This window comes from Botrytis deweyae (assembly GCF_014898535.1).
Source record: "Botrytis deweyae strain B1 chromosome Unknown BDEW_042, whole genome shotgun sequence".
Lineage (NCBI taxonomy): Eukaryota > Fungi > Ascomycota > Leotiomycetes > Helotiales > Sclerotiniaceae > Botrytis > Botrytis deweyae.
In genome coordinates this window covers 6863-288293 of record NW_024066249.1, presented here as the reverse complement: position 1 = coordinate 288293, position 281431 = coordinate 6863, and the positions used below count along the sequence as shown (strand labels likewise).

The 281431-nt window shown below is 38.7% G+C and overlaps 71 protein-coding genes across 71 annotated transcripts in view; 33 read left to right on the top strand and 38 right to left on the bottom strand.

The window, feature by feature from the left end:
• The window catches only part of EAE98_010976 (uncharacterized protein), a gene marked incomplete at both ends in the record, with an annotated part of 1950 nt that extends 241 nt beyond the window's left edge, over positions 1-1709 (bottom strand). The window contains one exon of the mRNA XM_038958598.1: positions 1-1709. This exon is cut by the window's left edge and continues 241 nt beyond it. Within this exon, the coding sequence (XP_038805112.1) occupies positions 1-1709 (1709 nt within the window).
• A 1495-nt stretch (positions 1710-3204) lies between these two features.
• On the top strand, positions 3205-5156 carry EAE98_010975 (uncharacterized protein; the record flags this gene model as incomplete). Its single annotated transcript, XM_038958597.1, has 3 exons — positions 3205-3227; positions 3279-4244; positions 4310-5156. 3 exons carry the CDS (start codon positions 3205-3207, stop codon positions 5154-5156), a joined length of 1836 nt encoding a protein of 611 aa, XP_038805111.1.
• A 444-nt stretch (positions 5157-5600) lies between these two features.
• Positions 5601-7521, top strand: EAE98_010974 (uncharacterized protein; the record flags this gene model as incomplete). Its single annotated transcript, XM_038958596.1, has 2 exons — positions 5601-5640; positions 5753-7521. 2 exons carry the CDS (start codon positions 5601-5603, stop codon positions 7519-7521), a joined length of 1809 nt encoding a protein of 602 aa, XP_038805110.1.
• Positions 7522-9023: 1502 nt separating this feature from the next.
• Positions 9024-10101, top strand: EAE98_010973 (uncharacterized protein; the record flags this gene model as incomplete). Its single annotated transcript, XM_038958595.1, has 2 exons — positions 9024-9386; positions 9445-10101. 2 exons carry the CDS (start codon positions 9024-9026, stop codon positions 10099-10101), a joined length of 1020 nt encoding a protein of 339 aa, XP_038805109.1.
• A 2082-nt stretch (positions 10102-12183) lies between these two features.
• EAE98_010972 (uncharacterized protein) lies at positions 12184-13206 on the top strand (the record flags this gene model as incomplete). Its single annotated transcript, XM_038958594.1, has 1 exon — positions 12184-13206. The coding sequence occupies one exon, from the start codon at positions 12184-12186 to the stop codon at positions 13204-13206; it is 1023 nt and encodes a 340-aa protein (XP_038805108.1).
• Positions 13207-14420: 1214 nt separating this feature from the next.
• On the top strand, positions 14421-15905 carry EAE98_010971 (uncharacterized protein; the record flags this gene model as incomplete). Its single annotated transcript, XM_038958593.1, has 2 exons — positions 14421-14811; positions 14884-15905. The coding sequence occupies 2 exons, from the start codon at positions 14421-14423 to the stop codon at positions 15903-15905; spliced, it is 1413 nt and encodes a 470-aa protein (XP_038805107.1).
• Positions 15906-16526: 621 nt separating this feature from the next.
• On the bottom strand, positions 16527-18387 carry EAE98_010970 (uncharacterized protein; the record flags this gene model as incomplete). The annotated part of the gene is made up of 3 exons (XM_038958592.1): positions 16527-17507; positions 17557-18035; positions 18090-18387. 3 exons carry the CDS (start codon positions 18385-18387, stop codon positions 16527-16529), a joined length of 1758 nt encoding a protein of 585 aa, XP_038805106.1.
• Positions 18388-18950: 563 nt separating this feature from the next.
• EAE98_010969 (uncharacterized protein) lies at positions 18951-21405 on the top strand. Its single transcript, XM_038958591.1, has 7 exons — positions 18951-19491; positions 19542-19761; positions 19809-19906; positions 19961-20081; positions 20143-20527; positions 20582-20712; positions 20778-21405. The coding sequence occupies exons 1-7, from the start codon at positions 19239-19241 to the stop codon at positions 21277-21279; spliced, it is 1710 nt and encodes a 569-aa protein (XP_038805105.1). The 5' UTR covers positions 18951-19238; the 3' UTR covers positions 21280-21405.
• A 1222-nt stretch (positions 21406-22627) lies between these two features.
• Positions 22628-24079, top strand: EAE98_010968 (uncharacterized protein; the record flags this gene model as incomplete). Its single annotated transcript, XM_038958590.1, has 2 exons — positions 22628-23155; positions 23222-24079. 2 exons carry the CDS (start codon positions 22628-22630, stop codon positions 24077-24079), a joined length of 1386 nt encoding a protein of 461 aa, XP_038805104.1.
• Positions 24080-25045: 966 nt separating this feature from the next.
• On the top strand, positions 25046-25946 carry EAE98_010967 (uncharacterized protein; the record flags this gene model as incomplete). Its single annotated transcript, XM_038958589.1, has 2 exons — positions 25046-25225; positions 25314-25946. 2 exons carry the CDS (start codon positions 25046-25048, stop codon positions 25944-25946), a joined length of 813 nt encoding a protein of 270 aa, XP_038805103.1.
• Positions 25947-26979: 1033 nt separating this feature from the next.
• EAE98_010966 (uncharacterized protein) lies at positions 26980-30862 on the top strand (the record flags this gene model as incomplete). Its single annotated transcript, XM_038958588.1, has 4 exons — positions 26980-27405; positions 27467-27626; positions 27676-30083; positions 30137-30862. 4 exons carry the CDS (start codon positions 26980-26982, stop codon positions 30860-30862), a joined length of 3720 nt encoding a protein of 1239 aa, XP_038805102.1.
• Positions 30863-31077: 215 nt separating this feature from the next.
• On the bottom strand, positions 31078-31844 carry EAE98_010965 (uncharacterized protein; the record flags this gene model as incomplete). Its single annotated transcript, XM_038958587.1, has 2 exons — positions 31078-31523; positions 31670-31844. 2 exons carry the CDS (start codon positions 31842-31844, stop codon positions 31078-31080), a joined length of 621 nt encoding a protein of 206 aa, XP_038805101.1.
• Positions 31845-32586: 742 nt separating this feature from the next.
• EAE98_010964 (uncharacterized protein) lies at positions 32587-35691 on the bottom strand (the record flags this gene model as incomplete). Its single annotated transcript, XM_038958586.1, has 9 exons — positions 32587-33303; positions 33355-33709; positions 33763-34490; positions 34543-34868; positions 34919-35128; positions 35180-35367; positions 35415-35518; positions 35571-35602; positions 35667-35691. The coding sequence occupies 9 exons, from the start codon at positions 35689-35691 to the stop codon at positions 32587-32589; spliced, it is 2685 nt and encodes an 894-aa protein (XP_038805100.1).
• A 2626-nt stretch (positions 35692-38317) lies between these two features.
• EAE98_010963 (uncharacterized protein) lies at positions 38318-40149 on the bottom strand (the record flags this gene model as incomplete). Its single annotated transcript, XM_038958585.1, has 2 exons — positions 39626-40149; positions 38318-39572 (listed from the first exon to the last, which is right to left on the bottom strand). The coding sequence occupies exons 1-2, from the start codon at positions 40090-40092 to the stop codon at positions 38318-38320; spliced, it is 1722 nt and encodes a 573-aa protein (XP_038805099.1). The 5' UTR covers positions 40093-40149.
• Positions 40150-40516: 367 nt separating this feature from the next.
• EAE98_010962 (uncharacterized protein) lies at positions 40517-43089 on the bottom strand. Its single transcript, XM_038958584.1, has 5 exons — positions 42789-43089; positions 42450-42606; positions 41890-42298; positions 41179-41822; positions 40517-41120 (listed from the first exon to the last, which is right to left on the bottom strand). The coding sequence occupies exons 3-5, from the start codon at positions 42284-42286 to the stop codon at positions 40953-40955; spliced, it is 1209 nt and encodes a 402-aa protein (XP_038805098.1). The 5' UTR covers positions 42287-42298; positions 42450-42606; positions 42789-43089; the 3' UTR covers positions 40517-40952.
• A 484-nt stretch (positions 43090-43573) lies between these two features.
• Positions 43574-45664, bottom strand: EAE98_010961 (uncharacterized protein; the record flags this gene model as incomplete). Its single annotated transcript, XM_038958583.1, has 3 exons — positions 43574-43589; positions 43648-45313; positions 45364-45664. The coding sequence occupies 3 exons, from the start codon at positions 45662-45664 to the stop codon at positions 43574-43576; spliced, it is 1983 nt and encodes a 660-aa protein (XP_038805097.1).
• Positions 45665-47435: 1771 nt separating this feature from the next.
• Positions 47436-49484, bottom strand: EAE98_010960 (uncharacterized protein; the record flags this gene model as incomplete). The annotated part of the gene is made up of 4 exons (XM_038958582.1): positions 47436-48383; positions 48462-48866; positions 49005-49199; positions 49347-49484. 4 exons carry the CDS (start codon positions 49482-49484, stop codon positions 47436-47438), a joined length of 1686 nt encoding a protein of 561 aa, XP_038805096.1.
• A 601-nt stretch (positions 49485-50085) lies between these two features.
• Positions 50086-50835, bottom strand: EAE98_010959 (uncharacterized protein; the record flags this gene model as incomplete). The annotated part of the gene is made up of 2 exons (XM_038958581.1): positions 50086-50484; positions 50539-50835. The coding sequence occupies 2 exons, from the start codon at positions 50833-50835 to the stop codon at positions 50086-50088; spliced, it is 696 nt and encodes a 231-aa protein (XP_038805095.1).
• Positions 50836-52375: 1540 nt separating this feature from the next.
• Positions 52376-54640, bottom strand: EAE98_010958 (uncharacterized protein; the record flags this gene model as incomplete). Its single annotated transcript, XM_038958580.1, has 7 exons — positions 52376-52749; positions 52807-52895; positions 52976-53378; positions 53432-53872; positions 53931-54020; positions 54078-54181; positions 54234-54640. The coding sequence occupies 7 exons, from the start codon at positions 54638-54640 to the stop codon at positions 52376-52378; spliced, it is 1908 nt and encodes a 635-aa protein (XP_038805094.1).
• A 3099-nt stretch (positions 54641-57739) lies between these two features.
• Positions 57740-58622, top strand: EAE98_010957 (uncharacterized protein; the record flags this gene model as incomplete). Its single annotated transcript, XM_038958579.1, has 5 exons — positions 57740-57752; positions 57901-58029; positions 58153-58370; positions 58446-58511; positions 58566-58622. 5 exons carry the CDS (start codon positions 57740-57742, stop codon positions 58620-58622), a joined length of 483 nt encoding a protein of 160 aa, XP_038805093.1.
• A 1854-nt stretch (positions 58623-60476) lies between these two features.
• On the bottom strand, positions 60477-62921 carry EAE98_010956 (uncharacterized protein). Its single transcript, XM_038958578.1, has 2 exons — positions 61922-62921; positions 60477-61861 (listed from the first exon to the last, which is right to left on the bottom strand). Exons 1-2 carry the CDS (start codon positions 62776-62778, stop codon positions 60664-60666), a joined length of 2055 nt encoding a protein of 684 aa, XP_038805092.1. The 5' UTR covers positions 62779-62921; the 3' UTR covers positions 60477-60663.
• A 2661-nt stretch (positions 62922-65582) lies between these two features.
• Positions 65583-67981, top strand: EAE98_010955 (uncharacterized protein; the record flags this gene model as incomplete). The annotated part of the gene is made up of 4 exons (XM_038958577.1): positions 65583-65769; positions 65871-67117; positions 67167-67336; positions 67384-67981. 4 exons carry the CDS (start codon positions 65583-65585, stop codon positions 67979-67981), a joined length of 2202 nt encoding a protein of 733 aa, XP_038805091.1.
• A 3484-nt stretch (positions 67982-71465) lies between these two features.
• Positions 71466-74072, top strand: EAE98_010954 (uncharacterized protein). The gene is made up of 2 exons (XM_038958576.1): positions 71466-72451; positions 72503-74072. Exons 1-2 carry the CDS (start codon positions 71871-71873, stop codon positions 73557-73559), a joined length of 1638 nt encoding a protein of 545 aa, XP_038805090.1. The 5' UTR covers positions 71466-71870; the 3' UTR covers positions 73560-74072.
• Positions 74073-85124: 11052 nt separating this feature from the next.
• On the bottom strand, positions 85125-87654 carry EAE98_010953 (uncharacterized protein; the record flags this gene model as incomplete). The annotated part of the gene is made up of 3 exons (XM_038958575.1): positions 85125-86693; positions 86754-87506; positions 87646-87654. The coding sequence occupies 3 exons, from the start codon at positions 87652-87654 to the stop codon at positions 85125-85127; spliced, it is 2331 nt and encodes a 776-aa protein (XP_038805089.1).
• A 1030-nt stretch (positions 87655-88684) lies between these two features.
• Positions 88685-89403, bottom strand: EAE98_010952 (uncharacterized protein; the record flags this gene model as incomplete). Its single annotated transcript, XM_038958574.1, has 5 exons — positions 88685-88694; positions 88745-88794; positions 88851-88913; positions 89065-89229; positions 89350-89403. The coding sequence occupies 5 exons, from the start codon at positions 89401-89403 to the stop codon at positions 88685-88687; spliced, it is 342 nt and encodes a 113-aa protein (XP_038805088.1).
• A 1542-nt stretch (positions 89404-90945) lies between these two features.
• EAE98_010951 (uncharacterized protein) lies at positions 90946-93016 on the top strand (the record flags this gene model as incomplete). The annotated part of the gene is made up of 6 exons (XM_038958573.1): positions 90946-90977; positions 91054-91190; positions 91314-91341; positions 91392-91574; positions 91624-91769; positions 91821-93016. The coding sequence occupies 6 exons, from the start codon at positions 90946-90948 to the stop codon at positions 93014-93016; spliced, it is 1722 nt and encodes a 573-aa protein (XP_038805087.1).
• Positions 93017-94267: 1251 nt separating this feature from the next.
• Positions 94268-95599, bottom strand: EAE98_010950 (uncharacterized protein; the record flags this gene model as incomplete). The annotated part of the gene is made up of 3 exons (XM_038958572.1): positions 94268-94872; positions 94988-95214; positions 95271-95599. 3 exons carry the CDS (start codon positions 95597-95599, stop codon positions 94268-94270), a joined length of 1161 nt encoding a protein of 386 aa, XP_038805086.1.
• Positions 95600-96882: 1283 nt separating this feature from the next.
• Positions 96883-98790, top strand: EAE98_010949 (uncharacterized protein; the record flags this gene model as incomplete). Its single annotated transcript, XM_038958571.1, has 4 exons — positions 96883-96934; positions 97000-97867; positions 97924-98581; positions 98638-98790. The coding sequence occupies 4 exons, from the start codon at positions 96883-96885 to the stop codon at positions 98788-98790; spliced, it is 1731 nt and encodes a 576-aa protein (XP_038805085.1).
• Positions 98791-99127: 337 nt separating this feature from the next.
• On the bottom strand, positions 99128-100357 carry EAE98_010948 (uncharacterized protein; the record flags this gene model as incomplete). Its single annotated transcript, XM_038958570.1, has 3 exons — positions 99128-99255; positions 99315-100112; positions 100195-100357. The coding sequence occupies 3 exons, from the start codon at positions 100355-100357 to the stop codon at positions 99128-99130; spliced, it is 1089 nt and encodes a 362-aa protein (XP_038805084.1).
• A 1069-nt stretch (positions 100358-101426) lies between these two features.
• On the bottom strand, positions 101427-102072 carry EAE98_010947 (uncharacterized protein; the record flags this gene model as incomplete). The annotated part of the gene is made up of 4 exons (XM_038958569.1): positions 101427-101572; positions 101725-101794; positions 101875-101931; positions 102013-102072. The coding sequence occupies 4 exons, from the start codon at positions 102070-102072 to the stop codon at positions 101427-101429; spliced, it is 333 nt and encodes a 110-aa protein (XP_038805083.1).
• A 4578-nt stretch (positions 102073-106650) lies between these two features.
• Positions 106651-107982, bottom strand: EAE98_010946 (uncharacterized protein; the record flags this gene model as incomplete). The annotated part of the gene is made up of 5 exons (XM_038958568.1): positions 106651-107027; positions 107082-107155; positions 107208-107428; positions 107484-107744; positions 107794-107982. 5 exons carry the CDS (start codon positions 107980-107982, stop codon positions 106651-106653), a joined length of 1122 nt encoding a protein of 373 aa, XP_038805082.1.
• A 1170-nt stretch (positions 107983-109152) lies between these two features.
• Positions 109153-110072, top strand: EAE98_010945 (uncharacterized protein; the record flags this gene model as incomplete). Its single annotated transcript, XM_038958567.1, has 4 exons — positions 109153-109195; positions 109252-109795; positions 109849-109948; positions 110001-110072. The coding sequence occupies 4 exons, from the start codon at positions 109153-109155 to the stop codon at positions 110070-110072; spliced, it is 759 nt and encodes a 252-aa protein (XP_038805081.1).
• A 486-nt stretch (positions 110073-110558) lies between these two features.
• EAE98_010944 (uncharacterized protein) lies at positions 110559-111288 on the bottom strand (the record flags this gene model as incomplete). The annotated part of the gene is made up of 2 exons (XM_038958566.1): positions 110559-110849; positions 110902-111288. The coding sequence occupies 2 exons, from the start codon at positions 111286-111288 to the stop codon at positions 110559-110561; spliced, it is 678 nt and encodes a 225-aa protein (XP_038805080.1).
• Positions 111289-114363: 3075 nt separating this feature from the next.
• Positions 114364-121776, top strand: EAE98_010943 (uncharacterized protein; the record flags this gene model as incomplete). The annotated part of the gene is made up of 8 exons (XM_038958565.1): positions 114364-114427; positions 114475-114949; positions 115006-115314; positions 115367-115589; positions 115636-115759; positions 115809-120475; positions 120527-120838; positions 120889-121776. 8 exons carry the CDS (start codon positions 114364-114366, stop codon positions 121774-121776), a joined length of 7062 nt encoding a protein of 2353 aa, XP_038805079.1.
• A 1134-nt stretch (positions 121777-122910) lies between these two features.
• On the bottom strand, positions 122911-123779 carry EAE98_010942 (uncharacterized protein; the record flags this gene model as incomplete). Its single annotated transcript, XM_038958564.1, has 2 exons — positions 123239-123779; positions 122911-123136 (listed from the first exon to the last, which is right to left on the bottom strand). The coding sequence occupies exons 1-2, from the start codon at positions 123283-123285 to the stop codon at positions 122911-122913; spliced, it is 273 nt and encodes a 90-aa protein (XP_038805078.1). The 5' UTR covers positions 123286-123779.
• A 2151-nt stretch (positions 123780-125930) lies between these two features.
• Positions 125931-127472, top strand: EAE98_010941 (uncharacterized protein; the record flags this gene model as incomplete). The annotated part of the gene is made up of 1 exon (XM_038958563.1): positions 125931-127472. The coding sequence occupies one exon, from the start codon at positions 125931-125933 to the stop codon at positions 127470-127472; it is 1542 nt and encodes a 513-aa protein (XP_038805077.1).
• An 847-nt stretch (positions 127473-128319) lies between these two features.
• EAE98_010940 (uncharacterized protein) lies at positions 128320-129429 on the top strand (the record flags this gene model as incomplete). Its single annotated transcript, XM_038958562.1, has 4 exons — positions 128320-128351; positions 128405-128638; positions 128730-128889; positions 128971-129429. The coding sequence occupies 4 exons, from the start codon at positions 128320-128322 to the stop codon at positions 129427-129429; spliced, it is 885 nt and encodes a 294-aa protein (XP_038805076.1).
• A 127-nt stretch (positions 129430-129556) lies between these two features.
• On the bottom strand, positions 129557-131189 carry EAE98_010939 (uncharacterized protein). Its single transcript, XM_038958561.1, has 2 exons — positions 130988-131189; positions 129557-130889 (listed from the first exon to the last, which is right to left on the bottom strand). The coding sequence occupies exons 1-2, from the start codon at positions 131007-131009 to the stop codon at positions 129850-129852; spliced, it is 1062 nt and encodes a 353-aa protein (XP_038805075.1). The 5' UTR covers positions 131010-131189; the 3' UTR covers positions 129557-129849.
• Positions 131190-131354: 165 nt separating this feature from the next.
• EAE98_010938 (uncharacterized protein) lies at positions 131355-131678 on the top strand (the record flags this gene model as incomplete). The annotated part of the gene is made up of 1 exon (XM_038958560.1): positions 131355-131678. One exon carries the CDS (start codon positions 131355-131357, stop codon positions 131676-131678), a length of 324 nt encoding a protein of 107 aa, XP_038805074.1.
• A 2024-nt stretch (positions 131679-133702) lies between these two features.
• On the bottom strand, positions 133703-136255 carry EAE98_010937 (uncharacterized protein; the record flags this gene model as incomplete). Its single annotated transcript, XM_038958559.1, has 1 exon — positions 133703-136255. One exon carries the CDS (start codon positions 136253-136255, stop codon positions 133703-133705), a length of 2553 nt encoding a protein of 850 aa, XP_038805073.1.
• Positions 136256-137787: 1532 nt separating this feature from the next.
• Positions 137788-138915, bottom strand: EAE98_010936 (uncharacterized protein; the record flags this gene model as incomplete). The annotated part of the gene is made up of 1 exon (XM_038958558.1): positions 137788-138915. One exon carries the CDS (start codon positions 138913-138915, stop codon positions 137788-137790), a length of 1128 nt encoding a protein of 375 aa, XP_038805072.1.
• Positions 138916-141174: 2259 nt separating this feature from the next.
• EAE98_010935 (uncharacterized protein) lies at positions 141175-146491 on the top strand (the record flags this gene model as incomplete). Its single annotated transcript, XM_038958557.1, has 4 exons — positions 141175-141243; positions 141319-141435; positions 141606-141806; positions 141857-146491. The coding sequence occupies 4 exons, from the start codon at positions 141175-141177 to the stop codon at positions 146489-146491; spliced, it is 5022 nt and encodes a 1673-aa protein (XP_038805071.1).
• A 638-nt stretch (positions 146492-147129) lies between these two features.
• EAE98_010934 (uncharacterized protein) lies at positions 147130-147417 on the top strand (the record flags this gene model as incomplete). Its single annotated transcript, XM_038958556.1, has 1 exon — positions 147130-147417. One exon carries the CDS (start codon positions 147130-147132, stop codon positions 147415-147417), a length of 288 nt encoding a protein of 95 aa, XP_038805070.1.
• A 404-nt stretch (positions 147418-147821) lies between these two features.
• Positions 147822-149270, bottom strand: EAE98_010933 (uncharacterized protein; the record flags this gene model as incomplete). Its single annotated transcript, XM_038958555.1, has 1 exon — positions 147822-149270. One exon carries the CDS (start codon positions 149268-149270, stop codon positions 147822-147824), a length of 1449 nt encoding a protein of 482 aa, XP_038805069.1.
• Positions 149271-150208: 938 nt separating this feature from the next.
• EAE98_010932 (uncharacterized protein) lies at positions 150209-153866 on the bottom strand (the record flags this gene model as incomplete). Its single annotated transcript, XM_038958554.1, has 3 exons — positions 150209-150546; positions 150606-153539; positions 153596-153866. The coding sequence occupies 3 exons, from the start codon at positions 153864-153866 to the stop codon at positions 150209-150211; spliced, it is 3543 nt and encodes a 1180-aa protein (XP_038805068.1).
• Positions 153867-155552: 1686 nt separating this feature from the next.
• EAE98_010931 (uncharacterized protein) lies at positions 155553-157447 on the bottom strand. Its single transcript, XM_038958553.1, has 6 exons — positions 157240-157447; positions 157105-157180; positions 156530-157033; positions 156402-156475; positions 156075-156145; positions 155553-156019 (listed from the first exon to the last, which is right to left on the bottom strand). Exons 1-6 carry the CDS (start codon positions 157284-157286, stop codon positions 155919-155921), a joined length of 873 nt encoding a protein of 290 aa, XP_038805067.1. The 5' UTR covers positions 157287-157447; the 3' UTR covers positions 155553-155918.
• A 1012-nt stretch (positions 157448-158459) lies between these two features.
• Positions 158460-159386, bottom strand: EAE98_010930 (uncharacterized protein; the record flags this gene model as incomplete). The annotated part of the gene is made up of 1 exon (XM_038958552.1): positions 158460-159386. The coding sequence occupies one exon, from the start codon at positions 159384-159386 to the stop codon at positions 158460-158462; it is 927 nt and encodes a 308-aa protein (XP_038805066.1).
• A 3825-nt stretch (positions 159387-163211) lies between these two features.
• On the bottom strand, positions 163212-165111 carry EAE98_010929 (uncharacterized protein; the record flags this gene model as incomplete). The annotated part of the gene is made up of 2 exons (XM_038958551.1): positions 163212-164657; positions 164740-165111. 2 exons carry the CDS (start codon positions 165109-165111, stop codon positions 163212-163214), a joined length of 1818 nt encoding a protein of 605 aa, XP_038805065.1.
• Positions 165112-166291: 1180 nt separating this feature from the next.
• On the top strand, positions 166292-167710 carry EAE98_010928 (uncharacterized protein; the record flags this gene model as incomplete). Its single annotated transcript, XM_038958550.1, has 5 exons — positions 166292-166460; positions 166517-166813; positions 166866-167283; positions 167341-167454; positions 167518-167710. 5 exons carry the CDS (start codon positions 166292-166294, stop codon positions 167708-167710), a joined length of 1191 nt encoding a protein of 396 aa, XP_038805064.1.
• A 2979-nt stretch (positions 167711-170689) lies between these two features.
• On the top strand, positions 170690-173092 carry EAE98_010927 (uncharacterized protein; the record flags this gene model as incomplete). Its single annotated transcript, XM_038958549.1, has 3 exons — positions 170690-170859; positions 170913-172362; positions 172508-173092. The coding sequence occupies 3 exons, from the start codon at positions 170690-170692 to the stop codon at positions 173090-173092; spliced, it is 2205 nt and encodes a 734-aa protein (XP_038805063.1).
• Positions 173093-174451: 1359 nt separating this feature from the next.
• EAE98_010926 (uncharacterized protein) lies at positions 174452-176578 on the top strand (the record flags this gene model as incomplete). Its single annotated transcript, XM_038958548.1, has 2 exons — positions 174452-174651; positions 174724-176578. 2 exons carry the CDS (start codon positions 174452-174454, stop codon positions 176576-176578), a joined length of 2055 nt encoding a protein of 684 aa, XP_038805062.1.
• A 2339-nt stretch (positions 176579-178917) lies between these two features.
• Positions 178918-180775, bottom strand: EAE98_010925 (uncharacterized protein; the record flags this gene model as incomplete). The annotated part of the gene is made up of 5 exons (XM_038958547.1): positions 178918-179432; positions 179491-179561; positions 179616-180055; positions 180109-180504; positions 180554-180775. The coding sequence occupies 5 exons, from the start codon at positions 180773-180775 to the stop codon at positions 178918-178920; spliced, it is 1644 nt and encodes a 547-aa protein (XP_038805061.1).
• Positions 180776-181294: 519 nt separating this feature from the next.
• On the top strand, positions 181295-183240 carry EAE98_010924 (uncharacterized protein). The gene is made up of 5 exons (XM_038958546.1): positions 181295-181429; positions 181486-181617; positions 181667-182562; positions 182611-182765; positions 182813-183240. The coding sequence occupies exons 1-5, from the start codon at positions 181304-181306 to the stop codon at positions 183061-183063; spliced, it is 1560 nt and encodes a 519-aa protein (XP_038805060.1). The 5' UTR covers positions 181295-181303; the 3' UTR covers positions 183064-183240.
• A 243-nt stretch (positions 183241-183483) lies between these two features.
• EAE98_010923 (uncharacterized protein) lies at positions 183484-185118 on the bottom strand (the record flags this gene model as incomplete). Its single annotated transcript, XM_038958545.1, has 1 exon — positions 183484-185118. The coding sequence occupies one exon, from the start codon at positions 185116-185118 to the stop codon at positions 183484-183486; it is 1635 nt and encodes a 544-aa protein (XP_038805059.1).
• Positions 185119-198741: 13623 nt separating this feature from the next.
• Positions 198742-199899, bottom strand: EAE98_010922 (uncharacterized protein; the record flags this gene model as incomplete). Its single annotated transcript, XM_038958544.1, has 3 exons — positions 198742-199326; positions 199383-199577; positions 199630-199899. 3 exons carry the CDS (start codon positions 199897-199899, stop codon positions 198742-198744), a joined length of 1050 nt encoding a protein of 349 aa, XP_038805058.1.
• A 1208-nt stretch (positions 199900-201107) lies between these two features.
• EAE98_010921 (uncharacterized protein) lies at positions 201108-201934 on the bottom strand (the record flags this gene model as incomplete). Its single annotated transcript, XM_038958543.1, has 2 exons — positions 201108-201570; positions 201612-201934. 2 exons carry the CDS (start codon positions 201932-201934, stop codon positions 201108-201110), a joined length of 786 nt encoding a protein of 261 aa, XP_038805057.1.
• Positions 201935-204719: 2785 nt separating this feature from the next.
• EAE98_010920 (uncharacterized protein) lies at positions 204720-206005 on the bottom strand (the record flags this gene model as incomplete). The annotated part of the gene is made up of 2 exons (XM_038958542.1): positions 204720-205199; positions 205505-206005. 2 exons carry the CDS (start codon positions 206003-206005, stop codon positions 204720-204722), a joined length of 981 nt encoding a protein of 326 aa, XP_038805056.1.
• Positions 206006-206468: 463 nt separating this feature from the next.
• Positions 206469-207215, bottom strand: EAE98_010919 (uncharacterized protein; the record flags this gene model as incomplete). Its single annotated transcript, XM_038958541.1, has 1 exon — positions 206469-207215. One exon carries the CDS (start codon positions 207213-207215, stop codon positions 206469-206471), a length of 747 nt encoding a protein of 248 aa, XP_038805055.1.
• Positions 207216-210825: 3610 nt separating this feature from the next.
• Positions 210826-212447, bottom strand: EAE98_010918 (uncharacterized protein; the record flags this gene model as incomplete). The annotated part of the gene is made up of 2 exons (XM_038958540.1): positions 210826-211931; positions 212012-212447. The coding sequence occupies 2 exons, from the start codon at positions 212445-212447 to the stop codon at positions 210826-210828; spliced, it is 1542 nt and encodes a 513-aa protein (XP_038805054.1).
• Positions 212448-214910: 2463 nt separating this feature from the next.
• EAE98_010917 (uncharacterized protein) lies at positions 214911-215401 on the top strand (the record flags this gene model as incomplete). The annotated part of the gene is made up of 2 exons (XM_038958539.1): positions 214911-215118; positions 215166-215401. 2 exons carry the CDS (start codon positions 214911-214913, stop codon positions 215399-215401), a joined length of 444 nt encoding a protein of 147 aa, XP_038805053.1.
• A 1036-nt stretch (positions 215402-216437) lies between these two features.
• Positions 216438-217043, top strand: EAE98_010916 (uncharacterized protein; the record flags this gene model as incomplete). The annotated part of the gene is made up of 2 exons (XM_038958538.1): positions 216438-216461; positions 216581-217043. The coding sequence occupies 2 exons, from the start codon at positions 216438-216440 to the stop codon at positions 216917-216919; spliced, it is 363 nt and encodes a 120-aa protein (XP_038805052.1). The 3' UTR covers positions 216920-217043.
• A 1328-nt stretch (positions 217044-218371) lies between these two features.
• EAE98_010915 (uncharacterized protein) lies at positions 218372-219172 on the top strand (the record flags this gene model as incomplete). The annotated part of the gene is made up of 3 exons (XM_038958537.1): positions 218372-218409; positions 218457-218583; positions 218636-219172. The coding sequence occupies 3 exons, from the start codon at positions 218372-218374 to the stop codon at positions 219170-219172; spliced, it is 702 nt and encodes a 233-aa protein (XP_038805051.1).
• Positions 219173-235527: 16355 nt separating this feature from the next.
• Positions 235528-239268, top strand: EAE98_010914 (uncharacterized protein; the record flags this gene model as incomplete). Its single annotated transcript, XM_038958536.1, has 5 exons — positions 235528-236152; positions 236321-237867; positions 237916-238372; positions 238451-238840; positions 239027-239268. 5 exons carry the CDS (start codon positions 235528-235530, stop codon positions 239266-239268), a joined length of 3261 nt encoding a protein of 1086 aa, XP_038805050.1.
• A 1478-nt stretch (positions 239269-240746) lies between these two features.
• Positions 240747-241724, bottom strand: EAE98_010913 (uncharacterized protein; the record flags this gene model as incomplete). The annotated part of the gene is made up of 1 exon (XM_038958535.1): positions 240747-241724. One exon carries the CDS (start codon positions 241722-241724, stop codon positions 240747-240749), a length of 978 nt encoding a protein of 325 aa, XP_038805049.1.
• A 424-nt stretch (positions 241725-242148) lies between these two features.
• On the top strand, positions 242149-245463 carry EAE98_010912 (uncharacterized protein; the record flags this gene model as incomplete). The annotated part of the gene is made up of 8 exons (XM_038958534.1): positions 242149-242614; positions 242666-242885; positions 242940-242999; positions 243054-243353; positions 243406-243646; positions 243701-244848; positions 244903-245099; positions 245181-245463. The coding sequence occupies exons 1-8, from the start codon at positions 242181-242183 to the stop codon at positions 245461-245463; spliced, it is 2883 nt and encodes a 960-aa protein (XP_038805048.1). The 5' UTR covers positions 242149-242180.
• Positions 245464-257856: 12393 nt separating this feature from the next.
• Positions 257857-258135, top strand: EAE98_010911 (uncharacterized protein; the record flags this gene model as incomplete). The annotated part of the gene is made up of 1 exon (XM_038958533.1): positions 257857-258135. One exon carries the CDS (start codon positions 257857-257859, stop codon positions 258133-258135), a length of 279 nt encoding a protein of 92 aa, XP_038805047.1.
• Positions 258136-259332: 1197 nt separating this feature from the next.
• EAE98_010910 (uncharacterized protein) lies at positions 259333-259990 on the top strand (the record flags this gene model as incomplete). The annotated part of the gene is made up of 2 exons (XM_038958532.1): positions 259333-259669; positions 259752-259990. The coding sequence occupies 2 exons, from the start codon at positions 259333-259335 to the stop codon at positions 259988-259990; spliced, it is 576 nt and encodes a 191-aa protein (XP_038805046.1).
• A 496-nt stretch (positions 259991-260486) lies between these two features.
• Positions 260487-264065, top strand: EAE98_010909 (uncharacterized protein; the record flags this gene model as incomplete). The annotated part of the gene is made up of 5 exons (XM_038958531.1): positions 260487-260677; positions 260779-260794; positions 260863-260967; positions 261661-261975; positions 262221-264065. The coding sequence occupies 5 exons, from the start codon at positions 260487-260489 to the stop codon at positions 264063-264065; spliced, it is 2472 nt and encodes an 823-aa protein (XP_038805045.1).
• Positions 264066-264260: 195 nt separating this feature from the next.
• Positions 264261-265241, bottom strand: EAE98_010908 (uncharacterized protein; the record flags this gene model as incomplete). Its single annotated transcript, XM_038958530.1, has 1 exon — positions 264261-265241. One exon carries the CDS (start codon positions 265239-265241, stop codon positions 264261-264263), a length of 981 nt encoding a protein of 326 aa, XP_038805044.1.
• A 445-nt stretch (positions 265242-265686) lies between these two features.
• On the bottom strand, positions 265687-267213 carry EAE98_010907 (uncharacterized protein; the record flags this gene model as incomplete). Its single annotated transcript, XM_038958529.1, has 1 exon — positions 265687-267213. The coding sequence occupies one exon, from the start codon at positions 267211-267213 to the stop codon at positions 265687-265689; it is 1527 nt and encodes a 508-aa protein (XP_038805043.1).
• Positions 267214-268460: 1247 nt separating this feature from the next.
• EAE98_010906 (uncharacterized protein) lies at positions 268461-275612 on the bottom strand (the record flags this gene model as incomplete). The annotated part of the gene is made up of 6 exons (XM_038958528.1): positions 268461-269076; positions 269187-269269; positions 269332-269697; positions 269753-272175; positions 272234-275166; positions 275244-275612. The coding sequence occupies 6 exons, from the start codon at positions 275610-275612 to the stop codon at positions 268624-268626; spliced, it is 6627 nt and encodes a 2208-aa protein (XP_038805042.1). The 3' UTR covers positions 268461-268623.
• Between the last annotated feature and the right edge of the window lie 5819 nt (positions 275613-281431).

Here is a 281431-nt window from a genome sequence, read left to right as displayed (position 1 = left end):
TTTGCTTGAGGGCCTGCAACATTATGCTCATCAAGTTGAGCTTCATCAAAGACATAAGAAAGTAACCAGCCGTCATCTTCTGTCCTGCCGTTTTCTCGTGGTACAAATCTTGACTCTTGGGCGTAGAAACCTGGTGGCAGTTTAAAGATTTTAATAGGATCATTTGAATCGTTCGAAGCAAGAATTTCAGTGACCGTTCGCATATCAACACAGCCTGTGATGGGGGTTTGATTTGTCTCTTTTCCACGAGCGATTAACGCGAGGACATCTACTTTGACGAGTGAATCAATTTTGACAGCACGGCCAAGAGCAGCTCCAAATGTGCCATCCGATACTGAGCAGCCGTAAACATACTGAGCTTCAGTCATGGATAAAGATTCGCGTATTGAAGGAAATTCGAACGGTATCGATGAGAGAGCAAATTGATGACTTATACTATTCTCCGTATCGGTGAGTGGAAATCGATAATAGTATAATCGACATTGTTCTTCTTCAATTGGAGCAGTCATTGGGTTGTCTTTCGGGATAGGAGCTGCAACATCACCTGCGCTAAAGACTAGTGAAGCACTTGTCAAGCGGCAGGCTAGCATATTAACTGATATTGTTTCCTCGCTTTTGGTAGATGTATTGGTGGTAGTTTCGTCCCAGCTATTAGCAGTATGAAAGATGCAGCAGGCATTCGTTTCAAACCATCGAATATGTTCAGGTTTCCATCTTGGAAAAACACCAAACCTGGAAATTCCGGATGGGTCATATGAGACCACAGGTTCGTTACGAGCAAGATTCATGGGATCAAGTGAAAGAGGGAGATCCATGATTATGGTATGACTAAGGGAGACACCAAAATCATGCATCATCTTTGCGGATTTGACTCCAGGGACAGTTGCGTTGACGAGTCGTGGGAGCTTATTAGGAGAATTATTATGATGTGTACTGGGTATAATAGAATAATGTACAAAAGGTGCAATAAATGTAGAATGAAAAAGTATAAGTTCGTTCGTGATAGGATCGATTCTAGGATGTGCTGTTGTCCACTCCTTCATGAAACCAATGAGCCCACTTCCACCAAAGACTTCGCCAGATTTTGAGTCTGTGATCGGCTCTCCTTCTGCTCGAATACCATCGTACCAGCCGACAGTCTCTAAGCCTGGTAAGGAAATGCGCATCGGCGGTCCACTCTCGCATGTTGCTAAGGCTCTACCATCATGGTATAGTACACTGGTATTTGCTACACTGATCTTTTTGATTGCCTTTGCAGATCCAGGTAGGTTAGAGAGGATGACGAGGAAAATGGTTCGGAATATTCGCAGAATGATTGTGAGAAGGGTTGAGGCGGGATTGACGAGCGTAGCGATGCTCGGAAGAATAGGTAAGCGGAGGGATGGTGTTGAGATGCTCGAGAGGTATGCATCGGTAAGGATGTATTGATTGACGAAATACGGGTGTGCACTACCATCTTCCGCTCTTCGAAATGCTACACCACTGAGCATTCCATCACCATCGAACCAATGTGCATCCCTACCCAATTCTTCATTTGTCACTGGATTTCCTCCATTGCGCACATATTCCCCGCCTGCCAGTTCCTTTGGTATAACGCCAGTGTAGATACAGGGTGTCAAAGGTTGTGTGCGATGTATAGGTGCAAAGTTTCCATGGAGATATGGATGTTGTTTCCTAGCCGCGTTCTTTTTCTCATTGACGAACGTCATGAACAGAAGAGTCAAGGAAATGCTGCAATTGAGATTTCCTTAACATGAACATATGGATAAAGAAGTGATTTGGTAACGGCGATGATTAATTGGCATGAGGGTGATCTTGATAGGCAATGTGTAGTAGACAAGGTGAAATTTGTGAGTTATTTCCCCCCAAGACAGGTGTGGTATTATGTTGGCGATTAGTGGAGATTTGGAAAATACCTACATATGGTTCTCTCATGGAAGTTCTTTGTGCCCTTGTGACCTTGCCTTCTTGAGGGAAAGTATTTAGGAGGGAGCGAGGGAGCTTCAGTGCGAGTAGGAATATTGTATGAAAAGCATTGTTCCTTGATCTTGATGCGCCTCGCCCCTTGACAAATGAAAAACAGAGAATGGAGCGGTACTTGATCAAGGACACTACTCAGTACCAAGGAAGAGTGTAGAGTGGTGAGGAGAAGGAACATGCGAGGTATGACGACAACCTGTGACTAGCATGCGGTGGAACGACCAATGGCCTGATCCTTTCTCGCCTAGGGAATCGGGATCGGGATTTAGCTTACTAAGATCTCACATGCCTCGGGAAGGAATGATGGGAATTGTGGATGGGAAACTCGGATGAATGATGAATGATGAGATGGAGAAGTGAAGTGAGAGATGGACCTTGCAGACCAGATGGGCACAATCAATCGGAGATTACATAATACGCGTCGATAAGAAAAGTAATGACGACATGGAGCATTGTAATTGACAAGGATTTGGATTCTGGTACGCGCCACCACTTTTGAGATTCGAAATTCCCATCAATTCATCCTCAAGGCTATCTATTATCTACCGAGCAGACACCTACCTACGACCTAGTATTGTTTTGATGATAGGTGCAAATGAATCATGATAGATGTGCAGGAGAGAATCTGACATTCGAACAATTATTAGCGTAGGGATGATTCAGCCAACATTATGACTAGACTCGTAACAGACTAATAACAACAACACTGATGTTATTATTAGTCTACCTCGAGTCTACTTTGTTGAGAGTAGTATAGTATACCTAGTAGTATAGCATTGTATACGATAGTATCAATAAACCGGAACGTACCGCAATACTACTTATTACTTGGTAGGTAACTAATCTCCTCGCCATTGAACCATTATGAGCCGCTTCCCGTAACCGTAAATACCATACACACATACCTACATACTGTGAGCGGGATTGCCCAAGCCTCAAATCTAGGTTTCTACGACCTACCTGCCTCTACCTACTAATTTTCTTCCGTTTTACCAGCTTTGCCTGCTTTACTGGGATGCCACTTCCGTTCCAACTTCTGCTCATTCAATTCCAATTAGTGAGAAATTTCTTCTCATCCCATATTACCTCTTAGTCTCCTCGCACCACTTCATCGGTTTTCCATCTCTGGAGTCTAGATAGAGTCTCTAGTCTTGGGTTTTGTATAGAGATGTCTACATTCTGCAGATCTGGGTACCATCAATTTTAACTTTTCCCCGCGTCAAAATGGGCTTCGAATATGCCTTAGTGTGAGTACATTAATAGCCCCTATTTCGATTGGGAAACTGACCATGATCAAGCCATCTCAAATATAATATCCCGCCAGCCATCGTCTTGACATTCATTTATCGACCTTTCATCCAGCGTATAGATATCTACAAGATTCTATTCCTCATAGCCATTGCTGTCGTTTCAACCATTCCTTGGGATTCATATCTCATCAAGCGGAAAATATGGACATATCCACCTAATGTGATCATTGGTCCTAAACTGTTCTTGATCCCCGCCGAAGAACTATTTTTCTTTGTAATACAGACATACAATACTAGTCTTCTTTATTTGCTCTTGAGCAAACCAGTCTTTCATTCGACCTATCTTGGGGGCTGGGAACGTCCGGGTGAAAAGAAACGGACACCTTGGGATCCGCTGGCTCTGCCGATTTCTTTGAAATCTGCGCGAAATTCGGGCCAACTCATCATTGGATCTCTGATCTTAACAGGAGGCTTCCTCATTGTGCAAAATGCCAGAGGAACGTATTTAGGATTGATTCTGGCTTGGGCAGGGCCATTTGCCCTACTACTATGGAGTCTATCTCACGCATTCTTGATCAGACTTCCCTACACAACTACTCTATTGCCAATTACTCTATCCACTTTATATCTATGGATAGTTGATACATTGGCATTGAAAAGAGGCACGTGGAGCATCGAAACAGGGACAAAATTAGGTTTGCACTTGTGGGATGGACTTGACATAGAAGAAGCTGTGTTTTTTCTTGCAACCAACATACTCATTGTATTTGGTCTTGTCGCTTTCGATCATGCATTGGCTATTTTGTTTACGTTTCCTACCTTGTTTCCGACTGTTCCTGAATGTCCTTCCCCCAAAATGCTGGTGTGTGCACTTTTAACAGACACATGCAAGTACGATAACCTTCGAATTGCAGGTATTCAAGAGGCTGCGGAGCTATTGAGACGAAAGAGCAGAAGTTTCTATATGGCAAGCTCCGTCTTTCACGGCCGCCTTCGAATTGACTTGATTCTGTTGTATGTATTGCTTTCTTACAGTGCTTTATTGACGTTTGCTTTAGAATTTTGCTAACTTAGATTAGATACTCTTTTTGTAGAGTTGCTGATGATCTTGTTGATGATCCAAACAACACTGATTCTGAGGCTCGGGAATGGATCGCCAAACTTAGTCACTACCTTGACCTCGTGTATGCATCAAAAGAAACGGCCAGTGTGGCTGCTTTGTGCCGTTCTGACATTGATAAATACATTCAAGGTAGCTTTCCACCATCTTTATATCGGACACTTCGCCTTTTACCAACTCACATTCTATCTTCCAAGCCTTTGTACGAGTTACTGGAAGGATTCAAGACGGATTTAACATTTCATCAAACAAATTGTTACAGAAATACCGGTGAATCTCCTATCAGAGATGAGCATAATCTTACGATATATAGCAGACGAGTTGCTGGGACAGTAGCTGAGATGTGCTTGGAACTAGTTTTCTATCATAGTTCTGCTGTTGTCTTATCACACAGACGTGACGAGCTAATTCATGCCGGGGCCCGCATGGGAATCGCTCTACAGTATATCAACATTTGTAGAGATGTAGCAACAGATGCTGAGATTGGAAGAGTCTACCTTCCAACTTCCTGGCTCGAGGAAGAAGGGATAAAACATCAGGACGTTGTGGAGAATCCTAGCGGGCCAATCATTGACAAACTGAGAGGAAGATTGTTAAAAAAGGGGTTTGCCATTTATCAGGAGGCTCGCCCTGCTATCGAACAAATCCCAGAAGATGCCAGAATGTCAATGAGAGTTGCTGTTGAAAGCTATGTTGAGATAGGAAGAGTCCTAGAAGAGAATGAGTACATAGTCACTAAAGGTCGGGCAACAGTACCGAAACTGCGGCGCATAGGAGTTGCTTGGAAGGCATTGAGGCAAGGTTGATACGTTTTGAAATACCATTAATCTTATATAATTGTACTCCGGAAACACCGGCGTGGCATTTTCAGCAATTAAATGTAGTTTTGTTATGTAATATATAAAGTTGATGTTTTGTTCCATGCTACGAATACCTACACATCGAGTGATTTGGCTTGGCACCTGCATCCGAGGGGTTTGAGCTCGGACCATTTCGAATGGAGATATGGCAATTGACGATGCACACTCAAAAATTGGATGACACTTCGATCTTGCACTACCTCTCGGAATGCACGAAGTAAAACCAAGCATTATCTCTTATCGACCCATTTCAGGTACTAGGTACTACTCGGTAGGTACGTACTACCTGGATAGGTAATCACGACCTATTCATTCAACATGTGAATAATCTCGTGTTATACTGGTCTTCGTACCATATACATATTCCCATTCCGTCACCAGAAAATTGTAATGGCGATCGCAGAAACGAAGAAAACTGCCATTGTAGTTGGTGAGTTCTAATCCAATTTACCTCTGCGTTTTACCCCTCTTCCCTCTTCTCATGCACGTTATCTCAAACTCTGGTAGGTAGTTCGTGAACTAATAATGCTTTTGGGCAACAGGTGCCGGAGTCGGTGGCATTGCAACGGCAGCACGACTGGCAAAAGCAGGCTTCTCTGTCACAGTACTCGAAAAGAATAACTTTACGGGCGGTCGATGCAGTTTAATTCATCATGATGGATATCGATTCGATCAAGGGCCTTCCCTTTTACTTCTACCAAAGATGTTCAAAGAAACATTCCATGATCTCGACACTTCACTCGAAGACGAAGGGGTAGAACTACTAAAATGCGACCCTAATTACAATTTGTGGTTTGGAGATGGAGAGAAGTTTGAACTGAGTACGGATGCGAGTGTAATGAAGCGAGAGATTGAGAAATGGGAAGGAAAGGATGGGTTTGAAAGATATCTGCAATGGCTTGGAGAAGCTCATCGACATTATGAATTGAGCGTGCGAGAGGTTTTACACAAGAACTTTACATCGATATTCAACATGCTGCGGCCTAGCTTCCTTCTCAACGTCTTTGCTCTTCATCCTTTCGAAAGTATATATTCTCGAGCTTCAAAGTACTTTTGGACGGAGAGGCTACGACGAGTTTTTACTTTCGGGAGTATGTATATGGGAATGTCTCCATTCGATGCTCCTGGCACATATTCCCTTCTTCAATATACGGAACTTGCTGAAGGCATCTGGTACCCGGTAGGGGGGTTTCATGCTGTCGTTGAGGCTCTCGTCCGCATATGCGAGAGATTAGGTGTCGATATACAACTCAATTCACCAGTTGATTCGGTATTAATGTCTCATGACGGCAAAACTACAACAGGAGTTCTTCTATCTTCCGGCAAAAAGCTTAATGCAGATCTCGTCGTTATTAATGCTGACCTCGTCTATGCCTACAATAATCTATTCCCAACCTCCAAATCCACGTCCTACGCCAAATCTTTACAAAAACGAACGGGCTCTTGTAGCTCCATTTCTTTCTACTGGGCTCTCTCCAAGCAAGTTCCTCAACTTGATGCCCACAATATATTTCTCGCAGATGAATATCGTGAATCATTCGACTCTATCTTTGATAGGCAGTCCATTCCCGACGAGCCTTCGTTCTATGTGAACGTACCCTCGAGAATTGATCCAACCGCTGCCCCGACAGGTAAAGATTCCATTGTAGTGCTCGTTCCCGTTGGCCACCTTCTCAATTCGGCCACGTCCAATCGTCCTCAAGGCGATGGCTCTGCCACATCTGGTACTGGTATTCCAAAAGAACAAGACTGGGAGTCTATCGTAAAGTCCACTCGCCGAAGAATACTACAAACGATAGAATCACGAACGAAATGCGAGCCGATTGAGTCATTGATTGTTCATGAAGAACTTAATACGCCTACATCATGGGAATCGCGTTTTAATTTGGATAAAGGATCAATCCTCGGGCTTTCTCATTCTTTCTTTAATGTCCTCGCGTTTCGCCCCAAAACTAAACATCCCGAGATTAAGGGTGTATATTTTGTAGGTGCATCAACGCATCCAGGAACCGGTGTACCTATAGTTCTGGGTGGGGCAAAGATTACAAGTACACAAATCTTGGACGACTTGAGAATGGAGTGTCCATGGAAAGATAAAAGCAACGTGGTTTCTGATGAGGGGGTTGTGCAAGGGAAAGGGACGAGAAACCTGGATAGAATTGTTAAGCAAGGAACCGTTTCAAGTAATTTTGGGATCTTCGTATTGGCGTTGATGGTGCTGATATTTATGACGGGGTGCATTAATGGTAATTTGAGAGTTCAGTGGGATGGAGAGATGAAGAGAACATGGGGAACCGAGAAAGCGTTGTAATTGCTGTCACAATTTCAGATATCCATCTTTTTGTTGTCGGATCCATTTTCAAGATCATCAAAATTGATTAATCAGTAGGTAAGTCAAGATAAGATTATGACCTGTGTAGCTTCTACTCTGTAGTGGACCGCAAAGACTAGTGTCGGTATCTAACCTGCCTCTTCCGGATGCAGAATTGTCTACTTTGTCTATAGGTCGTTGTATCACCTCGTCATAAGTTCGTTGTATCACCTCGTCATAAGTTCGAATGCGAGTCAGCCCACTCAACTGCCATTCGGATTATCATTGCTTTCAGTATTTGAAAATCTGGCGTCCAATTTCCTTTTGATCAGATGTTTAACCCCTCAGTTGCCAGAGAGCCCTCGGAATGCCCTTTTTCAAGGTTCATGTCAAGACATCGATCGAGTGGTTGGAGTCACACATCCGATGATACCCTTTGAAAATGATTAATTCGTTCATGTGGTGTACTGACTTTTTATTTTCGGAGCCTCGGAAGAGACGGGAGCGACTTCTATTTGTTGAAAACTTGAGATGACTTTTTTACTTTCGAACTATGAAGGTCGCACTACGATCTTGAGGAGATTGAACGATTTGTAGAAAGATACGTATACCTACCTAGGTAGGTAATAGGTATGCACGTTCTTCGATGTTTTCATAGGTCTAGAACGTTTCAGTCACAGATCAAAAACAAGCTTTTGTTTTAGTGGCTCGAGTGGATCTATTTTTGCGGGATGGAAAAGGAAACGATTGAGATTTACGATTTTTCCATGATGGGATTGAGTATCGAAGTCTGTGCACTTGTTACGTCAAAGTCTATGAGTCTATGACACCTCTATCCTAATCCAATCCCGACTGTCAACCGAGAATATCACTCATTCGCTACGATAGGTAGGTACTGGTGGTAATACTGTAGGTATGTAGGAATTTTAATGGTACTCGGACCCCTGGGAAAATTTCCTTCATCTTGTCATCGTTGTTACATTTTCAAGTCATCGAATCAATTCAAAATGGATGACACATTTGCTGCTATCATTTCCTCAAAGGGCTGTAGGTCTAGCCACTAGAAATTTCTCTAGCCGAAATAGGTGCAATTAAGTATGCATAGTTGACGACAAATTCTCTGTTCTCCCCTCGTTTTCGTGTGGGAAATATGCAGTAGAGCTATATGGCAAAGCTTTATTGTATTCCAATCAAGCTTTTATGTGCCGATTCTTGTTTTATTGCGCGCGTCTTGTCATCTAGATTTCGAAATCCCGATGAAATATCGATGGCAGCGTCGGCAGTTGTATGATGTCGATGTCGCTGATCATAGTATGATCGAAGATTTGACAGTTAGTTGAGTCTTGAAGTTCTTTATAAGCCGCTTCATCCAATTCGCGACTTGTACATATATATACTTCAATCTTACATATCGAAATTTCTGTTTGATTCTCATATATACTTCTCTTCATATTGTTTGTTGTTGAAATAATTCCTTATTGATATCCATACATTCGATCAATATGATTGAAAAACGAGCCAATGGTGCATTGCACGCAAATCCAGATGTTTTTCACTACCCAGCGAATTCCGATATCAACATCACAACCCGTGGCAGTGATGTGTATTGGGCCATTACTGCTGCAATGGCCTTTGCAACTATAATTTTCATGGCTATGAGCTTCCGAGTCCCACGAAGCAAGCGTGTTTTCCATTACATTACTGCGGCCATTACTATGACGGCCTCGATTGCATACTTTACCATGGCATCAAATTTGGGCTACGCTTCCATCATTCAGGAATTCCAACGTAGCGATCCTAAAGTCAGTGGTGTATATCGGGAAATCTTCTACGTGAGATATATTGATTGGGTTATCACAACTCCTGTAAGATTGCCTGCTGTTGCCTTCCTATATGGTCAAGTGCTAATAATCCTACTTTCAGCTTTTACTCTTGGATATCCTCTTGACTGCAGGTCTTCCATGGCCAACCATCTTGTTCACAATCTTTTTGGACGAGGTCATGATTATCACTGGCCTCGTTGGTGCTCTCGTTGCATCTTCTTATAAATGGGGATATTTCGTCTTCGCAATGGCAGCTCTCTTTGGCATTGCATGGAACATTCTCTTCGTCGGAGCCCAACATGCCAAAGCTTTAGGCACCGAAGTGAACAAAGTATACTGGACTTGTGGAGGCGTCACCATGTTCCTCTGGTTCCTCTACCCTATCGCCTGGGGTCTTTCCGAGGGTGGTAACGTCATTGCACCCGATTCGGAAGCAGTTTTCTACGGCGTTCTCGATGTCCTTGCCAAGATTGGCTTTGGTGCTATCTTGCTGTTTGGCCATCGTAATATCGATCCTGCGCAACTGGGTCTGCATATTAGGGATTACGATGAGCAGCCAAGTACATTCCATGATAAGGATGGTGGTCATCATAATGGTGCCCATCATGATGGTGCACATGTGCCGGTTACGAACAATGCTGGCTATCGCGAAGGACAGAATACCCCAGCTGCCACTGCAGTTAACTCAAACCATGCGGTGAATGATCCGGCATTCAATAACACGGGTACTGTTCCCGTTAACTCTTCTGTTGTCTAAACTACGAGCTTTTGCTTGCTTGGATCATTTAATGGTTGAGAAATTTTGGATCGGGAAATCTGGAACGGAAATTCTAGCTGTGTATGCTTTGAATATCTATTCGATATCGTGGCAATTATACTCACCAGAATACAAGGGTTGAGAATGTAAGGCTTGGAAGTCTCTCGCTGGAGAGAAATCCTGGTTCGCCCGCCAGGAATGAGAATGGGAACTTGTTTTTCTATTTATTTTATGTTTAATGATAATGAAGTTGAGGGAGAGGGAGGATATATATATTTGAGGTTGAGTGTGTGAAGTGGATGGATTAGGTGATGGTGAGGATTCTTTTCTCTTGTACTTACTTTTACTCTTTGAGAATAATGGGATGAGTATGTATGATTTATTTATTTATTTACTTGATTTTGGAGTATGACTGGAATGTGAGGATTTTTATTTGTGTAGATGTATATGTATATGTATATGTAAATGTAAATGTAAATGTGAGATGGATATGGATGTAGAGAGGTATTATGTTACTCTGATGTCTGTGTTGTGTTGTGGAATGTAGAATGTAGAATGAGCGTTGCTAGTGTAACGAATGCACAAATGTAACAAATGTAACGAATATACTAGGTGATTGGTACAAAGTTGTTACCTCGTCCATCTAGCTAGCTACTCTCTCTCGTCATGTTTTTGGAGAGTGGCTGGCTGTATGATAGATACCTAGTACTAGTAGGTGGGAATCTGGAATCTGGAATCTGGAATTTGGAATTTGGAATTTGGAAGCATGGCATTGTTCTATACGGGTACTTAGTTTTCTGAAGGGATTTATTTCATTGGGTTTTAAAGCTTGGGGGATTTGTATGTGTTGGGGTATGGTGTTTATGTGGATATGTTTTATTTTTATTAGAGTTGGTTTTATTTGGGGCTATTTGGGTTTCTTTGGTTTGCTTTGAGAAATTATGTATTCCGTCAGTAGAGGGAGTTTTTGGGGATGTTTTTGTGGAAGGGATGGGTTGGTTTGGGTTGATTTGTGTTGTGTTGTGCTTGGAGTCTTTATTTTTTATTGTGTGCGTGTGTATGTAGGTATGTATAGATGGTGGTGGAAAGATATCGGGATGGTGTTTATATTGTTGGATATTGGATGGCTAATGGAGTTTGAAATAGAAATCAAATCCATCTTGATGCTTTTCAAGGGTTGTATTATATCACAGCTTGATTATATAGTTGAAAAGGATTTTGAATGAGTGATGATCTTCGAGATTGGCAATTGGATGAAGAGTTTTATTCTGGTGCAATGCGTCAGGAAGTTTGACATGAAAGAGTTCAAAACGTAGAAGGTTCTATTGTTGGGACTGAAGATGGTTATCGTAATGAGGGAGTTCAATCGGAAATTGGTGACTGTAGGATCAGTAGAGGGGGGTAGTGGAGTATATCCTCTCGGTCCCGAACGACTCTCTCTTATAGGGTTGTATGCCGGTCAGATTTACCCCGGATAACTCATATACCGTACTCATAGCCGAACCCTGCAATAGACGTTGGTAAGGCTTCTGTTTTGATGGGGTTGGATGTAAGGATGGTGCTCGGTATGCTGACTCGAAGTTGTCGTATTTGGATTTTGGAGACCATTCTGTGGATTGTGGTGGTGATGTATGCATGGCCAGGATAATTAATGAGTGAGGTAGGTCTATTTAGTATTCTTTATGCCAGTAGTATTCTGGAGGATTAACTCGATTCTTTGTATCACAATATTGCCATATGCACGGCTCGGCTGGGTGACAAGTGAGGTCTATTTAATTCTCTTCTACACCAGTGATATTTTGGGGGGTAAACTCGACGGTTATCCCAATGATGACGATACGTTGCATGGTGCATGATGCTTGACGAATATAGAAGGTGGGATGGATATCCTACTTGTCTCGGAAGATCCTGTGCACTTTCATTCGTTGGTGGTGATTACGTCGGCGAGATCTTACTCCGATTAAAAGCTACCCCAGTTTGTTGTCAAAGGGCCCGAATATTGTGGTTCTAGTCTTGTGTATAAATCATGAATGATTCATATCAATATTCCCCACTCGAATCTTTGGAGTTTCAAACTTCACAATGGCAAATTCCCTCGGTAAATTTCTGCTTCTGATCTTTGGCTTCGTAGTTGTTGTCAGAAGCACAACACTATCCCGCTATCACGAGGATCCAGCCCCAGGTGGTCTGGCATTCAAATACCCTTACCCCGTGCACTTCTACCATTTCATCTCGCAACAGCAAAATCTAACCATGGCCTACATGGATGTTTCTCCCTCCAACACCACATCCCACGCTGGAACCATCGTTCTCCTCCACGGCAAAATGTTCTGTGGCGCAACATGGAACGCGACCGCTCATGCTCTCTCCTCCATCGGCTACCGCGTCGTCATCCCTGATCAAATCGGCTTCTGCAAATCCTCAAAAACAATGCACTATCAATTTTCCCTGCACCAACTCGCCACCAACACGAATTTTCTCCTCCAATCCCTCAACATCACCTCCGCAATCATCATGGGTCATTCCATGGGCGGCATGATATCTGCTCGCTACGCCCTCACCTTCCCCTCGCAAACCCAGCGCCTCATCCTCGTCGACCCTCTCGGTCTCGAAGACTGGCAGGCCCTAGGAGTCCCCTACCAGCGTCCCGACCTCACCTTCACCACCGAGCTCGCTACTACCTACACCAGCATCATGACGTATCAGAAATCCACCTACTATGGTGGGACCTGGGATCCCGCTTACGACGAATGGGTCAATATGCTTCTGGACGTGTATACGGGACCGCAGGGACGCACCTTTGCGTGGGATATGGCATTAGTAACGGATGCGGTTTTTGTGGAGCCGATCGTGTATCAGCTGCCGAATTTGACGATGAGGAGTTTGCTCGTGGTGGGGAATTTGGATAATACGGCGATAGGAAAGGCGTGGGCGCCGGCGAGTGTGCAGGCGGTTGTCGGGCATTATGAGGTGCTGGGGAAGGAGGTTGCGGCGAGAGTACCAGGGATGGATTTGGTGGAGTTTGAGGGGTTGGGACATAGTCCACAGATTCAGGATTTTGAGACGTTTTGGGAGGCGGTGGAGGGGTGGTTGAGGGAGGTGTAGGGGCGGGGGAAGATTTGGTTGTTTTATGTTCTAGTCTATTTTCTTTGATGTGCACTGCAAGTGAGTGATCTGATCAGGTGAGTGATTTCCACTAAGATCTATGATTCAAATTATCAAAAATATTATCGGCAGCATGTGCTGTCGTGACTTGATAAATGAATTATTGAGATGTGTATTTGACACGTTGGTTTAGAACCCGTATGTTCCTTTTCCCTTTCCTGTTTCATATCTATCTTTTAGAATTCATCAGCCTCGAATCCTTCAACATAAAAAAAGGAGAAACAGAATGAAGTACTCTCCCCTACACTAGTACCTATTCAAGGGCGTTAGAAGAAGTTTTCATATCATATCATATTGATACGATCAGATTTGCACATTGTAAGATTATACCATATGACATACTAGTATGATATAGATCTTTACAGTCAGTACCTACACAACCCCTTGACCAAAAACATGACACTAGGATTTTTCTGCGGGGTTTGATTCGAAATGTTGTTTGATTTGAGTAATTTATATTCATCTTCTGATATTATGAGTACCTAGGTAGATAGGTAATTGGAATTTATTTTCCACATTTTAATCTAATTTATTGCGATTTTTGTCTTGATTGGAAGGGGGCGCGGGGGTTAGCTTGCTCTGTTCACTTTGCTGTGTTTTGTAATGAATTACTCTCGTACTCTAGGAAATTCAAAATTTTACTCTTGTGCCTTGTAAATTTTCAAAAATTTGTAGTCCAGTATCTATAATAGGGCATAAGAGTAGAATAGCTTCAATTTATTTAGGGCTTGAGAGTGATTAGTCGTGATATTCTATTGTGCTGTTCTATTTCGCACGGAGAATAGAGTGTCAATTGATCAATTTGTATATAGTTACTTATGTCTTTTTACTTTTTTCTCTAATGATAAACTTACTACTTCCTGCAAATGTAAATCTGAGAGAACAATTGCTTTGTTTGAGAAATCGACTAGTAATTATTTAGCATAATTCTAACAAAGAACTCGACAACGCAAACGTCTAATAGCCGAATTTCTTTTCGCTTCCAAAGACGCGATTTACACTACAAAGAACATCTTCTTCCGGTGGAGTTTCCCATAGCTGTAGCTTCTCTTTGAGATCCCAAATGTTAACTACTTTTACTTCGCTTTAAGTATTCGTCAGTACTAGGGAAATCATCCTATCAGAAATATACGCCAAAATTTCAAATAGACATCATGAGTACCCTAGGGAGACGATCACAAAAAGGAGAAAGTTCCAAGTCTGCTTACACATCAGCCTACCACAGCTTTGGAGAAGGGCAAGAAGCATGGCAAGACAATCTTCGAGAGCGGAGTGCGTGGGGAGAAACGGCAGGACAAGATGTATCTGAAGATGCAACTTCCAGAAAAAAGAAGAAAGAAGAAGAAGAGCTTGGGAAAAGTCAAGATGTTCCTGCGCACGAGGAGGTCTCCACAGAGGAGGGTTCACCCGTCGCAACTCCCGATCCCCTTACGGAAGTCTCTGAATCTACCGAATCTGATGGCAGAATTAAGGATGCCCGAGCTGAGGAAAGCAGGCGCGAACGAGAGGAAATTGCCCGAGCAAAAAAAGGAAAAGGCAGGGAAAGTGAGTGAAAGAATCGATTAAAGGAGTCTGAATGTTTTAAAAAATTTGGAGGGTATTAGAGCTAATTAGTAGCAAAAGTTACAGACGAGATAAAAGCGCGGGAAATAGAAGAGAAACTCAACCGGAATGCTGCGCAGAAAGCTCGTTTCGATGTGAGAGGTCTCGGTGCGCCATCTGGCGCCGCGGATATCCCCGATCCCAGACCGCCGCCTGGAGCACGGCCAGGAACAGCAGAAAAGAAATTCTACGTCTATAAAGAACCGCACAAAGTAAGCTACATCAAGCCGTGGACCTGGCGATTTCGCCGCGCAAAATCCGCAGACGAATCAGGAAATGTAGCTGGAGAAGGGCACTACTATGTCCACAAAAGACGTCCCAAACCCGCCCCCTCCTGGCTTTTTTGGAAGTGGAATTGGCAAGGTCCGAAGCCCATTTCGTGGATTCCCATCTACCCGTCCCATCATCCCGAGAACGACGATCCGGAGCTGAAAATCTTCATTGCGTATAGTTGTGGACATCGCTTTCCTACACGCGTGATTTCCGCTCCTACCTGGACCGCCTCGTCGCCTTCATTTCTCTTCTCCCCCTCTTCTCCCTGGACTCCCAACACGCCCACCTACCCCAGAAGTGAAAGCACAAGCGGACACCCGCACATCCGTCCGCTGCCCTCCTTAAGAGTCGAGACTCTGCGCGTTGCGGCTCGGAACGAAGGAATCAAGAACATCATTTCCCCCGAAAACTATGAGTGTCCCAATTGTCACATATGGCGGCATTGGTTTGGTGGGCTCTGCTTGTTGGCAATATTTTGGGCTGTCTTCACGTGGTACTTTGCGTTTGTATGGCCTTATACATGGTGGGCTACGACCCAGAATGGGGACCCAATCCCGAGATATACAATGATTGCGAAATTTGATATTCATCGTGAAGGAGATGAATTTCGTGTACGTCAGGCCATAGGAGGGTTGGTGATTGCGATGTTTTTGTTTTTTGTCAGGAATTTATGGATGCCTGTGACATTAATTCTGCTTGCTTCATTTTTGCTCTATCGATTGAAAAAGGCGAGGCCTATCGGTGATGTATGTCAGTCCGGATGAATGAGGAAAGAGGGAGGAGGTGAATTGCATGATAACCAGTTCTATACAATCGAAACTTTTACGTTCTCTATAAACCCCGCAATTATTTATCTTTTCTGCATTACCCATTTCAGAGCAAGATCTAATCCGAAATAATGAAACGATTGAATATTAAAGGTTATAATGGATTTACTTTCTTAGTATCATATAACTACTTCGTAAAGCCACTCCCACTGACAAAACCACTATCATCACGAATCAAATCACCTATTCTACGACTTAGAATTTGAACTTCCTATTCAATGGAATAAACAGAACATAAAATAATTGATAGTCTCATCAAAGGAATCGGCTTTATATTTCTTCTCTACCATGAACTAATCAAAAAAGCGAAAAAAGCAATTGCAATCAAAGCCATTCACATGCACTTCCATGTTGATTGCTTCATTTCTATTTTGAAGGAGAGAGAGGATTTTGAGAATTGGAATTGGAATTGTTCAGAGAATCTTGATTGCTGGAGAAGAGGGAGATGTATCGAATTTTGACTTTTCATTTTATTTTTTCAATCCAACGCCTTCGTGTCTCGAAGTGACGTACAACATGATATGTACAGACCAATAGAAATATGCTTACAAGATAACCTTACAATTCCCACTTATCCCCATCCTCTTGGAAAGCAAATACTTCCTGAGGCCCCTCACTATCTAAAATATATCCCAATTCACATTTGTCATACCTAACTACTCTTTCTGCCATGTCTTCTGCATAAAATGTGTCGAAGCGAGGAGATAGAGCGTCGTCAAGTGTTCTCACGTTTCCGGCTGGATGTAACACCGACCAAGGTTGTACGCACGTGTTACCCTTGCAGGATTTTGTTACCATGAGAAGCGCATCGAGGCGGGGAATGAGCTTGGGAAGATTGAGGTTGCCATGTGTGGAAGCGCTTGCAATATATGAGGAAGGATAAATGTTGTTTGTTTGATGCGGATCGGTGGTTAAATCGTAGAGCTCGTGTTCGTTGGTACACCAAACTGAGTAGTAGAGATTATGGCTATCGCTAATTATACGCAGAGCTTTGTAGGTGTTGTTGGGACCATAATAGACGACCTTCCCATCGTCGAGAGAAAATCGATGGATACCTTCAGGAAGTGCTTTTCCCCAGAATTCGACATTCACGTGTTCCTGTCTGGTATTCTCGGCATCTTTGAGTCCTTGTGAATCGAGGGGAATTACGCTCCCGTCTAAATCTTTTCTTTTCCAATCCCCATTTGCAATTTTGAGAATCGTAGGAGCAAGATCTGTGTGCGCAGTCACAACACTTGTTTCCTCTCCTTGCGGAACTCCAGGGCCACGGATGACGAGAGGAATGTTAATATCTTCCTCAAACCCACATTCTTTTCCTGGGGCTAGACGATGTTGAGAGATATGGTAGCCATTATCGGTAGAGAAGATGAAATATGTATTGTCAAGGATACCATAATCAGTCAATCGATCAACAAGACCTTCGATAAGTTCATCTACCGCTTGGAGGGTTTGAAGACGAGCTCGGTAGAATTCATCATTATATGCGATAACCTTGTCAGTTAGTTGATCTAGATGTTTTACCCATGAGGCTCCACTAGGCTATATGAAAGGTTTAGCTTGAGATTTTTTCAACAAATACATAACTTACCTTGTCTGGGTTGAAATTAGCATTCCTTGGAACCTTTGCACCAGGAAACAAATGCTTGTGTCTCTCAGCAGGAATAGGAGCCGTCATCAGGATTCCCTCTCCAGGCTTAAATGCAGCCGGGTCAACATTCGCGTGAGGGGCGATTGGCGCTGCGACCAAAAAGAATGGCTTTCCGGATTTTACTCCTTCATCAAGTAATCCGTATGCCTTCTGCGCAAGGACATCTGTTGAGTATTCGCCCTCGTGACTCACAGGCGGATGTTCATTCCTTTGAAATGTAGAATTATAATATTGATATGTGAACGGATCCAAAAGAAAATCGGACGAAGTCCATCCAGCTGGATGGGGTTTATTCCAATTGCTCACAGTGTGATGATTGAAAAGTTTACCCGTGTAGAAAGTGCTGTATCCAGCATCTTGAAGCCAGACTGGGAGATATGCACCATTGAAGCCCTGCTCAACGAATTTCTGATATCCACCTGTTCTGATACATCAGTTATCGGGCTACCCGAGGGACTGAGGTGAACACTGACCATAAGGAGGTGCTACATCCGTCACATTTGTGTTATGAGCATTCTTACCCGTCCATAATGTGACTCTTGAAGGACAGCATATTGCAGTAGTACAGTAATGACGCTTGAAAAAGGTTCCTTGATCAATTACATGCTTCTTTAGTAAGGGCATATAATCAATTGACTGCATGTGTAGGTCCTGATCATCTGTCAAAACAAGCACTATGTTCGGCCTTCCATCATTCTTTTGTCCAATTGGAGCTTGCGCGGCAGCAGAAACTGTAGCAAGTCCTAGGACAAACAGTGGTGAGGCTTTCATGCTGAATTTGTTCTGTTCTAGGAATTGTCTTTATGATCCCTTCTCGTTATTTAAGTGAGAAGAATCGATACAGCTCCAATTGAAGGTTTGGAGATGAAGTCAGCCATGACAAGATGCGGTCGAGGCTATCATTGACCCACCCACATTCCACATTTCGCTGTGGAGTAGATAGTACTCTTCACATCGGAAGTGGAACTCAAGTCTCATGCCGTCCAAGAGTCCGCAACAACGGGTAACTGGCATATGCTTTTGGGTTGGGGATTTCCTAGCGATATGATTGTGAATCAAGGAGGATACCCGCTGCTTTAAAGCTTCGAAATCATGTTCGCCATACAAATAGGAAAAGCCTTTGCAAAGTTGGAGACATGACGTTGTGTGATTGCTAAAGCAGCCTCAACTCCAATGTATGGCGTGAGATCCGTGCCTATTTTCATCATCAAATTGCGGGGCTTCAGGGTTCATTCAACAGGGCATTTCCGCTCATTCAAGCCTATCGTGTGATAGAGGCTTCATGTACACTTACTTCGTACATCTCTCATTGGGAGTTTGGAGTTTCTTGTTGATTCCCGCAGCCATATGTGAGATCAAATTTCGGATATTTGATAAGGTGGGATTTTAGACAGAATGATGAGCTTTCAAATTTTCATTTCAACCGGGACCGAGTTATTGGCCCTGTTGCTGACGGCGCAGTGGCTTGGCTTGGACTGACAGCGGATTGAGTCAATGCCCTAGAAACATAACATTGGTCGGTCTGGGCAGTTTGAGAAAGCATTTATTAAACTTTTGACGTCTGCCATAGCTTGAATCATAAGAAAAGAATTGTTGTTGTAGGTAGTATTGGATACTGAAATATGGCATTGCATGAGAGAGATGCTGTTCCTAGAGATGATTCGAGTCAAGCGTCATCCAAAGATGCGGATTCGATAAAATCATACTCGGAAACAGATTCATTACTTTCACCAGTAACCGCTGCTTCAACTCCAAATTACAAGTCAACCGCAATTTTTCCAGACGTGGAATCTGCACAAAATGACCAAGTCCAAGACGAAACCACGGGAAAAGTCACGAAGGGCGCTGCTATCATAATAAGTCTTCTGCTGATTGGTACATATTCACAACTCCTTCATCGACTTTCTTCGTGCTTATTTTTCCAGGTGTTTTTATATCATATGCAGATGGTACACTTGTTCTTGCAACATATGGTACCATTGCTTCCGAATTTCGGGCACTGGGTGATGCCAGTTGGTTGACTACTAGCTATTCTTTAGCGATGTGTGCTGTCCAACCTCTTACCGGCAAGATCAGTGATATATACGGAAGGAAACCAGTTCTCTTGATATCATATGGGTTCTTCGTGATCGGATGTGTTTTGACGTAAGTGACTTTCAGATTTTGAAGGTGTTGTACTGATGTTTTGAAAGGGGGCTTTCACAAACAATGTGGCAGACTGTGATGGGTAGAGTAGTAGCTGGTATTGGAGGTGCGGGTATGAGTGTTATGGTCTCTGTTTTGATTGTGGGTGAGTGATGAAAGTCATATTTGAGCCTTCTCAACCCTGTACTAACTCGCCCAGATCTTGTACCTCTCATTCATGTTGCCGCGTGGAGAAGTTATGTCAATGTCGTTGGGACGATTGGAAGGAGTATCGGTGGACCCCTAGGCGGGCTGCTAGCAGACACAATAGGATGGCGTTGGTAAATTCTCCATTCCAGTTTGAAAATCTTATTGTATCTTTTCTCTAACAATCCGTGGCAGGTCGTTCATCGGACAAGGACCTCTGATGCTTTTCGCTATTGCTTTAGTAGCATATAAACTTCCAACACGATCATCATCTGATGAGCCCATCCAAGCAAAAGATGGGCCTTCAAAACTTCGACGAATTGATTTTGTTGGAGCATTCTTGCTAACTGGAACCATCGCTGCTTTTCTCGGCTCTCTCAGTCTTGGAGGACAAGCACTACCTTGGTCGCACCCTACAGTTCTTGGGTTGTTGTTGGGATCTGTTGTGCTTGGCGCTATATTTGTGACGTATGAGGTCAAAGTCGCTGCGGAGCCTATATTCCCGCCAGCACTTGCTGTCCAACGAGATGTAGCAGCATCGTATGCTATTAATGCGTTGCAACTCAGTGCACAAGTTGGCGTAAGTCATTCTATGCCTTCTATTTGCGATGCACTAATCACTAACCTCGCATAGATGATGTACTCTGTTCCACTCTATTTTCGTGTGACACAAGGCAGCTCTAATACTATTGCTGGGCTTCATCTCTTTCCGGCTGTGTTTGGTAATACGACGGGAGGTCTTCTCGCAGGCTGGCTAATTACTCGGTTCGTTCTTTGCCCATTGAATCACTGTTAACATTTCATATATCAAGCATACTAACAATCATCAGCACTGGCCATTACAAATACCTCCTGATCTTCTCTACTATCTCATCTATTTTCTCCTACACTATGCTTCTCACAACATGGCATAGCAATCACCTTTCTCTCGCGGCGTCTCTCTCTATATTTCCAGGTGGCTTTGGTCTCGGAATAACGGCTGCTTGCGCATTTATTGCCCTCACTGTTTCTGTTCAAAAGAGGGAGATGGGTATGGCAACCGCAGGTATGTATTTGATGTCTAGTATCGGTATGGTTGTTGGGGTTGCCTTGTGTGCTGGAGTTCAAAACAGTTCTTTGGGAGAAGCACTTGCAGGGTTAGAATTGGATGGAACCATAGTGAGACAAGTGATGGAAGATGTAGGAAGCGTGAAAGACCTGCCGGGAGATATTAAGATCCAGGTAATAGATGCATATGTGAAAAGTTTGGGAGCGAGTCATGCAGTGAGTGTGGGACTCTCAAGTTTGGCGTTTTTGTTATGTTTGGCGGTTAGAGAGAGAAAGATCAGATAGACGGAAATCCAGAGATGGTGACTTAGAGACCAACTCGACACCTCCATGTTCACCTGGGTATAAATCGATTCATATATTTGCTTCGCCTGTTGTACATAATGTGTCCTCTTGACCAGCTGCAGTCATCTTTCCAGCTATTCTGAAAATGCGGAATTCTTAAAAAGTCGAATTGTTAATACTATTCACATTATCCGGAACCAAAAAATTTCAGACCCTACGATGAACCTTCGGGATGCTCCTGCCTCGAGATCAAGGCTAAAAAGCCTCAATTATGTAATCGCCGTGTGGTCTGCCTTTATATGAGAAAAAAAAAACCGTGTAGTCAACAATGTGCTGTATATATTATCAAAATTGTGATTGGTCTCCAACAAACAATAATCCCTCGTGGCGCAATTGGCTAGCGCGTTCGACTGTTATCTGTAACAAGTCACGTGATCGAGATCGAGAGGTTGGTGGTTCGAGCCCACCCGAGGGAGTGAGATATGAGATCTTTAATTTTTGGAATTTTGTTCGATTTCTTTTTCTGGTGGTGAAGGGTTGTCTTGTTGATAGTGGTTCAAATGGTGTGTTGGTTTTCATTTTGAGGTGTGGTGTGTTGGAGGAAGGAGTTGTGAAATGTGGGGTAATTAAGAACCTTATAATTTTTACATATCCTGTGCATGTACGGGTGGGCTCGAACCACCAACCTGGCGCTTTGGAATTCGTTCTTGAGCTTTGCTTCTATCCGTGTTTCTTCTACAATATGCTTCTATGATATTCTGCTTTCTCCTTTCTTTTTCTGATTTTCGCTTTGGGTGGGATGTTGGGTAATAGAACTCTTTCTCTTGAAGAAAAGATCGTTGTGTTGGGACAATACTACCCGTGGACGCTGGACAAATGTGGCTATGCTACGTGTGGCTTGAATTTGGAGGGGATGCCTAGGTGGCTTGTATCGGCTCTCACCATTGACAGTGAATTAAAGCATGTGATACGTTGATGGAGAAGAAATATCAAACCATCGCTTGGGCGCGAAGCAGGGTTTCAAACATATCCATATCCATCCATCCAATCCCTGTTGAATATGACGGACGTGTGGCTGGGGCTCAATTTCTGGAGCTGGATTGAAGTTTGGTATGGCGAATCGCAAATGAAGATGAGTGGTGAATAAAGAAAACGTGTGTTGCACAAGGGAGATATGACCTTGGATGTGACCATGTTTTGAGTTTATATTTGATATCTTGTCTTCCTGTCTTTTTGCAAAGCTTTTCTTCATACATTCATATATTCATATCTTTGAATCAAAGAAGATAAAAGAAGATCCATACCTAAGACATCGAGAAAACGAAACAAGAATATTTGAATCGCAATCATGCTCGAATATTTCACCTACAAAAAAGTCAAGAAGCACAATGCCGACAAGAAAGATCAAGCTTCCAATTCCAACACTCCTCTAGCATCACCAACTCCAGCTTCCCCGACAACTTCTTCAAAACCACGTCGTTTAAATACAGTTAAAAGTCCATCTGCGGATTTGGGAAGAGGAGGCGCAAGTCCGATTCTTAACGATGAGGATGAATATTTCTTGCATAGATTTATAAGTGCAGAGGGAACTCCACCTCCACTCCCACAGAGAAAACCTACGTTACCAGCTAGACCTAGTGAGAGGGGAAATGAGGGAATAACAATGGGTGATGAAGCGGGAGAGTGGAGGAATAATGAGTTGCAGATGATTTTGAGAGAGGATGAGGATGGTGAGGGGGGTGAAAGGGAGAATGAAACTCAAGCGCAAGGAAAAGGAAAGAAGAAGGTAGGTGAGGGAGGTGAGAAAATTGATGATAATACCGAGAAAGTGGCAAAGAAGTGGAAGAGATTAAGTTTCTTGCATAGAGGCAAAAAGGTATGTCAATCCAACGATCCAATTCTCCTTTATTCCATCAACCAACAACTAACATTTTCTTTCCAGGAAAAGGACGCCAAAGCTACAGGTCTTCAACCAGATCCCAACATCTCCGACACAGAAGCTCAACGAGAACAAGACGATCTATCCCGAGTTCTCGACGACCTTTCTCTAACCGCCTCCAACAATCGCGCATTTTCTCTTTCCCCCGATTCCACAGTCCTCGTTCAAAAATTCACCTTTATTCTCAAAGACCTCATAAACGGTGTTCCAACCGCCTACGATGACCTCGTTCATCTACTCGAAGATTCCCAAGGGACACTCTCCAAATCCTACGATTCTCTCCCCTCCTTCCTCCAAAAACTTATCACGCAACTCCCGCAAAAAGTCACCACCACTCTCGCTCCCGAACTCCTAGCCGTCGCTACAGAAGCCCAAGCACACAGTGTTGCGAATGCCGCGAGCGCGGCGCAAACGGGCGGGATGGGTGCTGCGGCCAAATCTTTCCTGACGCCTTCTTCGCTCAAAGATCTGGTTACGAAACCGGGCGCGGTAGTGGGTATGCTCAAGGCGATTGTCAATGCGTTGAAATTGCGCTGGCCGGCTTTTATGGGAACGAATGTGCTGCTTAGTTTGGCGCTTTTTGTGCTGTTGTTTGTGTTCTGGTATTGTTATAAGAGGGGAAAGGAGGTTCGGTTGGCGAGGGATGGGAGGGTTCTTGCGGAGGGGGAGGGACTTACGCCGGGTGATGGGGGGAGTAGGGAGTTGAGTCGGGAGGGGTCGAGGAGGGAGGGTGGTGGGAGGAGTGGAAGTAGTGATGGGGATGGGTATAAAGCAAGGAGGGATGCCAGACAGAGGGAGAAGGAGATTAGGAAGGAAGAGGAGAGTAGCAGGAGTCGAAAGAGTGAGAAGGAGAGGAAGTAATGGAGATTGAAATTTCATGGGATGAGTTGAGAGACGAGGGACTGATGCTGATGATAATGTGATATGATATGATATGATGGATACGATGGATACCCTTAATACGAAACATGAAGTCAGGCTGTTTTTTTTCACACGGCTAGTATTCTGATTTGAGAAACTCAGTTTCTTCAGCAAAGATATACGTGAATGATAGTTAGTTTAGTACGATGAAAATGAATTTATTTATCATGCACTTTTCTTCTATAGGCCGAATGTAAATATCACTATCATATACATTGTTTATTGTAGAGAAATCAGCGTAGAATGGACGAATATCGCGCATTTTGTATTAGGTTAATGGTAGCGGATCGGTGGTTGTTGTTGTTTTTAAAGGTGATCGATTGATCATTTTCTGTTTATTCTTTTCAGTAAATACATTCCTTGCGTTCTCTGGAGTAATATGATAATAAAGCTCTGACTGAGAGTTTTCTTTTCGTCTCTACTTGAGAAGGTAGTGAGTGAATATTAGGATAGGACTCTGAGGACCTCGGAAGGGAGGGGGAGGAGATTCCTAACCGAGAACGAAAACGGGAACGTTAACCGATAGATTTACAACTACTGGGTTATGGAATGGTGTTGATTACCTAGTATTCATTGAATATCAAAGACTTCTGACATCGGAACTGATGATCTAACGATTTCATCTAGATACCTACCTAGTGACAGTCTATCCCAGTGTAATTACCTTGGTAATCACAGGAACTGTAAGATCTTACATCTGGAGAGGAAAAAAATGATAGAAAGCCCTCCCTATTCATGGTCATCGCATTACATTACATGTATTGTTTAACATAAGAGAGACAGACCATATAAAATGCTATGGAAAGAAAGACTTCGTTCATTTCATTCTCTATAATCAAAATGAAGATCGAGATTGCGTTATTATGATAGAGTAGTGAATATGTTTCTCTACTTCTCTAAAAATTCATGTGCTACTCGCATTCCCACAATTACTCATTGCCTCGCTCCCTGTCCGACAAAAAGGAATCTTTAACCCTGATATTGGAATTAGTATACGTATGTTTGCCCTTCTGCCTGGACTCCAGGAAATTCATTACGAGCCTTGGAGGGAATGGCTCAATATCCATCAGATGTGGACGAACCAATGTGAGTGCTACTGTGTTAATTCATTGTTCTACGCCACTTCTATATTCAGGTCAAACTCTTGACCTGCTAATGCTCTTTTTCTCTGTAGCTTTACAACATCTTTTGGAATCGCTTTCTTGCTCTCAATTACAGAGACTCGTCATCTTCGAGAATTTCGACCAAACTTACCCAGCTAGCTACAAGGGTAGGGCGCTTGCTAACGCCAGTCTCACACTTGAACACCTCTCAATGTCGTTCATGGGAGAAGCTAGCCATTTTTTCAAAGCTCGAGAACTTTCCTGGAAGTAATTGGCCTAACTTGACTTGGCCTGCGCTGACTTCACGACTGCTCGTGCCAAGGGAGCGCTCGGCGGAGTTGGATGATATGCTTCAGGCAGCAGCGGCGGCGGCTACGAACATGCCAAATCTTGAAACAATGGAAATATGGAACGGAGAGAAGGGGTTAGCGATGCTCTTTAGATACCAGCGTAATAAGCGAGGGCAACCTGCAGTGGTAACGTGCAGAGGAACATGGGAGTTGACCTTGCGACCCCTTGTAATTCAGGCTTGGGACTCTGTATCATTGAAGCATTGCGGCCAAGGAAATGTTATCATCAAGGAGTTACTGGATATTAGTGATAGTATCAAGTCTCATGGTGACGCCATACGCCATTTGGAATTGTCAAAGCCTGTCGTTCGCCCTGCCTCACTGCGCCAGATTCAGATGATGCACACAGTTTGAGAAGTAATGTAAAGTTGATAGCTGTTCTTAAAAGGCAACTTCCTATCACAGACCATTATCGAGCCTAATGGCTCGAAGTTGCTGCAGAAATTGACTGCGCTTATGAATACAGACAATGAGACAACCTCGGCTTGCGAACGTTTCAGCATCTTCATATGAGAAAAATGATTAAAATAATTAAGATGATTGAGATAATTAAAATGATTAAAATGATTAAAATGATTAAAATGATTAAAATGATTAAAATGATTAAAATGATTAAAATGATTAAAATGATTAAAATGATTAAAATGATTAAAATGATTAAAATGATTAAATGATTAAAATGATTAAAATGATTAAAATGATTAAAATGATTAAAATGATTAAAATGATTAAAATGATTAAAATGATAAATGATTAAAATGATTAAATGATAAATGATTAAAATGATTAAAATGATTAAAATGATTAAATGATTAAAATGATTAAAATGATTAAAATGATATTTATAAAATCTTTTATTAATTCTTTTTCAATGAAAAAGTTTTAGAAATATACTTAATTTATTTATTATTACTTTTTTTTTATAAAATTTAACCTTTATATATAATATAAGAATCTTTATTTATAATATTATTCTTGAAATTATTGATATTCTTACTGAACGCATAGGCTATATCAGGCACCCATAAATGACACCTTAGGGGATGAGTTTCTTCCGCTACAAGTAAACTTCGAAATATTAATTAAGAGTTAGTACGTGCTTAATTTCGCGGTTTGTCGCGCTAATCCGCGTTGCGCGTCTTCTACCTATCACTTTCACTTTGAGCGGCCACCAGGGACACTTCCCAATTTTCAATACTTTTATTGAATTCATTCTTCAATTGTTTGATATCAGAATTCACATTTTGATCGTTCCATCTCTATTTAAGAATTGGTGGGCCCAAAAATTACTTTTTGAAATACATAATTCATAACACCAAATCCTTCTCAACTCATATCCTTTTTGGTCGACTTATCATAGATCTTAGTCTGGCGCATTTTATCAAATATGGTGAAGAATACAGACAATGAGACAACCCCGGTTCGCCCTCCGACTTTGAAGAAACAAAACTCAAGCATAGGATCAAACAAGAGCCAAGCATCAATCCTAGGATTCTTTTCGAAGAAACCCGCCACTACCACAGGCTCACCCAGCGGTATTTTACAACCCAATGGCTCTGCCAATAGTGCAAAGTCGACACCGAAACCCAGCAGCACCGTGAAGAGACCCCAGTTCAAGAAACCCGCCCAGAAGAGCATAACTCCAGTTCCAAGTAGTGATAACATTGAGCCAGATAGCTCACAAGAGAATGAAAACGGTGGTATTCCAACTGAGGTAGACGGTTGCTCGTTGCCCCCGGCGGCTGCTAAAAGTGCTGCGGAGCAGATTGTGAATATTAATGGTTTGGCTTTAACAAGCAGCCCTTCAAGAAAGGCATGCGCTTCCTTTCCGCAGATGCAAGTTCTCTCAAGCTAATAATACCCTTGTTTACTAGGCTGCTAAGAAGGTAGTCAGCTACGCCGAATCAGAGGACGATGATTTAGATGTCTCTCCGAGAACTACACAACGAAGGAATGGAAAGAAGCCGATGATTCAAAGCGATGATGATGAGGATACCTTTGTTGGTGACTCAGATGGCGCCGATGAAGATGATGGTCAGTCTGTCATATTTAGGTCTTGTCAGCAGTAACTTACGAATAATAGATGAAATGGACGATTTTGTTGTCGACGACGATTCTGATGATCCAAGCAAATCTTCCAAAAAGAGAAAGCGTCCAACATCCAAGGCATCATCTCGAAAGCGATCCAACAACTTGCCGCCCCATTCCTCTGTCGATGAAGATGAAGATGTGCAAATACCAGAAATCTCGACAGCTCAACAATGGAAGTACGATCCAGATAATATTCAACCCCGGCAGGCCAAGTCGTCGAGTATTTCGAGAACCCCAAATTCCAGCGGAAAGAAATTCAAAGAGAAGGCATCCAAAACCGACCCAAATCAAAGATATGAGTGGCTAGCGAATGAACGTGATATTGACCGCAATCCTCCTGGTCATCCTGATTATGATCCTCGTACTCTATTTATTCCGCCAATGGCGTTCAATAACTTCACACCCTTCGAGGCGCAATACTGGAAAGTAAAGCAAAAGTGCTGGGACACCATACTTTTCTTCAAGAAGGGTAAGTTTTACGAATTATACGAAAGAGATGCTACTATTGGACATCAAATATTCGATTTGAAACTCACAGACCGTGTTAATATGTCAATGGTCGGTGTACCAGAAATGTCGTTACAGCATTGGGCAAACCAATTTCTTGCCAAAGGCTACAAAGTCGCTGTTGGTGATCAGAAGGAGTCGGCTTTGGCAAAAGAGATGCGCGAACGAGAAGATAGTACAGGTCCCGCTAGCAAAGGCAAGAAAGCAGATAAGATCATTCATCGAGAGCTATCTTATATTCTTACTGCTGGTACCTTGGTTGAGGGTAGTATGTTACAAGGTGATTCGGCAACATATTGTGTGGCTATCAAAGAGTCCACCACAAATGATGACTTGCCAGCATTTGGTATATCATTTGTCGATACATCAACAGGTCAATTCTTCCTTACCGAGTTTACCGATGATGTAGATCTGACCAAATTTGAGACCTTTGTCGCCCAAACCCGCCCTCAGGAGTTATTACTTGAAAAATCTTGTGTTTCGACCAAGGTGCTCCGTATATTGAAAAACAATACTGGCCCAACAACCATTTGGAATTACTTGAAATCAGAGAAGGAATTTTTGAGCGCCGACAAATCCCGCCGAGAGCTAGATTACGGCGGTTACTTCACTTCAGCTGATGGTGGGAAAGAAACTTGGCCCGAGGAGCTTGAAAAGGCTAGAGACAAGGATTTGTTAATATCCGCCTTTGGAGCTCTTTTCCAATACTTGAAAGTCCTTCAGCTTGAGAAACCTCTGCTTACACAAGGCAACTTCGCCTGGTACAATCCTATCCAAAAGGGTACAACTCTTGTACTTGATGGTCAGACTCTTATCAATCTCGAGATCTTCTCTAACACATTCGATGGGAACTCTGATGGTACTCTCTACACACTCCTCGATCGTTGCACTACACCTTTTGGAAAGCGTTTGTTTCGACAATGGGTGTCGCACCCCCTTTCCGATATCAAGAGGATCAACGAACGTCTTGATGCTGTGGATTTGCTTAATAAAGATGATGAATTAAGTCGTTCATTTAAGTCTTCAACATCTTCGATGCCTGATCTAGAACGTTTGATTTCTCGTATACATGCTGGATCATGCAGACCTGAAGATTTCGTAAAAGTATTGGAGGGGTTTGAACAAATAGAGTACATTCAAAAGGACATCTTAGGCAAATATAGTAGCGGCGATGGCATTTTCAATCGTTTGGTTGCGTCAATACCTGATCTTGCTGAGCCACTGCAATGGTGGAAGAATGCATTTGACCGAAAAAAGGCAAAAGAACACAAAATTCTCGTTCCAGAAAGGGGAGTCGAAGAAGATTTCGATGCGAGTCAAGATCGTATTGAAGAGATCAATCAAGAGCTGGCGTCATTGTTGAAGAAATACCAAAAGAAGTTCGATTCGAAGAAGGTGGAGTTGAGGAGCATTGGCAAAGAAATCCATCAATTGCAAGTACCAGTTTCTATCAAGGTACCAAAAGATTGGAAGGTGACGTCTGCTGCATCTGGTTTCAAGCGTTACTACTTCCCAGAGCTTACCAATATAATCCGAGACCTCCAAGAGACTCAAGAAACACATGGTCAAATTGTCAAGGAAGTGGCAAGCAGATTCTACGCACGTTTCGATGAAGATTACAAAACATGGCTTCAAGCTGTGAAAGTTGTGGCTCAACTTGATTGTCTTGTCAGTCTTGCTGCTGCATCTTCAGCTTTAGGTACTACGTCTTGTAGACCCAAATTTGTCGATTCCAAACGAAGTGTAGTTGAGTTTGAAGAGCTTAGACACCCTTGCGTTCTACCAAACGTTACGGACTTCATTCCCAATGACGTTCAGCTTGGTGGTAAATCGCCTAATATCAATCTTCTCACTGGTGCTAATGCGGCCGGAAAATCCACAATACTTCGAATGGTATGCCTCTTGTTTGTTTGCATAAAATAAGCGTGCTAACAATCAAATTATAGACATGCGTCGCAGTAATAATGGCCCAACTAGGTTGTTATGTACCTGCTAAATCTGCAACTCTTACACCCGTCGACCGTATCATGTCCCGTCTAGGCGCTAATGACAATATCTTCGCCGCCCAATCCACTTTCTTTGTCGAACTTTCAGAAACCAAGAAAATCCTTTCTGAAGCTACACCCCGCTCCCTTGTTATTCTCGATGAACTCGGACGCGGCACTAGTAGCTACGATGGAGTGTCAGTCGCCCAAGCAGTTCTGCACCACGTCGCATCTCATATCGGATGTATCGGGTTCTTCGCCACACATTACCACTCTCTAGCCCTTGAATTTGATTCTCATCCAGAAGTCATCAATAAACGTATGGCAATTGAAGTCGACAATGAATCAAGAAGCGTTCTGTTTTTGTATAAATTAGAAAATGGTGTTGCCGAAGGTAGTTTCGGTATGCACTGTGCGAGCATGTGTGGGATCCCGCGGAAAGTGGTTGATAGAGCAGAAGTGGCGGCGAGAGAATGGGAATTCACTAGTAGGCTTGGAGAGAGTTTGGAGAGGGCTAGGGGGGAGAAGGGGACTTATTTGCCATTGGGTGTTTTGAGTGATGTGGCTTGGTGTTTGAGGGAGGCTAGGGCGAAGGGGAAGGGGAAGGGCCCAGAGACTGAAGACGAAGAGAGTGGAATCAGTGATAGAGGTCTGGATTGTCTTTTGAGAGCAATCGAAGCTATGTGAAAGCAGCTCAGGCGACATAGATACAATAATGTTGCGATCTTTAGCAGAAGACAAACAGGAAGCAGAGTCGTTTGCGTGCAATTTAATTGCCCACGAAGTGCTCACGGTAATTAATGGCAGGCAGAAATACTAGCACGGAAAAATATAGATTCAAAATAAACGGATAGTGTAGCTACCTAGGTAATAAAGCATAGATTTGATATATGTCCAAGTAATCAGCATCTCATAATATTCCCAACATGTGTACCAATTGCATCACGTGCCAATGCGGGCGGCTTCCATCGTCGGCGGCTCTGTTGACGAAGAAGCACACCTGTTACTGCCGGGACTAATGGCAGTTGCTGCCACCACTGACCCTCTTGTTCTTCATCATCAAATGGGCACTCGCCCATGATTTCACTACAGGGTTTTTCGAGGGCGTCAGAGGATAGAATGGAATTTCGACTACCAGAAATCCATCCGTGGCGGTGGTCAGTAGGTCTGACCGTCATTGAAGCCACTGTGTGTTGATTCCGGTCAAACATATCGAAAGCATCATCAGGCTCAAAGGTCAGATATTTGAACCAATGCTTCGAGTCACTGGGGGAGTAGACGCTAATATCTAGTAGCAAGCTATTGCCTGGTTCCCATACGCGAAGTGTTGTGAAGATATTTAGAATTGCTGTGGTGATTATAAGGTGTTGTCTACGTTGCTTAGGCTCCACAACTCAGGATCTTGAGGGTCACAATCGGTACAATCATATTCTTGGAGTTCCAAGCAAAGCCAAATGTAGCGCACGAGACTCCTATTGCAATAGAACATCTGACCAGGATCGACGAGGCGTGCCGACATTAGCTTAATCCGGGAGAAGTTGTGAGGCTCCATGATCTTCTGCCACTCTCGTGACACTGTGGCGAAGTTAGCCAAGCTACAAGCATCCTGCATCAACTCTTTCAAAACCGCGAGACGAATCTCCATTGGAAAGCCTTCCCAAGATATCATGTTGACTGTCATCAGCGACGTTAGTATTACTATCGTGAATAATCGATGGGCTTATATGAGTTAGTGTGAATTATTAGAATAGAAATATTCTTAAGAGATAATTATTATTAAATAGATATAGTTTTTTTTCTTTCAGACATTTATTATTTCTTTTAACCTTCACTCTTCAAAATCCCCTTGAATGGTCCCTTTTAGATGTATAACAAAATGGAATAGGATAGCTATGATCACTTGTGTACAGCATTATTGACTGGATTGTTTCGTACTTTTTGGTAAGTATTATGAATAATCGGCTGGATTTTATAGATGAAGATGAAGCTGCGTGTTCAATAGGTATCGTTCTATTTACTTATTACTAAATCATCTCATTCTTTGCTTGTGTGAAATATTAGGTCGATTGATTGAAAACACAGATAATAGGTCTTACAATGCTTTATTTCCATATATTTTATCAATCTTTGATTATTCTTCTCTTCGAATATTCCCATCCACCTCAGACAATTAGTATTAATTTCCCAGCACTTGACGTGATGATCGTTTGCTATGCTCAAGAAGGATAAATTCGTATTCAAACTTCGTAGTAATGAAATGGTATGATAACTATGCAACCCCAAACTATCCACCTTCACCCTCTACTCCCCCTCATGCCCGTATATACAACCTATCGACTTGATCAAACTCTTCGACTGACATTTAAACTTTACGATACCACTATGCATCCATGTCCCAACCTCACACATCATCATCCATGAACACTCCAACCCCCCAATCCATCTCCCTCCCCATCATTCTCACCATGTCTCCACGCCCCTCCTTCATTTTCACCCACGCCCCCCATCGCTGCACCAACCCCGTTCAAATTAACATTCGATCCATCCCCATAAGGCCACGGACTAATCATCGGAAAAAACCAACTCCCATCTTGCGGAAGCAAAGTTTCTTCCTCTTGACATACCAGATCTTGCGGACTGGCGTGTGGATTGCTCAATGTATTTGTATATGTTTCCGAGTGATGTGAACTGATATTTTGTTGATGCTGATGTTGATGTTGATCTGAAGATGAAAAGTAGTATCCAGTGGCGGGATGGGATGTATGTGTGTAAGCTTGTGAAGGGTAAGATTGGGATTGGAGTCGAGGATCTATAGGTGAATTATGGTAATCTAGAGAATTGATGTGTTGTTGTTGCTGGTCGAGATCGGAAAGATCGGTAATGAGCTGTACACGAGGACTTGATTCATAAAATGGAGGAGACTGTTGGGGAATTTGTGCCGCTTGCTGTATAATGTAATTTTGTTGTATAGATGTAGGAATACGCTCTGGTATATAATTCGTTGAGTTGGATTCGAATGAGTGTATGCGTGTTGGAATATTGGACGGTGGGGGTTGTGCTGAAGAAAAAGGAGAAGCTTGAATATTTGCCGAATTAACAGGTGATGTCGGAGATCGTGGATCTTGAATCTAGAAACAATATTAGCTCCAGAACCATTAAAATCAGAGCGCCATTCATACCTCAGAGACTGCCTTGCGACTTTCTAACTCCTCTGTTCTGTAATCCTCATCATCCGAGTCATCACTTTCTGTATTCGGTTCCTCAGTGTTACTGCATTTAGCTCGTGATCTCTTAGTGTTTTTCGGAGCTCTACGTTGTGCCTTGTTAACATGTTCCATAGCGACACGGTTGATTTCTTGAAAAATCGGTATTGATGGGTGACTCTCCGCTGCACCTTGATCTTCAAAGCTGGACAGAAATGACACTACATCATTCATTAATTGAAGATCAGACTGTACTTGTGGATCAAGAGGATGTTGAAGAATATTTGCAAAAAGAGTAACACATGCTGCAAGTGCATTGTAAATAGACATGCTAAGAGTTATATGTTAGTGTGAGATAGAATCCAGCAATATTTTTACACATACCGTAAAACATTTCCTTCAATAGGATTTGAGAGTTTTGTACAATCCTCCAATAGATTGATCGTCCTCCTTGCTGCATTGACACATATCGCAGCGCTAGCATATACTCGTGGATTCAATTTAGAGTCGAAGTCATCTTTGGATTTATCGCCATCATCATCCAAGGAGCCTGGGCCACTATATAATGATGCTCGGTGAATGGTACTAAGACACTGGTAATAACCCCATTGCATACAAACAACTGAGACTATATGATGTTCGTCGCATCTTATAGGGTTACCCGGTCGAACTTCAATTGGAATCGTCTCACACCATTGCTGAAGTTCATCATCCAGCATTCCAACCATTTTCAGTCTCTCCGTTTTGGATTTTGTAAACGATTTTGCAGAGTATAGTCTATTGTATATTCGACCTTGAAGTAACGATAAAGTAGCATTATGCCGGAATGTAACAAATCTTCCGTCGGCGTTCTTCGGATATTGACTTGCAGGTGGTAAGTCAACCCCAATATCTTCATCATGAATTACTGATGGGCGACCTTGACGAATCACTATGCCACGTTCAATCATGACAGCAATCCAGAAAACGTTACGTCTTTGCTCTATTTCAGCCTCATCAAGACCGGAATTGGACATGTTACGATGGAGGCCAATGGTTTGCGCAAGTCGTATCGCTGCTGCAGATACAACAGAAGATGGATATGGGTCTGACAGTGTGTCTAGAATGAATGCCTAATATGAGGTTAATATGATCCATAATGAATCATGATAGAGAGAGAATTACTAGTCCAGCCATTGCCTGTACAGCCGTGAGAGAAGGTGGTCCAAATTGCAAATCAACAAAAGTACTAGCTGCGTTCCGAAGCCATCTCCACCAACTCAGGTTTTCCAGTTCTCCATGACCAGGAGACTTTGCATTTTGAGGTGTTGGAGGTGAATTTCCAGGCAATTCTTCTTTGCGCATGATCGCAGCAAGAGCAAAGCAGACATTGAGGCATGCATACCAAGCAGGATCTTCTGAACATTTGACCGGATATTGGCGTGAGTACCGTTCCATGAAAGTCTTTCGCTCAAATAGGGGCCATGAGATCATCATTCTATCAAAAATAACTGAGAACACGAGTTACTTTGTGTTGATAAGAAATGAGTGATAAACTTACATTCCAAAATTTTATCTGCAACCTCCTTGGGTGGGAGCGATTTGTGTTCATCATCAGGCATCGTATGCCATATTGATGAGGAGACGGAGTATTGATTCATTGTTGTATAGTTTGTAGAAGCCATGAAATTTGCAAAATCGTTATTCCCAGTCATTCTGGTGATGAGTTGAAGGCCTTCTGGTGAAAGCATGGAAAAACCAGAAGCAGCACCTGATGATGTTTAATAAGAGCAATTCATCGGGAGATGTGATCTAGACTTGCCCCTAAAATTTTCACTTCCCGTATTACTTATGGTGAGTGCAGAGAACTTTTCAAACATCCCGGCTTGATCGGTTATCTCCTCTGATGTCTGTCTTTCAAAGCCAGAGGCATCGATACTGAGCCCTGAAGTTGTCATAGCATGCTCCATACGTTTCAGCCTATCCTCTAAGAGAGAGATATGATTACCCCTAAAATTCAGTTAGATGTGTTGATTACGATTGGGATTACCTCATACTTCTTTCTCTCTCTCTTTTTCCGCTCCTTGGTCGTGACTGTGCACTCCATCTCTCGTCCATGGCAGCGATTGCATTTTCCTTCCTGATCCCATTCGCATCTGATCTGATGATCATCAGTAAGTTGTGGAAAACAAGGCGACTTTGATCATGCATACCTTCATTCGTTTGCATGCATCACATGCAGTTCCTATGTTCCAATCAGCTGACTCCGCTCGAAGTACGTAATGAATAGATTATTAATGAAGACGAACGGTGTCTGGGTGTTCTACAATCCATGTCAAATGAAAGCTCCAAGAGCGGCAGATCAACTCTAGGAATCTTTCAAATCTCAGGTTTAGTCTTGTGTTAGAATGATGTTGACCCCTTTCGAATCGGTTGATTCGAAAAGTTGCGAAAAGACCGAGCTAATAAGGAAAGAATGCCGAAAAATAAAGAATATATGGGTAAATTTGTGGGTAGATGTAGACCCTTTATTGTAATTTCCACTCGAGCTAAGTAAAGGAAGATATCGATGGCAGTAGAGAGGTCATGGATGTCATCAAAAGCACTCGGATAGACTTCTTTACCTTATCCGAGCTTCTTCTAATATTCAACGTCTTTCTAGACACCTCCACTTGAGGCTGAGTAGAGGCTCAATTTGACACCCTCTCGAAGTTTAAAGACGAAGCGGCAGTAGCCTTACTGGCTGGCGAGCTAACATTTAGGGAAAGCAAAATAGATTGGTACAAGGGGGTATGTAGAATTGAAGGGCCTTATCGTTGGATATTATACTCTGTACAAAATCGAATTTCACTAACAAGTCTTTTCATCTTGGTTTGAGGATCAAATAAAGTTTTCCCTATCAAATTCCAAATGGGGAACTGAACTAAAAAGCTAACACGTTCCAGTTGTCATAAGCGAACCACTACGCAAAAATAGGCTGGTAGGATGGAATTACTAGGACTGTAGATTGATACAGGGGTAGGTACTTTATCGAAGGGCTCGGTTCTCTTTTCTTTAACACAACATAGGAATGAGTGTAGGGATTTATTCAAGTTGCTCTGCTCGAGTAGTTATATAGGTAGATGGTTAGATGGATAGCTCTAGTCTTCGAGGAATTTAGGAATTACTTGGACATCTCAATTCAAGTATCTCTCTGCCAAATGGGATGATATAATATGTATGTATATCGAATCTCATAGAGCTTATTACATCCATCGATATCTGTGTGGATATTTCGTTGTACGTGTACCTATTAGCTTGTAGATCCAATATAAAATAGAAATAAACTTCATCAAACTTAGTCAAAGAACCACTAGATTACCACCGATGGCGACAGAGTAGAACGACTTGAGAATAAAAATAAAGATCGAGGCTCAGATCATTGACTATGTAGGTGCCCAAGGACTTTCTCTACACACCATAAGCCTTGGAGATGAACATCACATCGGGGAAACGTACCGCTACACTGAAGAAACCCAACGGCTGGAAACTTTACACCCCGATCCCCTTTTCACACCCATCAATGGAATCCTGAAACGGGAATCGGGAGCGGAGAACATCCATATCTCTCTTCAAGTACCGGCATGCATTAATAATAAGTCCTCTCAAGTTCCCAATCCAGTCCAGTCCAAGACTCCAAAGTCCAAGTTTCAAGGATCGTGCGCAGCCTTGTGGATCTCGACTTCCCGGAACCAGGTGTTCAGTCCCTCGTACTCGCATCAGGTAACCTTACTTGCCGCGAGCCTTATCTCCCCGAGCTCCCAGACCTCCAAGTACGGAGCAACGGTTTCGGCACCGAGGACTGATAATCGTTCATAATTGGAATTGATTTTATTGGATTTCCTTTGCTCGTTAGATTGGGTATACGTACTGCAGCCGTGGATAGCCCGGCATTTATCTTTAATAATAAATTAAGAGGAAATAATCACGAGCTCTCATCGTGGACGGAAAAACTAGTACACTAGAAATATATCACATCTCCAAACTCCTTATTACTTCAGATTTTCAGCGTTTTATGTGTGAATTATACAGAAACATTAGAAATTTTTATAAATTATGATCCACCTCTGATCCATCAGTTATTAATATGTTTTTGATTTGTTATTCAATTTCAAAATAACAGTTTGGTTTTACAAGATTTTCGATTTTAGCGAATCTGGTGTGCTTAATGTTTCCGTCCACGGTGAGCCTACCCTACCAAGCCGGCGAGGAGAGTGCACAGTACAGTACGCGTTTCGATTCCACTAGTGGTATTCACTCGTGTCACAAACACCCCTGATATCAAAACATACCTAGGTAGATACTCGTGCGTGCTGTCAGAAAAGACCTATGCAGCTTTGTTTCTGAGAAACATTGGCTAGTCATCTTACAGTTTATCATCTAGCCCCGGGGTTTGCATACTTTCTGGGAGCACAAGTAACAATTCCACAACAGACTTGTTTATCGTATTCCTATTTCTATCGATTCAGGAGTCCACTCCGTAAGCAGATATCTACGGACCGAGTAATTATATTAAACTTTATTAAACTTGTCCATCACCCATGCCCGGGGAAGCATCAAAAACGCTTTTGTCACTATGAATAACGAGAGTAACAATAATCAATAAGTTCGACTCCCCTGCTTCTTTAGCAACTCATATCTTGGTAATATCCCTATACTACCCGGGGTCATCGACATGCCCTCTCCCATTTCCTGATAAAACGCATCAGCTCCATTTGCACACTTACCAACCACCATCTAAGAAATATATGCCCAGCAAATTAACACTACTATTTCAGTTACATAGCACCAAGCAAACGCCATTTATGCCCGTGTCCGTGTCCGTGCCTGTTTTCAAACCTATATCCGTAAATAAGAAATTCCCCATTCCACCATGCACGATATCTCCAGAGCTGCTCACTGCACAAAGTTCCCCATCCACCTACTCCTCATCCTGCACCAATTCCTTAATCTCCCCACCCGCATCTCCACCTCCCAATCCCCCGCCATTTGCCGCCCCTCCGACGGCGAACTGTAAATCCCTCTTTTTACCCTTCCCACTATCCCCTCCATCTCTAATCCAGAAATCAACTTCGTCAACAATATCATAAAGAATGTCTTCTACTATTTGCTCATCGTATCGATCGCTCGCTGCTCTAATCTTGGGTAGAGAGGGTTCATCATTCACCATATCCACATCATCTTCTGCGCTCGAACCTGGTGGAGGATACCACCATTGAGGACCGAAATTAACTTCTGCTGCACCGCCGCGGAAGACTGACACGGCGGGGAAATAACCGAGCATCCCATCATCAAGACCTTCTCTGGCCCCAACTTGAGGTTGTGGTTTCGAGGCGTGTGGGAGGAAGGATAAGAGATCCGTAAATGGTGTTCCGATCAGCTTTCCATTTTTGTATACTTTAATAGATGAGTGTGGAAGAGTGCGGAGAGCTGGTACAGGATGAGTTGGCCCAGGATCTTGACTTGCAGCTGCGACACCCCCAGTCGATGATATGACTGGTGATGGGTTCATGAGTTCTTCTAGCTCTTTGCATGTGGAATATTCGATTTGTTCAAAGTAGAGGTGAGTTTTGAATCGAATAGGTACTCGATCTCGTATCATATCTGCTCGTTCCATTCCACCATCATCTTCATCAGTGAGGTCGACTGCCGGGTTATAATTCCCTTCGACGACTTTCCGATGTAATTTTTCCGAAGGTAGATTGATCTCTAGCCCAATAACATCTCCTTCATAAATAGATTCTCCTGCAGGGAAAAAGTCCTTGGGTCGAGACATCCATACTTTTTGTCCAGCTACATCCCGGATACCATAACTATAAGCATCGAATCCAACTGGCGCATCTTGAGCTGCTTCTCTTCTTGCGAAACCCATACGAACATGTCCATGCGACTCTTGCGCTGGCTCTCCTACTTTAGGCCTTGGCACACCACTTGTGATTTTACATTCCCAATACCAACGACCTTCCCTTATCCCCACATTAGCCTTCGCCATTCTGAAGCCCTTATCTGTTGTAATATGTCTCGCCGATTCATCCATCATCATATGGGGAGCTGAATCTTCAAAACTTAATCGAGCACCAAAAGGTTCCGTTTCGGTTTGTCGATAGTAAAGAATGGAAGGAAAAGCTGGGTCTGCTATGCCACGGGTATATCGAAAGTTCTTCTTGTTATATACGCTACACATATATATAAGCTTATATCTCTATACAATATGTGCCGTAAAACTTACTGATCAGTGGTCTCATGGAATTGAATTTCAGTACCATCTGGGGCGGTTTTGGTATGCGAAGGAACGAGAGTCGGTCCACGAGGAGCTTCGAAATCTGGTAATTTCGGTGGAGGTATCTTGTATCGTAGAGGGGTAACGCAATTAATTATGGCTTTCTTCCTATTTGAAGAGCTTGATCTTGGATCTGGAGTAGCTCTTGCACTTCCTTCTGGCGCAAGCGATCCTGCCTTCGATTCTCTCTTCTTCAACGATTCCTTTTTAGCCCTTGATGCTCGTTCGCGAATGCCACCAGGTGTCTCATCTCCAGTCTTTTGAACTTTGAATTCTGGATTAAGAGGTGATGATACTGCAGGTTGATGATCATCTTCTAAGGCGCGCTTTTGCGCAAATGCTGATACTGGTGGAAGGATTGGTGTATTTGCTGAAGATATAGAGCCTCTTCGTGGCGATTGTCCGTCGACTGACATTTTTTTATTTTACGATCAAGACCTGTGGTATGGCAAGACAAATAAAAATGAAATATGTCTAAATAGGTAGAAATGAATTGCTGAGTTTGTGAATCTAGAAATCTTGAAGCTACGCGGAACGGATCTGATTATGCTTGGACCATCAACGCTAAATTTTGTACCCCACACCAAAGGCTAAACCCCTGATCCCCTCGAAAGGCCAAGTCAAAAAGGTACAAAAAAGGTACAATTCAAAGCAGGCATGCATGTGATGGACGATATAATACCTAGATCACCAACCAAAATAACTCCCAATTATCTATCAGGCATAGCATTCTGTCGGAATCTCAACGGCCTGAGGAATGGTTTGATGCTACGTTCGACTGTCAAATTTGAGATTTGTATGTTGAAGAATATTATACGGCACTATAGTTATGTAAAATGCTTCATATGAGGTACTCAAAACGTCAATTGGTTGCCAACTCTTAAGTGCTTTGAGACTTATAAGCCGACCATTAACATTAAGTAGACTGCTTTCGCTGTTGCTATTCAGCGAGCTATTGCTATTCAGCAAGCTATTGCTTGCCGCTACCACTGAATATGAAAGTTGATATCCTCGATTGAAATCCACTCTCACTTCTTGGGTAAGTTGTAACGTTCTCACAACGTCACTGTACCATTATTTCTCGCCAATAGTAGGCTTCTTCGAGAAATAATCTTCATAAGCCCCGTATTAGATAACATAAAGTGTAAACCCCTCGCAATATCCGCGCATCAAAGTCTCATAACCCGGTATCAGACAACATAGCCCCAAGTCCTCAAGCATGAACAGACGCAGCTGAGAATCGCAATATCCGGAAATGATTCAGATTTTGTGGATCTCATTCCTCTTCGTCATGGCCATCGTCATCACCATCTTCATCCACTTCCTCATCCCAAAACCCCTCCTCGTCTTCGCTAAATGGATCCGGGACATATTTGAGTGGCCTGGCATTCTTTAGGATTCTGGTAGACTTTCTTGTTGAAGCGGAAGGTAAGTGAGCAACGACCTTTAGATGTGGTTAGAAAGATGCCCAGGAGAATACACTGACAGGATCAGGGACTTACCAGAGGTGGTGCTACTGGCGTTGTAAGCTTATCATTCAAGAATTTCTCGAAAGCTTTGAACTCTACGTCGGTCAAACCACTAGCATCGGTGAAAGTCCAGTGCTTCGTAACAATGACCTTTTTAAGGTCATGCAGACTAACGAGTTTATCGAAACCATTGCTTCTACTGAACTTTTGAACGACGGCAGGAACGGTGGGGTCGTTCTGATACATATGCTGTGGCTTACGATTGTACCATGTGCGGCGACCATCTACACAAGATCCCCACAATACAAGATGCAGAGTATCGATATGTTCGCAAGAGGCAAGCATTCCGAGAATGAGCATATCCTTAGATTGACCAGAACCACTACCAGACCATTCGTATTTGAAATTACGGGCATTCTGGATTAAAATATCCTTAACCTCTCTGAGGCGCTTTATGCTGCAGGCATTGAGGTCGAAAGTGTTCTTCCACAAGAACTGCATGCACTCTGCATTGATAGAGCGACAGGAGGCAAGAAGGCCAAGGGCAACACCTGGTAATTTGAAACTGTTGCAGGAGGCATAGCCGGGGCGTAAACCAGTTTCTGAAATTAGTGCATACTCGTAAATTTTGTATCGCAGCTCTATAGGGAGCTTCTTGAATCGGAAGACCTTTCCACCTGTAGTGAAAACGTTAACTCTGCCCGAGTGCATTGATTGTCTTCGAACGCGAAGTCAAATACATACTCGCGGTAAAGATAGCTCTATCCAGCTTTAATGAAACATCTTTTATCGACTTCTGGCTCGCTTTGAAAACCTCGACGCTTTCCGGAGAGGAAGCCATTCTTGCCTCATTTTCTTCTGAGCAGATGTCTTCGAATGCAGCATCATTGAGATTCACAGCTTCATATTTGCCATTGCCAAGTCTGCGCATCATCCACAACCCATCTTCGATATCGTTACTTTCCAAAATCACAGTCTTATAAATTCGATCAACCGGATTCGTTACAATAGACTTGGCCGCCTCTGGCTCAGGAGTGATCTTCTTGGCAATGGTGGTATTCTTCTTTTTGGTTGATGTTTTTGATTTCGGCTTTGTAACTCTGTTTGCAGCCTTTCTTACAGGGCGAGATGATGGCTTCATGTTGAACTAGTTCTTGTAAGTAGCATTAGCAAAAATTCACATGACCCTAGCAGGTAAATTTGGAAAATAAAATCCTGCAAAGCAATAACTAGAGTTTTGGCACAAAGATGATTTTAAAGACCTGAATAGGGCAAAGGATTTGGAGGAAGACAATAATACTTACAAGTTTTCCAGACACCTAGGTTTCGAGAAGGTAGTTTTAAAAGAGGTAGATGTTGTTAGATGATGAGTTTTCAGGTAAGTTTTATAAAAGAAAAGGGCTCTATGGTAAAATTAAATAAATTTAGAAGAAGGGTGACGCGAAATGAGTAAAGTCTAACCTGCCTAAAAATTTAGCGCGCTGTAGTGAATCTGCTAAGCTAGACGGAAGAAAGCGTGATTGGGAGTCGGTTGCATCTATCCTTCGAACAGTACCTAATAAGTAATACGTACTACTAGGTAGGTAGTAGGTAGGTAGTAGGTAGGTAGTAGGTAGGCAGTACAAGAGAAGGAAGGAGCGTACCTAGTCAATTCACCTGGGTAGATTGATCTGTCTCTTCCCATAAAGCTCACTTGTCCAAAAGGCTGAGAAATATACGGATGTCTATTCCTTTATATAACTTGAATTGGTCGTTTTAGTCATCAATCCAAAACGAGGAAGGAGGGAAGAGGAAAGAAGAGGAGGGAAGAGGAAAGAAGAGGCGGGAAGGGCTCCAATTGCCTTTTTTATATTCAATCTCTGTTAAAGTTGAATAAAAAGATAACCAATTCTGTTCCAAAAGTGGTAGTTGATAAAGACAACGTTGAGCGTCTCTCACCACACTCCGCTCATCCCTATTCTCACTTCATCAACCCTCCTCTGAGATTCACTCTTCTCCAAAGACTAAAATTGTTGACCAAATCTATCAATATAAAATCGACCAATTCGGAGGTTTCACTAATAGGTTCGGTACGAGAGAGGTAGAGCCTCGTCGGACGTCGTAAAATGGCAGGAGCGGACACTGGAGGCGAAAGAGCGGGGAGGTATAACTACATGTGAGAGAGAGGGAGTTGGAATATTCTTTTTGGGGAGCCTTAAATCAGCGTTTAGTTGATATACTTATGAGTTTACTCCTTCACAGATACCTCAGCTCAAGTTATCTAGTACATCAAAGGTGAACAGAAACAAAGGAATATTCATTTCATTACTACAAACATGAATATATGAGCTTTGATGAAAATATGGGTATACTTTTGGTTTGTAAATTTATCATCATTCTCTTCTCTTCTCCCAGATGCATTACCACATACTCCGATTTCGCAGTTCTTTTAATACACAAGACCACTATTTCTATATCAGTACAAGGCACTTATATCATAATTCATGGAAAGCAGAAACTTACACTTGATGAATAGCAGTTGGTCCTTCTTCGTTGAAATCCACTCGTGACAAGAACCCCTTGGATAGACCCTGATCTACAACAAAAATGACCTTGGCAGCTACCTGAGATCCTAAGAACACGGCCTCTTCATAAGTCTTCCACTCTGGGAAGTATCCTGGGGGAGTGGCGAGTTTAATGCTAGTGGGTGACTGAGAGTGTGATGAATGCTGAGCATTTGCACCGCTGTTGAACGAAGATATGTTGGGGTTGAGCGCAGGATTGGACGCGGTAGTCGCTGCGAGGAGTAAGGGATTCACTGCGTTGGCTGAGGGTACTGGGTGTGGTGTCGAGGAGAAGGAAGCATTTGGTGTCATGGAACCTGTGCCGGATGGCGTTGGTAGATTAGAAGGGAGTTCACTCATAAACATGGTTGCAGAGCTTGGCGAGATAAGGTATCGACTATTGAGGATTGCAATGAGCGCATCTTTGAAGCCTCTGACCTTTGATCCTGATCCACAGATAATCAAAGAATCCCAAGCATCTTGACGTTTGGAAATGTCGTCGACGGAGAGGATGGTTCTGTAAACAGTATCGGCAATAGCGTCCATGTAACTCTCACTGGCTGCTTGGAATCTCTCTAAGCCGATGTCAATATCTCTTCTCATGCGGTCCGGATGCTCATCTTCCCAAGCCTTCTGTCTGCGTGCTGTCTTTGCTTGCTCACGGGCTACAGTTTCATCTACCGCAACAGCGGCGTCGGTACCTGACGTAGGCTCAACGGGAGCATCGGTGGATGTGCCGTTTGGAGATGGTACACCCTCATGATTCGCTGCGGTCACTGGCTCGGGTGTCTTTTGGCGTTTTGCATCCGGCTCAGGAAGTGATGATTCGTAGTGGAACGTGGCGCGAGGTCTCTTCGAATTTGGTAATCTCACTGGCTTAGCTGCTGCCGCCTCCGCTGCTTCTTTGTCCTTCTGAGCCTTCTTAGAAGCTTTTCCAGCTTTCTCCTTTTCGATCTTTGCGAGATATTCTTGAGTTTTCCCACTTGCCACAATACTGGCAACGTCTAAAACACCATCATCTTCTGTAACATCGACACCATTGATGGTATCTTCTTCTCCCACCTCGGTATTTAGTCCTGGTCCACGAGGTGCTTCTGCAACCTTAACATTCGGTCCAGATGATGGGGCGCCAGTGGAAGCTGCAGCGGCAGGGTTGCTTATGACTTCTACGTTCTCCTCACCGCCCGGTAGAGGAGTCCCCAGAGGTAATATTTCGCATATTGCACTCTTCTTCAACTGTTCTGCCATATCCCTTGTAAAGTCCTTCGACTTGAGTAACTCTTGCAAGCGTAATGTCATTGCCTCTCCACCCGACTGTGGTATGTTTCCTCTGCCAGATATTTGGAAGTCCGTAACGGCAGTAATGTCAACCTTTTCAAACCCTACATCAATGACTGTTGAGTTTGCGATTCCAAATGCATATGAAGTTGCCAATGCGCTGTCCATAATACAAAGCGCCGGAGTTCTGAACTTTTCAAATATGAATTGAGTGAGGTCTTCATGATTCTTGGCTGTCCAGGCAGGTTGCGCGATTAACATTACAGGTGTGTGAAGAGTTGGCGATAATTGATTGTGAACGTGATGTAAAAAAGCGCAAAAGGCTGGAAGATTCTCGATTCGACCCTCTACATTGTATCAGTATGTGTAAGGCCTGCAAGCAAACAGATAAACAAACCTTTCAATGGCCAAATAGCGCCTTCATCATCCTCAGGGACTTCCTCTAATTCTTCTTCCTCATCTACCTTATCTTCTTTGATTCCACCCATCTCGGTATCGCCATTTGTTGTAGCTGAGGGATCTTTCCTTTTTGGTCGAATTTTGTATGGTTCGTAGGTTTTTCCATCAGGAGCGAGAAACATACGAGTGGGAAATCTTCGTTGTGGTGGTGTAAAGGATTCAGGAAGACCTAGTTGAGCAAGAGTTGTTTGTGAGCCAGGCGCAATGATGAGAATGTGCTCATCCTTGAATGGTGGCATTTTTGCGAATTATTGTTGATTAGTTCGGATTATATGTGGTAGTAATTCCCGTTGGGTTATTGGTGTGATAAATAATCGTAGTGACTTAGCAGCTGGACTTGACAAAAAATTGAATGCAGCTCAAAGTTCACTTTGTTGATCTAGAATTGAGGTTGTTCAGATGGAGACGCGACAAGTTCAATTTAGTGGGTCCGAGCTTCTTACAAGGCTGTTGGTAAGGTAAGGTTATCTAGGTAATCACATGAACTTTGGCGCTAGTTTACTCATAGATTACAAAATCAATGCCAGTCTCATCTCATCAACACATCACAAAGGGAGCCATAACCTAGACTATACCTACCGTACTCAATGTACCATCTATACCATCTCAAGTTACTTCATGGAAGCGGCACAAGATATTCACTAATACTGTCGTGTACATATCTGTATCTCCATGTCTCAACTACCGACCTAGGTTACTTAATAGGCTGGAAGATTCATCCACTGCAGGCGTTTGTACCGTTCGTGTCGTATACATCGCACCTATTCTCACTACTTTACACACTTTTAGTCTCTTTCCCCTCGCCTCTTCTCGCTTCACGCCTCACAGCATATGCGGAATTGGTGGATCAGGATTCTGCTAAATGTAGCATTCTTATAGGTCCGCTCGGTAAGACCTAGACTAGATTCGGCCAAGACACATTTCTTCGGAAATCTCAACAGGGGAAATTCACGAGCATGACAATCACCTGTATTCGTATGTGTTCAAGATAGTCTTGTTGCACGTCTAAATTTTGGCCCTTCTCCGAGCTGTCTGAAGTTTCAGAGGAGAAAGGAGAGGTCCGGAAATTCCATGACACTACGTACTTTTGATCATTTAGGGTGAGACGTGGCAAGATTTTGAGCACGAGCTGATCAATCATAAACCTCTCTTTAATATTGTTGCACGTCTGAATTCAGGAAGATTTCCGCGCATTTCACAGACGAGTGCTGAGGAAGTGTGAGCTTAGGACTATATCTGGATTTGTTGCATATCTAGATTATGAACAATCTCCGGGCAGTACGCAGACCTTGGCTGGAGAAGTTTCCGGTGACAAATTCGTAGTTATGTTGCACGTCTAGATTTTGAACCATCTCCGGGACAGGCCACATATCAGAGGTGTGAAGTCAAACAAACTAGGTAGAATGCATGGAATTGCATGGAATTGCATGCAAGGGTGTTAAAGTATAGTCGTCCGACCCAGACTTGTGATATTTATTTACCTTACGCGGAAGTCAGCCAGAACGAATCGGTCTAATCACTTATTGCACTTCTGATAGCTTCCAGTATTAGATATCGTGTTGTCTCTCTTTCTTGACCTCTTCATCTCTCATTCCACAACGCTGTTAAAGATTCACAGTCGTTGACACCAGCTGGCTGGTTGTACTCCCGTGGCCATCACCTTTGTTTTACTCGCCAGTCATTCTTCTCTTACCCAACGCATTAAATTGCATTTATATAAGCGCTAGTTATAAATCTACCATAGGTTTCATCTCATACATTTCCAAACCACTTTCAGAAATAATACTATATGTCCTGTTGATAGAATCTACTTTCCTCAATCTCAATATTGCTCACGTATACTTATGGGTTCTCACATTCAGTACGTTCTGGAAGATCTTCAATAATAATTCTTGCCCCGAAGTGAAAGGTTAAGATAAACTCTTTGAGTTTAGGAGTTCAAGCTATTGCTGAACAACATCCGCCATGGAGAGAGAGCAGAGATTCAAGCCCGACAGAAACCCCCATAACCTACGTAAGTTTATCAACCTCCTCCTTGTAATCCTCCAAAACCCTCTTCCTACTAATAGTCCCCTTCGCCGTCCTAGCCAACGGCTTTCGTGGATCCACAAATAAAATGCGCTTCTTTTCAACAAAGGCATTCGTTCTGTAGTACGAATTTGTCTTTTCAACAACCGGCCAAAGTTCTTTTATCAAATCATCCTTCTGTTCAGTAGATAACACTTTAGAAGCAGGTTCGATAAGGAGAGCAATACACGTGATATAGTTCTCTAAGCCGATCTTCTGGACAGGGAGTACAACAGCTTCTTTGATACCCGTACAGTCAAGGACCGCATGTTCCATGATTGATGGATTTGCGATTTGGCCATTGGAAAGAGGAATCATATCATCTGATCTCATTTTATAGATCCAGAGATCTGGTTTACTGGGATGAGGAGAATATAGATCCTTTGTTCTAAATTCCTGAAGCGTAGGAAAGAGTTTAAAAACTGGTTGTTCATCCTCAGGTTTTGGATTCCTCACGATATACGCCTCATGCAGATTTTCTCCTTCAGGATGAAGTCGAAACTGTAATCCAGCAGCTGGATGCGCGTGAAAATATCTCCAATCTTTCGGTTCCCGGTCTCCGATTTCTCGAATCAGGGGGTAGCTTACGGATTCCGTGGATCCGTGAGATGTATATAGATCTAGCTTGGTAGAAACGATATCTCCCAATGCTTGTGCGACATCTCCACCCCCATAACACATTAATCCGACGTGACTTGCGAAGAAATCGAGCAGCTCTGAGTCTTTAGCACAATCGGCTACTAGTGGGGGTCCACCAAGAATACCCACGACATCGTTCGTGTGTTTGAGTCCTTCCACTGCAAGAGCCGCGGTGGGAATTGTGGCCGCGGGCGGAAAAATGTAGGTTGTCTGATTTGCTATTGCTGCAATCATAATGCAGATAGCTGAAGTCTAGAATATTATGAGGTAAGTCAATAAGATGATGGTCATAACGTATGATTGTAGGTTGCAAGGAAGGAAGAAACGCACATGAAAAGGGGCAGTAAGCGAAAACACCCTCCCGCCTTCACTCTTTCTATCCAAAGACTCAAATCCCTCTGGAGGCTCTAATTGCAACGCTCGTACATAAGCAGCCGCATAATCATGAGTATAGATTACTGGTTTTGGGAGTCCAGTAGTCCCAGATGTATGAAGCGCAACTAATGGTTCCCCTTTAGCCTCTTCAAATATTTTTCCATAGGGAAAATATTCATAAGCGGTATCGAGCAGCTCCTCGATAGAAGGGATTGTGAGAACACGTAAATAATCGTGAAGCTTCACAACGGGGGCCACAGTTGGAGGTTGGGGAGAGGTGGTTAAGAGCACTTTGCAAGACATGGTAGTGAAGAGATGAGTGGTTGCTGAGGCGGTGAGAAGGGGTGATGTGAGGAGAAGCTATATTTCATCAGTCAGCCTTCAGATTTTGACAACTCCAGCTACCCTCATTGTTTTTGTCTTCTTCTTTTTCCGTGTGATTCCTCACTATGAGCAACTACAGCCTTTTCAACGCCCATAAAAATAGATGAAACCTACTTTATATTCCGCCTTCACAGCCCCCAAAATAAAAACCACATATCGAAAATCATTCCATCCCATATAACACAATGTCTGAAAATCTTTTCCAGGACCCAACTTCTCGGTAAGAAATTTAGCAGCTCCGTTTACCGCATTTGCTAACTGAGCATAAGTAATTTTGCGATAGCCTTGTGAGTAATTGATCAAGGATATCTACGAGTAGGTGAGTGAATGTCTATTTGGTACAAGAGGGCAAGAAACCAAAGCTGCAAGAAAAGAGAGTTTATGAGCACGAGACGTCCGTAAAAAATGGACATCTGTCAAGGCGCCAGGGAATCAGAAATTACAAGTATGACTTACGGGATATTCCCCAAACAACGCATCAGGGCATACACGCGCCCTTTCATCTAGCATGTCAATAAGAAGTCGACGTTTATCATATCTCCAATATCCTGCTTTAGGACTCGGGAGATTCTCCTCGGAGCTGGTTGGTGCCATGGTTTGAAGGTATAGAAATGGTAGGTTGCAAGATTTAATTTGTAGAATGGTGGAGAGATAGACAGATAATAATTTATCTTATTACTGACAAGCCCAGACAAAAGAAGAAGTGGACGAGAAAACTTTCATTCTTGACTTTCTATCTGGGAGATAATCGAGGATATAAGTACGCCAAAATACCAACATCAGCCCAACATGACGATATCCACAGATAACATAAACCAACAACTGCGTACGTATTCAGAAACCAGTTTGAGAACTAAAGCAGTAATGCAAGGTAGCCGCATGTAAATTGCAGATTAGATTGACGGCTTTGAAAGCAGATGTGAAAAGTAAGTACTTGGAGCTGTGAAAAATTATCCATTGGTAGATAACTGAGAATTCTGAAAAGGTTTGAAGCGAATATTTCTAGAAATTCAAAAATTATTTGGATACATAGAGATGCTAGCCAAAAGGTGTCGGAAGTGGAAATTCCTGAATCATTGGGCAAATGAAATATCCGTCAATAGATCTACAACTTTATCCTATGTTTCTTTCCCTTTCTCTACCTTGATCATATAACCTGCAGTAACCCAGAACCAACATCTCAATCCACCACAACTCAATCCACCACCGCACCACTCTTCTCTCCCACGCTCTCATTCAACCAAAGCCGCTCTCCCCTCCAGTCCTCCGCTCCCCTCCTCTCCTCTCTCAATTCCCACCGTCCAACCCACATCACCACAACCGCAACCACAAAAATCAGAATCTGCACCACCCGCCCCGCTCTCGCATCCCTACACATCCCATCCGAATACACATCCGAATACCTCACAACCTGACACGTCCAAGCTTCGAAATCGAATCTTCCTTCATGATAGTGTCCACGATGACTGCGTTCCGGATTGTATGTTGCGGATCGGATGTATGAGGTGTGGAGATATGTTACTACGATGAAGGATAATAGCGTATTGAACAGCAGAGCCAATCTAAGGATTGAAACAGGAGAGAATTGGTAAGTCTATGGATGATCAGTACTCGTTCTGCAAAAAATATAGATCATTGCGGATCTTACTCGTTTATTCTTGGTCCAGTATCCCGTGGTAAAAGCCAGACAATCTGTAGATGTAACGAGAGAGATAATGCTAGATACTAGCGCCAACTTGGAACTGGATGCGTCGAGGTGCTCTGGAAGAACATAGATGCTGAAATCTTTGTAGTCGAAATGGATGGTTTCAGTTACAGCTAATGAGCCCCAGGAATTAGAGATCAAGACCGAAGTATGGAGGGTAACTGCAAGAATAGAGAGAAGCAAAAGAATGAAGGTTGACGCCGTGAACACAAGCTGTGAATTTGAATAGAGAATTGTCATTGTTTAGCAAGGGTGGAATGGTCGAGCAATGTCATACAGGTAAGACGTAGAGAAAATGGAACAGAATTTTAGGACTTGCTGATCAATGCTGTGTCCCTACTTGTGATGTCAAATTTTTGTAAAGAACTTATCCAAAGTGTCCAGGCGCATGTGAATCCCCAGATGGTTTTCATTTTAATGCGAGAGGAATGGTCATTCAGGAACATGGCTGTGGCTACGGAGTAGTGAATTTCAATGGCAATCAATAAATTTTATATCAATATCGGGGTGAGCCAGTCTACGTGTACCTGTCTAGTCACAGTCATATGTCTGTACGCTTTCATCGTTCAGCGTCAAAGTTTACTTTGATCTATTCAGCCATCTATTTACATGTGTGAAATCTGCATTTCTTCGAATATCATCGCATGGATAAGTGGAATCCTTCAATCTTAATACAGCTCTTCTCCAGTGAATCTTCTCGAATCCTAGAGTTCTGCAATCGCAAAGATAAATGCATTGATCAGTCAAGAGGTACCAGATATACATGTATATGAGACACCCAGACTCAGTTATCACTTCCCACACTCCGGGGGAGAGAGGGGGGACAGATTAGCAAGTTTCGATGACTAGAAACCAAAACACTGTTCATATAAGTAGAGCACAGAAGAAAACCTGATATGAAATAATCCCTAATGCGGAAATACATCATCAGCTGGCACAAGTGAAGTAGAGTACATAGGTATTTTCGTAAAATCGGAAGAATAGATAATTGAAGTTTCTGGCCTGATTATTTGGGTTTCGGTATTTCTGAAGGCCACAAAGGGAATATATTGTTCGAAAGAGAGCTTTCCGTCCACAGGTTGAATGTATATTCTCGCTATCGAGGAGTATCTTGTGGCGTGAACAAGGAAGAACTTTAGCAGATCCCCTCATACACGATAGCAATATCAAGGTATCTGATAGACGCAAATGGATATCTGAGCCAAACCCGAAACATATTGTTGACAACTTGAAATATAGCGCAAGGCCCATACATGAATTTCTCGATTGGAGGTCTTCTCCCGGAAAGAGTGCACTTCTATCAGCACTGCTTTCTCGATCAGTCTCCATGCCCTTACCTATTTACTGTTACAAGCTATGTCAAAGAAGTTATCAAAGTTCAATCTAGAGGTGCGAGGTAGTAATGCTACAGCCTGAAAGCACGAGTAAGAATAAAAATTCATGTAGAACAAAGCATTATTTTATTAACTGTCCTGTTTTATGATTTTGCTTAAAATTGAAAATTGAAACCCCATATTTTATGCATCCATACCAGGCAGGAAATCCTTGTTCCAATGCAAGGCCATTCCCGCCCCCAAGGCAACTCCGGCCTAAGTATAGGCATACAAATTTAACATAATAGGCAGAGAGCCCTTGTGCAAAGCAAGGCCGTCCCTGCCCATATATGTCATCGGATAGAGGACAAATAGAAGCAGATTGCTAGAGACTTTTGAAATGTCAATAACATGAAAGTGTAGGATAGATATCGAAATCAAAACCTATCACGACTTGTGAAGATGATTTAATTCCATCCGTTATCACCGGAAGTTGGAGCTCCCCAAGCATCATCAGCTGCAGCAGCTTCAGTAGTTTCAGCGGCACCCCAACCACCACCAGTAGCAGCATCTTCTGTTCCCCAGGCACCACCTTCAGCACCACCTTCAGCATTCTCGCCACCTTCCTCTTCATCATCTGAATCATCATCAAAATTGAGAGTTGCGACATCACCGGTTTGGCCGTCCATGGTAAAGCCTTCAGGAAGATAAGCCTCAAGGAAGTCAGGAACTGCTTGGCGAGTTTCCAACAATGTCTTGACCAAAGCTTCAGCAATATCTTCATTACGATCATTATAGAACGAGCTTGCAAGACCCATGTTGCCAATGCGACCGGTACGACCTGATCATTCAACAGTTAGCCAGCTGCAAGATTAAGTTGAAGTAAAAATGTGCTTACCAATTCGATGAGTATACTCTTCAATACCGCCATGATCATTGGATGGCAAATCGAAGTTGATGACATGCATCACATTATGTACGTCAAGACTGGAGTCTGTATTAGCCGATAAACTTGGAGGACGTGCACATCATTGCATGGGAAATGAGGAACGGTGTTTTAAACATACCCACGGGCAGAAACGCCAGTAGCGATCAAGATAGGCATCTTTCCATTGCGGAAAGCACGGATAGAGTCTTCACGCTCACGTTGAGTACGATCGCTGTGAATGGATGTACAAGGAAGATCGTTGTTGAACAAGAAATCATCGATTTCGTCAGCAGCACGCTTTGTGTTGACGAAGACGATGGTACGAGCAGGTGGGGTTGATAGAATCAAGTCGTAGAGAGCTTGACGCTTGTTGGAAGCATCGACATAGATGATGTCTTGCTTGATATTAGTGTGAGAACTACCAGCACGACCAACACGAATGCGAACATGGTCATGAGACAGATGTTCCTTGGCAATGGCACGAGCCATCTTTGGAAAAGTGGCAGAGAACATCATATAGTTGATATTGCCCTCTTCTTGGTCTATCTCAAAATTAGTAATATTCATGTGAAACCGGAAAGATCGAAGTACTTACCACCACCGCTCATAATTTGCTTCAACTCCTCGTCCCAGCTGGAGTCCAACATCTCATCTGCCTCATCAATAACCATGTACTTAAGGCGCTTGAGAGTGAGAGCATGAGGACGGCGGATCATATCGCAAAGACGACCAGGGGTACCAATGAGAAGGTCACAGCCCTTGGCTAGTTGACCAAGTTGCTCTACAAGAGGACCGCCACCATAAACGACGCAAGGTCGAAGCATACTGCGGTAGCAGAAGCGACGAGCCTCATCAAAGATCTGAGTTGCTAGCTCACGACTGGGACAGACAACGACGACCAATGGCTCAGCTCTGACATAGTTGTCACGATCTGGCATATAGGTGGCTGGGTTTGGACGAGGGGCAGCAAGCTTCTTGGCCTTACCCATCAATTTTGACAAGATTGGAATCAAGAAAGCCGCAGTCTTGCCGGAGCCTGTGAACATGGAAAGTCAGTAAATAGCTCAATGCTTTGGAGAATGATAATTAATCACCAGTTTGAGCGCAAGCAACTACATCATGATCTTTCTTGACTGCTGGAAGGCAGTACTGTTGGATCGGGGTTGGAACATGATAACCGGCCACTAAAATCGCAGAGAGTCAATATTAACTATCACGAGAAGGTTTCTGGGGGAACTTACATTTGATGTTTTCCAACATGACTGGGTGAAGACCTGCATCCTCAAATCTGCGGATGGGATCAATCTTGACAGTCCCCTCTTGTGTGACCTTAAGGGTGGTAATGCTAGAAAACAATGTTAGCACGATATCATATAATAAGGAATGAAGATGAATACCTCTCAAAGTTGAGACCCTGGCGAACATGGTTGTTTTTATTGCCGAACAATTGATCCTCCAGATCCGGGAATCTAGGACCAACATCACCATATTCTTCGTTCCACTCATAGACAGCACCACTTGAGGCCCATTCTCCAGGACCAAGACCGCCAACAGCAAGTGTCTCTGGCTCTGCATCTTCAACTGCATCAGCTACTGGCTCAGCATCACCCTCGGCACCATCTGCAACGGCAGCACGGGCTTCTGCTTGTTCCTTGGTGGACTTGTTGTAAGTTTCGTAGTCATATTTCTTGACAGCAACCCAGCCAGCTTCTTGAGGCTTCTTGCGCTCTACCGCGACAATATCAGGTGTTTCTGCTGTGACGGGCAAGGCAGCAGCCATATCTCCAGTTTCAAAGGCAGACATGTTGACTTGAAGTGATCTGCAATGAAACAACAAGTTAGTTGAGCCCAAGAAGTATAAAGTAGGGGAGAGCATAGATCTGACGTGTCTTTGACGTACCGTAAAGAATCAAGAAAGTGAATGATCGTGTGTAGTCTGTGAGATCAGTTAATCGTAGATCGATGAAGATGCAATAATACCACAATAACAATTGAGGAGCTGTAAGGACGAAAAAGGTAAAGATAAAGAAAGGCAAGAAAAAGGAAGAAGAGTAAGGTGGGGATAGTTGAAGGTAATAAATAATCTTGTCCGATACCAAATGCGACCTGATAAAGCGAAATGGAAGAGGGGTAGTAGACATGCGCATATGGCCGCGCAGCGCAATGCCAACGATAGTAGCGGGGAAGTAAAAAGGTGAAGTGAAAAGGTGAAGTGAATGTCATGTACATGCCAGATGCACAAACTGATAAATAGATCGAAGAACTTACTTGATTGATGAAGTGAATGCGACAAACTTGAACCCAAGGGCAGCCTCGCAAAGAGAATGGAAGAAGGGAGAAATGGAATCCTTGACGCTATTATGAAAAGTTAGAGACGCCTCGACATATACCAAAGTAGGTGGAAGATGAAAAGAAGGGGAGTTTGTTTTGATGGCAGCGTTAAGTGAACAGAAGGATGGAGAACAAACCAAAACAAGTGGATTTGACTTACAATCAAGAATCGAGAAGACTTGGTGTTTGATTGAAAGTATCGGATACTTCAACCAAAGTGATAGAGAAGATATGAGAAGAGAAAAGAATCAATCAAGATCGAAGAGATCGATCAGAATTGATGGAGGTTATTTCGAAGGTGGTTGTAAAAAAGAAGAATAGGAAGAGGAACAGAATTGGCAGGAGTAAATAGAAAACTTTATAGAAAATGGAGAGATTGGAGAAACGAAGAAAATGAAGCTAGTGTCCCGCCCTCTTTGAAATTATGATTGGCGGAATGGAGGAATTCGAGCTTTGTTGGGCGGCGAGATTGTGGAGAAATCGTTCTTGCCAAAAACAACAATGTGAGGGGAGGGTATATTTGACTAGAACTAGCAATTATCCATAGATATAGTAATTTACTATAACCTCAAAATTGATAAGGTATCATTCTCTCTCCACTGTGGTTTTTTATGATCTGGTAACTCAATAATCCAAGTAACACTGCCTGTCTCCATGATATTCCTGTTCGGAAGGTGAAGCTCGCACCTGCCTCTTTGACTGAAGATTTAGAAAAATAGAAGTGCATCAACATTGAAAATTCCTCGCCTTCCCATCAATATCAGCAGTAATGAAGATCGTGTTCAGCTACTCTCTGGATGTTATCCATACTACATTCAAAACGCCTGTATAGCTCCCGCTTGTTGTGCTATATCAATGGTTAGGTATGTGCCATAAAATGAAGGTAGGTCAAGGAAGTTGAAGTCAACGAACCCCCATCGATACAAATGAATATTGGCTGACGCTTTCCGTGCCTTTTTGGACATCAAGACAAGCCCTTTGGGACCACAACCTACAAATGGAAGATTTGCCAGCTATACATGACCTGCAGAGCCGAATTTTCGGCTTTACCGCAGGTACTCTTACACTTCAATCGAAACGTTGCACATAGTAGTCCAAGACCTTCGACACATACGAAAAGCTTTAGAGGCTCGCATGTTGGATCCAAGACACAAGAAGAACGAATTCTATTGTACAAAGTTTGGTCCTTATTTAGGAGATCCTCGCTCGCGGCGCACAGAGTATGATCTCACCTACAATGATTCGCTGCACAATACCAGAGTCAATTCATCGAAGACGTTTTTGCAGACTCACGAGTTTGTGACCTCCTCTAGTCGCAACCATCTGTTCGTGCTTTGTACGGCATAGTGGGAATCTACAGCTGAGAAGAATCCTATTCGCCTTCAACATCTAATTTACTATGGCTCTTACGCTAGCTCCCTTGGCATACTTAAGTTACGGGTCCAAGAAGCTCCCCCTCTATGCACGAAATGGTTCTGTAGGAGAGATATTGTGCTAATATATATATATATATATAGAAAAGAAACACCTATGTTGTCATTGTAGACGAGAATATCCAGACCTCTACGCCTACCTGTGATTCCAAGCTTGCCTGCCATCTAAATCATTCACGAACCCGAAAAAAAGTTGTCTCCGCTTGTCGAGCGAGTCGGATAAGAGAGGCGAGTCACCTTGGCCATGATCTATACAATTACACCAGCAAAGGCCTCCGGTCCACCAAAAGGGAAGAGCGCAAATGTTTCGGCGCAGAGATCTTCATCGGGGGCTACCAACTAGCAAACACACCTCGCAGCTCGGTCTCTTTCGGTAGAGATGACATAGGAGATTGAGATGCTAGACAGGTGTAGAGAATATTGATACAACAGGTAGTGGAAGACTTTATGTATATTTGCATGTATTTTCACATAGGTAGGTGTATTATATTTCAGAAAACCCCGTCTACATGGGCACAGAGAAACTACTGAATCCTAACACTACTCCATTCCTCCATTCTCCCCTCTTTTTCGAAAGAGAATCTAATTATTCTAGCTGGGAGGAGATGAGCAAATAAGGTTGAATGTACTGCCTTTCGCTTGAGCGATTGATGTCCAGAGAACGTATAGCATATTTTAGAGTTATTCTTTATGAACCAGCTACAATGAAAGTGTATGTATGCAGCAGGATTAAGGTAGAGGGAAGCAATAGTAGATTAGATTAGCAAAGCAGCAGCTTCACAATCACATCATGATATCAATCCCATTACTACATAGTAGAGTCGAGTACCCATAGATAGTTCTCTATCTCAACAAATAGGCCCAATTCACTTGTCCCTTTGACAGCTACACAATTTTTTCTCCCAAAGAAAGCTGGTAGGTGTCCATGGATATCCATACAAATTTCAAATGAAGTTTAGATCCTGAGAGTGAATTTGGACTCGGATTGTAACAGTGAATACTTGAGGCTGAGCAGTTGATTTTCTTCCCCTCTTTTTCCTTGTTTTTCAATCTGCACTTTCACAAACCTTTTCTCTGTGCTTCATCAATCCGTCATAGCAAAAACCTTTTTTGAAATCTCCAAGACATAAAACATCAAGATGACAACCACTGGTAAGCAAACCATATCTACTCCTTGTGTAGTATCAATACCTTGTATTTCCGAGGAAATATTGGGATTTCTCTGCACCTCAATTTTTGAGGGGGTATATGCATATTGATCGCAGATTTATTTCGGTCTTCGTCGCTAACGTCAAGATAGGTTCAACCATCATGAATTTCGCTGACACTATTCCAATTCCCGGACGCAACAGCCTCCTCTGGCCAAGAGCTTCTGCCTTGAGCTTGCTGGGACAGTACGAGATGACTAGATATGACCATAAAAAAAGCCGTAAGCCATGTATTTCTCACACATGATACTTACATTCAGACAAGACAAGACATGACACGATGTGCCATCCTTCCTTGCTCATGTTGTATGGAGGACTGCTAGACTAACTAAAATCCTTAACAGTATTTGAACACATTCAACGCTACCGCGGATCGCAGGAATGGAACCAGGTCGATGCATCTGGGTACACCCCCCTTATAAATACTCGCAGATACACGACTCGTACGAGTCTTCAAGGTGCTGCGCAAGGTTGCCGAATGGCAATGGTTGAGTTGATCTGCATTCATAATGCGCGTGCTGTGGCGCAGAACAGAGCCGTTCAAGCCCAACAACAGATTGAGGTGTGTACACTCGCTTCATAAATTGAGGTTTATGGTTGAGGAGAAATATAGCAACTTTGCTAATGATTTTACTAGAAAGAGGAAGAGGAAGAATGGGCGAGAGCCATTGTCGCTATCAAGGCGAAGCAGGAAAGAGATGCTGTAAGTTCAGAGAATCATGTATACACTATACGATCTACAACTAACATTCTCTAGGATGAGTATTCTCAATCGCAAGCAGCAAATAGAATGAGGTTGTGGGAGAGAAGATAAACCGCATTGCGGTGCGTTATCCAGGTCATCCATCCACATGAGGGAATCGACCAAGGAAATAACGAAATGGGGAATACTTAGATATGGAAGGAGAAACGTCGTTACAAGCGAAGAGAACACTTCTTCTTTGTACGTCAGCAATAACATGAACTCTCCTTCAATAATCGTTCAATTTCTTCGTTCCTCGGTGATGAGGTGAGCCAGTACCTACATGTACCTAGTACTGTTAGGCAAGCACTTGGTAGAACTATTCATATCCCTACTCCATAGGTACCAGTATCTACTGTACCCTCTCCGAAATATCAACACATGATGACACTTCGGTGAGTTTTATAACCTTCCTAGTGCTATTTCCACAGTACGGAGGAACTCTTTACATTTCTGATTCAGAAAACACTGCAGATGCTGTCAGTTCAGCATCCCAATCGCAGCATCCCATTTTCCAAAACCACATATCACTTGATATCTTGCCATCGTTAGAGCTCGCGCGCGTCGTCTGCTCTCAACAAAACTTGAGTCCATGCCAGTAATGACAGGTTCTAAAATCAGTGGCGGCGCCGCTGGATCCTGAGCGTAGTAGTATCTCTCGCTATGGATTCTCGATGTGCTTCTACCAAAAACCAAAATTTCCATGGTTGACATCATATCAGGTGGGGAGAAGGGGGGGGGGTGCCCGTCGAACTTAAGCATATCGATAACTGGAAACGGCATCAGTGTGCTGATGCCAAAGCCAGTCAGTCCATGTAAGTGTGTCGTCCTCCATAGTACCTGCTCGCGACATATGAAGCCTGATATTTGCTCTCCTCTTCGTAAGAAGTTTATATGTGAAGTTTGCGACTTCGTGAATATGACATGATCACTATATCCACATTTCCTTCGAATCCTCTTCCTTCATATTCGAATAGCGAGGCATATACCAATCCGAGAATCTTCGAATGGGGAATTTCATATCGCGCCGTGACATTGAGAGAGACTGAAAACTTTAGTGAGTCAATACCAGACCACTGCAATGCAAGATGGCTCGTTATCCTGATCGATTTTGCGCCCATGAAAAAGCTTGACGCTCTAAATACTAAGCTATCAATCATACCTACCTGCAAAATATAAGTGGTAAGTACGAATACATGCAACAAACAAAACAAATAATACCACAAACACTTATCCATTTGATTTCGATTTCTTTCTTTACAGAAAAGGTCTTTCAGTCAAATCACTAGTTGTTGTATCAAGCCTGCAACTCTACAAATCAAAGTGGGAAACAAAGTCTAACTTTCAGATTTCGGCCCGAAGTTGTTCCGATGGCTTGGTGAAAGTTGATTTATGGGGTGAATTCGACTTCAATTGTTCATATATTGAATGAGAGATGATGATTCTTGTATATTTATATCCCTCTTCATCTTTGAAATCAGACATCTTTCTTTAAGGGCGTGTTTATGGATCTCTGACTTGATATTTTCTTTCACTTTTTTGTCTTTCAATTTCCATAATACTGCTATACTTGGATTAATACTTAATAATAGGAGATCCTGTAGACTTGGCTAGTATTATAAGATATATACACCTGTCAAATATTCCTTGAAATCCAGATACAATTCTGGCCTGAGTTGCACGCATCGTCTTAAAGTTGATTTCACCAGATTTCTTCTGCATCTCGGATTTCTCCCTAATCACCGCCTATCAAGAAACAAGTATCTACTTACTTCCCCTGTTTGCCTTTTCATACAAAGGAACTCGTTACTCATACCTTAGGTAGGTAGGTATGCTTTGATATTCCTGCTCCTCAAGTAGCCTATTCTATTGTGGGGAACGGCGGGAGTTTGCATTTTTTTTCATAATCAAGATCTTATGAGTGGTAAATTTAACTTGTGATTATACAGCTATTTCTATCTAGCATGATGGAGTGGATATCTAGTCTACTTTGTCTATGATATATTAACCCGCTAAGAAACGAAAAGGACTTTTCATCTATAATACACGACTAACTGATTGTACGGTGATGTTACACCCGCTCCTACCTCCGCGCCGCAGTACATACATAAATCTATCCATCAAACACACCATGTTGCAATTCCACTCCGAACTGATCTTTTGCCAAAAACCTCATCTGCTTCTCAATATCATCCTCCATACCTCCGCCCCATCCAAGCAATTGTCTAATTTTACTTCCCCAAAAAGCCATATCGGTGCTCAACAATACAAATCTGAACAAGAGATGTTTCCACCCATTAACCCATCTCTCTCTCCAGCTCAAATCCTTGCTATCGACCAGACTGCGCGATGCCCATGAACCGGTCATTTTGATGCGGTTAACAGGGGAGCCGAGAAATTGGTTGTTTCCTTGCACAATGCGCATATTGCGACCGATGAAGAGGAGTTCACGGGGGAAATTTTCTTCTTCAGAAAGAACATCTCGGATGCCTTGACGGAGTCTCTCTTGGACTTCGTAGTGACGCTCAGCGGCTGTTTTGCCTTTCAGATCCTTGGTGATGCGATCTTTGGTGCTGTTGTCGCCACCGTCATATGGTCGCATAAGAGTTGCCGATGCGAAAAGATCGGGGGCCTTGACACCCCATGCAGAAGTGATTTCGTTAAGCGAGGTATTGTCGAAGGTCATGATAGCTTTCCAGAACTGACAGTATTGATGTCGGAAAGTTGGAGTCATGGAAACGTATAGACCGTGGTCTATTAGGACAAGTTCTGGTTGACCGTTGGGCTGTCTTCGGATAAAAATATTCCCTGGATGAGGATCGCAATGTACAACTCCCCAGAGGAACATTTGTGCGGAGAAGAGATCAACCATGGTGGTCATGACTTGTTTCAAACTGAGGCCAAGACCACCTTTGCCAGTACGACCTCTCCATTCCGTACTACGATCGGGTTTGGGATTGTTACTTGAGAGGATGTTTGGCGAGGGATTTGACAGTGGCGCCCCTTTTGCTCCAGGAGAACCTTTACCATATCCACCCAGCCAAGGAGCTGTCAAAGCTTCTTTATCCCAAAGACGTACACCCTCGATCCATTCTGTCGTCATGACTCGTTTTGAGGAAAGTTCACGATATACCTTGGGAATATAAACACGACCGTTCAATCGTGGCTCACCTGCTACTAGTCCGGCCATCTGTTCTGAGTTATTCGCTTCATTTACAAAGTCCGTTTCTAGCATCAAGCGCTCAGTAATATAGGGCACTAGACTGTATAAGGGAAGGTCGAACCAGTATGTGTATACTTTCATCACTACCCTGGCCATATTGTTAGCAAGGTCCAAGACTTTGAATACTTTTGGAATGGAGGAAGCTCACTTGAAAGCCCACAGATCCCAACCCACTTGGCTAGCAATCTCTCGTTTCTGAACCTTGATTGCCACTTCCCTCCCATCAGCCAACCTCGCCCAATGAACTTGCGCAACAGATGCTGAAGCTCTGGCTTTTGTTTCGATTATTCCACTCCCAGGCTTATTTGTATAACTAACACCAAACACTTCCTCTGGACTTTTACCGCCAAAGTCTTCCCTGATAACCCTCTCTACATCATGCCACTCATTCTGCGGAGCATCATCGAACATTCTCGCAAACATTTTCTGGAACTCAGGAGGCAAGACTGCACTTTGCATAGCAATTGCTTGTCCGATTTTCAAGTATAATCCACCATTTTGGTGTAAAAGATTGAACATCCTCTCAGCGTTTCTCCTATGCAAGTCCGTAATGTCACCCCCCAGAATCGGATTTGGTCTAAAATTAAGCTTATAATCGATTGCCACCAATATACCCAGGCCGAATGTTCGCAATGATCTGGTAATAGAGGATGCGTACAATTGGGTGTCTATGAGATAGGCTATGCCTGTCGCCGCCGAGACATATAGTAATCTTCGTCCCCATTTTATGGATCGAGGATATAGCTTTGGAGGGGCAGCTTTCCCCAAAGATGCTGGCGAAGGGGGGACAAAAGGTTGATATCTTTGCGCATGGGCTAGACGCTGGGGCACCTTTGTATATACATGATTTCCAATCGTCTCCTTCTTTGGTCGAATTAAAAATTGACTTGATTGTTTTCGTGCCTGGTGGGATATTTGGTGTGTGGAAGAGAATGTATTGAATAATAACTTGTTACATGGTGGTACAATGAACCCCGACCTCCTGCCTGCATTTCGCAGGTACATGGCTACGTAAAAAAACCGACGTGAATGGAATACATAGAGGAAGTAAAAAGTTCAATATTCGATGACGATAATATAAGGAAAACTATCAGCTAGTTCCCACCGTTATCGTTGATAAGAAATCAGTTTGTGTTAACCCCGCCCCGTCCCGTTTGCCTGCTTTATTACTAAGCGGCTCGGTCGAGTTGACATATCCGACCAATAAATCCAAGTATGGAAGTTCCACGGATTCTCCTTGGATATGGATATACTAATAAGCATTATTGGCACCGAAGATGAAGATGGAGATGTTTCCAATAATAGGCAGTTGAAGAATGGGGAGTGGTCGTTTGTTTCCTTTTGAGAAATTCTTATAAAATACAGAGGACAAAGGATGGAAGGATGGAAGGTTAATACTAAATCCCGTTCTACCAAATCCTTCTCATATCATCATCTCGTATCATATGCGTACGTACAACATCAAACAAACCATCAGAGCCAGGAAAAGTCCACCGGCAATGGAGCACATCCATATTGTACTCTGTATGATCGTCCCGGTATTTTATGCAGAAGGGGGAATTTTACAAGGACCATGTTTGAGTGGCCAAGCACTTTTCATCTATAGATTGTGATTATTGGCATTCATTTATTAGTATTAGCTGTTTCCTTCATCATACTTGAGCACTATCAGAGCAAATGCATGCCTCCACCGAAATGGATGCCGTCACACATTAGGTTCAAAGATGCATTAATTCGAGATTATGCGTTATCAGATACTTACTTGGTAGGCATTCTAGGTGGATGTTTATTATTCCTCTTTTCGATTGACTTGTAAGTTGTAAAGTAGTATCTCTCGGACAACTTTGCTCATACCTAGGTACTTGGTATACATAGAATACTCGATAGATATCGACAAGTACTTCCACACGCACTCATTCACCAAGATTATGATAGACTTTAGGAAGTAGATAGGTGGTTAGCACTCTCGATATGTGATTGATAGACTTCAAGTACCATATCGTAGAAAAGAAAAGAAAACACAGCTAGTAAGGCAGAACTAAATATAAACTTGTATGATTTGCATATCCATAGTATGGAAGCAATAGCTCCATCTTATGATCTATAACTTGAGATGTCGCATGAAGGGTTTGAAGATCCCAATGTCGTTGGAAACAAATGTCCACTGTGATTAGTTTGTTACAGGTGATGGCAGTGAAAAATGAACAGCGCGTCCGAAACCGTGGACCAGAAAGCGTAACCCAGGGACGTCAAGCAAGTTCAAATGTTCAAGGGAGTATTGAATTCTCGTTCTCTTTCTGATGCTCCAGACTTCAGACTCACCCAAGTGTAGAGGATTATGGTCATGCGAGTTCATAAGTTTATCATACCGGCTAACAAGTACTAGGTAGATAGTTAATACTCGAATGAATGAATTAGGTAGGTAGGCAGGCATGCTTTGAATGTCACAAATTCCTACTATTAATGTCCTCTTCTCTTCTCTTCTCTTCTTCCCTCCCCCTCTCCCCTCCCCTCCCTCTAGTATCATATTCTCCATATGATCTAGTATCTATCATACCTCCAGAGTCCATACCCACGTATTCATCCCGTCCCGTCTCCATTTTATCGCCATCGCCTCACTATTGACTGCATAATCGACCTCAATGATACTGCTTGGGTAAATTTCCGAGAAGCAGAAAATGTCGTGTCGTGTTCTGGTTCTCCTTCTTCTTTAGAATAAAGTCCCATCCCATCCATCCATACATACCTGGTACATAATCACGATCAACTTTAATCAGCGGGGCTGAGCAATTCACAATTTATCACGAGAAGACCTACCCAGTCCAGTACCGCTCGAAGAATCATCCATCGCTCATAAGTCATTACCTCTGCGGAGTACAGAATCCTGTGCAGACTGTACAGTAGCTCAGTAGTTTAAGACGAGACACTTATTGAACGACGCAAACCCTTCCCCCCTCAAGCCTCAAAGCCTCAAAGGACGGACAATAATAATCTGAAACGCCCATAAGATTGAGACAGAGAATTACCACCATATTGAAAGACTGACATGACAGATTGAAAGACCACCAGACTATCATCCTTTCGTGTACACACAAATATTCGAGGAATTTTGTTAAACAGACACCAATTCCTACACTCTTGTCTCTACCATCCTCCGACTCTTGTCCAAGATTACGATTTTTATCTTACACAGCCTTTGAAATCTCGGAAGAATTCAATCTTGGCTGAAGTCGAGACCAATTGAATCCCACTCCACACGATATCCCTTCACGCTTCTACTGCACTGTTTGCCTTTAACCTACGCTTTAATAAGCCTTTAACCCTACAACGACATAGTACGAGGAACCGTTCTTGGAAGGCGTGGGCTATCAACGCTTTTAGCCTTGCTTTTCCCAAAAGCCAAAGTCAATTCTCATCACAATCTACAAAAACACATGTATTTTGGCTACTGTCCATCTCTTGCCCTGGTCCCCGCCTGCTCCTAGTCTCTCAGAAAAGGCCATCGTCAGGAGGAAAGTACAACAGCAACAACAGAACAACAGCGTCCATTGATCCAGTCTTTATCGTTCAACTTATGACTTAATTCTCTGAAATTATCTTCCATTTATCGATGTCTAGTCAGGAGTGGGGAATTCAGGACGACAACAATAATAATCACAATCAACAAATTGAGAACTTGAGACTTGAGGTACATTCCGCGACAACATCACCTGGACACCCTTTGATCGAAAGCACCTCGATATTTGCCGCGTCTTAAAGACGCTGGCATTTCCAATTTTCTACGCATCAGCATAGCACAGGACAACAAAATGTTAAGACCGGCGACTCCGTTATCGCTTTTGCTGCTCGCTGCATTCGCATGCTTGCTCGTGTCAATTCTTTCAACTCCTATAATTAAGTCGATACCATTGGCCTCTTTCGATGGAGTTCAGTTTGGGGTCTTTGGGTTTTGTAAAGGAAGCACTTGTAGCAATATCGAAATTGGGTATAGTACTGGTAAGTTTCAATTCTTGAATGCACAATCTTTCTACACATGCATCCGCGCAATGCGTACTTTAGCATACCAAGCACAGCACTGATATTGAATAATTATTTAGAAAGTCTGTACGATGAAACTCAATCAGCTACATTCGATCTCTCTACAAGTACCAGATCAACATTATCTGCTATTCTCATTATCCACCCGGTAGCTGCGCTATTCACACTTATCATGCTAATCCTAGCCATCGCCGCTCACTTCCATGCACCTTCACATTCCCCTCGATACCTACTGGGAATATTCATACTGAGCATCTTGACTTTGATTCTCACCCTACTCGCATTCCTCATCGATGTTCTACTCTTCGTACCTCACATGGCATGGGGTTCATACGTTGTGCTCGCCGCCACAGTCATTATCGCCGCAAGTGGTGTTGTGTCATGCGCTATGCGCCGAACATTGGTTAGTCGAAAAGCAAGGAAGCGTCGTATCGAGGAGAACGCAGAGATGAACGGGGAGAATTTCTACAACCGTCAAGGAAATGAAACAATCACTCCGGTTGTCACTGACACCAGCAGTTCGAAAAATCCGGGCAACGAGAAATTACCAACATTTGCCACATTTGATGCGAATAACAATGAACGAACAAGTGACGAACGGATACCTTTGACTGCAATAACCACTGAAAACTCTCCTACTAATGTCCCTGGTGGATCTATTAGGAGTCAGGGAATGGACGGTTACAATGGACCACAATCAGGCACCCCATCTATAGATCAATACGGAAACCCAATTCCGATGATGCCGATGATGCCACAAGTAGGAAATTCATACGGTATGCGAAACCGTGACCAATCTGCTGGGCCACCGGGACAGGCATTGAGCCACCAGTACTCTAACACTTCCATGAATTCGAGAGGGCGAGGTGGAATGCCACCAGGACCACCAGGAAGAGGTGGTTATGGACCACCGAGGGGTGGATACAGAGGAGGTTATGGGGGCCCTCCACCAGGCCCAAACCGTGGAGGTTATGGCTATGGCCAGCCAAGAGGGGGTTATGGTCCGAGAGGTGGGTATGGTCCAAGAGGTGGCGGTTACCCAGGCCCGTACAGAGGAGGGATGAACAACGGAATGATGGCGATGGGTAACGGTGGAAGAGCGCCCCCACCCGGCTATGACAGCCGAGGACCTTCTGATCCTTCGGCGCCTATTGGTGGATTCAGGGATGCTTCTCCGGCGCCTCCCGGTGGATATATTGCATACAGGCCAGACGAAATAAGACCCAGTAGCTTGCCTCGTGCCGAATCACCTCCGCCTTTGGAAGGTTTAGAAAATGTAGGCATGGTTGGACAGGCGATTGAGATGGTTAGTCGTAAACCACCTTGAAAAATTGATGATACTAATTTGGCATTAGGATGCGACAACAGGCAGTCCATCACATCCACCTCCGGGATTTGTCGGGCAATTCGGCAATCTTAGAGACAGTGATGACGACGTCGCTGGAATGGTGGGCCTACAACAGCAAAAAATACAGCAAAGGCATGAGACTTTGATTAGTGAGACGAGTCAGTATAGCCAAGATGAGTAAGTGATCTTCTATCATTGGATCGCCAAGTTTCTAATGCGGTCAGATACGTACCACCAAGACAAGTATGGGGACAGCAAGCAGGTAGATCATCACCTCTGAACCCTGCCTCACAACCTGTCGTCGAACTTCCTCCTAGCGAGTCTACTCACAAACGAGATAACTCGAATGATACTTATTACGAAGACGTTGACCCACGTTTTGCTGATCCAGCTCCAGCTCCAGCGACAAAGTCGTCTCTGACAATTCCTGCCGCCCTTAATATTGCTGCACATTCCTCGAATAACAACTATGGTTCTAAGTCTCATCTTCATCCAAATCCGTTGAGCAACTTAGATGGCAACAATTCTTACAATTCTTTAGAGGAGCTTCAGTCGGGGCAACGCTCTCCAGCTGAATCTGAGAGGTCTACTTTTACGTCAGTGTCACAACGAGGGATTAATCCCAACTGGAACGGAGATGCTAGTGGTTACGGAGGACCTCCAATGCCGAATAGGAGACCTGCCGCTCGACGAGAGGATGTTCTCTTGAATGACAATCCAGACTTCGCCTTGCCTACAGGTCGTGGTGGTCGAGGACCGCCTCGTGTCATGCGTGGTGGCATGATACCAAATTCCGCCTATCCAGGTGCCAGCGCTCTTTGAATTCGGTATTATTTATTTCCAGAAACTTTTGGCCCTTGCCCTCACATCTCATTTTACAGTTTCATTTACCTTATGACCTCACCAAATCGGCTCGTAAATAATGCCACTGTTCTTTTTTTCCTTTGTTGATATAGAGTCGTACGACCCAAGGCGTTTTGGTTCTTTCAAACTTCTAAAGCATACATTTTATGAGATGCACAGTCATTTTGGGCTAAGCAGTATCACCGCCTTGTTCTTTTGTTCATAGAATGGCTCGGAACTTGGTGGTACATTTTTGACGATTGTTTAACAACAATTTTGTGTAGCAAGCCTTACATTTTGGCCTCTGCTTTAGGAGTTAGTCTTTTGCATTCAAGCGAATTTGGGCAGGAAACTTTGGGCCGCGTATGGCTAGCTGGTCGTTGGGCTTTGGGCGGTTGGTCAAAAATGGTGATTAAATGAAATGGAACTCTGGTGCACAGCAGTTAATATGACTAGGGAGTGTAGAACGTGAGGTTGAGGGGGGGACTGAAAGGGTGTCACACATTATCGTGGGTGAGATGGCTATATGTTCTACAGACACGGACAAAAGATGCGTGAATATTTTAGCTAGTATTTTAGCTAGTAGGGAACAATTAAAAGGACCTTGAGATATTTAAGAAATTATATGAATATCAATGTGAATGAATATGAATATTGATAGAAATATGTGTAGTGGAAATGCCCACGGGTGTTTTTGATTCTAAATTGTGTACTCTCACGTGAATGAATGGATTTGATTTTTGATGATGTACTTGTTGTCTTTTTCCCCATTGGGATTGTGTGATACAAGTAAGTCTTACAAGTACAAGTATAAGTAGATAGGTAGGTACTAGGTAGGTAGGTAGGTACTAAGTGATAGATAGATAATGTGATAGGGTGCTCGGAGCAATGTGCGTCGTTAGCGGCATGTGTGTATGTATGTATATGTATATATATGTATGTATGTATGTATGAAGAAATTACTAGATAGATATCTACCCAGGTAGGTAGTGGAGGATTTATAAGAGAGATTACTAGGTAGTCTATGTATATGTATGTTGTGTATGTATATGTGTATGTTGTGTAGTAGAGTGAGAAGTTTAATCCAAGGGATTTGCTTTAGAGGGAGGGAGATGGATGGATGGATGGATGGTGTTATGCGGTTGTTTTTTATGGCATTGTGGTGAGATTGCCCAGGTGGGTGAGGGTTTGGGTTTGGGTATGGGTGAGGGTGAGGGTTTGAGGGGGTGGATTGGTGGGTTAGATTGGTGGGTTGATTGATTGATGAATGGTTGGAGTACAGGTGGATTTGATGAAATGTGATGATGAATTGGGTTTTGGGTTTTTGATGGGTGGGTTTGAGGGATTGTGGTTGAGGGTTTGTGGTTTGTGGTTGATGAATTGATGAACTGGGCGTAAGAGGTGTAAGAGGTGTAAGAGTGTGAGGGAGGGCGAAGAGAAGCGAGAAATGGAAAATGAAATAGTTTTCTTTGGGGAAAGGAAGATGGTTGTATTGAATCAGAGGAATGGATGGGAGATGGATGGGAGATAGGGGGAGAGGGGGTATGATATAGTTGTGATGGTGTGTTATGGTAGGCGAGATAGGTAGGTAGGTATAATAAGTACCTAGGTAGAATGAGCATAAGTATGAGTATTAAGAGAACATCTTATTGAGATGTAAATTAAATATATGAAAGATGTTACGGATTGATTGATTGATTGATGTTGTGTATTTTAGATCTACTCCGTAGTAGGTATCTGGCTCGAGTCTGGGTATAATATACGTATCTAATACCTATATATGAATTACGTGGTGGGTGTTGGTTAATAGTTAATATATAGTCAAAACTTACACTGTAATAACTTATTGCAAGAATACGAAGAAGTGAAGAAGAAAAAGTCTATCCTTCCTTCGTAGTCCTCGTAGTACTCGGTACAGAATACTACTCCGTAGGTAACCTTTTATTCAAGATGAAACATCTCCACGTCGGAAACTCAAAATCCACCACCATGCCACCCATGTTTTTGGTTCCTGACCCTAACCCCGTCCGCACCCCTGCGTGCGATGGATGGCTCAAACATCGCGTCTGGTCCAATCCAAGGCTGTCTACGTAAGGGTTCTGAAAACTTTCCGATCATTCAGAGATGTCGGGGGATTCCTTGTTGGGGAGATTATTTCTTGGTGGATTGTGTGTGTATATGTATGTGTGTGGGTATGTGTGTATGTATGTATGTATGTATGTATGTATGTATATATGTATGTATATATGTATCATTGGTTTTGTTGTATTGTATTGTATGTATGATGTATGAGGGAGAAATTGTATGTGATTGGTTTGTTTGTGGCTGGCTTTTACTTAGGTAGGTACGTAGATTGGTTTGGGAGCCCCTGAAATTCGTTACGGAGGAGGGAGAATGAATGGGTGGTGAATGGAGAATGGTGAATGGCGAATGGTGATGCTGTGTACCGATTGTGTATTGTGGTACGGGATGAGGCATGGACGGACGGGTTTTGTGATGGGTCGGAGGATAGAGGGGATTTGGAGAAATGATCGCTGTGGAATTGTGGGTGGGAAGGGGGAGGGGAGGGAAGAAGTGATCAATGGTGCATATGATACATGAAGAATGTCTAGATGGATGGAAGAACGATAATAAGAGGTGATGATTGAGTAGCTAATGTATGTTACCTACCACCTATTGATCTATCTAGTATCGTCTTCTTTCTCTTGTACTTTTGTATCTTTGGTCTGAATATCTTCAACAATACGATTATACTACGTACTATTTTGTGACTTCTATTCTAGACATCGTCGACGACCAATCTACCTACCGACCTAGACCTCCTCGCATACTATCATGTATTAATACCTCCTTCTATCAATTAAATCTAATATCCAATCTCCAATCTCCAATCTCCATTCGTCACTGGTCTCCATGATTGCATCGACGCAGTTCATCTAACCACATCTCGCCACATCGACGTCGACAATCCTTCGTCAATATCCTACGCATCAATCTCCATATTCATTTTCTCCTAATTTTGGATCCAAACATCTTTCTCATACATTAGTTCTCGACTCAAGCATCTCCCCGTCTAGCACTGCCTACCCCTTCATTCATTTCAGCCAGAAGGGCAGGAGCAAAGAGAAACTAAACCGCCAGAGACGAAGCTAGCGACTAGCATTGCATGGAAAAGTTGGGACCGTTACAGCCTTACCAAGGATCTCCCATATCAAAATTGGAGCACGTTGGATCCATTTGATATCATTGCCGGACGGGTATTGGTATGTTGACATTGATTCTTTTTTCTTTTATTTGCAAATCAATTGATTCAAGCCGTATACCTCTTCTTCATCTCTCGATATATCCAAAATTCATGCAATACAGTCGTGTGCTTTAAATCCCCATTTTAGATGGAAATACAAAAAGGAAAAGAAGCCGTCGTAGTTCGTCTTATAAGTTATAAGTTAAGAAGAACCTCTGGTCTACGACTCAAGAAACAAAACAATTTGAGTAGCGAAGTAATTCACATCATAATTCATTCAAAAAAGTAATTCGCAATCTCAATTCACCAATCTCACTGCCGAACTCTTTATTTTCTATATTTTATTTTCCAGCCCGACACTCACTCACTCTCTCTTCCGTCTTCCTCAGCTTTTTCGCCATCTTCCTCCAAACCTTGTCCTTCTCCATATTCCATTTTATTAATGATTAGCAAGGCCTACAGGGAAATTTAATTCCAAAGGAGATATCCATTCATTCACCCTCTTTTTCAAATTTCAATTCAATTAAAAGTCTATTCACCATACAATACGAATTGAATCAAATCAAGCCTTCCCTGTCAATTCTGCGACAAACACTATTGTTCCCAATAAATCGAACCTCCACGATGGTTTCTTCAATCCGACCACGAACTCCTGGAACGTCACCATCACATGGCGCCGAGAGATTAGCAGGAATTCCAGAGAACGGAAAGCATAATAATAACGCCAACCCCCCTCGTCGCACCAGTCTTGGTGGTTTATTACTTCGTCGGTCCAAGTCCGGAAATTTAAACTCCAAGCATAAGAAGGATCTTGCTCAATTGCAAGAGCAAGAGCGTGAAAGACTCCTTCGCGAAGCAGCTGCGATCCCCAGATCCCCACCTCGTCTTCCCGACCTTGCTGTCCCTACACACTTTCCCTCGTTCGGTGGTGAAGATAGACCGGGTTCGGCGACGTCTGGAAATAGTGGTCAAGGTGCGAGAAGTGCTTCAATGGATCCTCAATCCAGATCTTACACAATGAGTAGCACACTCAGTGTGCCAGTGCCTCCCGTTCCTTCGGGTGCGCGGAATGGCGGTTGGGTTGATCCTTATGCTAGATCAGAGAGTATGACACATCGTGGAAGATACAGCTATGCAAGCAGTGCCGTGAGCACAATTAATAGTCCTCGCAGAGTGCGAAGACGCAAAGATCCTACTCCATTCAAGTAAGTTTTTACCATGACCTTCTTTCTTGACTTTTATTAATGGCTCTGCAGCGTTCTCATCATCGGCGCACGCGGTGCAGGCAAGACATCTTTCCTTAATTTTCTCAAAACCTCCCTCGCTATGCCTCCCAAGAAGAGATCGAAGCCCGAACCATTGGCCGAAGATATATTTGCTCCACGTACCCCCAAGTCGGGAAAATTCGTCTCGCATTATATCGAATCGGAAATCGAGGGTGAGCGAATCGGTGTAACCTTGTGGGATTCAGAAGGCTTGGATAAAAATGTCGTGGATCTTCAACTTCGAGACATGTCTTCATTTCTCGAAAGCAAATTCGAAGAAACTTTCACGGAAGAAATGAAGGTTATGAGAGCTCCAGGTGTGCAAGATACACACATCCATGCTGTATTCCTCATTCTCGACCCCACACGCCTGGACCAAAATATTGAAGATTCAAAGAATGTCATCTCAAATGGAAATGGACATTTTGGAGTATTTGGTACAGGCCCTCGTTTGTTTGGTAGTCTGGATGAAGATCTTGATTTACAAGTCCTTCGTACATTGCAAGGAAAAACTACTGTGATTCCGGTCATCTCAAAAGCCGACACTATTACAACGGCCCACATGACGTATTTGAAGAAGACGGTTTGGGATAGTCTGCGTAAGGCTAATCTCGACCCACTTGAAGCACTCGGACTAGACGATGAACCCGAAAGCCCAATTATCGGCCACAGTCAAAGCCGCCTCGATGAAAGAGATGAATATGCTACTTCTGAGAATGGTTCAGCTTCTTCGGGTGGTTCTCCCAATTCCAAGCGTCTTTCCTCGGGCTCCATTCGTCGCCATAAACGTGAATCGGAAATCAGCGAGATTCCTTATTTACCTCTCTCAATCATCAGCCCTGATTTGTATGAACCCGATGTTATTGGCCGTAAATTCCCATGGGGTTTTGCGGATCCGATGAATGTTGAACATTGTGATTTTGTACGTTTGAAGGAAGCAATATTTGCAGAGTGGAGAGGTGAATTGAGGGAGGCGAGTAGGGAACTTTGGTATGAGGGATGGAGAACTAGTCGCCTCAAGGAAAGGGAGGGTCTGGCGAGACGCTGATTTTCTGGAGGGGTTATTTGAGACATATGTCTTACCTTTGGGTGGTGAACAAACATATCTTGATACAATCACTTCACAATCGCTTTATGTTTGCGGAGTATGGGAAGCAGCACCAATTTTACAATCTCCGGTCAGAAAGGACACAACAAAACTGATTATTTGATCTTCTTCCACCACTTTACCACTTCGATATTCGGTTTCGAACACAATCAATCATTGTGTGGCATGTTTCAGACATAGCTTTATTTCCTTACACCTTTTACAACAAGTTTTCACGAATCAGGGCTTTTTTCTTTTTATGTTCAAGTACTTTACTCTATTGTCGGATTGGCAGGCATGGATGGAATGGAATGGAATGGATGCATACCCCCCTTTTTTACATTTCGACTTCTTACTTTTTTTTCTCTCTTTTACGCGTGGGCTTACAGCTACTACTTTTCATTGCATTTGCGATGATGTGGTAGCTGTGAAGTGCAGTTTATGAGGTGTTTCTCTTTACGCAGCTGGGTTTGTGGGTTTTTGTTTGGGGTTTGGAGGGAAGGGAAATGGAAAGGGAAGGGAAAGGGGAGATGTTTTTGAGGGGTTTTAAAGGGGGAATGATGGATTGATGGAGATTCGTATGGTAGTTTGAGAGAGGAGAATGGGGAGATATTTGAGATGTTTGAGGGGAAAAGGGAAGAAAAGAAAAGAAAGATTGATGAGATGAGATGAGATGACAGTGTGAAAGAATGAGAGAGAAGAGAGAGAAGAGAGAGAAGAGAAGAGAAAAGATTAAGAATGAAATTGATGATTGATACCTATTATGAATTTTGGGCGGATGGTTTTGTTTTTTTGTGCTCTTAAGGGGTTTCCTCTTTTTTTTCTTCTTCTTCTTCTTCTTCTCTCAAAAGAAATGGTTTAGATAGATAGGTCACTCACTAGTGATATGAGAATTTGACATTTTGAGATGATTTTTGAAGATTGTGTTTTGAAGATTATGTTTTTGGATATTCTTTGGTTAGTGTGGATATGATGTAAAGTGTGAAATGCAAAGTGTATAGTGTGCGTGTGGGCATGGGTTGAAGAAATAGAGAGGAGGGGAGAGGGAGAGTAGGGGAAAGGGCAGCAATTATCCTCTGATATATATTACTTACTTATATATATTATATGTTACGTATCGACTAACTAATAATTATAAACTACTAATTAGTCGTATGTAGTATATAGCATATAGTATATAGCATGTAGTATATAGTATATAGTATATAGCATGTAGTATATAGCATGTAGTATATAGCATATAGTATATAGCATGTAGTATATAGCATGTAGTATATAGTATATGTAAAAATCAGGCGAGAAAAGATGCGAGAAAAGATAAGAAGGTTTGAGTAGTGGAAAATATTTATATATAGATACCTATATACTAGGTACATATATACTTGAAGCTATTCATTCAAGCGAGAGAGAGAGAGTAAGAGAGTAAGAGAGAGAGTTATGGGTGCGAGAGGAAGATACTATATCATACTACAACTATTATACCCAGCTAGGTATTATTTCTTTTATTATTAGTAGTTTAGTATTAAATCGTATAGTATCAAATCAAATCGTATAGTATTAAATTAAGATAATTAAGACTTAAGACTCAAAACTCAAGTATAAAAAATACAAGTATAAATATATATATAATATAAATATATAATTCTTATTTTATAATATATTATTATATTAAAAATAGATAGAGGAATAAAGAGATAAATAATCTCGTATTATATTTCATTTTTATAATATATTTATTCATTTATTCATTTATTTATTTATTTATTTATTCATTTATTCATTTATTCATTTATTCATTTATTCATTTATTCATTTATTCATTTATTCATTTATTCATTTATTCATTTATTCATTTATTCATTTATTCATTTATTCATTTATTCATTTATTCATTTATTCATTTATTTATATATTTATATATTTATATATTTATATAATCTTATATTATTTATACTCGACTTTTTCTGCTACAAAAGGAAATTTATATATTGTTGGTATCACCATGGGGATGGTGAAGTAATATAGTATTAATGATTCATACTATTGTAATATTGCTTAAGGTTCTAAAAGCTAAAGGCTACGAATGTATATACTATAGTACAAAGGCGCTAGCGTATATACTAGCGTGGTTATATAATCCCTGTCCCAATACTGGCAACTCTTTTAAAGTCATTGTATCGTATCTTTTCTAGTTAATATCCCTTTTTCAGTATAATCATCTATACTACTAATCTCTTTCAATCCATTCCATAACCTTAATCTTTATGGTATTATTATCAATCAAATCCTTTAGGGCTTAACACAGCTTAAATTTAATTATTGCATTTATAAGATTAGATTTTTTATCAATCCATTTGATTTCTATAATCTCTCATTTCTTGTATACCTCTCGAATCGCTATTATATCAATCATTAATCTCTTTTCGATAATTATACTAAGTTTTATAAAACAGTTATATAATAACCTTGAATCGATACATATAACTAATAGTATTTTACAATTTGGAAAGATCTTGTCAAGAATATCTTTGATTATTGTATTAATATTAAAATCCAAAACTATATTGTAGAGTTTTGATATTAATATGCTTTTAGTAATTCTTTTGCATTTAATTAATAATCAATAAATAATATTAGCTTCATCGAATTTATCTATTAAAATGATAATATATTTAATCTAAAAGAACAAATCTTTATTATTAGTAAAGGACACATTTGTAAATATAATCAATTTGAGAGAATCTATATTAAGTGGAATAAATTATAATCTTCTTTCTGAATTATCAATCTGTTATTGGATGTGTTTATTGAGAGTATTAGTATTTTCTTTTTTTAGATTAATTGTTTATATAGTATATAACAAATCGAAAGCTGCCTTTAATTGATATATAGTTATTACATATACTTCTCAAGTGTATTGTACAATATACTAATCTTTTATTGTTGCTGACTTTCTGAACTTACTGTGTATACCTTATATATCAAATAGTTCTGATTTGATTAGATAAAGGTTTTCGTATTATTTCTTTTAATTAAGATAGATTGTGTTATTATTCTACTGAGTGATTAGGCTATTATTAAACTTGAATGGTATATCTAATATAAGTATCTCATACTCTTTTGTTGTGAATTTAATGTTTTTAAGTTCAGTTTGTTTATAATCTATAAATACTTTATTAGTTATAATGAATATATTATTTATTTATAATCCAATAATACTAAATACTATATTATCTTTAATTATATACAATAAATATGGATTATAAATCAATTATATTATCTTGAAAATATTGGTATAATACTTATAATAAATACTAAACTAATAATTTCCTGCTTTCAGAATACTATATAATGATTGTACAACTTGTAAGATAAAGTCTTTTAGAATATTTATTTCCGATGGTAATTGAGTATAAAACTTCCGAATTAAATTCAATATTGATTATATATATACTTGTATAATATTACAAATACTTATAGTTATCTTGTTTTTAAATAGTATAGCTATTATTATTAGTATAATATACTAGCTAACATATTATATTATAGACAATTGTATTAAAACAATATTTTTTCCTTAATCTTTTTATACTTATATAATCAATCGAAATTTGGGAAATACTTTATTAGTTTCTTTATTCTTAATCTTATTAATTGTTAGAATCAATACAAGGTGACGACTAGTATAATATAGGTGTAGAACTAGAATAAGACTTTTCATTAATTCCTTTGAAACCTTTTTCCTGAAGCTATATATATATATGAAAACTCTTCGCTTCCGAACTAATAGTCGGCCTGATATTGATTCCATATCATATCAATGTTTATAACAAAACCCTCCTCTTTAAATTTTCGTTCTCGAAAGTTTTAAAGCTATTCGATAATCGATTATTATTATATCAATTTCTTTTTTAAGTTTTATTAATTTCTATAGTAATAAACTAATATTGTAATACCTATATTCTCATTTTATAAGGTTCAGTTTCTTTATAGTTTTTGAAAGAAGTTATATTGTAATATAAAAATGCTAAGAACCAATCCATAAAATCCAATCCATATTCGAACTTTGAAAGCCTTGAAAACCTTAAAAACCTTGAAAATTTCGAAAGTTCGAAAAAAAAGTCGATTCACTTTCAATAGAGTAATGATTCGTATTTGATAATAAAATAATAATTTATATTCAATAAGGTTTTGCCTTCCCCTTTTTTGCCTTTTATCTTCGAAAATATATAAGATTAGAATTCGATAGCAATTCGTTGACAAATAGCACTCCAAATCCTGAAAACCCTTAAAATCTGAAAATCCTGAAACTCTTGAAAAATCCCTAAAATCAACAAAACTTCATTAACTTCCCACTAATTCCTCGAAAATATAGCAAAATCCCGAAACTCCTAAAAATTCTAAAAATTCTGAAAAAATGACAGAACTCTATAAACTAGCTAAACTAATACCCTTAAAATCTGAAAATCCTGAAACTCTTTAAAAACAATAGAGTTTTGCTAATTTCCCGACAAATCCTCGAAAATATATAAAACTTATAAAATTAGAAATAAATAGCATTTTTGATACTATATAGTATTCAAAATTATAAAAATAATAAAAATCCGGAACATTCGGAAAAGGCCTGATATCCCAAAAGTCCTGGAAAAGCCTCAAAATCCTGAAAATAATAGAGTTTTATAAGTTTTTTATTGAGTTTTTAAATTTTAAAGGAAATCCGGAAAAAGGTTCGAAATCCCGAAAATCCTGAAAAAGCCTGAAAATCCTGAAAATCCTGAAAATCCTGAAAATAGCAGAGCTTCATTAGCTTTCCACTAGTTTCTCGAAATCTAAAAGAATTTTAAATTTATTAGTTTTATTAGCTTGCATTAAATTTTCAAAATCTGAAGAATCTGAAAATGATAGAACTTTTCGAACTCTTGAAATCTGAAAGATATCGAAAATACTGTCTTTGTGTTTGCCTTTTTAAAATAAACAATTCCAACAAAAACTGTTTCGCTTCAAACTAGATACAAGCTATCCGATAGGGTTTCGACTATTTGCAATCAGTCTTTATCAATGAATTCGAGATTCACAAAATCCAAAATAATTTATTTATGTTTATTTATATCTATTTATTAAGGTAAAGCAATTCTAGTAAAACACTGTTTTGTTTTTAACTGAATATAAGCTATTCAATGTATCTTTGATTCATACACAAACTACTCGACCTGCGCTTACTTATTAGGGTAAGGCGATTCTAGTAAAACATTGTTTTGTTTTTAACTAATATACAAGCTATTCGATATAATATTAACTATTTACAATCAGTTTCAATCAATAAATACTTGAGTTTACGGAATGGCTAGCTAAGCTTTTCCTTTTATATAATACTATATAGGGGCTTTGTTTTTTTGATAAGAATCTTATAAAATAACAGAGCTTCAATCTTTTTATTGAATATAGCAAAGCTTCAATCTTTTTATTAAATATAACAGAACTTCAATCTTTTTACTAAATATAGTAGAGTTTCAATCTTTCCACTAAATATAGTAGAACTTCAATCTTTTTATTGAGTATAGTAGAGCTTCAATCTTTCTATTAAGTTTTTAGAACTAAAAAATGCCTGAAGCAATTATTATTATTTTTGATAGTATAAAATGAATACATTACTAGTATCTTGCAGGCATCGCTTAGAGTAAGGTTTATAATCGCTTTGTGGAAGAGATTATCTTTTTCTTTCCTATATTCTCTCTCTTTTTTTTATTTAATTATTTTATCTCATCTCGAAAGAATATCAACAATATATCATAAGGAGATAATATCATAGAAAATGTCTTATAAGCATTTTAAAGGATTCGAATTATAAAAACATTTTCTTTTTTTTAGCTTTCTTTCAATTCAATCTAATGAAATAAAGATTATCTTGATCTGAATAATATCAATTATATACTGATAGCATATCGTAAACATATCACAACCTAAATGAGATCTGAAGCTTTTCAAGCTTTTGAAGCCCTTAAAGCTATTTCCAAAAACTAATCGACGGTTTGCTCTAAAGAGTTAAATGAAAAGAATTGTTAGAATCAATGCAAGATAACGACTAGTATAATATAAATATAGGACTAGAATAAGACTTTTCATTAATTTCTTCGAAACCTTTTTCCTGAAGCTATATATATATATGAAAACTCTTCGCTTCCGGACTAATAGTCGGCCCGATGTCGGTTCCATATCGTATCAATGCCCGTAATATTAATAAAACAAAAATTAAAAATACTTATACTCACAAGAATATCTATAATCTTTATAAATTAAAAAACACTGTTTTCTATAAATCCATTAACCTTTTTTTGTTTTGATTTTACAAAAATTATTAATAATAGAATATTAATAGATATTGTATAATATTCAATATATTGTATATTGTTAGATTCGTTTTTCTCTAATAGAAAAATCGATAAATCCAGTGGGTATTCTATAAATTCGATATTTTCTTTTTTTGCGAAAAATGTTATTTATACTGGAATTACTATTTAAAGGATTCATTATTACTGAGATTAGAGATTTCTGGATATATTCAAAAGGGTTTTTTTTAGATTTCTATTTCTGGTAGTAATTAGTAAGGGGATGAATATAACTTTATCAGATTTTGGTAAAGTTGTTATATTTATATTAAATATAGCAAATTGCTTTTGTTATATCAATCTAGTTTGTATAGATAATATTTGTAGTGATTCGATAGATGATTGGGATTAATTCTAAGGCCAATTCTATATATCCTTTATATAAGGTTTAATCTAAATAATATAGAATTCCATTAATTTGCTTAATAGTTATATTATATATATCTCATCTTTTATATCTAATAAATAATATAATTTTATCTATTCTTTATATTCTCTCCATACTTAAATCTTTAAATTAATAAATAAGTTATATAAAACCATTATAGATAATCTATTTCGCTAACTCAAAATATCAGATACTTATTGTGTTACTCGTAATTTATAAATCTCATTTATTACTTTCTTAATCGCTAATTACTATTATAGAATTATAAATATGGATAAGTCAGATTCAGATATTTGTAAATATACTCTAAAGACTAAAAATATTAAAATTAATTTATTTGATCCTGTAATATTATTTACTACTTTTATAGCTATTTGTAATATCATTTTTTTTGTAATAAAGTTACCAAGCTTGTTGGAAATAATAATATATACTTTTTTGATAACTATATAATAATATTTAACTATACTAATTAACTAATATACCTTAACTAATATACTCTTTATTCTTATTGATATAATTATAGTATATTAAACGAATTCCTTATTTACAAAATTCTTTCCAGCATTATATATAATAAAATCTAATAAATTGATATAAATATCCATCCAATACTTTCAAAGTATATCGAAAATATATTTCATAATAATATTATCTAGTTATTATATAGCTTGAAATTATATTCTCTTATCAATAATATATAGAATAAGATGAATATCAATATATATTATATCAACTATAATTAAATAATTAAAATCAATATTATCTTATAAATTAAACTTAAATCAACCCAATGATTTCCCATACTTTTAATAATATTAACAAAACTTATTAAACTTATCAATCTCGATTTTTGAAATATCATTACGATCAGCTTATTATAATACTCATAAAAGCCTATATACTAATAAATAACTAAAATAACAATATAATTATTATAATTCTATATCAATAAGATAATACTCACTACTCTCAATAGTTTATTATATAAACTATTATATATTTATTTGTTATAAAAGAACAATGTACTTGTTATATTGAATATAAGAGTAATTTTCTTCTATTCTTATAACAATAATATTAATGATATTATTATAATATATACTAAAACAATCTATATTATTAAATAATAATAGAAATAATGTTTTTGTATTTATAATATAAAATTCAATAATTCCTAGGAATAGATAAAGCTTGATCGATTCGAAAGATTCAGTTTTTCCGATTCCGAATACTATATTTGCAACTCTTATTCTACTTATATCTAAAACAATATTCTCGATAATTGTTTTATATATTATATATTGATTAAATCCTACTATAGATTATTATACTACAACTATATCGATAATAATATCTTTAAATTCCTTCAAGTCATATTTGTTTATAAATACAGATTCATCTCGAATTTGATATATCAAAATATAGATAAATATCTTGTTAGTTAATCTCATTGTAATCTCTTTATTATTGATAAATCCATTTTGAATAATAAAGCTCGACTATAATTCTTATATTAGCGAATCTTGAAGTTTATACTAAACGAAATAAACTTCAATTTCTTTATTAGTATCGAAATCAAATTCTTTATTATAATTTTGATTGAGATCTTTGTATTCAACAAAAAACTATTCAAAATCTTTGTTAAAGCTATTACTAGTTTTCTTAAATTGCTTCTTATATTTGTATTATGATTTGTTATACTTTTTCTTATTATATTAAGTTAATCAATAGTTATCCTTTTTATAAATAAAACACTTCTTTTTAATTTGTGATTTAAATTATTATTGATTATCTTGTTTAAAGCCTTTATTCTAATTATATCCTCCTCTGTATTGATATTTTCGATTAGTATAGAATATTATATTCCTATTTGAATAAGCCAGCTTTTATATTATAATAACTGAATAAAGTTCTTTAAAGAGACTTAATATATCATTAACTAAACAAAAATAAGCTAAAGAATATATTAATACTAATATACATATATTAATAATTTTTTAATAAAGTAAATTATCTATTCTAATTACAATATTAAATCCTTTATACAAATAATATAATCTTATTATTATCTATTATAAATAATAGATAATTGATTTCCTATTATTCTTAGATTATATTATTACACTCTTTAATATAACAACTTTCTATTATTATATAATATTCCTTTTGTACTTAGGGTTTTCAAATATAATTATAAACAAATCGCGAATCTCCTATATCAATATTAATATAGTTTTTAAATTCGTATAATAAAAATCAAATATTATATTAATAAGTATAGCAGAAAATACTCTTAAAAATAGATTATTAGATATATCAATTTATTAGTAATTATTAAGAAATATATTATATTTATAAATAAAATTATTATTTTGTTCACTATATTTATTATCCTTGTCATAAAGTTTTACAAGATTTTCGAGAAGTTGATTAATATTTATAACTTTTAATAATGGATTTAAAAAGATCTCTGGAATACTATAATTATATCCTGGATCACTTTCTTCTCTTTCTTCTTTTATATTACCTCTATCTCTATTATTGTTATTCCCGCCATGATTATTCTATGGATTCCTATTATAATTACTTTGTGGATTTCCATTATGATCATCTTGTGGATTCCCATTATAACCATTTTATGGGAAACCATTCCCTCTACCTCCATTATCTCCTCCTCCTTTCCTATTTGAATTATTGTTACTATTAGATGGATTACTGAATAGTTAATTACCTTTTTCCTGTAATAGTAAATATAATTATAGTAATAAAGGTTCAGATTATTGAAAAGGTATTTTGAATCGAAATTGTTTATATAGAATTGGTTGTAAAGATAATAATTTCTTTTATTTGTAGAATAAATATATAAATAAATTGGGTTCACTCTTTTTTTATAAAAATCTGGTATTAGATTAAAAAACGAATTCAGAATAATAAGGTATTAATAATTTTAATAATACTTTTTGTTTAACATCAATATCTTTTTCTTTATTATTTAAAAAACTAAATCCTGAGATTATTATAATTTGAAATAAAATACTTAATAATTACAATAGCTTATATTAATTAAAACTTGATGGTTCAGATTAACTACTTATTTAAAATATCTTGAATTCTTTTAGTAATATATATATAAAAGCTTGAATATCTTTTTTATCTATTTTCTTCTATATACTTTTCAATTGAAATATAAATTCCTTTTTTATAAATATATTCATAATCTTTTTATTTGATTATTTTTTATATAATAATTGGATTGTATTAATTAAAGTATTATAAACAAATTATATCATATAAATCTTATACTTCACAATAAATATACTATACAAATATAGTTTGTATCTTAATTTATATAAAAGACATATATCAACTACTTGAAAATATCCCGAATTGAAATATTCGAATTTGCGAAAGTAATCTAACCATAACTCTTCGTTATAGTACTTCGATTATTGATATTCATAAAGTTTGTATTTACAAAAATCCCTAATCTCTTTTATACCTATTTACTTTATAAAATCAATCAGATTATCTTACCATCTTTTAATTATTATATTAAAATCATCAATTATAATAATTAATAATACAATAGACTCTACCACACTTCTAACATCGTCCTTATATTTAATCTTATACTCTATAAAGTCATTTTTGTAAAATCCTATTATATTAACAAATAGCAGATAAATAATAAAGTAAAATAAGATACTTAAATATAACTTTGTTGAACCCGGTAAAGTTGTATTTATTTGTAGAAAATGGTATTTAACTTGAGCTGATAGTTATTAGTTTGTATTCTTTAATATATATTATTTCGAAAAATAAAATGCAAATTAAGGTTGAATGTGAGAGTTGTTGTTATATTGTTGATTAAATTTGTTTATTAGTATTAAATTATATTAGATTAATATTGAATATAAGAACTGCCACTATGTTGCTGATAATCCTTATTCATATAAAGATAGATGTTAAACTATATTATTTTAATATGAGAACTTATATCTCTTCAAAGAAATACCAACCTTAATCACAAATCCACATTGCATTTGAAATTAAGATGTCAGGCTCCTGATCTATAATATCATTAATTAGTATTGATATCACTATAGGGATAGTAAAATAATATAGTACTAATAATTTACATTATTGTAATATTGCTTAAGGTTCTAAAAGCTAAAGGCTACGAATGTATATACTATAGTGCGGGGGCGCTAGCGTATGCGCTAGCGCGGTCACATGATCCCTGTCCCAACATATATAATATTATTTATACTTCTCCTTCTCCTTCTCCTTCTCCTTCTCCTCCTCCTCCTCCTCCTCCTACTAATATCATCTGTATACATACCTAGGGAGATAAATAATAGGGTAAAAAACTACAAAATTTCATATATTCAATATATTTCATTCTATTCTATTCAATAAAGACAAGATAAGATAAAAGCGATAAATTAATAAATTCACATCAATACACCTCACAATTGCGCGTAAAAGAAGAAGAAAAAAAGATTGATAATATTGTAGCGATCTATATATACAATCCCGAAGCCCGAAAACCATATTGTGAATCCATCCTCCAAGCCAAAGCTCTGAATAACAAAGCACCTACACCTGCACCTCTGACACCAATGTATAATCTCCAAAAAACTAGAAAACGCAATGTAGTTATATTATCCGGGTGTATTGTAGCCCAAACAAGTATGTGAATGATAAACATATCCATAATGCGCGTGCGTATACATAAATATAGCCCTTTCAAGATGTTGAAGTTTCTTCTTTGACCTCTACATCCTTCTCCTTCTCTTCTGTTTTGGTATCACTCTCTACCTCCTTGGGTAATGGGATATTCTCCTCTATAGGCTCTGTGGGCTCTGTGGGCTTTGCGGGTTCTGTAGGCTCTATGGGCTCTATAGATTCTGATGCGATTAATGCTGATGGTACCGCTGATGTTAGAGAGGTGGCAGGCGGCTGCGAGCTACCATAGAGATTCCTCTCTAGACCACCTAATAAATCCGGAAAGTCATCCTCATCTTCTTCTTCGCCTGTGGACTTGACTGGTTCTGCTGGTAGTTTTGAATCCTCTGCCCCTTGTGGCTCATTTGATTCATTTGACTCGTTTGACTCGTTTGTCATTTCTATGTCATTTGATTCATGTGCCACGTCTGGCTTATTTGATTCGTCTATCATGTCTATGTCATTAGACTCATGTTCCACGTCTGGCTTAACTGACTCTTTTGGCTCAGTTGATGCATTTGGCTCAATTGGCTCAAGTGGCTTGTTTTGTTCAATTGGTTCAGCTTGTTTAGTTTCCTCATTTGGTGGGAAAACCTCAGTTGGTTCGACGACGACCCCGGCGAGATCAGTAGCTTCTGGCGCTGCAAGAGGCGGTGAACTTGAGGCGACTGGCTGAGCCTCTTCTTTGGCTGGAGAAGCGAAGGAAGTTACTGCTACTGGCTTCTCTATTTCCCTGACTGGAGAGGTGGATGAAAGTGTTGCTATTGGCTGCTCTGCTTCTTCGATTGGAGCTGTGGCTTGGTTAGGTATCGAAGGTGGTTCTTCAACGACAGGTGTTGGAGAAGGCTCTGCAAGATTTTGAGGGCTTTTATCTTCCGCTATAGGTGAAGGTTTAACGGGAGACTGAATTGAAGCCTGAACGGCGGGACTAAGACTTGGAACTTCGGCCTCTATTGGGTTTGTCGCACCGATCTGGGGATTTCCTGTATTTTCGAGAATATCAAGCAGCATCTCTTCCTCCTCCTCCTCTTCAGCGCGGAGTTCCACGGATACCTCCTCATGCTCTTTAGTGGGGTGAGGCGGAACCGGGGGTAGCTCGGTTGGGGCGGAGACTTCCGCTATTGATAGCATTTCCTGGTTGATTTTTTCAACGGGAGCTAATGGAATATGAGTATTCTCGGTCGAAAATGACATGGGCTCCCGCGCAGTAGTTTCGGTGGGGGACACCGTAGGGGTGTTGACTGTGGATGTAGTCAATGCTATTTGCTTCAAGGGACTACCGAATTTCCCTTCATCCTTTACTCTTTCTAGTTCCAATTTCGTAGGTCCGGGAATATCAGTACCACCCATCATGACATCAACGCTACTTGATTTTGGAATTTCTTGCGTAGTCGAAATGTTATGGTCTTGGGAAGAGTCTCTATGTGGTCTCGATGGAGAATTATGAATATCAACGGAATCATCATCATCATCACCTTGGTCGCCTTCATCCCCGTCGTCGTCATCCGAAGCCGGATTTGAGTCATCTATCATCTCGGTATCGAGGTTCTTCACTGGAGTCGCACCACCATCACCTTCGATTTTGATTCCCTGTGCCAATGTTAAAAAAAAACCCGCTGCAAATTTATCAAGAAATCATTATTGACTTACATCAGCTCCTAAGTGAGAGTTTGCCGCATCGCCATTTTGACCCAATGGTTCGCTAGTTACGTTGGGGGTAGAAGTGGGCAATATCTTCTTTCGTCCCCTTCCGGGGCCTCGTTTCCCTTTCTTACCAACTGGACCCTTGCGTCGGAACGGCGTACCCTCGATCGCATTCGGATCAGGAATGGTTGTTTGAGAAACAACATCCCCTACAACAGTTTGACCATGGGGCACGATGACTTTCTCCAGGTACTCATTGCCTGCAGCATCTGTCCTGCGAACTGTGGTTTGTACAACTGTGGGAACTGGAGCTGGTTTAGGAATTGTAGAACCTAATCCCTTCCTTCTTTTGGCCAGAAAGTCCATATCCGACGCATTTTGGTGACCAGGAATCTGCTTCCAGGCACGGGCTGTAAAACCGCTATCTCTAGTCTCCTCCTCTTTTTTGTCCGGCTTGTCTCCCAGAATCGCTTCAAGATCTTGTTCTTCTTCATCCATAGGAGTAGGTCGCTTATATATCTTTCCAGATCGTGCGGCGCGTAGCAAATCTTGACTATGTTGCGGCAATAAGTGGGAGTCTTTTGGCATTCCCCAAGGCAACTCTTTTGCCCAAATATCATTCTGAGAGGCATTGCTTTCCTGAGGAGGTGGAGGTGCAACTGTAACGAATTCGCGGCGCCATTGTCTTACTGGAATCCCCTCGAGTATATCATGGTCGACATAGCCCGTGCGATTCTGCCGTCTTCCACCTGTTCGGTACTGCGAACGAATTGTTAGCTTCTAGCTTTTAACCAAACACCCCCCAGGAACGTGTGCGAATTGACAAAGAGTGTCACAAGAGACGAGAGTTATGACGACCTGCCAATTAGATATGAGGATCCAATTTGTAAAAACTTACAGCGGGCATATCGGCGCGTTGTGTAGAAAAATTATTCGGAGGAGAGAACGAGGTGCCAAGCTCGACCGACGATATCAATGAGTCGGAATCCCAGGTATTTAAGGCAGATAATGATGCTTTAGTTGTGGTAAGGCTTGAGTTATTGCATACGCATTGATCTTTAGAGGTTTGTTTTGATTATCCTGTACTCTAGTTCGCTTTAATCGTATACGACTTTGTGCCGTTGTGATCGCATTCAGAGAGGCTGTTGGAACGGGTTTTGCGACGCTGGGGCTGCGCGTTCGATATGGGTACACTGAGCTACACGCAGACTTTCTGGTAAAATGCATATTAGCAATTGAGCGCGCAATCACGATAATGAATTGATTGGAAGTTGAATTGCTTCAACCAAGATTAAATACCTACTTGCGATCATTAAATACCTAGTATATCAATGGATAAGTACAAAGCGCGGATGGATTAAATGAGAGAAGTGACGCCCAAAGCAAATCGAGAGACACTCGTGTCATCACGTGATTGTAAATCACAGCACTACTTCATAGGTAATTTTGAACATCTCTTGCCAGGTAAGAAAAAGAATCAAAGAATCACTGGAAGGCACACAACTTTGATTTATCTATAGTTGATGATACTGTTTAATAATATTTCCACTCGAGCTCAAATTGAAAGTAAGGCGCAAGGGGGTCTTGCTATGCAACGTACTCTTGACGGCCATTTCAGTAAGCCAGGAAGTTGACGTTCATACACCAAGAGAGGTACCCTTTCTGCTTCAAACTGTCTCCCATAATCTTGAAGCGTCCAGGACACCAGTGTGCATTTATGGAACAATTGTATAAGTTATGTACCGGCTTAAGCACCTTTTCATGCCACCTTGTTGGCTGAGGGGCGAGTTTCCTGAATTACTTGGTGTAAGAATGTCTCGCCGGACAGACACCAAATTGCAATTGAACTCCATGTATAGTGATACATATAACCAGGCCCCAACGTCTTGACTTCATAGCATTTCCTTAAGTCCACAATCCACAACCACCCGGAAACATCAGTCCAATCTATGTAATGTGAGTTGTACGTTAGGCCTCGCACTAGAAGGACTTCTTACCCTGTGTCTTTTTGTCTCATTATGTCATTTCTCTCCCCGGATTGCTTTCCCTACATCGGAAATTAGCAACATATCTTCTATGCAATGGTGTCTGATGAGTACGTACCGATTTCCCACCTTCAACTACTAATCGATCCAGTTGGAAGAACTGACTAACGACAGTTTGTCTCTGTTGCGGTGATTGTCAGTATACCTTCAATTCCCACTCAACTTTGTATCTGCATGCTCCTCCAAAAGTCGCCATGCATTTCAGATCCCAATGCCGAGAGAACCCTTCCAGTATCATATGAAGTTCTCTGCCGCTACACGTTTGAGCGTACCTTCAAGCTTTGTAATTCCTTCAATCCTTTCTGCATCAATTCCTGGACCTTCCTCTCATCTTGAACGTCCTTGTGCTCTCTGAATGAGTCCCTTGTCCTACGTTTCGCATATTCTCGGAAATTGTATGCTGCAAATTGACCGCCTTGTCTCAATAATTGACGATACTATAAGTTAGAAGTAAGTATGGATATATCAATCGGACATTCCCTCTCATGGCTTGGCATCACAACTTTTGTGACATCGAAGTGGCAACCATTTGCGGGATAATATTTATGATTACTTACCAGCGATCGAGCTTGTTGCGAAGCTTCGCCTTTCAAACCTGCTACTACAGACATCTTGTTGTAGTAAATTGTTTGGCAGAAAAAGGCTTGAGGTTTCCAAATTCAAAAGTTTGTCACTTCTTCAAACTTCCCTAAGCATCAAAATAAAGAACGGCAAATACCGAGCCCGAATTTCCGTGCACGTATGTACGGAGATAACGATAAGATAACATTTGATGGTTCAATTTCTATCGTCATTCACGTGAGGTTAATCCTTTCTGAACCATTCCTTTCCTTTCTTCCTTTCGAATGTTCACCTGCAGGAACATCCATACTTGGTATTCTTCCTGAAGCGAACGTTGAAAAAGTAGCTTGCCTTTTGCTTCATATGAATAGTATGCAGATGGTTTCATGAACTATCTGTATCTGGATCGCAATATCTGAAGTGGCATGTGTATATATCCTTTGGTTACACATAGAAAGATTCCGGAAGATCCTTATAAAACGATGATATACACCTTGGTAATTTCATATCGGACGATTGCATATCATTATCATAGAGAAAGATCCACATGAAATTTGAAACATCTGGTCTTGATAGAACAATTGACGACGAGGCCTACATCATCTAACCCCCCCTATTAAGAAAAGTAGCGATCTATGGTTCAGGTGCCGCGCGGAAAGGGGGAGGGGAACGTTTATTCAATCAAAATGGAGAATGATATGGAGTTCAAACAAGCATTGCTTTGAAACTGTAGGTAGACATTCAATTTATTACATACAAGCAAAGCAATCTTGATTTGAGCGTTACCTATCATATCTATTTCTTCTGTCTAGAAGATGGATAATAGTGAAATGTCAATCAGATAGCTGGTAGAACATACCAAGACTAAACCCTTCCACCCATCCACCCATCCAGCCTTCCAATTGACAATTAGATATATCTATCGTAAGTATTATGTATTATATATTATATTATCGTTAGCATCTCCATCTCCATCTCCATCTACATTTCCATCTCCATCTCCGTAAAACTTTCTTTGGTCATTCTGACAAATGATTTCCCCCCTTCGTTACATATACAGGTGTACTAATCCACATTTATACTCTCACCCCCATATCCCATTTCGTTCCCACATCATTCAACGGCTATCTCGAGCTATCAAACATCTTCCCCATATAAAAGATCTATTTTGGTTTAATAATTTGATAGCCTTACGTGTCATTATCATTAACATACGCGTCTTTGTAAGTGAAGAGCTGCCGAGCACGTCATTTCCTCTAGGTCATGCCTTTCCCAAACCGGGTTCCATACAAGGCGGATGAGAGGATATTGAAGCTTTTAGTAAAGAAAAAAAATATTAAATTCTCTTGGGAGGCACATAATTTGATACGGACATTATAAAAGTAGTATCGTCCTTGTTCTTTCTCTATAACTTATTTATACCCACTCTTTCCCGACTTACTTGCACTCTTGCTTTCTATCTATCCATCTCTCTCTCTCTTCCTCTTCAACTTCTTCATACATACATAGTACATTCCCAGAAGACTCTCTGATATCCTCAATTCTTCCCACATATTGCTTGGATCAACTACTTTTTACTATCAAACGCAGATATGGCAAACTCTCCTCATGGTGGTGTCCTCAAGTAAGAATGCGAAATTAATAAGACTGGAGGAAGTCTTGGGGGGGTTAGGATGCGAATTAACTAACGATCGCAACAGAGATCTTCTCGCAAGAGATTTGTCAAGACACAATGAACTTGCAACAGAGGCCGAAACCCTTCCCGCTATTGTTCTCACTGAGAGACAACTTTGCGATCTCGAATTGATTTTGAGTGGTGGTTTCTCTCCCCTTGAAGGTATGTCATTTCCGCTTATATGGAGGGGCATCATGACCCCGCCATTCTGAATATAATCTGCCAAGATATGATAACAGAAATCTATCTATAATTCGACAACAATTGCTAATTTCTCATTACCAGGTTTTATGACCGAGAAGGATTACAATGGGTACGAGACTGCGCTTTCGAAAATACTTTTACTAGCCTAACATTTTACAGTGTCGTTGAAAACAACCGATTGGCAGATGGCAACGTCTTCAGTATGCCAATTACACTCGATGTATCTCAAGAACAAATCGAAGAGTTGGGAATTAAAGCAGGAGCAAGAGTTACTCTTCGCGATTTCCGTGACGACAGAAACCTTGCAATTATCAACGTCGAGGATGTTTACAGACCCAACAAGTGTGTAATTCCGACCTAGATGAATGAGAAAGATCTAACAAATTGATAGGGAGAAGGAAGCTAAGGAAGTTTTCGGTGGTGATGCCGATCACCCTGCAGTTAAATATTTATACAACACTGCAGCTGAATTCTATGTTGGAGGAAAGATTGACGCCATTAACCGTTTAGAACATTACGATTACGTTGCTTTAAGATGTGAGTGATTCGGTTCCTAGAAACTCTAGAAAGCTACTAATATGAGAAAAGATACCCCCGCAGAAATGAGACTCCACTTCGACAAGCTCGGCTGGTCCAAGGTTGTCGCATTCCAAACCAGAAACCCTATGCACAGAGCCCACAGAGAGTTGACTGTTCGTGCCGCTAGAGCCCGTCAAGCCAACGTTCTTATCCACCCAGTCGTTGGTCTTACCAAGCCAGGTGACATTGACCATTTCACCCGTGTCCGTGTTTACCAGGCACTCCTTCCTAGATATCCTAACGGAATGGCCGTTCTTGGTCTTCTTCCTCTCGCTATGCGTATGGGTGGACCTCGTGAGGCTGTTTGGCACGCCATTATCAGAAAGAACTATGGTGCTACACACTTCATCGTCGGACGTGATCACGCCGGACCAGGAAAGAACAGCAAGGGAGAGGAGTTCTATGGTCCATATGATGCTCAATACGCTGTTGAGAAGTTCAAGGATGAGCTCGGAATTGAGGTCGTTCCTTTCCAAATGATGACTTACCTCCCAGATAGCGACGAATACAGACCAAAGGACGAGGTCCCACAAGGTACCCGTACTCTCGACATCTCCGGAACTGAGCTCCGTTCTAGACTTCGCTCTGGTCGTGAGATTCCAGAATGGTTCTCCTACCCAGAAGTTGTCCGTGTTCTTAGAGAATCTCACCCACCCCGTTCTGCTCAAGGTTTCACTGTATTCCTTACTGGTTACCACAGCTCTGGCAAAGACGCAATTGCACGTGCTTTGCAAACTACTCTCAACCAACAAGGTGGACGTTCTGTCTCACTTTTATTGGGCGAGACTGTTCGCGCCGAGCTTTCCTCGGAGCTTGGCTTCAGCCGTGCTGACCGAACCCGCAACATCGGCCGTATTGCATTCGTTGCTTCCGAGTTGACCCGTTCCGGTGCTGCCGTCATTGCTGCACCAATTGCACCATATGAAGATGCTCGTAAGCATGCTCGTGAAATGGTTGAGAAGTATGGTGACTTCTATCTCGTTCACGTTGCTACCAGTCTTGAGCACTCTGAGAAGATCGACAAGAAGGGTGTCTACGCTAAGGCTCGTAACGGTGAAATCAAGGGTTTCACTGGTGTTGATGATCCTTATGAGATTCCTTCCAAGGCCGACTTCACCGTTGATATCGAGAAGACTAGTGTCAGAAATGCTGTTCACTCAATTATCTTGATGTTGGAGAGCGCGGGTTTGTTGGATCGTCTATAGATAGATAGTTTATTAGTATATTGGATTTGATGGGATTGGATAGTTCCTTTTGGAATACAATTCAAAATGACAGCATTTCGGGGCGTTTTCAAAGGTTTTAGATAGACAAGAGCAAAAGTCTTAGAGTCGTGTGCACATAAGTCATATAGCTAGCGGATGGATATATTGGCAACAGGCGAATTTATATTCACCCTTCGATAGTGTGAACAAATAGTTGTTTCGTTCCATCTTCCAAATTCCAGGCTCATGTGTTTCTTGGAGATGTGCCCCCGCAGGTGGTTCAGGTACATTGTCAAATAAGCAATAATATAAATCCAGTACTGGGACATCATAAATACCCACTCCACTATATCCCAAGCTCTGATCTTAGCATTATAGGGGTCGCTATATTTGCTCTCAGCATAGCCAATCTTTTTTTCACGCCAGAATCAGCGGCTTCGTCATTGGTACAGAGAAAGATAGTTGCTAATGCAATACGCAAACGGAAATGGTTTTCGTGCTACTGTAATTTCACATTTACAGACTGCAAGGGTATAAGGACTCGGTGGTGCAATATCATCTCTGTCAAGACGGCCTTTGTTGATCGCGCTGGACCATAAGATAGCGGTGTTGAGTCATGAAACCGATGATTCTAGGCATTGTTATTCCAACCTTGATCCTTCATATCAGCTTGGGTACCATCGATGTTCGACATTGTATATTTATGCTCGTGTTAACGCATGGGAAAACACAACCGTTCCGGTTCCAAATCGTCAAATTTTTTGAAATCTAGTGTCACTCTAGGTTTCAAGCTCTGTCATAATATGAAGTTATGTTTCTTGAAAAGGTTTGGACTTATTATGTAGTTCATGAAACAAGTGTTTCCGAAATATTTTCTCAGGAAAAGAAGACATAATTTTGAATCTCAATTGTCATTGGGGAAGAAAATCCTAACAAAATGTTCCTGAAAAGTTAACTTACAGTTTGTAAATGTAATGGAACTCGCGAGTATGGTTGTTGAAAAGCTGTCAAAAAAATCATGGAAATGAACCGTTTCATAGAAACAAGTGGTTGAGAAGTCAAGGGGTCTCAGAATGGTTTTTTACACCTATGCAGAAGATAATCGATCGACTACCTAGTTTCTTGGTTAATGATGTACTTGCTTTCGGATAAGACAGGCTTTGACAGCAAAGACTATTAGCCATTCAATAGCCACCACTTCTTCGTATTTTCGACAGCACATGCAGTTTTGGTAACGTTACAATTTGGTCCTTAGCGCATTTTCATCGACTTGTCCTTAATGGATGAAATCGAGGCCGCCGAGCGCAAGCTCAGCAATTCTCCCTCCCTCCAAAATAACGCAAGACACACTGTAGTACCCGGCCCAAGAATTGATACACCAAGAAGAAAAAGGGTGAATAGGAGCGGCGAAAATTGGGCCAGTTTACTGTCACACAAATTTCCCGAACGACGTGCCAACAAGCGCGACAACAAGATGTATGCCCATGAAATGCTAGACAATGCAATAATCATGACATCAAATTGAAGGAACATCCATGGACCACTGGAAAGAATATTTGGCGATTCCAGGAGAGCGGTGAAGAAAGATGGCAAGTATGCTCTCTGAACACCATTGACTGGATCCGAGGATAAGACCACCGGCGTGAGCGCGTGCAAGTGACCTAAAAAGGACAATACGGCTGCAAGTAAGTAAGATACTTGAATCCACCAAGCTGCTATTCTATTGTCAATCACTTTCTTCCTTAAAGACATAGAGGGCATTCTATCTGCACATTGACTCAAAGCCCAAGTAATGACTGCTTGAGTTAAGGACATCCACAGAGGAGTTAGCTGCCATATAGCCAAGATTTTTTGATCTATGAGAACCAAGGTGTCAGTGATCAGTCATTGTAGCATTCTTAGAAGGGATAGGATATGTAAACTAATTTCAAAACTTGGAGTACGTGTGATGAAAAAATCGGTGTTGCTCACGAGCGACTGGATCGAGCGAAGTATGAGACCAAGTAGGCAGCATTGCCATAATTGTGGGTAGTACAACGCCTATGATAAAGCTGACTGGTATAGCTCTCGAAGAAGAAACATCTGATGGAGCCAATACATCGGGCTGCTCACTCGCCCATTGAAGGTGGCGAGAGTAGTAAATGGGAAGCAATACGGCACCGCCAAAGATCTGCCAAAGTATACCCCAAACGATTGGACTAGTCATAACGGTTAACAGCTTTCAATATTTGCGGAGACTTCATTCTCAACCCACTTCCCTAGAGTGTGCGGCTGTTTTGTCCCCCGTATACTCTCTGCATATAGCCAAACATATGCAGGTTGAAACGTTGCGAATGCATCGAGCGTGAACATTTGTTGTTCTCTGTTTGAATTGTTTGTGCTGGAGAAGAAGAACGCAACCAGAATAGAGAGGGGAAAATCTAGAATGATGATCCCGGTGTACTGGGTGTGCATTATGACTCCATCCTCAAATCGTTGATGCCATACCGTTAGGAGGAGAGCTTTGATGGTGCCATTCCATATGCTGATACCCCAAAGCAGCAGGACAGCTGAAAAGGTTAGTGTGCGGAAATAGGTGTTCATTGTAAGGCGACACTCCAAGATATCGTGGTTAAGACTGGAAACAAAATGAAGGATGTGACGAATTGCGAGTTTAATAGTACTAGAAATTCGCTAGGAATAGTGCGAGCTAATTGAGAATGAGAGGAGAGCTCACTGAAGTTTCGTGGGTGGTCCAGGTGAGCACCCTCGAAAGCTTTCCTGTAGATTATTACCGAAGCTGCTCACATGATAGGTGGCTCAAACTATACGATTACAAGGCGCCATGAGACGGTTCCACTTTTTGAGGGAGAGGGGGGGATTTCCTAAAGTAGTAATATTTTGTTGCTTTGGATTTCGGCAGAGTAGTGATTATGGTCTGGGGCTGCACAGCGCCTAATCGATTGTTGGGATGTCTACAAGAATGAAGCCACAGGGTATAGGTTAATTAGGAACACGTCAGACGACTGCAGGCTGACTCTGCAACCATCATAGTACAATGAGAATAACTCTATACCACGAGCTACAGTAATCGTACGCAGCTGTTCGTTAGTTTCAAAAATTATATTAAAAATGATCATTTTGCTCTATTTATATAAACAAAAATGGAATATTCAAAACTATCAAATTATTCGGGATTTTAAAATAGTTTTATGATATAATAAAATACTTAGAATTTATAATTCTTTTGATTTTAAAATATAGAGATATTATTATTTATAAGATTAAATCTACATCGAAAGAAAAGTTCTTAATTTTCGCTTATTTTACTAATGAATTTAAATATTTTCAATTTATATTAAGTTTCTATATAGATTTTATAATAAATAAAAATCTTAAAAATAAATTATTTAATTTTTATTAAATCTCAATTGAAAATGAACAGAATTATATTAAGCTTGTTAAATAAAATTTATATTATTATCAAAAAATATATAGATAATTTATATGAATTTTGGTGTGATTTTGGTGTTCGGCAAACAGCTATGCCCTGGCACTATAAGCCAGAGATGATGGAATAACAATCAACATCCTAGTTTGATATTCAAGAGCATTAGTACCGGGGTTTGATGGGAAGTGCATTTCATGCCACCCTCTATACCTCGCTCTTCTGAGTATCCTATAAACCCTGTTTCAGCAATCAAATGTTAAATCGCGATCTGAACTATAGTTATGAGCAGCTATATTTAAGCCCAGTGATGGGTCTCTAAACTGCTCTAGAATTACAAGATATTACCAAAGATACTATCTCCAAAAGCCGATACTCTGTTGCTATTATCAAACTCTATACCTAAACAAAGTTCAATTCGTCGGAGTAGCACCTGAAGATGGAAGAAGCAGCAGCGGTAACAAAGTACGATGTGGTGATAGTCGGTGCAGGTATGATTCGCTCACAAAGGCCTCAACAAATCAGACTGTCGATAAGCAATTGACTTACCGTGCAGGATTTTACGGCCTGGTGGCAGCACGAAATTATCTTCGCCTTCGTCCTCAAACGAATCTTCTCATAGTCGATTCTAACAAGACGGTTGGTGGGGTATGGTGCAAAGAAAGACTCTATCCAAATCTTATCGCACAGGTACCAGAGGGGTTTTTCAATTATACGGACACTCCAATGCCTCCACAAACTGGAATTTCCACAAATGGTCTCATCGCTGGCGAGACTATTCATGAATATCTCCAGACTTATGCAGAGCAACATGATTTATTGCGTCGAATATGCTTCTCTTCCCTTGTTGCTAGAGCAGAGCGCTGTTCCACAGGGTGGAAACTTCACTGCCAGAAGATGGAGAAAGTCGAATGTCTGGAAACTACCAAGCTCATTGTTGCCACAGGAATCACTTCCATGCCCAAGATGCCCAGATTTCGGGCACAGAGTGTCTCTATCCCTATTATCCATTCCAAAGACTTAGGGTCTTCATCTAAGTCATTGGAAAGTCCTGATGTCAGAACTGTAGTCGTAGTTGGAGGCGCGAAATCAGCGTATGATACAGTTTACTTACTTCTGTCTTTGGGGAAGAAAGTGATCTGGATTATTCGTGCGGACGGTACAGGACCTCATCCATTGATACCTCAAACATTATTTGGGTACTGGAGAAGCTTAGCTGTTTCCTCCACCAGGTTCATGAGCTACGTCAGCCCCTCTATACTAAATGTTGATGACCCGCTGCAAAGGATGTTTCAAAGAACGAATTTAGGGCTCTGGTGCACCAACAAGTTCTGGGAGGTACTCAACTACCTGAGTATTCGCCACGCTGGTTATTCTAAAGGTAATCATGTTTCTATGCTGAAGCCGTATATCGAAGATAAAAGGTAGGTTTCTTGGTTGCATTACGAAAATTCAACTTCAACCTAACTGACTATTCTAGTGTCTTCTGGGGGGATGCTGGAGTTGGGCTTGTCACTTTACCTGATTTTTGGGCGAAAATTCACGATGGAGATGTTTCTGTACTGATAGACAAAGTCAAGGCGATCGAAGAAGACACTATTCTACTCGAGTCTGGCACAAAAGTAGAGGCTGACTACATTGTCATGTGCACTGGCTGGGGCGACCATTTCAAAATGTTTGATCAGACGACGAAGCTCGCACTTGGTCTGCCCTACTCTCTTGATAGGGATGGGTTGACCAATACTCAAGATTCTGCAGGCTTGCAATGGGAAAAGTATGATGCCGAAGCTGACATCTCCATAAATCGCCAGCTTCCTTTTTTGGCAAATCCACCCAAGGTGGTAGATTCGTTTGCCAATCAAACAGTTCCAGGGAGGCTTTACCGGCGTGTGGTACCGCTAAATTGCACTGAAAATGATGATCGGTCCATCATAATCTTAGGTCAAATTCACACTGTGCAAACCCCACTGGTGGCAGACATCCAGTCATTTTGGGGAATTCTTTACCTACTCGGAGAGATCAAGTTGCCAAGTGAAGAGATGATGGTCAAAGAGATTTCAGAGTGGAATGCATGGTCGCGAAAAAGATATTTGAATCAGGGCCAGAAGACTCCGTACTCGCTTTTTGATTTTCTCCCAGTGAGTTGCAATAAGCTTTTTCGTTTCTTTGCTTTGACAATTTTGACAATTTTTAGTATCTGGATTCCCTTTTCCGTGATATGGGGTTGAATTCACGCCGGAAATCGAATTTCTTCAGCGAAATATTTTCGCCCTACCAGCCTGAGGACTTCAACGGATTCATAGGCGAATACCTTGAAATGAAGAGCTCAAAAACCAAACAAGATTAAATGCCGATCCTGGTTTGCACGGTGATCTTGTCTGGCGGGAATTGGAAATGTAGTGTGAGCAGATTACAGCCCGGGTTTTTTCGATTACATCTTGAGTTGTGGTGGCAAGTGGATTGAAATATACAACGGTACTCAAGTCATTGTTGTAAATTGCGATCGCATTTTTGGTACTGTTTCTTGTCATATTGGGTGATGAATCATAGTTAGTGTTTGTAAGACTGTCACTGGGACCATGTCATAATTGAACCAGTAGGATATTGAAAAGGCTTATGACACTACTACTTTGTATATTTCCCACCATTGTGAATCACTTCTTCATTTTTCGCTCTTTTTCAACTTAGTTACGTTTCCAAAATGCTTGAAAAGGATGCAAAAGAGCAGCCACCATGTCGCAGACCCACATTCTCCACCCATTCAATATCGTTATTTGATACATAAGTTTTACATAGCGCAGAGTAAAAGCATCTATTTTCATTTTTAGTTGTGAGGAAAAAGCTTCATACAGAAGATTAGGGAACACGTACCAACAGCATCGAAATCTTGGCCATATACCTCTCGGATTGCAACAGACTTTCCATCTTTCGACGGGTCCGAAAGTACAGTCCAACTTTTGTCCACTTTCACGTCTGGCCCAACAACCAAAGCTTTTCCACTCACGCCGCTTCCCATGAGTCTTGTACCAGCATCCACAATGCTATCAACCTTGCCTACAGGCGTACCAGCAAGAATTGCTCGTAACGCCGTAGACAGCATTGGTGTATCGGAAAAGTAAGGCATGATTAGGTTGACGCGAATTCCTTTTGTAAAGGCTGTACACATCAATGAGCGATAGAGTCCTGTGACTCCATGTTTCGCAACACAATATTCAACTTGTCCTGGAAAGGCGGCTATGCCTGCCACGGAGCCTATCAATAAAAGATGACGGTCTCGCTTGGGGGCATCTTGACCGGGTGAAGTATGCGGTGGGCATGGGTTTAGAGGAAGATAGTGGAACGCAAGATGCGCAGTATACATTGCCCCTATTAAGTTGACCTCGACAACTTTGAGATCGATCGAAAGCGGCTCGCTGAGCGCCCCCAAATCATGAGCTGGGTTGTCGAAAACAGGATTGTCTGAGGCAATTCCCGCATTGGCAACCACGGCGTCAATTCCTGCGTGAGGACTTAATTTTGCCGCGTCTCGAAAAAAGTCAACTTGTGATTGCCATTTGGTGACGTCACAGTATAGAAAATGTAGATTCTGGTTGTTGGTCTGTGCCCGGACTTCTTCAACCAAAGCTTTCCCTTTGATTGCGTTCACATCTCCAATTATCACGTTCGCGTCTGTAAAACGTTAGAAAAGGCACAGTATTGTTTACTTGGGGGGGAAAGGGGGGGGGGGGGGGGTATGGCAAACTTGGCATACTATGCTCTGCCCACTTCCTAAAGAAACCTTCGCCAAATCCAGAAGCTCCTCCAGTGATGAGAATGGTTTTTCCATCCAAGCAAGACAAGTCAAGAGAATCCTCAACATTGAATTCATAGGCTGATCGAACGAGTTCGGTGATGTTATTTCGATCTTTTTGCATTTTCTTTGGAGTTTGAAGCTGTTGCTTTAAAATTGGTATGGATTTAGAGGTCACAGACAAGTGTAATTGATACGCGGGTCTGGCAGAAAGTAACAAGTAGAATTCTATCATATTCCCTCTTCGGTCGGATCGAGGTCACCAGGTATAATATGAAAATCGCGCCATGTAACCTTCATGCCCTTCATCAGAAACTCAATTTTAGATTTCGATATCTGAGACGAGATCCCCTGTCCAAATCACCGCGACTGGCCTAGAGCCTTCTGATACACCTGACAACTCTCCTAAACGCAGGGTACTTGGTTAGGAGCAAAAGTCCAAGGACTACGATGCCTGGATTACGAAACCACCCTAGGAATTTCCTTCGTTGCTAGTCGCCTCTTACTAGGATTATACGTCGTGTCATCCTCACATCATGCAGTAATACAGAAATTCTGCCGAAGGCTCACAACTCTACCTTCCATTCTGAGTAGAAAACTAAACCCAAATATATCCACATCCTGTCATTGAAATCATTGTCGAATTTACTGTCCCATAAACTCGAAGAGGTATGGCGAGATCATCCGGCGTTCCAATACTTGCGCTCCTATACACCCGCAGATACATGAAAAAGTGAGCAAACCAAACATGGGCTCCAACACAGCTTTGCAGGCTGACGCTAAGAGAGAGCGAGAAATGAAGTCACATTGCATGTTCTGTTATTTGAGTATCCCAGTGAACAAACTTGAAAATGCCCCTTTGCTATGAGTTGGCGAAAATAGCTAATCTCAGTTGCTAGTTTGGAGATGGTACATCATGGGGGCCATTGTTATGAATGGCTATATTTGACTTGGTAATGTTGATCTGGCTGATTAGACAGATTGATTTCTTTCACAATGAGAGGGGCTTCAAACACAGTAGTAAAGCAGCTGACTATATAATGAAGTCTGAAACCATGGAACGTAATATCATGTTATTGTACTAAACCATCTACAATGGATCTGGGAATTACGACGCTGCTCTCCGACTTGCTATTCTATCCCCATGAATCGGCCAAGTCAGTGACACAAATGCAGCTATATCATGCTCGATTCTAAACGCGCGAAGCAAATCCACCTATTGGGTTCAACACTATAACCTCGAAAGGTTTGGTAACCAATCCTTCCTTGTTGAGGGTTTCACCTGCAGCACCGAAGTATGAAGAGGTTAAGTGGGTATTGACTGCGGCCTGGTCCGCATCTAGGTAACCTTGTTAGAAGAGACAGTAAAAGAATTGATCCAAGGCTACGCGAAATCAAAGAGGGGCGGGGGGAAGGGGGGTAGAATATGATCAGGGTAAAGAATTTCAGCGGATTCAAGATGGATGTGAGTTAACAGAAAGGTATAATTACAAGTTTCTTGGAAAAGAATGACATTAGTTCCGGTTTGAGAGTCAATTTGTTCGAATGCTTGGTATTTTTTCTAGAAGTATTAGCTCCACTCGAATTGAGTAGCACATGAGTAACACATGTACAGCAAAGACAGAAAAACGGGAAACTTACGACACCTTGCTCATTTTCGTGGACTTTACTTGCGAGGTCGAGGAGGACTTCTTTGAGCTATTGGCCGGAATAATGTCAGCATGAAAAAACATTAGAACAAAGGTGTGCGCAAGTAGCCAGAGAAAATGGAGTACTGACTCGGCTTTCCTTGCCCGAAGCTGGGTGGAAGATGGCGACGACTTGTATATCTGCTGACATTTTGCTTAAGTGATTGATGAATTCTATTCGTTGCCTGAATTTTGGAGATCCTGAAGCTCTCTGGGGGTTAAGAATTTATAGATTAATCTGAATTGAGTAGAGTAGTAATAAAGGTCACGGGAAAGAAGAGGGCTCTTGCACCATTTCGTAGCTAAAATCGCGAATACTGTGCAATTCCTGCATGCTAGAGGCGCACATATTTAGGCCAGCCTATCACAACGTATCATTTCCATTCACCTTTACACGGTCTGTGCCTTACAACAGCATGACAAGGATTATAAACTTACCCGAGGTGAGATGATAGCCAACATGTGGTTTGAGTAGGTATGTGACACGTGCGCTTACAAAATCGGATGTTGATCCAGGGGAAGTTGAGTCGTTCATACCGGAAGTAGCACCCGAAGAATCTTTAAAAACGTGCATAAGTACATCGGGTCAGCGTGTAACTTTAATATGGAGTGATCCCTGATTCGACATTTCTTTCTACCAAGATCCACCTATCATATACGCCAGGCCTTAAGCCAACGTCCGTGGAAACAATGATAAACACTCTACATCTAGACAGCAGGCAACTCCTTGTCAGCATCGAGGTTGTAGCGGAGGGTGAATATATGCACAACCTGCGGCGCAGATAACTGCTTGTCAGCATCGAGGTTGTAGAGGAGGGTGAATATATGCACAACCTGCGGCGCAGATAACTGCTTGTCAGCATCGAGGTTGTAGCGGAAGGTGAATATGTGCACAACCTGCGGCGCGGACAACAGAATTAGGTTGTTCGTGAATACACGAGAAGATTACTAAACGCCACTGAGTGCCGTTAAAGCCGAAAAAGTGTGAAGCGGCTCGGCATCCAAATGGCCACCCCACGGGGAACGTCTGAATTGACGACAACTTTTTTATTCGTACAAATAATTAATTTACTTCCGACTCGCTAATTGAACCATATGATCCCTATCAATACTAGAGACTTGAAGACTTGGAACTTTTCCTTTTCTTCTTCTTACTAATGTCGTTTAACACCGAGTATATCACTTCAAAATATATACAAAATTCGTTTTTATATAATAATATACTTTCTCAACTTCTTTATGTAATTTTTCGAAAATTTAATATATAAAACATAAATCTTTATATGAATATAAAAATTAAGAAGTAAATAAGAAGATTTTCGAAGAAATTCTTTTTCAAAAAGATTATATCTTGAAAAATTAAACTACTAGTAAAATAATAAAATAATAATCTTTAATCAAATATATATTTTCCTAATATGAAGAAGAAAGACTTAAATATATCTTCATTCATTGAGCTATCAGGTTATAGTTTTTTAGTTCTAGATTTTAAGTATATTCTATACTCAGTTCATATAGTTCTTATAAAGTATTATTTCCGTCTGTTTTTTCGCTTATATAGAGTAGAGTATTCGTGTTTACTAGTAGAGATATCTGCGCGAATGTAAGTATGATGATAAGATTAATTAGTAGATAATAAGTTTGAATCCTACTAATAAGACGTTACGAACCAAAACACTAGAAATCAACAATAAGAGTTAGATATTGATCGATGTTGATTGAAAACATGTAGTGAGATACAAGAGGGGAAACATATCCGTGTAACGTCGTCACAGTCTCGAAATTGATGTAGTGAGATACACGAGGGGAAACATTAACCTTAATGTAGCATCGTTACAGTCTCGAAATTAATGTATTGAATCAAATAATATCATATGATTCAGATAGATAATTAGACCTTATAGTTCGTATGATGAGGCTTTTGATTCTATATGTCAAGCATTTCACTCTAATCGTAATCGAGGTGAGGTGGTTTAATCAATCGCGTATCTCTCCCCGCAAAAATAAATAATGCTTGATTTGATAACCTGGGGGCGATATGCTTGCAGGAACAGATTGGCTAGACCACTGTCTGGGTTGTACGATCTTACAGATCTATTGAAGTAACGCGGCTCGCTTTTCGAGTTCAGCATGTAGTATTGGTAGTATGTAAGTTGATAATGAAACCAAATGTGAACAGGGAAGGCATCAGTTATTCTACTGGAATTATAACCCAGGTGGTTGTCGAAATGGCGTCAGCATTCAAATGATAGGACGACGACGTCTGCAGAACACGAGATGCAGCTAAGGCTCGGCAATAAATGAACGCCACACGTAATTATCGATAATCAAGGGTTACATGTTAGCCCAACGATTTACGAGGCTACGACAAACTAAAAACGGTTAACCTGCAGATTGTCAGGAGGCTCGTATGGCCTGTAAATGCCAGGAATATAATAGGAAGTACAAATCTGAAGCATTTTAAGACTATGTATTGCAATTCATGATCCTTGATTAATTAAAGAACATTTCGATACTTTGGTTGACGATGGAACTTAACGCCCACCCATGCATTATGGAAATTGTTAGAAATATCTAACCGCTGTACCTTAAACCTCTTCAGCGAAGGTTCGACCACCTTGCATGTTTCTCCGTGCAGATGTTACATGTGAGCAATTCGAGCAGAGCTTTTTCTACATACGTCAGTTCGCTTGTAAATTTTATCTGCTTTGAGATATCGATTGTGGAATGAGAACATGTAAGAATTTTCGGATGAGGAATGTAGCAACGCAATATTGATTACTCTTCATGAAATGTGCAACACATGCGTGCGAGTTAGTTTGTGAGCTGCAGATTATTTATTTGAAATTATCCGCTGAAGAGCACCGTTGCTTCACAGGAATCATATCAAACGATCAGGTTGTTATGTTTCCTTGTTTTTTGATCAATGATTTATTTTTGTTTCCTAATCGACAATACTAATCGTATGACATTAAGCAATCGCATTGTCTTATAATCTGAGAATATCTTTATTATTATTATTATTATTTCGATTTTTAAAAGATTGATATTTAAATACAGCTAAATAATCCCCATCTCCTAAGGTGTTAGAAATGAGCTCTAGAAGTGATTCGTATAATATATCTTGAATAATAAAGTATTAGGGAGCGATTACCTAATAGAGTATATATAGTAGATCTACTATTTCGAACGTATTCGGAAAACTCTATACTTTTGTAGCTTAGTAGTAAAGTAAATCAACCCTAATATAAAGCCTTACAAAATAGAATATCTATTTTAATAATTTCTTAATTAATTTATTTATAATAAAGAATCTTGATCTTAAATTTTAAATTTTATAATTTAAAAAAAGTATTGTAAGCGAAACTTAGCGTAGGTTATATAGCCTCTTTTTTGTAGCTAGTATTTAAAGGTTTTCTTTATATAATTTAGAAAAAACAACTAGTTCCTACTCAATTTCTTATATACTTTATAAAGCGCTATATAGAGCCTCTCCTTTCTTTTCTTTACTCAAAGTACTACATCTTAGTAACTTCTCGATAACATTTATAAAGGACTACTCTATAACCCTATTACCTTCTACTCCTTTATAGTATAAAGATTGAAAATTAGTATATATTATTATATTCGAAACTTTAATATAGAAATAATCTTAATTGAATTTTATATTAAAGAATAAATATAAATATTAGATTAAATTTAAGAAGTTATAATAATCTAATTAATTAAGAAGTTTCTATTAATCGACGGAACTTATTTTCAATATCTTAGAGAATAATTGATTTTTTTGGGAGTCGTAATGGGTGGATGGGTTATAAAGTTATTAAGACTAAAATTTTGAGTAGAAATAATATATCAAAACTAAGCGATATATTATAAAGTTACTAATTATATGTATTTTAAATATAATGTTTAATATTATACAATTGCTTTTATCGACTAGAATTCGAAGGTTTTATATATTGGGAGCTACGTCAATTACTCGATAATTAATCTATACTAAGAAGTTGAATTTATTACTAATTGTCTTGAAAAGGCGCTATCTCCTAGAGTGCGAGCAAATAGCGCTTATTATAGTCCGTATAATATACCTTATATAAAGAAATCTGATTGATTAGATTAGTTTTTATAATACTCTTTTAATCACTCTATTTATAAAAAGGAATCTTGATTTCAAATTATAGCTTTCTAAGAAGAATTAAAAGACTAAAGATTAAAAATTAATATTAATTCTATTCTTCAAAGTTTCGAAATAGAAATAATATTAAAAAGATTTTGTATTAAAGATTGAATGTAAATATGTAATTAAATTCCAAATATCCTGATGTTCTGATTGGTCACTAAGATCCCTTTTAAGCGAGGGCGCCGAATATCCGCACTCTCGGGGATAGTCACAAGCTAATGACGTTTCCAGTTATTTAGTTTTGTGTCTCTAACAGGGACTCGGTCATCGAAATCATAACGACTAGTAAGGTCAGAAAAGACGATGCCTCTGGAGTTGAAGTTTCTTGTAAAAATAGAGTATAATGGTCGCAGTTCATGGCTTATGAGAATCCGAAGAAATGTAGTAGCTGTAAAGAGAGTGAAATTGTTCTTGAAAAATGAAACTATTGTACATTTATATCTACTTTGGCGCCAGCGGTCTCTCAGGCCTAGCTTCCAGTGACCCTATTCCGCTCTGCCCAGCCTTCTGCCAACTCTCCTATCTTAATCACGGCAGCTAGCGGAGTTAATTCTGTACAGAGATATCTACCTCCCGATCAACTCGAATAGTACCGTGCTTTGCATCTCTGATGTTACTCAGCTCATATGCACTGATAGCAGAAGCTACACCATTTCCACCCTTTTGGGGATTTACGAGAGTATCAAAATCGTCAGTCGGGTCTTCATGACTTAAAGAAAATGCCGTGCTACTCTTGGACAGTCCAAACCTTGCTTTAACTCCACGTGAGGCACTTTTCACATAAGTTCGAGAAACACCAGAAGTACCAGTTTGCTTCTTCGTGAATAACTTTGTAAAGAGAGGTCGTAATGCTGGAACTGAAGCGACAAGAACCCAGACGTTAAGCTCCACAGACCCCCAAACACCGGCATCTACTTCGTTGACTACATAAAATTAGATCTCAGAGTCACTTGCAGAAAAGTCCACAGAAAACATACATGTGGGATCAAATCCAGGGAGAGCCAAACCACGAACGAGCCTCCATAATCGCACGCAAGACACTACGGTCACACTGAACATCTTTTAGCTTCGTGGAAGAGAGATTTGGTGGGTAAAGAACTTACATTATGCCGACAAGAAATGTGCTACTGATTGAGATTCTTTGGGACAAAGATCTCTTGATAGATTTTATAAAATATACTGGCATTAGTAGAACAATGAGGTCTAGTCCAATTGTAAACGCTTCGGTAGAAATAAATATATTGGTAGGACTAAGACATTTGCTTTTGATATCAATGTCCCAGAATCCATGAATTGGATTGCAGCTGAATATTGCGAGACTTGTCTATATTTTAGGTTAGCCTAGACAAGACAAATTGAAATATATATCATAGACTTACCACAATTATCATCCACAGAATATTCAGAGCGCTTGCTATGATTATTGGCCATTTTCCTTTACTATTTGCAAATATCCTCCAGTACAAAGTAAGCAAAGAGAGCCTGCTTAGAGTCATCGATGGGAGGTACAGGATTGTTAAAACGTAAAGCGCTTTCATGAAATCCTTGATATGTCGAATGTCTGATTTTCCGACATGCTGACCGTAAAAGTTCTGTTGAACCTGGACGATGCAAAATATTGAAAAGGCCCACGCAAATACCTGTTGTTTCGTCAGGGTCAAATTGATTGTAGAACAACAGAATACGTACGGCACCAATAACGATGAAACAATCATCTTTTCCAAAGGCGACTTTGGTCCACCATCTGGAAAAGAAACGAAGACACAGTGTAAAAAAGGACAGTCCTATCATGGCCCCGCATACGGTGTTGATACGAGAGCCTAAATCTTCATCGACATCGATGCCCGGGTATAGCGGAGTTGAGATCGTTGCTGACATTGTCAGGAGCCTGAGCAGCCGGATGTGTGGACGAGATTCACAGAAAATAGAAAGACGAGAATGAAAAGTCAAGATCGCCAGATAGAGATGGCCGGAGGGAGGTTACTAGAGAGATATTCCAGGCGAAATAGTGCGGGAATCACGGTGGTAAAATAAACTCGTTGGCTAATTCAATTTAGAAATTCAGGGACGAGGAACTACACTCTCCCAAGGAGCAGTCCCACAACAGCTCTTAACATGGGGTATTACATAGCATTCAAAACATTCTACTCAATTCTTACACTCGATCTACATTGCTGGATGCGCAGCAAGAAGGAGCTAAACACCCATAAATGTAAGTTGAGATGAAATCGGTCTCGGGAGTGTGATTTTAACCGACCACTTGTATATGGTGGGAATGATGGCCGGTTAACAAGCCATCCTAATGTTACATTGAAGTGGCGTGAAATGACAGGGCCACTTCAAATCGCCAAACTATTTAGATCGTTGAAGGAAAATCTTAACACTTTCGAAAAGCCCATGGAAGCATCTCCAAAAATTTCAAACTCCGATGGATGTACGAATTTCAGGGTGAAGTTTGAGTTGCATTTTTATATGAGTGGTGGCCTTTGAAGTTTAGGTGCGTGCTACAAGGATTATATGCTGGTTTGCTGCCATGCGCCTCTGAAGCACATAAAATTGGATCGAGCACACTGTTGGAAGTTGGAATAGCTTATTATATAAGTGGTGGAGGCTGTACCAGAAGGATTTTTGTAAGATTAAATTATGCTATACACGAGGCGATTGACCTCAATCTAGACGACTTAGCATCACTGCTACCAATCATTGTGACGTTGTACAGGGGTCACAATATTCGGAAACGAGAGCAAGCAGAGATCGGCAAGGATGTAGTTATGCACATACCTAGTTGCCGATATATGCAAGCTCATCATCAGATGATTAAAGAGAATCTTATGCATTGTTACATCGTGCTGAAGCGCGTGAGGGGCGCATAGGCGCATTGCATGCCTCTCTGTATACGAGTGTCTTCCTCGTCCCCCCAAAGAATGACTCAATCCTTTGACCTCTAATACCGCTTCTCTCTCTCTCTCTCTTTCTTTCATAGAATTTATTGACTTTCAGTTTTTGAAGAAAAGCCGTTCAAAAGGTAATATTTTACATTCATCAACCATGTCTTCAAACACCACGTACCTCATCACAGGCGCAAATCGAGGTAAGTAGTGAATCATACCGTGTATGCAAGCATCTCACTCTTCTAACTGATTCCAGGAATTGGTTTTGGCATTGTCTCAACATTGCTTCAACGTGCCAATACTACAGTGATAGTGACTGTCCGCAGTGGGTCCACCGACGTTTCCTCTCTCAAAGCGCTTCCAAAAGCCGACGGCAGTAACTTAATCATTGCCAATCTTGAGATCTCTACCACCTCGGTATCTGACATTGGAATTGCGCATGAGGCATTGGTTGAAAACCTGAAGACCCAGGGTATTGAGAGAATTGACGTTCTCATTGCAAACGCTGGAAGTGGCACCTGCTTCAAGTCTACTGTTGAAACGCCACTTGGAGCTTTTGTGACGGACTTCTACTCCAACACACTTGGACCCATTGCTCTCTATCAACATCTGCTTCCATTCCTCAAGGCTTCTGATAATGCAAAGTTTGTGATTATTGGAAGTATCTTGGGGAGCATTGAGGCTATGATGACCGGAGCACCCACTGCAGCCTATGGAGCTACCAAGGCCGCAGTACACTACGCTGCAAAAAAGATACATGGCGAGGAAGAGAAGATTGTTGTCTTAACGGTTCATCCTGGGTAAGTTATCTAGTTGCATCAATGAAGTGAAAGAAGACAACTGATCGTTCTAGATGGGTACAAACGAAGAATGGGCAAAATTTTGCGGATAGTATTGGTGTTCCTGCACCACCAATGACGGTGGAACAAAGTTCTGGCGCTGTTGTGGCACTGGTAAGAGATCTAAACGCACATTAATGGCTCCCATGTACTGATTTTGAGATAGATTGATTCAGCAACGAAGACTACAACTTCAGGAACCTTCGTAGGTTATGATGGGGCAAAGGTTCCTTGGTAGGGAGCACTAAAAGACAATCCTTCGGATTAGTGGATCTTATTAGAACAACCATACATACTTACCTGAATTACCATTTTCAAACAATGTGCCGCACATCGGATATCAGTGAATACTTTGCTAGTAGACTGGACATTATCATGGAAATCTTAGTCAGGTGATTTAGATCAACATGATGCTTCTGTGGTAGCATTGCTTCTCTGCACCAAATGTGTTCTTAGAGAAAGCGCCTTCTTTATCAAAACCAGTAAAATTATTTACCTACTGGTGAGCCATGGCAAGCAAGTCCGGTGATTCTATCATTTGGTCAGCCTCATACGGAAGTCAGACTGAGGCTACTTTTTCACGGAATATGGGGTTGTAATTGAATCTCAGCACCAAAAAATTGCTAATCACATTTCTACAAATACTAGTACAACTATCCTCGAAATTCTCGAAAACTACTCAAACTTTTCTTCTCATCTCAGATTTTTGCCCCTCCGCACAAATTCAATACTGCTGAATAACCTCTAGCAAATTTCCATCTGGATCCGCAATTATCATGAAGTCATAAAAACCCAAAGCCTCAAGCCCCGGTATGCCCTCCTCAAAAGCCTGCACATTTGGAAATCCAAGCGCAGCAGGAATAGGTGAGTTGATATCTACCGCGTCTCCAACTCTCTTCACAATTTTCACTCCTTTTGCTTCCATACGTGCTTGTGCGGCTTGAATATCGGGTACGATGAGACCAAGATGCGAAAAGGAAGAATGAGGCTTGGTTTGTGTTGGTGGTGCAGTGCCCTGTATCATTTGAGTTAGTTCCTGGTAGGTCATATTGTGTAATAGAACATACAGCATAGGATAAAAACTCTAAAAGTCCTTCCCTATTTCCTCTCTCCATTTCCAGTGTAGTTGCATCCTGGAATCCAGTTCCATTTTTTCCACCCTGCGCATGGCCCATGAACATCAAAGACCAGTTCGCATTCAATTGGAAAGTGAAAATGTGTCTCATGCCGAGGACATCACCGTAGAACTCAAGGGTAGAGGTAAGGTTGCTGACAATGAGAGCATGGTGATTTATGGTGTAGCCAAGAGTTGCGGCATCTGCAGGACCGTCGGTACCTAGGATAAAATCGGGATAGCTCCCACTGCTGTTGGTGTTCCTTTTGTAACGAGAGTGGTCAACGTTACATGCCAGTAGGATAGGCAAGGAGCAGAGGACGATAAATTGGCGGAACATGATTACCAAAGACTTCCAAAATGCTACTGACAATTTTCAGTAAAAGACAGCTGATGAAATCTACAGAAAACAAGAGCCAATGGCTTTTATATTAATTGCAACCATTCAAGCGGCGTAAGCTTTAGCAAGAGTTGCAGAATCAACGAATCCAAGTTAGTAGAAGACAAAATTAGAATTCTGTTAGACGTGGACCGCACTAGTACCATCCTGAGCCATCATAAATGACTGCAACTAATATTGCTACGAATTTCTACGCAGGATAGAAGGCGTTCTACGCCATAACTTGCTTTCTCTACGGAACCTATAGACAAATTAATGCCTTCTATGAGGTAACATTCACCACGCTCAAGAAAGAATCTCACTCCGTTTACTAGCCCATTGACATTCAATAAATACAAGGTTCTGCTAAGCATATGGCCTACTCCTCACTTGTGGTCAGAGAAGTTGAGTCAATAATTTAGATTTATCAGAAGAACAAAGTAAAGAAATACGAAAAATTTGAATTACTTACAGAGACAGGATTTTAAATTCTAACCGATATCCCTACTATGTGCACGCTCTTATTATTCATATAAAATATTATATTAAATTGAATCAAAAATTAAAAAAGCGATGAAATTATTTGAAATTCAGAAATAAGATAATTTGAATAAATTAATCTAATATTTTTAAATAAAAAATCTGAAATTCTGAAAGCTTATAATAATAATATTAATAAATAAGATATTAAATTTTTATATAAGAAACTATTTATTTATTAATATATTTTATAATAGAATCAAAAATATAAGTTTTATTTAAGGAAACTATGAAATTTTTTATATTATAATAAAAAGTGATTGAAAAAATTCAACTTTTTCTTTGAAATTCTGAAATTATATCAATATTAAATTCTAATAGTTTTTAAAACAAAAGTTTATAAGAATCAATTATTAATAAAATAATGAATCTATAATATTTAGTTTTACTTTTAAATTGTATAATAATAGTAATCTTCAAAATTTATATAAACATATTAAAACTTATAATTTATTAATATTACATTTAATTAAAGATTTAAAAATAAATACTAAGAATTTAATTTGATATAATATTAATTATAATATAAGCTTTTATTAATTGTTATTAAAAAATTTATTTTTATAATCTTCAATTATATATATTTCATTTTAATATTAAAGAAAAAAGTTATATCAATTGATTTTTGATTTAATAAAAAGTTTGAATATCTGAATTTTTAGGATTTATTGATATTAAGATGTTTTCTATTTAGATTTTCTTTTTTAAAAATTGATTTAATAATATTTTGAATTACAAAAACCTTTTTCTTAAAAATTTTTATATTAAAATAATAATTTTATAATTAGAATATTATTATATATTATAAAATCAAGATTTAAATAATTTTAAAAATAAAATTTGAAAAATAAAAGATTTATTTAAAGAATTCCTTTCAATTAATCTAAAATTTATATATTTTAATATTCAATATAACTTATTTCAAAAAAACTATAATATTCAAAACTTTAATATTTAATATAAAATTTAAATTCGTTTTAAAATTCATTTTTAAAAAAAATTCAAAATAATAAAAACAATTAGAAAATCCAATAATCTTTATTAAAACCAATTCTTATTACTTTTTTGATTTTTTTGATTTCTCTATAAAAATATTAATATCAAAAAATCTATTAAAATATTTTCTAACTCTATAAATAGACTTTAATATATTCTTTCTTGAAAATTTGAATATTAAAATTATATTTTTCTTTTATTTTATTACTCAATCGATTTTTATTCCAATAATTTGAAATTCTAAAGAATCAAAACAATAATATTATTTAATTCTAGAACTAGATTTTATCTTATTTTAATGATTTTTGAATTTTAAATTGCTTTTTATTTTGATTGAAGAAAACGTGCATATAGTAGGGGCGTGCACGTAACAGGGATATCGGTTATATAGAATCTATGAGAAAGAAAGTCCCTCCCTCAAAAAGAAAAACAATAGCGGAAAAATAATAATAAATTAATTAAATTTCTCCTCCTTTATATATATTAAAACTTACTCTTTTCTTATAAAAAAGAAATTCTCTTTATAAAATCAATACTTAATAGAATTCAATCTTTTCGAAAACAATAATATTTCATCTAAACTAACTCGAATGTTTTAACTTAAAATAGATTTCACTGTGAACATTTTTATAGAGAATATTATAAAGTATAAAAAATAAAGCATCTTTCAATTTAAAGTAGGAGAGGAATTTACGACAGAACTGATTAAAATAGTTAGCTTCTTAATTATTTTAGACGGATTACAAACTAGTAAACTAATACATTATCTTTTATTATATTGGCCTAATATTAAATAATTATCTAGGGGTGAGGGTAATGCACTAGTATTTTTCTCCCTGTCGCCCCACTCAAAAATCTCCCACCCTGCCGAGCCTGCGAATGGCGACCCTTCTAAGCGTTCATCTGTTCTATTGACTCCCACACTACTCAACTGCGACCTTCTAGATTAGAAGTTTTCTATATCCATGTCTTAGTCTCAAGTATCGTCCTCGAGTAATAAATGATAACTTTAAATCAAAGGGGATAGGTGGGAGCGAGCGCAATCCTCTCGGACGCACCCTATTCATACTAACCCATCGCTCTTTACCACGCAATGAATTCTGCTGTCTGCTTATTTTCTGGAGGATCTACCACTTCAGGATATTATTAATGGGCGGGCAATTTTTACTTGCAATTCCCCTCCCCCCCTTTACAAAATATTGCAACCCTTGTCACTGACACCGTATCGTTTCGGACAAGTTCTTACCTCAGTTGCTTAGTAGAAATGCAACAATCAAAAGGGCCGGTCAGATGCAGCGCATCAATTCAATAAGATAATAGATAACATGAGAAAAGAAAATAAGCATAATTCAAGTCTACTTGAATTTCAAGCAGACTCGGATAAACTAGATCCGAGCTGAATTGATCTCCCTTCCAACTTAAAGCTTTACCCCTTCTTACTTGTGAAGCTCATGTTGTGAGACTCTAGTCACACTTATCGTTCGTATCAATATTTTCAGTATGCCTCTTGAGTGTAAAGACGCGGAAATTGCCGCCATGGAACCAATTGCGATCGTGGGAATGGGTAAGTTTCAAAAATTTCTCAAAAGATTACCTACTTACAGTCAATAGCATGCCGACTTCCTGGCGAAGTCGATTCAGCCTCATCACTATGGGACATGCTGGTCCATAGAAGGTCTGCACAAGCAGCTAGGGTTCCAAAGAGTCGATTTGACATTGATGCTTACTACCACGAAAACCTTGAGCGGCCAGGCAGTTTCAATGTCCTCGGTGGTTATTTTCTAGACGGTGCTGCAGAGGATTTTGATCCCAGTTTCTTTGGAATTTCGCCCATAGAAAGCATGTGGATGGATCCTCAGCAGCGTAAAATACTGGAAGTTGCTTATGAGTGTTTTGAATCGGCTGGTCTAACCCTTGAGGAACTCTCTGGCTCTAACACTGCCGTGTTTATTGGTAGCTTTACTGCCGACTATCAACAGATATCGTTCAGAGAGACAGACTTTCGACATAGTTATTCGGCGACTGGGGTAGATCCGGGTCTTATCAGTAACCGCGTTGGTAATACTTTCAATCTTCAAGGTCCTAGGTGAGTTTTGCTACCTATCGCAAGCTTATGCACTTAAGAACTTTCTAATGTTTTAGCTTCACTATAAACACTGCCTGCTCTTCGTCTATATACGCAATTCACAATGCTTGCCATGCGTTAAGAAGTCGAGACTGCGTTGCCGCTCTCGCTGGAGGAGTAAATATTATTCTCACAGTAGATCAGCATATGAACACTGCCAAGCTGGGCGTGTTGTCGCCAACTTCAACTTGTCGCACATTTGATGCTTCTGCAGACGGATATGGGCGTGCCGAGGGAGTGGGAGTGCTGTATCTTAAGCTTCTTTCCGACGCGATCCGAGACAATGATCCTATCCGAGGGGTTATTCGTTCCTCTTCCGTAAATACGCAAGTAAATTTGATTCATTTTATGAGAATCAAAGCTGACATAATTCTATAGAAATGGAAAAGTTCCGGGAATGGGAATAACCTATCCAAGTGTCAAAGGCCAAGAGAGAGTCATGCGAGCAGCATACGAAAAAGCCAACCTAGACCCGTCGCAAACTTTATATCTTGAGATGCACGGGACAGGAACCCCTACAGGAGATCCAATTGAAGCAAAAGCTGTTTCAAATGCCATGAATGACAATAGAAGCAAGAATGCACCTTTGTTCGTAGGAGCAGTGAGTTTTTCGTCCCCTCGCCTTAAATGACTACTAAAAGGCGTAGATCAAGCCGAATATAGGTCACAGTGAGGCTGCAAGTGGAGTATTTTCAGTTATGAAAGCCGCAATGATGACGGAAGCTGGCATCATACCAGGAGTTTGCGGGTTCCAAAAAATCAACCCTGAAAGTAAGTGAATTTCAGAAATTTGCAATACTCGATCTAACGACCAGTCTAGTCAAAGAGAAGGAGTGGAATATCAAGGTTCACGCCGAGACAAAACCATGGCCCGATAACCATTCAGTCAGACGAGCAAGTGTAAACTCATTTGGTTACGGCGGTACTAATGGCCACGTAATTATTGAGGGCATCCAATCCTTATATCCTTCCTACCAGCACGGAGTAGCGAAAACGGAAAGCCCTGTTGATAAGTCAACATCAAGACCCATATTAGTACCGTTCTCAGCCCACGATAAAACAACCCTCTTGAGAAACATAGAGGCACATTCAAAAGTTGTTGATGATTTCTACATTATAGATCTTGCACATACTCTGAATTCAAGATCTAAGTTTAATCATAGAGCTTTCACAATAACTTCGGATTTGGAACATGATGACAAATTTTCATCAGGCTCCTTCAAATTGGGAGCAGCTCCTTCAATTGAACCCCAATTCATGTTTATCTTTACCGGGCAAGGTGCACAATGGCCTCGTATGGCTTCTCAGGCAATGAAAACTTTCCCGTCATTTCTCGACACAATTCGATCACTAGACGACATTTTGCAGAGACTAGATCCTCCAGCATGTTGGAAAATAGAAGATGTCTTGTTGGATACAGCAGAAACTAGTCGTCTAAACGATGCAGAAATATCGCAACCTGTATGTACCGGTATCCAAATTGCTCTGGTGAATCTTATGGCCAAATGGGGAATCCTGCCAACCGTCACTGTAGGACACTCCTCTGGTGAAATCGCGGCAGCATATGCAGCGGGTTTAATTTCAGCTGGTGATGCGATAATTTCAGCGTTCTATCGAGGATATACTGTCAAGCGCAGTGCAGTATGTGGTACTATGCTGGCGGTCGGACTTGGAGCCGAGCATGTCAATAAATATATCCAAGATACTAGTGATGTTGTCATCGCTTGTATTAATTCATCGAGAAGCACTACCCTCAGTGGTTCCGTTTCAGGTATTCAAGAAGTGAAGAACCAACTCGATGCCGAAAAAATCTTTGCTAGAGAGCTTGACACTGGAAAGGCATACCACTCACCATATATGGATGCTGTTGCCCCAGAATATGAGAAGCTATATAATTTGGCTACTACAAGGCTGGAAAATCATACGTCTAATAAGAGATTACCTCGAGCAAGGATGATCTCATCGGTGACAGGTCGAGAAATCCTCGAAGACACACTCTCAATTAAGTATTGGTGTGAAAATTTGAGGGGCAAAGTCAAGTTTGAACAGGCAGTAAGTGCGGTACTCGAGACTACCGGTCTAGAAAAAGTCACGTGTGCCATTGAGGTTGGGCCGCATGCAGCTCTCTCTGGACCCTTTAAGCAAATACTACAATATCTGGGTATCGAGCGCTTCAACTACATTCCAACACTCGTTCGAAAGACCGATGATTCCATTCAACTTTTGAAATTGGCAGGAGAGCTGTTTTTACTTGGTGCATCAATCAATATAAACCTTGTTAATTGTATTGGGAATGCAAATGCGGCCAGCTCAACTCCTCAATTCCTCGTTGATTTACCTCCATACCAATGGAACTACAAGAAAACATATTGGGCTGAGCCAAGCATGAGTAGAGCGCAACGTTGCAAGAGTTTTCTTAGGCATGATTTGCTTGGAAGTCGGATAGTAGGGTTATCAGGACTGGTCTGGCAAAACAAGCTTCGTCTCAAAGATATTCCATGGCTTTTTGATCACAATCTTGGCGGATCTGTTGTATTTCCAGCTGCAGGCTACTTGTCAATGGCAGTTGAAGCGCTCAGGCAAGTCCTAGACTCCACAATGCTAAACATACGGTATCAAGGGGTACGTTTTCGGGATACATCCTTCAAACTTGCGATGGTGATCCCAGACACAGACGATGGACTGGAGGTACAACTACGTCTACAGCCAGTAACTAAAAGTAGCAAAGAAATAGAAGCTATCTGGTACGGTTTCGTGGTTGAATCTTTCGCAGAGGGTAGATGGCAAACTCATTCGGAAGGCATGATTGCTGCCAATCCTACACCCAGAGCAGACACCTCTTTCAATGAGCCACCAACATCTCACAACAAGATGACACAGTCAACATCAAGTAAAAGATGGTATTCCTCTTTCTCTAGAGTAGGATTCAACTATGGCCCAAGTTTCCAGGGACTGCATAATATTATTGCTGCGAAAGGTATCAAGGAAGCTACCGCCGACGTCGATTTGACCACTAAGAGTGGGTTAATGACAGGAGAGTCGAGATATATTTTACACCCCTCCTCTATTGATGCATGTCTACAGCTCATGATTATTTCTCTCAACGAAGGGCTTTATAAAAGCATGCAGTTTGGTTGCGTCCCTATCAAGATAGAAGAAATCTCCCTGTGGTTCCCCGAAACCGACATTGAATCGAGAGGGAAGGCTGTTGCGTGGTCTGAAACTTTCGGTCGTTATGCCAACAATAGTGCTCAGCTCAAAGGCAAGTCTGGCGAAATCATCCTCGACATAAGAGATCTCAGAACAGTTACTTACGAAGCTGCGGCACCACCACAAGCCGAGATAGAAAAAGTCAGACCAAAACCATACATGGGAGTCGTCTGGAAACCTGATATTGCCCATCTTGTGCCTGAATATCTTCGTCCCACTTCCAAAGATACGCCCATAACCACTACTGCCGGCACAGGCTTAGAATTAATTACCAAAATCGTCGATTTAGCAAACCACAAAAGTCCACTAGAACGTGTCCTATTACTTGGCCAATACACTGTGTTGTTTGTCAAGACTTTGCTCGAAATTTTATCTTCAACTGCATCCTGTACAATATGCAGTATTGATCCGGATCAAGACGGGGAGTTAAAAAGACTATCCTCAATCGATAACAGAATAACCTCTATATTTGTACCAAATGTTACTCTTCTGGGATCTACTCCATCTATTCCAACATCACAAGATCTAGTTGTGGTTAGCAAAGAACTATCAGACGAAGCAGCGAACGATGTAATTTTGCTGGCAAGATCGATCAGAAATGACAAAGGGTATGCCATTTTTCACACAAGTATCCCCTTCGGCATTTCCTTGGAAAAGGCGCTTTGCGTTCACGATCACGAATCCCGCAACCTTCGATTCGGTCCATTTGACAGTGCCGTGATTCTTTCATGTCCTGGAGACCAGAAATTTCGCATGAATGGAGGAGTCATGCACAAAAACAAAGCTACTGTACTTTCACTCAAAGGACAATCAACTTTAATGATGAAAACAACAGAGAAATTTCTTGAGCACCAATGGCACGTCGAATGCAAAGAACTTGGCAACTTTGATGTTATCGGAGATAGCAATCTAATTGTTGATGACATCGACGGCAATTTCCTCTCGTCATTGGACAAAAGTTCATTTGAATCCTTGAAGAAATTATTGTGCTCAGGCATTCCAATTTTATGGTTGACAGCCGGAGTCAATGAAGGGAAACTTATCGGGGGCTCGTTGGCTGTAGGTTTAATTCGGGCAATTCTGGCAGAGCGAGCCAGCACGAAAATCACGATTCTAGATGTTGACCTCGGAGAACACCCTACTAGCATCATGAACGCTATCGTCTCGACAATACCTAAGAAAGAAAGCGGATCTGCAGATGAAGAGACGGAATTCTGGCTCCAAAATGGAAGCATCCATATCAGCCGCTTAGTTCCACATTATCGTCTGAACAATATTTTGGCTAAATCCTTCGAAACTACAAGAACGTTGTTGACTACCGGGAGAACACTCCAAGGCTCAGTGGTGGATGGAAAACTGTTCTTCAATGAAGAGAACCTATCGGAACAGGATGAGCTAGCAGATAATGAAGTCGAAATGCAAGTATTTGCTTCAGAAGTAAATTCAGCTGATGTTCAATTCCAGAGTCAAAGGGCACGACTAATTGCAGGGAAAATCGTCGCTACCGGAAAGGGCCTCAACAACTCGCTTTTAGGCCAAAATATCGTGACCTATACCCACAAAGCGTTCTCAACTTTAGTGCGCGTAAGTTACCTTGATACTCAACCTGTCAACATGTGCGCGGATGACATCGTAGCTATCTTGCCTAGTTTGTGCCATGTTTGGAATGCCGTCGTCAACTCAGCCCAAGCAAAGAAAGACCATCATATATTGTTACTCCCGGCACCAGCTAGCTTTGTCAAGGCTTTTACCAGTATCAGTAAAGCTATCGGCTACACTTACACTCTAATTGTTGGAAGCGTAGAAGATGAAAAAAAATGTCTCGAATTAGGAATTTCGGAAGCTGAATTGATCAGAAGTTCAACAACGGATGTACCTTTGGCCCTCAAGAGGCTGATTAGCAAGAAGCGGTTAGCCTCTATCATATCGCATGAATTCTCTTCACTAAGTCAGGAAATATGGCGCCACGTTCCACCGGGAACGATATTTGTCCTTTCTAACGGCACCATTTTGGAACCGCCTGACGCTTTACCATTTACCAGAGGTGCGACATTCCTGTCTACAAGTATTGACATGCTGTACAAGCAGGATAAAACTTCGATTGGATCTATCCTGACTGGAGCCATTGACCATTTGAAGAACCACAGTGATATTCTCCATCAGCGAACCAAGAAATATAGCATTCAGGAACTCTCAAATGCAGGAATGGCTTCCACGAACTTAACAAGCATTGAAGAGGCTACCATCACGTACGGATACGGGGAAGATTTCATCGAGGTATGCTAAAATCTCGTGTGATATCAATAGTAGATCTAACTGCGGCTATAGGTACAAAACTCAACTAAACTCAGATTCAACTCGAGTGCAAGCTACATCTTGGTTGGGTGCCTTGGCGGGCTTGGCCGTAGTCTAACGATTTGGATGATGAGAAGAGGCGCCAGGCACTTCGCTTTTGTTTCTCGTTCTGGGCTTGACAAGTTGGAGGCAGCGCAACTAGTCAAATCTTTGAGGAAAGAAGGCGCTTCGGTTAACGTCTATCGAGCAGACGCTGCAAATGAAAAGGACCTTTCGAGTGTAATTGCCCAGGAGAGCTCTGAACGTCCTATCCGTGGGGTTGTGCATGCAGCTATGGTTTTGAATGTAGGGACCCTCACATTCTGTGATGAATCAATAGTTGACTAAAATTACAGGACTCGCTTTTTGAGAAAATGAGCTACGATCAATTTAAAGGTACCATAGATCCCAAGGTAAAGGTGGCAGAAAATCTCCATAGAGGTCTCATTGGCCACTGTCTCGACTTTTTTCTCATGCTGAGTTCGATATCCGCTACACTTGGAAATCCTGGGCAGAGCAACTATAGCGCTGGGAATTGCTACTTGGACTCTCTTGCGTGGGGCCGAAATGTGCAAGGTCTTCCCGCTGTATCAGTCGTGCTTCCAGCGATTCTTGATGTGGGTTATGTTAGTGAACACCAAGAGATTGAAGTATTACTAAGTCGAAGAGGAATTTTCGGAATCAATGAAGACGAAATGATCTGCGGATTTGAAACAGCGATAAAGGACCAGCCATCGGCAGGCAACGCAATTCTTCAAGATTCACAAATTGTATTGGGCCTTGACCCTTCGACTGTTGCAAGTGCATTATCTTCGATCCATACAACTGATGTTTTTTGGTTTGAAAACCCAAGGTTTCGACATCTTCGTGCCGAAATTCGTGAAGTTGCGGGGTCAGGAGGCAATAGCGGGACAAAGTCCTCATCCGGCAATACGATTGAGCAAATACAAGCCGCCATTACTGCAGGACCTGAGCATGTTATCAACATCATATCAGCCCAGGTCGCGAAGAAGTTATCAAATATACTCGCCATCTCTATCGAAGATATGCCTTTGGAAGGGACGTCTGTGGCGTCGTTTGGCTTGGATAGTATGATTGGAGCCGAGTTTAGAAATTGGCTTTTCAAAGAATTCGGTTATGAAGTCCCGTTTCCTATTTTGCTTGCTCCAGATCTTAGCATTAAAGATTTATCGGTTAACGTTGGGATAAAGCTGGGACTGCTCAGGAGTGAGATTGACATGTGAATACACGTAGTGTGGCCAGAATTCAAGGCGTTTTGCAATTTGCTAGATAATGATAAATAATTTACCTTGGATAACAGAGCATTTCTAGCTTTCGAATTCTCATCATATGATCCTATGTTTTGCCACCACCGTGAATTTTGCAAGACTTGCCAGTCAAATGTCGGGTTGCAAGAGCAAAGCTTATCTACAAAAAATATGTAGAAATCGCAATTGACTTTCGCGTTTGAGTGCCCCCTTCGTTAGATTTCAGCGCAAAGGCAGTCGCAAGCAAGTATGAGACTTGCCTGCTCATCGTAGTCGTATTTACAGAGGCACTTTCATAGCCAACCATGTTCTGTGTAGAATCACACCGAGCTTGGCTCTAGCAATTAGGCTATTGCTCGAGCCTTTGGTAGCCTACGTAACGCAGTCTCCCCGACTGAAATATTTAGTGGGAGGAGAATAATAATGTCAATCGCAGGCAGTTGTTTCCGCACAGTGAAACAGAAAATAGAAGCGAGGTTCGCTACACTCAAAGAAGCAGGAGTATCGATTCCCGTAGGTTTGGAAAGTGGAGGGCGCCTGCTTTGCTGATCCAGGTTTTACATAATTATCAGGGTAAGCATCAACAGAGTGCCGGGAATCTTGCTTAGAAAACAAGAAAGAAGGAGACAAAAATTAGGAGATCAGAGGCCGATATCTGGCGATTAGTTGTTGCCAATAAGCTGCAACGTGCCTAGAGTTGATTTATGGTGGACATCGCCCCAACAAGCCAGCTGTACCGTAGAAGGCGCGTGAAAGAGCTAAAGAGCGCAAGTCGGTGAACGGGAATCTTTCCCACCCCCCTCCCCCGTTTTTACATCCTTCACATGAGTCTGAAGACGATTCATACTTGCAATACGGCAGTCTCTCAATTCGCTCGAATTTGGATGTCCAATTTTCTTCTTGCACGAGCAAGATTGATAAGATAGACACTTCAACGACCTGGGCATGAGTTTAGGCGGCCCAATCACTGAGTGAGAAACCCGTCAGGGAAAAGGCTGGATATTATAGATGATTCCAGCGGGAGTGCATGTGCATCAACTGTGAGGCGTACTAGAATATATCATCGTACAATCATAAATTGTGCTTCCTCCACGCCTTCTTATCATGATATTATATGTAGATTCTGATCCGCAGAAGAGCCCGATTATGTGCGTCATTGGCTCCTTGCTGATTTTCTCCTAAGATGGAGGTAGATGATGGAAGAAATCCTTTTCGATATGTATCTGCGCCATATCTCATTTTCTCCGTCACATTCAGCGGTGTAACTTTGTCCACCATACCACCATTTTCGTCTTTTATGTTGTTTGTATGAGTATTCTTACCCGTTGAACGAACGCTGGAGATAATTATATGTACGAATCAACTGGTGAATCGATACACTCTCTGTTCGCTCATCTCATTAGCCCAGACACAACTAATGAAGAATAGGGAAACACACCCAATATCACTCTTCGCACCGACCCTCGTTTGATACATTGTATACATCACGTGCAAGCTTCCTCAGCTTTGATCGTTCATTAAAGCAACCCAGACTCTAGTTGGCACGATGATGGCACATTTGGCATCAAAGCCCCTAGTGAAAATCTCAATATGAGACTGAGACCGGTCGTTGCCAAACTACCTCAGCTGGCTCAGCAATAGCTTGACATTTGACAAGAAGAGCTATGAAATTCTCGTAGCGCAAACGTGGGACACTCAAGCCGAATCAATTGTACGCCATATGTTCGACGTGGTCTGCAGAGTCGACGGCACGGATTGTAGGGTGCGACTGTGATGTTTCGGGTCAGGCAGACTGAAGACTTGCAAGCAGAAGCACGTTGAGCCAGCCGGATTGTGTACATCTCCAATCCACTCCGCAGGATGAAATTTCGAGGTGATGATGATATTCATTATCAAATTAATTGCATTGTCGAAGTATGACCACACCTTGCCAGGGATTTGTGGATTGTGGATGGAAATATATTAGGGGGTTCGTCATCTGTTTACGAGGCTGATAATGATAAACATCATTTATACTTTGTTGTAAACATTGATTGATTTGGGTAAAGAATGATCGGATGGATGTAGAGTAAAACCTCTTCATAAGGATACTGATCTTTATAGTTTTTTTTAAGGATATAAAGAGGTATCCTTGTATAAAGATTCTAACTAATTTCGATATAATATTAATTTATTTCTGTTTAATTCCGATCGGGCCATTTTCGTGATATTTTTTAAAATTTCAATTAAATTTTTTAGAAATTTTAATATAATAACTAATTCTGTTAATTCAATTAATCTAATAAAAATATATATGTAATTTTGGAATCAAAAAATATAAGAATATCCTAATAGAGGGGTTTTAAGGATATAGGTTATTTTTAATCCTGAAAATTTTTGGGATTGAAAAATATATTCTTATAGAGAGATTATCCTTATAGAAGGGATCCTTATGGAGAGGTTTTACTGTAATCATTTGGATACCGGTAGACAAGAAGTTGAGTAAGTTGAGTAAAGTTGAGTAAGTTGAGTAAGTTGAGTAAGTTGAGTAAGTTGAGTAAGTTGAGTAAGTTGAGTAAGTTGAGCAATGTGAGCAATGTGAATACGAGTATAAGGTTACTATAATAAGTATGAAAATTGAAGGTCCTGCAAGATCTTTACCTTGTCTTGTACAGAACAGAGTTGAGTTCTCGATAACGATATCGTAGATACAACTGGATAAAGATGCCAAGCCGGTAGTGAAGCTTTGGTAGATGATCAGTAACCCCAAAAAAGGATTGATATAATACTTGACAAATCACAACTCACGCCGCCATGTCTATGTTAAACAAATAAAACCTAGATCACTTTCTTCAATGTTCAACCACATCATAGATCTCAGAAGTGACACTGCGAGTCTGCGACACTGACGATGGGAAACTTGATGTCTCTCCTTCCTTCCAGTTCCTCTTGGATCCTATCCTCTACCTCTACAGTTTGATATTAGAAGAATCCAACCATGGAATTTATTTATATTATATATCCAATCTTTTATCAACTCGACTGGTTCTAGAACCCAAGAATCCCAGATGGTGGTCTGAAACCTCCAACTTTAGTCAGGGTCTTTCCCGTGCTCCACCAATTCATTCCATCATGGAATTCCCATGGGCTATGATCCATCCATCAAACAAGGTTCTCCTGACTTAGACACTTTTTGGTCGGAGAGCATTCCCGCTTCCACCACCCGCTCAGCTGAACCGTCTAATCACCAGTAGCAGCTCAATTTACAGATGCCCTTGATGGTTCTATTGGTGGAGATATCCCACCGTATCTTGCCACTTTTTACTCCAAGTTGCAACTACTGGCAAGTTGCAGCACCTACTCGAGCCGCGCTCTTCAACGTAACAGGAGGAGGATTTCAAAGTTGCATGATGCGTCTCAAGCAGAAACTGTAGCATTGGCTCTGCAGACTTGTTAGAGATGAAAAATGCAACACAAGGATTGAACCGATCAAGCATTTACTTGAGGATATTTCCTGGGAAATAAAGTCGAAACAAAATGATCGTTTCATCGACAAACCACAAGCGTGACTGATCGACGTGCTATGTCGGGTACGGAAATATCATCCCATTCAGGATCAACAAGCAAATCACTTCAAGCATCACTCTTGTTGCAAACAGTGAATGGCAACGAGTAGGAAATGTCATACCATGAAACTAAAGCCAAAGGGGTAAAAGTCGGGGCCTCAATTCAAGACAAATCGGAGCTTGAGAGTAAAAATATAACTTTAAATTCACCAGCGACGCCCCCGCAAATTAGTCGATCCATCCGAAAGAGGCTTGTTCTCTGTTCATGACTGTGGACCGAGTCAAATGCTTGAGGGCTGTATGGTTTGAGGAATGAGTAGATGCTCTTGCCGAGTGAATATTTCCTTCATGTCTTTCCCTTACCCAAATCTCTCTTACTTTCATTGCGAGATCTTTGATTTTGATTAGATATCCCCGCTGAGTTTCTTTAACATATTTACATGGCATTGCAGAAATACTAGACTGCACACAGAACCGTTCGATCTTTGTGAGAGAGTCAAACATCTTTCTATTCATAGAAACTATCACGACTCTTAACAGTACGGCACAATCAGGTATTGTCGGTACTGAACTCTGTTCCTCATGATGGTAGCCAAGGGCTATAAACCCCAAATGCTATGGGCAATAATGGAACCAGATTCGCAGAAGAATTCTGACTACACGGTCGTCTTGAGTTCAGGGAAACGCCTACTTCAAAAGCTCGCATATGGATGTATACCCAGTTTCTTACAGAGAAGAACGATACGACCTAGTTCGCCAAAGACGCAAAAGTTGCATCCCACTTCATATCTCGATGGCCTCCGCGGAGTGGCTTCTTTTATCGTATTCATGGGGCATTACACTGAGGAGAATATTGGATGGTGGACTGAGCCATATGGACTTTATGAAGATGGTGCCCCGTCATCACCTATACAACTCCCATTTGTTCGAGTACTATATTCTGCCAGACCAATGGTACATATATTCTTCATCATTTCTGGATTCGTCCTCACCTACAAACCTCTTAAGCAAATACACTCTCAACAATACTCGGCACTTGCATCTACATTATCGTCGTCCGTCTTCCGCCGCGCGGTCCGTCTCTTCTTGCCATCCTTCATAACACTTCTTATAATGTCTATAGCTGTATATTATGAGCTGTCCGAAGCTCGATACGGATTTCCCTTATGGTCACTCAGCGCCCAGATTGGGAATTGGTACGAAACTTGTTGGCAGCTTTTACAATCATCCTGGAGGTGGGACGACCCTTCATTGCCTCTGCCACGTTACAATCCAGCACTTTGGACAATCCCTGTGGAATTCGCGCAATCGATGCTTCTATTTATTGTTATACTTGGACTTTCTCATGCTCGTATAAATATGCGGCTTCTCATTCTAGCATGCATCATGTCTTTCTGTTTCTGGAGCGCACAATTACACGCCGTTGAATTTCTAGGCGGAATGTTCATTGCCGAAGTTACACTCCTCCAATCATATAATTCGACGCCATCGAACTCTGCCGAATCCTCCCCTATCCTTCCTACTACCGAATTTGGCGATGAAACTAGAAAATTATCCATTGATACAGCATCCGAGACTTCGAGTATCAGTACGGCAACCAATAAAAGCATTTGCATGAAGGTATTCTGGATTTTTAACGTTATATGTGGTCTTTATATTTCCTCTTGGACAAACGAGCATGTTGACGAAATTCCGTTCCTCTCAACCCTCAATGCGCATACTCCGGAACCATATAGTGGACAGAGAGTTTGGTTCTGTCTGGCAGCCTTTCAAATCGTACTTGCATGCACACAACTTACTAGCTTACAATCTCTTTTCAATCTACCGATTCCTCAATATCTAGGCAATATATCATATGCCCTATATTTGACACACAATCTTTGCCTCACCATCCTCGAACCTCGTTTTGGACCTCTGTTCGAAAATACGATTGGAAAGAATTCTTTTATAGGTAGACATGCTTTTTGGGGGGCCGGATTGCTAGTTTATGGACCAATTATATTATGGACAGCAGATGTATTTTGGAGGGCAGTTGATGTCCCGTCTACGAAATTTGCGAGGTGGCTCGAAAGCAAATGTTTGCTTAAGGAGGATGAAAGTCCTAGGAAGAAAAATACCCTTTTTTAGTTTGTTTATGGTGGATGCATCCAGGTCTGGGGTTTGAATTGCATGGTTATTGGCGTTGTATAGATATCATGGCAACTGCATATCGAGAGCGTTTTGGGCCTCGGTTTATGAGCGACATATTGGCATTACAATTTATGTATTTAGAGGCCATATAATGGACATTTATAATGATCAAATATTCCATTGACACGTTGAGTTATCAGAATCACAACACTCAGGTGTTATAGGAAGGACAAAAAATATTTTGCAGCAAGTTGGAGACACTGGGACACCCAAAATACTCTGTCTTTTCAATATTTGATATCAAATGGAATGATCACTATTTTGAATTGAAAGCTGAATGTATACATATAAAGCTTTTACATATCATTTTTATATATCATCGACATTTGGTTGGATATTGATATCATTAAGAAGTATTTGAAAAATGCGTGTTTTCATCTTCTGTTTGGCGTCTCGGTTTTCCATGTAACCTACAGTTGGTGGTACCTAACCTTGCACAACTATCAAGCTATGCCAAGCGTGAATCCCCCATCTTTCTTATCAACAACAAACCACAACTCTCAAGCTTCAAGATAAATAAACTCCAACGGAATTGATAAGTCCAAGCTTCACAGTATGATTTCATCTTGGCTCAAGGTGGTATAATGTTTTCGTTTCTCTTCTGTTCTGGAAGACATCTTTCCTTGCGTCCTGAGACCCTTCTCGCTTTTCCCTTCCTAGAGCAGTCTCTAGCTTCACATTCCTTCCTTCCCATTTTCGCATTTAGCATTTAGCCGTCAGTGTGCACTCGTAACTGCGACTGCTTCTTCAATATACCTGCTATACTAACACAACTTACCTCATCATGGCCACCCAGAAAACAGTCCTAATCACAGGGTACAGCTTCCATTTCCCCTTCACACCATATATCTAAACTAACAAACCCGCAGTTGCACTGCAGGCGGAATCGGACATTCCCTCGCCCTCGATTTTCATGCTCGCGGCTATCTCGTTATTGCCAGCGCTCGCTCGGCGAATAAAATAACAGATTTGGCGGAATTGGGTATGAGAACTTTGAGTCTCGATGTTACGGACGTGAAGAGTATTGAGGAAGCCAAGAGGGAAATCGAGGGATGGGTTGAGAATGGGGAGATTGGGGGATTGGATGTGCTGGTTAATAATGCGTGAGTGAGGAACATATTTCTGGGAGAGATTGTGGAGGGTTTCATGGTGAGAGATGCGATTGGGGATGCGCTGCTAATGTATAGAGTTTAGGGGAAGAAATTGTACGCTACCTGCTTTGGATGTAGATTTGGACGATGCGCGCCATTGTTTTGAGACGAATGTTTTTGGAGTCATGGCTATGTGCCAGGCTTTTGTACCTCTATTGATTAAACGAAAGGGACTCATTGTCAATATTGGAAGTTTAGCAGCTGTAAGTTCATCCCATACTCTCATCCCATCCCGTCTGAAGCATCACTTCGCTTCAAACAACATCCTAACACCCCACCACCAGATCCTCCCCTACGTCTTCGGCAGCGTCTACAACGCCTCCAAAGCCGCCCTGCACGCTTATTCCCGCACCCTCCGTCTCGAACTCGCGCCCTATTCTGTGCGCGTAATGGTCATTGTAACAGGTGGCGTACAATCCAACATCGCGCGTACACCCCGCACACTCCCCCCTTCGTCGCTCTACCTCGAAATCGAAGATGAATTCCAGACTCGAGTAAAGCATAGTCAGAGTGGAAACGCGATGCCCAATATGGAGTATGCAAAGGGTGTGGTAGATGCGGTTGTGAATGGGGGACAGAGAACGCTTTGGAGGGGAAATAAAACGTGGATTGTTTGGTTTGCGAGAAATTGGATTGGCAGTTGGTTTTTCGATTTGGTGCTTCCGGGAATGTTTGGGTTGAGGAGATTGGAGGGGTTGATTAGGAGGAGGGAGAGGGGTGGTGAGGGGAAGAAATCGTTGTAAAGTGTTAGGTAGGTGGTTTGTTGATTGTGAGATATATATATCGTATTAATTAACACTTTTGGGGTTGCTTCCATTGCGTTTGTGTCATATACATATAAGATCCCTGGATTTAGTTTTCCATATACTATTTATATTTTTGGATGACATATCATGGCTTGGAAACTCTTTAATGTTGTCAAGGCACGCATTTTAGCAGATCTATTACAAATAGATAGATTCTATATCATAATATACATCTCATTTACAAGCATACCTCTTGCTGTCTTGATCAGTCAGCCAGACTCATCCATACCCATATATACCAAAAGTCCCAATCCAGTCGCCTCTTCCAAATCCCAAACCAGGGTCAGATACCCACAGAAGGTAAAAAAAAGAAAATATATATCTCTAGGACATTCTTACACCCCCAAATCCAAGCTTTTACTCCCCTAACAAAACACTCCTCTCATCTTTCACATTAACCCACACATACTCCACACACCTGGGATCCGTCTTCCCCTCACCCAGCGTCACCGCCAACAAATTCGTCTCGAACCACGTAGGTCTCATACCGAATTTCTCCAATCGCTCCCACCACTTCGTAAAGCGTTCAAAATGCACATGTTCATCATCCACCAAATGCAACTCGATCATGACCTGTCCGATGGGTAACTTCCCATCCCCACTCCCCCCCTCATCATGAAAATCCATAAACGCATCCAGCGCGGTGTACTCGGACCCTTCGATATCAATCTTCAGTATGTCGATGTACGAATGATTATTCTGTTTCATGAGCGTGTGTAGCGTGTAGAAGGGAGGCGTGCGCGAGGGGATATCTTTCGCTCCCAACCCGTATTTGTGGAAGTGTGCGCGCGAGGCGAAGGAGGAGGAGAGCTGGGGCCCGAATTTCGAAACGGAGAAATCGTAGGCGTGGATTTGGGCGCTGGGGATGCGAGAGAGCATCTCGGCTTCGAAGGTGGATTCGTCGTTGACGCCGAAGCTGTAGATGGTTATGCCGCTTTCGTCTGGGTTTGTGGTTTGGGAGGAGGAGGAGATGGTGGATGCGGAAGAAGATGAAGAAGGGCGGTGTTTTTCATAGAGACTCATGCCGCAAACCCATTTTCCACCGTCCCCGAGACGGCCTACGCGCTGGATATCGTGCGGACAGGTCCAGGTTGCGGGGAAGAAGTCCCAGAGGGTGTAAGGGGTTTTGGAAAAGTCGGAGAGTTTTTGAGCGGGGAAGAGAGGGATGTGTGGGTATTTGGGGTGGTGGGAGGCCATTTCGTGGCGGAGCGAGACGGAGGTGCGCCAGGCGGATTCGGAGCGCGAGATGCGTTGTTGGATGGTGAGGGGTTTGGGGGAGATGGATGAGGGGAATTGGGAGGGAGAGTCTAGGTTGGGGTTGGGGAGCACGAGGTTGGATTGGTGGAAGATGACGAAGAGGAAGAAGGCGAAGGCCAGCCAGAACCAGATGCCACAGACTGGGGAGGGCGGAGGTTAGACGGATTATTTTGTGAAGAGGATGTTGGGGGCTAGAAATTGTGTTTGGGGTTGTGGAGGTTGGAGATTGAGTACATACCTTGTGCAACTCGTAAAGCCATATTGAAAAATCTCTTGAAAACGAGACTGAGAATCTGAGATAAAGACGTAGGCTAAGTATCAAAAAGAAACTCGAGTAGCGAGTATATGTATATCTCCAAAATCTTCCAACCACACTATTCATCTATCTATGTCCGACAAATCTGAAATCGAGATAGAGATACGAATGTAAAGAGAAGAGATCTGAATGAACGAAGTATGAGATATGATATCAAGCAACTCTACGATTCTCATTCACCACTATATCCGCATTCCAGTTGATAAGAAAGCGTTCTGCTTGACGTCTTTGAAAACGCTCCGGAAAGAGACTAATACCCGAGGAATGGAACGAAAGCTTATGAGCAGGAATGACAATCCGCACGCATGAGAGGAGATATTTCGAATGCAATGATCGATCCGCGTGCGTAATAGGAATTAGAAGTTCGACTCAAACCTCTACATGCATGCCACACAACGAAATTCAAACTTCCAACTTCCAAGTCCGAAACCACAGCAAGAAGAAGAAGAAGAAGAAGAAGAAGAAGAAGAAGAAGAAGAAGAAGAAGAAGAAGAAGAAGAAGAAGAAGAAGAAGAAGAAGAAGAAGAAGAAGAAGAAGAAGAAGAAGAATAACAAGAAGCAGCAACAAACAGCTAAACACGAAATGCGAAAACCAAAACGTAAACTCAAATAAAAATATCCCATCAGAAAAAAAAAAGACCAGAAAAGAAACTCAGAACCTCGCAAAATATAAGGAAACTTCCCACACAAATCTAATCTTCGGCCGCGCTGTAACCAACATCCAACTACTTCCCTTCCTGTAGATTTTCTCGATCGATTGATGATCTTCTGTATTCCTGCACTCCCTCTCTTCATCTATCCATCTATCCATCTATCCCCATCCAGCCCCAAATCTCCAGCCTCAAACAACCAAACAACCAAACAACCAAACAACCAAACAACCAAATAAACCCCAGGACTAGCAAATCCCTACAAGCTATTATAGTCATAGCCATAACCATAACTATATCCACAACCACATCCATATCCACACCCAAATCCATATCCACAACCACATCCATATCCACATCCAAATCCATATCCACACCCAAATCCATATCCATACCCAAATCCATATCAACAGCAAGACACCTACCCCTCTCCTCTCCTCAAAATCACGTACAAAAGACCTCCCATCCCAAATCCCCAAATCCCCAAACGATAGATAAACACTCAATATTTACGTACACCAACTCTCCTCCCTCCTCCCTCCTCCCTGCACCCCCATCCATCCAAACAGCCATCCATCCACCCATCCACCCAAACAACCAAACAGCCTCAGCGCCTCGCCCACCCGTCGTCACCCGTCACTCATCGATCGATTATGCTCACGCCCACGCCCCTCCATCACGTGTCAATTCCAGCTCCAATTCCAGTTTCTGTCCACCCACTCACTCACTCACCATACCTAGAAAGAAAGAAAGAAAGATAGAAAAAAACCACAAAGCGCCAAGCCACCCTTCAAAATACGTCAAAACACGTCAACTAATCAAAGTACGTCAAAATACATCAACCAACCAACCAACCAACCAACCAACTAATCAACCAACCAACCAACCAACTAACCAACTTATCATCCAACCCATCACCCTCATAACTCAAACATAAACATAAACACAAACCTCAACTCAATCCAGGAGCAAGAGTACATACAAAAAAAGGAGGCGAGCTCGCGAGCTCGCGGGACGATCGAAAATCCTCCCCAAGAATCCTCCCCAAAAATCCTCCCCAAGAATCCTCCCCAAAAATCCTCCCCAAACAACCAACCAAACCAAACCAACAACCAACCAACCAACCAACCAAACAAACAAACAATGCAATAACTCCACCTCCGAGACTTTATCGAAATACCTACCTACCTACCTACCTACCTACCTACCTACCCTCGAGCTACCTACCTACCTACCTAGGTATGTAAGAAAGTAAAGTAAAGTAAAGTAAATTAAATTAAATTAAATTAACCTTTATCATTATCATTATCATTGTCATTATCATTATCATTACATCTGGTAATCAAGTCTATCTATGCGTTTCTTCAACAACTCACCAACTCACAAACTCACAAACAAACCCGTGGACAGACCCGTGGGAATATTCTCCTAGCTGGAATCGCATGATTACGCGCGGGAGGATTCGACCAACACGATACTCGTATGATATGGGGGAGATAAGCTCAGGGAATGGGAATCACTCTTTTTTTTTATCTTTTTTTACTCAAATGAAAAACGAAGCATTCATTTCGTGTTAATATTGCGAGGGAATGTTATGATATCATTGCTATGCTATTCTATACCTCCTCACATCACCGTATCTCAATCTCAAGTCCCACATGGTATGCAAATGGAACCTGCACATTGCAAACTACCTCTCCGCTTATATAAAACACAAAATATCTCATCAAAAAAGTTCACATCCTTTCCAGATGGAGAACTGCTCTTGCTTTCATAGCTTGCCAAAAACTTCCCTCGTATTCCTATTTCGTACTTTTTCCATGCTGGCACTATACTTTCGCAGTAGGTAGGATATCATTTCGTAAACAAATCGTAATCTCATTTCATCCATCTCTGTAGGAGGCGTTTCCTCGTAATCTCATACTGTCATATCATTTTCATATCTTCCATAATATTGCATTCATGATTGAAAAGATGTCCTGTATTTTCAACCCTCATCTTCATCTTCTTCAACCAATGCCGGTGTTCTTCTTTCATTTCTTCGTTTTGGTCGTCTGTGTCTTGAACTGCTGATGTTACTTGCAGAATCATCTGGTGCCAATTCACTTTGCATTTCATCTTCATCCCAATCAGCTTCACTCATAAACTCGCTGCCACCTTCGGCCCAACTTGGTCTCTCGTATCCTGGTCCCAAACCTGCCGAGTAAGGACCAGGAGTACCAACAATGATTTCTGGACGACTTGTTCGTCTTGACTCTGCTGCCATAGTCAATCCGACACCACGTTCGCGAAGAGCTTTACGAACAGCCTCAGCCTTTCGATGTAAACCTTCGAATGCATCCTCAAGTGCCTCCATTCCTACATATATTTCACGCTCTATTTCAGCCAAGACAGCAATTTCAGCCTCCTCATCGTTAGAGACTGGATGCCTGTATTGTTGAGATGGAGTCGGACCACGAGAACCATAACTAGCTGACCGAGGCGAAAATGGTGTGTTATTACGAGAAGGGCCTCTCATGACTGGTGATGGTCCTCGGTAACCATTTGGTGTGGGTCCGCGAGAAGGGAATTCATCAATGACTTCGTTATCAGCTCCAGACCATAAGAATCCATCAAATCGGCCGGATATCAAAATCTCCCATTCTGATGGTGCAATGCCAGAAATTGTTGCGAGAAGATTGTGAATATGAGGATTCTTTAGTAGATATATGGCGACTTCTGGATCTCGTGGAGGAAGTGGCAATCGATACAGTCGTTGCATAGATTGTACTGTTTTAATCATGAAATCCGAGCGTGGTTTTCGTAATGGAGTAGGTGCTCGTGAAACGGGTTGTAATGTAGTGGAGCCACTAAGCAAAGCGTTGAAGAGAGGTCGGTCATGGTGGTTGAGATGAGTTAGTATAGCAAATGAAAGAGTTTCATCATCAACCTCTTGAGGAGGTGCAGATGTTGTTTCGGGGCAACTCGATAGCCACTTGTCCACCGATGCTTTTGTTTTTATGGATTGTCGTAGATAATGTTCCCGAAATTCGTCCGCTACATCAGGATCGATCTTAATAGGTGATCCAGGTCTGTGATGACCTGATATACCAAGACCAGCTAAATCATCGACTGATTTTGCACCGAGTGCTGAGAAATCAAAGGCAGGCCATTCGGGAAGATCACGTCGACCACTAACCCATTCCAAAACCTCTCCCCACGAGAGACCCCTACTTCCCTCGTGAGAATCAAGATCTAAATCCTGGCACATAACACACAAGCAACCATCAGATGATAAATCTCTAGCAAAAATATTTTCCAAGCGGTCGAGCAATCTCCTTGCAACGGAGCGATATCCAGTAGCAACTGCGAGTGATCCACTCTTATTGATGACTGTTTCGTATTGGTCCAGGATGTTGAAGTATGGTCCGAATATCTTTTGAATTTCCGCGGGAGGAGAGGACCTTGATGAATTGAGCGATTGGGAGGAGGTAGAAAGTAACGTCTTGGGAACCGGGCGGACCAATCCGCCATTTTGGAGGAGGTAATCAACGCTAGGGATGTTTAATGGTAAATTTGGGGGAGGGGGTGGTGGAGGAGGACGTGGAGAGCCATACACACTAGATTTAACAGAGGATGCATCAAAATGCATATAAGGAGATGGAGTAGATTTTATATCAGCCGCTCCTGGAGGAGGAAACTGAGGAGTCTGAGTGGGAGTTTTTGGCGAAGAATCCTGTGCCGAAGCCGGGGAGGAATCCGTATCGATATTGGTAGGCCTTCGGCGAGATGTAGGTTGTGACTGTCTTTTACCTGCCACGGATGTGACATTGGAGTCATCGTCCTCGTCATACCTTTCAGACTTTGAGGTCCGGGAACTTGAAGTCCGTATGGGTGGTGTACCAGTTTTTGATGGCCTAGATTTTGAAGATGTGGAGGACCGGTCTTCTTTCTCCTTTCTTGACGACTTCCGATGTTCCGAGCTTCGGGAACTGGGTCTTGAGGACATTTCAGAACCCTCCTCCCTGACCTTGCTCATTCTTGAAGATGTAGATTTCTGTCGGTGTGTAAATTCAGTATCTGGTGGACTGGGTGGTCTGCCTTTTGCAGAAGCTGCTCGTCTTAAGTTCTCTGCAGATCTGGATTTATTCTTCTCAGAATCGATATCTGTTGCTTCTGGCGTATAAGGTCCAGTCTTCGATTTTGCAGGTCTCTCTGACACATAGCTATTTACAGCCTCTTTACTGTAATTTTTATTGAAAGTTGGGTAGGATGATGTGCCTGGCGTAGAGGAAGTCCTCGAGAGCTCAGGAACAACATCCGCCATGGTAGTCGTTGTCACCTCCGACATGCCTTCACTTTTCTCGTCTTTCGTTTTATCCCTCTTTCGACGATGAGATGACTTGACAGGCTCTCCCGTGTCAGGATCTGTGGCCTTTGGTCTTGATTTGTGCTTTCGATTTGGATCTTTATCACTTTTGGATGATCGGTGACGCAGCTTCTCCGATGAGGTTTGCTCGTTTTCGACCTCAGGATCGTTATCGCGGTCTTTGTGAGGCATTGCTAACACGATCTTTATTATTGAGATCTAGCAGACGGCGCTTAAAACTTGATTTGTTGGCGGCGCATGTGGAGCCAAAGGCGAAATGGAACAAATTGGGCGAATGAACGGCGGTGAGGACTAAGGCTGCAACGGAATTTATGAATGAAGGTAGTAGTTGGTAAACGGTTGCTATGACATCAAACCAGGCAAGAGTACGGGTTAAGCAAGTGAGTGGAGGAGATCAAGTACGGACAGAATCAAAGGAGCGTGTAAGGCATGAGACTTTCAGAAGCTATGTCGAAATGGGGTTGAGGGCGAGGAAGGTAGTGGATCGATGACTGGGATCGATCACACGTTCATACGTTGGCAGATAGTCAGACTGTCCGAGTTATGAATGGTGATGGTTGATAGGTGAGATTGAAGTTTTGAATTTTGCCGACGTCGTGGGGAATGTTGGATTGGGAAAGGGAATGATGATTTGAATTGAGTGATTGAATGTATGAATGATTGAATTAATAATTAATTATCATGCCATATATGGTTGAATGATTGAATGATTGATTGATTGATTGATTAATTAATTGATGAATTGATTGATGAATTGAATTGATAATTGTATTCTATTCAATGTCGAATATATGTCGAATGTAATAATACCTAGGTATGTGTGTATATGGTGATGAGTTTTGTAGGGTCATCGTCTCGTCATGTCATGCGACTTTAATCGAATGTAAGGAACTCCCAGTTTACCGAGGATGGCCTATGTGTGTTGTGTTTGTGTGTGTGTATATGTGTATATGTGTGTATGTGTGTATGTATATGTGTGTATGCGTACGGAGTATGTGTGTATTGAACTGTCCAAATAATTGGCGGCAAGAAGGCAAGAAGGATAATAGCAGCCCAATGTCATCTATCATTATTATTAGACGGCAATGCAGCACGCCTAGCTTTCTACGGCCAAGATGTAAGGTTTGAGGGGAAAAGCATCAATCAGATGAGCATTCAAAAATAGATTGAGATGATCGCCCAAAGGTTTAAGTAAGGCTCTGTGCCGTAGATATGAGTTTTTCGATCTTCTTGTATCTATGAAGCTAGTTTTTGTATTAGATGTTGCTTGCCTACCTCGCGGGTGACAGGAAAAATGGCACACACAAATTCGTAATTCTCATTCAATGGAACAACACCTCTCTTTCAATTGATTCAACACCACCACTTTTTATATTTATAATAAGAATAATATGGTAGTTTTATTAATTCGATATCAGAGATTAATTCTATATAAGTTTTATGATTCTAAGTGCAATATTCGTAGAATAATTCATTACGGAAGATCGACTCGCTTCCATTGACAGAGACTTTTAAATTCGCTATATTCAGAGCTTTAAGATTCAGTATAAGATAAAAAAATTAATATCGATGCTATATAGGGTACTGTTTTGAGTGATATAATTATATAATTGATATAAGGTAGTGTTGTGGTTCAATTCCCTCTGAAAGTGAGTTGTTTCGAGGGGGAAACCACTCTAAAAACCACCCTTTTGACCACCTTTTCACCACCCAGTGAGCTGTCCTTTCATTTTAATAACATCCCTAAGCCTCTGAGGCATAGTATCTACTAGTTTATTGATATGTTCAATAGTAACTTGCTCCCAACCCTCATTTATAAGCTCCCGCATGGTTGTATCGTCCCAATGGGCATGCCTCCGAACGACTTGTTTTGGGATTTGCCAGATATTTTCGATGATTGAGAGATCAGGACTATCATGACAGTTTTGATAGGTTTCTAAACTATGATCTCTCTTCCATTTCTTCACTATATTGTCCTTCTTGCCCCCATAGCCGTGTCCTGAATCACCATCTTCCTCGAGTACGAAATCCTTCGATACAGCTAACCATCGCTTTACCTCCCCATCCAATATAGTATCGACATAAACCTTATGGGACAACTTGCCATTCCGGTTCCCAGGAACATCGTAATATATAAGATTGCTCTTAAAGTTGTAGCCCACTGCCGCCCAGCAGTGTTGCTTATTGCGGTGTTCCTCCTTTTCTACCCCTCTGAGCTGAATACACTCAGGACAGAGCCTCTGGCCTAGCTTTCTAATGATCCTATACTTTCCCTCAGGCCCGAAACCCCAATGACACTCATCAGAGAACCTAACTCTTCTCCAATCCTCCGGATTAGGGTATTTAGCTAGCATATCGCGGGCAAATTGGAGTCTAGCGGCAGCTGTTCTCTGTGTAACCCATCCCTTGCAACAAGCTATACATTTTCGATATCCCATAGATCCCATAGCTCGTGCAATAGTCCTTCCGGATTGGTCTAATCCACATGCCTCTCCCAATTGCTTCCAATTGAGGGATCTAGCCTCAAAACCCTCCGTTTGGATCATGATCTCCATAGCACGTATATCGCGAGGAGTAAGGGTTTTTTTTGCTCCTCTAGTCTCTTTACGTACTGTAGAATCATGTAGACGCCTTGGATCGCGATCATGCCAATGTCGATATCCGGTGCGAGGTGCGACATTGTAGGCCCTGAATACTCGAGCTTTGAAAGTAGTGACAATTCCATCAGCTATTCCATCAAGCATAGCCTGGGTTTTAGCTTTAACAGGGGTTCTATTATGCTGTTGGGGATACGTTTTATCCTCATAGCGATCGCGGCGAGTTGATACCATTATGTTGTGATTTAATAATTAATTTTGAAGTTGTGGTAATTGACGTGAATTGAGGTTAAAAGGACACGTGTGCCATTTTTCGTGTCACTCGCGAGCCTACTTGCTCTATGTGATATACAGAAAGTAAGAGAACATATCTGAGTGAGTAGAGTAGGTCGGTAGTATATGTGACTGTAACGGTGATTATGATAAGGTATCTTTGTCTACGGAAGATAGATGATACTCTTTCTCTGTATATCCTCTTGTTTGAGCTGGCAGACAGATGTCTAGGTACTTGCACGGGAGAATTCCAATACTTTACACAGCAGTTTCCTTGACTTGACATTTCCGTATAATTAAACCCAATTATCATATTTTCTACTCGACTGTCGAAAATACTAGGTAGTTAGTTACCTGAGTAGTTCAGTTGAGCCTTACAATTAACATCAATACCTAAGGTTCAACTTTGTCAAAAACACCATTCAGACATAGCCCTACCATTTGACAGCCATCAAGTATCATGTCTCGCACCGTTTCCATCCTCAACCTATGAACCCAACTTCTAGCCCGAGCTGACAGACAGCGGAGGAGTCTAGACAGCAGAGCCCCGACAGCAGACCGCAGAGCAAAAGAAAAGATGAATGGAACGAGAAAGAAGAGAAAATAAATGGCTGGGGCATCCTTTCCTCCATAATTTCCGATTATCATCTCGGATCCATAGAAACCATTTATCTTTTGGCTCTGGAGTCTGTACTCCGTCCATAGACCATACAACCTTGCTCACTCCATACAATACAGAGGAATAAGTATGCAGTACCATTGCTCTGTATGGCAATGTACAGTATGCACAACAACTAATTATTATTCACCATTATATCATGTACATATCTACGAGTACCTACCATGGATATCAAGGTCGATAGATGTATTCCGTACGAAGTATAGACATACAGTGAGTGTATAAGATCATCTCTTATGCCGACGGGAAGCTTAATTAGATGGAGTCCTATATTGGTACTTGGTACGCAGCAGCAGCAATAATCCATGATGATAGATGTTCCTCTGTGGGGAGTTGGCACTTCTTATGGAAATCGGATTGAAATCTTATTGAAATCTTTTCCACTCTTATGAGTCTTATCAGCATCAGTGGGGAAAGCGAAGACTCAGACCTTCAGAAGACTCCAAAGAGGTTTCCACTGGCTTCTCATCAGGAATGTATCGTCTATCATCTGTTGTCTGTCGTCCATCATCTATGAAACAAGAGATATCAACTTATTATTATAATCCATACCTAGCTAGGCATACACATACATATACATCCATATATACTTCGTACACACGCACACGCACACATACACACATACATACCTACACAAACCACACATCCATACTAAGTCCACACCACCCTTCACCGCCTTAATAACACTTTTTCATAATTGGTTCATCCGGATTCTCGAAAGGAACGGTGAAGAACCCTTTCGCCCAACTTTGAGTCAAAAGAATACCTACTTCGTACAAAGTAACAACCTTGGAAAGCAGCAACTCCATACCATTTATCACTATACCCGATCTTATCAAAATGAAAGGAACTGGTGGCCGCATTCTGGCCCTTTCATTAAGTTTCATACCACCCCCCCCCCCCAAGCACTTCCCTTCCCCCCTCCCCCCCTCGACCTTCACACACACAAAAAATGACTTCTACCCACTTATGAAGATTCATCCATATCCACTCCATTCAACCCTACCTTCATTTTGTATAACAATCTGATCAAAAGAGGCGATGGCGTTCAAAGCACGAACCGTATTATTCCCCAGTCATGCCAGTCATGGACTTGCTCAACTTGCTCACCTTGCTCACCTTGCTCACCTTGCTCGACTGGTTCCAATTCAATTTGCTTTGTTGGTTGATGCTCATGATGAACCCTGTTGACATGTCAACTTCTGACAGGGGAATGTTTTTCCTGCATGTGTTGTATGCGATTTGTCCCCAAATCTTCTGGTCTCTGCCTTTTAGCTTGCCCTTTTCTTAATCCAACCTATTATCATTCATATTCTTTCTTTTCTCTCGCCTTTCACGGCATGCTGTTCCGTAATCCATCATACTTCGTACGTGTAACTGCCTACCTAATGAATGCAGCTCTAGAGTTTGCAATTTAGATTTCATCCAGTCTTGAAATCCACTCACTGTCTTTTGTTACAGAATCCATACAAAGTGATAATACAAATATCTTCACAGGGGTACATGTGCTTGATGCACCTCAGTCACGCCCTCGACACATTATGGACCAGATGTCAGATTCAGCCCAGGATACGCAAACACCCAACACTCCAGAGTTATTGAGTGACGAGGTGAGGCTTCACTCTTATATCATCAATTTGTTTGTTTTTTATACATTCCGACTTGATCTAATTGTTCCTGTACAGCTTAAATATCATTACATTAGTTCACCGCCATCATCAATCTCCACAAACACGCATGATATCTCGCGCGCAAGGTATCACATGAAAGAGCTCGAGACTTTTGCAGTGAGGGTCGAAGAGGTAAAAAAAAAAAATCCCATCTATAAGAATTCGTATCACGGACCATCATGTTTCCTTTTTGTTTGTTACGCAGGTCCTTTCCTTTCATGTCTGGTCACTTCTGTCCTCGTACACCAATAACTTTTCATATCTTATCTGCTCTATACGCAAAATGCTAAAATCCAATGAAGGCTGCTGCGAGGGCTTTCCCCAATCGTGGCCGGTCACGTTATGCCGAAGTTTTAGTTGTCTTGATAAAGTGGGAGGAGAGTGATATAGATGCTCAACCAGAGTTCAATGCTTTGCGTTCCATGTTCGAGATATGTTATGGCTTCACTACCGATACTTGGACGATCCCGTCGACACATTCACATAACAAACTTATGTTGCAGGCAAGCTACCTTCTTCCACTACCGCTTAATATCACCCTGACATGCAACAGGCAGTAAATTATATCGAAAAGCATGGGACGGATGACAATCTTATCATCATTTACTATGGAGGTCATGCGGTCATTAACAATTCTCGACAAACTACCTGGTCTTGTACTCAAGACATTTCCCATGCTTCTGTGCGCTGGTCCGCCATTCAAAGTGTTTTCGAAGAGTCAAAGTCGGATGTGCTTTACCTGTTGGATTGTTGTTCTGCTCCAGGTGCAGCGCCGTCAGATGGACCCGGTGTCATCGAAACGATTGCTGCCAGCGATTTCGAAACATGGGCGCCAGGTCCAGGTCGCCATTCATTTACTAATGCCCTTCTTCACGTCTTGGATGACTGGATGCACCGGCCTTCGTTTTCGGCGGCTATGCTTCATAGTGAGATTCTTTCTGTCCTTAAACACGAAAAGCTCAAGGAAAGTCAACATAGCGATCCACACAAACAAGAAAATAAGAAGACCCCCATTTACATACTCGCTTCCGAGGATCCCAAGTCCCTAAGCATTGAGATATGCCGACGCACAACGCCAGGCAATAGCTGGGCTGGTACCTTGTCTCCAGGAATCGCGGAAGACATTTACTCTCCAGAGAATTTGCATGGACTGACACCGGAGGGAAAGTTAGCCGTACCACACGTGCTCATATCCATTGCGTTAGAAGAAAACCAATTAGTAGATGTGGAGGCTTGGCACAAATGGATTAAGCAATTTCCAGCGTTGGCACAATTTGCTCTTGTGGAAGGAGTATTTGCGAGCCATTCCACCATCATCCTTCTTTCTCTGCCAGTGTTAATCTGGGATATGCTCCCAGAAAATTTAGCAGTATCTTTCGTGGCATTTGTAGAATCTAGAAACCTTCTATCCCAAATATCTGAAAAGTTGGGCGTGGAAGTTTCGAAACAGCAACAACCGAAGGAATTCCGAGGTAGACCTGATTCCGATACGCTTCAGATACCACCCCCACTCCCTCTCATTCAACAAATTGAACAAGCTCTCCACAAACAAAAACAACAAACAATGAAAGATTGGGAAACCCATTTTCAAAAGGAGAAGGTTCGTCTTGAAGCAAAAGTTCAAGATGCGCGTGATGACGCCCAGAAGAAAGAACTTGAGTTTTTGCAAGAGAGAAATACATATAGAGAGCTTATGGAAAGGGATATGAAGGAAGTCAAGAAGGAAAGTCAGGTTATAAAGGAGGAAGCGAGAAGAGCCTGGGAGGAGCTGGGTCGGTATGAGCATGAAGAAAGAGAAAGGACGAGATTGCTTAGAGATGGTCAACCAATCACTATAGGTGGAATTCAAGTTATTCCCATGGGCGAGACAGATGAGAAAGATGATAGAGGACGTATTGTTGGGGATGTAGCTGCTTGGGTGGGAGGCGTCAAATCCGAGACGTCCCAGACGCCTAGAGGACGAGAGGGTTCGAGAGCAAGAGGGCCTCCAGATCTTCTACATGAGCGACAATATCAAGAGCTCGAGGCTACTCACATCGCGAGACCGGAAAACTCAACGAAACGCCCTCACGAAACTCATCCTAACCATTCTGTTGACCCAAAATCACCCATCCACCACGAAAATGGCGATATACCTTTTGATGTTTCCATACCTCGTCCACCGCCAGGATTAGTCAAGCCAAAATCCAATGCGTCTCATTCAAGATTCAAAGATGAGAAGAGCATTGCTTCATTCAAATCTATCGCTAGCGGAGTACTATCGCCGCCAGAGAGCGTTGTTGCGAGTGATGAAATAGACGAGTCGACCCACGAGGAATACGAAAGTGCCTTGAGTGGCGGTGATGAAGATGGATTCGGTAGGGGAGATCGTGGGTCGGTAGATTTTCTTCAAGAATTTCTTGACGCAGGAGATGATGCTCCTTGGAATCTTCCGCGACAAAGTATGATTGATGGTGATGTCACATTACCTCAAGACAACAGAGAGAAGGAAAACAAGCTACCCGAGAAAGTTCTTGATCCGGATCAAATCACGCTTGAACCCAAATCGTACAGGTCTCGGAGTAAACACGAGCCCATAAAGTCGAAAGAGCCGGAGCCTACGGCTCTGCTTGATTGGGAGAGACGCGGAATGCAGCAAAAGTTGGCAGAGCATGCTCTGCCAAGACCTAACGCCGAAACAACATTAGAGCCTACTAGCCCTGAACCTACAAAGGTCAAAGATGTGGACCCCTTCACTTTACAGGTTTTGGAGAAGGGTATACCGCAAGAAGTCGTTGAGCGTGTTTTACCAGAACAAGTTACTCCACCTCGTAAAAGTCTTGATCTCGCTTCCCGGACAGATGATGTCGGACCATTGACATTACAAGCACTTAAAACATATGAAAAATTACAAGAGGAGATGGAAACGCATCAAGCTACAAGACGTCCAGAACGGCCAGAGCGACCAGTGGAACATATTCCTAACAGACTTTCTCACATAACTGAAAGAGATGGCGATTGGGAACCAAAGACTCCTGGGAAAGTAAGCTCGATAGGAAGTCCACAATCAAAGCGTAGAGACGAAAAGGTTGGGGATAAAAAGGCACTGGCTGCAGTAGAAGAGGCTATCAAGAAATTAATCATCCCCGAAATGGAAGAGTTGAAGAAGGAGCCAGAGATGACAAGAAAGAATTCAGACGGTTCTGGCCGAGTTCCTTGGGACAGTGATGAGAAGAGTGTAGGAAGGACTGAATCAGTTAAACATGGCAAAGGTAAAAGCAGCACAAAGAAAGCATTCGAAGCGGTTGAGGATGCTATCAAGAAGGAAGCCGAGGCATTGAAGAAGAAGGAGGAGGAAGAAGAGGAGATGGAAGCTTTGAGGAAATTGAGGAAAGGCCAAAAAGAAAAGAAACGCAAGGACGAAGAAAAGGACAAGCCTAAACGAGATGGAGACGATAAAGATGCCGCAAAAGTATCTTCCGGTCGTGATATGGAACCCAATGCTCCCATTCTCTTGGAGCAAAAGCATGATGGCAAAGAAGTATTGGTGGATGGCGAAAGAGCACTTTCGGCAGTCGATGATGCAATCAGAAAACTGATAGCTCCAGAGCTCGAGGGGCTTAAGCGAACGGAGTCTCATAAAAGTCACAAGAGCCATAAAAGCGCAAAAGGTCAAAGGCACGAGAAATCGAAGATGAATGAGAGCACAAATCAAGAGCCACTTCCAAGTCGTGATGAATCTCCAGTGAAGGAAAAATTGGAAAAAGGACATCACAGACAACACTCAGTTCCAAAAATCGATGATGCTCCGTCGAAAGAGGTAAAGGAAACGAATGGCAAGGCACAGAAGTCATCACATGTTGATCAGCAGAAGGAAGGAGAGATGAACTCAAATGCACCTCTTGCAAAGCAAAAGAGTGATAGAGGGCTTTGGTGGATGGAAAGAAAGCCTCCCAGCCATCAACGAGAGGAACTACCCCGGGAACAGTTACCATCGTCATCGTACTCGCAGAGAAACAAAGGCAAAGCTCAGGATGTTCCTCTAGACCCTGTTCCCACTCCACCTCTCGATTTATCACCAGAAGCAGAGGACAAACATGAGATGAGAATCTTACCTCATGAAATTGATAATCAGACTTGGAAAGGATTTAAGTTTGCCAACCGAGATGTAACACCCTCAATGTCTTCTCTACCAACTGCTATACCTCGATCGAGCCTCAATAATAGTACGCTCCCATCCAGCCCTAACAACCCATGGTCTCACTCTGAAGGTTCATTTGGCACTATCTTCCCACCTCGTACCTCACTAGACTACTCGCGCGATCCACGCATGTCATTAGACTTTTCACGCGGCGACTCACCTCACAGTCAGCCCTCAGGCTCTTCAACCAGTAATCACAACGTCTACAGCCAATTCCCACCACTGCCAGAAGATCGCGAACGTCCTTTATCTACGCCCACAATTCCAACTCCCCTTGCTAGAGCCCCTTCACCACCTTACCAGCATTCTCGCTTCAACGGAAACCACAACCCTAACAACCCTTACTCTCAATTCGCGCAATTTGAACAATCCCTTTCAACACCCACTCTCCAAAGAATCAATACTGGCTCGTCCTACCACTCTCTAGACGACACAGCGCGCAGCATCCACAACGTCCCGATGACCACATCCGCCGCTCGCAGCATCCACAATGTCCCCATCACGAGCCATCCTCTCAACAGCCATCCACTCACCAGCCACCCCATCCCCTCTCTCGCACCCGTCTTCGGCCCCTCAACCTACAACCAACATCAGCACCAACACGCGCCCATCTCCGCCGTCGACCCCACCTCCAACCCCAAACACTCCTTCACCTTCACCACCGCCCCCCACTCCTCCACCCACCAATCCCCTCCTTTCTACCCCGCCGAACTCCCCGCCTTTCCCCACTCCCTCCCCCTCTCCCGCTCAAACTCAAATTCCAACCCGCAACCCCCGCGACATCTACAAGAGTGGGAACGAGGTGAGAGAGGTAGACTCTCGACCCAAATCCCTCAAGCAGCGTATCTCACCCAACCGTTACCCTCGCCCTCGCCCTCGGAAACGGAAACCCTGTTGAAGAAATTGATACTACCCGAGTTGGAGACGATGGAGAAGGGCGAGAGGGCGAGGAGGGAGGAGGAGGAGAGGAGTAGGAGGGAGTGGGAGAGGGAATTTGGGATTCTGTGAGGGGAGAGAAAGGGAAGAGAGAAGAGAAGAGAAGGAAGAATGAAATTGAATGATAGAATTATTAATTAGGTAGAGGGAAAATTGTCATAGCTTGGGATAATACAGAAAGAAACGAAACGAAACGAAACGAAACAGCGCAGCCCGTGGACAGGAGAGAAAGAGAGGAGCAGGAAAGAGGGGGAGAGAAAGAAGGAAACATAATAATTGTAAATATTCATCACTACCTATCTAATAGTTTTTAATCGCGATTCATTTCCTTTGGTTTGCGGGTTATGTTTATATGTATGTATCTACCTAGTAGCTCTCTAGCTCTCTAGCTCTCTAGCTCTCTAGGTCCCGAGGTCACGAAGGATGGTTAGTCGAGTGACTGAGTGAGTGAGTCAGTGAGTGACTGAGTGAGTGTGTGTATTTGGAATTTGACTTTGAATTGGTTTTCGATTTTCGATTTTCGATTTTCGATTTTCGATTTTCGATTTTCGATTTTCGATTTTCGATTTTCGATTTTCGATTTTCGATTTTCGGTTTTCGGTTTTCGATTTTCGATTTTCGATTTTCGATTTTCGATTTTCGATTTTCGATTTTCGATTTTCGATTTTCGATTTTCGATTTTCGGTTTGCGGTTTGCGGGTTGGATTTGGATGTGGATTTGCGGGTTGGATTTGGATTTGGATTTGGATTTGGATTTGGATTTGGATTTGGATTTGGATTTGGATTTGGATTTGGATTTGGATTTGGATTTGGATTTGGATTTGGATTTGGATTTGGATTTGGATTTGGATTTGGATTTGGATTTGGATTTGGATTTGGATTTGGATTTGGATTTGGATTTGGATTTGGATTTGGATTTGGATTTGGATTTGGATTTGGATTTGGATTCGGATTTACATAATTTGGAGTTGGTTATACGAGTCGTTATACGAGTCTAATTAGTTTAATACATATCATTTATCATCATTCATCAGTATCAGTATCATCATCACCACCACCACCATGGCAACAATTACAGTTGGATCCTTAAAAAAAAGACAAAAGTTATTTGAAAATGTAATCTAGTATTCGTCACTCATATGATATCTGTCTGTATTTCGTGCTCCCTTATGCTAAACGATACCCAGCTCGTAGATTGATTGAGAAAAAAAGAAGAAGAAAAAAAAATGGGATATGCAAATCCACTACTTCTCCTTTCTCATGCTGCTCATCCCGCAAGTTTCATCAAATCATCATCTACTCCAATCCGCCTATTCCGTGTTCAACGAGTAAGCATTTTCTTCTTTCTTTCTTTCCTTCCTTCCTATCTATCTATACCTCCTCTCCTCTCCTCTCCTCTCCTCTACGAAATCAAAATCTTAATCTCCTCAGCCGTCAACCCAAAGATATGCAAAAGATCCAACATGCTTTCACCATTCAACCTAGCCTGCGCCTCCATCTGCACCACGGGTTTAGCATTCCACGCCACGCCCAAACCCGCAACTCCCATCATCAACAAATCATTTGCGCCATCGCCCATGGCGACCACCTGATCCAGCGCCACATTTTCCTTCTTCGCAATCTCCAGGAGCAAATCGCGTTTCTTTTCCGCATTGACAATGGATCCGAGAACTTCGCCCGTCAATTGATTGGTGCGAGGATCCGATTCGAGCGTATTTGCAAATGCGTAATCGATTCCCAAGTGATCCGCGAGCCATTGTGTCAATGGGATGAATCCTCCCGACAACACTGCAGTTTTCACACCCATTCTCTTCAATGCCCGAATGAGTTCCGCAGCACCTTTGGTGGGTGTGATAACGCTTCTCAATTTCGTAAAGATATCTGCATCGACTCCCTTCAACAACTTTGCGCGTTCACGAAGCGAGGCCGAGAAATCTAATTCGCCATTCATCGCGCGTGCGGTAATGGCAGATACGGCATCTTCGACGCCGATCGAAGCAGCGATTAAATCGATAACTTCTTGTTCGATAAGTGTAGAATCCATATCGAAAACCACAAGGCGTGGATAACGTCGGAGGACGGTATCATGTTGAAGAATGACGTCGACATTCCATTCGCGCTCAAAGCGATAGAGAAGTTCGTGTTTGCGCAAATCTTGGAGGTCAAGATATGTGGGATCGGGAATGGGAGAGAATGTGAGTTCGACGATGGATGGATGTTCGGGGTTGTCGAGACAGCGATGGGATGAGGAGAGAAAATCGGAACCGGATCGGCTCGGCAGGGATTGAATGAGGTGGAGGAAGGATGTAAGACAAAGCTGCGAGATGTAGCTTCCGTAGAGATGATCGAGCGGTTCTGGATCGGGTGGTGGAGGCTCGAGGGGGAAGTTGGAGAGTGTGCGGACAGGAGCAAGATTTGGTGGGATGGCGCGGGAAGTAGATGTCACCGAGGATCTGGAAGGGGAGGAAGCTGGTGAAGGAGAGCGATCGGGTGGATAGTCGGTGACTGAAACACGAGGAGATTTTGTTTTGTAAATAAGTGTTGCGATCATTCGGTCGGAAATTGTATTTGGCGCAGGTTGACAATTTGCGTGTGACAAGGTGTGATTGAGTCCGCTGTCAACAATCTTTGGAGGATGTTGTGGAGAAGGGACTCCATTGAATTGAGTGAAAGATTTGGTAGGAGATGAAAGCGCGCTACCTTGAATACCTTCAACTATGCTATCTATACCGTGATGGCCATCTTGTTGTGGAGGACGATATTGTTGATGTTCTTGAAGATAGGAACGACTGCGCATGTTATTGCCTAAGCTGGGACGTCCAGTTCTTGCTGATGCTTCATTTTCAGCCATCTTGCTTAAATTTGAGAGGCGTTGAATATATTTCCTCTACCTAGGTAAATATTTGACCCTTAGTTGAGAAGTTGTAGTTAAGAATCAATTTGGTTCGTTCTGCGAGGGATTGATTAGAGAAGTGGGGGTGAAAGCAGCCTTTCATTTGTGCGGAGGGGTATTTAGTGTTTTTGTATTTCGAGCACTACTCGAGTAACTTTTATCTGATCCGAGGTCATTCCGATGAAATGCAACCCAATGAGCCCAATGTACCTGACTATCCTTCTGACTATCTCGAGACTACCAAACATATATGTGATCATCACAAGTTTCCAAGTCTTTACTCTGCTCAGTGCTTTATCAGAATAAAGCGGTCACGGCGCTTCGATGGAAAGTGGATTGAAACAATGTTATGATGGTTCACTTATATTTATACACAGGTATTTATTCAATTTGCAAAAAGTTAAAATGAGGGAAACGAGTTCCCTAAGATTTTGAAGAGCAATCAAGCACTGCCGGTGTCACTCAAAAGCAAAACATATTTCATCATCTATTGAAGCGATACTTAACTGCATCGCATCAGCACCTATATCTCACATACCAAACATCAATAAAATGAGAACATTGATCTGATATGTTATTTTCTTTATCTTTATGTAGCTATTTCATACAACCTTGCCGAATAACTAACTTCTCTCATAGCTCATTTTTGTTTGGGTCATAAAAGCACCATACAGTAAATGAAGCTGATATGCATTAATTGACACGATAGTCATTTTGAATCTTGCCTTCCTTCATCCATACATAGAAGAAAAAGTTCGTAATAAAGAAAGAAAATTAAGATAGTGAAAGAAAACATGTGTTTCGATTGAAAATACAATCAAAATGTCAAAAAGAAAGCAAGTCTAGAAGCGAAAATTTGTGTTTGAGCTCAACGCTCCGTGTATTGTACTCGATTCTTACCAGAACCAACGGCGAACACTATCAGCATCTCTATTCTGATGCTTTCTACCCCATGATCCCCAGCCATAATAATTTGGTGGAGGTGGTGCGTAGTATGGTGGAGGTGGCGGAGCATAAGTTGGTGGTGGAGAATAGGTAGTGGTTGGAGTGGGAGCATTTGTAGAAGGTGCAGCACTTGAAGAATCTGTGGATGAGATTGAAGAACCAGAGTCAGAAGTTAAAGCCGATGAGATGATGGCAGAAGAATTGGTGCCAGCATATGTGCCGGTCGAAACCGATGTTGCAAATGTGGATGGTGTCGACGTTACCAACGTAATCGACGTGCCAGAGTCACCTTCAAAATAGTATTAGCAAAATTTCAAAACACTCGGATCATCATTTATTTCAGCTTACCTGAGGACGAAGACGTGGTAGGGGAAGCTCCAGTGCTAGTATTAAAGGGGCCTGTTGCTGAATACGAAGATAACGAGGTGCCTACGGATACTTGGCTGGAAGTGGATCCAATAGGATCGTAAGTACTGGCAGATGAGGTTGGATTTACCGAAGTTGCATTACCAATACTGGTAGGGCTACCAGAGACAGATGATTGGTATGAGCTTGAGACCGGTGAGGTTCCTGATGGTCCAGTTGGTCCAGCAGTTAAGGTTCCGTTTGAAGAGGTTGGATATGGAACTGACGATGATAGGCCAGAATCAGTACTCGAACTTCCTGTTCCTAAAGGTGCTGTGCCAGTGCTCAAGACAGATGTAGTTCCAGCTGGTCCACTAGTCAGAGTACTGTTTCCTGAAGCTGGATATGGAGCCGATGACGACTGGCCAGAATCACTGCTGGATATTGGCGAGGTTCCTGTCGGTGCGGTTGGTCCACTAGTCAAAGTTCCATTGGAAGGGGTTGGGTATGGAACTGATGAAGATAATCCCGAATCAGCGCTTGAGCTTCCTGTCTCTAGAGGTGCTGTACCAGTGCTTGATGGTGAACTCCCGGTCCCAAAAGACGTGGATGTAGCTGCACCTCCTGTACCTGTGCCTAGTGGCGGAAGGGTATAATTTCCATAGGGATAAGGTTGGTAAGGTTGGGAAGATGCCGGCGAAGTGCTGATGCTGCCTGAGACGCTTGATGATGGTGAGCTTCCAGTGCTAAGTGGTGCAGAAGTAACAGAAGTGAGACCACCAGATATTGAGGTACCTGGATTGGTGGGTCCTGCTGTTGCTGTACTGTTGGAGATTGGATATGGAGCAGAAGATGGAAGCGACGAAGTGATTCCACCTGATACATCAGAAGAAGATGGGTAGCTCCCTGAGCTTGAAACACCGGTACTTGATTGGACACCTCCTGATACAGAGCTTAGACTTCCTGTTCCTGTTCCAGATCCAGTTGGACCATTTGTATACGAAGTACTATTTCCATAAGGATAGTATGGAACAGATCCAGCAGAAGAGCTAATGATACCAGAGACAGAAGACCCAGAGGTACCGGTTCCTAATAAAGAGGAAGTGGGTGCAGACCCTGTACCAGCTGGACCAGTAGTTGTTGAAGCATTATTACCCGTTGGATAAGGAGCACTGGCAGATGAGCTAGAGCTGATACCACCCGACACACCTGATCCTGTAGGTCCAACAACTCCACTTGAGGTAGATGTCGAGTTGAGTGGGTATAGAGGAGTGGATGATGGAGTTCCTGTTGACAGAATACTGCTTCCAGATGGGCCGGAAGATAATGGCGCAGTACCGAGGTAAGTTGAGCTGGCTAAACTGGTCGAATTTGTGTACAAAGGTGCCGATGCACTCGAACTTGAAATGCCGCCAGAGATACTTCCACTAGAAAGACCAGTTCCAGTTTGATAAGGATTCGTAAATGGTGCAGTCCCTGAAGAAGCGATTGTAGTTGTTGGAGATGATCCTGATGTCGAATTTGCATAAGGGGCACTACCACCATTTGAGCTTCCAGGTGCCGATACTGAGATACCACCAGATGGAGTGAATGATGAAATCCCAGAAGTTAGAGGACCGGTTGCTGAAGCTGAAGTATTTGTGTATGGTCCTGCAGATGATGAACTAGCAGAAACATATGTTGATGAGCTAATTGGACCGACAGGAGTGGATGAATTTCCAGGCGTGGAAGGTGGGCTGGTAGAGGTCGCAGGCGCAGATGTTCCAGACTCTGTATTCGATACTCCTGAAGTGTAGCTGGGATTACTTGAGCTTTCACTTGGGGTTGTATCTCCAGAGGTAGTAGTAGTGCTGGCAGAAGGAGCGGTTGTTGTCTCACTCCCTGATGGGTTAGGAGTCGTCTCGCCTCCCTGTGGAGTCGATGTCGTCTCACCGCCAGATGGGGAAGCTGTTGTCTCACTTCCTATCGTACTCGGAGTGGTTGTCGCCTCATTTCCTGGTGAAGTGGTTGTTGACTCGCCACCTGGCGCACTTCCTGATGGCTGGGTCGTCTGACTTCCAGAAGGTACAGTGATGGTAGGTGTGATGGTGTAGGTCTGTGTATTAGTCACCGTCGAGCCTAAACTTCCAGAACTAGGGATAGAAGAACTTTGGCTAGCAGAAGATTCTGGACCGGTAGGTAATGAATACGAAGAACTTTGAGCTCCAGAAGAAGTTGGTGCACCACTTGTTGGGGATGTGCTTTCTGTTCCTGCTTGTGTCGAAGATGTGCTGCTACCGACATTTCCTGGAGTAGTGGCGGCACCAGTATTCAAACATGAACACGCAGATGAGATCCTTGAAGGTGAATCATGGCATTGTGAAACATATGTTGGAAGATCTGCAGTGGCAGTATTTTCTGACAAAGTATATGTAGCACAAAATGGTCCAACAATGGAAGAAGATCGAATGAATTCGCGGAGACAATTGTCATGATTGCAGTGATCAGTAGTGGTTGTACTTGGGGTGGTAGAAGAATATTTCGATGAAGTGATACCAGAGGGTTCATACGTTCCTGCCGATGTTATTGGCGAACTACCATTAGACTCCGAAGGAGTAGTATCTGGTGCTCCAGATGTTGTTGGCGAGCTTTCACTATAATTTGAAGAAGTAGTGTCTGTTGCTCCAAGTGTTGTTTGTGAAATTCCATCAGATTCCGATGATATGGCCCCAGTTGCTGAAGCAGAAGTTCCTGAATCATAACTTGAAGCCGAAGCCGAGTCCGTTGAAGAACCCTCTGTAGCAGAAACCGAAACCGTGATTGTAGAGTATGCAACAGTAGAAGAAGTAACAACAGAAGGTTCAACCGATCCTGAACCAGTATACAAACTAGCAGGAGAAGTACCGGTGGAAAATATGCCACTGACAGAAGAACCAGAGACGGAAGCCGTAGCAGAACCTGGCTCAATTAGTATATGATTAATCAAGATTGAAAAGGAAGATCAAAAAACTGACCAATTTTAGTGCTGGAAGATGAAGTCTTCTCGGGATCAGCGGTTGTGACTGGGTTTATGGTGAAGGTAGGCTGAGGTCCATATCCATATGGCGTATAGCGATCTTGAATACCCTCTGCTCTCTCATAGATTGTATAATCTCGAGGAGCAAACACGTCCGCATTGGCATTACGAAGGTGAGGTTGAAGCCATTGTGGCAGAGCTCGAGCAGCAGGAACTAACGCGAGAAGAAAAGCGCTGGACGCAAGTCTAGCTGAAATATTGATTTTCATCTTGATCTATATGAATAAGATATAATTAGTGACGACCTAAGAAAAATCAATTGATTCCAGAGGAGTAGGAAGACTTCTGTGAAGTAGGAAAAGATATGGGAAGATAATTCATACCTGAGGTCGATCTATCACTTGATTTTATTGACGAGGAGGACAAACGAGTGTGATTTCGCAAAAGCGGGTATTAAAAGGAGATTGTAATGAGATGAGTAGGACAACTCAATCCGTATTATAGGATGTCTCTCAAATAAATTGAAGTATTAAAGACAAAGACCGGAAAGCCAATTCAAAACAGCTGAATCTCGAGGGAGATGTGATAAGAGGAGAAATTATGAGAGGAAGGAAGAGAGGATGAGATGAGACGAAAAAGAATTGTGGCATGGGAAGTGAAAGGTTGAAGTACATGGAAAGATATAAGAGAAGAAGGGAAAAAGGGAAAAAGGATAAGCGCACTAAGGTGAAAGGCGAAAAGATCAGAATGCCTTATCGATCACGGTACCCAATAGTAGAAAGGTTTCAATTTGAACGCAATGATGCAACAAATACGATACCTCCCTCCCTCGTACCTACTTAGATAGACAGTAGATGCCCATTGAACTATTCTCGGCAACTCCTTGATTCCGATTCGACTCGATCCACTTCCCGTCTCCAGGAAAAGAAAGAGCCAAGGTCAACGGTACGAGGCGACCAGAGAAGGTAAGCACACAGTACAGCACCTGGACAAGCAGGCAAGCGACAAGAGGCAGCAAGTATCCATCATTTCTTTTTGTTTATTCCATATTTTCCTCCAATTAAGACGTCATGTCTTTCCCTCAAAGTGTTTCATCCATACTAGCACTTGAATCATTAACATTAATAAGCCCATTCAATTTCCTATCAAAACATCCCATGAAGCAGGAAGTCTGCATGGAGACTCCATCATTGCCATGTATTTTCCCATCATCGAAGACATTCGGAGATACTCAGCTCACCTACTATACACCTCAAAACCAGACTTGTTATCCAGTCATCTCCTCCCTTGCGTTTCATCAAATGTTGTGGCCATACCATATGGCAAGTTCCCGGGTTATCAGTTACCTTGAGAGAGTCGGGGTGGAAACTCTTCCACTTCTCAAAGATTGCAATATAAAATTGTCTCTCAAATTCAAACGACTAGGAACGGACCATTAGATTGACGTTACACAGCGGTAAGCTGCATTGCATTCCCGTCCAGTAAGTTGGACAACGCAACGAGCGAGGATGCACCGTTCCGTGACTTGATGAGCTTGTTCCTGCATGTGAAAATGTCCCTTTCATCCAGTTCCAATATTCTTAATGTGAATCTCCAGCTGTAAATACCGAAAGAAGTCAAGTCGACTTAAGCTGAAGCTGAAGCCCGTTTCCAAGAGACAACTTGTATTACTAACAACCAGCCTTGTTGCATGTCTTGGTCAAGACATCCATCAGAGTTAACAAACGCACCGTTGATCGCAGATGCAATGCAATCTACCAGAAACTCTATAGTAATGATCAATTGACTGTTCTCCAGATTCAAAGTGACTCGAATTTTGCAAGTACAAGAGAATTTTACGCGATAGACGAGGATCTAGGGATTTCAGGATGAAATTTCTAGCTGTGCATCCTGGCCGGGGATTCCGCAGACGGAATAATTGCCTCACAAGTACTGATCAGTGTAATAGCATTGACGTACTTAATAATGTGGCTTCATATTGCAAAATTTGCATTAGATAATGCAAGTTGTAAAATCATCTGTTTATTCAAAGTTCTTGAAAAGAACAGCGCAAATCATTAATAACTACCATCCTTTGTTTTTCGCCAAGCCATACCTGATTTCCACTCCATCGCTACCAATTTACCAACGCCATATTCACCGTCAAAGATCGGCAGGAAGACAAACTAATGGTTACCAACAACCAGAAACCGCAAGGATATTCATGCACAGATGAAAAGTTGTGCTACAGGGGATCTTCCAGGCAAATTAACGAAGGAGTACGAAGACTGGCCGAAAGTTGCACCGTTTGTAGCCAATTTCGGGAGGCTGCAGAAAGGGCTTTACTCGGCTCTTAGAGCTTCTTTTTGCGCCTGGGGCGAAGAAATTTCAGTCATAGTCGTGCCATTACCTTCGATATCGGCGGCCCATAATGCTGCACCAACTGAGAGATCATTAGAATGGGTCCAGTAGTAGAGCTAAAAAGCAGGGGTAATTACCTGTGTTGGTGAATGAGAAGAGAATAGATGCAATAGGGACAAGTTCAAGAAGAGTTGCGACGGTTCCGAATCTACACGAAAGTTAGTTAAATAAAACCTGTACCGGTAGATCTTGAAAAAAAAAGCAGTGTCATCTCGCTTTGTGATACCTGTCAAAGACGCATTTGTAGAGCTAATGTGTGCAGGAGATAGGGCGGAAACTGATAGGTGCACTACACTTGCTAGGTACAAATGCAATGCAGATCTCAAAAGCCGTGCCTTTTGACCTCTGAAAAAACGAGGAGTATGATGAAAAATAAGAGAGGCGACATTGGAAGAAAAACTCACGATGTGTATGCCCCAGAGTGCTCCTTAAGCCATGCTTCTTTTTGTGCATTAGACCATCCCTTCAATTGAAAATACTAATGATTTTGTCAGCTTGAATGTATTTGTCAAAGAATGGTATTGAGACATACTCTCGAATGAACTCCTTCACCTCTCTGTCGTCCCTGCAGACCAACAAAGACTACCGTACCAACAACTGGAATAAGATTCAATGGAAGATACATCAAATATCTCACCAAGCCTCCAAAGCTATACTTTTGACCATATCCCTTGACAACTTTACCCAACTTTCTCATTGGATCACCAAACTTTCCTGATTTGATCTCTCGTCCCCCTTGTACAACGTCTGCTTGACCTTTTGCCACCATCACTCCATCAAATGTATCAACAAGAGCATCTGCAATGAGGAAATTTTTGGAAAGCATAGTGACAATTGTGCTAGATTCAGAGAGGGTCAAGAGGACTGCAGAGACTGCAGCGAGAGGTCCATCGGTGAAAATGAGAACGGCAAGTTGTGGCAGATAGGTAAACATGAACATCACAACCACGACGATGACGGATAGAGACAGAGTGGGTACGAGTTTCGACAAGAGGGGTTTCCATAATGTGCGATGCGAGAGGAAGTAGAAAATTCCCTGTTTGAGGAAATGATCAGCTTGTGATACGATAGAACAGTGAGAAAGATATGATTTAGAACTCAACCGACTTTAATGGGGTAGAGGTAAGCTCCACTGATTGCTGCTGAACGTGCCAACTCCTTTGCTTTATCAAAGTCTTCCTTTCTGTTGTTCGAAATCCATTAGTACTGCGAACAGAGGGGTAGTGCTCCGAATGAACGTACGCAACCTCCTTGGCTTTGGCGCCTGCTTTTTCCATTGAGCTTGACATTTTGGTTATATTCTCGATTTTGATTGTTTGTAATTCTTGGGTACACTCGCAGGAATGTGAGGTTTTAAAAGAAGAAGAACAAACGAAAGAATTGTTGACAAGAAGAATTACTGCCTACTAGGTAGTTTCGAGATAGGGGCCTACGTACGAGGAAACTAAATGCCATGTTTTCTTTTGCATGCGTTCTAGAATTCCTGTAGCAAAAGCGTCAAAAGCAGTGTCGTCATTATCCTTGGCATTGAGATCCCCGCGTAAGTGGCGACAGCGGCCGCTTTCCCCGCAGTGGCCCGAGCCGAATGCCGCAAACTCAATTTTTATCATTCTTACCAAAATGCCGAACGCTACCCCAGTCTACTACTTCGGGCGATAACAAGCCTCACCTCGTCCCCATTTGATACCCCAGCGTCTTTAACTAGACGATATCAATATTTGGAGCACCATAGTCGCCCGCTAGGATTCAACAATCAGCTCCTCCACATTCCCCTCACCGCTAATATCAGCACAGATGGTGGCTTCGTTTCATAAGCTTCTGGATATATTGTGATGGTGAGATACGGATTCGATTGCACAAACAAGATCAGACTTGTCTCACCTGGTGATTTGAATTCTTGTCAGCTCATACGTTGGACCTTTTGGGAAATGCGCCTTGGAGAAGATTATCCTCAAACTTGCCTCTGGCTGTTTTCTAGACCTCGTCGGGACACAACATGATGATTTTGTAATCTATTTCAAGATCATGACTACCTGGTGTTATCCAACGAGGATGACTGTGACAAGACCGTGTGTCACCAACACCAGATTTCGTTGGCGTTGTGTTATCGGCGACTTCAATTTTTCACTTCAAAAACGCATCGAAACGAAATCACAGCAAGAATCTGAATTGCATTAATGTAACTTTCATTAAGTCGTTTTTGCTATATACAATAGCGAGACTGAAACTTTTGATGACGAGCATCAAAAGAACGAGCCTCCAAGATCTAAACAAGACAAGAACGGGGTAAGGTATCGTATGATTTCCCTTTATTTAAACGCCTGCAACTCCAATGCTCATAACTCATGTGTTTATCCCACTGATGTTCCCCGAAACTCCGACCATGGAAGGTGTGCTATATTGGAACGAGAAGATTGCAAATAAAAAAACTGCAATAGGCAAGACAGCGAGTGCTGATAACTTTACACTCCGACAGTAATATCTTCAATCTTCTCTTCCCTGATCTGAACCTTTTCTAACGCTGCGGACAGTTCCTCTTGTTGTTTCTTTTGTTCCATTTCGTACAAGTATTGTGCATACTTTGATCGTTTGTTGTGAATTCCGCACTCGGTCTTCTCAGTCCCCTTCCATCTTCCAGCACGTTCGTCCTCTCCTTCCTTTACTGGCTCAGTTGAATGCCAATCTCCGACACTCTTGTATCCGCGGTCCAACAAGTCGTTGTATGGAACATCATTCTCCTTGATATAGTTTTGTACCTCCTTGAAGCTCCATCCTGCCAAAGGGTTGATCTTGATCAAGCCAGCTTCGTCAACCTCGACGATGTCCAAGCTCTCTCTCTTGGCACCTTGACTTCTTCTTCTACCAGTCAAGACTGCAGCAACGTCCAGCTCATTGTATGCTCGTTGAGCGGGTTCGACCTTGGCAACCCAATCATACAAATCGGCGTTGGTCTTCCATAATTCCTTGCCATGCTTTCCCTCGAAATCTCCAACAGTTTGGCAATCTTCTGGCTTGTAAACATGCAAGTTTACATTTGGATATCTGCTCTTGGTCTTCTCGACCAATTCGAGTGTTTCGTTGAAGTGATACAAGGTATCAAGGAAGATGGCATCGATACTTGGTAGCTCGGGTGTCTCCTTTTGTAGCTTACTTAACATATCAAGTGTGACGAGACCTGTTACTCCGAAAGCAGTGGTTTGGTAGAGGTTGGGGAAGGTTATTTTAGCCCATCGGAGAATGTCCATGGGTTGAAGATTGTTGAGTGATGCATTGATAAACTTGAGGTGAGGTTTTGTGAGGACAATTTGAGGAAGAGAGCTTTGAGATGATGCTCCAGAAGCATATCCTGACTCGAGATTCGAGGCAGATGATTCGCGGTGGAGTCCCATGTTGATATATTTTTCGGTTGAGCGAAAGAGGAAAACTTTTTATTGGATTGAAATAGCAAGTCGAATACAAGTAAACAAACTCTTTCTCAAGATATTGCTTGTGTTTTAAAGAAAAGAGTAAAAGTTAAATAAGGTTGATGACAAGCTGAAGTTGAAAGAGGAAAGTGATGTCAAACGCCCAGCAATAATAAATGGCACAATTATCTTCTCGATGGTGTGATCCAAATTAGTTTCACGAGTTGCAAGAGAATATGATAAAGAGATGTGATTTGAGATGATAGTATGTTGTGTAGAGGTATTATAAAAAGGTAGAGAGTATGATCACACAATGCAAAAGAAGTTGGAGTGGGAGTGAAGTAGGAAAGATGATTCGAGTGCTGGTATATACTCTCTTGGTATATCTCTCCCATCGACAATTACAAAAGAAAAGTGGGCCATCACACCAAAGCACGACATTTCATTATTCTTACAAAGACGGACTTATTACACTTCATCAGGCAAAGACAAGTAATCATTCTTTCATTACCGCATTACCGTGCCATAACTCCGTGTGCAGGAAGTGCTGTCATCGAGGCTTGAGGGAGACCTGGCTGCCTTATTTTGCCTTATTGTGCCTTATTTTGAGAATTTGCTATGGCGTGATAGACGCTAGTAAGGATTGAGGTCTTATCATTTTTTTATGCTTGTTTTATTTGGTGAACCACTTTCCGGACTTTACTGCATGAGGTAGAGTTTTGAGAGTTTTGAGAGGCTGTGATGCAAGAGAAGGTTCTTTATTCCTCTTTGGTTCCTGAATCTCGGGTCCTTTGTATAATTATCGAATTGTTAATTGAAGATTTTTAGAGTCAGATTTTACGGTGGCAATTTTTTTACTTCTTTTTACAAATTTAAACTCATTCGGGCTTTGGATTTCTATTTAAGATAAACCTGTTTCCTTCATTCTACCTATCGATCTTTCGATGTTCACTTATTACTTGTTGATTCTTCACTAACAGAAAGCGTCTCGTGCTAAAATTGACCCAAGATCAATTTTCCTCATGTCGAAAAGTCGATCCTCAAATCATCTTCTCGGTAATCGGATAGCTTTGATAACCCCTGCCGATTGCTTTCCCTTGTGTCATTGTTAACAAAAAGCACGACATTTCACGTGATATGGCAACTTCACTGCTTACAAATGTTTTTTTTAGGGTGGAGTTTGGATCTTTGATTCTTTGATGCAGATTGAGGAGGCGAAGTTTCGCAGGGCGGGTAGATGAATGTGTTTGATTGGTAATTGGAAGTTCTCAGATGCTTACGAGTTTGAAGTTCTTATCTTTTCTATGGAGTCGACCAGGTCGAGTCTGCTGTTTTTCATTGATGGGTGTCAATTCTTCTACAAATTTGAGTTCCATAATTGGGCATTTGATGCGTGAATTGTTTGGACGGGTGCGGAATTTCTGTCGTGTCCGGTGAACGGTGAGGCTCGTAGACTCGTAGCCTGTTTTTGTTCTAGTGGATGATTCTTTAGCCAGGAGAGAAATGAGGCTAGCGAAGTCTCATTAAATGTCGCTCAGTACGGACTGGACCATCAAGAGAGCATATCCAGGGCTTAGTATCAAACGTTGGATACGGGGGATATGAATGATTGTGAAGAATACCTACGGACTCTGGAGAATACATTTCACGTTAGTACTCAGTTGATAGTAGATGTGAATCTTGATATCCAAATCCGCATCCAGTTATAAAGCCTACGTGGTAAAGCTAAACTATTCTATTTCCACACCCTACAATATCTTTCCGTGAAATCGACTTCACTCCCTAGAACACAACAACATCAACCTTGAACCTTCACGCTACAAACATGATTATCCATACATGCACATCCGACCATCATCCGCCGACCGAGAAGGATTTAGGTATGTAATCCGCTCTATCATTCAGATATCAGATTGTGCGGTTGGGTACTGGTACAGATTGATAGATGTCAGCGGGCGGAGCGGTCGGATGATAGATGATGACCACGGAACATTATCCACTATTGAATATTTGCTCTTGAACATTTTGAGAGAGGAGTGGGAGAGGAGTGGAAAAGGGAACAGGGCATGTCTGGATTTTTCTTCTCGGTACTTCTTATCAACGTGTTGTCGTTTTGCTAAAGATACTAGGTAGAGGAATGAATCGGTATAGTATTATAAGTAGTCATGTGATATCGATCCCCCCCCAATTTTGTTCGTCAATGCGTGCATGATATGATGCTGCTGAGTATACATCTTATCAAGTCCCCCCTTTTTAATATGAAATAGAGAATCATTCTCGAGTTTTTAATAGTAAGACACCACTCGTTTTTTTGTAGGATTCCCTTTCAAAACCTCCTCATCTTTTTTCCGAACCAAACTTCTTGCCAGTCGTTCTCTGAATTTAAGATCTTGGGTTTCTAGGTATCTGAGTCCATTCTGGTTACTATATAGATGCACACGCTGTTGTATTTTGAGGGCATTCAATTGGGTCCCTCGTCTCAATATTCCTGAATCACAGCGAAGATGTTTTCATCACCAAAACGAGTTCACCATATTTAACGCGAACTCGTCGGGAACATCGGGTTGTGAATAGAATAAATGATACGCCTGATTAGATTAATGAGAGAAGATGTCAGACGGTGAGGTGAGTATTGAGCTCACAGTTCTTTGTTCAATCGTCATGTCCGAAATAGATGGATTAAAACTATTATTGCAATGTGGATTTGTTTGTTAATAAGTATGTTGTTTGATTAATTGCGATGAGCAATATGGCTGGAGGAATCGTTTGATTCTCCAGTATCAAAGTCGGGATCGGTGTTTACTTATTGTACAGTTTTGGGATGGTGGTATATATGAAATGCATCATATGATGAGTATGGAGGATCAACTAACTGTTTTCGATCGTGTGCTTCATTTATTCGCTCATTTTGGATATGTAAGTACATAGCTATCATACATACGATGGCGACCTGACAAGTAAATCCATGCTATGCGTCAATTTAGGACTAGAGGTTAAGGAAGGGAGACATATAGATCGATGCCAATCTACGAAACAGTGATTAGAACCCCATGTCTTCAGTTATACTTTTGAAAAGTGAACTTATTACGTGCTGGATTTCAAATTTCCTGAATTAATCTTTAGAGACTCAAAGATCCTTCTAGTTCATTGCTGTTGGGGGCGACAATAGTAAAAAAAGATATCTTGAAAATGTAATTACGTGCAGTAGGTTTAATCTTCCCCCTTCGTTGCGTCCTGTATACACAATAACCTTCCATCCTTATGTATGTAATATATCGATATTTTTGTGCTTGTTGCTGAATTCAGAACACTCACTTCTGTTATCTTGAATATATAGATGAGAGGGATTTTAGGGATAATTTCGCTTTCTGTTTGGAGGAAGGGGGGAATAGGTATTATTACTCCCCAAGGCAGTTAAGAGATGCAGCTGGATGACTCTTTGATGTTGAAGAATGCTAGCATAGGATCAAGAGCTAGTGCGTTCAAACAAACACAAATATGAAGATCAGAACAACAACAGTCATCACTCATATCGAGTGTTGAATCACTCACAACAAACTAGATTTATCTGGCATTTTCTCATGCAGGTTGGTGATTCTTTTCTGATACCTTACTTTTGATAATTCGTACAGTATTTATATATAAAGACAAGCATTTGCTATTGGCTATACAACGCACAGTCGTAAAACGATGAGCAGATAGTGGCTACTTATGAGGGTTTCTGTGATAACCCCGAGAAACAAAATACAAAGCCAAATTGCATTCGTACACCTCCCATCTTTCTCCCTCCAAACCCCTCCCAATGCCCCCTCAGAATCCTGTAATAACCCTCTCAAACCTGGGTACATCCCTTCTAAACTTCTCCGGCTCATCCCTCGCTCCATTCTTCCAATACTCATACTCCATCCATACATTCTCTGGCATCTGTTCCTCCGTCGCCTTCAGCCAGTTACCTAGCTCAGGTGCAAGCGGTACAACTCCCGTCTCCAACACATATTCGTCCCAGAGTTTGATCAACTCTTTCAATTTCTCCGGTTGTGCATCAGCCAAATCATGTATTTCTCCAGGATCAACAGAAAGATCATACAATTGCCATTTCTCGGTTCCCTTGGGCTTGGGTATAAATACAATTTTCCAAGACCCTTTACGGAGAGCAGCTCGGCCGCAGGTTTCCCAGCCGGAGATAAAATCTTCGGCGTGGATACGGGGGGATGTGCCGGATATGAATGGAAGCATAGATTTGCCACGCATATGTACTATTTCTCGTCCTTGATATGTGGGTGCTGGGTGCTGGGTTTCGGCCATTTCGAGGATAGTGGGCGCGAGGTCCATTACGGTGGCGAAGTTGTGTGTTATACTATTGGAAATGTGTGTATTGATATTTGAGGGGAATTGAGCAACGAATGGAATTCGAACACCGCCTTCGGTGGTATAGGCTTTGTAAAGACGACTGGGTGCTGTGGCAGCTTGTGCCCAGCGTGGTCCGTACCAGATGAAACTATCTCCGTTCCCGAGATTCTCTAAACTATTGTTATAGTATTTTTGTAAGTGTTGAATCATGCTTCCTTGGACAATAGGATAAGCTTCATAAGCAGCACCTTCAGCACCATTGTCTGACATGAAACATATGAAAGTGTTATCGAGCTCTCCAGTTTCCTCTAGATATTTGACCACACGTCCAACGTTGTAGTCGATACATTCAACCATCGCAGCGAATACTTCCATCGCTTTGCATGACTTCGCTGTTTCTTCGGCAGTGAGATCGTTCCATTCCATCACTTCATCAGCAACAACGGGATGCGGCTCCACATCTGGAGATATCAACCCGAGATCTTTCAGTCGTTGAAGACGCTGCAAACGAAGCGCATCGGGTCCAGCATCATATACTCCCTTATACTTTGCCACGAATTCTGAGGGAGCTTGTAATGGCCAATGAGGAGCCGTGAAAGGGAAGTAACCAAAAAAGGGTCTCTCATCTTTCTTTTCATTTTTCTCTTTTAAATATTCGAGCATCTTATCTCCATACCCATTACTTGAGTACCAATCCTCGGGTAACTTCTTAACATATTCTCCATCCTCACTGTGGAGAGCTATAAAGCTCATAGTCATAAACTCGGGGATTTGGTCGGGGGCATGGAGTTGAGGTTCGTAGCCATAGTGATTACTGCAGGCGGGGAGATGAGCAAAACTTCGCTCAAATCCACGAGCTTTTGGGGAACGCTCGGGGGTTAGACCGAGGTGCCATTTTCCAGCCATCTGAGTGGATTAGCTTAATGTTAGGTAGCATATTATCATGATGGTGATTATCACGAAGAGAGAAAAGGGAAACCAGATATACCAAAGTTAGATATCCATCATCTCTTAAAATTTCCGGTAACGTAGCAACATTCTCATTCAAGTACCCTTCATACCCTGGCATACCCCTCTGCGGCGCTGTCGACATCTTCCCACTCGGATCATTTTGTCCGGAAATATTGGTCCACTCGATTAAATTTCCAAGGCCGGCAATATGATGATCGGTACCTGTCATGATCATTGCTCGTGATGGAGAACATGCAGCTGCAGCATGGAAATCCGTAAAGCGGATTCCGGCCTGTGCTATTTTGTCAATGTTTGGAGTGTTAATTTCCCCTCCGAAACACGAGAGATCCGAGAATCCCAAGTCATCGGCGACAATTATGAGAAAGTTGGGACGTTTTGGAGAGGACATTATTGTTCGAGGATAGAGTGAGGCTCAAGTCCGGTATGACGTTTGTAGCTTGATGCCGAGAAGGGCAAAGACAAGAGAGTGATGAAGAGGATATGACACGACTTTGATATCGAATCCGTCTGCTTTTCAACCATGGAGATTTTACCTACCTCGAATGAACTCACATAATTGTACTCACAAAAGATCAGATGATGTTCCTTCTGTTGACCAAGTGTCAAAGCATTAGCGGCATGCTCGTCGCGTTGCACTCCACAAGTATTCGTAAGAGAGTGGACTGAGTACCTCGATGAATGCTCCATGATTGGAGCAGAAGACCAAATATATTCATAGATAGATTGAACGTCAATACATATGCAGTAGTTTCAATCTCAGATGATGTTGCAGTCTTCGGAAGTATAATTCCATAATCACTGACCACAAAAGTGGAGCATAATCTATTTTCATCCAATCATATAGATATCAGACAACACCAATGTACCCCGCACGAAATGGATTGCGCGGTCCAGTGAAATAGATCACTCCCCTTGTCGCTCTTCCCCATACTATGCTGCCTTCATCGAATTGGATATGCCTGTCAAGACGTGATTAATGCTTGTGATGACCACATGAGATACGCATACGATAAGCAGAATGCTGGAAATGATTGATATCAACTTCGATTATATACAACTAGATGAAAGTCCCGAAGATCTAGCATTGTGACGTGGAATATCTAGATCTTGTCTTATTTCTGACCAAGGTAGGCATTATGAAGAATTCAATACTTGGCAAAGTACGAGCGTACTGGCTAGCAAGTGTAGTTTGTATGGGAGGATTTCTATTTGGTTATGATAGTGGCATGTGTGTATCCCTTCATTTCGTACTCACCTGCTTGTGTGTTTGCTCTATTGTTTGATTTACTAACAGTCATATAGTGTTGGTAAGTACATCGTGATAAAGCCAACACAGTAGTATAAGTACGGAATTTTAACGATGAATAGGTGGAGTCTTGACTCTCAAATCTTTCGTAAATGATTTCAAATATTCGACCGCTCATGCAACTCGCGTGAGTTCTCTTGCGGTTGGCCTGCAGCAAGCGGGTGCTTTTGTAGCATGTTTCTTCATATGGCCCATTGCGGATCGCATCGGGCGCAAATGATCGTTGCAGATCGCTTCGTTTATTTTCATTATTGGTGCCATAATGGAGACTGTCAATTCTCATAGTATGGCAGTATTTTATGCTGGGAGAGTTATCGCTGGCGTAGGTCTTGGGGCCGCAAGTGTGGTTGTTCCAATGTTCAATGCGGAGATGGCACCGAAGGAATTGCGAGGACAGATTGGGAGCTTTTTTCAATGGTTTTACACTTTTGGTTAGTCTAGGCATAGTGAAGAAGAAATACTCGGATAGGATTTAACATTGACATAGGAATTTTTACTTCCTATTGGGTTGACTACGCCATGGCTGAAGTAGTCCCTTCTGTGTCCAGACAATGGCAGATTCCTATCGGTCTCCAGATTATCCCAGCTGGTCTTCTTGGTTTGGGAATGTTTACTTTGAAGGAAAGTACTCGTTGGCTTACCAAGAAAGGAAGACACGACGAGGCTTGGGAAAGTTTGAAGTGGATTCGAGCAGATGAATCGCAAGCTACGATTGAAGAGATGGAAGAAATTCGTGTAGGCGTCGAAATGGAACAGCGAGCTACCGAAGGATTTCAAGTGAGGGGTATGTTTCTTCGCTTTCTTGAAAAAGTGAAGTAAATGCTAATGCTTCATAGAACTTGTTGAAAGGGATAACTTCAATCGTATTTTCACAGCATTCGCCATCTTTACAGCTCAACAAGCTACAGGTGCAACAGCTTTTGCCTGTTACGGGCCGCAATATTTCAAGCTGCTCGTCGGCGGTGGAAATCGGGATTTACTACTGACTGCCATCTTCGGTGCAATCAAAATTGTAGCGTGTGGAGTCTTTGTACTCTTCCTTTCCAATCGCATTGGTCGTCGAGCAGCTTTGATTGGTGGAGCAGTATTTATGAGTGCATGTCAAATTACAACTGCAGTCGTGGTCAAAGAACTTCCAGCTACAAAGACTGCTGGTGTCACAAGTAGTGGAATTGCGACAGTAGCTCTCATATACATGTTTGTGATTGCATACAATCTTTCATGGGGACCACTACCGTGGCCATATGTATCTGAGTGAGAACTTTCTATCTGTGCATTCATGTCCTTCAATTTTGCTAACTTCTGATGTAGAATCTTTCCAACGAGAATCAGAGGACCAGGTATCGCAATTGGAGTGTCATCTCAATGGCTTTTCAACTTTGTGTTTTCTTTAACGACTCCGTACATGATCGAGAACCTTGGATGGTAAGTAAAATACACATAAACACTCGAATCCATATTTTGCGGAGAAAACTAACACACAGCTAGGGGTACATTCCTACTCTGGGGTCTGTTCGATGGCATAATTGCAGTTATATCATTCTTTTTCTTGCGCGAAACTCAAGGATTGAGTCTGGAAGAGATAGCGCATAATGATTATGGACGAGCAACAACTTTCAAAGAGGACGATATCTTGGTTCAACATGGCCCGACGACAACTTACGGATCGGCGACTAAATGAGAGGACAGCAAATCCATCATACCAATGATAAATGGGAATGTAGATGATTTCAGAATGCGATATAAAAGTCTCATTGAGTTTAGTTGCACAGAATAGCATCACTTTAGGCTTATTTAATTCAAGGCTACAACATCAAAGACATGATGAAGTACCTAATCAAGCCATTTTCAATGATTGTTTGTGAATTTTAGTCCAATTTATGCTCCCCTCTTCTCAAACCCAATTAGACAACTATAGAAATTTACCAGCTAGTAAACCCAGTCACAACTCTATAACGGTTATTGCTGATCCTGAAAAGAACTAGACACTTGAAGGCCAACAAAGGCCCGTGCTGTGTCGCTAACCCCCTTATCTAGCGCTCCAATCAAAACAAGGAAAGCGACCTCTACATTCTGGAATGACAATTGAGCGCACTGGATAAAGTCGCAGCATACATACTTTGTTGCCTGCATAATGTACCATTTCGTCCACTCATTTTGTTTCTCGTAGATTGCGTATCTTTATGCTAACATGCTGCTTTCAGATTCTTTGTATGCCTGTGATGTTTTCCCTCTCAAATAGCATGGACTAGATGCCGTGTTGATGATGCCAACACAGCGAATATACATGCTTCCATCCATTATTCATCCGCAGACTCCAGTCTTGAGCTTTTTTTGGTGTTGCAGATCGTGCTGCAGTATATTTCTGCATCATTTCACATCTGTGAACCTATCATTCAAATCAATTAGCACTTGGACGTAATATCTACCTCGTATATGATGGAACTGCAACAAACCCCATACTTCTTGCTGTACTATTTGGCCTTTCTCTTACATGCATTCCTTCCTATCGTTTGGGACATTTCAAATCCTGGTTCGCGCTTTTTGATCCTGTCCGTCTCATCTACCACTCTCGCGTGAGAGATTAAAGACCATCTCTGCTATACTGATTCCTCTTCCCGTATTATAACATGTGCGGCCGTGGTTTGACGATATATTTCGAATCACTGCTCTGAAGTTCAGATTTGGCAGTTCAGTTAATCTCCAGCTGGCTGTACAACAGGGGAACATACGGGAGGGCTCGCTTCGCACTAACGCAGAAAATATAGCATTCTGAAGCGAATCTTATGACGAAGAGGATTGCCGTTGATAGGGGGGAGGAAAAAAGAGTGACTATAATAATCAAATATACAATCTGAATCGCAGAGTTATCGAGATGGGTACGAAGGCTAGAGAAAAATGACTTCGAAAGTTTTCGTAGTGTCGATAGTCCGCGAGGTATCTGCATATTTCTAACAAGAAGTCGGATAGAAGTGAGTTAACAAATTGTAATTATACGAGGGTGTGAGGTAGGGTAATCGATCGAGGATCTGCCTCTCGTCATGCATGCGCAGGCATTACCCGTCGCATTTCGCATTCATTCGTAGTTCTAGCTTCCTTTGTGCCCCATAATATGTTCTTTCGATATCTGTCATCACGTTCTTCATGCTGCTGCAGCCCTTGTGTCTTTGGCAAGTCGTAATATGCTCTGAGAGGATGGTCTAGGAGAACTGGAATAAAAAAGGGAACCTGCCAACATTAGATGAGCTAGGAGAAAATCTCAGTTCATGAGAGTGAGTGTGCGACATGATAAGTATGGTCTCTCTTCAGAATTGAATTGATATACTAACTGATCAACTTAGACTCGTGTTGCCCCTCTCTTTATCTTCTTCTGCCCGGATCTATCTTTTCTCTGCTATCTAATCTAACTTTGTCGCACATGCTCTCTATCTTTCCATCGTCGTCTATCAATTCGTTTATCTTTTGATTCGTATGTTCCCGCTGATACATAGATGCTTTCTTTGTATGTTCGTAAAGAGCGCTTGATTGAGGTTGCCAATGAACTGAATGTCTGTCAATAGAATGTCAATCTGCATTAATATCTCGCGTAATCTATGAAGGGATGAGTCTTGGCTATGATCTATGGCAGAAAAGTATAGCAATGTGTTCAGGATTCGCATAAGGTAGTCAGTAGGTAGAAGAAAGGTAGAAGGATGCCACAAATGGAAGCAGAGGAATACCTGCGCTGGGGCAGACAAGGCAGGCCGCGTTAATTGGAAAATCCCAAGAATCGCAACTAACAACCACATGGGTACCTCTCGAGTAGATATTCAACAACTCTACTTGTATCTAAATGGATAGATCTCAGTCAAGTTCCAACCACTCCTTGGGGACTGGCTCGAGTCCAAGTATGAGAAATCATGTGCCATATATAAATAAACTTGTACTGTCAACAAAACCGTAAACCTCGAGGCGCGCGGGCCAAAAAAAACCGTAACAAACATCTCTGCCATACATCCTCCCTGGCTTCAATGTTCGAACGGTCTCACTAGCAACAATACATCGCGCTAGTGATTGAAGCATTAACAAGTTCAAGACCCTCCTTAGATATAAGCTTCTCAACGTGCGACCTGTGAAAAAAAAAATTAACACATACTTTTGGATATCTCAAGTACTTTCTAACAAGATAAGAACTCTTCACTTTGACTACTTCTAGTCTCTTCAACTTAACATCCAAACCTACTACCTTCAGCAAGACTTGCCTTTCTTCTCAACTCCTCTCAGCCCTACGAGTCTTTCCCCGCAAAGTAACCACCGAATTCGCGAAGAAATACGTTGAACCTATTCTCATCAACAAAAATTCTGGGTGAATACTAGACGTTTTCCACCAGTTACATCACTCGCATTTTTTGTGAGGAAGAAGTTCGCAACTGCAACCAAAAATCTCTCGAAGGTTAGAACATTCTCATACTTTACTCATATCCTCTGGAGATATCATCAAGTCTGCTTCATGAATGGAAAGCTAACCTTTTCGATGTAGTGAGATACTGAGATAGTATTTCCCACATCTATCATCCGTATTTTTAATTAACTTCACAAACACCAGTAAGATAAACATCCAATATTCCAATTCTATCAATCCTTCGAACCTGGGCTGACAATCAAAAGAGAGATAGACAAGATGCCTAAAGACAGCCAACACATCGTCTTTCTCAACAACTACTACAACAGTCTCGTCAATCCCGACATTTTGACGGAGCCAACTAAACAGACTGCGATTCGATGCAACGCAGCACACATCCCACCAACAACTCCAGGTGTTGATGGTGTCGATTCGCAGATTGTCGGAAGGTATGAGTTAACTCTTATTCTCAGGATTAGTCATGAAGCTAACATACACACAGACATATCAGCGAATGTCGAAGACGCGCTCGTAATCAACCTCGAGCCGAACGCAACCAGGCGTGGCAAGTAGACATTCTCGAAGTAGCCTACCGCCAGAGTCATTATCCATCCGCAGGACAGCGGATGATATTGATGTCACAAACCAATTTGAGTTACAGGAAGATCAAGAATTGGTTCGAACAAAAGGCGAAGATGCTGAGGAAAGCAGGCGGAGGTCCTGTCGTTCCACATCCCGGCAGCAATAAATACTCAACCAAGATGTGGAGGGAATATTTTGCAGATCCTGTTGGATATGTTCAGAAGTTGAGGAACGGCGAGATCGACTTGGTGACTGGTGAGGCTATTGGTCAAGCGGTAAACAACTTACCTAATGCACCGGCAAATGGCCCCACAAATAACATGAGCGGTAATCCTGATCTAGGAGCCTTGGCACCTAACTCGAACATTGGTCCCGCGCCTTCTCATCAACCTGAACATCAACATGGTCAAGGTGAACTTCCTGAGATGCAACTACAGGGGTACAATCAAATGAGCCAACATGGGCAATACGACAACTCGAGTGTGCAGGCACCTCCGCAAAGCCAGGTGCCTCAACAAGCACAATATGGGCCCCAGCCAATGTCCATATATACTCAGGCCCAAGATCTGATGTACACCATGCCGTCAGCCCAGTCCATGAACTCGGGCATCAGTAGTTACGCAGCGGGGCGAAGCTACGAAGTGAGTAGAGCTCAACCGGCACCTCAACAGACAGCTCATCCAGGAGCATATACCACCGACACCATCTCTCAAGGTGCAGCACCCGCGGTATTCGATGGCATTAAGCAAGCCGTCACAGACCAATACAGCCATGGCATGCCTGCAAATTTCCAATCCGGCATTACATACGATCCGTTCGCCGACCAGGACGATGAAGAACTTGAGTATGAGGGTCAAAATGGACCTTTTTATCCGCCTGTTCCTCAACATCATGCGAGGCAATATATCCCAGCATATCCTCAAGTCCCAGAGAGTCCGGTTGGACAATTGCTTGGTGGGACTTTCACCCAGTCTGAAGGACCTACTCGAAAGAGAAAGTCGGCCCCCGAGGACGACCAATTAAATCAGGGCCCGTATTCCATTCATTTGAGAAAGCGACCTCGTCAAACCTCCGATTCTCGATCTTTTGCTCCATCAACAACAGGAAACTTTGCTGGAGCTGCAGGTAAAATGGAAGATACCAGAGAGCCAGCTAAGAGATCAAATCCTTTGAGACCGGTTCAAAAGACTCGTCGACGACCAGTGGCTGGCCAGTTCCCGAATCGAAAAATTTCCTGGAATGGGACTGATGACTCCATGAATTCATCGTTCGACCGCACTGGCGCAAAATGGTCTCCTCATCCACCCTCAAGGCTAAATATCTGCCATAGCAGTCCTTCTGAGGAAGATAAAGCTGAAATAGGAGCGACAGTAAGTTTAATCAGTTCTTTCATTTGACACCATTGCACTCCTTTCATTCTCCTGTACCCTCCCACTTCTTTGTACATCTCTGGGTTCCTCAACTTTTTTGCAAGTGTTTTCTGATAGACAATTTACTGACCTTTGAATTTTGCAGTCTCCTAATATCCGAACTCCCAACATCCGAACTCCTGAAGTCCGAGACGTGGACTCCGAAGCACAACATCTCGACCCTCTATTTTTCGGTTCTAGGCAAGACGTTCGCAACAATGGGATGGAACAAAGTTCTGGACAGTTGCCTGCCCCCTTCAAGCCACCTATGCCAGAAAGTGCGAAAAACATGGCGCAGGGCGTAGTGGTTACCCAACACCATGCCACGACCAACAGCGCAGATCCTGCAGCAGCACAAGATAATGCAGCTCGCCACCTAGGCGCTTCTAGTCCCAGAACTCAAAATATATCTGGTAGCCTAGACGGAAATTGGGAAGCAGATTTGGAAGTCCAAGGGTTCCAACAACAACAAGATTCTGCCTTCCCACAAGGAGAAGCTCAGGAGATTGAGTCGTCAGCTCAGATACCTACAGAGGGCAACGAAAGCCTCGAGGACATGCTTGCTGTGCCAGACATGAATGCCCTAGAGCAGGCATTTCTGTACAACGGGGAGTTTGACTACTCGGCTTTCCTGGGCAACGACGGCCTTTTCGAGGATTGGGATCCACCCAATCTCGATGGTGACAATTGATCTCAGCAAGGTGGACCTGGGAATAATCACTGCTAAAAGATGGGAACACCGTGATTCTATTAGATTGAAAATATGATTCATGGAGGAAGGACTGGCAAGCAAGCAAAGGACGGCACTGTTTCAAGGCTTGGGACAAATTGGAAGATACCCGGCGCTTGTTGTCTGTTTGAATTGGGCTATTAAACTATGGAGAATGCCACGGATCTTGTAGAATCTACCATGATCTGTCTGCGATGTACCTGCAAAATTTACACAAATCACAAATCATAAATGCATTTTGTTTAGAATTAGAAAAAATTCTATCAACTGTGATATCTGTTTGACCCTGACTTTCAACTGTATATATATATTGGACTTCTATGTGCCTGAACCTCAAAATAACATCAACAGAAGTGCAACAACTTCTGATTTCCTCGAAGGCTAGCCTGACTTTTGTTCGATGGATGAATGGTAAGAACCGAGACAAGTCTGCGGATGACATATAGCAACCGGTATTGATAGTCGTAGAATCATCTGTGAAGGGAAAACTATCGATGCGAAGCTCGCAGTCAGTTCTGTCTCATAGATGTTAAACGTAGTTTCGGCCAATACGCAAGAACAATCAGGAACTAATTCTTCCGTATTGACCAGATTTGCAAACCTTTGAATCTCCATCTTAGTGCTCCAACTCAGACTCCCAATCTTGAAATTGATGCGATTGTTGTGGTCCGCGGCTTTGCGCCTTTTTTTTGAGTGGTCGAAATTTCGAGATTGCACCCCGTTACGGGCGGAGATGCCTTGGCAACCCAATTTGATAAGCACTAGGCATTAGACAAATTAGGCGAAATGGAGATTAACGATTTCATCATCAAATATTCATCGCGTCTCAATACGCTCCTCTATTTTACCACCCACTTCTAAAGAAACACACACAACTTCAATAATTTGATTTCTGTATCTTGATTAACTATAATCACATCCTTACACGGAATCTTTCAGAACAAAATCGAGGTAGAAGAAAGATTAGACAAATAAATTCACCAAGTCAACTTGATTAAACCAGGATAACTTGATACAACCGGGGTTAAGAAATTCTATCGCGATCAGAAAATTTGCTCACGCGCTCAACAACCTTTCACAAAATATCAGTTGCGCGGAATTTCAAGTAAACACCCTACAAGAACAGTAGAAGGCGAGTAACTTTTCATCCTTCAAAGAATTAATGTGGGGTTCATCAGATCTGACGTTGGACGAAGGACTAGGCTTTATCAACAACAACAACCCACTGCATCTCCGTCGATTATTTAGATCGATTCTCAGACTACTTCTCGACCACATTAAGATCTTAGATAGCTATCAAGTGCTCAATTTATATTCAAAATGCCTAAGCCTCAGAGACACGCGGATTGGCTCAACAATTATTTCAACATTAACAATGTCAATGGAGACCTAAAGTTGACAAGCAGAGAGATTGCAGATTTATGCAATAAACAACTTAAGACGGAGGCCTGGACTAAGGGACCACCCCCAAAAAATCGGCGAATAATGACCAATGGCGTTGACGCGCAGACAGTAGGACGGTGAGACTTGCCTTGCTTTTTACTGTGTTCTAGAAATCGAAATCGATGTTGGTAGCTAATTTATAAATGTAGACATATGCAGGAGCTCAAAAAGAAGAAAGCCGGAAAGCCGCGAGCCACACGTCGCACTCAAAGCGCGATTAATAGGATCGATAGTGTCCTTGCGAAGAGAGATGGACGTCTATGGACAGGCGATAGAATGCTTCTGGCGAAGTTGAACCAAACCAAACCGGAAAACATCAAAAATTATGTTGAAGAAAAGGTCAGACAAGAAGGCAGGAGGGCGAAAGAAGCTGGTGGACAAGTACTCCAAGATTGGGAGGCCCGAAAACGCTCGAGGGTAGCCTCGAACAAATATGCTAACAAGATGTGGGCAGAGTATAATAAACCTGGAAAGGAGGACGAGTATTTGCAAAAGCTAGAAAATGGCCTGATCAGTCTCAAGACAGGCGAAGCTATCACAGCAAACTCAAGAAACCACCCAGGATCATCTTTAAATCCCGCCAATGGATACAACCTAAGCACAAATGATGGTGAAGGTGACGACGAAGCTATCGATGCAGATGCCAGCGATGCTATCGTAGACGACGACTATCCGATGGGTAATGTCATCGGAAACGAGTCTGAATCTCAGACTGGATACGACTTCGTGGCTGATTCACCAGAGTACCCTGACCACATCAATGATCTCCCTCAATCCCAGACGCAGGTTGATATTGGTGTCAACAATAAAAAATTGAACCTGACTGATGGCAATGCTGAGAACTCTGCGTCGCAGATGGATTTCGAACAAAATTACTCCAATGCGAATAGGAACCCAGTATTCAATAATGCAGACATCGGCGTACCTAATCCGAGAACAAATGTTTTCGAGTATCCGGCCTCGAGCTCCGGCATCCGGGCGATGACGCAAGACAAGGGTCCTATGCTGGCAACCATGCAACCATACAGGGACAATACCCCCTCGAGACATATGCACATGAGCTTTGCACCAAGTCCTCAGGTTCAACCAAGCAGATATACCGGCGAACCTGTGAGACGAAGACAAAATGAGAGATGTCATGTTGGCCCTCGTAAGGAAGAAGATATGAGAGCCTGTCATGTAGGCTATCAAGTCCATAAGAACCAACACAGAAATCAGGACGCGCCTCAAATGTTGTCCAATGCTCAGTTAAAGAAGAGAAAACAACCTCTGTTTGAGCAGGGAGTACTTGAAGTCGGACCATTGAAGAGACAATGCCAATCTGGAGAATTTTTTATGTCAGAAAGACAACCCGAGTCTGAACAGCATCTCTCGCTCGAACAGCAGCATAATGGACTCGACGTCGAAGAGAGGGATGTCGAAGAAAGTCTTGATCCAAATTCAGACGTTGGAACCAACTTCAGTAAGACCATCGGTAGAGGAATCGTTGGAGAGCCCAAAAAATTGCACGAACGTGATATGCGTGTACTCTCTGCGTCTACTGTGAGACCTCGCAATCATGAAAATATCGATCAGGAAAGAGAGGCAGGCTACTGGGACATCGTCGCGTACCCCGAAAGCGGGCTTCGGACTGAACACGTCTTCAGTAGACAGAGTCGAGAAAGCGGTCATTTGAATCGTCGGTCTGGCGATAAGCCCGAAAATGCAATCGTCATCCTCGAGAATTGCGAAGAGGTCAGAACTGTCGAGCCAAGCCAAGGCGCAAGTAATCGAATCAGTGTTGACGCGAGACAGCCCGTCAACACAGATAGAAAGCATGGCTATGTCGAGAGTGCCTCGAGTCCTAAAGGTTATGCCAACATTTGGTATTCCCAGGGTAGGATTCGAACATTTGAACAGCCAAGTAAAAGTCCTTGGCAGGCTTACCACCATTTCGATGGCATTTCAACTGCCATTTCTATGCAACCAACGCGAAGAAAGTCTAAGGCGTTCGCTTCGCATTAACGAAGTCAGTTCCAACAATGTCCTTCATTTGGACACATACATCGCCGGTTGTTAAAAGTACTTGAATTCTCTAATTGATGCAATTTTCTCTGGCACGAATAAGATAGCTAAAGAGGGTGATAAGCCCAATAAAAGACTATATCACTGTACCTAGTACTCCGTCTAGCTTTCTGACGACGACTGAAATACGACCAAACTCTCCAGCAAACTCACAAACCCACAAACCCACAAAATCGATCCATATTTCTTATTTCCTTTCCTCTTGCATGGCTAGAAGAATCACAAAACCTGCCTTGAGAGCTTATTCAGAGATTCTCCACTCGACTTAAGAATCTGAGAACAGCACTCATTTGGACCCAAATTCTGCGACCATTGTCAGCGCCATCAAACCCGCATTTTTGTCTCTTTTCCACTCACTCAAAACCGACTTTGTGGAACTGGATAAACAATATTGAAATTGGAAGGCACAGATGTATTCGACCCTATTGAGGAAGGTGTCAAGCGTTGATTTAGGAGGAAATGTCGACCTCCCAAACTGTATTGAGTTCCGCAATTGTCGGAGACTCTGCCAGATGCTTTGTGGGCTTCCCGCATATTCTTCAAGGTTTCCTTGTGTGTTCCATAGCTCCACTATGTGCCCCCTCATATTGTGCCATACTTCTTATGCCGTACTTCCAAGTATGATTTTCGATGACAGTGCGGGTGCCTGTTTTGCGTTCCGGCGGATTGTGAATGGTAGTAAAGTACACAAAGATTGCCCATTGGGTTTTGTGTATGTCGTATTCTGGGTCGTCTTTTGGGCCGGATTTTGGGCGGAGATAAAAAGTTGAGCGCAAAAAGACTAACAAGGTCCTCGATATTGAGAGTTGGAGTGTCGGACAAAGCCTTTGTTTGTCGTCTTTGTGGTGACAACGGTGGTCTGAAGTCTATACAATCGCCATATAGAAATGGAGAATGTAACAAAGGACGTAACGACAAAGAAAATAAATATAAAAATAAGAATGATTTTTTAAAAATGTTTTGAGGTTTATTTTAGTTAAATGAGTATTATAACGCTATAAGATACTTGAAATATCTAAAAAAAAGTTGATTTTGACTCGTTATATAATCGAAATCAAATAGTTAGAGGATTTCGAAATCGAAATCCTTGATTGTGTAATCGGACTCGCCTAGGAACTTCTTATTAATAAGTTAGAAAGACACCTAATAGTTTATCCGAATTCTAGTACGAGATTTCTATATACAGTAGCTATTAACTTTTAGTATAGATAAGACTTTCAGTTAGAGATTATTAATAACTATGTATTATATCTATCTATTAACTTATAATGAGCTCATTTTATACGATATAATATATCTATATGAAGAGAATAATAGATAAGGTATTTCTGTTAATGAAACTAAGTATCTAGGTAGTTAATATTAGTAGAACTATTACTTCGATAGAATTCTACTATACTAAACTCAAAATAGTAAAGAATTTCAACGAGCATTAATGAGGTCTAGTTTGAATAAAGTATTTTCACAAGAGATTCACGAGATCTAGTTCGAGAAGTTTCTCGCGCGTTTGATAGTAATATTAGCGGTGAGATTTATTTAGCTTGGTCTTTTTATTGTGCTATTTCTTAGCAAATTTTCTTTCAGAAGTCTGATTATTTCGAGGCCTATCAGAGATAGTACGTTATTTTAGACATTTAAATCTTTGATATATTCATCGACTACTAATATAGAACTAACAAGTGTAACTATATGAGCTCCCGAAGCTGTTTTATAACTATTAGTCTTAATGACTGCTATCTGAAACCTAGGTAGTACTAGATACCTTCGACTGAGCCATATAGATCTTCTAGAACTTGATCAAATAGATCTCAACGTCTAGAGCTTTTCGCCAAGATAGTTTTTTTTTCTTGAAAAAAAAAACCTATTATTAGATTTCGTTTTGAGATTGTGAGCACGTCAGCTGTCAATTCATATTCAATCAAGTCTTGTACAGAACTAGAACTGAAATTAGCGCCCGAGCTAAAGGACTAATGTCTCGCTTGTGAATACAGCAATACAGCCCTATCCCGACACATGACTGTAATGAAATTAGCTTTCTAAGATTTCGGTAGTATTCCATCGTCTAATTCAAAAGTACAGGTTGGCTTTAGGATAAGAATTGCGACATAAATACTTTAATAAGGCCTCTGACGATTGAATCGCATTAATCGGTGGTAGCAAGTAGGGAGACTTCGATATTACGCGATACTCTGAAAAATATGATGGTTGGATCTACAGATAATTGTCATCCAAGTATATATATACTGTGATATAATCTATAACCCGTAGTTGCACAAAGTTTACACGTCTTCTTTCGCGTCCCTAGCAACTCCTAGTTTCTTTAACATTCCAATCTTCCCAATATTCCTGAGCCCAATTATAGTCATAGCCAATGATGCTGCCATACAACCTACGCAGAACCATTCCACAGCCCTCAATCCCGCCAAGAATGCTAACGTCTCGGTCGCCCCTTTGTTCAACTCCTTTGACTGAACAGATTGCTGAATCGCTGATGTAATAGGTAGTGGCATAGATCGCCCAATGGCTGCCATAGTCTGAAACATAGCTCCTGCAACTGATTGATCCTTTCGAGGAAGCGATTGGGTTGTGAATAGACCAAGGCATGGATAGACTGTATCAGCGCCGAATGCTGCAAGTGACATTGCTGGTAATCCGAAAGCGAAGTATGATGTGCTGGGAGGTATTGGTACGGCAAACAGAAGATTAGCAATCATGGCAGAGCCAAGACCAAAACTGAGAATGTAATCGCCATTGATTCGAGCGAGTAAGTATCCGGATCCGAAGGTGGTAAGAACTGTAAAGTTATCAAAAGTTAGAATTACCTCTTGAAAAAGAAGATCTGCAGAACTTACTACCAACTACTCCCAGTGGAATGTACCGAAGTGCAGTTTGTAAAGGATCAAGAAGTTTAAAGTCTTGGTAGCTGAATCCAAATTAGCCCCTGAAATTGCGCAATTGGGGGTGAATTAGGACATACTAGTAAGTTGTGTAGAGACAAAAGTTCGTAAAGCCGGACGAGAATAAAGTGATGATAATCATAGCAATCGAGAATTGCTTATGACGAAACGTAGATATTTTCATCAAAGGTTCCTTTGTGGTTTTGGTCTCCCGATAGTGTTCCCATAGAACGAATCCTATTAGTAAACAGCCGGATACGACTATTATCGCAATGACTGAAGCTTCCTGCCATCCAGACGAGCCTCCCTGAGATAAGCCTACGAGTAGTAACAGTAGCCCAGAAGTGAATAGGAAAGCTCCAATCCAATCTACCCCCGAAGCGCGCGCTGTATCTTCTTCATTACCTTTAGGTGGCTCCTTTGGAACCACAAAAATCGCACTCACAGCAATAGTAAGTGAAGCACCAGCTATCACAAAGAAGACAACTTTCCAACTCGCCCATTGAGAGATGATCCCACCCTAAATGATAAATTAGCTCTGCCAGTGCATTTCCAACAATAGAGAATACACACCATGAGATTGCCAAGGACTTGGCCCATTGGTGCTCCGCCAGAGTAAAATGCGAAGCTATAGTTTTTCACTCGACCAGGTGGGATGGTATGCCCTATAATGCCAATCGCTGTAGGAATAGTGATAGCCGATGCGAGTCCGTGCAAAGCCCGCATCACATACAAACAAATCTCAACGGGCGAAAAGGCCGTCGCTATACAAGTTGCAGACGTGAAAAGTGCACCTAGGATAAATAGCAGTTTTCTGCCATACACATCTCCCAGCTTGCCCCACAGGAGTAAGAACGAGCCAGAAGTCAATGCATAAGAAGATAGCACCCATTGTTGCCGAGTTTGAGGAATATCAAGATCTCGAGAGATTTCAGGTAAGATAATGATGACAGCCTGAGCAGCGATTGTCTGGGAAACATTAGATTTCCTCTCAACAATCCATGAATTTGGTACTTACAACAAGAAACGTTGCCCCTGTTAAGACGATGACCATAGGGGCTACTTGTCGTATCGTCACTTCCTTTTCCGAAAATCGAGTTTCGACCTTCACAACTACCGGCTCATTTGCCGCCTCCTCCAGCATACCCTTCTCAAGTACAACATCCTCAATGGAGAATCTCTGAGGCCCATCGCCATTAATCTGTGATGTATTATCACTTGGAGATATACTTTGCGCCATATCTCATGAACAATGAGTAGGATCATATATTGAAGAGAAGTGGCGGTGATAAGCTACATTATAAATACACTTCTACCCATCTCCCTTGCAAGCACACCACCAGCCCGGCCACTACTTTCACCCCACTTCTGCGCTGCGTCGTATCCCATCAATTGACGACAAAACCTTAAAATTGCCTAAATATTGGTTTGTCAGAGCGCTTGTTCCCTAAAATGGAAACTACTGTGACCAGGAGGAGCGGAAGCGGAAGCGGTAAATACTATGATGGTATTTCTTCTTCACCTGGAACTATCATCTCTGGTCGGTGTTCACGATAAAGCCATGCGTTTGTCATGAAATGCGACGTTTAGATAAGAATTCTACAATAACGGCAATGGAAAAATGGGAGAGATTGTTGGAGATTTCGCGCCGCTTTAACATGTTAGCGATCACCGTTGGATGACAAAGCAAAACAGTGCTGCCACCAGTGCATATTTCTCAAAATTTGTTTCTTCAAACTCTCAACAAAGATTTAATATATGACATGTGATGTGGTCTTCTCCCTCTAGATCATCTTTCCGATCCTTAAGAAAAACTTTTATAAATCTCCGCTTCAATAGATGCGCTTCAGATTCCCGAAGATTTATTGCTACAATGGGAGAAAGGACCTATGATGTTCGTTTTGTCAAAACATTGCTACATACATGACTTCTTTTCTCACCATCAATTAGGATGCTATCAACGCCTTGAATACACTTCAAACACCATACGAAGTTCTCAAGAAACGATGGGAAGCTGGGATCAAACTCGATGAAGGAGCTAATCGGGAAATGAAACAACATCTGACTCGAATTGGATATACCGTATTCTTCAACCTCCCTTTCTATTTTGCTGTCGCTGACTCACGTCCAGCAAGATGATCTCGAACGATTGAATATTGTTCATGTTGCCGGTACCAAAGGTAAAGGGTCTACGTGCGCCTATGTTGACTCTATATTGAATCGGTATAGAAAGTCACATGATCTTCCCCAAAAGGTTGGACTTTTCACATCACCCCATCTCATCGCTGTCCGGGAAAGAATTCGAATCAATTCAGCACCTATATCTGCTCCTATGTTTGCAAAATACTTCTTTGAAGTTTGGGATCGTCTGGATGCAGCTGCAGCGTCCTCGAGCGAACCGTTTGAGAAGCCTGTCTATTTCAGATACCTGAATTTGATGTCTTATCACGTTTTCCTCCAGGAAGGTGTCGATACTGCCATCTATGAAGTTGGAGTTGGAGGCGAATACGATTCGACGAATATTGTGGATCGACCTGCGGTGACGGGTATATCATCATTAGGGATTGATCATGTGTTTACACTAGGAGACACGATTGATAAAATTGCATGGCATAAAGCTGGAATTCAGAAGGCAGGAGTGCCATCATTTACAGTGAATCAAAAGCCAGAAGCGATGGAAGTAGTAGAGAAGAGGGCTGTGGAAAAGGGAGTGAAGTCTTTCAAAGTAGTCGATTTAGATCCAAGACTGACGACGGTGAAAATAAAACCGGCTGCAGATTTTCAGAGGGGGAACGCGAGTCTTGCCATTTGTCTAGCTGAAACAATTTTAAAGAAACTGGACCCCAAATTCAGTACATCCTCGGATTCTCTACCCCAAGAATTCGTAGACGCTTTGGAGCAAGTAGTCTGGCGTGGAAGATGCGAAACAAAGGTTGATGGAAATGTCACCTGGTATTTGGATGGCGCACATACTGCAGATAGTATCATTGTCGCAGCAAAATGGTTTGGTGATGAGGTCGCAAAGGAGTAAGTTTCATCCATTGATATTGAGTTCATGGAACTGACCTTCTCTAGGCACGGCCCACGAGTTCTGATTTTCAATCAGCAAGGTCATCGTGAAGCAATTGGATTACTTGAAGGACTTCATAGCGCAATCCAAGGATCTGTAAAGTTCGACCATGTAATATTCTGCACAACATCCATCCAAAAAGAAAACGCATCCAAGAAAGGTAATTATTTATCACCAGCGCTACTTAGTACACACTGACGTCATTAGATTTCGTCAACCTTTCCTACGACCCTAAATCGATATCCGAACTCACGATGCAAAAAGCCTTTGCTGAAAAATGGCGCTCGCTTGATTTTAACCTTGAAACTGATGTACAAGTTCTTCCAAGTGTGGAAGATGCATTTGAATACGTGCGAGGTTTGGCCACGGATGACGTACATGCTCAAGCTCTAATTACGGGGAGTGTGCATTTGGTTGGTAGAGCTCTGGGAAGTTTAGAGTCATTGGATGCACTGTAAACAATCAAAGGTGGTGAAATCAAATGGTTAAAATGAAGAGCCGAGCTGTACCTCAACGTTAAAATCTAAAAGGGGAATGCGGAGGAAGGGGAAAGGGATAACGTGATCCACGAATTTGTATGATGTGTACGATATTGCTCAACCAATATATTAATTTAGAAATGTTTTAATTTTCAGGGCATACTGTCTCTAGAACTACCTACGTATAGTTTGCTTTCTCGTTGTGAGCCTACCGTCTATCATTCAATCCACATCAAAAAGTATAGCCAAATACTTCGATGAACATATTAACAATGTCCCGTCATATGAAACATTGAAAACATAGATTTCCCACTGTAAGCACAGTTCTTGTATTTTCTATATCAAGAACGGGTATCAAAACAAACTCCAGTCTTATTCTATTCAGCATTGAGAGAGCTTCTAGATTTTTCGCTCTTTCCTACTTTGTTGTTCAAGAACTTTCATAAGACCACCGACGAGATGCAAACTTCCAGTCACCAGGACGAAAAACCTTTCTTCGTCTTCGGATGCCCTATGCGCAAGCTCTACAGCTTCTTCAATACTTGCATATTCCATACACATTGGATTCCGATCCAAACTCGAATACAGTTTAGACGCCAATTTCTGTTGGGTGAGATCATGGGTCTCTTTTCCACTTGCCTCGCTCTTAAAAGGGATATTGGTACAAAAAGCAGCAAATGTGAACGTTTTGAAATAAATGTTTATACTCGTAAGTAATGTTCGAATAAGAGGGTCTGGATCGCGTTCTTGTTGATTGAATATCAACATGGTTTTTGCTGGGAGAGTTCCCTCCGCGCTAGCTTGGACAAGTTTTGAAGCGTACCAAAGGCCAGTCTCCTTGATACTGTCGACTGTGTGAGCACCATCGATGAGCCATGTGATTTTGCCAGTGACCATAACTTCACATCTACCGGCCCATTTGATTGTCTTCAGACCCTCTAAAAATTTATCTGGAATCGGTTGTTGGAGAGATAGTATCGCAGAAGGAGTAGGCACGTCTTGAATACATAGATCTCGCAAATGTGATGCCGAAACAGCCATTGCCAGACTCGCATTGTCCTTCTGAAACTCTCCTTCGGCGCCTAATATAATAGTTCCATCATCGAACCTCGCACATCGATTTACAACCTCTAATTTGACATCTTTCTCCTTGGCGCGGCTTTCTAGAACAGATTGTGCTTCCTGAAGCTGGGGAACCGTAAAAGATGGAATACCTCGTTTCATGATGCCAGCTTTGTGCCAAGCAATCTTATCAATTGTGTTTCCTAGCATTCCAACGTGATCGATGCCGAGTTTCGTGATCGCAGTGGTAGTGACTGCTTCAGCAGGCAGTATATTGGTGCTATCATATTCCCCTCCAATACCGCATTCCATAATGGCGGTTTCTACCCCTTCCTCCATAAATGTATGTAGTGCCATGATTGTGAGATATCGAAAATACCCTGGCTTGGTCTCAGGGGATGTAGGATTTGGATGCGGGGTAGCAGATGTGGAAGCGGCGTCAGAGAATCGATCCCACAGCTCGAAGAAATACCGCGCAAAGAGGGGTTCGGATATGGGGAGGCCATCTATTCGTATTCTTTCACGTACTGAAATCAGGTGTGGTGAGGTGTACAGCCCAATCTTCCCCAAAGCCTTTCTTTTAGTACCTCCTGGCATGACTCCGATGTCACTTTCTTCGCTGCGATATTGTCGCAGAATATTATCTACCATAGCGCACACACTTCCCTTCCCTTTTGTTCCAGCTACGTGTATACATTTTAGTCCACGTCTCGAGAAATCCTGCGTGTCGTACCCCGCTTTGCGCGTCCATTCGAGCATTTCTGGTATAGCATACAGGTTCATATCTTTTGAGGTACTCGATATGGAGGATACAATCTTTCGATTGGATTGTAAGGTATCCAGGAGTGCGATCGCATCCTGATAGCTACGACCTTTGGAAGCCATACTGCTTGAGAATCGAATGTGAAGTTGGAGACTGCGAATGCGTAGGCAAGGTTCAGCTGCTACATTCCGAAGTGCACGGAGAAACATGAGCAATATTGTTTTCTGGGCATCTGAGTGGTGATTTATTTCGATCCATACTATGGTATTTCGCTCCTATGTGTTGTCAACTGATCATTGTGTTTGTTCGTCATCTACAAATTGTCGCAAACACTGTGTTGATTCATAGGGATTCTAGTGTTTCACCGCTTTGGGCAGAAATATTCTGATGATTGATACGAGGGCTGGTTTTTGATGATTGCCGGGTCTGTGCGCAAGCACTTTTTTACATCAAAACTCACCTATTTTAGAACTCAATATTAAATTAATTGATATCATTATATATTTGAAATTTTGTAGAATAATAAATTTTTATTTAAAATTTAATAATAAAATTTCAGTTTTTATTATAAAGCTTTTAATTAAATCAAAATTTATATTGAGCTTTTTATACTTAAAATTTTTATAAGAAATAATATTATTTTAAAAATCAAATTTCTATATAGAATTTTATTATTAATTCAATTCAAAAATTGATAATTTTGATATTAAATTAATTATTAATTAAATCTTTTTATATTATTCAAATTTTAAAATTTTATAATGAATATTTGAATTATTATATATTTATAAATATATAGAATAAAGCATAATTTTGATGAGGAAATTTGCTTAAATTTCAGTCCGACAATCATCAAAAACACGCCCTCGTAATGTATATTCTGTTAAGGTATAGGTAAAGACTTATATTATACTATAAAAGTAGAAAAGCTGTGAAAGGGTAAGGCCTTCTTATAGAAAATAGAGTATATATTATACAAGACAATAGCATATCACGGTAGAGCACGAGTGATTGGATAATAATAGTATAAGATAGAAAAGAGTGTATATATTGAATTATACTAAACTGAAACTCTGATTTCCTCTTGTAGAAAAGAGAGAGGATTATATACTATATAACTATTAAATACCGATTATGGGAGCGGTGATCGGATCGCAATCCAATCCGATTAATACTATTCCGCTCCGAAGTATTCCACATATCGCATCTCTAATCATCACATGATCTGATCCACGTGGTCTACAATACGGTTTCCGTCACAGTATACTAATAATATATATCTAAGGCATAAAGATAATATAGTTAGTATTGTAATAGTATCCCCCCTTTAGAACTTACTTGTTCCAAGTAAATTAAAATATAATTTAACTAATTTTGTTAACTTTTAATAAAATTATAATAAAAAACTAATTTATAAAACTAGCTTATTATTATATTTAAATTAAATGGATAGTGAATTTAATTAAATAAGAATCTAAATTTTTTTGAGATAATATTAGAAAATTCTGATTTCTATTATAAAATTAAAATAAATTTTTCTAAAATCTATAATTAACTAATCATTCTTTCTCAATCTACCCTACCCTTATTTTGGAATTATATTTGATATAGAATTATTTGAAATAATAGATTTTTTGAATTCTATTTATATAAATAAATTCGATTTATTTGAATTTATTAAATAAAATGTAATAATTATTTTCTCCTAACTTTTGAAATTCTCAACTAATTACTATAATAATAAATAATATTTCTATTTGATTTAATAATAAAATCTATTTTTATTATAATAATTAAATAATTTATTGAATTTCTATTATTCGATTTCTTTATTTATATTATTATCCCTTTTCAGGATTTAATCTTAATTATAATAAGACTCTATTTTATTGATTATAATTTGATTAATCAATTTAATTAAATTATAAAGTAGTTTAAGTAGTGAATTATAAAATACTAGAAAGATTTTGAAAATAATAAATAATTGAAATAAATGAATATATTTATAAACTTTTAGAATTTTATAAGGCTTAACCTATTTATTATTACTTTTTTTTATAAATCGATTAGTTTTTATATTTTTAATATTAATTTATACCATATTCTTTTTTTTATATAAAAAAATATCAATGTATATCTCGTTTATATAATCTTTATATTTCTAAATAATTTGAATAATCAAAACTTTTAGTTTTATCAAAATAATATCAAATTAATCTATAATCTTATTAGTTTCAGGAATTTGTATTTCTATTGATATAAAAAGTTCAATAGGATAGATAAAAAGGATTCGATTTTGAATTATAAATAAAAATTATAATTAATAAAAAACAGGGATACATTAATAATTTCTAAAATAATATTATTAAATACAAATTCTATTAATAATAATTAATTATATTAATTATTTTAATAAAAATTTATAAAAATTTATAAATATTATTTTATTATAATATTAAATTTTTTTATTTAATTATTTAATTCAAAATAAATAAAAAAGATTATTTTAAAATAATTGATAAGTATTTAAAAAGATATATCCAAAATATTAATATAAATTGTAAGCCTTTATCAAATACAATATTATTAAATACATTATATAAATAATAAATTTTTTTAACAAAACAATTAATGAATTTTTTATAAATAATTTGATTATTGATATAAAATAATAAATTTTTGTTAAATAGTAAATAATAATAATCATATAATTATATTTATAACTATAATATTTATAGATAGATAATAATATAATATAATTAATAAAAATATTAAATTAAAATTAAAATAAAATTAATAAAGATTTAAGAAATTCAAAAGCTATAAAACGAGAAGATTTTATACAAAATATAATTAACAGATTTATATATAAGTTTCAATCTTTCTTATTATATTAAATTATTAATACATGTAAAAAACAAAATTAATAGTTTTAACATAATTCGAATATTTAATAAATCTAATTGAATATATTCAATAGATAATTTATATATAAAATTCAATAAATAGAAAAATTTATAATTAATTTTAATAGAATATCTATTTATTAATTAATTTATAATTTTAAAAAGCTATTTAAATTTTTTTTTCAATTATTAATAGTTAATAATAAATAATAGAATTCTGAAATATTTTATATATATTAATAATTAATGTGGATAAATTATATACTTTATCAATAAAATTATTAATTAGTTTTTTAATATTAAAAATGATAATATTTATAGGGGTTGTAATAAGATTTATAATATTATTTATTTATTTAATAAAATTCCTATATATAATTATATTAAATATTTGTTTTGAAAATATTATTTATAAACAATTTTTAATTCAATTATTATTAAAATCAGTATATATAAAATAATCTTTTACTTTTCAATTAAAAATATTAGAATAAATTGTTTTATAATTTAATTAATATATAATACAAAAATTAAATTTTGAGAAAAACTTTATCTATCTTATTTATTTTTAGTTTAATATTTTTATTAATATAAAATATTCTAAATTCTTATAATTAATAATAATTTCAAATAGTTTCTGAATTTGTTTTAAGTATAACTCTCTACAGGAAATAAGATGGAAAGTATAGGATAGAAAGTGATGGTATTAGGAGGACTTGTGTTCTAAGTCTGTTTTATAACTTCTAAGAGGAAGAGTTCTGTATAGAATAGAGTTTTTACTAATATTAATTGGGGCTAGTTTTCTTTACTTTATAATTATATAAATCATATTTTTCAATATTCCCTTTTAGATTAATTATAGTGATTTGTTATTCTCAGTATTTCTATGAATTTCTTGAATGTATTCTTGGTTAGTGGTTTTGTTAATCCATTTATTATTATTTTATTTATAAGAATATAGTTGATATCAATCTTTCCTTTCTACTTAAGATTCTGTATATAATAATATATAATATCGATATACTTTAATCTATCGATTAATTGTACATTTTTGATTAAGACTATAATCTTTTAATTGTTTCCTTTTATATCAATAATGAATTCATTTTCTATAACAAATTTCCTATATTTTATATTTCAAAGTATTTAGACTAGTTATTAGTTTTGTTTTGCTATAATCGATTAAGCTATATATTTTAATTCAATTATTGATATTGATATAGAATTCTGCTTTCAATTTATTCAAAATACTAGTCCTCCTCCCAAAAATACAATTATTCCCAATATACTTTTTCTATCAATTATATTACTAATATAATCTATATTGAAATAAATTATTAGATTTTGAATTCCCTTTAATCCAAAACACAATTTATAATTAATCGTTATTTGTAAATAGTATATTACTCTTCACAATTAATTTATATAAAACTTTACTAAATCTTTTATATATTAATTAAGCTTTTTTAAATTAAAAGCTATATCGAATCTTGAATATATTATTATATATATCAACTTTCTGATTATATAATTGTACTTGATGGAATCTGCTTGTTTGTTATTCTTTTAAGTTAATCAAAGTACTTTGTAATTATCCATTGATATTGAAATAGATCTAAATATTCCTTTTATAAATCCATATTTACTTAATACCTTCTCGAAATACTATTCTTGATTAATATATAGAGTCCTGTTTTTCCTGTTTTTTGTAATTCTTATACCTAAAAGCTTTAAGTTCTTGATTTCCCCCAGATTCTTGGTATTGAAAATAGAAATAAGTTATTTACTGAATTGCAATATATTATCTAAATTCTATATTATAATAAGAAGATTATTGATATATAATAATATTATAATCCCTCTACCAAAATAAATAAACAAATATAAGTTAATTAAATTTTATATAAAATTCTATTTAATAAGTTATTTTTTTATAAGGTTATTCTAATTATAAATTATCTGCTTTAATTTGTATAAGTTATAAAGGACTTTAAAAATATACCCTTATTTAATATTAACTTCTTATAATATAAATAGAAATATCTTTTCTTTTAGTTTTGTTTTAATAAATGTATTTTTTATATTGAAATAATATACCTTAAGATCTTATAATATTATAATTAATAGAAATAAACGAATTATTATTAATTATACTATAAATACAAATATATTAAAGAAATCTATTTCATACTTTTATATAAAGCCTCTTACTATTAATCTAATCTTGAATTATTCTAATAATCTATTTATATTTAGTTTTATTATAAATACCTATTTTGTACTAACTAAATTGTTTGTTTTATTATTATAGATTTATTACTATATCTTATTCTTTTCCAATTCCTTGATTTTCTAATTAATAGTTGTTTATTATTAGTTATTATAAATCAAATTACTTATTGCCTTCCTATATGTTTTTAGAATCAATATATCCCTTATTATTATATTCATAATAATTATCTTTGAAATAAATATATAATCTTTGCTTTATTATTTTATAAAAAATTCTTAATCCAATTTTAAGTTTGTAATAATAATAAAAAATATATATAAACATTTAGTATTTTAAAAGTTAACTTTATTATCTTATTCTCTTAATCTCTTTTTTATTATTAATCCAATATTCTCTTCAATCTCTATAATTATATTCATTAGATTAGTATTTAATAATTATATTATATATAGAATAACAACTTATAAAATAGTTACTAATCTTAATATAAATATCTCAACGAGATTTGGAATTTTATTCTCTAAATTATACTTAATTGATTTGATAATTGTAGATTCTATAAATATCATATTTATAATTTTAATTATAATTTTGTAAAGTCTTTCTATTAATTATTATTCTAATAAAATATTCTATACTCTCTATCCTTCTATAAATTCTTTTTTTAAAATAATAAAATATAGTTTTAAATTTATCTTATTTCTAATAAATCTTTAAAGAATATATAATTACTTATCTTTATCACTATATATCTATCCGGAATATATATCTATAATTACTTTATAATATAATTATTATATTTAATAAATGTATTTATTCTTATTCTATTTACTAGCTTATCTCAATAAATATTATTAAAATAAAATATTAAATTAATATAAAAATAGTATTTTAATTTCTATATCTTAATATATATTATTGATAATACTATTTCAATCTATATCTTATATAATAATACTTACTTTTTCTTTACTTATATAATCATATTTCATTATTAACTAATAAGTATTTCTCTATATCTTTATTTAACTTCAAATTCATTTATTTATAATTCTATATATATTTTGTTTTTAATATATATATTTGTTTTTATTATATAATTCTAGAATTCAATTAGTATCATTAAGTCTTTGAATATTATATAAATATTCGATTAAGTAATTTGAATTGTTTATTTAATTATATCATTTTGATTTGAGATATATATATATATCGATTATTGTTATATACCTAGCTTATCTTATTATTTCTATAATACTTTTTAATCTCTAAAGTATTATTGGTATATATTACTCTAATCAGAAATCCATTTTTTTATTCTATATTAACTCTTTATTTCTTTAGTTTTTTAATAATATTACTTTTTTTTTTTTAGATATATTACCTAAACCTTTCTTATTTAGCTATAAATTATTTCTATAAAATATTATTTCTTTTAGAATAATATTAGAAATAATCTTAATATATTTAATAATATAAAAGCTAATAGTTATTTCTTATACTTTAAAAGAATTATATTATAATACTTTTTCATTTTTATTATTATATATATTTTATAGGATTCTAGATTTGTAGGTAGCTTAATATCTTTCTTTAAGGTTATAACCAAATATAGTTTACTTAGAACTTTATATTCTATATATCCAAACAATGATACTATAGCTAATATTAGTTCAGGCGATTTTGTTATTAGGTATTTGCTTTATCTATTTTATTTTCACTATAAATAATATCCTTAATTTCTAATAGAACTTTTTTATTCTTCTTTATAGCTAGAAGTATAATATCAAAATTACTAATAATAGTATTCATAATTATATAAATTCTATAAAAATTGTTTGTAGATAATAGGATTTTCCTGTTTCTATAAAAATATATCTTCTTGTTATTAAAAACTCCCTTAATACTGAATTCTCTACAAAATAATCTTGCAGATAATAAGCTTACTTCTAATCCTGGAATATATAATATCTTCAACTTATATACCTTTCTATTCTATTTTATCTCTATTATTCTATACTTTCTTATAATCAATTCTCCCCCTTCAACCTTTATTTATTTTAGCCTAAAAAGCAACTTTAAGCTAAATAAAAGATGAAATTGATTAATTATATATAATAAACAATTAATATCTGTAATCCATTCTCTGATATTATTATAAAAAAATATATATACAAACTCACTTAGATAATAATAAGATTCTTCCTCATTTAAGATTTTAACTACAATATAATTATAATTGTATATAAAGCAAAAGATTAGATTATTAAAGAAAAACTTACAGCTTTTCTAATTTGAGCTTATTTGATATCTCAATAAGGATAACAACTTCTTGATTAAATTGTTCTTAATATAAGCCTAAATATCTTTCTTATACAAATAATTTTGTATAATATAATCCGGATTATTATAATAAAAGTATTCTTTTCCTTTATTTAAACTATAAAATCTTCTTTCAAAATTTCGATAATGGTTTTTATTATATTATTTACAATCTTAATGATTTTGTATAATTATTGTTATACTTATATTTCTATTCTTATTTATTATAAAAACATTCCTAAAAATAATCATTTCATTTATAGCTCGAATCTTTTCAAACTTAATTATAAAATCAAGGTTTTGGGTATCGATTGCTTTAATAATAATATTGAAATATTTTAGTAATTCTTGAATAAAGAATCCTAAAACGATATTCTCAATTAACAAATCCTTTTGTACTGTTTTTATTTCAACTATCTCTTTTCGAATTAAATATATTTTATCCTAATCTTTTTTGACTATAATACCCTCCTTTAGTTTCTATATTATCAATTATATAAACTTGTTTTATAATTCTTAAAAAATAACATATTTAAATTTTACCTTTAATTTGATTTATTTATTACTAAACTCAATAGTATCTTCGATAAATTTATTATCCATATTATTAATATACTGAATAACGAAAAGTTCTACACCAGTTTAGGCTTTTTCTATTCTATATATCATATCCATCAATTTAGTGAAATCTATATAAAGTACTCTATACACAGCCATATTATTTGTAATAATATAATCTTATTCTTTCTTAATAAAATATAGCTTTATTATTTTAAACTAATAATACTAGTTCTTTTTCTTCAATATTGGGATCTTTAGTTTTCTACTATTAGAATTGTTTTCTATAATTGCGGGTATTATTATTGGTTTTGATTTTGATATACCACAAAGTAGGGATATTAATTTGCTTTCTTCTTTAACATAATTTGAGTTTTTATATAAAATTAATATATCTTTTTTAAGGGTTTTCGATTTTATATTGATAAGAAGCTTTTGTTATAACTCTTTATTGATAAGAAGCCTTTGCTATGACTCTTTCAATTTGGTTTAAATTTCTACCTTTCTTTTACACCTTTGTAATTTATTCTCTTTGTTATATAGACCTCTGCCTCTTTCTTGATTATATAAACCTCTACCTTTTCTTTTACATTTTTATACATTCCTTTCTACCAATAGTTTCTAATCCAGATGCGAATCTGGGCTTATAATCTGTTTTAAGTATAACTTTTTATAAGAAATAAGATAGGAAGTATAAAGTAGAAAGTAATAGTATTAGGAGAATTTGTATTCTAAATCTATTCTACAACTTCCGAGAGAAAAAGCTCTATATAAGACAGAGCTCTTATTAGTACTAATTAGGGCTAGCTCCCCCTACTCCATGATCACGTGAACCACACCTTTCAACAGAATTCTATATAATTCGAATTTTTATTTTTTTAAAAATTTAATAATTATTAATAACTTTTTATTATAGATTTTATAATTATATTCAATTATATTATATTCTAATAAAAAATAAGTAATCGATTATAATTGGTTTTTATTATTACATTAAAAAATAATTTTTTTTATAATCTAATTAGAAATATTTATTTAATATTTATATAATAATAATAAATAAATACAATAAAAATTAAATAAAGATAAATATTTATTTCAAATTATTAAAAGTAATTTTATAATTAATAATTTATTGTTATATAAATTTCTTTTTAATAAATAATCAAATAGTTTTATAATTTTAAATTTTTTTAAATAAAATATTAATAAAAATTAGTAAATCTAAAAAAATATTAAAAATCTTTTAATTTTATTAATAATTTTTAATTGAGAATTATTTTAATTTTATTTAAATTTATTTCAATTTTATTAAGTATAATAATTAATTTGAGATATTCAGTTTATATAGTTTTAAATTTATATTTCTTGATATCAATTTATAAATCAATATTAATTAATCTTTATACAATCTTATAAATCTATTTTTGATAATCTATAATATTAATAAAATAAATTAAAATATTATTTAGGTATATAGTATAATTTTTATTCAAAAAATCGAAAAGAATATAATTAATATAATTTTAAAACAAAACAAAAATATTATAAAAATCAAAAAGTATTATTAGAGATTCGAAAAGGTTAAAATAAATTATAAAAGTTATTTTTTATTTATATTTTTTTATAATTCTTAATTTATTAAATACAATAATAATATTCAATTTAATATAAATTTTTATATAATATAAAGTATCAAAAATCTCTTTAATTAATAACAGGAGATATTAGTTTTTAATAATAATATTATTCAATTTATAATAATCTTAACAATACAAATATCTTTTCCAGGCTTTACAATTAATAGAAATAGAATAATTGATTTAAAGTAGGATTTACAAATAAATTTTTTATTCAAATTATTATTAAACTATTTATATATAATTTAAAATTCAATTAGAAATATTGAATATTTTTTGTTATATAGCAATTTCTTATTTAATATGAATTCAATTTTATAATCCTAAAAGTATTTAGAAGGAAATTTATTAATAAATAAGAATAAGAATTCTATATATAAATTATATAACTAAAATAATAATCTACTTTGAATATTAATTATAAATAATATTAGATAATCGATTTTTTTTATAAATTTCTTAATATTACTTTTCGCAATACCATGATATAGCTGGATAGGGTTATCCACTAATATTTGATATAACTTATAAATAATATCCAGCTTATTTCAAATTAGTTTTGTAATGTATACATTCTAACCTTTACAAAATTAAACACAATTAATAATAATAAGATATCTAATATTATCCAACTCTTATTAAATGCTATGCTTTTTATTAAACTTTTCCAAAAATATTGAGATCTATAGAGTATTTCTAAAGATTAACTTGAATATTTTGGATTTAAATATTTCTAAAATTTCAATAACAATTTTGAGAATTATAGATTAATCTTGAAATAATAATAAAATAGTTTCACAGCTTTTGTTAATGATCCTTTTTATAGAAATTGATTTTAGAATAAGCTTCTATAAAAAAGGTCTAAAAGTATTAAATATAATTTTGTTATTTTTTAATAAAATTACTTTTTAAGTACTTTCTATATTAAAAATAGTAATTGTTATAATATTAACGGGATAATAATATTTTGAATAATATATAGATATAAATTTGAATATTATTGTTAATTAATTAATAATGAAATTGTAATATTAGAGTTATAGAAAACTAAGGATTATAGGGTTTACAATTAATAAAATAATAATATAGAATAAACCTATTTTTCTATAATTGTTGATTTGTATATCCAAAAGTATATACTGAGAAAGGATATTGGAAAGTTTATTATTAACTAAAAATAAGTAATGAGTATAGGGGAAAGAGTGTATAGATATTTAGAATTTAAAAACAATTTTTTTATTAATAAAGCTATAATTTATAGTTTTGTTATCTATAAAGTTAATAAATAAAATAATTATATTAGGTGTAAGGGAGATTTCTATTGAGATTTTAAAAGATTTATTATTTATTGATTTAAAATATAAAGAATTTCTAGATATTTTTAATTTTTTAATTTACAAAAGTAAATTTCTTATAAAAAATTTCGATTTATAATTATAAGTTGAGGTTAATCTTTTAATATACTCAATTAGAAAATCGAGTTATTACTTTTCTTTAAATAAATAGAACTTTTAATATAATCTTTTAAATTAAATATTTAAGTAGGGTTAAAAGGGATTGAGGAGGTATAATATAATAATATAATTGAGGAATGGTTGGTAGATAGAAATAAATTCTGATATAAAGGGGTAGCAATATTGTAATAGAATTTAAAGTTTTTATATTAATTGATTATAAAAAAACAATTAGTATAAGAAATATATTTTATATTAATATTAATATTATACTTTGTATTATTAATTTGTTTTTCCTTACAATTACTTTTAATATAATCTAACTTTTTATAATAAAACAAAAATCGAATTTAATATATCGTTTTCGAGTATAATAAATTAAGAAGTGCTGATTTAGTCAAATAATATCTAATTGTATAGAATTACTAAAAAAATCAGATATAAAAGGAGATATAGTAATAGTTGGTTTTTTATTATAAAATTTTAATTAATTATAATTGAAATTAATATTTTGATTCTTTTATTAATTATTAAAATAATTATAATTGAAATTAATACCCTAATTTTTTTATTGATTATTGAGGTAAGTTTTTTCCTTTAAATTGTTATAAATACTTTGTTATTAAATTGTTTATATTTTAATATTAATAATAAAAAGTTTATTTGGGTAATTAATAAATATATCAATTAATTTTTATAAAATTTTAAACTTAAAATCTATAACCTATTATTAATAGTTTTTTAATATCTAATAATAAATTATTTAAATTTAATAATAAAATTACTAAATAAAATCTTTTTTATTTTGTATTTATTATAATTTATAAAATTTTTACAGAAAAAATTAAAAATTTAATATTGTTTGTTTAATTTACTTTAAATATTTATAATAATATATTATTTAAAAAGTTAAAGATCAAAATTATATAGATTATTAATAATCATATTAAAATATATTTGATTATTTATATAAACAGAATTAAAAAGTAGATTAATAAGAAATATGATTTTCTAAAATTCTGATTTGTTTTTATAATCTATAATTAAATAATAATTAATAATATTATAAAATATAATATATTGGTTTTAGTATTTTACAATATCCTATTTATTACTATTAAACTTCTTGAAAGTAATAAAATACTTACAGCAATATAAAACCTATAAATTGTTTCAAATAACGATTTTCAATATACTAATTATATTATTTAATTCATTAACTTTGATTTAAATATTAATAACTTAAATTTGAAATATATTTATATACAATTTGATTAATTTAAATACAATTTGAATAGCTATAAAATGTATAGCACTTAAATTATTAAATAAATCTATAAATAAAGAAATATTGATTTTAATAGAGTTGAGAATATAATTTAAGAATAAAAACTAAAGGAATAAATCAAATACAAATATTTAATCAGTTATAATTATAATTAAGATTCAAAATAATAATAATTAAAGTATATAGCAGAACAATAATAAATCTAATCAATTTAATTAAATTGAAATTTTAATAAATTTGAAATAGAAATAAAGCTAAAATAACTTTTAAAAAGATAATACAAACTATCAAGATACAGGTAAAGACTTATATTATACTATAAGGATAGAAAAGCTATAGAAGAGTAAGGCTGTTACGTAAGCGGATACAATAGGAGTTGTAAGCTTTACCACTACGCCACGCACGCAATCTGTCCAAAAGGCACAGTATCAGGGATCAAGTCCTGATAGCTTACTACTGTATATATACCCTGTAACAAAGGCCCTCTTATAGAAAATAAAACACACTAATAATATATACCTGAGGCATAAAGGCAACATAATTGGCGCCGTGACATGTTCAGACTTTGTATGAATCTTTTAGTTTTTGGACTAGCAAAAGAGAGTTGAGCTACATCTTTTAGTAAAATTAAGTACGGCTATAATGATGGCGGATTTGACTTGTATGTCAGGAAGAGGGAAAAGGCTTATATTCTATTACATTGCGAACTACCTAGTACTTAATTATCAAATCCGTTCCTGAAAATACTTGTATACATGGAAACGGCTGGCCTCTCACCACAGGTTATGACTGCAATTATCACACACGGAAAATAGAAATTCCTGCTACAGTTTGATCCCATCACGATTTATATCCTAAAGGTGATTGTTCTAAAATTTCATTGCAGTGCACCATCTGATGTCCCAATTCTTAAAGTCAAGATGAGATAACACTCTACATACTTGTTAATCATGCCTTCTGCCCTGTTTGTAACTTTTCCTTTGATTGGGCTCGCAGAATGGTCTCTGAATCTGTACTTTCTACATCTCTAGTTCGCTTTGGAATTTTGCTACGCTTGGGAGTCAAGATTGAACTTATCTCTTGGTACTTTCATTGAGAAGCAGCAATGGATCGTCTGGACCTGAAATGCTTGAATCACCCTTCTGATTTCTTGTTGCATTTGAAGATGGGCAAGTGACATCTCTCGGTTCGTGATCAAAACTCGTCTCTTGGGTTACGGGCCGTTAAAGATACCATTTTCCAGAACCTTCAATCGTTGCCTTTGTCTGTTTCGGAGAGTGAAGCTGATTAGTCGTCGCTATCGCTCTCAAGCAGAATAACTACCCTCTTTCGGGGACTGAAAATGTTACGTGTCATTCTACGTTTACCAGGAGAGACGATTGCTTCCGACTCATCACCACTGTCGGATAAAGAAGCAAAGTCTTCAGAAATTTATAGCGGTTTTCGCCTGGAAGACCTTCGTACACTCGGTGTTCCTGGTAGCACTTCTCCTAATGTATCGCTTTCGCTGCTATCGAGATTTGGGGATGTGTTTTTATCGACCTCACAATCTACAGTTGTGGTTGATTCGTCGACTTCCTCGTCAGTCTCCAACTCCCCTGTTTCATGCTCATCGGAGCTTTCATCCTCATCAGAGCTTTCATCCTGAACCACAAAGCCATCGTCGGATATATAAGACTCATCATCGAAAGCGACTCCATCGTCATCCGGCCCTAGTCTCTCGCCAACTGGATTGACAATCACCGGTTTATTCCGCGAAACAACTTGTTGTCGTGGCGGTTTTCTCAACTTCCATTCCTCATATTCACGAGCAATGGCTTTGAGTATCGGGGCCCATCGGCAAATTTTTAGGAGCTTTCTCCACTTCCGAGGCTGAGAGTCATATATTGTCCGAAACTCTCTACCCTTGTCCTCCCCAAACCAAATTGGAATTGATCCTGGACTTTTACTTGTGCGCATCTTTTTTGCAATGAGCCATGAATCGTATCTATCTTTCAATTCCTTGAATTTTCGTATCTAATTGAAAATGTTGGCTGACATTTTGTGTTTTTCAGCAAACGGATATATCTTACATTTGATTCTGCTCTGTCTCCGTCTCTGTGATAAAAGTTGACGAGGCTCATCACATATCCATCTTCCAATTTATCTAAAGCAATGCCTTTATGCTTGCCGAACCACATGATTGTCTTGCCGGGGGGCGGGAGTTCGGACGGATTCTTTTCAATCCAAACTTGCTTCCGATCGTACAACGTCTTGAACTCCTTGATCTAAGTGGTTGATCGTTAATCCTGATTTATATATTTTAAGTTGAAAACACACATTTGACGAAGCAGTGTCTGGGTTCTCCAGATACTTGTTCACCATCCATTCTATGTACGAAAGAGATAGTTCGTCATATTTGTGCCCTTTATGCTGCCCGAACCACAATACTTTATCCCCAGGATTTGGGTCCTCGTCCTCATCCTCATCCCCAAGTTGATCTTCAAAATTGGCGGCTGTGCGAGCCATTGCGTCATTGTCGTCACCATCTGTAAGTTCACTATTCTCCCGGTTGTATCGCTCACCAGCAGCTGCATACTCGGAAGCCATCTTTCCGAAATAGTGCTTTGAAGGATGGCAATCTGCTGTTAATCAGTGGTGCCCGATATGTCTTGGAATATGTAAGTCCGGAATCGCTCGGCAATATGAGCTCGACCCAGGCGGTGATAGAGTCACGATGCTAGAATGTGTATAAAAAATAACGTTGATTTGTTGAGAGATACACAAGCAAAATGTAAAGTAATTCGCAGTGATTAACACCACTTATACTATTTGTTTGGGAGTGGAGACTTGAATAAGTGCTACACTGTAATCTTCAGATAAGGATGCAGATTTGACTTGGGTAACTTACCCCTGTTCTCTCCACTTACTTTGTTCGGTAGTTGCAAAATACAAAGTATTTTTCGACAGAAATTTCTCGAGGTAAACGGAATCATGAATGAACGCTGGCTTTCAATACCATATTCTGCCTTGGTAAAGAGAACAAAGGAAACAAGTTCATCAAATTTGTAGCAATCGCCACGAAGCAAAAGCGAGAGTAAAACATGGCGATGCTATATTGGTGGAGGATTGTTACACGGCAGCGTGGTTACCACCCTAAATGCAAGTGAGTGAGCGGGGTACAACAGCTGCTACATTTTGCTGACTAGTCACGTGCCAAGGATGGAAGACAAGGGGTTGAGATATTAAGAAAGAGGTAGTACCTACTGTTATATGTATTCGAGAATGCTTTAGTAGGGGTGCAATAAAAGGGAATCCGAAATCATGGGTATTTCCATCTATAGCTCAAACAAATTTGATCTTTCGGACTATTATCGGTGCATCTCAAGCATAATATCGTGTTTCAATAGTTCATATCGTACTAGACCTCAATTGACTGAAAGGCCCTAATTGGAATTGAAATCTGAAGCAGCGGCGATTCCTTAATCATCTCTCAATATTGAAGGGGGATAAGAAATAAAGCCATATGCAAAGAGTCAAGTGGATAGAATCGTTTCGAGGCTGCAATCCGAACTATTGAGGGCTTCAAAGGGATAGAACTGAGAACAAGAGTGTTGGGAAAAATTGTAGAGTACCGGAATGATTCGTATTTAATATGAAAAGCTATCTACCGTTACCAGAGGCCATAAATCCAAGTGAAGCATCGCCAAGAAAAGAAATCCCCCATGTCTTATCCAACTCTTCGAGTCCCATGAATTAACAACACTGCGTATATTTGTGTCAAATCAGAAGTCACTCCTTGGTGGGCCCTTTCTTTATCAATTCCCATTTCCGGCCAAAGCAGCAGCTCCGCCAGCGACATTGGAGCTGTGATCAGTACCATGTGCAGAAGGGCCAGCAGAAGCAGAAGCACCATTTGTAGTAACCCTAACAAGACCATGAACCTTCCTCAAATGATCATTGACTTTGTCTGGACGACAAAGTCCTTTCCCGTAGCTTCGACGACACCCAACAATAGGGCAGAGGTTCTTTCCTTGAGTTATCTGGCCGCGTTGATGAACTGATGAGATGTGTCGAAGACGATCGGATGTGCGCCCGAAGTCTTTAGCGCAGTTGGAATAGGAGCAGGGATAACGGCCGGTGATTGGATGAGCAGAGGCGGTGATGAGAGATGATGCAGAGGCGGCCGTCACATTTGCGTTACTCGAGGGCAGAGAATCTGATGCAGGAACCCCATTTGTACCGGGAACCTTATCTGAGCGCGAGATTGAGCGCGAGATTCTGAGGCTCTGCGTCAGCTGAGGAACAAAAAAAAAACTTACCCAATATCCCCGCCCTCTCCTTGTTCCCATGCAGGGTACGGAGATCGGTGGAGAACAGGGTATTCAATTTGCTTAGCAGGAATCTCCGTGCTAAAAGGGCGTTGCAACGACTGATAGGTCTGGGGCATTTGGTTGGCGGATCCTTCATTCAAAGGGGCTTGCATGAAATCGTTGGCCATAGGTACCGGCCAGTGACGTGCCGTAAGCTCTGCATAGAATGGAAATTGAGCGTTTTCCATGAAAGTTTCTCCGCTCAAGTGGACTTGATCAGGGTTGGGCATCTGCCCGTTCGCCATAAAATCTGCATCAAAGACAGGGTTCATGGTCGTGCTGCTCTCGATTTCACCAGTGAAGAACTCTTCGCCAGGGGGCAATTGCTACGTTTGCTCGGGGATAGGCATCTCGTATGCGAAAGAATCTTGTTGAGAATGATAAGGCATTTTTTGACAGTAAAGAGGGCGATGTGGCTTGAGATTTTGGCCAATAAGCAATTGACAACTTTGAAGTGTGTGTAAAAAGGGCGACGAATAAGATCTTTAGAATGCAAGGCTGTAAATTGATACTGCCAAAATGGACTGGAAAAGTGCGAAAGGAGGAGTAAATAGATATGGGAATGAGAGCAGTGTTATATATTGAGAGACTACTCAGATATGATTAGGAGTTACGCCCTTTTTTCAGGAATCCCTGTGAAAGGTCAGGGCATAAAGATAAGTCTCTACCAATTAATGACTCGAAGAAAGACTTTACAGTACAGATGTTCACATTAGACACTCATAGATTAAGCACTCGCTTTTAGATCGAACACTTGTATGGCTTTTTGAGTCTGCCTTCCTCAAACGATGATGCTGATGGGCGCCGGTAACATATATTTCCCCACATTGCTATTCTTCTTTTCGATGAAACGACAAGCTGAAGTCGATGTTCAATTCGGTACATCATAAATGCTGAACCATGTAAATATGATAGTCTCTTTTACAAGCTCTTAAAATACTTGAATACATTCGAGACTCTCTTCAATTTGAAATAATGTTGTAGCGATCAGATCAGATTGTGAGGTTGCTCACACGTGATTTCTGAGCACGGTTCATCTTGAAACATCGAGAGAAAAAAAAAAAGTCAACCTCCTCGACCTCGGGACTTCCAATCAACAAAAATACTAAAAAGAACAAAAAAATTGCATCTCCAGAGGAAATGTATACTGGACTAGCGGCGAATCGAACGCCGGACCTCTCCCATGCTAAGGGAACATTATACCACTAAACCACAAGCCCTTAACGGTATTCGGTTTACCGTTTTCTAGAATATAACCTAAGTTCATTATTCATTCCAGAAATAAAACTTGGTAACGTGACTTATAGTGATCTTGGTCAAATGAATCATACTTTCTGTAAAGGAGTGTTGTGAGAGGGTTTAATTTTATCATTTGAAATCTAAAGTTAAGAAGAGAAGAGAAAAGGAAGAGGAAAGGAAAGGAAAGGGAAAAGTAAAGGAGAGGTATAAGGTCTGTCTAGATGATACACATGTTGATTAAATGATCTGAGGGATTGTTGTAGAAGGATTAATTCTTGATTTAGAGTCTGAAGCTAAGAAGAGAAGAAGAATAGAAAGAGAAGAAGGAGGTGAAGGAGAGAGCTCCAGACTCTATATATATGGGAAGTATCACGTGCCTGATTATTTCCAACAGTTCGGCTACTCTCCACAAAGAATGGCTCACTTCTGGTGGCTTGACTGTGGCTCGATTGCGTAACAATTCGATCCCTTTTCGAGTTCCCTTCCTTCACCTAATTATCAAGATATACTAGTGTTACGGAAGTACCCGCACCGCAACATGGATTATAAAATAAATGCGAGCCCTCGGTCTATATAAGGAAATAGGATTTCATTACAATGTAGAGCTTCGTGCTCAAGATCAATCATTAGTTTTATACTATAGTTACGAGAATTGCAACCAGTTCCAACCTTGTCGAATTCCTACTTGAAGTCTAGTCTAAACCACCTCGAGAGATCTCTAGACACTTCCACGTGACCCTGGAGGCAACTCCCGTAACAGCTAGAGATTATTATCACGTGACTTTGTTTCTATATATACATTTGGAGCTCTAACATGTCTCTTCCTATTCTTTTCTCCCCCTTAGCTTTAGATCCTAAGTCAGAATTGAGTCCTTTTATAACAATTCTTTATATAAGATTTATGAATTACAATTTTGTAGGGGTTTAAGAGAATAGGTACTTAAAGACTGAGCTTGGATCCTAGGTCCACTAAATCTAAGGGATTCAGCAAAGCATAAAGATCTATATAATGAGAATGAGTTTCCTTATTGTAAAGCTTCATGCTCAGAATCAATCATTTAGTATGCTTTACTATTAGCTACGACTTGTAATCATTATTACTGCTACTTAAGTCCCTGCTTGACGCCTAGTTATAAACCATCTCGAGAACCTAGAGCACTTTCACGTAATCTAGACGACAAGCCTCCTAGCATGAGCTGCTTGGCTAGTAGTCGAGTCTATACAAAACGGCAACCAAAGCTGCTGTTTTGAATACTTAAACCGTTGTACCTAGATACAAGCTATAATAATTATGTTTTTTAAATCTTATCGTTACATCGGTAGATATGTTTCCACACCGGAATATAGAATAATTGCCAACTGCGCTATATGACGTCGTCGATACTACTGGCAAGCCCCTTAATAACACATCGATACAACTAATCACTCTAAGATTATAACTACTATTTTCAATGATTTTAATCGTATGTACCTATTTTGTATCATAAATATATCCTCATATCCCATATAGTCATTGGAGTAGTATAAGTTAGTATTATAGTAGCTGATATAGACGTTACTGATACTATACTAATGCGTATAAAAAGTAATATTGCTTACTACCGTGCGTATAATAGGCCGTACGTATTAATAGACATATACTATAATACGACTTAGAAACTAAAATATTTCAATTAACCAAGCAGGTAGACAAAATCTAGTACTAATTTAGACTAATTAACATTCCAATGTGGTTTGAAACAAGCAAAAACCAATACAAAGAAAGAACTCGATAAAAGACTTAAAACCACTCAAAATACTACTACTTCTTTATTATTATCAAATTAGAACCTCATTAATATCATCTTCTACAACCCACTGCTCTAAACCAAGCCAAGACTTCAAACACTCCAACCTTTCAATGGATTCAACTGATAAACGTCCTCGTCTATCAGCACAAGTGATTTTTGCCCCACTAAAAACTCTCTCAGCCGCTGCCGATGAGCTAGGTATTGATAAAATATCAAGTGCCATTTTGCTGAGGTTAGGGTATAGATCCCGTTGAGTTCTTTCAAGCCACCACTTCCTAATGTCACCAACTTTATCAAGAGCTGGGCTTGATAGGTATTTGACGTACTCGTCAACAGGCTGTCGATTTGCGCGTTTTGATTCTAAGTGTACAATTAAAACATTATCACTCTCACCAGAGCTCGATGTTGATGAAAACGACGACAGGGGTACAAAAGCTTCAGCTCGATATCGTATTTGCCAGTAAGCTTCTACACGAGCTTTTGCTCGAGTAATCCAATGTGGATGATCCTATTAATATTATTAATATGATTCCAATAGTAAATCATTAAAAGATCTATACATACTATCCAAGATAATTCAAAATAAGACCACTTTTGCGCAGGATCTAAGACAGTTGCAGCTACATAAAGGGGTGAATTATCTGTCAAAGTATAGTATTTCTCAATTTTTGACTACCCATTATTATAACTCGGACCCATCCATGCGTCATTTGCATACTCTTCCTGAAATTGAACTAATTAGCCTCTAATATAAGGAATGCTAGGTGAATCTAGTAGGGAAGGGAAGATGGAATGTGAATGTTTAAAACTTACTTTTGCTTTCTCAAGGTGTTCTAATAAGTACTCTAGTGTAGGTAAAACACGATTGAGAGTAGCATCATTACCTTCAGAGAATTGTGTTGCATTTTTCAATACAACAAGCATCTTTTGAAACTTATCAAGAGTATCAAAATCTTCATCAGATAGCTCAATAGCTCTTGGAGCATCATCAGGATACAACTGCCACCATCGTTTATACGCACTCTTGATTTTAGGGTCTCTAAAGACACTACACATCTTCTCCCAAGAGTTCCATCGAGTATCGTTGTCTACAGGGATTCGTTTCCCTGTAAGGCGGACAAAGTTCTGTGTTTTGCGTGAACTCTTTCGAAGCAATGTTGCAAAACAGTAACACTTCCCAATTGCACCCTTTTTCCTCCATTCACCCCATTGTTCTTTATCTGCAACCTCAATCCCAGCTGCGAGAGCTTCGACATTAACGTCGTCTTCAAAAATATCATCAGCTTGTTGATCCATAGGTTTATCAGTAAACATTACAGCTTTTGCGGCTAGGTTGATGGAATGTATAAGACAGCGTATGCGAGATTCGATTGGGTGCCACTCCACATCAAACTTATCAAATAATACTAAAAATGATTAGTAGGAATGCTAAAAAGAATGAAATAGCTTACTAGAAGACAACGCTCGTGCGCAGGTATCGTTATTTGATCCATTGTCCATCACCATCGCCCCCAATTTAGTTACAATTCCATATCTTTCAATCTCTTTTGCAAGAACTTTTGCAATATTTTCCCCCGGTGTATCGACCTACAACCTCTTTGAGAGCAAGAGTAAGAGTTTTAAGCATACCATCTTGATCAATAAACTGTGCAACTAAGCCGAGAATACTGTATCCGTTAGGGGAGGTCCAAAGGTCCTGAATGAGGTGAATGTTCGATTGGGATGTGTGCAAAACCTGTCTAATGCGAAGTTGATTCTCTTCATAAGTTCGATCAACTCAAGAAGTTAAGGTTTTTTGAGAATCTGGAACCCATATAGCTGTTTGTTTGTTGAGATAATAAAGAATAGCTCGAAACTCATCGCATTCAATAAGCTTTACTGGTAAAGAACAACGTGCGAATAAGCGTACAAACAGAAGCTCTAAAACGTAGGGATCTAAGACATACTCATCGGGGAGATTTTCAAGAGTTTCTTCATCTTTTATCATTCTGCGACGCTTGAATCCAGCGGATTTGCTAGCATTTTGTATAGCTTGCTGTATAGTAGCTTGGACACGCTCTCGACGCTCTTCTCGAGGGGATGCCTCACTAATTGAATGGTAAATACGCAAATGTACTGCAATGATACGTGTACCATCAGATTCGAGGTACTTTTGTTTACAATAATGACATCTCCATTGAACTTTACCTCGATTGTCGAGATAAATAGTGTTGGAATCAGTATCAGGCATATGTTTCCAGATCCAAGAATATCGACGTCGTGCATTGAGAGCTGTAGAATATGTTTCAGCTTGAGGTCCTTCAATATTGAGTATTGTAGGTATAGATATAGGAGTAGGTATAAGTCCAAGTATTTGAGAGTCTTCTTGAGAGTTGTATAGAGTAGGTGTAGGACTGGATGAAGGGGGGGTATTAATATTATCAAAAAGCTGAGGTTGATCAATAAAACGATCAGGATCGACGATACTAAGAGTATCTGAGGGATGAGTAGTTAAACCGTCGTCTTCGATGATAATAACTGACATATTAATGATGAAATGATTGAAGTGTAATAGAATAAATAGAATTTGATGGTTTTTGAATATAAAATGAGGGGTTTGATTTCATATTAAATATTCTGAATCTAAGAAAGTGATTATCGTTATATAATATCAAAAACCCCCTTTGGGAGTTGAAAAATTGTATTATGATAAGTCTTTTGTTATAAGATATGAGATAAATCGAAAAATTTAATGTATTCTATTGAATTTCGCTCTTATTATCGTAATCAATATAGTTGGAAGTAGTAATATTCTTGAAGAATTAAATATTAGAACCTCAAAAAAGGGGTATGTACGTGTCAGCTACTCGTTTCAGCCAATCAATTATCAATATTTCCGTATCCTATCAGTAGTATGCAATATTAGGTGATAACCTCAATAATTCCAGTAATATGGCATTCAATAATATATATTGAAATACGTAGTAGAGAATGTATACGCATCACTAGAGTGGGGCGTATGGAAAATACGTCGTATACTATCTCAATAACTGGTTCAAATTATTTAATAGGAAAGTATATCAATAAAGGTTATAGAGAATATATACGGAATTTTGTGTAAGAAAGATGTGCTGTTGAATTTGAAGTGGAATGAGTTAAATAAATACGGTTATTAGTTTTTGTCATCCGCTACTATATAATATGAGTTGTTTTATAAGCTTCTAGTCTATCCAAATGCAAGACTATTGAAGTTGAAGGTGCTAAGTTTTCTTATTGTAGCTTATTACGACATCGAGATTGAAGTTGGTATATAAACTTTCTGAAATGTCATATTCAACTTTTAGGACTATTGTAGAATCTCAAAAGTATGTGAAGGGAAATTTATAATGAAAAATTACATATATCGAAGTACGAATAAATAGGATGAGATTGCTCTCGAAATCTAGTAAGCTATATTCACTGAAGTTTTATTACATATATTGTATAATAACTGAATATTTTGTTGAAGATAAAATTCCTATAAATAAATATAGCTAATTAAAGAACAATATTTTTTCCTAAATCATTTTTACTCTAGACTTTTTTTTATTATATTCCATTCGTTTCCTTTTCTACCATTTCAGCTATAACTAAAACCATTGAAAATTGTTTTAATATTATTTTCATTATAAATCTTTATTGGTTCATGATTTACCTTGTTTAGCCTTATCATTGTTACACAAAATGATTCACCTAATTCAAAACAAAAATCTATTATATATTAACACTCATATACCGCGATATAATATTCTTCAACAAAGCTGGATCGAAAGTTTCTGAACGATAAAAAATGCCTTCCATCAGCCACCAACGAAAATCTAGAATATTCCAACAAAGTAAAGGATACAATAAAAACAATTCATACCAATCCAGAATAATCAGAGAGCTTTGTATTAGCTATATTTTATTTCTTCCCAAAAGATTAAAAGAGAATAAAAGTATTAGATATATACTTAATATATATTATTATAACAAATCAAAATTAAATAAAAAAGAGTATAATTATTATATTATAATTTTAAATATTTTTTAATTAGATAATAAAGAAATCAAGTATTATATTATTAAAATGAAATTCCAATTAAAAGAATACCTTACTTTCAGCTAACAATTATTGATAATTAATTTCTAAGAAAGGTATTATTAAATATCCTATTAATTATATCAAAATTTCACAAACGTTTCTAACATTACCACTAAACAAAAATATCGGATTATTTCTCAAAAATAAAGATATGCCCAGATAATCCTATATCTCGTTGAGCCATATCTTCCAAATCTTGTTTTTTGTTTTACAATTGAACAAGCCTGTATATAATACTCAGCTTATAGAGCAATGCTATAAATATTTGATATTAAGGTTAGGATTGAAGGTAGCTATATATAAGGATATAAATATTATAAAGCAATCTAAAATAACAATTCGCTCTGTATCAAAATCTATAATTTATAAAGATTTGATATACTTTATAGAATTAAGTTTGTAGATTAATAATAGAATTTTGAAGTTTGAAAGAAGGGGGTTGAGGTTTTTGGGATTTGAGTAAGCAATAAGGGTTAGGAGATTAGAGAGTATCCGTTTGATTTTATGAGCTATAGGCAATATATCAAAATGAGATTAAATCTCTAAGTTTAATGTTAGTGATGAAAGCCCTGAAGTATAGCTTATAGAGTATTAGTATTATAAAAGAAAGTTCAAAGTTTCCGTTTCTGATAGAAGCGTTATTTAAAATATATCGGAATATCAGCGTTAATTATGCAATGTGTGTAAGGCTTAGTAGTATGAATCAAAGAGATCTGACTGGTTGGGGAGAGCGGGGTCAGTGGGGCAAGACCACGAGAACTCTCAACTCACGCTGACTTTGAAATAGTTCTATGCAATATATTTCACTACCAACATCTTCCACGGTTACCAAATCAGAAATTATTGCGCTCTAAAAATCAGCTTTCTCTTTACAATTTCATCTATTTATAGATGTGCAGTAATCTATACTCTACTAATCCAAACCGAAAGCTTGAACCATATCCGAAATTATCTTGTTCGACAACCTCGATACTTGTTCTAAAACAGAATACCAAGCTAATCTTGAGAAGACTATTAATTTGTTATTTTGGATAGTAGATGAAGCACTTAAGATGTTTCACTTATATTTATAAATATAAAGAAAAGTTGGAGGGGATTGGAGTGTATGCGATAACCCTGTTCTTGAATAAGGGGATAACATCGTATATTGAAGAGGTGAGTTACCATTTAGCCTGTAGACTTGACAGCTTGTACTATTGTTTCTTTACAATGAATGTCTATGACAGGTTTAATACGTCTTACTTTCTCATATCAAAATTTTGAAGAATGGCAATATGTCAGTGATCTTTTACAACCTTTCTATATACAAGCTCAAAGCACATCGTAGAGAGAAAGTTCGATCTGATGAACCAGAAAGCCTTGCTGAGAAGACGTATACATTGTGACTTCAAGAAGAGAATGAATCTCAAGCTTTGATAATTAAATTTAATTTCGGCATATCTTTGATGATTTTGAATACGCAATCATATAAGTCCTTGGCTGGTAAAGTGCTTGCAGGTTTCTGAACCCTTCTTGAGAAGTCCCAGCTTCTTGGTTAATTCCTCACGTTGACTAAGATTACTCTCACTCTCATCCGACACATCAGTCACGAGAGCATCATCCATGGAGATAACAGATAGAGGCGGGAAACAGCGTGAAGATGAGGTACTAGCGTATCTTCAATGGCTTCCACAGCAAGATCATCAATGAATCGTTTCAGTGCAACCTGTGTAGTTCATATCAGCCATGCATTCTACAAAAAAAGATGAAGAGTTTGCTTTGTACTTGCCTTGTAATAAGCCAGCATCCGTTCCAAAGCCTCATAGCATTCAGGTCGTGTCATGTTTGGTTCGGCCTCGTTTACCAGTTGCGTGATCAGGGGACGCAAACCTCGGCAACTGTTTATATGAACACGGGCTATATCAGAACCATCAGAGAATACCTGAATTATCCTTTTGAATTCGATTTCAAGGCGCTGTTGACGCGTAGACGATGATGATGGGACGGGATTTTGGCTATACGTTATGGGGTGGCCTTGTTGATGAGGTTTGAGTTATTCGGCGACTTTCGACTGTAAATTTCTCGACAACCTATCTAAAGCCGGCTCGAGGATTCCGGAAAATAGCGCCTCTGATGTCGAAGAATCTACAATACTTGAATTCAGGAGTTTGATGAATGTCCGAGTATTGAAAAGGACTTCTTTGACATGCTTTTGAGTAATAGCTTCCCAGGGGGTTGATTGCAGCCGAAATATATCAGTAATGATCAGCGAGTCGAATGACCCTGGTAGCTCGTGACCTCTTGTTCTCTTCATGAGATCTTCGATTTTGTCTATGAATTGATCTTTGGTGATCGATATTGTTGTATCAATTTCATAGTCAAAACCATCACCCTCATTCTTGTTCGGCGTATGATCAGTAATGCAATATCTATGGCCTTCTTGATTGATTGTATTTGCAAAACTGAGGTTAAGATTCTGAAGTACAGCTCGTAATCGTTTTTGATAGCCAATTTCAGACTTGGCATCACCAAAGAATGGATCATTATATGTTCCATCTACAGCTAGTCTCAAGATTTTTTGGAATTGAAGACTGGTGTGTAGAAGGTAGTTTCGTTGTTGCTCTAAAGTTGACCGCGGTTCCCCAAGTTCTTCAAGTCGTTTCATAGAATTTTCGAATTCTGTTTGGATTTCTCTAATCAACCCTGGCATTTCACCTATAATTTGTCGTAGAAGAACATCACTAAGCCTTTTGCGTAAATTAACTATCCCTAGTGATGTTGCAGGGACCTCTTTCCAGATGCCTTTGGAGAAAAACTCCTCTTCCTCAGAGTCGCGGTGTGATAAGGACCAAGTTCCTACATCAAAATCCAAATCCTTCAACACGTGCCACCCAAGAGAGAATTTTATATCCTGGTTCTTTGCAAGAGTAGCATAGTAGTTCTCGCCCTCGGCACCCGCGACAAGAGTATCGGGTTTTGTAATCACGCCTAATGTTCGACTACCACCACGATCAGCAGTGCGTGCGAGCTTGAGCACAATTTGATTTGCATAATCATTTTTGGCAGAAATCACCGCAAGGATAATATTTCGTGGTTCCTTCATATAAGTATGGACAATGCTTTGTACTGCTTCGATATCGGAAGCCGATTTTTGCTTGTCTCCGAGTGTATCAATCCTGGTAACACGACTATTGTCAAGTGAGGACGATCAGGACCAGAGATCTAAACTCGAAGGACACTTTTGGAGAAAGCTTTGCCATTTTCATAGACACCCATTGCTGCTCTCGCATCCTCAATCAGCTTTGCCAGACCATCAAAAGCATCAAGCTCCTGGCTGAATTCGCTCAGAGACGTCCGTTCAGTCTCTCTAGAAGAGTGGTATGGTACGATATTTACACGAACGCTGACCTCAGGCGTCTTCTGAAGGATCAATTCAGTTGGGAACCTTGTGCAAAGGTTTCCTTTGACAGGAAAAGGCACGCCCGAAATAGCCGCAAGAACCGAACTTTTCCCAGATGATTGGTCGCCATACACAATGATTTGTGGCAAGGAAATATTATGATTGATACCTTGAGAGCGAAGATTATCAATGGTATTCATTATTTTGATTTGATTCTCAGAACATAGGCTTCTTAAGCCGTTGGTTTGAAATAGCTTGGCTGTCTTCCTGGCCATGATGATGTGATATTGCTGCTGCAATTACGATAATGCGATGTTTTTTTTCGTAAAGTCTGAAATACTAATCTCTTGGTCATAGCGGTGTTCAGACGATATTTAGTGATTGTTATATACTCAATTGAGATTGTCTATCACAACCGTCTCAAAGTCTCGTCTTATCTACGGTGTCAAGATTTGCAGCAGCATTACCGAACAGTTGTACAAGAATTGACTAGCTACTCGAATATACGTGGCAATCTTTGTTATGTGGTGGTTTACCAGATGCATAATACTGCAGAGGCAAGCCAACAAATATGTTTTAAACAGCAAAGAGCTAAATCTGCATACAACTCTAGACAGTTATGCACAAGATCTTCCTTTTTATCAACGGTGCATTAATATATCTAGAGAACTTTATCCATACTAGGCAAGTCTTTTGCTTTTGCTTTTGAACTTTGAAATAAACATAATGTTAAATTATTGAATGGGAACGCAGGCTATTTATCGGAATTACTGAGCATTTCACGTGAAGAAAGAAGTAATAGATGGCATACGGCTTGTTTAAGGTTGCTGAATGGGTTTATAATAGGAACAGGGGAGACAAATATACTGATTGCATTTTCGAATTTATGTCATTCATTCTTGTAACCTCCCGCATTTTCACACCGTGCTTAGTCTTTCTGGCTCACATTTTTCAACTTTGTTTGAACCTTGTTTTATCTAGCGAGTAATCTAGCAAAAGATAAAGGAAACACCAATCGCCGAAAGCATCTTGACGCAAGGCGCAGTCCTTCCATGAGGGTATCCTAATGCTAATACTTGAATTGTGGAAAGAAAATCATGCGCATAGCTATCTAGGTCTCTCGTGATTAGATCTTTACATAAGTTCTCTCTGTTATGGGAAAATTCCAGCTTCAATATGACAAGATTTCATAGCAAGTTTGAGCTACGCTTTCCACCCTTTGCTTCTTGACATATTTTACCTCATGGCATGTCAAGTTGTGTTTTCTACCAATGGTGATTCGAAATAAGATTCAAAGATAGCATCGTCATCCATTCCGCCCAAAATTAAGCAAGTAATCATCTTTTTTGGCTCGATGCAAGATTCCACGTCATCTCTTGATTATCGTGAATACCTGATTTTGCTTTGTGCAACACTTTTTCGTACACCTTTGACGATCGAAAATGTTTACACAGTGATGTGATAAGCTCAGCAACTTTAATGATGCTGAATAGCTAATAAAGCGATTTTAGTGAACCATGAGTGAGTCATGGTTTCTGGTAGAAGACGCTAGGCCTCAAGAAATCCAAGATTACTGACTACCCAGCTAATGCATCTTCATTAAGGAAGGATACAGAACTCTCAAGCAATATACGTGGACCTCAAACTACCATTCGATTTCTCATATAGTAGGAATGAGCTGAAAGCATTGCTGGAAGTCTTCGCCCTGTCAGTATGATTGCGGTTCACAAGAGAGAATCACGTGCGACTTAGTACCTCTGCTTGTTGTGTTAATTGTATCAGAATATAACGCTCTTGTTTGTATAGAGAGGTAATCACAGTCTTTGAAATTCGACTCTTCCAAATAGTGGAAGTTGAATACGTGATGGTGCACCCACTGACTTCGTGAGTAGTTAGAACTGGAATTATATTGTGATTGTGAGATATACACAACGTCACCTGCTATGACAAATATGATTCTTCCTCACAATATGATGAGTATTTTTGTTGATTCTATCTTTAGCTTTAATGCTACAAGATGGTTGGCTTCAACGGCAAAACTCATACCTACCATCTAGTAAAGTCAAAATCCGCATCATGAGCTTTGCTCAAATAAGTATCAGCTCCAGCAAAATCCCCTCATTTGAGGTATAGATCTAATTCACACCAGTATGTTTCGATGCCCTAACCAGCTTTTCATTGAATCTATATGGCAAAAAGATTTATCAATATATGTTCCTCTGACACTATCAAATATTGAGGTATCTCAAAATACCTTACCTAAGGATTCAACAGTGCATGCTTCTATGATCCATATCTAATAGGTACTCTTAAGTTTATAGGTGACGTACTGAGCTCTTAGCATTATTGATTGAATTTGCGCTTTCTCGTTTAACTTTGTACATCCAAGATCTCATAGTTTGATATTTCCTTACACGACACTTGATTCCTTATAAGGAAAAACGACTTCATTGTACTTTGAAGAAAATATCATAGTATCGAATATGTCGAAAGTTTGTGCAATTCATGACAGCTTATTGATGTCATGAATATATGTCATCCTGATGCTTTTGATGCGTTCCTTGATTCGAGTATGCTCTGGATTAAGTGAGTAATAGCCGAAACTCAAAGAGACCTGTGATATAAGAATTGCCATGGATAACGAGAGACATAGCAATGATATATTATAGCAAAATTGTATTTGTTCCATAAAATCAGATTTCTCTCCAAATAATTTTACATAATACATTCCGACAGCTATGTGTCTCAGAACTTTCGTGGAGAATGAATTGAAATACAACTTCAAGGAAAATCGATTACTCGAGGAGGCACTTGTAACAAGCGGTGTTGTTTCTGGAAAAAGTTCGATTGTCGAGCGACAGGGCAACAGAAGGCTTGCACTAATTGGAGATGCATTGATACGTCTTGAGCTTGTTCACAATCGATATCTAGAGGGAGCAACTCTCGGTAAGTTAAAGAACCATCACCATGAGCGATGACTGATCATAAATTAGAAACTTCTCAAAGATGTGTGTCCAAGAACGCATCAAATCGTAATCTCGGGACGATCGGTCAGCACAACGGTTTGGTGGATCAAATGGTTCTCCCAGCTAGCCAGCACGAACCAGCTGTATACACCGTTGCAACAACAGTCGAAGCTCTGATCGGAGCTATCTGGTTAGATTCGGAGCAGGATTTTGACGTGGCTGGTAGAGCTATTCGAGCATTGCATATCGAACCAACACAGTAATCGATCTTCATTCACGAAGGCAGTGTATTCTGGTGCATAGCATATCATCAGACACATTGCCGAAGCTTTTTCAAGGTAGATAGATTTTATGAGCTATCATGTATTTTCAATACAGAATCAACTTCATCAATACTTCCGGTGCACATTAGAGTCCTCTGCGTGACGAAAAAGACCAATGAAACAAAAAACCCTTCATTGTCTTTTGGCTAACGTGGAATGATTTCAAACAGAACTGAGGAACTCTTGGATGGAGAGTCTCTCACGTTGCTCGACATATTCAAAATTCAGTATTCCATGTATTATATAGTTATAGAAAAGTTTACTTTGGTATGTAAATATGATTATTGCAGGTTATTGGGAAAGATGAATTCTTATACATACTGCACCTATCAATGCAAGATTTGCTGTGCTCAACATTGAAAGTATATCCTTCGATGCTATTGATATTACCAGGATGCTTGTGAATAATCAAAGTGATGGGGTTCAATACTTTGATTCTAGATATTCTTTATTTTATTATTACAGTCTTTGCTAAATACCTCCTAGTGGCGAAGTGTGACGATTCGGTCCCTTTCAGGTTCCCTTCTTAGTCACCTAGCTTCTAGGACCTTAGCCTAGCACGTAACTCATTGGTGTATATAGTCCGGAGCTCTTACAGTTCTCTTCATTTTCTTTTCTTCCTTTTTTAGTTTTAGATTCTCAGGTAGAATTGAATCCTTTGATGACAGTTCTTCACACAAAGATGCGAATGCAATACTTGTTTCTACACTTGCTGATAAATGTTCAGGAGTGGTCACACAATATGACAGATAGCCCAAATGATTGAATACTAACTAGTCCCTTTTTGGACTAGTGTCAACTGATATCCACAACGATCTTTCCTCGACTATCCACCACCACGTCAAGTCTTCCATCCACCTGTGTTCATCTACCAATCGATATGGTCACACATCAAGTAAAACGAGACGTGCAAAAGGCTGGGCAGCAACATTCAAGACAGCAGTCATTCTCTTGTGAGAGCGCACATCTTGAAAAAATGTTACTTCCCCAAGAACAAACTGTATTCAAAGACAGGAATATTAAATCGAAGCAGCCATTCCCTTCCCCAACCAGCAATACTCCTGGTATTGAGGCATATTGTTCTTATTCTGATATACTATAAAGCTAACTCATGTCAAGTTTCTGCAGGTCGAGAATCGTCAATTAAAGCGAAAACGATCACAAAACGAAGCTACAATCCCTTCTATCATTCCTTTCGAAAAACGGCTACGGTCATCGACTTCACGACCTCACACGGAGGATACAATTTGCGAGAATACTGCGATTGGTAGACGACGCAATCCTCTTCCTCTCCCTTCTCGCGCATCTCCCGATCGAAGTCTTACTCCCCCTCCTCCTCACGCATCTCCCGATCGAAGTCCTACTCCTCCCCCTTCGGCCGACCACAAACCTTCAGGACGAAGAGAAACTCTTTTGCTTTATGGCGCCTCTGAGGATCAGCCTCTTATTGTGGATTAGCTCCGTACAACTCTGGTTTTGGCGTTATTGGATTTCGGGTTTGAAACGCGAATTGTTTGTTGAAAGCAAATCTTTTCAAATAGAAAAATTAAAAAAACCAAATATCATTAATTACATGTGTTCCCAATTTATTGGTACGAAGATCTAGCTGATCTTTGTACCCACACGTTCATTCATTCACCCTTCAGCTCGTACGATTAGGGTATTAGTGTTGACAAACTTTCTCAACGCTCTATCAATATCTGCCTATTCCATGATATCTGCTATATTATGAAGACCATGAATTCATCTTGCTCCTGTCAATTCTCTTCTTTTGCACGATTGTCGTAGAGCCATGACATCAATCATACGCCTCTTTTCTTTCGCTGTACCCAGTTTGATGAGACGTTCGTACAGTAAATATGAATTGGTTCTGCCTGCAATCTTTGTATCAGAATTTGTGAAAATAAAAATACAGACATGTATATATGAAAAGGATGAAGACTTGAGAGAAGGATGAATGTTTGATCAAAGATAAGATGATAGTGCGATGTTACAACAAAGGTAAATATTTGGTGGGATTTATCATCATGCTTATGCGACTGAGGAGAAACACCAGTGTAATTAGGCTGTAATGGCGTGAACTCTCTGAAGATTCTTTTACAGCCTGTAGACAGAAAACAATCAGGGCCTGAAAACCCCACATTTATCCTGCACATGCCATGGATATCAACAACCACTTCTGTCAAGCCACATCAAAATACGGCATCGGAACGCTGTAGCTGATAAACATGCTTACTGATTTGAGCTCTGTTATCCTGAAAGGTTCTCTGTTTATGTTATCGCATCTTATCAGGTGATAACATGAAGCCTGAAGTGACAATACTGAAATGTGGGCGAATCTTACTCTAGGCTTGGAAAAAGCTTTGACCACGTGGACCGAACTTCAATCATCTCTCGTTACTCTGCCTGAGATCCTGATAATGACACACAGACCAAATGTGGCTCACCAAAGTAAAAATAGTTTTAGCCACAACCATCTCGCCAATCGATGACTATTTAGACGCGGCTTGTCAAAATCGGTCACTACCAATGGTGCCCACTAGCTACCCCGTAAAACTAAGATCCATCAAAAATGGGCCCTGATTTCTTGCAATGCTACTAATAACTAGTGCGATGTCCTTTTCCATAGTCAAGATATCGAACTCTAATCATTCATTGATCGTTTCAAGTATATTATCAAGCTACCATGGTATCTTTCATCAAGGTTATTAAAAAGCAAATAATACACTAAAGTGCATATACTTGTATATGTACGTTACCATAACCAACATTAAGTGCACAGACCTGTCTTTGTGGAGCTTGACTCATGAACTAGCTCACCCACCCAACCTTAAAATCTGCTTAAAACCCCACACTGATTGCAATCTTGAGCCTCCAGACATCATTCCTAGACTTGAAACATATCAAAAAATGTACGAAGCACAAAGTGTCGTAGATGCTATTACACGGTGTGTTCAATTTCATACAAGAACTGGCTGTGGCTAATATGAGATAGGTGTTTTGACGATGGCACCTATTCCGATCTGATTATCAAATGTCGTAATCGATCTTGGAATGTTCATCGTCTCATCGTTTGCTCTCAATCAAAAGTTTTGCATGCAGCATGTATGACAGGCTTTAAGGTTATTACATTGAGATGAATCATTATTTAGCTCAAAATCTTACTATTCATAGGAGGCAGATACAGGTGTCATTGAGTTAAATGACGACGATCCAGTCTCCGTTGAAATAATGTTAAAATACTTCTATACTGGTACATATGACGAACAAATCGTTGAGGGCAAAAAGCTATGTTTAAATTTAAAGGTTCAAGTTTTGACATACAACTTGGCTGATAAATATGACGTACCCAATTTGATGGGGCTTTTGAAGAGGAAGTTCGAATCAACTCTTAATGCAGGGCCTGTACTCGAAGAATTCCTATCTGTCGTTTCAGATGTTTATGTTATACCTACGTCAACCAATATCCTAAGACCCATCATTGTCGAATATGCTAGAAGGAGTTTTCGAAGTATGATTCAAAGCGATGATCTTGAAATCTTACGAGCCACACTACAGGATGTGCCAGACTTCGCTTTCGATATACTTCAACTGTTCATCAACAATCCTCTAAGGGGTCATTGTCGTAATTGTGGTTCAATTAAGAGTGCAGAAGTGCTCCAGGCGCGATGTGTGGACTGTGGCAAAGGGGGGGTTTCAATGATATTCTGATGAGATTTGCATAATGTGCCTGATGATAAAGCTACCTTTATCAATGCAAATGTTATCTCTTCATTGAAAATTAAGAATCAACTAATATCACGCTATCTGAGAGATTGATACTATATAGGACAGCTAGTAGAGAATTCAATAGTACTGAAATGGGAATCCTAAACGATACGTTGGAAACCTTAATTTTTCTCGGAATATTCATGATAGTTTAGGGTTCTGCTTTCCATAGAACACTAGCTTGAAGATTGAATGTTATGGAGTGTATTGTGAAGCTCTTTCACAGTCTGGAAGGCCTTTACCTGTGCTTGAAACTTTGTCTGTGTTATCACTATTGCTCCCAGCCAGCTTCAAGGTCTCGACTTGTCTAGATAATTACGTGTCTTGATCAGCGCTCTAATCTTCAAGTCAATTATCACACCTAGGACATTGTTTTTGAGAATTATTCGAGAGAGCTTACACTTACCAAACGATTGGATCAAGGCCCTCAAAAAGAGGAGAATTTCAAATTGAAGAAAAGGAGGCTGTATGCTGCCCCCTCAATTGTAAACATCAATGAAAGGCTGCATTTGTTTTGGCGATAGCCACTTCAGCAACAAAGTGTCCACTACACGTCATCTGAATTTATCTCGACTGCTGCCTCATCAAGTGTTGCGCTGATCTTCCTGGTGTTGCTTTTGCGGATTCACTGCTCACACTTGGGAGATACGTTGCTGATTTATCCACTGGATTCACGGCTTCCTGCATGAAGCCGAGTAATTACCCCGCACCTAGGCAGACAACTCTTGCAAACGAAGTTCAATCACACCTTTTTCTGCTCAAAGCTGAAAACCCATCTTTCTTTACTATCAACGAATCCCCACGAATCCCCACGAATCCTCACAAATCCTAACTACCTCACTACGCATCAAATTCAATTTGCCCATGATGGTTCACCGTATCAACCCGGGTCCAAACGATATCGATACTACTTCCGATAACAATATCGCTAGCATATTGAACGAGTTTTGGTGGGCGGTAATGCAAAGATCTATTATATTCTATAGAAATATGGGTTTGAACTTTCAGACTTTTGTAGTGTTTATTATCTTTGAAATGGAATCCTTTATAATGGGAATAAGTTTTAATATGATTTATTATTTTAAAATTGTAATTTCTTTAAATCTTAATCAATTTCAATAATATTAAATAGATAATACTTTGAAGGATTTGTGTATAGTATTTTGAATAAAGATAGGTAATGTTTAGGAAGGCAATCAAATTGTATATCAGTATATATTATACGATTCTTTAAAAGAATCTCATAACGATTTATTTGTTTTGGGGTTTATAGGTAAAGCTGTTTTAGAGATTCGATAAGTTTTTAAAAGGGGAAAATTTTGTTATAAAATAATGGATAATTAGGAGAATGTTTTATAAAAAATAATTCCTTCTTAATCTGGATCTACAATTAAACAACAATTCTTTACTAAACAAAATATTCTATAGAAATTGAGGGATAATGAGGTTATGCTTAGGGGTCGTTAATTGCCTTGGTGTTTATTGGTGGTACATGAGGAAGTGTTTTAGGAGAAAAGTCGCTATTGCTTTTATCGATGTATTCATCTTCCTGCTTTCTGAGAGTGACATAAGGATGTATCTCGTATGAGGGAGCCTGGTAGATAGAGACGAATGGTGTTAGGTTGACATTGAGTGAATTTCTGGGGTTGGGGAATAGGAAAAGGACGCTGTTTTATATCTTTATTAGTGTGTTTGTTTGGGATTCGATTGAAGGGATTTCGTTTCTGGTTGGTTTTTACTCAATTTTTATTTGGGGGTTTTTGAAATTCTGATTATTCTTGAATAATAGCATTAATAATCTAAATAAATAAATTGCGATAACTAGTAAATCAAAAAAAAATTCGTGAGGTACAGAAAATGATCAAAGACGATTAATGTAAGTAATTGAAGTATTGAATAAATGAGGGGTAATTACGAAGTCAGTACTTCGTAACCTATTAATAAGATCGCCTGAAGGCAATTGTGAAAGTTGTATTGTATGCTCCATACTTACGGAGGTGTATTCTCTAATTTCTGCTTAATTTGTACGGGCAGAAATATTTGGTTGATGGCAGATTACCGGCGGTGTGACAAAAATTACGGCATGTACCGTCGAAGATCGTTGGAAATATCGAGATTGATGATGACGAACTATTATGCTTCTAATGCTTAGAAGACTGTATAGGACTTGATATCCCGGCTTATGAGAGTACGATTAGAACTCCGTTCATTATCCATGTCCAGATAGTTTACGAGTGTAAAATGGAGGTCGTTCAAATTCAGTATCCAATCATAAGCATTAGAACGAGACCTTCGGTCGCTATCTAGAGATTTTCATTAGTCACTGATAACAATTTGTATTGGTTTAAGAGAGATACGGAAGACGTAATTCCTACTACATATAGGCTCCTAAATATCTATTTGTATTTAATCTAAGAAGCTAGCTAAATAAAGGAAATAATAAACCTTATATAGATATTATTAAAAAAGCTAATCTCCTTTACTTTCACCTAATACCCTTAATATAATTATTATTATATTGAAATGAATCCTTTAAAATGAATTCCCTTAAATAAATTCTTTTATCTATATACTCAAAACTCTTTTTTATAATTTTAAATATAATAATTGAAAAGAAATTTGTAAAATCATAAATATTCTTTGTTTATTAATTAAAGTCTCTGATTTCTTATTAATAGAACTAATCCCTTTTTTCCCTTAATCTTATTTTGTTTACTTTATTATTTTGATATTGATTTTATTTATATTAATCAGATTAATAAAAGCTTGATACAGCTTTTCTTTTGTTATTGTATCGATTGGATTAATCAGATCATCAATTCAGATCATTTTAATAATCTCTTTTCGCTTGTAGAATTGATATAATACTATAATATCGATTATTAATCTCTTTTTATTAATTATTCCTAACTTTATAAGTAGGTTGTATAGTGATTTGGAATTAGTATATAAAACTAATAGAATTTCTTTATTGAGAATGGTACTAACTATAAAAGTAATTATTATTCCGATATTGAATCTTTGAATTAATCTATATAGTTTAAATGCTAAAATATTATATATGATTTTTTTGTATTTGATAGATAATTAATAAATAATATTAGTATTATTATATTTATTTATTATTACGATTATATAGTTTATTTGAAATGAATAGTTCTTATTGTTTGTAAAAGAGATATCAGTAAAGACAACAATCTTAAATAAATCTAAATTAAGTAGTATGTATTTGAATCCTTTAATAAAATTTTCTTTTTACTACTTAATATGCTTGTTCAACACTGTAATATCATTCTTACCAGATTAAATCATTTATACTGTTATAAACAGATCGAAAAATACTTCAGATTAACATATAGTTATAATATATACTCCACAGGCTTATTGTACAACATATTATTCATATATAAAAACATGTTTCCGAACCTTACTACGCATACCATATATATCCATGGACTCCATAAATATAAACTGTAAATTATTACATTACTTTTTCTAATCGAAATAAATATTATTATCCTTAAGCGTAAGAATAATATTATTAAATTTCAATGGATAATTGTAAGTGAGTTTCTTGTAATTCTTAGCTATAAAACCAGTCTACTTGAATTACTTGTTCTTAGTTTGTATAAATATATTATTCCTAATAATAAGTATATTATTTATTTGAAATCCTATAATACCGAATCCAATCCTCTTATTATTAGTATACAAAAGATAAGAGTTATATATGGATTACTGCATTTTAAGCTTCTTGTAATAATGGATATAGTATATCCAAAATCAATAATTTCCTGCCTTAAGAATACTATACAATAGTTTAATAATTAGTAAAATCATATTAATTAATAAATCTATTTCTTTTAAAATATAGATATAAAAAGTATAATATAAGTTCAAGGTGGATTGAATGTATATTTAAATAATATCTCGAATATACACTTCTATATCTATCTTTCGAGTACTCGCGGCTAATAAAACTAAAATGCATTGATACAATCGTTGGATTATTAGGGATTATATTAATACAAATATCTTATTAACATTATTATATATTTGAATAATTAACCTCGACTTGCGAAATTCAGTATCTATTTCTTTATTTTTGATCTCATCAACAAACCATAACTTGAAAATACATATACCAAAAGGAACATCCGAAAATAATATAATTTCGAATACATTCTTAATTATCAATTCATCAATCTCTTTTTTTCTGAATTCTTTATATATAATAGGATTCTTGGGATTAGTAGCAAAATATTCGGGATGGTAATTCTGTATAAGCTTGAATCTGAGATATAACCATTTGCAGAAAAGATATCGATATAGGTATTTAATTATTTTTAAATAAATCTAAAAAAGGTTTTTTTAAATTCATTATACACATAATTGCTATTTCTAAAGAAGGCGATATAACTTTACCGGATTTTAGTAAAGTTATCTCAAGATTAATATTATAATCAATTTCTTCAATCTTCTTAATACATCCAGTTTCTAATTGTTTATAATACAGCTTTATCAATATAGATCTAAATCTTGTAAGTCTATAAAATAAATTAAGAATATATGTCTCCCCTTTTATATTAATAAATAAAAAAAATCCTTTTCATTCACTAATAACTGTCTCATTACTTTCTCTTTAAACCAAAACCTTGCTATTTAATAATAAATTATAAAGTACAGTTATAAAAGGTTCATTATATATATTTAAGACCTCTTATACTTATATAGAACTATATAATCTATAAACCTCTATTATAGCTTTAGAGATTGTAGTAGTATACTATTAAATAATAGATATTGAAGGGCTGATATTGATTATACAGGGAAATATTCTAAAAACAAGTAATATAAGCATTAAATTATTAAATCTAGTAATATTATTAATTACCTTTATAACCATTTGAAGTATAGCTGTTTTGCAAATATCAAATTTATAAACTTCTTTATAAATAATTTCATAAGATCTATATAATAATATATAAAATCTCTCAATAATACTAATTGAATAATATATTTCTATAAAAACTGTTTTTATTTAAATAGATATTAATATAATATATTATTGAAACTCTTTTTCAATAAAGTTAATACTAGTATTATAAATAATATACTCTAGTAGATTAATATATATATCGATCTAGTACTTATAGAATTTATCCTATATATACTTTACAAATATATTGCTTAGCCATCGAACGACTTGAAAGCATATGGCTTCGTCAATAATATATAGAATCGGATTATTATTAATATAAAATATATCAACAAATATAATATAATTAAATTCAAAATCCTTATTAAACAAAAAGAATTTGAATCTATTAGACGACTTATTATAAACTTAATAATGGTAACAAAACTTAATAAACTATTTAATTATCTCAAAGTTCTTATTATGCCTGAAATATTTAAATACTTTATAAAACTTATATATAGATGAATAGTTAAATCAATAATGAATTTGTTGTAATTCAACTTTAATAAAATAATTATTATTATTATTAATAGAATAACTAATCAATTCCTTAATATTAATATTCTATAATAAAAATGTATAATCAAATTATCGATATATAGAATAAATACCTTTAGATGTAATAATAATATTATCAAAATTATTATATTTAAATCTAAGTCTATCCATATTAATTAAAGAAAATAAAAATAAAAGGTTGGCTTTTATTACATTCCATTTTATTTTCCCAAATAAAAGCTTAGTATAAAACAAATCAATAAAAGTTATTATTTTAATACTGTATTAAATTATTACTTATCTAATAGTAATTATATTATACTCAATATCCTCAATTTTCTTTTATATTAAATATTAGTTATATCCAATAAATAATCTCTCAGCTGTATCTATATTGATTATAATACCAAAGAATGTATTAGTACTATATTGCTTGTTATTTATAATAAATATTTCAACTATCAACTTATAAGTACTTGTAGTATTATTAAAATTAATCGTTATTAAAGAATTATTACAAATACTCATAAAGGTAAAGAATGTTCTAGAAATCTCTTTAAAATCATTTATATTAATAAAATATTGATTAATAAGATGATTATTATTATTATTACTATTATTATTATTATTATTATCTTGATTATCTTTTTATTCAATATTAATAACAAACTACTTATATTACTTTATAAAACTCTTATTATCGAGATTATTATATTTAGTATAATAATTTATTTTAAGTTAATCTTTTTCCTCCTATATATACTTATAGTATCTATAGTCTTTTTTCTTATAACCAGGGAAATAACAATTATTCTTATCCTTATCAATTGGTATAAAGAAAGATCGTTATTTAGTATATTTATTATAAGATTTTTGAAAGAAGGAGCTTAAAGATTTATTATTATAGAAATGTTAATTCATAAGAAATATCTCAAATAATATATTCTGTTTTAAAAATACTTTTCAATAAAAATTAATAGTTTGTTTAATCTAATTAATGAGTTTTGTAGTAGTTAGATGAAGATTATATATTGTAGAATAATATTTTGAAATATCATTGTATACAGATAAGATTCTAATGTAGTATAATTGAAAATTGTATATATTCTTAGAAATAATATATTAAATAAAGTATAAATTCGTAATTATTATATTAAATACTTTTTAAGGTTCCTTAATCGGATTCTTCTCAATGTAATCCTTGAAAATGACTTTATTCTATTTAAGAAATATATTTTGCTGATATTTAGGTTTTTCGAAATTATTGATTATTATTTTATATATATCTTTATATATCTCAGGAAGAGTATTGAGATTAGCTTGATAAAAGTCTCTAGCTGTATCTGAGAGTATGTTAGAGTAGATAATAGCAATGAATCAACTAGGTGTAATATAGTACAAAGACTTTTCATTAATCCTTTTAAACTATAAAAATTCTATAATTTATAATTGTATACGGATTAGCATCAGCCCGAAGTAGCCCCGCAAGGGCTATTTATATACCCTCGCTAGCCTTTATACAGATTGATCGTGATAGAGCCCCTTATATTACACATCACATCCCGAAACATATATATTTACCTCCCGAACTTGACTTATATAACACAAGAAAATGAAATGTTGAGTGATTGTGTTTGTATTGTATACCAAAAGGAAGTAAGAACGCTATAAAGCTATAAATAATCAATAAATAATATTTCAATATATTCATTACTTTTATTAATAAATCATTAAAGGTTTTATAAGTTTTTTTTAATTTTTTAAATTTGTTTTCTTTTTTAGTAGATTATTCTTTACTACCTTTTCATTAATCCTTATCTTATCATAACTGCCCCTCAACTCATCAGTCTTTAGACAATTGTGGTTCAATTTGCAATAAATCCTGTTAATTTGATTATTTCTATATATCTTCATTACTCCAAATATATTGCATCCTCTACCCCCAAAGATTTCTGTTATTACAACAAAGATCCTTACATTAAATATAATTATTATCGTACCCAGAAAAAGGTTTACTAATCAATACTTCTCCAATACATTTCCGATATCAACTTGCTATATCAAATTCAAGCTTTTTGGTAGATTACTTTTACTGATAATCAAAAAGAAGAGAATACCAAGACTATAATAATATATCGAAATAAACACTACATCAGGAATATAGAGACCTTTTTACAAAAGAAGAATAAATAAAGTAATATTAAAAAACCAAAATTATTTGAAGTATTATCTTTACTTACCATAAAGAAGTTAAATTGAATAAATAATTTTATAAAGTATCTTATAAACTCTTATCAAACTATTATTGATTACTTTTTATCTCTCTATAATAATACTCAACTAACTTCTTTAAATTCTAGAATAATTTGCTTACACTAAATACTACTATTCCAAACTTTATCATAAAACTAATAATTATAATAAATTTAAATAATAAAAGCGATTTTATAACTTTAATTGTTCACCCCCACACTATCAACACCCCCATTCTATTCCTTATTTCTTTAGGAAATAAAACTTTGAATACCGTAAACATATTAACTGATTTGAAGAACTGCATCCCTTCTCATATCGATATTTAATCATTGTCTCGCCCTTGTTTCCACATTTATTTCTCTATACCCAAAAAGAATTATTTTAGATATCCTAATAAATCCCTTTTTAATCTTAATAGCAATAAAAAGAACAATCCTTTTCTCTATTAGATTATTAATACCCCTCAATATTCTGATATTTCCTATATTTCTAAAAATAATATTAATATTATTATTTCTTAGATAAAAAAATATACTACTAGAAATTCGATAGTTTCTGTTTATCAATCCACCACCAGAAGCTTGGTTACCCAAGTTATCTTTCTTTCTTGTAAAGCTTTCTATACAGTTTCGAAACAAAAAGTAGCATCAATTACTACTAATTCTTTTTCTAATTTTCAACATTAAAATACTAACACTCTGCCAAAGGCTAAAACTTCTTACATAAATCGTTCTATCTACACTAGAAAGTCTAACACCATTACAAGTTTTCCTGAAAATGTTCGATCCTACAAACACCCGCAGATTGCTAATAATCTATTAACAAAGATTCAAAAGTTTAATAAGGTTTTTATGAAAATAAAGGAAAAAGAAAGTATAAATAAAAATAAAGTGAATATACCTTTAGCAAATAAAAATAAACAAAACAATAACAATATAGATAATACTATCTTTGGAATTCTTCTCTCTACACCAGATCTTCTTAATATATAGAGTAAAAAGATTAATTCTTGTTATAGGACTTTTTTAATATATTAATATAACAATACCTTTACAACAATGTCCTTGTATTAATTAAAGGTATATTTTTGCTAGAGATGAGACTTTATAAAAGGAATAACAATAATCTCATTAACTGAATATCAATAAAGATTTAGATAATATTGATTTTAATATTTATAAATTGAAACTTAAAGTATTCTAGAGATGTCAGGATGAGTTGATACACTTAGTAATAGTATATAGTATACCAACAAATAAAGGGTTGTATTCTCGTTTTTATTAAAATAGAAAGGAATAAAGGGAGGAATATTGCAAATAGTTTCGTATTGCTAATGATTCGCTTATAGATACATAGCAAAACCCTATTGTCTTGTAGCTTTTTTTCTTTTTTTTTTTGAGCTGTATATTGGTAGTTCTTTTTTTTTATTATATTCTTCCAATACTTTTTTTATATTATCAAGATTATAAAAGGCTTCCCATATATCTTCCACTGATTAATAGCCTTTCCATCAGATTAGATATTAAATATCTTTACCTCTCTTTCTATATACTATAATCTTCTTTACTTTGTATTCCAAATGATCATTTATCTCCTCTAATAGCGATAAATCAATAATACCCTATCGTTTATACCATAATTCCAATAAAGAAATATGAAAGATATTGTAAATCTTATAGATAAATAATAGTTTGAATTCATATACTTGACCACTGGTTTTTATACCTATTACTTGAAAAGAGCCTATAAATCTATCCGAAAACTTCTTTTTAGATTAAAATTATTTGATATTTCGGATACTTAGTATCACTTTATCTCCGATATTATATTACTAAATTATCATACCATCTATATCCTTTGACTTTTGGTCTATAGTTGCTTACCACAATTTTCTCAATTTTTCCTTTTCTTTATTAAGGAAAACGATTTGCTTATGTACTACTAATGCCTTCCCTGTAGCATCAACATCCTCGCTGATATAATAGAATATTAATAGAAATCTATATATCGCTTGAAATGGGCTTATATTTATTATACTATATTATATAGTATTATAAGTAAATTCTACAAATAGTAATAATAAAGATTAATTGTTTTATTAATAATTAAAATAATAATTAATATAATAAATCAGATTTTGATTCTATTACTCCATTTACCCATCAATCTGAAAATAGAATATAATAAACAATTTACATCGTATTCACAAATAAAAAAGAAAACTATTCCAGAATTTGCTTGTAAACTATAATCCCCTATCTGACACAATACCTTCCAATACCCCGAAATTCTTAAATATACTTTGTATCAATATTTAAACAAGTTTTGATAAGATGATTATTTTATTAACAAATATATATCAGGCAAGCTTTATAAATCTATCAATAATCATTAAAACCGTATTATATACATACTTGCCTAATTTCGATAAAAATAGATCTATAATAAAATTCATAATTATCTTTTTCCAAGGTCTATAAGAAATAGGGAGGGTTTGTAACTCGCCATAAAGCTTATACCTTTTGATAGTGGTACACTAATATACCACATATATTTTAATATATATTTTTATATCCTTTCTCATTAAAAACCAAAAGTATTTAGATCTCAAGATTTCTAAAGTTTTAGAAATACCTCAATATCTATTTATAAGATTATTATAATAAGCTTCCAAAATCTCTACTCTCAAAGCAGAGTTTGATAGTACATAAACATTCCCATTATATCTAAGAAACCTATCAGCACCCACCTGCCAAAATAAAATGACTCCAGCGAAGCACAGTCTTTAATTCAAATACTCTTTATTCTTTATAAAATTGTTATCCACTTGGAGATATAATAAAGTATTTCTTATTATCTCTAATACTAGCTCGAATACTATTTCGTCTCCTACTAAAATACAAGCTATTCAATATAATATCGACTGTTTACAATCAGTTTCAACTAATAAATATTTGAATTTATAGAATAGTAGGCCACACCTTTCCCTTTATAAAAGGTCTATAACATTATACAGAGGTTTTGTTTTTTTGATAGAAGAACTTTGAAATAGATTTATAATCATCGATCTATTCTTTAATTTATTCTAAAAGATTAGAAGCATATTATTTATACCATCCATATCAACAGCATAATCAGGACAGCGCAACGGCCTATCTGCGGGATTCAATCTTCCAGCTCTATATACTATCTCGAAATTATATATAATTAAAACCTCTATTTATCTTACTTACCAGCCATTCAGGCTTTTCTTTATTATAAAATACTGAAGACTATTGTGATTTGATTTAACCACAATAATATATCAACTCCCTATCACATAATAACATTATTATACAAAAACAGTATATATTACTAATAATTTTTGATTATAAATAAAATATTATTACTCCACTAGATTTAGTTTTCTTGAATAGAATGTAATAGAGTGTTATTATTGGATTAATACCTCTTTAATTTCTTTTGAAAAGAATTATAATAACATACAATCCAAAGTAAAAATCAATATATTAATTTCGATTATCATATAAAATAAGAAATCGAAATATCAAAGAATAGGTGCCAATATAAAGACTTTCTTTAACACTTCGAATATTTTTTGTATTTTATTAATCTACTTAAATTCAACCACTATTTTTCTTTTTTTTGTTTCCTTTAACAATACAATTATATCATAAGCCATCGCCGAGTAGATTCTAATAAACCATTAATAAAAATTTGCGAAACTAAGAAATATCTATATATCTCTAAGGCTATTGGGTATTAGCCATTTTATTATAGTTTGAATATAATCTGATTCCATAATAATACCTGCAAATGAAATGATATATCCCAGGAATTCTATCTTATTAGTATAAAAAATATATTTTTTTAGCTTTGTATAAAGCTTGTATTTAATAAATTATATAAGGACCTTTTGGATATTTGTTATATACATAGCTTTATTTCTTAAATAGATTAGAATATTATCAAAATATACTATATAAATACTATTTGTTAAATTGAATAAGGTTTGATTGATATATATCTGAAATATCGCAAAGGCATTGGTAAGGTTGAAAGGCATTACCTTATACTTATACTAACCATACCATATGCAAAATATAGTCTTCCACTTATCCCCCACTTTTATATAAATTTGATAATAAGCATCCCGTAAGTCTAGTTTAGTAAATATAATATCTTATCAAAATCAATCTAGAGATTTATTAATAAAAGATAGAGGGGTTTGATTCTTTCTAATAATTTGATTAAGCTCTCGATAGTCAATATATAATTGATAGTCTTTCTCCTTCTTTGGAATGAATATAATAAGTACCTTTATCAAGCTAATAGATCTTCTTATCTACCCTTTTTTTTAATATTTATTTAAATATTCTTATAATATTACTGATTTTTCTTTTAATAAAGAATAAATCAGGCCCCAAAGGGGGGTCGAATCAGGTTTGAGGTCAATACAATATTTTATTAAATGATATTCAAGCAAAAGACTATTTTTGTTTTTCAAAAAAGCCTTTTTGTATTTCTGAAATTCTTTTAATATTTTATATAAAATTAATACAAATATTAAATAACCCCCTTTTATTTTTAATTACAAAACCATTTTATTTAGAAAGATTATAAAGATTGCTTTGCTTTCCTTTATTTCTCAATAAAATTTTTTTATAAAAATGATTTCGAGATTACTTAAGATAAAATAATATCGAAATGATATTAATTTCCAATTGATATCAGGGTTAATTGTTTATAATTATAAGAAACCTAGAATGGTATCTATCCATAATAGGTTCAGTATTATTAATGTAAAGTTATAAGTATAAATTCTCTTTTCCCCTTTTTCATCTTTTATTTTGATAGAGAATTTATAATCCCTATACAACATAATTGCAGTATCATTTGCTGATATAAGGGGAGTGCTTTTCTTAGTAAGGGTTCAGTCCTATTCGATATACTTATTTTGCTATATAATATTAACTTGTACTCCCGAATTGATAAGATATTGGAATACTATTAGCTTGCTGTTGTTATTAAAGATTGTTATAATTATAAAAATTGTTTGCCCTTCTTTATATAAACCCAGTGTTAATAGAATACTTATTATAATTACTAAATCTAGACGTTTTCTATACAAATAGTTTTAGAAGGATTATTTTGACACTCATTTTCTTTATACTTTCCCCCACAATGTCTACATACAAAGTCGTTTTGATAGTTTGAAGTAATATGCTCTTTTTATTAGTATTTATAATATATAGCGATTTATATATACTCTATATATAATATATTGACGGAATGTTTTGATATCTTGAAGAATTCTTTTTGAAAGAGTTAATTTGATTTTTGAATTTTTATTTTAATAGTTAGAATCGGATTATTTTTTAGATAGGGGTGTTTAGATGAATTTCGATATTGAAAGGGTAATTGATTATGCTTATAGGATTGATATAAATCCCTTATATCTCTTCCTTGAAATAATTTCTTTACACTTTTTAGTTTACAGATTTGTCTTATAAACTCATTGTACGATTCAGGTTATTGTAAGAATTCCGATATTTTTCTGACTATATTAGATAGTAGATCTACTAAAAGTCTTTTGACTTGAATACTTTCTGCCTCCTACTCGATATCCTCCTCAAAGCCTTCTAGATAGATTACGAATACATTCACAGTTTCTTTTTCTTTTTGTTTTGTATACACAATCTTTTGGATTACTCATTACTATCTAATTCCTTTGTTTATAATAATATTATACATATACTCCCTGAAGTTTTCCCAGTTCATTTTTTTATAATTTGACTCGTTCATATACCGACACCAAATCACTAGAGACTACCATTCAAAATATTAGATGATATATTCTATTTTCTTAATATCAATAGGAAAATAATACTCATTATTATTTTGAAATATGATTTCTGCCTGAAAAAAGAAGTTTTTAATTTTCTTGATATTCTTTCCTTCATATTGTTTCAATTTCTACAACTTCAATAATTTTCCCTAATCAAGATTAATACCCTAATAGATTACATTCAGTACAACTACAGATTAATTATACTCGATCAGAATAATTGTATATAAAATACAATCTATAACCATTCTGTAAGCCTCTTTCATAACTACCATTTCTTCTTTTATTTCTTTAAATTATTAAACCAATAATATATCCTCATTATCACCAAAAGAATATAATTGGGCCAAATAGGTATTGCTACCAATACTCTACAGGAATTGATTAATAATTTTATTGGATTAGTTTTGAATTGTACTATAGATATCCCGCTTTCCTCTTGGAATAGATATTCTTCTTATTGAAATTATAATAATATCAATAATTACTCAACTAAGAAATAGTTAACAGATTACTCTATATAAAGAAATAAAAAAAATTATTAAAATAAATAATAATAATAAATTAATTAAATATAATATAATACAAAAACTTTTTATTAATTCTTTTAAACTATAAAAATTCTATAATTTATAATTGTACACGGATTGGTATTAGCCTGAAGTAGCCCCGCAGGGGCTATTCATATGCCCTCGCCAGCCCTTACACGGATTGACCGTGATAGAGTATAATCAGAAAAGCTATTAAAATTATCTTGATTAATATAAATACCCTACAGTAATACTCTGCAAATATAGAGATTTTCAATTAAAAAGAATTATTGATATTCTTATATCTATTATCATTTTTGTAGATCTTAAAAAAATCAATAAAACAACAGCTCTGATTACATTAATTATCTTCCCAGTAATTAGGATAATTATAATAATCCCTATTTCCATTACCTCTACCACCGCCTCTACCACCACCTCTACCACCTCTACCACCTCGGCCACCACCCCAATCACCATCATTATTATTATTTGAATTGTTATTATTATTAGGTGATCCTGTAAAAACATTAACCAATAGAATTCTAGAACCTAATAAAGATATATTTCGTACATCCCCAGATTGAAATAGAAATTAGAATAAAGCTGGTTTTCCTATTATTGAGCTACCTGTAACTTTGCTAGATTTTAATAAAGTTTATTAACCAGTCGTATTACTATCCTGAGATTCAGGAGATTCGGTTTATAGTCTCAAATTGAATTCGATAGAGAAATAAGTTCATTTTGTCAATACAAATAATTGAATTTTATTAATCTGATATTCCAGAAATTGATTTGTAATTTAATTGTAATATTTACTATAAGCAAATATTTTCATAAAAACGTTTTTGATATTTATATTAATATCAACATAAACTTTATAATATCATAAGATTATATAAAAGTTATATAATATCAGCTTATCAACATTCCTTAATATACTTTTATAAACATACTTGAAATCGGATATAACTGTATCCTGAAAAGGTGTATTAATAACCCCCATATTCGAATACACAGTTATTCTAAAAAGAAAGTATTTATTAGTTTAATACTCCATTTTCAACCTGAACACATATCCTTTATAGAATTGCCTGGCTTTATTGAAATCTTTTGGAAAAGAATAATTCTGAAGTTCTCTTTTAAATTTCAAATCCTTAATTTCCTAAGTTTTTCTTTCTTCAATTGATACTTTATCAGGAGAAACATAAAGATTAAAAGGAGCAGTAGATTGAAAATAAGAAGAAACATTAGTTATATTTAAACCTTTATAAAGAGAAATGCTGAAACCTACTTATAAAAAATCAGTACTATCAATCGTTATATCGATATACCCTCCTATACCAATAGATTGATTGAATAAAACCAATTTCTTACCAATATCGGGTTTTTTATCAGGATCAGGTTTCTTGCCGGCTTGCTTAAAATTAGCATTAATACTTGCCCGAAACGTTATAATACTAATAACAGGAAGTAAAAGTAAAAAGGTATTTCGAATAAATAAAGTAAGTAATTTGTAATATCATTAATTAATATTAATTTGAAAAAGATACAGAAGACATAGTTCCTACTATATATAGGCCCCTAAATATCTATTTATATTCAATCTAAGGAACTAGTTAAATGAGGGAAATAGTAGGTTTTATATAAACACTATTGAAAAAGCTAGTCTCCTTCACTTTCGCCTAATATCCTTAATACAGTTGTTATTATATTAAAGTGAATCCTTTAAAGTGAATTCCCTTGAGTGAATTCCCTTGTCCATACAATTTGCCTAACAGATTTCCATAAACCCTCCATCTACCACCATTGTGTTTTCTATTGTATAAATTAGGATTGGTCTTTCGCTAGGGGGCCATATTATGCAGCTCTGCAGCTTTTCAGCTCCACAATCTTTACGAACTTTCCTTAGAGCTGATTTACGCGGGAGTCAGGTGCTGCGACGACTCGGCTTATGTGATTACATAGCCCTTGTACGCAAAGCCTGTTATATCCTTATCATTAACCTTCTTTCCCTACAAACGCTCTGAGCATCCCTCAATCATTACAATCTCGTTCGATAGCATCATTTAGTCAAGTAAGTTCAAACCCCGCATTTTTTCGTTCTGTTAATAATTCACAAGCTACTTTAGCGTATCGATTTTTTGAGACAAGCTCATAAATTATCGCCCACCGCCCGCCCATCATGTCCGGCGCTGAGGCTGGCTTTATCATTGGCCTCATTTCGGGCGTGATATTAATCATTGAGGCAGCCAAAACGGTATATGATGCCGCTGGAAACGTGAAAGGCCAGCCGGAAGCATTCCGCCAAGTGGCTGCACGACTGCCACTTGTTATTGAGATTCTTCGATGTGCTGAAGAGAGAGTATCATCGCTCGATGAACCGGCGCTAGATGCGATAGAGCTCATTCTAGAGTCATGCAAGGCAAAGGCTGATGACCTCAACAAAATATTCCATAAAGTGGTTCGAAAAGATGACGATAAATGGTTCGATCGATACAAAAAGGCTTTGAGTACATTGCGGAAAGGGGAAAAAGTAGAGTCTTTGATGGAAGGGATACTCAAAGATACCCAATTGCTTGCATGCGAGAAGCTGGTGGGAATTGCTACTGAAGTGCAAGTAAAGGGGCTCGAAGAGGGAATCAAAGAGATGAAGGAAATGCCCTCCTCTCTTCAGGAAGAGATTGGAAGTGTCACCCAGAACCACAATGGCAGTGGTAACAATAATGCCAACACTGGTGGAGGAGCTATGCATGCTGGGACTGGGGATCTCTTTCACAATAAAATTAATGGGGATGCATATTTTGGCAGTAAGAAGTAGCATGATACAAAACTATGTTTGGATTTGACATACATGGACTAGGCAACCCACTCAAACAAGTTATCAATAACTACAGTATGCTTTATATCTTTGTTTTTGTTTTCTAAATTATTATAAAAATTGACAAGTACTTTATCCAACTAACTCTTTTTGTAAGATAATATCTCAAGCCAGCAAACCGACTCCCAAACCCGAAAGTATCTCAAAGGTTTATCGACGACTGATCCCCGCGAGGACAAGATACGTATTGAGCAGGCGAAGGGTGGTCTGCTGAAGGACTCATACTGCTGGATACTTGAAAATCCCGACTTCCAACAATGGCGTAGCGACAGCCGGAAACCATTACTCTGGATTAAAGGTGATCCTGGCAAAGGTAAAACGATGCTCCTCTGCGGTATTATCGATGAGATAAACAAAGAAAAAGATCCGACCGCGTTGTTGTCGTACTTCTTCTGCCAGGCCACTGATCCACGCCTGAATAACGCGACATCTGTAATCCGTGGCCTGATCTACCTGCTTGTCAATCAACAGCCATCGCTTCTTTCATATATTCAGAAGAAGTATGACGAAGGGATCAAGAACCCTTTCGAGGGCGTTAATGCTTGGGTAGCTTTGTCGAAGGTATTTGAAAGTCTTTTAGAAGACTCAGTATGTCAAAGCGGTACTTACTTATTCGTTGATGCACTTGACGAGTGCGAAACCGACCTTTTACCACTACTACATTTAATTACTCAAAGTATCTCTAGATTTCCTTACATTAAATGGATTGTATCGAGCCGCAACAAGCCCGATATTGAGGCACGTTTGAGACCTGATAATACACAAAAATGGCTCAGCCTTGAGCTGAACGAAAAGTATGTTTCTCGTTCTGTCGAGATATTTATTAATTTCAGAGTATCTCAACTTCCACTTATTGGTGACGATAAAGTGCTACAAGAGAGTGTACGAGAACAAATTTACACCAAGGCTACTGGAACGTTTCTTTGGGCAGCTCTTGTCCTAGCGGAGCTCGAGCAGGTTAATAGCTGGGACGTCCTCGATGTGCTTCGCGAAATACCGTCAGGCTTAAAACCACTCTATAATCGAATGATACAACAAATAGATCAACTACAACGAAATGATCCTCATTTTTGTTACTGTGTTCTTTCTACGATGATCCTTGCGTATCGCCCACTTCACCTTCTTGAGTTGGGGTTGCTGTCTAGCCTGCCTAAGCGAATTCCTAAGAATATTCGGGATATTTCAAAAATTGTCTCTAATTGTGGATCTTTCCTTATAATTCGAGAAGATACAGTCTTCTTTATACATCAATCCGCAAAGGACTATTTATTCGAAGATGCAAATGATAAGTTCTTTCCTAATGGAAGTGAGACATACCACTACGCGATGTTCTCACGATCACTACAAGTTATGTCCGAAGCACTGCGATGCGATATCTATAGGCTAAAGGCTCCTGGAACATCGATCGATCAAATTAAGCAACCTGATCTCGATCCAATATCTCCCATGAAGTATTCCTGCATTTATTGGGTCAATCATTTAAATAACACTCATCCTAAACAACAAAGAGAACAACTTCAAGATAACGATAAGGTTCATGAATTCCTAAAAGTACACTTCCTTCACTGGCTGGAGGCTATGAGCTTGATGGGGAAAATTTCAGAATGTATTACTGCAATAAATAGTTTTGAATCTTGTATCTTGGTGAGTTAAAATAGCTTGGAAAAAGGAATTCTACTGATGAACGCCAAGGTTGAAAAAGCTCCTGAACTTTTCGCTTTTACCCACGACGCCAAACGCTTCGTCCTTCACAACCGAATAGGAATTGAACAAGCTCCTCTCCAAATCTATTGCTCAGCTCTTGTCTTTGCTCCTGAGGAGAGCATCATTCGAAAAACATTTCAAGACTGTATCCCCAATTGGATCTATAAAATATCAAGAACACAATCAAATTGGAGTGCCGCTCTTCAAACACTTGAGGGCCATTCGGATTGGGTTTCGTCGGTTGCCTTTTCGCCGGATGGTATAATAGTAGCTTCCGGCTCTAGCGATAAAACAATCCGGCTTTGGGATATAGCAACAGGCGAATCCCTTCAAACATTTAAGGGTTATTCGAATTCGGTTTTATCGATTGTCTTTTCGCTGGATAATAAAATGATAACTTCCGGCTCTGATAATGAAACGATTCGGCTTTGGGATATAACAATAAGTGAATCTTTTTAAATACTCGAGAATTATTTGTATTTGGTTATCTCAATTGCCTTTTCATTAAATAATAAAGTAATAGTTTTTGGCTTTTGCAATAAAACGATTTGGCTTTGGAATATAATAACAGGCGAATCTCTTCAAACACTTAAGGGCTATTTGTATTTAATTACCTCAGTTGCCTTTTCGCTAAATAATAAAGTGATAGCTTCTGGTTCTCGTGATAAAACGATTCGGCTTTGGGATATAGTAATAGGCGAATCCCTTTATATATTTGAGGATTATTTGTATTCAGTTTTATCGGTTGTCTTTTCACCGGATAATAAAGTAATAGCTTTTGACTTTGATAATAAAATAATCCGGCTTTGGAATATAATAATAAACAAATCTTTTCATACACTTAAAAACTATTTATATTCGATTAGCTTAGTTGCTTTTTCGCTAGATAATAAAATAATAGCTTTTGGCTTTAGTGATAATGTAATCTGGTTTTAGAATATAGCAATAGGCAAATCCTTTCAAATATTCGAGAATTATTTAGAATAAATTAGTTTGATTGTCTTTTTGCTAAATAATAAAATAATAGCTTTTGACTTTAATGATAATATAATCCGGCTTTGGGATATAACAATAGGCGAATCCCTTTAAACACTTAAAGGTCATTCGGGCCTAGAGGCATCCTCAGCCTTTGAACGCTACTCTATATCAAACAATTGGATAGCCGAAAAAGTAGATAGAGAAATGCGAAATACGATTTGGCTACCTCCGGACTATCGGCCATCTAGTATATCTTTTTATAAGGGAACTATAGTCATAGGACTTCCCTCCGGTAGCGTTTTTATCTTGAGGTTTAAGTATAGAGGTTCCACATCCTTTAGATTAAAACAAGCGTTAGTATAAAGTATCTAATAATTACTATATCATTATTATCTATAATATAATATTCCTTCTTCTTTTTCCCTTTCTTTTTTCCCCCTTTCTTTAATAGAGAGATTGGGGGAAGTCTGTGAGTATATAGACTTTTCATTTGCCACTTAGATTCTAGTACATTCTAGTATAGTTACATAACAGTTTTAATACCACAAAGAATACTTTCAGTTGATATGGTTTTGAGCCAATAGTTATCAAAATCGAAGGTTTAAAAGTAAGAGACAAACATAATATTGACTGGTGTGGTACAGATAGAGGGGTAGGATAGGTCACTACTTGATGCACATTCTATGAAATTTTCTCGTTGTAATTCCAACCAATTACAGAACATGTTTCAAATTCCCATGTTGTAGAACACGGTTTTTAAGATCTATACGGTAAGGTTCTAAGTCTTCCACTTGGATAGAAATATGAGTAAAGGGAAACTGCTACAAAGGGTAACTGTGAATCACAGGAATAGTGCCACGTGGTGAGGAAACCGACTTTTCGAAGTCGGCTTTGCGGTAATCGACTTGTCGATGCGCAGGGAACGAAGATTTATATAAGGAAATCCGTCTCATTACAATGTAGAGCTTCGTACTCATGATGAATCATTAGTTTTATACTATAGTTACGAGAATTGCAACCAGTTACAACCTTATCGAATTCCTACTTGAAGTCTAGTCTAAACCACCTCGACAGCCATGGCAGAAGAATAAGAATTACCAGAACCCACAACAAAAGCCTAAAGTTCCCGCGAAACCATTAGCAGAAAAACTGTTGGTACCTGTTTCTACAACTACGAAGAATATACTGAGCAACTTTCAATATCGAGAACAAACTGGGAAGGGAGATGATTCGAAAGAGGATGTAAAATTAGTGTCATCGGAAACGGATAGTAGAATTGCCACGCCTTCGAGTATGTATGAAACCGCAACCAAAGCTGCTGTATTGAATGGTTTAAACCGTTGTACTTAGATATAAGCTATTATATTTACTAATGAAGATCATGGGTAGACAATTCCAAAATCTAGTCCTCATTGGTAGTAGGTAAAGATGATGTATCTATCCCATGTAGCCTGGTGGATATCCTATGGATATCTGTGTATTATTCCCGCCCATTGGCAGCATCTCTCCAATTCCTCGTCCGGCATGCAAGAAATATTATGGAGCTTAGAGAAATCACTAGCGTTAATAGAAATAGGGGACATTCTATATCAGCTTGCATTATCTAAGTTTAAGAATGCGAAGAAGACGATCGAGTTTTACGGATGCTATGGTTTTGGGTCGGTATCTTGAATGCTGTGTACGTACTTATATGCCTCGCCCCTACATCCATGCTTCCTCGACACGATACCACTTCACCCCTCATACTCAGTATATCGGAGTCGTTGCACCTATCAACGAATCCACGAACCGAGATTCTTTCAGAATTGTTAATGCCTTGCTCAAAAGGTCCATCTGCTTAGTTAGACTTTAGAACAGTTTTTAGAGCAGTCTTTCCTTCTCTGATGTTCAGCGATGGCATGAACCCATTCCTTGATGAATTTATACAAGAATAAAAACCCAAGCCAAAGAACCAAAATTGCTACCACAAAAAGACAAATGACACTAAACCATTGGCAAAATTGCTCAAAAGATTTCCACTGCTTAGTTACATCAAAGTCAATGGACATAGAAACTTGCATCGCACCTAGCACCACTGAAAGTATCGCAAATACGAAAAGTAAAGGCCCATAGAATGAAGCAAAATAATCAGAGTATTGCGCACGAACACGATGAAAGCTGAACTTCCTGAGGAAGATTTTCGAATAGAGATTGAGTCTCGTAAGCCGGATTTCACCGTAGGCATACCGTCCAGCAACATCGACATCAAGAAGGTTTTCCAAAGGTGCAATGAAATCGCAGAATTTTAGAAATGTAATACCAGAAGGGATTAACTGAAGTTTATCGTCGGTAGCTATGCGAAAATCCGATTCATATTTGATGAGATGAATGTATGTCCTGAGATACCCTAAAACTGCTCTTTGAAGAGTTATCTGTTCTGGCGACGAGTGGCGATCGACGCAAAGATATGTTTTCCAAAAATAGTGGGATAAAAGGTATTTTGGAAGTGGTTTGATAAAGATGCGGTCGTGATACCAGACTAAATGCAATCGTGGATCTTCAGTGATAACGATATCGCGACCTTTAACCTTTTGACGATGTAGTGGAGAGATGCTTCTACTGTCATGCTTTGACATCATCCATAGATATGGAGAGATTTCATCCAGGTCCTTCAAAAGAAACTCTTGCTTGAGAAAACCATCGACCTTTGTGTGCTGGTCCAAATGAATGCGTGGTTGGCCTGGTAAACGTATTGGTGATGTTGCGGGCGCTGCGGGATCTGCTAAACTGTCAAGCTCATCATTAAGTTGATCAGCTTTCGCAAATGGTGGTTTTTGCATTGAAACTGTTGAGGAATGTCCGATTGGGAAGATACAGATGATCATAAAAGGAGACAGTAGATTGCTTTGGATTGTTACATTATTCACATAAAATTCCAGAGCGATTGCAAGAAGAGGGAGGACTGGAAACCCCACTCGCTGTAACACACGGCACACACAACCGCCATGGAAGAGCCCCAGCTGAAATTTTGTATGCATAGTAAGGCTATATTCCCACCAGCGCAACATACATGACAAGATTGTCCCTTCACACCCAACCAATTTCTGCTCAGCCGCAGACGCTCTGAAGGATAAATTGATATGTTTACCCGCAGCCAATTGTCTCTACGACCCCATCACCATAATGATAAAGCATGTTAAAACCAGACCTATGGGATTGCAAATAATTCTATTAAAATAAGCCTACTCCCTCATCGATGTGTGCAATCAATCGTTCATTAATTCCTTCACGAATTCATGCAATTAACAACCTTCTTATCAAAACTCCAACTCACAATAATGGATATCAAGCCAACCAAAGAGCTCTTATATGCAATGGCTGTTGTCATCGTTACCATTGCTTATTTCGCGTTTACAATGGCTCCAACGGCGAAAACTACAAAGGTCATAGAACCCACAAAGACCACAAAGATGAATCCACTGCCTAAAAAGCTCAAATGTTTTCGTATCCGAGGGGTACCGATCGGAACAACGAAAGAATCTTTGGAAGAAGAGCTAATGAAATGCCTGCCAACATATGGGTCTGGTTGCTCTATCACTCTTGCACGTTCATCTTCTACCAGACTGATGGCAACGCTAAATTCGTTCGAAACCCCGAACTTGCCTTATACTATTGATCATGATTTCCTCGGAGTTACACCACTCTTTGAAGGCGATGAACCGTTTGTAGAGTAAGTCAAGTATAATTGGTTTCAGGAACAATAATGATTAATATATGACAGCATCGTTTTCGTCCCAGGTCTGGGTAGCCATCCGATCGGTTCGTTCAAAGGAAAGAATAGTGTCTGGATTCGCGAGTTTCTTCCTAAAGATTTACCATCTGCTCGAATCCTGGCTTATGGATACGATACATCAATTCTGGATAAAAATGCAAAACATTCTATTCCTGATTTAGCAAAAGCATTTCTCAGTTCGGTCAGAGCATTTCGCTCAGCCACTAAGGTCATAATCACAATTACATTCAGACATCTTTATATGCTAATGATGATTTTGTAGGCGAGCCAAAGACCCCTCATTTTTGTAGCTCATAGCCTTGGAGGTCTGTTAGTGAAGGAGGTCCGTCTCCTCTATTTCTCATTGAAGTTTTGCAAACTAATAGTCGTGCTTCAGGCATTATATATAGCTATGATTGGTAGTGAGAATCCCGAAAATATTGATTTCTTCAAATCGTCTTACGGCTTAATGTTCTTTGGGGTTCCTAACTTGGGGCTTAACAACAAATCCCTTGTACAGATTGTGGCTGGAGGACTCAACGAACAAATGATCAAGGATCTCCAAGTGCGCGACGAGGACCATGGACCAACTCAGTTCTTAAGTACGATCAAACAGAATTTCAAGCAATGCTGCAAGGAAGGACAATTTCAGATACGATCTTACTACGAGTTGAGGAAGACCCAGATGGTTAGAAAGGTATATTCAAATTTTCATTTAATACAAAACCATCACTGATATCTTTTTATAGTTGGAGAATGGATCATTGGTAAAGGATGGGCCGCTTTGCTATATGGTTTCGGAGAGTTCGGCTTGTGATATCGGCATCAATAACAACTTTTGCTACGAAGAGGGACTTGTTAGAGATCACTCAGATCTGGTCAAATTTGCTGATCAGTCTGATGATGATTATACAAAGGTACTCGGTGCGTTGAAAGGTCTTGTCGATGAAGCGCCTAATATTATTGAAGCAAAGTTTGCTTCAATCAAAAGTGCGTAGTGCCTAATCTATATACAATTAGAATGACAAGTCTAATTATCCAAAGAACTCTCCTCAGCTGAAAAGCGCCATTGGGACGATCTGAATGTGCCCCATTATGGAAATTTCAAAGAAACCAAGAAAGTGCGAACGGCGGTCGAGGGAACTCTGCAATGGTTGGTCACTGACCAGCCCTCAGAGTCCCAAGACCATCCCGACAGACTTCAAAAAAGCAACTTTATCCAATGGCGAGACTCTGATCAATCATGCGTCTTGCTGATCACTGGAACTCCTGGGCAGGGAAAGTCTGTTCTATCCAACTTCGTTATAGATCATTTGAAGCAGCGACAAAAGCCTCGCGAAAAGATTATCTATTACTTTTGCAATATCAAGAATGAAGAAAGTTCTCGAACCGCATCATCTGTTCTTCGATCTTTTATTATTCAACTTTGTGAGGATCAGCGATTATACCAGAAGCTTCCAAATCGCTTTCAAAATAAGGACGAAAAGGAAAAGTTCTTTACCGAATCCCTCGATGGCCTCTGGAAGGTCTTCCTTGATTTGATAAAAACAGATATATATGGTCGCATTTATTTTGTTCTTGATGGATTAGATGTTTACGGCACAGAAATGGGGGAGCTTCTTGATCGATTGAAAGAGCTCTTCACACCAACTCGTACCGAAAAGCCACTTTTGAAATTACTTTGCACCAGCAGGCCAGAAAGTAATGTGATGAAGATTAAATTGCCAATCAGGAGGACCCTTTGTACTTCTAAAGAGGACTTATCCCTCTTCATCAACTCTGAGTTGTCCTTATTCGAAGAAAACGAAGGGTTTACAAGTGATATGAAGGAAATAATCACCAAGGCTGCACAAGTAGAGGAAAGAACATTCCTTTGGATAAGTATACTTCTTCGCGAACTTCGAAATCTTACCTCGCCATCTTTGGAAGATATCGAGAACACAATCGAACAGCTTCCATTAGAGCTCGATGCGTTATATACTAATCTTGTTCAGAAATTGTTAACGAACCAAAAATACGGGGTAATATTAGCCTGGATAACATATGCGGCACGTCCACTTCATCTGCGGGAATTGGAAGATGCTCTCGCTGTTGGCATGACGAAAGGCGCAAGAAGTTTAGAAGATTGCAAGAGAAAAAGAATAACTTTGAACTCTAAAGTCATTCAAACGAATCTAGGTAGCTTGATAGATGTTATTGGCTCGAACCCTTTTTTCATTCATTAAACATTACGTGATTTTCTGAAGAGCTCAGGCATATTGGAAAAAGCAGAGATATTAAAACAATTTGAACGACCAGAGATGCTCCTCGCCAATACCTGTATATCTTATCTGAAGTTAGAGGACATTATCAAGATTGGTCTCTTAATACTAAAAGATGAAGCATACCTCTTGTCTTACGCCGCGAATTTTTGGTATGAACATATCAATACGTTAGAAGAAGCGTAAGATAACATAGTGCAAATAAGGTCTATTTTGAATAATAAAGGACAAAGGTCGTAGGTGAAAAGAGATAGAAATTATAGATTACAAAATGAAAGGATACCAATATCGATCTGGACTATTGCAATTATTATTGATAAGGAATGGCTGGTAAAGATCCTTACAAGTATGATCCCGAACAGTTTAATAGAAGAGTTAGGGGATAATTATGTTACTTCAGCTGCTAGTCAGAGATTGCATGTATTTCAAGGATTGCTGAATTCGATATACTCTAAAAGAGTAGTAATTACGAAAGAGGTAGTGAAAGTAGCAGCAAGGAATAAAAGGAATGAAAAAGAGATGATAATACTTTTACTTAAGAAATAAAGGGCAGAAGTAGTAATCATAAAAGAAATTGTAAAAATAGTAGTAGGGAATAGAGGGAATGAAATAAAATTGATAAAGTTTTTACTTGAGAAATAAAGGGTAGAAATAGTAATCATAGAAGAGGTAATGAAAGTAATAGTAGAGAATAAGGGGAATAGAATAGAATTGATAAAGCTTTTATTTGAAAAACAAGGGGTAAAAGTAATAATTACAGAAAAGGTAATAAAAGTAATAATAAGGAATTAAATTAGTGGAATAGAGATAATAAAGCTTTTATTTAAAAAATAAAAAACAAAAATAGTAATCATGGAAGAGGTGGTGGAGTTAATAGCAAGTTGATTTGGAATAAAGGTAATAATAGTTTTGCTTGAAAAATAAGGAGTAAAAGTATTAATTACAAAAGAGGTAGTGAAGTTAATAATAAGTCGATTTGGAATAGAGGTAATAAAGCTTTTGCTTGAGAAATAAAAGACAGAAATAGTTATTATAGAAGAGATAATGAAAGTAGTAATAAGGAATAAATAAAAAGGAAAAGAAGTGATAATACTTTTACTTGAGCAATAAGGGGTAAAAATAGTAATTATAGAAGAAATAATGAAGCGAATAGTTAGTTAGTTTGAAGAAGAGGTAATAATAGTTTTATTTAAAAAATAAGGGGCAGAAGTAATAATTATAGAAGAAATGATGAAAGCAGTAATAAAGAATAAGGGAAGTGAAATAAAGATAATAAAGCTTTTATTTGAGTAATAAGGAATAGAAATAGTAATTATAGAAGAAATAATGAAAGTGGTAGTAAAGAATTAAATTAATGGAATAAAGGTGATAAAGCTTTTACTTAAGAAATAAGGGGCAGAAGTATCAATTACAGAAGAGATAGTAAAGCTAATGACGAGTTGATTTGGAATGAAGGTAATAATGATTTTATTTGAGAAATGAGGGGTAGAAGTAGTAATTACGAAAGAGGTAGTGAAAGTAGTAATAAGGAATAAAAGAAATAGAATAGAGATAATAAAGCTTTTATTTGAAAAATAAGGAATAGAAATAGTAATTATAGAAGAGGTTATGAAAGTAGTAGTAGAGAATAAAAGAAATAAAATAAAGATAATAATACTTTTACTTGAGTAACGAAAAGTAGAAGTAATAATTATAGAAGAAATAATGAAAGTAGTAATAAAAAATTAGATTAATAAAATAGAGTGAATAAAGCTTTTACTTGAAAAATAAGGAATAAAAGTATTAATCATAGAAGAAATAGTAAAGCTAATAGCGAGTTGATTTGGAATAAAGATAATAATGGTTTTATTTGAAAAACGAAAAATAAAAGTAGTAATTATAAAAAAGATAATAAAAGTAATAGTAAGGAATAAAGAGAGTAGAATAGAGATAATAAAGCTTTTGTTTGAGAAACGAGGAGTAGAAGTAGTAATTATAAAAGAGATAATAAAAGAAGTAATAAGGAATAGATAAAAGGAAAAGAGTTGATAAAGCTTTTACTTGAAAAACAAGAAATAGAAATATTAATTATAGAAGAGGTGGTGAAAGTAGTAATAAGAAATAGAAAAAATAGAATAGAATTGATAAAGCTTTTACTTAAAAAACAAGGGGTAAAAGTGTTAATTATAAAAGAGATAGTGAAAGCAATAATAGAGAATAAAGAGAATAAAAGAAAGGTGATAAAGCTTTTATTTGAGAAATAAGGGATAAAAGTATTAATTATGAAAAAGATAATGAAAGAAGTAGTAAGGAATAGATAGAAAGGAAAAGAAGTAATGAAGCTTTTGCTTAAGCAATAAAGACAAAAGTAGTAATTATAGAAGAGATAATTAAGACCGCCGCTACAAGTGGACAAGAACTAGTTCTATATATTATTAGTATACATCTAATAATACTATCATCTCAGGAAAAGTGGTTTGTGATTACTCAATTCTATAAATCAGTTAAACTTGGGAATAAAAGGAAAATTCAAAGCTTGTTAGAGCGAGGGGTTGAACCGGACCTTCCAAACCCTAGGAAGGTGACACCTCTATGTATTGCTGCTACGAATGGTTATATCGAGGTAGTCCGATTACTCCTTGGGACGAAATCCGTTAATATCAATGCCACTAGCGTTTCTGAATGATCACCTATCTTCTATACAGCTGCAAAAGGATATAAAGAGATTGTAAGGCTCTTGTTAAACACTGGGGCAGATCCGACCTTTATAGATACCGACAGCGATATAGCGCTTTTGGTTTCTAAACGGCATGGATTTTATAAGATTGTAGACATGTTAAATGCTTGGAAGTAAACTCAAAACTTCTTAGTATCTTCCTTTTCCACGTTCTAATCTCTTCTTAATTTTCAGAGTCTGTTTGAGAGTATATCGATAATTGGTATTATTTATAATCCATGTACTTTATTTGTAAAGATCAAGACAAGATGATTGTAGCCATAGAGAGATACCGTCGAGCACTTAATAGGAGTTCCTGAATTTATGCTCTGACTACAGAAGGTATAATCTATCGGCTAAACGCAGAGTTTTCGATATGCGTTTCAGTAGAAGCTGGAAGTAAGCTATGGCGATCATAACATTTTTTGAGTCCTACACCAGATGGTGCTAAGGCTATCAAAGATATACATTTTAATTTATACAATATTCAGTTAGACCATTAAACCTGGAGTATCGTACTAAGAATCATGTGACGATTCATCACAGATGAGAGTCACATATTATTTTGGTCACAAGACGCTCTTCCTCAAATATTCGCTTAGCAAATAATATTTGAGGAAGAGCTTATATGACTTAGAATCTACATGTGAAAGACACTTGTAGATGGGGACAACTACATTCTATATGCATGAATAAATGATCTAGCCCAACGGGCTAGGCAAGAAGAAACTATATTGCTCTACAAATGACTTATACACTATAGGTCGAAGGAAAGCCAGGTTTTCTGTTATATGTTGTAGAATACTATTTTTAAAATCTGTGTGATAGCTTATAGAATGCTAACAATAGGAGAAAGAGAGAAGTTCTAAGACCTCGATTTGGACAGAGGAGTGAGTTAGGTGAACGACTATAGATTTGATACTTCGAATTTATGAAAGAACAATTCGAACTCTGAACGCTCAATGGACGATTTGTGCAATGACAATTAGTCTGAGTTCTATCCCAATGAGCTATATACAAATCATAAACAAGCCGCAATCAATTGACAACGAGCTGTTTAATTTAGTATCCAATAATGAGCATTTGTTTGATACCGCAGGTGTTTTCTAGAAGCCTTTTATTGGTCAAATATCTCATTTTATCTTTCCAGGGATTGGTAATTACAACCCAATATTTATTTATTTTGTCTATTTATAGTAATTAACGTCTAATCTATAACCTCCCTAAAGGTATTGTTGGTATCACCTCGGTGGTGATTATGCATAATAGGTCTAGTTCATCATATTGTATTCTGTCTGTCTCTTCTAGGTTCATAGCTATGAGAGCTTATATGCAATACGCTCGTGCGCTAGCGCGCAGTCACGTGTGCATATTCACTTGTATCGCAACAGGTATTCTAGAAGTACTAAGGATCGGGCCTACAGAGCGCATGCGCTTTTGCCGCTCATAGTATTTTAGCAATTTTTCCTTCTGGGGTGTTGCTCCCCTCTTCGGCTACGCTCCGGGTCGATTCGCTCGATAGGGCGTCTGATCGGTTTCTGAGAGGGGCCTCTTTGAGGCCGGTGAGTAGTCATTTGAGGGGCGATGAGTGACGAGAGTAATCGCTATGGACCGGGAGATCGATGGGTGGTGGTCGGTTCGGCTTGATGTTAGAGATGAAGTGCTCTTCTTCATGTTGGGTGAGCGGTTTGTCTTCGTCTCTTTTTAGGCGAAGTTAGTACAGATCTGAATGAAAAACCCAGTTCCGGAGAGGAGCTTTGTGAAACTGTCTTGTGTGCGCAGGAGGCGATTGATATATTCGATCGCACCGCGTTCGGAGCGGAGCCGATTAGGTGCGAGAGGCCAGTCGGCTCGCGATTCGTTATTGATTGGATATTGGAAGAAGTGAAAAGGGATCTTGTCACTGCCGCATGAGCATTCGTTGTGGCTGTTCTTGTGGTTAAACCCGATATGATAAGCTGCAAAGTCACCATAGCCAGTTCGCATTGCTAAAAGCTTATAAAGTGTCCCGCGTGGACGCTGAAGAGTGAGTGGTTCAGTAACCTTGTACACCGATCTCCACATCTTATATCCTGGGGAGATCATATTGCTCGCTGAAGCCCACCAGAACGTCTCTGTATATCGACACCTAGCTTTGATCAGATCGGGTGCTACTTACCGTCGGCAACGCTGATAGGCCAGTATCTATTGAGCCCGATATTCCTAGATTATCTAAGCGATCTGCTGCTTCGTTGCCTTCGATCTCGGTGTGCCCGGGGGACCATTTGATCCCGATGTTGTAGTGACGCATCGCTTGATGGCACTTATGATAAGCCTACTGAGAGGATTCAGGGGCTCTTCCGCGCATACCCCATATGACTGAGGTGCTATCGATGCACATCCAGATTTGTCCTTGGGATTACAGCCCAGTAGGTACCTGTCAACTATCTACAAAAAAGTATCAGGTCGTCTTCTACCCTATGAATTAAGGCTAGGCTTTGATTATGAAACCCTATTTTTCAGCTCGGCTGGAAAAACTGCCTAATGACGGTTTATCAACTTCCTTTTTCAGCTTGGCAGTGAAAATCTGCCTTGCTGCGGATTCGAATGCCTGTATACGAACTCCCGTTTTCATTTTAGCATGGATTAATCCTTGTGTTGACATAACGGAATCCCAGCATCAGATTTCATAAAATACTGTATTTCAAAATACGGTTTTCGGGATTGAGTATCGCCAAAATGGTATAAACATAGACCCTGATTACGGATTCCGAGTTCACCATTTCTCAAGCAGCATTCACAATGAATGTCATGTCCCAGTGAGAGAGGTTTTATACCACTAAACCACAAGCCCGATTTCTTATTGTTCTTGGTGCCAATCATTTTTTGGAATATATTATAAATTTTAATGTGAGAGCGTGGAAAAGTCGGTCAGTCAGGTGACAGACGCTTGTGTGGAATAAGCGAGCCAATCTTTATGCGTTTATATGAGATTAATTATTCTTATTATATAACGTAGTTTATTAGTATATGACTTATATTACTATATAATTTACTTTGAATATCTAAATTAAGCCTTCTAAAATATTTAAAATATTTGTATTTTAATAATAAATTATTCTTTTTCTATAAGGGAAGCTTTATTATAAATAATAAAAATAAGATATTTGTTAAAAGTATAATTTACGTAACGCTAGAGTAGGGGGAGCTAGCCCGGATAAGTACTAGTGAGAGCTCTATCTTATATAGAGCTCTTCTCCTTAGAGTTAGCTATACTATACTTAATACGAGAGTTCTTCTTATACTCTTACTTTCTACTCTATACTTTCTATCTTATTCTTTATAGAGAGTCATACTTAAAACAACATTTATATATATATATGTTTTTTATTTATAGCTTGGGAATTGTTATAATTTGCGTTATAAAAACTCTTTTTCTTAAATAGCTTTGATATCAATTTGAATTTTGAAAATAGAATTAGATTTTAATATTATTTATTATCACGAAAGAAAGAAATACGTTCAGCAAAAGTGCGCCCGCTGTATCAGGGCCAAGGTTGAATGCGTGTATAGCCAACGAGCCCGCTCAAATCGCCAGAAGAACCTCAAGTCAGAGGGCAGCTCTGGCGAGGGAGAAAAGGGTCTTCTGACTCCACCAACTGGCTCTGGCGAAGAAGCGAGCTTTGACAATTTCGACTCGTCTTATACAGGCTCGCTAGATATCTGGGCCATGCCGAACACTTCGGACTTTGGAGTCCGACTGGACGAGTCAACAATGACTTTGGCAACTTCGCACAGACACCGTCAGGCGTAGGATCTGCGAGCGCGAGTGGGCTGCATGTTAGCTCCATGCTCGACGTAGTACTGAACCAGATTCTTGGTAACGGACTTGTCACTGAGCCCACTACACCCAAATTCGAGCAAAACAGCGCGTTGCATTCATCTACGAAAATAACGCCCTTCATGCACGATTGCACGCAGTCCCAGACCAACGGGAGCATCGAAAATTGATGGGGCTTCGCCAATCACTCGACTGTCAAATTTCAAGGCCGATATTTACCGGACGTTGGCTATTCTTACGGGCAGCTCGCATGCGACTAAGTATCCCAGCTTCAACTCTTGCGAATATCCTATTGGCACCGTCTTGCATCTTGCTCGGTCTCTGGTAGAGATCACCCCCCAAGGCACAAGCTTATTTCACACAGCCTCAGCATTTACCCAAGACATGACTGGAGTATCAAGGCGTGATTCGACATCCTCAGTTTCTCCCTTCAACAACTACAGCTACTATGCAAACCTTCAATCTGTGAGGATTCATAATAAGTCCACTAAATCACTTACTAATATCTTATCAAATAAGGGATATATTGATGACTAATACATATATGATATAATCTTATATTATAAAATCATATTATCATATAGTTATATAATAGTATCTCTTATCAAATTGATTTATAATAGAATAGAATGAAATAGAACTAGATGAAAGTATACAGGAAATCTCGCTAAATTGATTGATTGTACTTTCTTTTTATTATCTAAAGTGATTTTATAAAATATGATTTAAATCGATCTTGTTTATAAGTATGGAATATACTGGAATTTCATTATAAACTATATAAACCTAGAATATTCTTTAAAGGAATTCTAGAAAAAAAAAAAAAAAAAGCAATTTCATCTCAATTCAGCCTAGCTCTACCAAATTGACTTTAATTCAACTCTTATTCTATATATTCGATTTATCCCTACAGCTTAAACTAACTAGATCTTCTACTATCCTTATAATAATATTATTCCTTCTTATTATAAGAGCTAACCTTTAAGAATATATATACTACTATTAAGCTGTCGAATATTAAATTTTTCGAATTAATTTAATCAAATTTATATCGAAAACTACTACATATAGACCCTGAGATCTATATCCCTAAAGCTAAATCTAATTAAGCATATAAAATTAGATCTTTAGACAATATATTTATATTATATTACTACCTATAACAGGTGATATATTAATCTTTTTTATATCAAAATGCCTTAGCTTATTTAATCTTTATTTTATATTAATTAAAATAAAAATCTAATTTAAGAAATAACTAATCTATTCAATTCTCGAAATTAAAATCAATTTTAAATCGATTTATTCACTTAATCCATTCAAATCTGAAACTAGCTATATATTTAGATTAGTATTTAATTAATATAAAACTAATTAGTTTATAAAGGATTTAAAATAGTTTTTGATATTAATTTTAAATCTGATTTTCTAAAAAACAGATCTAATTATATTGAATGGATTAATTAAGCTAAGCTTTTTCTTAAAATAAATGACTTTATGTTATATATTAATAGTATTAAAGTTTTATTTAATAAAAGTTTATATATAAATAAATTAAAAAAATTTATTTTAATTGAATTAGCTATAAAATATAATAAAAGGCTTTTAGAATATTAAAGAAATAAAAGAAAAATATTAAAAGCTATTAAATCTATAATTAGCTTCGAATTAATTAAAAGATTTGAAACTAAAACTATAGCTAAAAGTCTATAGAACTCCATTAATAAAATGTTTGAAGAGTTTTCTATTAAATTAATAAAAAAATACTTAAATAAACTAATAGAATCTAATTATACTAGTTCAGAAGGAATAAATAACTATATTAATTTGATCCAATTATTATATAATTATCTAAAATTAATGAAATTCGATATTCCAAATGCTTTTATAATATAGTTTCTTTTTAGAAGTTTATCTAGCTTTTTCAATAATTTTATTTCTCGAAAATATAAAAAATTAGCTAAAAATACAGTTAGTATTGATCTGGATAAACTCTTTTCCAAGTTAATATCCGAAAAGGCTAGAATACAATCTAATATTGATCTAAATACTAATAAAATAAGCTTTAATAAAGCTTTCTATTATAAATATTACTTTAAAAAGGAATATTTAGAATCAAAATACTTTATAAAATATTTTGAATTAAAGATTAATAAAGAAAATAATAAAAAGCAATTTAAATCAAATCCAAATAGAAATTCAAATAAAGATTTGAAGAAAGATTCGAATAAATCTATTTTTAGCAAGCAACTAATAACTATAAACCATTATATAAACTTAGCTAATCAATCCCTTGGATCTAAATATAAATTTATATTAGATTTGTATACTACAAAGCATTATTTATTTAATAAGAAATGATTTATAAATTATAAACTATTAAATAATTATTTCATTATTATAGCTAATAAGAAAAAGCTTTATATTAATAATATAGGAGATATTCCTATTTTAATTAATAATAAATTAAAGATATTATTATAGAGAATATATTATATTCCTAATATAATCTCCAATCTTATTAGTTTGAATAAAATAATTCAAAAAGAATAATCTAGCTATATTATTCCTTTAGAAAATAAGATCGATATTATTTATAAAGAAACTAATATACAAACTATAGCTCCCTAACTAATTAATACATATTACCTTAATTTTAAGGTAGATTTTAAATATTTTAAAAGTATTAATACCTTTGAAATAAAAAAGAAATTAATTCAAGAATTGGATTTATTATTAAATAAAATTAATCTTAATCTAATTTATAAGAAATTAGATTATATAAATAAGAATTATATTATTAAATTCTTAAATATCCAATTAGATATAGCTAAATCTGATTTAGATATATATAAATTATATAAATTCAGCAAATTCCATTAGAAAATAAGCAAGAAACCTTTTGAAATCCTTAAAATAAATTCTAAATTCGAAAAATTCAGTTTAGATATAACTGAACCCTTTAGAATTATAGGGATTAAAAATAAAAAATACTTTATAGTATTTACTAATTGGGCTATTAGAGCTATTTAAATATATCCTATTAAATTCAAATTCTAGGTTTATAATATTCTAATAGAATTCTATAATCTAATTAGAAATCAGTTTAATATTAATATTAAAATACTAAAATTAGATAATACTCTTAAATTCCTTTTAAATAAATAATCGGATTTTATTCGAAATTACGGAATTATATATAAATATATTAGCCTATACACTTACTTCCAGAATAGAATAACCGAGATACTAAATAAATATATAATTAAAAGACTAATTTATATAATTAAGAAAAAAGAGATTCTACTTTATTTATAACTATATTTAGTTAAAGCTATTACTTATATTAAGAATAGAATATATAATAATTCTATTAATAATTTATTATTTAAATTAATATATAATAAAAAATCTAATTTAAATTATATTAGAATTCTAGATTCTCTTATTTATATTATTAATAATAAAGAAATTTATAATGGAAAACTAGATTCTAAAGTTTGAAAAGATATACTAATAGGCTTTGATTTGTTTAATAATTACTTAATCTATATTCTAGCTAATAAAAGAATAATTAACTCAAAAGATATTAATATTCAAGAAAATCTTATATATTTTAATAAATATAAAAACCAGAATCTAAAGTTATTAAAAAAAGAAAACCTTAAATTTGAATCTATTTAGGATAATATAGAAAATGAAGATATCACTAGTACTAATAAGCATCAAGCTAATCCCGAAATGAATAAAAACAATGAAAATAACGAAACACTCGACTATATAGAAGTCAATCCCGGTAAGCCTATTTCTAATGAATTTATATCTAATGAGATAATAGAATCTAATATATAGCAATTTAAGTATATAAGAGATTTAATTTCTAATAATAAAAATCTTACTGAAAATAGAAAATATATAGTTTTTTATTATGGACTTGCTTTTTCCGAATACTTTAATTCAATTAATAAAGGGATGAATATTGAAATAGATTAATAAGATCTTTAATTAGCTTTTGATATCAGGTTTAAAAATAATAAAAAGATTATTATTAATAAATCAGATTGTATATTAATTGAATTTAAGATTTATAAAAAAACTATTAGCTCTTCAGAAAAGGAATATTAACTAAAAGCTATAAAATACGAAATAAATACCCTTAAATCCAATAAGATTTGGGATATTATTGATAATTCTAATAATAATAAAACCCTAAGAATTAAATGAATATATAAAATAAAGGATTTAAATAAATTCATTAAATTCAAAGCTAGATTTATTACTAAAGGATTCAAACAGCTATATGGATTAGATTATATTGATATATATATATTAGTAGTTAAATTGATAATATGGAAGCTCTTATTTGTATTAGCTCTCCAAAACGATTGGCTAATTTATAAAATCGATATAGTACTAGCATTTGCATAAGACAATATCGATATATTACTTTTATTAAATCCACTAAAAGGATTTAGCAAACTAAAGAATAAAGCTTTAAAGCTAAATAAAACTTTATATAGCCTAAAATAGTTAATCAGGATATAATATTATATTCTAAAAGATATATTAAATAAATTAAGCTTTATAAATCTAATTTCCGAAAAATATATTTTTATTAATAAAAATAAGAATATAATTCTAAATATATATATTAATAATATTATTATAATAACCCTAAATTAAGAAATTATTAATGAATTTATTAATAATCTAAAGAAACATTTCGATTTAAAAAATCTAAATCCTATAAAGAACTATTTAAATATTCAAATTAAAAGAATTAGTAATATATTAAAGTTATATCAATTAGAATACACTAAAAAGATACTTGCTAGATTTAATATATTAGATTTCAATCCTATTTCCATTCTAATAGACCCAAAAATAAAACTAATTTATAATAAAGAAAAAACTAATAATAATAATATTAAATTATATTAAGAAATTATAGGCTCCTTATTATATTTAGTTTTCGGAATTAAATTAGATATAATATTTTCAATATCTAAATTAATTAGTTTTTTGTTTAATCTTAATACAGAACATATTTAAATCATTAAAAGAATACTGAAATACTTGAAAGAAACTATAAATAAGGATATAAATTATATTAAAATTAAAAACCCTTATATTTAAGGATTCTGCAACACCGATTATGAAAAAAAGATCAATACATATAAATTTACTAGCAAATATATATTTATACTAGGAAATGGGCTTATTAATTGAAAATCTAAACTACAGCCAATAGTAACTCTTTTTACAGCCAAATCTGAATTTATTATTATAAATTTAGTTACTAAAAAAACTGTTTATATTAAAAAGCTATTATTAGAGCTTAATTTATATAAATAGAATAAATTTCTTTTGTACATAGATAATCAGGTTGTGCTAGTGCTTACTAAAAACCCTATATTTTATGAAAGAAGTAAATATATAGTAATCAGATTCTATTATATTAGGGATATTATTAAATTAGGGGATTTAGATCTAATTTATATATCTATTAATAAATAGAAAGCTAATGAGCTTATTAAACTATTAGCTCAAATTAAATTGATCGAATTTATAAATCAGATTAATCTGAATTAGATTGATTTAATGTATTTATTAAGGAGGTATATAAGGATTTATAATAAGTTTATTAAATTACTTATTAATATCTTATTAAATAAGGGATATATTGATGACTAATATATATATGATATAATCTTATATTATAAAATCATATTATTATATAATTGTATAATAGTATCTCTTATCAAATTGATTTATAATAGAATAGAATAAAATGGAACTAGATGGAAGTATACAAGAAATCTCGCTAAATTGATTAATTATACTTTCTTTTCATTATCTAAAGTGATTTTATAAGATATGATTTAAATCGATCTTATTTATAAGCATAGAATATACTAGAATTTCATTATAAACTATATAAACCTAGAATATTCTTTAAAGGAATTCTAGGAAAAAGAAAGCAATTTCATCTCAACTCAGCCTAGCTCTACCAAATTGACTTTAATTCAACTCTTATTCTATATATTCGATTTATCCCTATAGCTTAAACTGACTAGATCTTCCACTATCCTTATAATAATATTATTCCTTCTTATTATAAGAGCTAACCTCCAAGACAATCCATTACACCCCAGTCTTCCACAGCATCTCACAGCCTCAAGGATTCCATGGATGCACCCACAAAAATGCTGGCAATGAGTTGTTACTCCTCCCTGCGCTGCCTGTACTGTCTGGTGTTGACTCATTTTGAGACCTACCTGAGAATGACACTCCCTGCCTTTACCGGCGAACTTCTGTCGGCGAACTTCTGTCGCACAATGCAGCTGGGGTAAAGACGCTGCAGCTCGGTGAGCTGCCTCTTACGGACGAGGTGTGCAGCAGGATTGGCACAGCTGTCAAGCTGATGCTGGATGCTTTCCGCTCCACGGAGGATATGCTCGGCCTTTATGATTATGCGAGCAATACGCGAAGATGCCGGAAAGAGGATCCATGCGGGTGCCCGTTCTCAGCAGGGCCAACGGAGAGGGGTCAAGATATAACGCCGTTGGCATATGAGGAGCTCTCAGAGGTATTTAAGGACCACGCCATAATGGGGTATAAAGGTGCGCATATGGATAATTTGGCAAGCAAAGTCGAGTCTGTTAAGACAATGTTAAAGGATAGAATAGACCTCCACATCTGAGTAAAGGTGGAGGACATGTTCTGGTCGAGACCAGATTGTCCCATATCCTATCGTCCCCCTTATACCAATTTTAAAGTGATTAAAGATTGCTAAAAGGGGATTTCTCTCTCACTATGTTCGAGTGTGGAGCTATAAATACCTGTTGACCTCCTAGGCTGAATTATAGCTGGATTATGTTTCTATATAAAACAATGCTATTGTTTGAAACTGAGTCACTATCTAAAACAACCATACTCCCTTGCAATATTAGAATATCCTATATGAAATCTCACTTCCACTGGCCTATATATATACTTAGAATTATACTCCTTTAGCTAGCAATCAATCAACTCAATTCGTTCGATTCTCCATATGACTTTCGTTTCCTAATAACTAACAATACCTCCTTATTAAAAATTTGCAATTCTCGATATAACGAGTTGGGATACTATTTCCCGTCTCTATATAATCCTTATATAATTCGGATATACCTTTTTGTTCAAAAAGATAATACGTTTTGCAATACTAATAAGCCTCTTTGAGGTTAGCAGCTTCGTTACGGACTCCTTCGTCGTCCTTACTCGCACGTCACTCCGTTCCGTAATACCGCCTTCGTCTCTAATGAAAAAATATTGGCCATCTCTCCGCGAGGCTCGTAACTATTCCCGATCCTGTTTCGGCCTACGGTTGGGTTGGAATTCACTTCACCTCGCTCCGTTACTGAGGCCATCTACAGTTAAATTTTGGCAGCACCCGACTGGATGCAACCATCTATACCCTCAAGGTTTCGGCTAGGCTTGACAAGGCAGGTTGATCAGTACGGTCAACAATAAGAGTACGATAAACAGGGTATTATATCGTATTCAGGACTAGAACACGTAATGCGATATGCTATCATCACGGAGCACGTGTTTGGCAGCGAGTCAGCGTCATGGTACGGTAGCATCACATTGGAGAGAAGGTTTGCCGAAAGGTAGAGTGAATATTAAGTAGAAATTACTAGGGTTCTATTGTAACTCAATCCGATGATGTTGTTTATCTCTAAAAAGGTCACTGAAACAAAGAGAGCTCTCAGGCAACGAGTGGCGTTGAATATTGGGGACACCTGTTAAACCGGTATCCATGACCATTTCATGCATGTTGGTGTCTCATAAATGACGAAATAGACAACGCTCAAGATCAGCTCACCATGTCCTCGGTTCCGCGACTGGAATGTGCATGTTGGATCAAAACAGCCACGGCAGGGCTACTCGTCTAACCTTAGTAGTCTTAATAGGTCGAGAGCTTGCTGAATTCACCACGGGCTCTGATCAGATAGCCCCATTTGGAAAAGAGGAATGGAGCTGGCAGCAGAAGCACGCTAATACAGGCAAAGATAGTGCTGCCCCAATCGATGCCGATGTTTTCATACATGGGCCAGAAAAAGAGAGGAAAAGCACCTGCAGCCATGTATCGGACAAAAGTGTTAGCCGCAATAGCGCTAGCACTGTAGCTCGTAAAAGTATCGACGATATACTGGAGGGACGATTGGAAGATGGTGGTGAAGCCAACCCCTGTAGGAAGACACCGATGATGGATGGCCAAGGGCTCGAGACGTGCTCAACCGAGGTCCCTGAAAGATGATAATAACGGGTCAGTCGTCTATGCAAATCATCTCCACAATTTTATCATGGTCATGCAGGTTCGGGTCGGTTCCGCTAGTGAATATTGCGACTTACAGCCAAAAAGGAAAAGACCTGAAGAGAAGGTGAATCCGCCCACCATCACTGGTGGAAGTCTCGCTTCAGGAACAGGCTTGAAGTTGTTGGACGAGCTTCTTTCCGTAATAGATATTGTTGAAGATGTTGGCGGCGGCGGCAAAGAGACAGCCAATTAAGAGGGACTGAAAGGGAAGCTGGCTCACGACGGGGCCCCATCCTCGGAACCGGCCGTATTCGAGAGCGAAGCTGTCTAAGCTCGCGTAAAGGATTGCTAGTAAAAAGTCCCATGAACGAGCAACGTTTGGGAAGGTAATACAGCAGCTAACGTTGAAAATAGCTGGAGACATCTGTAGCGCTTACCATAGACGAAAGATGTATATATCGTAAGCAGCAGGCAGATTGGATCCAGAAGCATCTGAACTGGTCGAACAAGGTAGGTACTCAGTAAACTCTTGAAAGTTGGGCTAGTCTCCTCCCACTGTAATTTTTTGTTTCAGCCAAGATATCAGCCACAGAAGGGCACCATAAGCGGGAAGATTATGTGCCGGACCGGATCTCACATACCTTAGCGTGGATACTGTAATTCCCCGTAGACCGACGGAGGCGGCTGGCCTTCCATGTGAGAAGCACGTCAGCGTGGCTCTCGTCTAGCCAGAAGGCGTCTAGGACGAAATGGACCATGATAACGATGCCCGTCAGGTACTCGGTCCAGCGCCAGCCGCAGCCGCTCGCGATAAAGGCGCCGTCGATGATAGGGCCCAGGGTCGGCGCCGCAGCGATGGTGATGCTGTAGCACACCATGGGAGTGCCCCGCTGGCGTGGGGTCCAGATGTCAACGATGGAGCCGCCCGTGATGGAGATGGGTGAGCTGCCGAAGACGCCAGCGAAGAACCTTGTTATTAGGATTGTCTGGATATCCTTGGCGGTCGCAGTGCCGAAGGCGAAAGCTGCGCTAATGAAATAGGGCTAGGGAACTACAGGTTAGCGAGGTCCATAACGGTAGGTACTGTATGCAGGTAACGGTAACAGCAATAATGGAGTCTTACAGCGAGAGCAGGCCGTTTCCGACCGTAAACCTCACACAGAGCGCCCAGAGCATGGGTCCAAGGGCGAAGCCGAAAATGAGCAGACTGGTGCCCGCGTTGGCTACCTCGTATGACACATGGAATTCCTGGGTAATCTCTGCTGTGCCGGCCGAGTAGATGGCGGAGGCGAAGGTGATACACAACGTAGTCAGGGCCCACAGGGCTGTCGTGTAGACCTTTTTCCCCATGGGCCCCATGGGCCAATTCTGGGGGTTGAGCGTTTCGGAGTCTCCCTCGAAGTCGACTATATCGCCCAATTGGGCTTCTTGTTTAACATCCATGTGGGTTCGTTCATCGCTGTCAGATCATTCAGTGGAGCCGCTGTCTCTCCGTGGTTTGGCGGGGTATGGATGCAAGTCTAGATCAGATCAGACACGTACTGTAAGGCGTCAAGATAAGGCAAAGTTCTTGTTCAGTGATTGTTTCTGTAGGAGAGAATCCTTTTGCGGATTTCTTGACAGGCCTTTATCATGTTTTATCTCAGCGCTAGTATCATATGTTTTTCTTGACGCTCGTAATGGCCAATTTCGCGAGGGGTTTCGCTTTCTCGCTCACTCGCGCATCTCGCATAATTTATGCGACTGCCGGACCGATACATAGCAGCACTGACCATCATCTGCGGGGCATCATCTCGCACAATTGTCTGCTGCCTCACTCGCCCGATCTTGAGTTCTCTGCGACCTTCTATGCGGCATCGCTCAGTTACGTCCCTTCAATCTGTAATTCAGATTGCCAAGACACGAAATTCCCAGGTCCTCTAGGGTAATCATTTCTTGACAGCTCTTGTCAGTCACAGCAAGATGGACTCTACTTTGGGAAATCTCTCCATGCCAGGCTTGGCACAATCGCACGTCCAAGTGCGGACCTGCATCCACTGTCGCCAACGTAGAGTCAAATGCGACCGTCAGTTCCCCCAATGCTCTAATTGTATAAGGTCCGAAGTCAATTGCATCTATCCTCCCGGTCGAGGCAGGGCACCCAAGAGGCCAAAACGTAGCCTTGCGCCTGAATTATCAGAACGTTTATCCCGCCTTGAGAAAATCATGGGACAGTTCGGCGCAGCTGGTAAGTCAAATGTATCCATTCACTCACTCAATGCAGATTGTCTCTAAATATTACATAGCCAGAGAGAATAACGATAATGCCCCACCAACTGCGCAAGACAGTGAAGGTCATTAATTTGAGCAGGACTTTAGTCGTCTCAAAGTTAATGAGTCAAAGAGTTATTATGTGAACAACGCATTATGGGTCACTCTCTCAAATGAGGCAAGTCCCTCCAGTATTGCTTGCTCTCCTTTCTCATGGTTGACATCATCTGTAGGTTGAGGACCTGCGTGATCTTCTTTTTGAGCCTGCTAGTGAAGATGCTGGCTACGAGCCTTCCATCTCTTCATCCGCCACCACCACCGCCACTTCACCATCATCTCCTCAGCTGGGACTGAATGCTGTCATTTTTGGCTATCGCGCCATTGATTCACCTCTGTACCATTATCATCCCTCACTACAACAAGCTGTAATGCTCTTTGCCGCATTCCGTGAGAATGTCGCGCCGCTGGTCCGCATATTTCACATGCCGACCTTGACAAGAATCTACTGGGATGCCATCGCTTCTCTGAGCACAGTCGACAAGCATACCGAGACCCTGTTATTCACTATTCATTATTCAGCTGTCATCATTCTTAACCTGGGGCAATGTCTGAATATTCTGGACGAGACTCGTGAAGCTGCCCTGGAAAGATATCGGTTTGCGGTGGAACAGGCTCTCGCTCAAGGCAACCTCCTCAGTACTCAGAGTATGACCATGCTGCAAGCTGCAGTGCTTTTCTTGTCTGCTCTACCAAATGAAGACGACTCGCGTGCTGCATGGGCACTCACATCTCTGGTCTTCCATATCGCAAGGACCATGGGTCTCCATCGCGATGGCACCATATTCGGGCTAAAGCCTTTTGAGACCGAGCTGCGCCGCCGTTTATGGTGGCAGATTTGCATCATCGATAGCCGCTCGTCAGAATATCACTGTAATGAGCCTATTGCCCAAGGTTTTGTGACAGATACCAAGCCCCCGTTGCACATCAATGATATTGACTTGTCACCTGAGATGGTAGAGCCTCCATCTGAAAGATGGGACCATGCGACTGACATGACGCTCACGTTGGTCAGGTGTGAGGCTATACAAACAGGTCTGAAGATGGGTCGCATGAGACACAAGCAGAACAAAGCATCAGACGATGGAGGTACTCCAAGGGTAGATGATGCCTCTGACTCTCCCAAGTCTCTGATCCAGGAATTGGAAACTCGGCTACGGGATAAATATCTACCTATCTGTGATACTTCCGTACCATTTCAACTTCTTTCTTCAGCAGTGGCACAGATCATCCTTGGACGATTCTGGCTTATTACCCAGTATTCAGTAGTGTCACGAGAAAAGGATGTCGATGGCAGAAACAAGAGCAACCAATTTCCTCCCACTCCCAACACCGCAGGCCAGCTGGAGAACAAAGTGCGCGATGAGCTTTTCCAAACTTCAATCAAGATACTAGAAGTGTCAGGCATGCTTCTCACGAGCAAAGAGATCGTACAATTCACATGGTACTCAAAAACTCATATCCAATGGGGTGCCATGGCATTTGTTCTCTCTGAGCTATGCGCTCGACTTCAATCAGCACAATGTGATCAGGCATGGGACTGCGTAACGGCAGTATACGAGGGATGGAAGGTCGATGAGAGCAGACAAGATGAAACTCGCCTTGCCTTGTGGCGTCCTATAAAAAGGCTCATGGCTAAAGCTCGCTATGTTAAAGAAATGCAGCAGACTACTCCTGGGCGGTCGTCAAACGCTGGTCGTAGAGTTCAGAGAAGAGATCCGGTTTTGTACTCTCCTTCACCGGGACTTTTCTCGCAGTATCCAACACCAGCATACTCTAACAATTGGTATGGACAGCTGCAGCAGACACCGCCTTCTACATCAGCGTCAGAAGTATCATTGCCTGGCATGGCAGCAGTGCCACTTGACAGCAGTCGTCAGTCAGATGCCCTACAGAGAGTACTTGGCACGGAAACTCTAGGCCCTTTCATGGATATGATTCCGGAATGGCCCTGGGTTGATGTTGAACATGGAGCTTCATCTCTGGCGGGGCTTGATCTTGGGCCACCAAGATTTAATTGATTAAATCATCTAGCAATTACATCTTACAGCTTCGATTTTATTACACCACCAACAAGAAATCCTCTCATAGATAGTCTACTGAAGATAGAAGTACATAAGTGATATGTGTCTATTGACTTAAATGACAAGTGCTAATCTATATAAATTGATATGTCTTGGCGATCCCAGTCCTGATATAAACTGATGCTCAACATCTCAGTTGAAGTACCTTGGTATCTCTCTCTTAACAAAGTCATCAAATGATGTAGCCTTGCGGCCTGTCAAGAGCTCAACGTTACCCCGGGACTTCTCATAGTCCTCAGGAGCATATAGTGCCCTCGTCTCCACCATGGACTTGGCTAGAGACTTGGCGACCACGTCAGGAACATGAAGCTTGGCCAGATTCTCAAGGTACTGCTCAACCGTGATATGATTCACCTCGACTTCAGGCTTACCAGCAGCAACAAGCTCTCGGTTTATGATCTCCCACTGCACAGTCTGGGAGAGCAAAGCTGGTCCACTGAGGTACACAACATCCTTCTTGGGGTCTCCTTGATAGCCACTCGCGTACAGCCGCGGGCTGACTAACACGGCAGCAGCCGCACGCCCAATATCCTTCGGGTCAATGGGATCGTGCAGCACTTCTGGAGCTAGCAGATGGACTTGTTTAGGCTCTGAAGATCGATCAAGGTAAATTCGCAGCGGGTTGCTCGCAAAGAAGCCGGCCCGTACCGCTGCATGTGGCACCTCGAGTTCTTCCAGCGCAATCTCAACCTGCGCATGCTGCCATGGGATGAAGTGGTCTGGCTTGATGGATCGAATGTCACCCTTTGTGGTGCCCGCAGTCCTGACCTGACTGGTCGACAGGAACACGACATACTGGATGCCAGCGTCGCGCAGGGCGGTAATGGCACCACGCAACGTGTCCTTGAAGCGCACGGCGTAGATGAAGGCAGCCTGGGCGCCTGTCTCGTGCACGGCCTGCTTCACAGAGTCCAGGTCGGTTAGGTCGGCACTGATGCGCTGCAGGTCTGCGGCGCGCTCTTGATCGGGCGAGATCCACTCGTTGTGCTTGGATGTGTCGCGTAGGGCGATGAAGACGTGGGCGCCGAGAGCGTGGGCCTCGAGTGCGACGGCGGAGCCAACTTCGCCAGTGGCACCAAAGACAAGGACTTTGGAGAAATGTGGAGATGGCATGGTGCAAAGTGAGATATATAAGCAGGGATGGAGGGTGTCAGTGAAGGTGGTATACAGTACAGTAGAATGGTAGGGCAGCTGAAGCTTGTTTCGGTGAACCAGAGTGTGTTGACGTATCAGCATTTATGTACTCACATTTAAGGTCCGAAGATGTCCGCCTGTAATCGTTTGGAATTCCGAATTTCAGCGTCGTCCTCAGCGATCATTCCTGTCCGCTCAAGTCTCGGATAACCAGCCCGAAGACGCGGGTGTGGAGCCTCGCCATCTCGCATAATCGCATAACTACGACTCGCGATTGGTTGCCTCTGATCAACCCAACGCAGCCCCTTGCCATTGTGACAAGCGCGCTCATGTCTAACTTTTGGACCTCGTTTCTTTGCTTTTCACATCACCGAAGCAAAATATACATTTTTTTCAGGCAGGTATTGAATGAATTACATTTTGATTAGCTTAGAAGCAGAGCTCCTAGGCTTTTCCGTTTTCGACAAACAGATTTGTTGTTCTCTTTGCTATCACTAAACTCTGTTAACACACAAGTAATACAGACACCTTTCTGATCATAATACTCTTCTTTGTTACATCTACTATCTAGAGCAACAGCACGAGCAGCATCACCCAACCCTATAAAATGCTTTAACAATGCCGGAGCTAGCTCGATATTATCATGGGCCCCATTATCATTAGCCCATCGAATCAGCTTGGCTATGTCTGAAATGAGCCAGGAATTTGTCTCCTTCCATAATCCGAGATTGTTGTTAGGGTCGGAATCGAGTGGATCGTAGAAAAACAAGGCAGAGCACCAGAATAAAGTTACATTAAATAACCTAATGTCTGATATACGAACGCAATTACCCAGAACTGACAACTTGGTAATTAAATGCTTGTGTTCATGAACATTTGAGTTTATTCGTATTGTTGTTTGTATCCATCGCAACAGCCTCGAGTTAAGAGCCTGTGATATCTTGGAATCATAATCGGGTTGCTGATTGAATACCCGACAGTCCAGTTTAGCAAGCTGTTCCTTGGCGAGTTGTTCCTCGTCCGAGTCCACGTCGAAGTTCATTTCGATACATCTCGGATCGTTTTCGATGTCATCCAGATTCACTGGAATATCCAGCAGTTCTTCACGGTCATGAGAGACATTGCCATGCACCAATGCCGAGTTAGGACGAGGTAGTGTTTCTGCAGTTGCTGCCCCAACAATATTGACCGACGATGTTTCCTGTTCGGAGATTGGTGGTGACCGGAGAGCCTGAACTTGCGGGAATAGCTGAGCGTTTTTGGTATATGGCGGTAGCAGTGATTCTGGGCCAAGTTTACTCCATTCCACTAATTCAGGTGCTTGACGATTATATATCTCCTTCATGTCGGTTTTGTGCGTGTCGTTAGGGGTGTTATTCAAGCGATTGCGAACTTCTTTCAGGCCCACCAGCGCATAATCATTTGGCTTGATATATACCGCAAAGGATTTTGTGTCAGATAGAGATTCAAGGCCACAAATCAATTCTGTTGAGGTGTAGTTCCGAGGCTTGATAGCTGTAGTATTCTTCCCCTCAAAAAAAATGAATCCCTTTGTGATGAGATCGAACTGTAAACAGATAACATGTACTGAGTCACTGAGACCAGCATCATGAATAGCAGATGCATCGAGACGAGATAAATTGCCGATATCCGATATCAAACGAGGCTTAGACTCTGCAAAGCTGGCGTCCGGGGGAACAACTAATAACAACTCTATTGTCTCCTTATTGCCTCCAAGTATGATTGATATCTTGAGAGAAAAGTGGATATGAATAAGTCCTTCCTCATCGTAATATATCGCTAGGAAGAATTCGAGATTCTGCCCATTGCGCCTCAGACGAGAACCCAGCGTGCAGGGACCCGATTCATCTTCCCATTTGACAAACACTCTTTCACGAAGAAGACAATGTAGTTTAAGTTTTTCGATCAGAATGTCGGTTGGATTCGGCATAATTTATAACTATAACCATAATTAGCAATAAACAAACCGAAGAAAGATTAGATTGAAAATGTTAGCCCACACTTTACGTGTGATTCCCACCCACCCAGGCTATAGAGCAGCCTTGACTCTTGGCCAGAATGAGGTAAAGTAGTTGTCCACAAAACCTAATGCATATGTTGTTTTGGAGTTGTTCTAGTGGGTGTAGATGTTGCTGCTGAAGACTAACACATGCGGGGTTGTTCTACGCAGCAATTGCAAGAACTACCACGAGCAGGGTTGCTTCAAGCAAGAGATACAACATAGAACAACTCCTGTAGACAACACAATATAGGAGCGATTTGGATTTGTTGTAGGGGGTGTAGATGTTGCTACAGAAGACTAACACGTGCGGGGTTGTTCTAAGCAGCAGATGCTGCACAAGGACTACCACGAGCAGGGTTGCTTCAAGCAGCAGATCCAGCAAAGGACAACTCTTGTATACGACAATAATATGGGATGGTGCACGATAGAGATGGAGGGATCGAGGGATCGAGGAATTTGAGAGAAAGGCAGTGTTATACGATGGTGATGGAAATTGATGATGGGAGTGAAGTAGGAATAAAGATAACGATGAAAGTAGAGATAGAGGATAGAATACAGAAATGATGGCGAAGCAAACAAGGATGAAAAGCAAGTTAACATAACTTTAGTAAGCATACTAACAAGCGAGACTAACTAAACTACCTAGGTACAGCAACTAAGAAATTACCTAAGCAGTATAGCCAATGATCGGGCACATGTTTTTCTATCACAATACAATGCCAGCACACTGCTTGGGAATTTGGAATACATCTGGTTGGTGATCTTTGAATGTACGGAGTAAACAGATTCAAATTCAAAAATGTCATGAAGTGACCAATACTAGGTCAATCACGTGTTGATTCCACAATCATAAGCTGATGGTTACCCCAACAGATTTACATGTGAACAAACCCGAAATCGCTGTGTTAGCGCAACAGAATGTGTGTATATAGTGTTGGACAGACTTCGTCAGGTTGTGTACACATATAGTATAGGGTTTCAATTGGTATATTTCATTCTGTCTACACCCTTCGTGCGAAGGGGGCTGCTAATCCTGCTAATCCTTATCCCACTGTACGCACGAATCTGCGTGCGAGGCGTATCATTGTGAAGTGGTATACAACGTGACTTGATGTCATGTGCTCCAATATTTACATCCTCTTAGTATATGCCTTACATATTTATTATTCATTTGCTAAAAAGATTATACCTAATTATCACTTCATGCTTATGAATCATTTAATAGATTTGAGGGTCAATTTTCTTACATTGATGCATAGGTATTCTCATGACTAGTAATGCATGGGCCCCCGCCTTGAAGAAGGAGCGAAAAAAAATAAACCTGCCGCCGGTACTCCTTCAAATCCGACTTCTTACCACATCAAACAGGAACTGATACCCTGGCTCAACCTTTGTCTCCCATTCCCTAGTTCCTGGTTTCAACTGTAAATCATATATATGATCTACTCCCTCTAATGGTAAAAAGCCACATGTAATAATTCTCTTCTTTAGCTCAACTACAAACTTCTCAGAATCCGCGAAAGGCGCAATTTGATCTCGGGTGTCATGGATAATGAACGTTGGTACATCGTAGTTTCCTTTACGAAGCTGAGCAAGAGGACTGATGGCGATAATTTGAGCCTGTGTGGGTTGGTCGAGCGATTTGGCTCCTGGGCGAGGCAGCCCATTCAAAAGAAGTGAGAGTCCAGTGCCCTCTTTGAACATCGAAAGAAGAAGCTCAGAACGTGGGTCGCCTGGACGAACCCATCCTAGATTGGTGTCGTCGCCGATCGCAGAATCATAATTTGTGATCTCAAGTTCAAGTTAGCGTATGATACAAGCAAACAAGCTCTTCAATACTGGTGTGTCGTCACTGTTGACACAAGGAATGATCATAGTTTTGAGAAGATGGGTAGCCATACGGGTTTCTGTGGAAGAGCAGAAATTATACTTTCCATACTCATTTTTCGGGCTGGTAGTTTCGAAGGACGATTCATACCAAGCTCTGTTGGGCTCAAATATATCAGTATAAATCCAAAAGAACATCGAGCAGCTTGGGCGACTGACCTTTGGATTCAAAATCTACCGGCGAATAAAAACATAGTACTGCAGTTGGTGGTACCGCCTTGGCTAGTTTTGCGGTCCAAGTAATCGACATAGCCAAATGGCCTCCTGTTGACCATCCGATCACCACCACGTTGCCCTTATCGACCAGTAACCCATGCCCAGCAGCGATCTGAGGAAGCACATTTTTGGACCATTGATAAGCATCATAGACATCTGCCATGGGTCCGTCGACTAAATTAATCTCGGGACAGAGCCGGTAATCAATACTCACTGGGAGGTATCCATTGGCCAAAAGATATTGCGTTTGCATTGGACGAACCGCTTTTCGAGAGAGTGTCATATGACCCCCGCCATGGATCATGAGAGCTAGACGATGTATCAGTCATATTCCATAGATTAGTGGCAAAATGCTTATGCGTACCAATGGGCATGGGCGATGATGGGATCGTTCGAGGGAAAAAAACATCTGCCTCAATTGAAATATCACTCACCTCTTTATACACAATAGTCTCTTGGCGATATGATACACCCCGACTACTGTCTGTATTTGAAGAGGCGTTTATACTTGCTGGTATTTCCCACTTGTTGCACGATGCTACAAGTAATTGTTGACTATTAGCTTCTGGCATCGAGCCTTTAGAGTAGCTGGTCACGCCAAAGCCTGCTGCCTTGAATGTCGACATCCAAGCCTCAGCTGGCTGAAGAGGGTAGGCCGTATTCCCTTCAGCTAGCCACCAGCCATCAAGCAGACCGAAGCAGATATCATACCAGTCTATAATTCGAGTAACTTCGGACAGAACAATAAAACCATTTGGCACCAAAACCTCTTTGAGTCTGCGACATGACATAGTGCGGTTTGTTGTTGCATGTACACAATTGGCGCTGATGACAATGTCAAATCGATTGCGTAATTCACTGGAGACTTCTTTTTCCAAGTTAAAGGTGGCAAATTTGATCCATGGATATTGCAGGAACTTATTCTTAGCCTTAGCAACTAGGGTGGATGATATATCTGTAAAGGTATATTCAACAGAAATTCCGGAAGAATCTAATGCTTTTGCAAGCCTTTTTGTCGTTCCACCGGTACCTGCACCCACTTCCAGAATTCTCAACGGTCGAGCGGCTTGGAAACCTCGAGTTAAGGTTGTTATGAATATTACCAGCTGCTCAGTGAGTGTTGACATCATTGGAGACTGAGCATAGAAATTTTCCATTATTTTCAGAGATGCAGGGCTTCCGAACATGATGGACACGGGATCCATTGTGCCACTCAAGCAGTCGGCGAGTTTTGGACCGGTAAGACTGATCAGATTAGTTTCATGCTCATAAGCCGGAAATTTGCTGCGGAATATTTCGACCAACTGAGACGATGGCCTTGAATCAATAACACGGTTTCCGCGCTTGAAGCTACCAGTCTGATCTTCGAAAACAACATCGTGTTTTTGGAGGATTTTCCAAAGCCTCTGCACGAGTTTATCGTATCTTTGTGCCAAGTGTGGTAGTTGCGCAATGCTGCTTTCTGGGGTGCTGTTTGCAAGATCGACTCCTAAAGCACCAAAAGCTTCCACTATGTACGCCAGTAATAGGTCATCCTGAAAAGGCGCTACGTCTGACCAATAGTTACTGAATCCCTGCATTTTTGCTGAATCATCGAAATGGGCATCAGCTAGTGTTAATGCTCTGAAAGGGTTTGGCAAGTCGAGTTTCACATCGTGCTCTAATATGGCAGGCACGTTCCCTTTGTCAGTTTGAAAAACGTTTTTAGTGTAACTTGGTTTCTTGCCACTGGGCCTATCAATGTTCAAACGTGTCGTGAGATCTTTCACCGCACAATCCAGCAAAATTTCCTCGAAACTCACTGAAAATGATTCTTCTAGCTCCTGTTTCAGATCTACTAGTGACAGTGAATCGATTCCAAGATCAGGCAATAAATCATTCTCTTTGATGTCCTCAAGTTTAGCCCCTGAGATATCAGCTAGGATCTGCAGAAGCTTCTGAAACTTTTGTGCAACAGCACGATCATCTGAATCATGAGTAAAACTTTCAACCAGCTCAGGAATCGGGTGTTTCATAAAATCTGTTTGGCTTGGTAGTATTTTGGCTAAAGCTGGACCACCAAGACGCTCATTAAGCTCGTTTAGATTGCTGGTGAGCAATTCATCGGAAGATATGACCAACTCAAACTTGGCCAAAAGCTCCCCAACAAGCTCGACCGATGCTAGAGAGTCTAGTCCCAAATCTGCAAACATTGTATCCGTAGGTATATCTGATGTATTGGCTCCGGTATACTCGGCTATTAAGTCTCTTAAGCTCGAAATATTGCTATCGGTCGCAGGAGTAACAATCGTGAGCGTATTTAGTCCATCTCCGGTTGTACTCGATGCGTTGGAGACTTTGGTTGAAGCCAGACGTGGAACATTTACAGCGGCTTTCGAATTCGATGAATCGAGAGCTTTCTCGAGCTTTGAAATCGGCAACTTTGCAAATCGACAGCCACAAAGCATCGCCACTAGTTCCCCACCTGGCGAAGATACAAACACATCTCCCATTGGTTGCCCATCCTGCGTAAAGCAGAATTTTGCGTAGACGCGCCAATCCTTTCTATTTGTCATGTTGCAAGCCGGTGAAATAACAGTGTGCTCTACGCCAACCATCACCATAACCTCTTCCTTTGATACGGCATTGCTACTGTTCATCAGTAGTCCGACAACCTGGATAAATGCATCAATGGTGACGGTGTCACAAATAAGCCATGATGTGCTCTCTTCTCGATTTGGCTGGGCCTCTGGGACACTGATTGTGGCAATTGCTTCCCACTCATCCATCTTCACAGTCTTGATGCCTCTAAAAAAAATGGTCATAGTCAACAACCAGCTGGAATAGACCATAAGCGCGTTTTGACATTAGGCTTTCGGCGTTTGCATTATTCTCCAATTTCTCGATAGGCCCAGCTATAAGCCGGTGAAAAGTATCAGACGGAGAGTCAGGCAACAGGGCAATAATACCGCTAGCATGAAGCACTTGCTTCGGCTTTGTACTTGTTGGGATTGAAGTAGTGATAGTAAATTTCCACGATCGCTCAGCACTGACTGCCTTGACAAGCTGTATCACAACTTCACCCTTCGGATAAAGACCAAGAGAAGCGTGAAAATCAAGCTTGTCGAAAATAAGGCTTTCGCCTTTGATTTCTCCGATCAGAAGCTGGATAGCCATCACGATGCACTCCATGTACATGGATGCTGGGCATAGGGGCCTTCCTCGAACTGCATGGCCGCCGACAATCTTTGAGAATCGTTGACTTTTGGTATTTACCAAAAACACCTCAACTCCCGGCTGTTCAGGAATTTCTGCACTTCTCGTGATTAATTGAGGTGAAAGTTGTAATGGCGGGTCTTGTGCATTGTTTGGATTCGTTTGCTGCATTTCGATGGTTCTATCAATATTTTCTCGCCAGTACGGAGCTTTTTCAAATTGATATGGCGGCAGCCATATCTGTTTAAAATCCGATGCCGAAGTTGGCAGAAAGCTCCAATGGATCAAGGAAATACCACTTTTCCAAAGCGCTAAAATCGAAGCAGAGATTGCCTCGGCGGCATTTTGATCATTCGGTGTTCTTATGGCATGGTAGGTCATCATTTCTGGAGTTCCCGATGCCCTCTTTGCCATCGCTATAATTGGTGTATTGATTCCTGCCTCCAGCCAGATGGATGATCCTAAAGAATTTTCGAGTCTTCGTACGGCGTCTGAAAAATAAACGGGACGCCTCGCGTGGTCCGTAACACTGTAGCTTTCGATGGATGAGAGAGGTTCAGCAGTGCATAGTTCCAAAGGAATTTTTGGTTCGTTCCAATGAAGAGACTTGGCAATATCAGCCAGCTCACCCAGTATTGGGTCTACAAGCGCCGAATGGAATCCATGGCTCGTGCCGACTCGCTGTGATTTGATATTTTGAAACATGGGATCTGTTCTTATGAGTTCTTCAGTGGCTTCAATCATGGCCAACGTGCCTGCCACAACTAACGAGGTTGGCGAATTGTAACAAGCAATTTCGATCTTCCCATTACAACTAGCTTGCAGGCGCATAGAGATAAGTTCGAAATCATTGGCATCGCAGTGTAAGACTGACATAGCACCCTTTTCAGGCCCCCATTTAGTATGAATTAGGTGGCCGCGAGAAGCAATCAGAGTGATACTGTCAGACAATGATAGGACTTCTGACACTGCCAATGCCGTAAGCTCTCCGAGACTGTGACCGATGATAGCGCTAATCTTCAAGCCGGCGTCAATCCAACATTTACCACACGCGTATTGCATGGCGAAGATACTACACTGTAAAGTAATAACATCATCAATAGGCTGTGTTTGAAAGATGGCTGGAATGATAGAGCGAAACCCCAAACTCTGTACTTGCTTATCACATGCATCAATATAGAATCGAAATGCAGGGTATGTCTTATAAATGGTTTCGCTCAAGGCGACTTTGTTGTCGCTCTGTCCACTAAAGCATAGCACTATAGGCTTGGATGACTTTTGCAACTGCCCAAAGCTCAGTGGGTTGATAGAATCCAGCTGGTCGGTCAAATCCTTGGTACTTTTTGAGGTGATGCTAACATACCACTTTTGACGTTGTCTTTTCTCGTTCAAAGTATACGAAATATCACGAATGTCCAGCATATTAGACTTTTGGCGTAGGAATGTGCTCAATACCCGAGCTTGGTCGAGAAGGCTGTTCTGTGAAGCTGCACTGAGAATGACCGGGTATAACATACTAGTGTTCTTGACATATGAGTTGTGTTTCTCAGCAAGGTCATTTTTTGGAAGTTCACAGCACAGAAGAGCACAGTTGGACCCAGCCGCTCCGTAACTATTGACGAGAGCCGCGCGAAATGGCACGTTCCATTCAAGAACATTACGGCTGATATCAAGATTGTCTGGTTTCAGATCGGAAATTTTTGAGTTGAGTTGCTGATGATTTGCCTGCGGTGGAATCTTACCATATTTCAACATGGCAAGCACCTTGATTAAGCTAGCAACACCTGCTGCGGTTTCACAGTGACCAATGTTGCCTTTAATGGAACCGACGTGGACTGTATTCGATCTGGAGGGACTCCCGAAGATAGACCTAATGCTTTCCATCTCCAAAGGATCCCCGGCCTGAGTGCCTGTTCCATGAGCTTCAACGTAAGTTATCTGCTCCGGTTGAAGACCCGATCGTTGAATCACCGTTCGATATAATTCTTGCTGTGCAGCTGAATGAGGAACAGTGATAGATGCCGATAATCCGCCTTGATTAGTAGCGATGGCGGGAATGAGGCCCAAGATCTCATCATTGTCGCTTAAGGCCTGCTTTATTGTCTTCAAAACCACAAGGCCCGCACCATCAGAGCGACAATAGCCGTCGGCAAGCTTATCAAATGGCTTGCATTGTCCGGTACGACTCAAGAAACCGGCTTTGCCCAAGTCAAGGAAGTTGTTAATACCGGTTATGATATTGACACCTCCGGCTAGAGCCATCTTGCACTCGCCAGCCTGGATTGCTTTACACGCACGATTGATCGCGACCAATGAGGATGAGCATGCTGTATCAATTACCTCCGATGGTCCACACCACCCGTAATGATGACTCAGCCTACCGCAAAGGAAGGCACGAATGGTACCGGTGGAAGTGTATGCAGTTGGGCCATGCGCGTTGGTATTATCTAGGTATTCCACCAAGCTTGCACCAATGAAACAACCAACATTGTCTCCTGTAGCTTTATCTCCTATTTCGCGACTGTGTTTAGATAGATATCCTGAGCTATCTAGAGCTTCGAAAGATAACTCCAGAAGCATTCGCTATTGAGGATCCATATTAGCCGCCTCTCTAGGGTTGTATCAGAAAGGGAGGCAATTCGGGATGATGGTGACCTGACTTTCTGAATGAGGCTATGAACTTCGGATTTAGTGGCCTGCAGTCGCTTCTTGTGAAATGGTGACATTGGAACACAATCATTCAGCCCAAAAATCACAAATTTATGCCCGATTTGTTTTGATGCACTTAAGTCCTCCGCTACCCCATTGAGAAGCATATACCAATTGCATTTAGATGCAAGGATGGTGGTGACGATCTCTTCTGACAATGAGCCAGAGCGAAGTCGCTCGCCAGAGATATTTGATCTGACCGGGACCTGAAGCTTGGAAGCATCCGGAAGGTTCAAGCTAGGTGTATCATGACAGAGACGACATAGCTCTGCAGCGAGATCCTTGTTCTCTGGATTGTGAACTTTGCCTCTGATATCCATTTTCTGAACTTGAATACCCTGCCCCTGGGCATATACAAATAGTTCTTCCAGCCTCTTTGCAGGACCGACAATGCTAATAGATCTTGGATCTGTGATAGCTGACACATGTGTCTAAATGTAAAGTTAGTTCAATGCTTTCGTAATGAGATTTCATTGGATACATACTTCAAGGAAAAGGCGTGTGAGATCATCTCCTTGACCCTCGTACTTGAGTCTAAGAGCCAAAGTTGTTGAGCCTGCTCCACGAGTGTCGTCAGCTGCTTCGCCGTAAGCACCAACTCCTAAAAGTACTAGATCCATGGTTTCCGAATCATCCGAAACACTCCACGCTTTTGTGGGCTAGTAGTAAAGTGGATCAACCTTAAAATAGTTCTACCTACACAATACAATTTTTCTTCCAAGATTTCTATCAATACACCATACAACCACAGAATTTTTCCTTGCGTCAAGCAGAATTCTATTTTTAGGGTTTTGGCCAAATGATTTAAATCGGCCTCGGTCCTTGTGTTGCGACGCGCTTATGCGCAACGCGGGGGATTGATGTATTTATCCGTCTGACCATTCACTCGAGGGTAAGACGGGAATCTCTATCCCCATATCCCAACAAGAACTTCAAGATAATCATTCTGATGAATCCGATATTAGATTTTTTTTTTCAATTTCCTCCTATGATGAGCCCTTGATATTGCGCTATTTTAATGGAGGGCTTTTATGGCTCAATTCATAGACGACTACCTGGTTGAGTAGGAACCTTGGCGGAAGAGGTACGAAAGTGGACTCCCATACCTACTTTCCGCTTATCCTGAACTTCTTATTCTTCCAATCACATGTCTCAATTGTGGTATACTTAACTTCACAATAACCCGATATGAGTGTAAACTATCTGAGTTTGATGGAGTGGTACGATACAAGTTGAATAGTCTTTTCTGTCAACATACCGGAATTCAAACGTTTCTTCCACTGAACTCATCAATCCACCACAATCACTATGGCATATCATGCGGACATCTTTTTTCAAAACGGTTTGAGATGATAATGATGAGATTATTTATATTATCTGATTAATGGATTCGTAGAAGCAAATCAAGTGATTATGTACTCCATGTATTATGTAATCATATATCTTTACAAGCAGGCTATTTTTATATTTGTAGATTCATAAAACCCTTTCTGATTGGTCATAAGTAATACGCGAAACTTTTAATTAATTGAACTTAGTTTTTTTTTAGCCGAGAGGGAGGAAAAAGCTTACAAAATCAAGAGGCAAAGCTTAGATAGCCTACGAAATCATTTCAATCTGTTAGATAACTCAAAATGAAAAGCAAATTCGATTAGCAAAGAAGTAATTAGATTAAAGCAATTGAAAGCTTTCCAATGTTATGTTCTCATTAGTTTTAGGGTAGGCTCTATAATAGTAGTAAAATCAATTAATTGAATTAGAAAGATTAATGAAGGTGTATTTGAAGGTGCATTTGTAAGCAGGGACATAAATGCCTGAGGCACAATTGCCTTGGACGTTTTCCGATCCTAGAATCTGAATTAGAATCTGAATTAGAATCTGAATTAGAATCTGAATTAGAATCTGAATTAGAATCTGAATTAGAATCTGAATTAGAATCTGAATTAGAATCTGAATTAGAATCTACATGTAAGAATTTAAAAAAAGAAATTACTATTCTACTATTCTACTATTCTATTGTTTTATATTAGAATTAATTCACTTTACCACTAACCTATAAAAGTATAAAGTATTCCGAATATATTTAGAATAATAGATTTATTATATGAGCCCTATCAAATAATCACTCTCTAATATTCATCCTTATTTTATACAAATCTACCCAATATATATTAATCAAAAAAGAATGAATTAATATTTTTATAAATATAGATCTATAAATATAAAAACTAGAAATATAATAATTATAATTAAATCAATTATCAAAATTGAATTCAAAATATAATTATTTTTATTCAAATTTGTTTAGTAAATAAAAAACTTAAAATAAAATATTCTTATATTTAAAATAAAATATTAGAATTAATTTACTTTATTATTAATCTACAAAAATATAGAATACTCTAAATATATTCAGAACAATGAAATTACTATATAAACCCTATCAGATGATTATTCTCTAACATTTTATAAAGGAAAGAATTAAAGATTGAAAAGAATAATAAGAATAGATTTTTACTATAATTTACTTTAGTTTAAAATTAGAACTAAAATTAGAATCAGAATTAATAATAAAAAACAGATTTCATAAATATTTAATCTTATAAAAAATTAACAATTAATTTAAATATTTAACTATTAAAAAATATCGTTTTAAAAGAAATTTAATAGAAATAAATATTCTAGAAAGCTTTTTTTGATTTTTAGATTTGAATATATATTACAATAGTTTATTCCTTTTAATTCATTATTAAAATAAGAACTTTTATTTAATTCTATTGTTACTAAAATATAAACTTAAATTCAATTTTGTTATTATTAAATTAAATTAAATCTTATTCTAGATTGAATAATAACATAATATTTTTAATAGATGATAGTAGAGTATTATTTAATCATTTTAAATATTAGATAATAGTTTTTAAGATAGAATTATAGTCTATTAGATGAATAAATCGTTTTGGACAAAAATATCCGGATGACATGCTATAAATCACAACACACTGAAATGATATCGAAGATTGACGTTGATTATCATATTCTACCTCCACGGTTCAAGGAAGGTGAGTAGCTAGAGCTTGCTTCTACCGTCAAAATAAGATATGGAAGACTCGTCTAACTTTCAAATCGCATGGGACAAAAACCCCGATCTCAGTCAAGGTATGAGGCTTTCTCCTTGGAGCCCAGAAACAAGCCCTGAATTTATGGAACGAAATAACATCGAAACATCGATTTTGTCTTTGGATGCTCCCGCTACAAGTATGGGTAGCGATATTAGTTCCATGGCAGCTTTTTGTAGGGAGATGAACGAGTATACTTCGTCCTTATGCAAACAATATCCAAAGAAGTTTGGCTTCTTCGCTACTCTTCCATCCTTGGAGGATTTAAACGTTTGTATCGATGAAATTCGATACCCTCTGAAGGAGCTAAAAGCTGTCTTGAAGGTTAGCTCTTATAATAAGAAGGAATAATATTATTATAAGAATAATAGAAGATCTAGTCAGTTTAAACTGTAGGAATAAATCGAATATATAGAATAAGAATTGAATTAAAGTCAATTTAATAGAGCTAGATTGAATTGAAATGAAATTGCTTTTTTTTTTTTCTAGAATTTCTTTAAAGAATATTCTAGGTTTATATAATTTATAATAAAATTCCAATATATTTCATATTTATAAATAAGATTGATTTAAATTATGTTTTATAAAATTATTTTAAATAATAAAAAAAAAGTATAACCAATCAATTTAACGAGATTTCCTATATACTTTTATCTAATTCTATTTCATTCTATTCTATTATAAATCAATTTGATAAGAAATACTATTATATAATTATATAATAATATGATTTTATAATATAAGATTATATTATATATATATTAATTATCAATATATCTCTTATTTGATAAGATATTAATAAGTGATTTAATAGATTTATTATAAATCCTTACACACCCCCTTAATAGATATACTAAATCAATCTAATTCAGATTGATCTGATTTGTGAATTCGATCAATTTGATTTGAGCTAATGATTTAGTAAGCCCATCAGCTTTCTGTTCATTAATAGATATATAAATTAGATCTAAATCCCCTGATTTAATAATATCCCTAATATAATAGAATCTGATTACTATATACTTGCTTCTTTTGTGAAATATAGGGTTTTTAGTAAGCACTAGCACAGCCTGATTATCTGTATACAGAGAAAATTTATTCTATTTATATAAATTAAGTTCTAATAATAGCTTTTTAATATAAACAGCCTCTTTAACAATTAGGTTTATAATAATGAATTCAGATTTGACTGTAGAAAAGACTACTACTAATTGTAATTTAGATTTCCAACTAATAAACCCATTCCCTAATATAAATACATATCTACTAATGAATTTATATATATTGATCTCCTTTTTATAATCGGTATTACAGAATCCTTAAATATAAAGGTTTTTAATTTTAGTATAATTTGTATTTTTATTTATAGTCCCTTTTAAATATTTCAATATTCTTTTAATAACTTGAATATATTTTACATTAAGATTGAATAAAAAACTAGTTAATCTAAATATTGAAAATATTATATTTAATCTAATTCCAAAAACTAAATATAATAAGGAGCCTATAATTTCTTAATATAATTTAATATTATTATTATTAGCTTTCCCTTTATTATAAATTAGCTTTATTTTCGGGTTTATTGGAGTGGAAATAGGATTGAAATCTAGTATATTAAACCTAACAAGTATCTTTTTAATATATTCTAATTAATATAGTTTTAATATATTACTAATCCTTTTAATTTGAATATCTAGATAGTTCTTTATAGGATCTAAATCTTTTAAATCAAAATGTTCCTTTAGATTATTAATAAATTTATTAATAATTTCTTGATTTGAAATTATTATAATAATATTATTGATATATATACTTAAAATTATATTTTTATTTTTATTAATAAAAATATATTCTTTGGAAATTAGATTTATAAAGCCTAATTTATTTAATATGTTTTTTAGAATATGATATTATATTCTAACCAACTATTTTAGATTGTATAAAGCTTTATTTAGTTTTAAAACTTTATTCTTTAATTTATTAAATCCTTTTAATAGATTTAATAAAAGTAGTATATTGATATTACCTTATATAAACACTAGTATCATATCGATTTTATAAATTAATCAATTATTTTGAAAAACTAATACAAATAAGAGTTTCTATACTATCAATTTAATTATCAATGTATGTATATCAATATAATTTAATCCATATAGCTATTCGAATTCTTTAATAATAAATCTAACTTTGAATTCAATAAATTTATTTGAATCCTTTATTTTATATATTCATTTAATTCTTAAGATTTTATTATTATTAGAATTATCAATAATATTCTAAGTCTTATTGAATTCAAGAATGTTTATTTTGTATTCCATAGCTTTTAATCAATATTCCTTTTTCGAAAAGCTAATAGCTTTTTTATAGATCTTAGGTTTAATCAATATATAATTTGGCTTATTAATAATAATCTTTTTATTATTTTTAAACCTAATATCGAAAGCTAATTAAAGATCTTATTAATCTATTTCGATATTTATTCTTTTATTAATTGAATTAAAATACCTGGAAAAAGCAAGTTTATAATAGAAAACTATATGTTTTCCATTTTTAGCAAGATCTTTATTATCAGGAATTAGATTTCTTATACACTTAGATTATTATATATTAGATTTTATTACCTCATTGAATATAGGTTCACTAAGAATAGGCTTACCGAGATCGATTTCTATATAATTGAGTATTTCGTTATTTTCGCTGTTTTTATTCATTTCGGGATTAGTTTAATATCTATTAATGTTAGTAATATCTTTATTCTCTATATTATCCTGAATAAATTCAAATTCGAGATTTTCTTTTTTTAATAACTTTAGATCCTGGTTTTTATATTCATTAGAATATATAAAATCTTTTTGAATATCAATATCTCTTAAGCTAATTATTCTTTTATTAATCAGAATATAGATCAAATAATTATTAAACAAATCAAAGCCTATTAGTATACCTTTCCAAACTCTAGAATCTAGTTTTCCATTACAAATCTCTTTATTATTAATAATATAAATAAAAGAATCTAG

Bases quoted from the DNA above. Each gene is read 5' to 3' on its own strand.
- EAE98_010969 (XM_038958591.1), top strand. From the start codon at position 19,239: ATGGCATTGCATGAGAGAGATGCTGTTCCTAGAGATGATTCGAGTCAA. The intron at 20,082-20,142 runs GTAAATTCTCCA...AATCCGTGGCAG, and splicing joins GACACAATAGGATGGCGTTG to GTCGTTCATCGGACAAGGAC. The intron at 20,528-20,581 runs GTAAGTCATTCT...AACCTCGCATAG, and splicing joins AACTCAGTGCACAAGTTGGC to ATGATGTACTCTGTTCCACT.
- EAE98_010962 (XM_038958584.1), bottom strand. From the start codon at position 42,286: ATGAAGCCATCATCTCGCCCTGTAAGAAAGGCTGCAAACAGAGTTACA. The intron at 41,823-41,889 runs GTATGTATTTGA...TTTTCACTACAG, and splicing joins TAGAGCTATCTTTACCGCGA to GTGGAAAGGTCTTCCGATTC. The intron at 41,121-41,178 runs GTAAGTCCCTGA...CCACATCTAAAG, and splicing joins CGCCAGTAGCACCACCTCTG to GTCGTTGCTCACTTACCTTC.
- EAE98_010956 (XM_038958578.1), bottom strand. From the start codon at position 62,778: ATGTACCTGCGAAATGCAGGCAGGAGGTCGGGGTTCATTGTACCACCA. The intron at 61,862-61,921 runs GTGAGCTTCCTC...CAATATGGCCAG, and splicing joins TGGGATCTGTGGGCTTTCAA to GGTAGTGATGAAAGTATACA.
- EAE98_010954 (XM_038958576.1), top strand. From the start codon at position 71,871: ATGGTTTCTTCAATCCGACCACGAACTCCTGGAACGTCACCATCACAT. The intron at 72,452-72,502 runs GTAAGTTTTTAC...ATGGCTCTGCAG, and splicing joins AAAGATCCTACTCCATTCAA to CGTTCTCATCATCGGCGCAC.
- EAE98_010939 (XM_038958561.1), bottom strand. From the start codon at position 131,009: ATGGCTTTACGAGTTGCACAAG. The intron at 130,890-130,987 runs GTATGTACTCAA...CGCCCTCCCCAG, and splicing joins GGCTTTACGAGTTGCACAAG to TCTGTGGCATCTGGTTCTGG.
- EAE98_010931 (XM_038958553.1), bottom strand. From the start codon at position 157,286: ATGTCAAGCTCAATGGAAAAAGCAGGCGCCAAAGCCAAGGAGGTTGC. The intron at 157,181-157,239 runs GTACGTTCATTC...TTCGAACAACAG, and splicing joins GCCAAAGCCAAGGAGGTTGC to AAAGGAAGACTTTGATAAAG. The intron at 156,020-156,074 runs GTAATTACCCCT...ATGATCTCTCAG, and splicing joins CTTCTCATTCACCAACACAG to TTGGTGCAGCATTATGGGCC.
- EAE98_010924 (XM_038958546.1), top strand. From the start codon at position 181,304: ATGTGGTCTTCTCCCTCTAGATCATCTTTCCGATCCTTAAGAAAAACT. The intron at 181,430-181,485 runs GTTCGTTTTGTC...ACCATCAATTAG, and splicing joins TGGGAGAAAGGACCTATGAT to GATGCTATCAACGCCTTGAA. The intron at 182,563-182,610 runs GTAAGTTTCATC...GACCTTCTCTAG, and splicing joins GGTGATGAGGTCGCAAAGGA to GCACGGCCCACGAGTTCTGA.